The sequence below is a fragment of the Oncorhynchus mykiss genome, chromosome 21 (assembly GCF_013265735.2).
Source record: "Oncorhynchus mykiss isolate Arlee chromosome 21, USDA_OmykA_1.1, whole genome shotgun sequence".
Classification (NCBI taxonomy): Eukaryota; Metazoa; Chordata; class Actinopteri; order Salmoniformes; family Salmonidae; genus Oncorhynchus; species Oncorhynchus mykiss.
The window spans coordinates 48419597-48675186 of NC_048585.1; the positions used below are offsets into that span (position 1 = coordinate 48419597).

General features: G+C 42.0%; 1 protein-coding gene across 5 annotated transcripts; it reads right to left on the minus strand.

Annotated features, from left to right (window-relative positions):
• Positions 1 to 1038: 1038 nt before the first annotated feature.
• On the minus strand, positions 1039 to 233868 carry LOC110500612 (Kv channel-interacting protein 4). 5 transcript variants are annotated; one of them, XM_021578066.2, is made up of 8 exons: positions 233594 to 233868; positions 27556 to 27680; positions 13360 to 13429; positions 7601 to 7671; positions 3185 to 3292; positions 2839 to 2943; positions 2486 to 2548; positions 1039 to 2376 (listed from the first exon to the last, which is right to left on the minus strand). In XM_021578066.2, the coding sequence occupies exons 1-8, from the start codon at positions 233652 to 233654 to the stop codon at positions 2329 to 2331; spliced, it is 651 nt and encodes a 216-aa protein (XP_021433741.2). In that variant the 5' UTR covers positions 233655 to 233868; the 3' UTR covers positions 1039 to 2328. The 5 variants fall into 5 exon arrangements, with proteins under 5 accessions (XP_021433741.2, XP_021433740.2, XP_021433742.2 ...); XM_021578065.2 differs by lacking the exon at positions 233594 to 233868 and adding an exon at positions 156769 to 157387; XM_021578067.2 differs by lacking the exon at positions 233594 to 233868 and adding an exon at positions 98165 to 98344.
• Between the last annotated feature and the right edge of the window lie 21722 nt (positions 233869 to 255590).

Below are 255590 nucleotides of genomic sequence, written 5' to 3' on the forward strand. Positions count from 1 at the left end.
ATCAGATTGAGTGCAATAAAATCTGAACTCAGAGCACCCAATTACTACCCTCATGCACCTCATGCTATTATGATTGATTTAAATACATTAGGATGTAAGGTTGAGTAACAGATTGACAGAAGTCACTTTCTTTGCCAGAGACACGTTCAATAGGGAGAACACGTTTTGAGGTGGTGAAACCGTCAGGTACAACCTGGACTTGTCCAAGTAGCTGTGCCTTACTTAAATTGACCCATGTTTTAAGGAGATAATTAGCCCACTGAACAAAATCCATTGGTCAAATAAGATCAAGCTAGGTACACAAACAAGTTATTTCCCTAGACTATGCTTCTTCTTGTGAACTCCAGAACACATTCCCAGGGGTACATTTACATGGATAAATAAGTTATTGCCAATTAAGGAAACAGAATATGCAAAATACTGCAGATACCTCCTTGCTCATGTTCACATTGCTTTCCACAAACTTTTAATTTAGGGATGGACAATAAAGTAGAGTTTTGGAGCAGAAGCATCCTGTAAGTAGTGATATTGGGGAGGGAGGGGCCCCATCTGCTACCCAGCATGCTCTGTCCCTGAGCATGATTGGAGCCAATCGGGACTCTAATCAGAGACCGCAGGGGCCAATCAGTCCTCATATGCAGGGAAACTGGACACGTCACAAACAAGATGAAGGAAAACACAGGCCCTGTCCAGAAACAACCCCTACACTGAGTATATTTAAGCAATATGGCCATAGCTCCACCTTGCCCTCTGATAGGCTGAGTGGAATTATCACCATATTGTTTCCTGTCCAATCCTCCACTATCACTCCAGTGTTTAATTGCTATATTGTAATTATTTTGCCACTATGGCCTATTTATTGCCTTACCTCCCTATATAGACCTTTTCTATTGTATACTGACTGTATGTTTGTTAATTCCATGTGTATCTCTGTGTTGTTATTTGTGTCGCACTGCTTTGCTTTATCTTGGCCAGGTCGCAGTTGTAAATGAGAACTTGTTCTCAACCAGTCTACCTGGCTAAATAAAGGTGAAATAATGTTTTTTTTATTTTTACATTTTTTATTGTCTAGATAGTTGGGGATAGGGGTTGTTTCTGATCTACCTCTCAAAACCAAAGTATGACAGATTCCAATTTGCTTCTATAGCTTCACCCCAGTGACCCTCTGCAAAGGACAGTGATAAACTTGCATATTCAAAATATTCAATTCCCCCCAAGAGTGAGCTTCTGCTTAATACTGTCCACCTGACTATCCCTTTGTACATTGACTAGCATATCTACCATATCTATATAATTCAAAATCCAACATACCAGTGTAACCTGCAAAATTGTTATTTGAAACATGAATGAAAACAAGTCAACAGGACACATGGGGAATACAGACATGTACGGACAAATAAAATACAGTACATTTAAAAGCAGCATAATCTTGTGGCAAGATAATTGTTTCTCCTAATCACACACTCAATGTAAGTAACAGCTACCTGTGTGCTTCTAATGATACTTTTCACCGTTCAACGTGGAGTGCATCGTCTCATTTTAGTTGGCAAGTAAGCATGAACAAAGTTGAAAGTTCCACATAGATTCTTAGAGTATATACACTTTTTTTTTTAAATGGTACAATGTTAAGTCTATTTTACTTGGGTGCTGGGAGAGCAAAGGATGGACCGTGGTGGCTGAAAAACCTCAGTGGTTAGGAACATTCTGGAATTCTGAGCCTGATTTCAGCATACAGTTATGTCACTATTCATCATACAAACTTTCACCTTTCAGGCTCATTGTTGTCCATCTGTTTAAAGGCAGTGGCATAAGATAACAAATTTTGCTGGTTTCCACTAGATAACACAGGCACAAATGCAAAATTGGCAATATCGTAAAAATTAATGAAAACAAAAATTTGCATTTTGGTTTTAATTTAAGGTTTGGTATAAAATCAGGGTTAAGGTTTGGAATACAATTTTAAGAAGATACATCTTAGAAATAGGCGGGGTTCATTATTTTGTGTCTGTGTGAAACAGTGATGACCCAGTTTGCTGGATTCCTGTACTGCAGATACTGTAAATGGTGACTGCAGCACAGCTGTTAAGATATATGTGTCTTTGTACACAGGAGATTTGAAGAGTTCAATCTACTTAATCAAACCACAAAACTCAAATTGGAAAGGAAAGATTGTAAAGATCAATTCTTTTTTCTTTTTTTTTTTTACAGTTATTCCAGAATGTTTCATACCATTACATGTATGATTTGTGTGGTCCATTGCGCTGTATGCTGGTTGTTCGTTGGTGTCTGTTGATAGTCGAGTCCAGAGCTCTCCAGGTCAGCCACGAGTTAAATTACGTTTTCAAAGAGCTGCATCGACCTCATGATGTTCTCATCCTGGTGGACAAAGAGAGGAACTCAGACTTCACTGAAAATGTATACCAGAGGTACTAAATACTGTATTATGTGTGATGCAATTGCAGAGAAGGCGGTGGAAATAACTCACATTTTGGCAGCAGTCAATAAACTCGTCTATGGTTACAACACCATCCTTATTTTTATCCATCTTCTGTTGGTCAGGAACATCAGAGAGGTTCGTCAGGAACGTCAGAGAGGTTGGGAAGGCAATGCAAAATATGTATATTGTAATAGTACACATGGGTGAACTAATTGGAAAGATGGAAAATAGTTCATTTCATTCCACATAACAAATGTCACTGTACTTTAGGGTAACTTGTATTTAAATATGACAAGCATTGGACTATTGGTCCATACAATAAATGCTGATGATGATGGTGAATGCAATATGCACATTTTGGCAACAATGTATGGCACTTTAAAAAAAAAACACACACACACCTGAAAAAATATCTCCACATGTTGTCGAGGGGTATCGTCTTTGAGTAGGGGATATGTGCATTTCCCCATCATGTCATAGATGGCCTTCATGATGTCAAGCATTTCCTTTTAAACAGAGAGTAAAGATAAGGTTGACAAGTACACTGTATAAAAGACAAGGTGAAGAAAAGACGAGGATCCTTTTTTAAATATCATTAGACTGGTTGACCAAAATGTGAAGATATGTCATGCTTTGCTTCTACATAAAGTAAAGTATCAGTCGTTCAACCAATTACTAGGTCAGTATTTTATTCTTATTTATAGACATCAATAAGTAACTCAATTAACGTCGCGAGTTGCGATGTACCTCTTTAGTAATATGTCCGTCCTTATTAATATCATACAGATTGAACGCCCAGTTGAGCTTCTCCTGGACTGAGCCTCGGAGGAGGATAGAGAGGCCCATAACAAAGTCCTGCAGTAGAAACACAAACTATTGGAAATTGTACCAAAAACATATCAGAAATATCTATGAAGCCTTAATGGGTTGATATGATACTGGTAACAGACATTTCTACTCATGTACAAAGAATGAACTCTTTTTGGTTACCATATCTAAGTGATATGGAAATTGAATTGAACTTGGTTCGGTTATCATATCTAAGTGATATGGAAATTGAATTGAACTTGGTTCGGTTATCATATCTAAGTGATTGAAGTATCTAGTCTAAAATATATAACATTTAAGTCCTTTAGCAGACACTCTTATCCAGAGGTGTCCAATTGGTGTCAAGTGCCTTGCTCAAGGGCACATACCCCGCTGGGATTTGAACCAGCAACCTTTTGGATACTGACCCAATGCTCTTAACAGATAGGCTACTGCCACCCATAACACATTCATCAGTATGATTCTTTACAACAATATTCTTCCCAGAAAACAAAACAAATGAACACACATTATATCCTTGGGGTGCAGAAACATAGATAATAAATAATGCACATTATTTGATTTGTAGAGACGCTTTGGGATCCCTACAAAATAGGCTTGAGTGTGATACAGTACTCTTGGACAGAAGAACGCACCGTGTTTTTGTAACACCAGATAACTCGGGTGATGAGCAAAGACAACTTTTCTATCCTAATAAGCAAGATTATTCACTTCATTAATGTTAATTATATGTATGCTGGGGGGATTCCATTTGGACTCAATTCAAATTAAGTGAAGTTTCACGGTTAGCATGTGTCTTGTGGGTATGAAGCTTCTAACAACCTTGAAATGCTCACTTTTTTTGTATCAACTTCTGTCAAATGCTCCTAGGGCAACGGGGTAGGTAACTAGGAGAGGATTGAGACGACACACATACTCTCAGAGACTGATGTAAGAAATCTCCACAATTGTACATTCTATATTAAAATATGTATTGTAAAATAGATTATTTAACCTGGAATGTCCCATTGAGATACACTATATGAAGATAATAAATATATATATACTTAGACAGTGCCTTCAGAAAGTATTTACACCCCTTGACTTTTCCAAATGTTGTTGTGTTACAGCCTGAATTGAAGACGAATTACATTTACATGTTGTGTCACTGGCCTGGCTACACAATACTCCACAATGTGTTTTTGTTTGTTTTTATAAATTAATAAAACATTTAAAGAGCTGAAACGTCTCGAGTCAATAGGTATTCAACCCTTTTGTTATAGCAAGCCTACATAAGTTCAGGAGTATATATTTTTTTAAGTCACATAAGTTGCAAACATATTTTTTTTTAAAGACTACCTCATCTCTATACCCCACACACACACAATTATCTGCAAGGTCCCTCAGTGGAGCAGTGAATTTCAAACATTTTCAACCACAAAGATCAGGGAGGTTTTCCAATGCATTGCAAAGAAGAGTGGTACAGTGGTCTAAGACACTGCATCTCAGCATAAGGGGTGTCACTGCAGTACCTAGGTTCGAATCCAGGCTGCATCACATCTGGCCATGATTGGGAGTCCCATACGGCGGCGCAGAATTGGCCCGGGGAGGGCCGTCATTGTAAATATTAACTGACTTGCCTAGTTAAATTTAAAAAAGAAGGGCAGCTATTGGTAGATGGGTAAAAAAAAAAAAAGTAGACATTGAATATCCCTTTGAGGATGGTGTATCAACACACACAGTCACTACAAAGATAAAGGCATTCTCAGTTGTCGGAGAGGAAGGAAACCGCTCAGGGATTTCACCATGAGGCCAATGGTGACTTTAAAACAGTTATAAAGTTGAAAGTTGGCTGTGATAGGAGAAAACTGAGGATGGATCAATAACATTGTAGTTGCTTCACAATACTAACTTAAAGGACAAAGTGAAAAGAAGGAAGCCTGAACAGAATACAAATATTCCAAAACATGCATCCTGTTTGCAAAAAATGTGGCATAGCAATTCACTTTTTGACAATAATCTAAAAATCAAGGCCAAATCTACACTGGAGTTGTTTACCAAGAAGACAGTGAATGTTCCTGATTGGCAGAGTTACAGTTTTGACTTAAATCTGCTTGAAAATATATGGCAAGACCTGAAAATGGTTGTCTGGCAATGATCAACAAACAAATTGACAGAGCTTGAAGAATTTTGAAAATAATAAATGGGCAAATGATGCACAATCCAGGTGTGGAAAGCTCTTAAGTGGTTTACCCAGAAAGACTAACAGATGTAATCGCTGCCAAAGGTGATTGTAACATGTATTAACTCAGGGGGTTGAATACTTATTAGCTACTGTTTTATTTTTCATTTATTTTTTACAAATGTTAAAATTCTTCTTCAACTTTGACATTTGTATTTTGTGTACATTGTTGACCAAAAAAATAACAATTAAATACATTTTAATCCCACTTTGCAACACAAAATGTGGAAAAAGTCAAGGGGTGTGAATACTTTCTGAAGGCACTATATATCTTGTATCCTGTAAATTCTGGTCCTGAAGACTAGCAGGGTGTGCAGGCTATTGTTGTAGCTCAGCATTAGCCCACCCTACTCAAGTCATCAACAAAGCCTTTAAATTAAATGGGGGTCAAGACTAGATTGAAATTAAAAGCCTGTACACCCTGTGTGTCTCCAGTACCATGATTGACCGACACTGGTCAAGACTGAGTGTTCCAACAAGAGTAACACTATAGAACCAAATCTCTAAATGGAAATGTATCTAGGTCATTATACTTCAGAGAGTGATGTCAGGGATGTCATCAGGGGCGGATTGGTCGTCTGGCAAATCTGGCAGATGCCAGATGGGCTGAACCATTTCTTTGGACAGTGAAAAGAGAGCGGCACAGCCAGCGGCTGATGAGTCTGTTAATATATTTTTGTAGTAGCCTTTTCTTTTTTCTCTGTTGACATAATCTATCAGCTTTCTCTATTGGGCAGATGCAGTGAGAAATGGCCCACCTACCAAGATGGGCCGGTCTGGTTAAGTTCAAAGTCAAACGCGCCATCAGTTTGCCAGCCCGTTCCTACCGAAAGGTAACAAATGAAATGACCAGTAAAAAATGAAAAGGTTGTGTGGGGAGAGAGAGAAAAAAAATAAAAAAGATTTTGAGTCCGTTGCAGCAAAATCTGGGATACCAAATTGAAAGATAAGGCCCGTGTTTTGTAAAATAGCAGAACTAAAGAAGCAAAAGAGAGGAAGGATTGTGAGGGAGAGGCCGTTAGATGAGTTAATAAGGATGATGACAAACAAAGAACATGACTCAAGGCACACACACAGTTAAACTGCAGCCAAAGGAACGTAGGACAATGCAGTCGAGGTAGAAAACAGAGACACACACACACACTGATAGATGTATACTGAGTTCCTTGATGTTTTGGCTGCATGTGTTGCCTAATAATTATAGGCCTAATGAATCCTTAGGGTGGGGGGGGGGCATATATCAGACAGGCATTTGCATGTAGGCTAGTATGCAGCCTAGTTAGGCTAGAAAATAATTAGCTACTGTAAGCCTATTGAACGTATTACAATTAATTAATTTGCACAAGTTTCTCATATGCCATAAAAAATATTGCAACATCAGTCTTCGTGTGTGTGTGTGCATGCATGCAGGTTTATCTACGGTGTAGTCAGTTAGCGATCGGCTAGGCCTACTTATGATACTGCAACTGTCTTATGAGTAGATTGAAAGGTTTTCCCAAAAACATTTTGAATTAAATGTTAAGTACTAAGTACACCTACCTGGCAGAATGATATCATGATTATTATTTGTATGAATCGGGTGAGGATTTGGTTGGAAAACTCTTCCATCGTTGTAGCCTACGACGACATTGGTTCCCAGTAGATGGGTAAGCGGCAAAGTCAAAATTGGCTATATTGTCCAAAATAATGAAAAAACACATTTTCTTTTTGGTTTTAATTTCAGGTTAGGATTAAGCATAAGGTTAGCAGTGTGGTTAGGGTTAGGTTTAAAATCTGATTTTAAGAAGATACATTGTAGAAATAGGCAGGGTTTATAACTTTGCCACTTGCCCAGATAGTGACGACCAGAAACATCTCTAGACAAACACAGTCCTCTCTCGCTAGGTGCACAATTAAAATGACACTCAAGAATCACCCTAAAATATTGTTTTTGATGTGATCTTTGCATTAACATGGACTCAGAACATCCAATTGTTTTGTTAATCTAATGAAAAAAATATATATTTTGTGAGTTAAAAACTGTGGGGGGGGTCGGTGATGCTGGGGCCGCTGTGGTGCAGCTGGCATGGTGTCAGTCAAAGGAAGAGGATCCGAAGAAGGATACACAAGCTTACCTCAAAACTCACAGATCCATCTTTATCCGTGTCAAACGCGTTGAACAGAAAATGTGCATACATCGACGCGTCTGAAATGAGAGACACACAGCCTCAGTCAAACATAGTGGTGACCAGTCAGAGCCTCAATTTAGACCGACGATACAGGCCCACAGTGGTTCCAACTAGACATGTTCAAATGTTTTTGCTCCGCTGTTCAACATAAAATCCATCCCAAGTACAGAGAAAACAGAGTAGAAAGAGTTTGGATTCATTTTTCTTTCTTGCTTTCACAGTTGCAGGCCTTTAAGTGAGATGTGTTATCGCTCCCTTTCATTCTCACTGCAAGAATAACAAAGACTCGTCTTCACACGTTGCGGTCGGAACAGAGGTAATCCTCAAATATCTTCAGACAGCATAAACAGAAGCGCGTGTGTGTGCGTGTGTATGTGCGTGTGTGTGCGACTACTTGTCCGCTTGTTGTAAAGATGGAAGTGTCAGTCTTGAGTTTCTTTTGTTGAGCTGTATAATACAGATGTTAGTCCACCAAACACAAGGGACACTATCAGAAAGGGCTCCAGCAAGTGTCATAGAAACAAAGGGAGCACAAAAAAAAAACAAGCTATACAACGACATCACAATGTTACATTGCTTCTAAAACAGGAAATCCATCCTTTTACATTGGTCAATTAAGCAATAAGGCCAGAGGGGGTCTGGAGTATGGCCAATATACCACGGCTAAGGGCTGTTCTTAAGCACAACGCAACGTGGAGTGCCCGGACACATCCCTTAGCTGTGGTATATTGGCCGTATACCACAAACCCCTGAGGTGCCTTATTGCTATTATAAAACGGGGACCAGTGTAAGTAGAGCAGTAAAAATAAATGTTTCTATAATAAATGGTCTGATATACCACGGCTGTCAGCCAATCAGCATTCAGGGCTCGAACCACCCGGTTTATAATAAGAGACATACTGTAACATCTATGACATCAGTGGTCACCAACGAGTCGATCGCGATCCACTGGTCAATCTTCAAGGCATTCCTAGTCGATCACCAAAAATGTCTGTAGAAAAGCCAACCATAAAGGCTTGCACTCCTTTTTTTATTTGTTTGTGTTGCACTATTGCCGGTAGGTGCACTTGATTCAGAAGCCCTGCGCACCGGGTCCACAAAGTGTTCCCATTTTGAACCAACCACCAAAGAGATACTGTTGAGGAGAATTTATCTTTGTGTGAGTTTGGCTACCACACACTACTGTTATGTACATACAGGTTGTATAGAAAGCTATTTTGATTAGGTTTCTAACGTACTATAGGCTCTTGTACTATTTTATTGTAAAATAAATTAAGATATGTGTTTTACAGCGGTCGACAGATCTACCCATATCCTCAGAGTTCACACAGAGTTTGGTCTCTCTTGCTGTAATGAAGCGCAACCAGAGCCATATATTTATGTGGTTATGGAGACATCATATAAAAGTGATTTTTGCGGGACACATTCGCCAGTGTTGTTCGTCATTTGTCTTATTTGATACAGTGTCTTAGAGGGGGCTTTTTAAAAACATCATGTGTGAATTAGAATCTGGGGGAGAACTTCAGAGTAGAAAAATATTACCTCAGGGCAGCGTGAACTCTAAATGAACTGAATATCGATATGCCATAGAAAGTCCAGGCGCTTATTTCCAAGAACCCAAACCCCTCTTTTTCCAGGTAGACCAATTCCAATGACCCAATTCCACTGGATAATCAAAAGCAAAAGCTCATTTGGTCCGGCCAAAGGAAAACCTCATTATAAAATGGACTAAGCATTTCCCCCCCCTATTCCTAGTCAGTAAGGGATGGGTCATTCTTGAATTGCATTAGTAAATGCTGTCCCTTGACTTTGACACAATGAAAAAACACTTACAATGGAAAATGTATGTTGTCATTTATTTAACTGTTATTTAATAAGAAAACATATGCAAGTCCTATATACTGCAAAATATATATTTGTATGCATTGTAGAAACTACTGGGGGCTAGCTTATTGGCTTGTCCCACTGGTGACGTGTTTTGGGGATTTAGCGATATCTATCTATTATTATTGATAATTTGGTGTCTAAAATCCAGTGTTACTTGGTGTTACTCAACTTAAATCAAGGGAAATAACATTGTGAGCAAAATTATTAATCATATCTCTTTAGTAAATTATTTTTAAAGGTTTGATGACCTTAGATTTGAGAATTTGTGGCCTCCATTTCAGAAATTCCTCATTTACCAAAAATGTCTCATTGGTGTTACCATCATTGGTGTTACTACTCCTACTGGCGGTACAATGTTATCATAATGATAAACATAATTTAAAGTCATTAAGCTACCATATTAGTTGATTTAGAATGGGAAGAAGGACCCAAATACATTTTAAATAAATAAAACATCTAGAAAAATTAAGTGAATTTTCCACAATGTCTTGCCCAAACGCCACCGTAATTTAAGAACGACCCGGATAAAACAGCAAAAACGAAAGAAAAACATGAAACGTTCTTCCGATATAATGGCGCCGGAGAAGATGGCTGCCATTTTACGGTTTCCTCACCAAATGTGCAATTGTTGTTGTTTTTTTGCGTTATTTGCAACTTATTTTGTATATAATATTTCTGCCACCATCTCTTATAACCGAAAAGAGCTTCTAGCTATCAGGACAGCGATTATTCACTGGAAAAATATTTTTTCTTTCACGAATCGGATGCGAAGGATTTACTTCAGACACCAAACAAGGCCCAAATCCCTGTGATTCGCGTGAGAAAGAGACGGAGATATCGGGGACGTAGGTCGGGGTGCCTTGTAAGGATCTGACGGCAAGTGAGTAATCTGCCTCTACCATCAGTCCTATTAGCCAACGTACAATCATTGGATAATAAAATAGATGAGCCACGATCACGAATATTCTAACAACGAGACATTAATAACTAATATCTTATGTTTCACCGAGTCGTGGCTGAACGACAACATGAATAACGTACAGCTGGCGGGGTTTACGTTGCATCGGCAAGGTAGAACAGCCGCCTCCGGTAAGACAAGGTGTGGCGGTCTGTGTATATTTGTAAACAACAGCTAGTGCATGAAATCTAATAGTAAGGACGTCTTGAGGATTTTCTGGCCTGAGGTAGAGTATCTCATGATAAGCTGTAGACAACAATAATACCAAGAGAGATTTCATCTATATTTTCCATAGCTGTCTATTTACTACCACAAACCGAAGCTGGCACTAAGTCCACACTCACTGAGCTGTATAAGGCCATAAGCAAACAGGAAAACGCCCATCCAGAGGCAGCGCTCCTAGTGGCAGGGGACTTTAATGCAGGGAAACTTAAATCTGTTTAAACTAATTACTACCAGCAAATTAAATGTGCAACCAGAGGGAAAAAAACTCTAGAACATCTGTACTCCAAACACAGAGACACGTACAAAGCTCTCCCTCGCCCTCCATTTGGCAAATCTGACCGTATATCGTCCTGATTCCTGTACGTGACTGTACGTACATACCCCAACCAGAAGCCATGGATTACAGGCAATATCCGCACTGAGCTAAAGGGTAGCGCTGCCACTTTCATGGACCGAGACTCTAATCCAGATGCTTATAAGAAATCCCGCAATGCCCTCCGACCAACCATCAAACATGCAAAGCGTCAATACAGGACTAAGATTGAATCGTATTACACCGGCTCCGACGCTCGTCGGATGTGGCAGGGCCTGCAAACTATTACAGATTACAAAGGGAAGCATAGCCGTGAGCTGCCCAGTGACACCAGCCTACCAGACAAGCTAAATTACTTCTATGGTCGCTTCGAGGCAAACAACACTGAAGCAGGCATGAGAGCATCAACTGTTCCAGGCAACTGTGTGATCACGCTCTCCGTAGCCGATGTGAGTAAGACCTATCAGGGCCAGACGGATTACCAGGACGTGTACTCCGAGCATGTGCTGACCAACTGGCAAGTGTATTTTCAACCTGTCCCTGACTGAGTCTGTAATACCAACATGTTTCAAGCAGACAACCATAGTCCCTGTACACAAGAACACTAAGGTAACCTGCCTAAATGGTAACAGACCCATAGCACTCACGTCTGTAGCCATGAAGTGCTTTGAAAAGCTGGTCATGGCTCACATCAACACCATTATCCCAGAAACCCCAGACCCACTCCAATTTGCATACCGCCCCAACAGATCCACAGATGATGCAATCGCTATTGCACTCCACACTTCCCTTTCCCACCTGGACAAAAGGATCACTTATGTGAGGATGCTATTCATTGACTACAGCTCAGCGTTCAACACCATAGTGCCCTCAAAGCTCATCACTAATGTAAGGACCCTGGGACTAAACACTTCCCTCTGCAAATGGATCCTGGACTTCCTGACATGCCGCCCCCAGGTAGTAAGGGTAGGTAACAACATATCTGCCACGCTGATCCTCAACACGGGGGCCCCCCAGGGGTGCGTGCTCAGTCCCCTCCTGTACTCCCTGTTCACTCATGACTGCAGGGCCAGGCACGACTCCAACACCATCATTAAGTTTGCAGACCAGACAACTGTGGTAGGGCTGATCAGCAACAACGATGAGACAGCCTATAGGGATGAGGGCAGAGACCTGACCGTGTGGTGCCAGGACAACAACCTCTCCTTCAATGTGATCAAAACATGAGATGATTGTGGTCTACAGGAAAAGGAGGACCGAGCACACCCCCATTCTCATCGACAGGGCTGTAGTGGAGCAGATTGAGAGCTTCAAGTTCCTTGGTGTCCACATCACCATCAAAATATAATGGTTCAAACACACGCCTATTCCCCCTCAGGAGACTGAAAAGATTTGGCATGGGTCCTCAGATCCTCAAAAAGTTCTACAGCTGCACCAAGAGCATGGTTGCATCACTGCCTGGTGTGGCAACTGCTCGGCCTCCGACCGCAAGCCTCTACTGAGGGTAGTGCAAACGGCCTAGTACATCACTGGGGCCAAGCTTCCCGTGTCAGAGGAAGGCCATAAAAATGGTCAAAGACTCCAGCCACCCTAGTCATAGACTGTTCCCCTCTGCTACCGCACAGCAAGCGGTACCGGAGCACCAAGTCTAGGTCCAAAAAGCTTCAAATGGCTACCCAGACTAATTTACATTGTCCACCCCTCTTTCACGCTGCTGCTACTCTCTGTTTATTATCTTTGCATAGTCACTTTTACTCTACCTACATGTACATATTACCTCAATTACCTCGACTAACCAATGCCCCCGCTCATTTTTTACTAAGCATTTATTTTTCTTAACTGCATTGTTGGCTTGTAAGTAAGCATTTCACTAAGTTCTACACTTAGTGACAAATAAAATTAGATTTTATTTGATTTCCATTTTGTAATGCGATATTCTTCTATTCCTTCTCATTACCTTTTTTTCAAATATTTTTTGTCTGCCTCCTATGCCTAAAATGGAGACATTGCTTGAGATAATTAATCAAGTTGATTACAGAATGCAGTAAAAGAGTTCAAAAGTAACAAGAACCTCCAGCTGATCTAGAAGCTTCCCCAACCAGGGTCGTGTTCAATAGGTAAAAAACAGAAAGTGTTTTGAAACGGAAAACAACCAAACTTTGTGGAGAAGTTCAAGTAGTACATTCTCTGTTTCAACGCCTTTTTCTCCCATTTTGTGCATATTGAACACAACCCAGGGTTAACGATTTCAGCCCTAAAGCAGTATTGATGGTGGGAGCCATTTGTCAAGCAGAACAATTCTCACCAGATGTGTCAACATACCTCCCTGTGGGAAGAACTGGGAGTAGATGACTTTGAAGGTGTCTTCATTGACCACGCCGCTAGGGCACTCCTGCAAAGAAAAGGAAATATCATTCCATAATTCATTAGAAATCTTAATGTTTTGAAGTGTGTTTACATTTACATTGTTTACAAACACTGGAGTAAAACAAGCTTATATTTTGGGGCATTTCTAAGTTATATTCTTCAAGAATCAATGGGTATCTATCATTCATTTATATGTCCAAAAATGGATGTGGCAACTAAGGACTGTAGCTTTAAAGGTTTCTCAATTAAAACATGTTTTCAAAAGGCTAGTTGATTTGAACAGAGGGTCTTTTCTCCAGGCCAACAAGGTATTCCCAGTTTGCCTCTAGAAAACCTCTGACATGGCCAACCCTATGCTGCAAGATGTGATAAAAGCAATCCTTTCTACTGATGTGAAAAGGACCGCCGTAGCCTTTCATTGGCACGATACAGTTGATTCAGCGTTCCACTGTATATGGGGAGAAACTATACATAAAAGGCTCTGATTTCATTCAGTGCTTTGGAGTAAAAAAGTAATTGGCCCATTCAATGTTGTCCAAATCCAAGAATAAAGGAAAATGCAAGCCAAGCTCCGACCAATTTCTCATCCAAGGCCTTTTTAAAGCTACCAAGCTGTAGACGTCTGGCCCCATTCAGTAAACTTAAGAGACATTTATATGAGTACTCTTATGCAACTCTTCAAAAGCCAGTCTTTTCAGAAAAAGAAACATCCAGAGAAGAGTGTTGTTAGCGCATAAACCTCAGCATTGAGATGTGTTGGAGGCGGGTAAGCCTTGTTTTCATTATCGACTTATTACCAGCCAGCATTCACACGGCCCGGCTATTCAATTTTGGGAGTGCATTTTTCCCCACAGGGGAAAATATTTCACCCGTGCTGACAATCTCTCAACCCAAAGGTATGAGGGAATTGACTACCCACATTTTCAATACAAGAATCGACCCTCAGACAAGGCGATACAGGATTGCAGGATTTCATAAGAGAGACCATATCAAGGTGAGGTGAATGCACATAAACACATTGGTGACGTTCTCTTTAAACACAATTCATGCATTTGGACAGTGGTTTTCTTGATTTACAGTAAATGGGACCCGGGATGCCAGGATACTTTAGCTGGGGGGCTAAGGCTTGAAAGTGAAAAAGAAAATATATACATAAGTTATGTGAAAGTAAGAACATTATGCTGGGACTGTGCCTTATTGGGCTGTGTTTTCTAATCCTTCCCTATATGAAACTAGGAAAAGCTTCAACCAGATAAAACATACACCCTCGCACACAGTACTGAAAGAGGGCCAAAAGTCAAATGAAACCAAAAAACAATACGAGTTTATGAAATGTGTTTCCTGCAAATACACTGGCAATCAGTGGGAAGCGTTTTTCACACAATTGCATAGAACTACAGTATGGCTTGCATATCAGATGCATTTGGCAGGCCATTATCAACCTTTCATTTTTAGTAGTTGCTCTTGTCCAGAGCAATGTACCGGAGCAACTAGGGTTTAAGCGACTTGTTCAAGGGCACATCAACACATTTTTCACCTAGTCGACTGGCCTAACACTCTTAACCGCTAGGCTACCTGCTGCCCACGCCCTTGAGTGAGTGTGGGGAAAAGTGTACCGACCATTATACCCAAAAGGGAAACAGGAAAATACAGAGGGCTTTTAAAATGGTGTCCTTTGAGAGAAAAATTAGGCTTGGCTCCTTCCTCAAGTCAAAATACACTATCTGCCCTTGTCTGCTAAATGGAAATCTATAATGTTTGACATTGAAGCCCTTAAGAATTGTATTAGCCTATCATGTAGGCTTCTGGAGCTAGCGTTAAGGTAATGGAGCTAACTTTTCTTACAGAGTAGAATACTGAAAAACAATCCATGTTGGTTGTAGAAATCCACCAATTACACAGTCTAAAAAGATCAATCATTGACATGAATAATTTGTTGTTAAACAATGAACAGTAGCATACACTTCCATTTTTATCTTGCCTCTGTACAAGACAGAACGAGAATATAAATCTTGCAGTGCATGCACATACATACAACATCATTACTTGTGTGTCATTTAGTAAATTAGAAGGACATGAATGGATTCCCAGCTCAAGACACCATATTTACATTGACATTGTAGTCATTTAGCAGACGCTCTTAGACCACAGCAACTTACAGGAGATATTAGGGTTACGTGTCTTGCTCAAGGGCACATTGGCAGATTTTCCCTTAGTTGGCTTGGGGATTCAAACCAGCAACCTTTCTGTTACTGGCCCAACGCTCTTAACCACTAGGCTACCTGCCACTCATTAAGGTCTCACCAGCCCACTGTTGGGCTGCTGATAACAATGATAACCCTTAAGCTATGTGCTTTCGAAAACATTCACAGCTCACACTAACAAAGCTTTCGTCTCGGTAAAAGGTGCAAGATTAATGTCAGGCATGTGGGGGTGGTGCCTTATATAGCCTCTAGCAGGGTTACTAAAGTACTATTTGAGAAGGTCCAGTCATTTTCCTAGTTAGCAAAGGTCCGGATGAATATTGTTATTTATCGGCGTAGTAACAAACCACCACCTCACAACTCATGCAACCCCAAGCTGTCTACTGTATATAATACCATACATCTCCCAATGTTTGGAAAGAGATGACCATTGTGAAATAATAATGAGCAAAAAAGGGAAGGCCACTAAATAAATGAAACACGGGACTGAGCAATGTTGAAATAATCCATCAAGTTGAACAGTGTAAAGACCACATAAAGTAGTGGTTGTAGTAGCTTTCCAGGTTGGTATCGTATGGTTATGAATGAGTATTCATTTACTGAGGCAACACCTGTCATTGCTACGGTGGCCCTGCGGCGCAATACCCCAAAACAACAATGAAAAAAATAGGATAGAAACAAAATGAACTTAAATGATCGCGTTGCAAACTGAATGAACTTGACACGAACACAATTGACTTAGCTCAAACAAAATGCTAATTGGCCACAAAAGGTCACTTAATGATAGTCGACACAAATATTGACAACATTCATAGAACTTGTACATGTATGCAAAACTGTATCCAACCCCAATGAAGAGAGTGGAGGGTGATAATTGTGTGGGCCACAGCTGTTGTTTCGATGTTTGTGGGTCAGGACCAACTACATAAACACAGCTGGCAGGTGGCACACTTAGACTTTTCAAGGGCAGGGCTGCATGCCTTGTCAAGTAGCAAATCCCATTGATCAGCACGCAGTTTGTGTGTACGAGTGTCAATGTGTTTCCCCACTGAGCTAAAGCCTACCACGAGCATTCAAGTTTCAGGCAAGAATTTTCCTCAAATAACATCTAAAACGCCTCAGAACCTTGCACAACAGGCGCAAGATCAAGAGAGGTTTGAGTTGTAAAAGTTTGCACCAAAGTTACCAGTGAGTGCGCTCCAGGCATACTGTAACTTTACACCTCAGTGTCTACTCAATTGTCTCAGATGGTCTCTGATATGACCAAGTCTGCAGAAGAGAGATGGAGGAACAGTTTACCCTGGGTGGGTAGGGTAGTAAAGTACCCTGGGACCCACGTGTTTGGATCCCCAGATGGCTCATGGTTTCGGGGGAACGAGGGGAAAAGCAGGGGAGTTGCTAGTTCTTTGTTGTTTCATAAACCCCTTTTAATATCCTGTGAGTATCCGGTAGGTCAAGAAGACCCTCGATTTTCCGGGAAAGCAGGCAGGAACACAAAGTTTGAATTAAGTTTGTGTCCAGTTTTTCTTTTGGCTGTTTTGTGACCTGATTCTGTCAAAAGTTAAGTGTAAGGGAGCTAGGAACGGTGTTGTGGTGTTAACATCTTACCCCTCTGAGGATTGTCTTACTAGGCAATACTGGGTATACAGTACACCGCTTATACTGTCTATATAAGCTTGATCTAGTCCTGGCTTTAAAAGTCCTGTGTTGGGAATTGTAGGTTACACGTTGAGGGTGTCAAAGTAATAATTATCACATATACAGTGCCTTCAGAAAGTATTCATACCCCTTGACTTATTACACATTTCATTGTGATACAGCCTGAATTCAAAATGGATTAAATAGTATTTTTTTCTCACCCATCGCCACACAATACCCCATAATGACGAAGTAAAAACATGTTTTTAGATATTTTTTGTTAATTTATTGAAAATGAAATACAGAAATATCAAATTTACATAAGTATTCACACCCCTGAGTCAATACATGTTAGTATCACCTTTGACAGCGATTACAGCTGTGAGTCTATCTGGGTAAGTCTCTAAGAGCTTTGAACACCTGGATTGAACAATATTTTCACATTATTCTTTTAAAAATTCTTCAAACTGTGTCAAGTTAGTTGTTGATTATTGCCAGACAGCCATTTTCAAGTCTTGCCATAGATTAAAGCCAATTTAAGTCAAAACTGTAGTGTAACTCCAGTGTATATTTGACCTTTAGCTTTTTGTCCTGCTGAAAGGAATATGTATCTCCCAGTGTCTGTTGGAAAGCAGACTGAACCAGGTTTTCCTCTAGGATTTTGCCTGTGGTTAGCTCTACTACTTCTCTTTTTATCCTAAAATACTCCCTAGTCCCTGTCGATGACAAGCATACACATAACATGAGGCAGCCACCACCATGCTTGAAAATATGAAGAGTGGTACTTAGTGATGTCTTGTGTTGGATTTGCCCAAACATAACACTTCGTATTCAGGACATAAAATGTATTTCTTTGCCAAAAATTGGTTTACAGTTTTAATTCAGTGCCTTAATGAAAATACATTTGCACAGGCTTCCTTCTTTCACACTTAGGCTTCCTTCTTTTCACTCTGTCCTTTAGGTTAGTATTGTGGAGTAACTACAATGTTGTTGATCCATCCTCAGTTTTCTCCTATCACAGCCATTACACTCTGTAACTGTTTTAGTCACCATTGGCTTCATGGTGAAATCCCTGAGCGGTTTCCTTCCTCTCCAGCAACTGAGTTAGGAAAGACGCCTTTATCTTGTAGTGACTGGGTGTATTGATACACCATCAAAAGTGTAATTAATAACTTCACCATGCTCAAAGGGATATTCAATGTCAACTTTTTTTACCCATCTACCAATAGCTGCCCTTCTTTGCGTAGCACACGCTCCAGCAGGTATATCTCACTGGTCATCTCCAAAGCCAACACCTCCTTTGGCCGCCTTTCCTTCCAGTTCTCTGCTACCAATGACTGGAACTAATTGCAAAAATCGCTGAAGTTGGAGACTTATATCTCCCTCACTAACTTTAAGCATCCGCTATCTGAGCAGCTTACCGATCACTGCAGATGTACACAGCCCATCCATTCTAACGACCTCATCCCCATATTGTTACTTTTTTGCACACCAGTATTTCTACTTGCACATCATCATCTGCACATCTACACTCCAGTGTTAATTTGCTAAATTGTACTTACTTCGTCTCTATGGCCTATTTATTGCCTTACATCCTCACGTCATTTGCCCACACTGTATATAGACTTTTTCTATTTTGTTATTGACTCTACGTTTGTTTATTCCTAGTGTAACTCTGTGTTGTTGTTTGTGTCGCACTGTTTTGCTTCATCTTGGCCAGGTCGCAGTTGTTAATGAGAACTTGTTCTCAACTGGCCTACCTGGTTAAATAAAGGTGAAATTAAACAAATCAAATTTAACATTTTTGGAAAACCTCCATGATCTTTGTGGTTGACTGAGGGACTTTACAGATAATTGTATGTGTGGGGTACATAGATGAGGTAGTTATTCAAAAATCATGTTAAAACTATTCTTGCACACAGAGTGAGTCCAACTTATCATGTGACATTAAGCACATTTTTATCTCCTTAACTTATTTAGGCTTGCCACTCAAGACATTTCAGCTTTGTCTTTTTAAAGAATTAGTAAACATTTCTAGAAACATAATTCCACTTTGACCTTATGGGGTATTGTGTGTAGGCCAGTGACACAACATTTAATCCATTTAATTTCAGGCTGTAACAACCAAATATGGAAAAAGTCTAAATACTTTCTGAAGGCACTGTATTTTACAAATGCATAAGCATGGATATTGCAGTAATTCTAATATACTATACCTCAGATATTTGTTTGTCAGACAATCTCCATTTAAGCTATTACACTTAACAAATATTTAAACGCAACATGTAAAGTGTTGGTCCCATGTTTCATGAGCTGAAAATACCTGAACATTTCCATACACACAAAAAAGCTTATTTCTGTAAAATTGTGTGCACAAATTGGTTTACATCCCTGTTAGTGAGCATTTCTCCTTTGCCAAGATATCAAGATGTTGATTAAACAGCAAGATATCCTTTGCCAAGATATCAAGAAGCTGATTAAACAGCACGATCATTACACAGATGCATCTTGTGCTGGGGACAATAAAGGGACACTCTAAAATATGCATTTTTTTCACACGACACAATGCCACAGATGTCTCAAGTTTTGAGTGAGCGTGCAATTGGCATGCTGACTGCAGGAATGCCCACCACAGCTGTTGCCAGATAATTGAATGTTAATTTCTCTACCATAAGCCGCCTCCAACATCGTTTAAGAGAATTTGCCATTATGTCCAACCGGCCTCACAACTACGTGTATGGCGTTGTGTGGGCGAACGGTTTGCTGATGTCAACGTTGTGAACAGAGTGCCCCAATGGTGGCGGTGGGGTTATGGAATGGGCAGGTATAAGCTACGGACAACATACACAATTGCATTTAGCGATGGCAATTTGAATGCACAGAGATACCATGACGAGATCCTGAGGCTCATTGTCGTGCCATTCATCCGCCGCCATCACCTCATGTTTTAGCATGATCATGCACTGCCCCATGGCGCAAGGATCTCTACATAATTCCTGGAAGCTGAAAATGTCCCAGTTCTTCCATGGCCTACGTACTCTGTTGAATCAACTTCAAACCTAATCACTAAACCAATCAAGGTGTCTGCTGTACAGACACAAAGTTCGACGTAGACAATATTTATTTGGAGCCTTTGTTGTTTCGCAAAGCTAGTGCTAATTAAAACACTGTTTTGTGTCCCCCCCCCCCCCCCCCCACACACTGCTTTTTCACGCTGCATGAGGCCATATAGAGTACAGTAATTATGCTCAGAATGGTTATAGTACGTTGCGACATTAAACTGCTTCCCTTATTTCAGCCCTATTGTCTGCTAATCAAAATATGGTTGTGAGACGTGCAGAGTGGAAATGCAGTGTGTTCACACTACCCTTGAAACCCCAGAGACTGTTGGGAGGTTACAGATGTCAACACTAATTGGACGTAGTGATTAAATGGCAAAGTAATGAAGAATGGCTGCGTCCCAAACAAAGAAACATCCTACTGCTGCCCTTTATACAGTGCAGTGACTCGCCCTAGCACATGTGAGGAGACCAGATGAAAGAAATGATGTGTATAGAGATTCAATAATATTGCTTTAATTTATCAGGTCCTTCTAGAGTGATGAAGGCAAATCGACAAGGGCAGGGAGAATGTGGGAAGTTTTCAGTTTGGAATCAAGCCAATTGACTAAAATGTAAGCCACCACACAAACAATAACATCTTCACTTCAGATCACACAACGCGCAACAGATTGCTGCATGTTTTGCTCTTCACAGAGAACAGAGTTCACACTGCACCTAAAGTTGTTAAGAGCTCGATTTAGAGGAGAGCGTTTGATCAAGGCCAGCAAAGACAGGTAAAGTAGTCAAGCCGGCTGAAAGAGACAGCTAAAATGTTTTCTGTATCGATTCCATCAAAACGCAGGGGCTAGAGAACCCGCAAAAACGGCCACTTACATTCCGTGAGGTGAGGTCAAGTTCATCTCGGTCATGGTGACATACAGTGAGGGAAAAAAGTATTTCATCCCCTGCTGATTTTGTACGTTTGCCCACTGACAAAAAAATTATCAGATTTTAATGGTAGGTTTATTTGAACAGTGAGAGACAGAATAACAACAAAAAATCCAGAAAAACACATTTTAAAAATGTTATGAATTGATTTGCATTTTAATGAGGGAAATAAGTATTTGACCCCCTCTCAATCAGAAAGATTTCTGGCTCCCAGGTGTCTTTTATACAGGTAATGACCTGAGATTAGGAGCACACTCTTAAAGGGAGTGCTCCTAATCTCAGTTTGTTACCTGTATAAAAGACACCTGTCCACAGAAGCAATTAATCAATCAGATTCCAAACTCTCCACCATGGCCAAGACCAAAGAGCTCTCCAAGGATATCAGGGACAAGATTGTAGACCTACACAAGGCTGTAATGGTCTACAAGACCATCGCCAAGCAGCTTGGTGAGAAGGTGACAACAGTTGGTGCGATTATTTGCAAATGGAAGAAACACAGAAGTACTGTCAATCTCCCTCGGCCTGGGGCTCCATGCAAGATCTTACCCCGTGGTGTTTCAATGATCATGAGAACAGTGAGGAATCAGCCCAGAACTACACGGGAGGATCTTAAGGCAGCTGGGACCATAGTCACTAGGAAAACAATTGGTAACACACTACGCAGTGAAGGACTGAAATCCTGCAGCGCCCGCAAGGTCCCCCTTCACAAGAAAGCACATATACATGCCCGTCTGAAGTTTGCCAATGAAAATCTGAATGATTCAGAGGACAACTGGGTGAAAGTGTTGTGGTCAGATGAGACCAAAATGGAGCTCTTTGGCATCAACTCAACTCGGCGTGTTTGGAGGAGGAGGAATGCTGCCTATGACCCCAATAACCACCCCAATTGGAGGTGTTTTTCTGCTAAGGGGACAGGACAACTTCACCGCATCAAAGGGACGATGGACGGGGCCATGTACCGTCAAATCTTGGGTGAGAACCTCCTTCCCTCAGCCAGGGCATTGAAAATGGGTCGTGAATGGGTATTCCAGCATGACAATGACCCAAAACACACAGCCAAGGCAACAAAGGAGTGGCTCAAGAAGAAGCACATTAAGGTCCTGGAGTGGCCTAGCCAGTCTCCAGACCTTAATCCCATAGAAAATCTGTGGAGGGAGCTGAAGGTTTGAGTTGCCAAAAGTCAGCCTCGAAACCTTAATAACTTGGAGAAGATCTGCAAAGAGGAGTGGGACAAAATCCCTCCTGAGATGTGTGCAAACCTGGTGGCCAATTACAAGAAATGTCTGACCTCTGTGATTGCCAACAAGGGTTTTGCCACCAAGTACTAAGTCATGTTTTGCAGAGGGGTCAAATACTTATTTCCCTAATTAAAATGCAAATAAATGTATAACATTTTTGACATGTGTTTTTCTGGATTTTTTTGTTGTTATTCTGTCTCTCACTGTTCAAATAAACCTACCATTAAAATGATAGACTGATCATTTATTTGTCAGTGGGCAAACGTACAAAATCAGCAAGGGATCAAATACTTTTTTTCCTCACTGTAAATCTCACTGAGAGACCAGAGAGCTCATCTCAATTGTGAGGAGAATGAAACCTACTAAAGCCAAATAGAAAAATGTCCAATGAATATTGTCAGCATGTTGGTGTGCTGATATGATTGGTTTGTGTTTACGTCAATCAATATCAAAATAGAGTAAAATCTCACAAAATTGTTACTCTATGACAGTGCACTTCTCTACATATGGGTTTGAATGGGTCTGAGATGACTCAATGTATCTGTATTCATTTGATAAACTTGTAAAATGAACTCATCCATGAGAAGAAAATCATAACTCATTTGTGGAATGCAAACCCCAGCCGCACGTGAAATTACTTACAATGACTTATCTTGTCAAGGTCGGGTTGAAGGAAATGTATGTGGAAAATCAAGCTACTGACAGAAGTTTTAACAGCGGCATCTCCACTGATGTATTTTAAAGAGTCACATTCTGAGATGGCAATCTGCTGCCCCATGCCGATGCCCTGGCTCTGAATTCCTGAACAGTTTGGAAGAATTGGTCAGACGTGAGGAGATTGGGTTGCTATTGTCAGGAGTCTGGGATGAGGTCGGCAATGCGAGAAACAACCTTCATACTGCGTCTGACGATAAAGACGAGCAGTGTTGGACATATGACCACATCAGTCTGAATAAAGCCCTGTTCGGACATCTAAATACTTGGCCAAAGGTCTCGTTCCGGGCACTACTGATCGGAGAGAAAGCCAAACTCTGGCCGCTCGGAGGGGTTATAAATGTCTTACTCGTAAAGATTGATGTTCAAAAAGACTCCTACTACCCTCAGACGCTCACCTTGGAGCGATGATTCGCACCCAAGTCTGAGACGTCAAGGACACAGGGCCAAAATTGCTTAGAATAGAGACTGTTCCAGATTACATTTGTCAGGTCAGTTTTTTTTAAAGCTTTCCTGTGTTCTGCCCCTGACACTGGCTGAGCGTGATCCATAGATCAGGATTTTGACCTGAGCGGGTAATGAGTTAAAGAGCTATAGCCTCGACAATGGACAAAAGCTAGTCAAAAGCTGTGATTTTTCTAAGTTTGAGACACTGTCCTGATTGGGAATGTGCCCAACTACAATAACTGCCTAACTGTAGAGGAGTGATGGGTCTGGCTTCTACTGAGAGGCCACTATCATTGAACATGCAAGACCAAATGCCACCTTAAAACAGTCTTAGCGAAAGAGGAGAGAAAACAAAAAGCTCTAGAGGTAGGGGAAGGGGTCTTAAAAATGTTTTGATGAGAGATTCCATAGGGACAAGGCGTCAGGGGACAACATGGTGACAATTAAGAGCCGCCTCAGGCATTAGAGAACTTATCAGCCCTTGTTTCCAGTCTCCTGTGGTGAAGGGCTAATGGTAGACTTCCCCTATGCACATCACAGGGTCTCTGGGTAGTGTCCACAGGGACCAGGGCCACTCGGGATGCGGTGTCATAGGCCGTGGGCCTACCCATTTGTCACCAGACAATTTGGGTCAAGTTAATTCTGGGTCATCTCATTACGGTTCTTAACAGAGGTGACAAAGACCTTTTTATTGTACACTTGTCGCTCTAAAGAACCTTGTGTGACCCGATTGTTCGTTAGTCATTAGATAGTATATAGAATGCATTTGAGGTTTGACCTAATTGTTCCTTTAGTACTCATCCTTGAGTATTCTCGAGTGAGGTACACTAAGTAGCCAAAAGTATGTGGACACGTGCTCATCGAGCATCTCATTCCAAAATCATGGGCATTAATATGGAGTTGGTCACCCCTTTGTTGCTATAACAGCGTCCACTCTTCTGGGAAGGCTTTCCACTAGATGTTGGAACGTTGCTGCATGGACTTGCTTCCATGTAGCCACAAAAGCATTAGTGAGGTCGGGCACTGATGTTGGGAGATTAGGCCTGGCTCGCAATTGGACTTACAATTCATCCAAAAGGTGTTTGATGGGGGTCGAGGTCAGGGCTCAGTGCAGGCCAGTCAAATTCTTCCACACACCGATCTCAGCAAACCATTTCTGGATGGACCTCGCTTTGTGAATGGGGGAATTGTCATGCTAAAACAGGAAATGGCCTTCCCCAAACTAGAATGACATTGTAGCTGTAGCGTTAAGATTTCCATTCACTGGAACTAAGATGCCTAACCAGAACCATGAAAAACAGCCCCAGAACATTATTCCTCCTCCACCAAACTTTACAGTTGGCACTATGCATTCGGTTAGGTAGTGTTCTCCTGGCAACCGACAAACCCAGTTTTGTTCGTCGGACTGCCAGATGGTGAAGCGTGATTCATCACTCCAGAGAACGCGTTTCCACTGCTCCAATGTCCAATGGCGGCGAGCCAATACTCTGGATTACATAAAAACAGCTCTGCTAGGGCGAGTAAAATGGTCAGAGTGAACAGTTCTCTCATTTGTGTCTGGAAGTAGCTAGCAAGCTAGCCAACGTTAGCCAGTTAGCTTGGGTGCTTGACTGCTGTTGTTAGGTCAGAATGCTCGGATCAACCCTACTCCTCAGCCAGAGCATCCAGTGTGCTCTATGAACGCTCCGAGAGCAAAATGCTTTTAATTTACAAACTGACAACGTTCTGAGTTTAAGAACACCTAAAGCACACTCTGGCACTCCAGATGACATTTATGAACCAGCCCTCTTGAAATCTTTGGTTGTTAAGTACATGGCCTCGCATGTGAATCCTTCAAGAGATGGTGGGTCTAAAGCTTAAGAGGGTGTAAACAATGCTGAATGGGTGTACTGTAGACAAAGAAGAGCTCTCCAGAAAGTGTACCAAAACATTCCAAGGGCCATGTCTCAAAAATGAGGTCCCAAGTTTATCAACTTTCAAAGCATAATTACTTTCTCATTGTTCCTCAAATATAGTGTATAATATACCATATACCAAGTCTCTACTTTAATAAAATGTAAAAATTAGTTTTTACAATCATCTAAATTTGCAACATAAGACGGAATCGAGCCCGGTCGGCCACATACAGTTGAAGTCGGAAGTTTACATACACCTTTGCCAAATACACTTAAACTCACCTTTTCACAATTCCTGACATTTAATCCTAGTAACAATTCCCTGTCTTAGGTCAGTTAGGATCACCACTTTATTTTAAGAATGTGAAATGTCAGAATAATAGTAGAGAGAATGATTTATTTCAGTTTTATTTTTGTCATCACATTCCCAGTGGGTCAGAAGTTTACATACACTCAATGAGTATTTGGTAGCATTGCCTTTAAATTGTTTAACTTGGATCAAATGTTTCAGGTTGCCTTCCACAAGCTTCCCACAATAAATTGGGTTAATTTTGGCCCATTTCTGCTGACAGACCTAGTGTAACTGAGTCAGGTTTGAAGGCCTCCTTGCTCGCACACGCTTTTTCAGTTCTGCCCACACATTTCGATAGGATTGAGGTTAGGGCTTTGTGATGGCCACTCCAATACCTTGACTTTCCTGTCCTTAAGCCATTTTGCCACAACTTAGGAAGTATGCTTGGGTCCATAAGGAAGATGCATTTGCGACCAAGCTGTAACTTCCTGACTAATGTCTTGAGATGTTGCTTCAATATATCCACATGATTTTCCGTCTTCATGATGCCATCTATTTTGTGAAGTGCACCAGTCCCTCCTGCAGAAAAGCACCCCCCACAACATGATGCTGAAACCCCTGTGCATCACGTTTGGGATGGTGTTCTTCGGCTTGCAAGCCTCCCCCTTTTTCCTCCAAACATAACGATGGTCATTATGGCCAAACAGTTTCATTTTTGTTTCATCAGACCAGAGGACATTTCTCCAAAAAGTATGATCTTTCTCCCAATGCACAGTTGCAAACCGTAGTCTGGCTTTTTTATGGTGGTTTTGGCTTCTTCCTTGCTGAGCGGCCTTTCAGGTTATGTCGATACAGGACTCGTTTTACTGTGGATATAGATACTTTTGTACCTGTTTCCTCCAGCATCTTCACAAGGTCCTTTGCTGTTGTTCTGGGATTTATTAGCACTTTTCGCACCAAAGTACGTTCCTCTCTAGGAGACACGTCTCCTTCCTGAGGGGTATGACGGCTGCGTGGTCCCATGGTCTTTATACTTGCGTACTATTATTTGTACAGATGAACGTGGTACCTTCAGGCATTTGGAAATTGCTCCCAAGGATGAACCAGACTTGTGTATTCTTGGCTGATTTACTTTTTATTTTCCCATGATGTCAAGCAAAGAGGCACTAAGTTTGAAGGTAGGCCTTGAAATACATCCACAGGTACACCTCCAATTAACTCAAATTATGTCAATTAGCATATCAGAAGCTTCTAAAGCCATGACCTCATGTTCTGGAATTTTCCAAGCTGTTTAATGGCACAGTCAACTTAGTGTATGTAAACTTCTGACCCACTGGAATTGTGATACAGTGAATTATAAGTGAAATAATCTGTCTGTAAACAATTGTTGGAAAAATTCCTTGTGTCATGCACAAAGTTGCCAAAACTATGGTTTGTTAACAAGAAATTTGTGGAGTGGTTGAAAAACAAGTTTTAAAGACTCCAACCTAAGTGTATGTAAACTTCCCGACTTCAACCGTATGTACAATGTGGACCTAGAGGAAAGCACTTAAAATGATTAATTAAAACACTTGTTTCCAAAGTGGTCCTCAAATGGTAAGAACGGTCTAAGAATGGAAACACGAGTCTGACTACATGGATATTTGGAGGAGGACATTTATGGAGAGACAGAAAAGAGACAATGCATGTTCTCTTAATTGCATTTTGGATGTGTGGTTAAACTGGCCCACTTACGTTCTTGAAGCCTCGGTACAGGATCTGCAGCTCCTTGCGGTTGAAGCGGGTCAGGGCCTCCAGTTGCTCCAGGCCCTCGGGTCGATGGCGGACGGCTGAAAGCTCCAACTCATCCTCCACGCTGTCTGGAGAGGAGGAAGAAGGAGTGAGACATTCAGAAGCTGACGGCAACTGGCTACATTTCACCCATAAGAGAAAGGAGTGTGTGCTGTCCTTATAAGCTCAGCAAAAAAATAAACGTCCCTTTTTCAGTACCCTGTCCTTCAAAGATAATTAGTAAAAATCCAAACAACTTTACAGATCTTCATTGTTTTAGATTCCGTCTCTCACAGTTGAAGTGTACCTATGATAAAAATGACAGACCTCTACATGCTTTGTAAGTAGGAAAACCTGCAAAATCAGCAGTGTATCAAATACTTGTTCTCCCCACTGTATGTCTGTGGAACTTGTTCAGTTTATGTCTCAGTTGTTGAGTTTATTTCAGTCAGTCAAAGATCACACAACCCCGAATCACCCTCTAAGCACAGACATTAGAAGTGTGTAGTTTACACTACCCACCTTAATCAAATCAATTAGAAGAAACACTAGTTCTCTATCTATTAAACCATCGCTTTTTTATAGCAGCAGCAGGGTTAATGGGACTACGATTTAAACGTCAAACAGTTCTTCTAAATATGCTAACTCTGGATCCTTAAGTGCTGCGGTTATTACCCAGCCACAGAAACGCAGGACACGTGTCCAGCATTCCCCGAACTCCAGGGGTTCTCCAACCAATTTTGTTATATGATTTTTATTTTGAGGGGTTGTGGGCCCCCCAGATAGCATATGATAGCAAAATGTTTATAATTGCAGGGAATGTGCTGTAAAACTGTACGATTCTCACTCGATCTCATGGCAAAATGTGTAGAATAACAGGAAATTTGCTTTAAATCTGCTAAATATTCTCATAGCCTCATGACAAAACGTGTAGAATAGACATGTTTTCAACACAATTGCAGGAAGTTGGCCATTTACCTAAAACAAAATCTGTTTTCATAAAGGAGGTCGGTGCCCCGGGGCCCCAAATGCAGAAGTCCGTTTCTGTGGGGAAAGCATACCATGTAGTCCCCACTTAAATGCAGTGGCTTTAATATGACTGTTCTGAACCAACTATCCACCATAGTCAGCCAAAGGAGACTTTAGCCAAAATTAAATGTTGTACAATTACAGCACAGGAGCAAATACACACATTTGTATCACCCCTGTTGCTAATGAAATCCAATGAATATGCCATTCACGCAAAGGACACTAATGGTTTAATACAGACAATTGAATTTCAGCTCCACAGTATCAGTCTCAGGAGAGTAAGAATATAGCGTGCCGTCATTGTCAGTTTAGCCATATTCACTTGATGATCACTACAATTGGACATTATTTGACATTAGGCTTAAGGGTCAGGTTCAAGCACACTTCAAAAGCCAACCAATCAAGGAACCTATTTTCTTTTCACATCCTCCCCTTGCCCCTTCATTAGAAAACCTTACATGACAAAACAGAGCAAAACCCCCCAAAACGGTTGCCGGTGTCCCGATCTCTCCTATGAAATATCACGGCAGCGAGGTAATTAGTGTTAGAGACCTAAGAACACAGCCCCTCTGGCAAAGAGCCTCCTCAAGATGAGGGCTGCTGAACCCTGAGAAACACTTTAATGGGCCTGTAATGATGACACCCGCCGTCTCGGCCCTGTCACCGCTAGCGGTTGTCCTCGGAGCTAAGCGCTTGACTCATCTCGCTTGCACACACACACACACACACACACACACACACACCTGAGATATGACAGCATCTCACCAACCTTAATTAGCCTAAAAGACCACGTCTCCTCTCAGTCCTTGATTAACCTGCCGAAACGGAGCTGGGCCCCAACAGGGTGGGTGTGTGTCTACAAGCATGATGGGTAAGTGAAGACACACCATTTGTTTTCGGAGTCTGAGAGTTTCCTTACGATGCTGGTGAAACCCCTATGCTCACGCTTCAAAAGAATACGATATCTAGTGGTCCTATACATAAAGCTAATGTAAACATGCCTACCCTTCTCGTGATGTTGAATGAATTACTGCCGTCACTCACACTGTCAAGTCAATGTCCTGTCCACTGAGTGTGTTGGTGCTCCACAAAGTGAGGTAAGACACTGCGTGAGAGGTGATTCATCAAAAGAGTGTAACGGAGTCGGCCTCTCCATGTCACTGGTTAAATTATTAAAGAAAGTTCTATCCAAAAGCACTATTTGCAATGGCTTATATTTATTCATTTTTGTTTTGTTTTTCCTCAAACTTTTACTTTTGTACACACACAGGGACAGTCAAATCAACCAGACAACCCAGATGAATGATTCACCAGTTTCTACTGACTCATAGTTATGACATCATCATAGTCAGAGTTTCAATTACTATTTATCCAATGGACAATAAAGTCCCCCCCCCCCAGGTTTATTGCAAACAGGTGTGTTGTAGCATCAGACCTTACCCAGTGCATTGACATCTTCCATATTGACATTTGCATCTCTTTTGCCATGCACCTTCTCTTCACTCTTTGAAGCTTGAATATTATTCGAAAAGGGAGGGATTAGACTTTGATTTTAGGTCCCACATTTTTGTAGAAGGTAAAGTAGGGGTTATGTCTCTTCAAAAACGTTTCCTTGCAATTGGTGCCAGTGGCCAGCCACAGAAGACGAGGGCATCAGCGAGCAGACAGAGAAGCAGTGACTGGCCTGAGGTTTCTGTCAAAAACCACACTGACTGTACACCGATCCCAGGGATCCCACACATTAAAGGCAGTCAATTCAGGAAGTGATTTGAATTAAAACATGTAAAATAATAAAACATTTTTAAATAAATAACTTGTACTTTACAGTTTATTGAGAATGTATTGAAAGTATACACCTTTTTTTCAATTATTGAATTGGAATTTCAGTTTACTCCCTGAATAGACTGAATTGACCCCAGAGAGAAGGGAGGAAGGAAAACAGTTAGGGGGAAAGAGAGAAAGAGAGTGTGAAAGACTTGCTTTGGCTACTGGTAGACGACTTTTTGGCAGAGGAGCAAGGAAACAGCTTCATGAGCCGAGCTCTGACACCGCGCCTGTGGTCGTTCTGGGGGCAGACGTAACCTAGGAGATACAGCACGGTGAGTGTCACAGTTACCAGGGCAACTGGTGGCTGCAATGCATGCTGGGAGATAAAAGTGAATGGGGAAGGGAGATGTTGGAGTGCAAGCAGTGGAGATCAGTTACTGTCACAAAGAACTCTCAGGACAACAACACTGGAGTGCATTTACCTGCTATGTGAAAACATTCAGATTTAGCACTCATGTATTATTAAAGGGAAATTAAATCTCAGATCTGGGCACAAATTATCATCAAAGTGGACGCATCTCATGTCAGCCATTATGACCAAGCCGAGGCAGCTTGGTCTCACCATTAATTCAGTAAAATATTGTTGTTTGAAATTGGCTTTCAAATGTAAAAGACATTGCAATGCAAAAACGATTCACTTCAGTATGGCAGCCAATGCTGATACATTCAGTACCTACAACCGAGATGCAACTCTCAGCAGTTATCTTGGCCTGCTAGTGTAAGGCCTACTCCATGAACCCAGTCATTATGTTACATGACTTTTTAACATACTGTAATATTGTGGCACTGGGTCATCACCGTAAGAGGGGCTTTTAATATTATCTGGAGCATGTGACCTTAGGTCAGACACCAATCCAATACCTCATCTATCAAACTAATTTCACACAGTCAAGCATATTGCTTTACAAACTCCCAGGGGTCCATGTTGTGCCTGCCACTGTGAGCAATATTATACACGACTGCAACAGCATTGTGTGTCAACACAATATCTATCTCAAGAGGATAAAATGCTCAACCTTTATGATCGCTATAGCGTGTAATACATTTTGTAGAATTTTTATTCATTTAAATAACACGTTTAGGGGACATCTCCTGCAAGCGCTAAAGGTGTTTCTACCTTCTTACCAAAGTGAAAACATGAATTCTGCAGGCCTTTAAGGCTAGCGTGGGCGTAAATAAAAGCTCACGAATGCGGTGTTGTTCATCACTCACTCGTAATTACAAGACGGCTTTCATGTCTGGTATAAAGAATAAAGGCAGTGACAGAATGCGCTGCGTGTTTGTGAGGAAGGCACAGTGAGGAGTCCAGACACACTGACAGCCACTAGATGGGAACTCTAGAAAGTGGAGAAAGAGGCTTCCCTTTACTTGGGACTTGTTCAGTGGCTGGCTACATTTAGCAGATATTATATTTCTACGTGGAGCTGACTACAGTCTAACACAGCGGTATATGCGATGGAAGCCAACATGATGACATACAATGTAGAAAATATACATATAGATTCTCTGACAAATGACATGAATCTAGTTTCTTCGAGAGACAATATCCATCCAGGCCAATAACCAATGTGTGAGACACAATATCCTCCTCCTCTATCATGATGTCAGGGCAATCTTCTGGACCATCAGGTCAGATGTCTTGCTGTTGTCGTCCATTCTTGTTGCCACACTGACATACCCTGCTGCTGAGTGGCAAGGAGATCGGTATGTGTCCTCAGCAAAAATACAAAAAGCTTTGGAGAGCAGACATTTATGTGGAATCATTAAGGTAGTGCAGTGACACTAGCCTTTAGTAGCTCCAGTAAGAGCTGAAGGGAATAGCCCAAGTCAAGTAATTCATGTGACAACTCTGGCCAGAGTTGAAATTCAAAGACAATATTTGTCTGAAGTGAATGCCCAACTTATACAAAATCCATACTTGCATGTTTTGTTATTTTCGGGAGCTGCGCGGTACCCTGCTTAGGGCCCGGCTTGAGAAATGGCAGACAGCAAGCACTGTCATTCTAAGTGGAATTAATGTAGGCCCTGAGTGACACGGCCCTTAACCTCTTAGAGCTCTAGGGGCGCTATTTCATTTTTGGATAAAAAACGTTCCCGTTTTAAGCGCGATATTTTGTCACGAAAAGATGCTCGACTATGCATATTCTTGACAGTTTTGGAAAGAAAACACTCTGAAGTTTCAGAATCTGCAAAGATTTTGTCTGTAAGTGCCCCAGAACTCATTCTACAGGCGAAACCAAGATGATGCATCACCCAGGAATTAGCAGAATTTCTGAAGCTCTGTTTTCCATTCTCTCCTTATATGGCTGTGATTGCGCAAGGAATGAGCCTACACTTTCTGTCGTTCGCCCAAGGTCTTAGCAGCATTGTGACGTATTTGTAGGCATATCATTGGAAGATTGGCCATAAGAGACTACATTTTCCAGAGGTCCGCCCGGTGTCCTTTGTCTAAATTTGTGCGTAATCTTCAGGTGCGGGCATTTTCTCCTGGGATTCAGGAGAGAAAGCATTTTTCCAAGAACGATGTATCAATGAAGAGATATGTGAAAAACACCTTGAGGATTGATTCTAAACAACGTTTGCCATGTTTTCAGTCGATATTATGGAGTTAATTTGGAAAAAAGTTTGCGTTTTGAGGACTGAATTTATGGATTTTTTTTGGTAGCCAAATGTGATGTATAAAACGGAGCTATTTCTAATACACAAGGAATCTTTTTGGAAAAACTGAGCATCTGCTATCTAACTGAGAGTATCCTCATTGAAAACATCAGAAGTTCTTCAAAGGTAAATGATTTTATTTGAAGGCTTTTATGTTTTTGTTAATGTTGCGTGCTGGATGCTAACGCTAATGCTAACGCTAAATGCTAACACGAAATGCTAACTCTAGCTAGCTACTTTTACACAAATGATTGTTTTCCTATGGTTGAGAAGCATATTTTGAAAATCTGAGATGACAGTGTTGTTTACAAAAGGCTAAGCTTGAGAGATGGCATATTTATTTCATTTCATTTGCGATTTTCATAAATAGTTAACGTTGTGTTATGCTAATGAGCTTGCTGATAGATTTACACAATCCTGGATACAGGGGTTTTTTCATAGCTAAACGTGACGCAGAAAACGGAGCGATTTGTCCTAAACAAATAATCTTTCAGGAAAAACTGAACATTTGCTATCTGAGAGTCTCCTCATTGAAAACATCTGAAGTTCTTCAAAGGTAAATGATTTTTTTGAATGCTTTTCTGTTTTTTTGTGTAAATGTTGCCAGCTGAATGCTAATGCTAAATGCTACGTTAGCCATCAATACTGTTACACAAATGCTTGTTTTGCAATGGTTGAGAAGCATATTTTGAAAATCTGAGATGACAGTGTTGTTAACAAAAGGCTAAGCTTGAGAGCTAGCATATTTATTTCATTTCATTTGCGATTTTCATGAATAGTTAACGTTGCGTTATGGTAATGAGCTTGAGTCTGTATTCACGAACCCGGATCCGGGATGGGGAGATCAGAAAGGTTAATGCAGCCAGTGTTTCTGGATGAACACTTGCCCTTTGTTTCATAATGGACTAAATGGATGTGATATGTCCTAATGTAGGAGACAGCTTCGACTGAGCTAGCAGGCGTCACAGTGACTGCTTCCTTACCACAGCCCCTGCTCCAGTGAATTGTCGTGCCAAGTTTATAGTGCGACATATTCATCACAAGCAAAGGTCCAATGTTGTTGTCCTGACCAAAGCATTGTGGGAATACGGACAAACTGGGGACCCACCATTTTTGAAATCACGACACAGCATAAAATCACAACATGCACACTGCTGTCATGTCATACTTTTGCCTTCTGCAAAGAAGGGAACACAACTGTGGCACAGCTAGTTCCCAAAAAGGTTGCCCTATTCCTAAGGGACCACATGTGTTGCTGACATTTTCAGTACACATAGTACATTATTTTGCTGACACAAAGGTCCCTCATCTAGCTTATCTTGTAAAGTAGCAGCAGTTTATTCTTGCAGCTCATTTCTTACATGATAAGCAGACGTGTTCGAAATCTGTCTTGCCCACTAATGATTACTAAAACTACTTAATGTGTGCTAGTCATACTACACTGAACAAAAGTATAAATGCAACATGTAAAGTGTTGATCCGATGTTTCATGAGCTGAAATAAAAGATCCCAGCATTTTTCAATATGCACAAAAATATTATTTCTTTAAAATGTTTGGCACAAATTTGTGTACATCCTTGTTACTGAGCATTTCTCCTTTACATAATCCATCCAACTGACAAGTGTGGCATATCACGCAGCTGATTAAACAGCATGCTCATTCCAAAGGTTGTGCTGGGGACAATAAAAGGCCAATCTAAAATGTGTAATTTTGTCACACAACACAATGCCAACACAGATGTCTCAAGTTTTAGGGAGCATGCCATAGGCAGGAATGTCAACTTGAGGTGTTGCCAGAGAATTTAATTTTAATTCCTCTCTCATAAGCCACCTTCAACGCCGTTATAGAGCCTCACAACCACAGACCAAGTGTATGGAGTCACGTGGGTGAGCAGTTTACTGATGTCAGCAATATGAACAGTGTCCCATGGTGGCGGTGGGGTTATGGTATGACCATGCATTAGCTACGGACAACGAACACAATTTCAATTTATCGATGGTAATTTTTTTTTTTTTACCTTTATCGTTGAAATTGTTGCGTTTATATTTTTGTTCAGTATATTTAGAATGTACTGTTAGGTAAAAAAGTATGCAGTAAGCAACAAATATCAACATACTACTTATCCAAACTGAGAATGCGTAACTAATTCGCAATTTCACTTGTTCCGTGCCATTCGTGCATTTTTGATCTGATTATCAGCTGTTGTCAAACACATGCGGCTGTGAGAAGACCATTTTCTTCATCAATAGCGTACAGCGAATTCTACTAGTTCAAAAAACAAAATGAGTATGACATCCTGGCATTTCTAGCACACATTTTCTAAATTTCACATACTATAAAAGATACAAAAAGCCTACTATTTAGAAAGCAAGTATGGGTATTCGGACACAGCTCATGTGTTTTCCTTCAGATGAGTACTTCCAAAATGAGGTACAGTTGAACAAAATGACAAAGTACAGATCAGGGAACCGTACTGAACCTTTCCACAACGAACAGTATTCTGGGTGATTGTCCTATTCTCAGAAATTACAATATATCATGAAGAGGAAACCGATTTTCTTTCCAGCCTCTTCAATCTAAACATCCCCTATGTAAAGCTTTGACCTTCTCATGACTTCCAATCTAACCTCCTAGGTTAGGTTTCCCTCCACTTACCATATCCCTTGTTCAAATATCCCCCAATATTCCAATATTACTGGAGCATGGTCTGTAATGGAGCTAAACAGTGCTCTGTTCAGAAAGCTTTTCTCATGCATGTCGAGGTCTTACTCTGGGATGAGTTAGCATCAGATCCCAAATGTAAGGTTCGCTCTGTGGCGTCAGGGAGCCGGGATGAGAAAAGCAGGCCAGCACTCAGAGGACCTACAATTCATCATCCGGCAACACACCTGCTAGTGTTACAGACAATCACACTCCAGTGTCACACAAGTGCCTTGTCGGAGGTGTGTGGAGCTATAACCGTGCATGGACTGTGGTGTCACTGTAATTAACATAACCCTTGTTGACCTAAGGATATCCAGGCCTGGTCTGGTGATAATGCTGTCTGGTCGTTAACCAGAGGAAAGGAAACCCCCTCTCTCGGGTGACGAGAAACCCAGTTGAATAATAGAGGACTCATTAGCAGGTGACTATACTATACTGTGCTGTTCACTCCGATGCCATAAGCCACATTCTAAAACGTCAAATATGATTGCATTTATGAATGTATTTGTAATGGGAATTTTTACATTTGTGCTTTTCTTATTACTAATGTCTGTGTTCTATCTATGTACTGTTCTATAAACCAATTTCTGTGTTCATGCAAATGGCTGACTGAACGAATCCTCACTATCAATAGCTGCAATTTGGCAGTATGCCCAGAACCTTGTTTTGAGAATGAAAGATATCTCAGTTTCAAGGTGAGGTATTAGTCTGTCACATGTTATGTTCCAGTATTCGTCAGTCACACGTGTTAAACAAAACTGTAATGATTAATTCATTATGCTAAATCATGCAAATATAACTTGTCTGTGTATAGCCGTATATAAGACAACTGCTGGGACTGCCCAAGCAGAGCTCCTGATTGACATGTGTACTATGGTGCATTGAGTTGGTTGGAAGCTCCCCAGCACGCTGACAATAAACAAAGATTAATATTGAGATTGGCTTCGAGTGTCCCTGTGTAAGAATTTCCACATCATGTAAAATGTCATTAGGATACAAAATATATTTTGTGAGATAGACCAACTGGCCTTCTGGTGTAGACATGTACACTACATGACCAAAAGTATGTGGACACCTGCTCATCAAATATCTTGAATATGGAGTTGGTCCCCCCCATTACTGTTCTAACAGCCTCCACTCTTCTGGGAAGGCTTTCCACTAGACGTTGGAACATTGCTGCGGGGACTTGCTGCCATTCAGCCACTAGAGCATTAGTGAGGTCGGGCACTGATGTTGGGCGATTAGGCCTGTCTCGCAATCGGCATTCCAATTCATCCCAAAGGTGTTCGAAGGGGTTGAGGTCAGGGTTCTGTGCAGGCCAGTCAAGTTCTTCCACACATAAAAAAAAATCTGGATGGACCACAATTTATGCACGGGTCATTGCCATGCTGAAACAGGATAGGGCCTTCCCCAAACTGTTGCCACAAAGTTGGAACCACAGAATTTCATTGTATGCTGTAGCGTTAAGATTCCCTTCACTGGAACTAAGGGGCCTAGCCCGAAGCTGGCATCCGTCGGAAGTGTGATTCAATACTTCAGAGAACCCATTTCCACTGCTCCAGAATCCACGTGCGGCGAGCTTTACACCACTCCAGCCGACGCTTGGCATTGCGCATGGTGATCTTAGGCTTGTGTGAGGCTGCTCGGCCATTAAACCCATTTCATAAAGCTCCTGACAAACGGAGCTTCCAGGGGCAGTTTGGAACTCGGTAGTGAGTGTTGCAACTGAGCACTCGGCAGTCCCGTTCTGTGAGCTTGTGGCCTACCACTTCACGGCTGAGCCGTTGCTCCTAGATGCTTCCACTTCACAATAACAGCACTTATAGTTGACCGAGGTAGGTCTAGCAGGGCATAAATTTGACAAATTGACTTGTTGGAACAGTGGCATCCTATGATGATGGTGCCACGTTGAAAATCACTGAGCTCTTCAGTAAGGACATTCTCCTGCCAATGTTTTCTATGGAGATTGCATGGCTGTGTGCTCATTTTATACACCTGTCAGCAACGGGTGTGACTGAAAAAGCCAAGTTCACTATTTTGAAGGGCTGTCCACATACTTCTGTAAATTTACAGCAGTGTACATGAGGAGAACAGAAATGGACATACAGATGAACAATCTTAATTTGAGGCACTTTGCTCCAGCAGGAAAATAATCCTGCAGCAACAGGAATTTGAAAGTGGAAACTACAAACTTCAGAAGCCTTTTTAAACCTCAAATACACAACAAGTGTGAAATTTGCTGCATTGCAGTAAAGTTCTCCTGCAACAGGTTGATCAAATTAAGATCCTAACACGATTACAATGGCAGGTCAGTTCTTCATGGTTGCTTGTGCAATAAGAGTGAAACTAAAGTCTGGTCAGCACAAACTATGTAACGTGTCCTCTACACACCACAGCCCACTCCAGTTGACAAGCTGGACCCTGAGCCAAACTATACACTGATCTTATCTCCACCTGAACCATTTCCTTATATAGTCATTGGGGCCTGGCGAGACAACATAGGACCGAAGCAAGAGTCTCATGTAAATGGCTAGAAAAGAAACACACTCTGCCATTGTTCACTTCTAACATGCTGACCACACCACTCGCGTAGCGTGCGTTGCAAAATAAATTTAAACATACATGTTATTCAATTATTGCACCCACACTGCTCGTGCGCGCCAACCAGCGTCTGCGTTGCCAAGCGCTAAAATAGAAGTCAGTTCTATTTGTGACACTGAACGCGGTGCAAGTCCAGCCTCTCCTATCAACTCATTGGTTTAAAGAAGCAGATACCCACGTGCCATCTTCTCATTGGCTATACCCAAGTGAGTGATTGAAAGATGAAGTTTGGTCGTTCGTCGTCGTAACTATGAAAGTTAGATGCCAATTGCCATATAAAGTCCAAAGAAGAAAAAGCCTGGAAGGAGGAGAGATGACTAGAAACGATTCAGTTGACCATTTTGTGTGTGGATTGTCGGAGTAGAGGACCTTGTACATTTCAGATAAAATAACAACTCAACTTTTATAACCCAGGACAAATTAGCTAGCAACTGCAAGCTAGCTAGCTAAATTGCCATAAAATATGTAATGCTTTTCGACCTGTACCCGAATTAATATAATTGGTTCATAGTTTGTTTTGATATTTTAACCTGCGTGTCGTGACCGCATTTGGTGTGGGGCGACAAAATCAATTTGCACATGATGGCGCGGCCGGTTTGGGTACGGTGTAAGGAACCGAACAAAAGTGTAAATAGAAGAATAGTCACTCCACCTGTCACACTTGAGATCTTGACAAATGACAATGAGCGTGAAAGTGTTCTGCGGGTGTTGAACATGGATGGTAAACGTCACCACAGCGTCCGGGACAACGATATTGCCAGAGAGCGTTATTGGACAGGGCTGTCGCAAGGTGTTGATGTATGTCTCTGCTCACTACCATCAGCACTGGATAAAAGTCCACATGAAGGTATGGGCAAAAGCCCATAAACGTCCCCACACACTGGAGTCGGATGTCATTGGCTGCCCAAAACAGTCCCCTTGATGGAGGTATTACTTTGACTTGAGTGATACCTTATATATTTTCTCAACTGCCAGACTGCTGTGGACTCCCAGAGGAAATGTGACTAAGAGATTGCTGATTTTGCTCTGATAGTGCATTTTACATTTGCCCTTTAATTCTTCTGAAGCTGATATAATCAATGATCAGTGAACTGGAAAATTATCATAGAGGACAGTATATACAAACGACTCTACGTATTTATTTGGACAGTGAAGCTAAAATGTTTCATTTGGCTCTATATTCCACAACTTTGGATTTGATATCAAATGTTTTATATGAGACGACAGTACAAAATGTCACCTTTTATCTGAGAGTATATTCATACACATTGGTTTTACTGTTTAGAAAGGAAAGCACTTTATGCATCTAGTCCCCCCATTTGAAGCTGTCAAAAGTATTTGGACAAATTCACTTCATAGTGCATTACATTTCAATGTCAAACGAGTATTTGGTCCCATATTCCTAGCACACAATGACTATATTAAGCTTGTGACCCGACAAACTTGTTGTATTCATCTCTCAAGCCCGTGACACGTGATTCCAATGTAAACTGATGATCGAGGCTACTTCTTCGATTGAGATGTCAACACCCAGTGACTGACTGAGGTCAACTCGTTACCAAAAGTCACTGCAGTTGAAGTCAGACGTTTACATACACCATTCCACACATTTCTTGTTAACAAACTATAGTTTTGGCAAGTCGGTAAGGCCATCTACTTTGTGCATGACACAAGTCATTTTTCCAACAATTGTTTACAGACAGATTATTTCACTTATAATTCACTGTGTCGCAATTCCCGTGGGTCAGAAGTTTACATACACTAAGTTGACTGTGCCATTAAACAGCTTGGAAAATTCCAGAAAATGATGTCATGGCCTTAGAAACTTCTAAAAGGCTAATTGACATCATTTGAGTCAATTCGAGGTGTACCTGTGGATATATTTCAAGGCCTACCTTCAAACTCAGTGCCTCTTTGCTTGACATCATGGGAAAATCTAAATAAATCAGCCAAGACCGCAGAATAAAAATTGTAGACCTCCACAAGTCTGGATCATACTTGGGAACAATTTCCAAATGCCTGAAGGTACCACGTTCATCTATACAAACAACAGTATGCAAGTACAAACACCATGGGACCACGCAGTTGTCATACCGCTCAGGAAGGAGATGTGTTCTGTCTCCTAGAGTTGAAGGTGCTTTGGTGCGAAAAGTGCAAATCAATCCCAGAACAACAGCAAAGGACCTTGTTAAGATGCTGGAGGAAACAGGTACAAAAGTATCTATATCCACAGTAAAACAAGCCCTGAAAGGCCGATCAGCAAGGAAGAAGTCACTGCTCCAAAACCACCATAAAAAAGCCAGAGTACAGTTTGCAACTGCACATGGGGACAAATATCGTACTTTTTGGAGAAATGTCCTCTGGTCTGATGAAACAAAAATAGAACTGTTTGGCCAAAATGACCATTGTTAGGTTTGGAGGAAGGGGGAGACTAGCAGGCCGAAGAACACCATCCCAACCGTGAAGCACGGGGGTGGCAGCATCATGTTGTGGGGGTGCTTTGCTGCAGGATGGACTTGTACACTTCACAAAATAGATGCCATCATGAGGACGGAAAATTATGTGAATAGATTGAAGCAACATCTCAAGACATCAGTCAGGAAGTTAAAGCTTGGTCACAAATGGGTCTTCCAAATGGACAATGACCCCAAGCATACTTCCGAAGTTGTGGCAAAATGGCTTAAGGACAATAAAGTCAAGGTATTGGAGTGGCCATTACAAAGCCCTGACCTCAAAGCTATAGAAAATGTGTGGGCAGAACTGAAAAAGTGTGTGCGAGCACGGAGGCCTACCAACCTAACTCAGTTACACCAGCTCTGTCAGCAGGAATGGGCCAAAATTAACCCAACTTATTGTGGGAAGCTTGTGGAACGCTACCCGAAACGTCTGAACAAAGTTAAACAATTTAAAGGCAATGCTACCAAATACTAATTGATCGTATGTAATCTTCTGACCCACTGAGAATGTGATGAAAGAAATAAAAGCTGAAATAAATAATTCTCTCTACTATTATTCTGACATTTCACATTCTTAAAATAAAGTGGTGATCCTAACTGACTTAAAACAGGGAATTTTTACTGGGATTAAATGTCAGGAATTGTGAAAAACTGAGTTTAAATGTACTTGGCTAAGGTGTATGTAAACTTCCGACTTCAACTGTTGATATCTGGCATGTTCATATTAATTGTCATGGGAGATCAATAAAATAAATAAATAATATATACAGTATGTGTGTCTGACAGGGAGCGCAATCTAACACAATATCAGGAAATACTATGCATTTCAATTTGCAATCCAAGTTCCATTATTTGCTGTGTCTTGGAGGTGGGAGCATTTGTTTACTATAATACTTTCCGAGAGGCAGTCATCTGCTTTAAACAACAATCCCCATGTTTACTCCTAGTTGAAATGAGGATGAACTACCGACTATCCCTTGGCAGAAGGTATTGAGGTAAACTTACACAGCGAGAGAGGGAGTTGAATTCAAATGAGAGAGTCCTGCAGACTGGCCAATGGTGGATTTGATAGGTGTTGGAACAATCACGCGGAGGAGGCCGGCGTGAGATCAGTTCGACAATGCTCTCTTGCCGTGGCACTGTCATCACAGGCGCACTTTCTTCTCCCAGAACATGCCTGAGATTTTGGCGAGCCGGATCTGATCGCCCGCCGATAGACAGCCGTTACGGCGGCTTCGTAATGAGCCACTCGGAAGCACATCTGCTCATGTTTGGGGATGAGCCTCGCTAACTTTCCATATAGCTTTTTCAAGACTCAGAAGAGGCAAAAACATGTCAGGTAAGGCTTAATGACATCAACATGATGGTGATTGGGAGCGAAGCCAGATCTGGTGGAGAGGCTTGAAATAATTTCAACCCACATAGGCGCCGAGGCAAGCCGTGAAGTAATGTTCAACTGTTGCATCCATTAATATTGCAAATGCCTGCCTCTCAGTCAGATGGAGAAATGCTTCTGGTGAGTCCCAAGGGGATGGAGATGTCTCTCACAGACAGCCTGGTGAGGTTTTGTGTTTTCAATTGGAGACAATCCTCTGGTACTAGTCCAGAATACCACTTCCTGTCATCTCCACCTGCCAAACAATTCTGGGCGCAACAGTGGACACACTTACACTCAGCCTGGCCCTAGAACATTTTAGAGGCAAGAATATAAATAAGCCACCCCCCCCCCCTCCCCCTCCCCCCAAACACACAGGCAACATGTGCCATTATTGTTATCGGGGAACATCAGAGCACTGCTGTCACTGCTCAACGAAGCAGGTGAGTGCACAGCATAAACACGGACAGCATACCTTCAGAATGCCAAGCTGATTTATATGATGAGGCAAGAGTCTCTTTGCCGGGTAGCAGACAGCAAAGGTTCACACGCATACAATGAGGCCACTTTCCTTCTAGAATGGTGAAGAAGTACATGAGGCCACATACAGCTTAGTTGAGGCCTGGCAAACTGACGACTCAAAGGGAGGCATTTGCCTTTACAACATGAGGAAAAGAGGGAATCTATTTGGCATCTTCTCCACTGTCAATCTGAATATTAGCCTTTTTAAGTCTCGTTTTTTGGAGATGGCATGCAAATGCTCAGTGCCAGAAAAATACCACCTCCACTGACAACCACTGGATCTTCTGTGTGTGTGTTGGCATCCCTAGGTCTAGGCTGGAGGAAGGGAGATTTTCAAAAGGAGTAAACTGAGGTGCCCTTGGGACATATTCTGAAACCCAGACACGGTTTACGTGTCACAGATACAAATATTTGCAAATGATCCAACACAAATGGTAGCAGACAGTAGAATACAATACAACCACTGCCAAACAACGCGTCTCTCAAATTACTTTTCCTCATTTGTGTTGTGCCCGATGTACAAAGTCGATAGAAGATGGGTATTTCAACCACACTCTTGACCACCTAATGGGAAAGGCTCATTTTATCTCACACATACGCCATGGAAAATGGCCATAGAAACAAATAAAAGCAGCCATTCGTTCCTATTTGTGGTCTCAAACATAAATAGGCTTTAAGATTGGAGTCAGAGAGAATTATGTCATTGCTGTTATTTAATAAAAATGCAGCCTCTAGTTCGATGCTGCTGGCTGTGAGGATGGCAGTGGAATGACTTTGGATAGGAAGGAAGGTCATTGAATATACACTGAACAAAAATATAAACACAACATGCAACAATTTTAAGATTTTACAGTCAATTGAAATAAATAAATGAGGCTCTAATCTATGGACTTCACATGACTGGGAATACAGATATGAATCTTTTGGTCACAGACACCTTAAAAAAAAACAGTAAGTATCTGTTGTGACCACCACTTGCCTGATGCAGCACGACAAATCTCCTTTGCATAGAGTTGATCATGCTGTTGATTGTGGCCTGTGGAATGTTGTCCCACTCCTCTTCAATGGCTGTGAGACGTTGCTGGATATTGGCAGGAACTGGAACACGCTGCCAAACATGCTCAATGGGTGAAATGTCTGCAGGTCATGGAAGAACTGGGACATTTTCAGCTTCCAGGAATTGTGTACCAATCCTTGCGACATGTGGCTGTGCATTACCACGCTGAAACATGAGGTGATGGCGGCGGATGAATGGCACAACAATGGGCCTCAGGATCTCGTCAAGGTAGCTTTGCATTCAAATTCGCACTGATAAAATGCAATTGCGTTCATTGTCCATAGCTTATGCCTGACCATACCATTACCCCACCACCAGCAACGTTGACATCAGCAAACCGCTCGCCCACACGACGCCATACATGATGTCTGCCATCTGGCCAGTACAGTTGAAACCGGGTTTAATTCGTGCAGAGCGTGCCAGTGGCCATCGAAGGTGAGCATTTGCCCACTGAAGTCGGTTACGCCCATGAAATACGGGACCAACACTTTACAGGTTGTGTTTATATTTTAGTTAAATATATTTCCGTTAACCCCGGCAACTCATTTTCTCTACCACTGGGCCCAACTGTTCATGCAATTGCCTTGGTTATTAAAGCAATGTACAGGATTCTGACAACTTGTGATATTTCCTGTCAGAACTATCGGTCCTTTTGGTCTATAAATGATTTATTCAACTTTTATAGCGCTATTGATTACACAACAACAAAAACGAAGCAATTTAAAAACAACATCATTAATTAGAGAGACGGCTTGAGAAAGTTCATGGCATGATTGAGGTCCCCGGAAATGCACATCTTTGCCACAGTTTAAATTCATTGCTTTAGAGGTCAGCACGAGGCCCATTCCAGCTGAAGTAGCCTAAACTGTGGTGGAAGAGATAGAGGAGACCAGTGGGCGTTAGGCTAACAGTCAAACTGTGTTTCAACTATTTCCCATGTTGCCTGGGAAGATGTCCCAAAACAGTGTAAGTCACTAATGAAGCACAGATGGTGAATCGGAGCAAAACCGGGCTTTCTAATTAGCGTTCACTGATGTCAAATAGGGGACCATTACATACGAAAAGGCATAACTGGTCAACAAAATGCTGTGCTCACCAAGATCTTAGACATAACAGGATATTTGCTTAACAAATTTGGCTTAGTTCATGAACAATGTTTTGCAATGTTTTGTTTGTGCACTGAAGTTTCCAATACACAACTTTTCCAGACAAGATACAGATGTTGTGGGCCTCCCGGGTGGCGCAGTGGTTAAGGGCGCTGTACTACCAGAGACTCTTGGTTCGCGCCCAGGCTCTGTCGTAACCGGCCGCGACCGGGAGGTCCGTGGGGCGACGCACAATTGACCTAGCGTCGTCCGGGTTAGGGAGGGGTTGGCCAGTAGGGATATCCCTGTCTCATCGCGCACCAATGACTCATGTGGCAGCCCGGGCGCAGTGCACGCTAACCAAGGTTGCCAGGTGCACAGTGTTTCCTCCGACACATTGGTGCGGCTGGCTTCCGGGTTGGATGCGAGCTGTGTTAAGAAGCAGTGCGGCTTGGTTGGGTTGTGTATCGGAGGACGCATGACTTTCAACCTTCGTCTCTCCCGAGCCCGTACGGGAGTTGTAGTGATGAGACAAGATAGTAGCTACTAAACAATTGGATACCATGAAATTGGAGAGAAAACGGGGTAAAAATTAAAAATGAAAGATACAGACGTTGTTTAGAGGCTGCACCAGACGAAATTGTGTTCTTATCTTAGAACACTTGAAACACAGAGTTGTTTTTTTCTCCCTTCTTGAACTGAGATGGACATCACATAAATTGCTGTCCTTTGCTATTATGGCCAGTGACTGACTGCACTTCGGAGCGATGCTTTAGGATGGGGCATTTGGGGTAATGACAGACCATCAGAGGATTGAGGCGTTTTTTTTAGAAATGTGCAGTAATCTAGAGTGTTAATTGCAGTAGTCTGTCAGCAGGAAGTGTTTCCATCAGACATTGTATAAAAACACAATTTTCCCTGTAACTGTTCCACAGGGGATCAATTCAGAGACAAACAAATTGATAAATACAGTTGAAGTCAGAAGTTTACATACACCTTAGCCAAATACATTTCAACTCAGTTTTTCACAATTCCTGACATTTAATCCTAGTAAAAATAATTTCTTAAATCAGTTAGGATCACCTCTTTATTTTAAGAGTGTGAAATGTCAGAATAATAGTAGAGAGAATGATTTATTTCAGCTTTTATTTCTTTCATCACATTCTCAGTGGGTTAGAAGTTTACATACACTCAATAAGTATTTGGTAGCATTGCCTTTATATTGTTTAACTTGGGTCAAACATTTCAGGTTGCCTTCCACAAGCTTCCCACAATAAGTTGGGTTAATTTTGGCCCCTTCCTGCTGATAGAGCTGGTGTAACTGAGTCAGGTTGGTGGGCCTCCTTGCTCGCGCACGCTTTTTCAGATCTGCCCACACATTTTCTATGGGATTGAAGTCAGTGATGGCCACTTGGGGTAATTGTCCATTTGGAAGACCCATTTGCGACCAAGCTTTAACTTCCTGACTGATGTCTTGAGATGTTGCTTCAATATATCCACATGATTTTCCAGCCTCATGATGCCATCTATTTTGTGTAGTGCACTAGTCCCTCCTGCAGCAAAGCACCCCCACAACATGATGCTGCCACCCCCGTGCTTCATAGTTTGGATGGTGTTCTTCGGCTTGCAAGCCTCCCCCTTTTTCCTCTAAACATAACGATGGTCATTATGGCCAAACAGTTCTATTTTTGTTTCATCAGACCAGAGGACATTTCTCCTAAAAGTACGATCTTTGTCCCCTTGTGCAGTTGCAATATCAACAGTGAAGAGGCGACTCCGGGATACAAACTTCTAAGGCACTGCAGAATTCCATGAAAAAGGGTAAAGAGATTTCTCTGATAGCAATCTAGTTGTGAGCATTCCCATTTTTTGATACATTGGAACAAAGCTCCATGGTATTGTTGTACCTCAGCATCGCCTATCTCCAGATGACGCAAGCCACTTTGTCATTTATCCAATTCAATAAAACGGCAAATTCCTTTGTTACGGGTGGGCTATTGTATCAGGCTTAAGGCAAATTATAAACCTGTCTTTGTGTGGCTGATAGTTTTCACTGTTTCATACATCAAGTAATGAAAGTGGTACCCTAAGGCAGTGACATCACCTAGACCAGCGAGTCAGCACTTTCACAACTCTACCTAAAATGGGGTAAACTAACTCACAACAACATTTTGACTTTAATTTGCAAAGTATCGGTTAGACTTTCAAAGCCAGACAAAACGCTCAGGGAAAACGAAACAAAAATGAAACAAAGAAACTTGTTCAGACATACACTATATATCCAAAAGTCTGTGGACACCCCTTCAAATGAGTGGATTCAGCTATTTCAGCCCCACCCATTGCTGACAGGTGTATAAAATCGAGCACAAAGCAATGCAATCTCCATAGAAAAATATTGGCAGTAGAATGGCATTACTGAAGAGCTCAGTAGCTTTCAACGTGGCACCGTCGTAGGATGCCACCTTTCCAACAAGTCAGTTCGTAAAATTTCTGTCCTGCTCATGCTTCCCCGGTCAATTGTAAGTGCTGTTATTGTGAAGTGGAAACGTCTAGGAGCAACAATGGCTCAGTCTCAAAGTGGTAGGGCACACAAGCTTACAGAACAGGACTGACAAGTGCTGAAGCACGTAGCGCGTACAAATCGTCTGTTTACAGTTGCAATACTCACCACCAAGTTCCAAAATGCCTCTGGAAGCAACATTTGTCAGGAGAACCAAGAAATTGGTTTTCCGTGGCCGAGCAGCAGCACACAAGCCTAAGTACACCATGCGCCATGCCAAGCGTCGGTTCGAGTGGTGCAAAGCCTGAGAGCAGTGGAAACGCATTATCTGAAGTGATGAATCACGCTCCACCATCTGGCAGTCCAACGGATTAATTTGGGTTTGGCGGAGGCCAGGAGATCGCTACTGTACCTGCCCGAATGCATAGTGCCAACTGTAAAGTTTAGTGGAGGAGGAATAATGGTCTGGGGCTGTTATTCATGGTTCGGGCTAGGCCCCTTAGTTCCAGTGAAGGGAAATGTTAACGCTATAGCATACAATGATATTCCAGATTATTCTGTGCTTCTAACTTTGTGGCAACAGTTTGGGGAAGGCCCTTTCCTGATTCAGTATGACAAAGCCCCGTGCACAAAGCGCCCGACCTCACTAATGCTCATGGCTGTGTTCCAACATCTAGTGGAAAGCATTCCCAGAAGAGTGGAGGCTGTTATAACAGCATATTAATGCCCATGATTTTGGAATGAGATGTTTGACGAGCAGGTGTCCGCATACTATTAGACTATCTGTGATTAACTTTGACATAATGTTTTATTTATTTATTTATTTTTTTAACTCAGCAAGTCAGTTGAAGGCCTACCACACCAGCCAAACAGGGACAATTCTGCACCACCCTATGAGACTCCCAATCACGGCCGGATGTGTTTCAACCTGGATTCGAACCAGGGACTGTAGTGTAATCTCTTGCACTGAGATGCAGTGCCTTAGACCGCTGTGCCACTCGTGAGCCCATAATATATCAAAGCAGAAAAATTATGGAAAACACACTTTTTTAGGGGGATATTCTTTTTCATTTAGCAAGCTAATTAAACTCGTAAAAGTGCTGATTGAGCATATTCCCTGTATCGTCTTGATTGAATAATAAATAACGGATGGGTTCCTTCACACCTCAGGCACTCGGCTTCAAAGCTCCTCAAACAATGATTGAATAGGTTCAAGAGGAAAACAATATACCGCTTAACACATTTTTCTCAAGACGACCATTTTCATGTCATAAGTATTTTGCAGTCTGTGACATGGGCCACAAAAGCTTTTTTTATTTTCCACAAAGGTTTTTAATTCAGTAATGTCATGGTAACTCTAAGAAGCACACTCCAACACCTCAGCCATTGTGTGACATACACGGTCAGCCTGAATTCATTGGCATTATGGAGATATATTCCTGTTTTCTCCTACTGCTCTGAAACAAAGATCATTTAACATCCTACGACTTAAAAATCTGCCTTCATCTCATCACTGTTCGTCACTCGCCCCCTGTCAGAATTGATTATCTGGGAAACGTTTACCAGTACTGATCATCAGGGTTTCTGACCATTTCGGTAAGTTTCCATCCCACGCCCTTCTCAGTGATGAGAGCTAAAGACACTTGAGGGGACCATTGGTCAGATCGCCCCAGGAAAGGTTGTGTCTATCACTCTAGCAATGTTTACAGGCATTTCTAAAATAGTGGGTTAAAAAATAGGGTAATTGTTGCAGTCGATTTTCATCCTGTTCACGACATTGAATAAGGATCTTGTTATAAAGAGGGAGAGTCTATGACCTGTTTTTGTTTTGAAAAAAGCAATATCCTTCTCTTTACTCCTTTAAGGTATTACCTTGCACATAACAGATGTCATGAGTGTTTCCCCCTACAGAAAAGTAGGGACTTTATGGTGGTAGTGAAAAACAAAATTTCTCCTTTATTTAACGTGAAATATGCAGAAATCACTGCACCATTTACTGATTAAAAAAAAGTATAATTGGTTGTGTAATTTCTGTTTATGTGACAAAACAAACAGTCATTGTGTAGAGAAACATTGTACCAAATAAACCGCAGAGAAATATATTTTCCATAACCAAAATAAAAGTATTTTCAGCTGTTTGAAGCTGGTGTTCAAAACCGAATCTTAAGAATGAAAAGCATAGAAATAGCTCACATAGAACAGATCTACAGCTTTTTAGACTTGCTTTAAATGAGAATGACAGATCTATAACTCACATTTCTATGTGAATTTGGTCAGGTTGCCCAAAAAGTTACACATTGCAGCATTAAAGAAAGTGTCAAGACACAACCAATTTTGCTAGACAAGCCAGGTAGTCCCTTGACACTTTAATGGACATTTGCCAAGATGTAAAAAAATGTTTTTTTAATTGACTTGGTCTTGGGAGGAGGGAGAGGATTTGATGAGAGTATTTTTTTTGTTACAGTCTAATATTTTTTTGCCAGAGGAGTCAACATACTACAACTATGTGGCACAATAAAAAAAGTACTACTTATGGCCAGTGTAGTAGTCGAGTCACTAAACCATATCCGAGTCGAATCCCAAGTCCCCTGAGCTCGAGTCCGAGTTGGTCACGAGTCCCTTTGGCTATGCCATATACACCGTCATAGTACGAATGAAGCCTGGGTTGGAGTGGGAAGCTAAAAGCCTGAGTAGATCTAGCTTGTTTCGTAGTATACCCCTCAGGTCCAAGTGCTCAAGTCTGAGTCACAGTGACCGGGTCTGAGGTTTTAAGTTGAACGTGGTTCCAGTCTTTTCTTAATTTTTTTCTGTTCCATATGTGAGATTGTGCCACACTGCACCATATGCTGAAAACTTTGAAGAGCAAAACAAATGATTTGGGGTTCTTTAGACATATTTGGTATTTTGGTTACTGGTGTTTTGTAGCTCGCTCGTATTGCCGGCTTGACGGCTCGATGCTTGGCTGTTGCTAAATTCGCACCTCTATTGATTTGGCTCGGATTTGGTCAAAGAAATCTGCCCAGCAACAACTAGTGGCTGGCTGTCGGGAAGATTTTCATGTGAGCATTGAAGTAGCGCAAAGATTTTCCTCATTGCACAATGGTCATAATTGCCTGTAAAATGCAATAGCCTATGAAACAAATAAGTAATACACACAGGCTCACACATATTTAATTTTAATTTTAATATAATGTTCAATAGTTATGTCAAATCAGTAATGATGTTGAAGGGGCTGAATGGTCTCTAGACGGAATTGGCTATTGAATAAATTGTAACATTCTTTCAGCTACTTTATTTTGGTTGGTAATCACCCACTGATATTTGTGTAGGTTTTTATTGCAAAGTGAAAAGAAGTGAAAAGAAAAGGGAGACTTGTCAGAACCTGGTTATTGGATACAGGGGGGGGAATTGGGAGGGTAAAGCGAGAAGACAAATTCAAAGACAAACTACTTTTCTATACTCAAGGGGAGAAAGAGACAAATATCTACAGTGGCTTACGAAAGCATTTTTCCTATTTTGTTGCCTTACAACCTGGAATTAAAATAGATTTTGTTGGGGGTTTGTATCACTTGATTTACACAACATGCCTACCACTCTGAAGATGAAACATATTTTTAATTGTGAAACAAACAAGAAATAAGACAAAAGAACAGAAAACTTTGAGCGTGCATAGCTATTCACCCCCCCCACAAAGTCAATACTTTGTAGAGCTACATATGCAGCGATTCATCATTCCTTCAATTCTGACCTCTTCTGACCAGTTTCTCAGTCCCTGCCGATGAAAAACATTCCCACATTCCACACATGCTGCCACCACCATGCTTCACTGTGGGGATGGTCGTCTCGGGGTGATGAGAGGTATTGGGCAAGACATAGCATTTTCCTTGATGGCCAAAAAGTCTCATCTGACAAGAGTACCTTCTTCCATATGTTTGGGGAGTCTCCCACATGCATTTTTTTCTTTAAGCAATTACTTTTTTTCTGGCCACTCTTCCATAAAGTCCAGCTCTGTGGAGTGTACTGCTTCAAGTGGTCCTATGGACAGATGCTCCAATCTCCGCTGTCTCTTTGTTGCCTATCTGATTAATGCCCTCCTTGACTGGTCCGTGAGCTTTGGTGGGTGGCCCTCACTTGGCAGGTTTGTTGTGGTGCCATATTATATTTTTTATAATGGATTTAATGGTGCTCCGTGGGATGTTCAAAGTTTCTCTTTTTTTTTTATAACCCAACCCTGATCTGTACTTCTGCCCAACTTTGTCCCTGACCTGTTTGGGGGGCACCTTGGTTTTCATGGTTTTTATTTATTTTATTATACATTTATTTTACTAGGCAAGTCAGTTAAGAACAAATTCTTATTTTCAATGACGGCCTAGTGGGTTAACTGCCTTGTTCAGGGGCGAGAACAACAGATTAGTACCTTGTCAGCTTGGGGATTTGAACATGCTACATTTCGGTTAATAGCCCAACGCTCTAACCACTAGGCTACCCTGCCACCCCACTTGCTTGGTAGTGCCGCTTGCTTAGTGGTGCCGCTTGCTTAGTGGTGTTGTAGACTCTTGGGCCTTTCAAAACAGGTGTATATATACACTGAGATCATGTGACAGATCATGTGACACTTAAATAAAGTCCACCTGTGTGCAATCTAACTAATTATGTTACTTCTGAAGGCAATTGGTTGCATCAGATCTTATTTAGGGGCTTTGTAGGAAAGGGGGTGAATACATATGCACACACCACTTTTTCGTTTGAATTTTTTTGAACAAGTTATTTTTTTCATTTCACTTCACCAATTTGGAATATTTTGGACAATTTTATGTCCATTACGTGAAATCTAAATAAAAATCTATTTAAATTACAGGTTGTAATGCAAAAAGGAAAAACGTCAAGGGGATGAATACTTTTGCACTGATGTTTTACTATTCAACTCAAAACCTTTGTAAAGCTGCTTGTGTTTCTTATGTCGATATAGGACTTGTTTTACTGTGGATATAGATACTTTTGTACCTGTTTCCTCCAGCATCTTCACAAGGTCCTTTGCGGTTGTTCTGGGATTGATTTGCACTTTTCGCACCAAAGTACGTTAATCTCTAAGAACAGAATGCGTCTCCTTCCTGAGCAGTATGACGGCTGTGTGGTCCCATGGTGTTTATACTTGCGTGCTATTGTTTGTACAGTTGAATGTGGTACCTCCAGGAGTTTGGAAATTGCTCCCAAGGCTTGTGGAGACTACAATCTTTATTCTGAGGTCTTGGCTGATTTATTTAGATTTTCTCATGATGTCAAGCAAAGAGGCACTGAGTTTGAAGGTAGGCCTTGAAATACATCCACAGGTACACCTCCAATTGACTCAAATGATGTCAATTAGCCTATCAGAAGCTTCTCAAGCCATGACATCATTTTCTAGAATTTTCCAAGCTGTTTAAAAGGCACAGCCAACTTAGTGTATGTAAACTTCTGACCCACTGGAATTGTGATACAGCGAATTATAAGTGAAATAATGTGTCTGTAAACAATTGTTGAAAAATGATTTGTGTCATGCACAAAGTAGACGTCCTAACTGACTTGCCAAAACTATAGTTTGTTAACAAGAAATTTGTGGAGTGGTTGAAAAACTAGTTTTAATGACTCCAACCTAAGTGTATGTAAACGTCCGACTTCAACTGTAGTTTCAGAATTATCTTTAATAAATGTATTCTCAGTTGCAGGCTACTGTCATACACACCACAACATCAATCTGTCAAAAACAGGGAGTAAAAGTAGCTCTAACTGCAAGTCGTAAACTGTTAAATTGAAAACAAAGGGCAAGCAAACCAACTAGTGAACTCTGCTGAAAGCCCAAGGCCAGGCATCATCTCTGCCACAGACCTATTTCAGAACCCAGCCTCCAAAACCAACTGCAGAGAGAACATGCACAGTTTTACGTAAGAAACGAAAGGGTAGCAAATAAATACAAATGTCTAGAAGCCATGTTTATTTTTATTTTTTTTTCAGAACGCTGAATGACAATGATATGAATAAGACTGTCATTCAGTCTGCAGACTAAAGGTCCTTGTGATTGATGGGATTAGATGTTGGCTCGAGCTACACTGTCAAACTACTACTGGCAGAGTGTTAAAAAAAGCCATAAATGTGAATCCTAGCTAAATTAGGTTTATCCACTCTTCAGACATTGTAGACATTGGATGTTGGGAAATTCTACCCAACCAGAAACAGATGGTCTGAGATGTGTGTGTATATATATTATTATTTATTTATTTATTTTTATGAATCCTCAGTTATCCTGCTACTAGGTTAATTGAAAACCAATTTGCATGTGTTACTGTGTGGCTGAGATACATTGCCTGTAAATCTATTGTCCTTGAGGCAAAGCAAATGACAACCGAGATGCAACTTTGCATGAGAAACGCCTTCAAGAACACTATTAGAAGTCACTCTTTTAGCCAAATTAGAGACAAGAGAAAGGCCATGTGAGATGGTTATCTGCTAAAACACTCCATGTGTTCTACCCTAATTGCTGACACAGCGTTTTAAATTGACGGTGTTCTGCTCTCATGTAAAAAAAAGAAAGAAAGAAAGGTCTGTGTCACCAGGCCCGAGAAATATTTATCTTCCCCTGACACACTGGTACTGTCTGTACCTGGGAGGCCTTGATCAGCACTATGCACTAATAGGTGGGAGTGTGTGTGTGTGTGTGTGTGTGTGTGTGTGCGCGCAAAGGTCTGTGTCATCATGACCACAGCAGTCTGATTCTCAGAAGTCCTGGAGAACCAGCAGGAGGATAAGGGTTAAGTGTCAGCAGCTAATCAGTCAGATAGTAGGTAGAGGGGCTCTAGCTGACTGATTACAGCTCAGGCTTTCAATTAGCTATCCTATCCACACAAGAAGAAGAAAAAGTACACCTAATGGAATAGCGGGGACTGTGAAGCAGCACAAACATAGGCACAGACACCTGCATACAAACACACAATAACATATGCACTATAAACACACGTACACACATGGATTTTGTGCTGTAGATATGTGGTAGTAGAGTAAGGGCCTGAGGGCACACACTTAATGTGTTGTGAAATCTGTTGTGAATGTGTTGTAATGTTTAAAAAATGGTATAACTGCCTTAATTTAGCTGGACCACAGAAAGAGTAGCTGCTACCTTGGCTGCAGCTAATGGTGAGCCATAATACATACAAATGCAAGGGTGTAGTGGGTCTTAAAGTCAGTTTCAGACATTGCAGACAAACTGTTAAAAGCCCAGTGCAGTCAAAAAGGTGATTTACCTGTGTTTTACATATATTTCCAAACTATGAGGTTGGAATAATACTACGAAATTGTGAAAATGATCATGTCCTTTTGATGTAAGAGCTATTTGAAAAGGCTGGCTGAAATATCAGCCTGTTTTGGTGGGATGGATGGAGTTTAGGCCTGCCTGGTGACATCTCCAGGTGGAAAATTAGAGAGTTTCTCATCTCCACTCAACCACCCCAGACATTCCTAGCTAAATTCTTGCTTGAGAAATTGCTCATTGCTAAGAAGCTTTTTTTGTTTCATTTTGACCATTTAATTGAAAACAATCACAGGAAGGTACTTCACTGTTACCCAGGAAGGATTTGATGTTGAGATAAAAACAGCTGCCTTGGACCTTTATCCGCAGCATCTGGCAGCCCCATTGCCTCTGACCACAAAACATTGGCTTTCATTTCTGCTCCTTTCTGATGATTGCCAATGATCATCAAATCAAATCAACGTTTATTTGTCACGTGCGCCAAATACAACAGATGAAAGGTGAAATGCTTACTTACAGGCTCTAACCAATAGTGCAAAAAAGGTATTAGGTGAACAATAGGTAGGTAAAGAAATAAAAACAACAGTAAAAAGACAGGCTATACAAGTAGCGAGGCTATATATAGACACCGGTTAGTCAGGCTGATTGAGGTAGTATTTACATGTAGATATGGTTAAAGTGAATGTGCATTTATGATGAACAGAGAGTAGCAATAGCGTAAAAGAAGGGTTGGCGGGTGGGACACAATGCAGATAGCCCGGTTAGCCAATGTGCGGGAACAGTGGTTGGTCGGCCCAATTGAGGTAGTATGTACATGAGTGTATAGTTATAGTGACTATGCATATATGATAAACAGAGAGTAGCAGCAGCGTAACAAAGAGGGGTTGGGGGGGGGGCGTACGCACTACCCGTTGTAATGCCTTGCGGTCAAAGGCTGAGCAATTGCCGTACCAGGCAGTGATGCAACCAGGTAGGATGCTCTCGATGTTGCAGCTGAACCTTTTGAAGATCTCAGGACCCATGCCAAATCTTTTTAGCTTCCTGAGGGGGAATATGCTTTGTCGTGCCCTCTTCACGACTGTCTTGGTGTGTTTGGACCAATCTAGTTTGTTGTTGATGTGGACACCAAGGAACTTGAAGCTCTCAACCTGCTCCACTACAGCCCCGTCGATGAGAATGGGGGTGTGCTCGGTCCTCCTTTTCCTGTAGTGCACAATCATCTCCTTAGTCTTGGTTACTCTGAGGGATAGGTTGTTATTCTGGCACCACCCGGCCAGATCTCTGACCTCCTCCCTATAGGCTGTCTCGTCGTTGTCGGTGATCAGGCCTACCACTGTTGTCGTCTGCAAACTTAATGATTGTGTTGGAGTTGTGCCTGGCCATGCAGTCGTGGGTGAACAAGGAGTACAGGAGGGGACTGAGCACGCACCCCTGGGGAGCTCCAGTGTTGAGGATCAGCGTGGCAGATGTGTTGCTACCTACCCTCACCACCTGGGGGCGGCCCTTCAGGAAGTCCAGGATCCAGTTGCAGAGGGAGGTGTTTAGTCCCAGGTTCCTAAGTTTAGTGATGAGCTTTGAGGGTACTATGGTGTTGAACGCTGAGCTGTAGTCAATGAATAGCATTCTCAAGTGTTCCTTTTGTCCAGGTGGGAAAGGGCAGTGTGGAGTGCAATAGAGATTGCATTATCTGTGGATCTGTTTGGGCAGTATGCAAATTAGAGTGGGTCTAGGGTTTCTGGGATAATGGTGTTGATGTGAGCCATTACCAACCTTTCAAAGCACTTCATGGCCACGGACGTGAGTGCTATGGGTCTGTAGTCATTTAGGCAGGTTGCCTTTGTGTTCTTGGGCATAGGGACTATGGTGGTCTGCTTGAAACAAATTAGTACTACAGACTCAATCAGGAACATGTTGAAAATGTCAGTGAAGACACCTGCCAGTTGGTCAGCACATGCCCAGAGCACCCGTCCTGGTAATCCGTCTGGCCCCTCAGCCTTGTGTATGTTGACCTGTTTAAAGGTTTTACTCACGTCGGCTACGGAGAGAGTGATCACACAGTCGTCCGGAACAGCTGATGCTCTCATGCATGCCTCAGTATCGCTTGCCTCGAAGCGAGCATAGAAGTGATTTAGCTAGTCTGGTAGGCTCGTGTCACTGGGCAGCTCGTGACTGTGCTTCCCTTTGAAGTCTAATAGTTTGCAAGCCCTGCCACATAAGATGAGCGTCGGAGCCAGTGTAGTATGATTCAATCTTAGCCCTGTATTGACGCTTTGCCTGTTTGATAGTTCGTTGCAGGGCATAGCAGGATTTCTTGTAAGCTTTCGGGTTAGAGTCCCGCACCTTGAAAGGGGCAGCTCTACCCTGTAGCTCAGTGCGAATGTTGCCTGTAATCCATGGCTTCTGGTTGGGGTATGTATGTACAGTCACTGTGGGGACGACGTCCTCGATGCACTTATTGATAAAGCCAGTGACTGATGTGGTGTAACTCCTCAATGCCTTCGGAAGAATCCCGGAACATGTTCCCGTCTGTAATAGCAAAACAGTCCTGTAGTTTAGCATCTGCTTCATCTGACCAGTTTTTTATAGACCAAGTTACTGGTGCTTCCTGCTTTAATTTGTGCTTGTAAGCAGGAATCAGGAGGATAGAGTTGTGGTCGGATTTACCAAATGGAGGGCGAGGGAGAGCTTTGTACGCGTCCCTGTGTGTGGAGTACAGGTGATATAGATTTTTATCCCTCTGGTTGCACATTTAACATGTTGATGGAAATTTGGTAGAACTGATTTAAGTTCCCCTGCATTAAAGTCTCCGGCCACTAGGAGCGCCGCCTCTGGGTGAGTGGTTTCCTGTTTGCTTATTTCCTTATACAGCTGCCTGAGTGCGATCTTAGTGCCAGCATCTGTCTGTGGTGGTAAATAAACAGCCACGTAAAGTATAGCTGAAATCTCACTAGGCAAGTAGTGTGGCATGCAATTTATCACAATATAATCTACTTCAGGCGAGCAAAATCTAGAGACTTCCTTAGATTTTGTGCACCAGCTACTGTTTACAAATATGCACAGACCCCCCACCCCCTCGTCTTACTGGAGTGTTCTGTTCTATCTTGCCGGTGCAGCGTGTATCCCGCTAGCTGAATATCCATGTCGTCGTTCAGCCACGATTCCGTGAAACATAGGATATTACAGTTTTTGATGTCCCGTTGGTAGGATATTTGTGAGCGAACCTAGTCTAGTTTATTGTCCAATGACTGCACGTTGGCGAGTAGTATTGACGGTAATGGCAGCTTTCCCATTCGCCTTTTCCGGGTCCTGACCAGGCATCTGGCTCTTTGTCCTCTGTACCTGCGTCGCCTCCTCTTGCAAATAACGGGGATGATGGCACTGTCGGGTGTTTGGAGAATGTCTTGTGCTTCTTGAAGAAAAAATATTTGTCTTAATCCGAGGTGAGTGATCGCTGTCCTGATATCCAGAAGCTCTTTTTTGCCGTATGATACGGTTGCAGAAACATTATGTACAAAACAAGTTACAAATAACGCGAAAAAACCCACATAATAACACAATTGGTTGGGCGCCCGTAAAACCGCTGCCATTTCTTCCGGCGCCATTTTGTCGAGACACCTAGCAGGTGATCTACTGTGCCGAAGTTCCTTAAACTGTGTCTCATCCCTTAGGACAATATAGTTCAGCCAACCACAAACTAGAAAATGATAACTAGAAATAGAAAGCGTGCTTTCTAGTGTGGATCATGTGATGTTACCAGAACATTGAAATGAAATGGGACAAATAGTGTGTTTTGCAGAGATATTTCTCAGAAGTGATCCAAGCGTGCTAACCGAACACTCCCTGGGTTGTACTGTACACAAGGGCCAGTATAGTCAGCTGTGAATGGGAATATAATCTAGAAGGTTTTATCTGTGGATAGCAGATGGAGGCATACAGTAATAGTACTGGACTGTGGCATACCGGAGGGTCCTATGGGGTACTGTAATTGACAGCAATGAGAACCTCAGAGCACACCCCGAGCATAATGAGAACCAAGTACATGTTCAGTTAGTTTAATCAATTTCAGGCTATGGTTGCAAAAGAGGAAGGACGAGTGCATTTCTGTATCTTTTACTAAGAATAGAAAGAGATTGATTGTTCAATGAGATTGGGTAAGTGTTCTTTATATAACTGTACCTTGATCAAGAACTCAAAGATGAATATTCCAGTAATGTTTTTAAAAGAAAATGTACATTTTTCTAGTCGACCTTTGATTACCAAATTATTTTGATTAATTCCGACTTGCCTGGTTAAAAAGGTTAAAAAAATCAAATGATTATTATTATTATTATCAGACATCTGGAAGACTACCTGAACAGCCTATCCTTCCATTCTAGAAGAGGCTAGTTGGTCATGATAATTGTCATGATCATCTGATCTATGGGATAGTGACCACATCATCTGGTCTAAGCAGGTTTCTACCACACGCTGTGGAGGTTGATATCTTAATCCAACCTCCATGGCAATAGATCAATACAATGACCGCTGCTGGTATTGAAAATTAGGACAATTGTCTTTCAAAGTAAAGGACTAAAGATTTAACATACAGTATATCAGCCTAATTTAGTGTCCATTATTAGATACACTTGAACTTGCTTGTTGAACCGCATAGGAAAAACACAAGATCAAACCTTGAGAATAACAGTGTGATACCGAAAGCATGTTTGCATATGACCACAATTAATATTGATTAATCAATGGCATTTGAGACCTATATATGTACACACACATATATATATATATATATATATATATATATATATATATATATATATATATACATACATATATACATACATACATATATATATATATATATACATATATATGTGTGTGTGTGTGTGTGTGTGTGTGTGTGTGTGTGTGTGTGTGTGTGTGTGTGTGTGTGTGTATATATATAGGTCTCAAATATTACCACTAACTGTCTTTATTTCCCAAACAAAATTCAACACAATCACAAATCACTTTTTTGCCTTTTTAATCACTCTAAGCATATTTTAACACAGGCTTTACACCTAACAAACAACTTGCACTTTTTAAAAACACTTTTAACATAGGCCAGGCCCTGTTGTTACCTCATATCCCAGCAATAATGCCTTCAATTACACTCAACTTGCCTTTGGCTAAACTTACCCCATAGCCATTGGCTCAATTTACCCAAAGGCAAACATTTAGACTATATTAGCCCACACAGCTACAAGGATGCACTTTCATGCTAGGTTTAGGACCTCATATTGAGGTGTATAGAGACCTCTGAACTGATATATAAAACCATCTTAAAAGTATCTACTTCGGTTTAGATACAAGTATCATAAAACCTCTAACACAATACATTAATCTGGTTTCTTCCTTCAGACTCCATGAAATGATGACTCTTCCTAAAACTTTGGTCAAATTATACATTTTGAGCCAGCTGTGCCATCAGAGACTCTGGGTTCGCGCCCAGGCTCTGTCGTAACCGGCCGCGACCGTGAGGTCCGTGGGGCGACGCACAATTGGCCTAGCGTCATCCGGGTTAGGGAGGGCTTGGTCGGTAGGGATGTCCTTATCTCATCGCGCACCAGCGACTCCTGTGGCGGGCTGGGCGCAGTGCACGCTAACCAAGGTTGCCAGGTGCACGGTGTTTCCTCCGACACATTGGTGCGGCTGGCTTCCGGGTTGGATGCGCGCTGTGTTAAGAAGCAGTGCGGCTGGTTGGGTGGTGTATCGGAGGACGCATGACTTTCAACCTTCGTCTCTCCCGAGCCCGTACGGGAGTTGTAGCGATGAGACAAGATAGTAGCTACTAAAAACAATTGGATACCATGAAATTAGGGAGAAAAAGGGGTAAAAATTAAAATTAAAATACAATTTAAAAAATAATAATAATTATACATTTTGTGTATGGTTTCTTAGAAACAAGGGGTGGCTCAAATAACCATTTGGCTCAACTTTACCTCACTCTCCCCTACTCTAGGACTAGAGATGAGAAACGCTGGGTTAAGAAACCTAAAATGCTGAACGACTTAAAGTGGCACAAATCTAACTTGGCCTGTAGGCCAATATAAAGCACAATTGGCAATTATTTAATGTCTCTCAGTTGCCTAAGCCTCCAGCACCCATAGCTTCCCCGGCTACCTTTGATGCAGTGTCGCTTAATGCTCCCTTCATGTACACAGCTCATCTTTCTGAGTTCTGGATCCCTCAGTCATTTCCCGAAACTCCTCAATTAACACAGTAGTTGACCCCGTCTCTCTCTCTGTGCTGTATTGCCATTCCTTTTCTCAGTTTCACAAATTGCCCTCTAAGACACAACTCCAAATTCAAGCCTTATTTGCAAGAAAGGAGTGACAATGTTTCCAAAGCAATATACTATAAATACAGTACAAAACATGTTACATATAGGAACTTATCCAAGCAAATTACAACAGAGTATAATCAAGTTAGGAGAACCACCAATGGACAGATCACTCTTGGATATACTACAATTCAAACTCCCCCAAACTATTCCCAGCCCCTCGCTCGCTCTTCGCTCTCCATCTCTCAGTCTCGCTCTCCTTTCTATCTCTGTTTCTGTTCATCTCTTACCCTCTGAGAAGTTGATGAGTCCCAGCAGATGCAGCAGCTTGAGCGAGGCACACACCAGCACCACGATTCCCACCGCCTGCAGCCCCTCAGTCTCCCACAACGCGTTCAGCATGCCTCCACCATGCCCCAGCTCCGGCCCCCGACCCAGCCTCCTCGCGCTCGGGATCTGCGTCCCCTGTGCTCCAGTTCCCCCGCGCCCTCTCCACCTCCGTCGCACCTACCCACACGCCTGCTCACTCCCCAAATCCAGACAGGGTGGGATGGAAGCTGAACGGTGGATGAGAAGACGTCTGCCTTAGAGTCCCAGAAAGTCTGCTAGAGGCATACAGGAAATGTCCCACAGAGTTGCTAAGAAGTAAGAGAATGGTGTTATGGTGCCAAAAACATAACGTGGCTCCTGAAGTGTTTAAAGTGTGCCTTATTCTCTTTCACTCTCTTTGTCTATGTATCTCTCTCTGTCAAGGGAGATTAGTGTATGTGAGCGCTACGGATGAGGAGAGAATTAACTATGTTCCCTCTGACAGTAGCGCTCTCTGAGACGGGAAAGAGGCAGAGGAGGGAGGGAATAAAAGAGCAAGAGGGAGGGAGGTAGAGAGAGGAGCTGTGGATGTTAAAATGGCCAGCTTCAGTCCAAACGGCCAGCTTCAGTCAGCTGATTCTAGCCATCCTTTATGGTTAGTTCTGGTCGGGCAGCTTAGTCTCCTATTCAGAGGTCCCCCACTTTTGTTAGTGTCTTATTGGTCAAGGTCACGCCAAATACTTATAACCACATCTCCTTCAACCACATCAGTTGCCTTGATTCCCGGGACTTCAGTTTCAGTTAGTGTCTGACCCCAGCACGCTGTGTGGTCAGAAACGTGCTTTCCCCATGCTGATGAGCACTTCCACAGTTTTTCCTCCTGCAGAACTTTTCCTCCTGTGGACTGAATCCCTGTACATGTATGTCTGATGTTTAATTGTGCATCTAAACGACCACATAGTTTATGTCAGTTCTCACTGGACATGATTCTCAGTTATCTGAACCATGAGTGGTCAGATGTGTGTGTGTGAATGTGGACATATTCTTCAATTAAACTCCCCTTAACCTGGACATCCGCCTCATCCTTGTTCTGACCGGACATACTGTAGTGGTTGCTACGGGTCTTAAGCCAGCACCTAAGGTTTCTTATTACATTTATGGTCATTTGATTCTCTACCACCCTACCCCTATTTTTCAGTGGTACTAAAGGTTACAGTCTCACACACTGCGTACTCAAACTGAGTGTACAAAACATTAGGGACACCTGCTCTTTCCATGACATAGACTGACCAGGTGAAAGCTATGATCCCTTATCGATGCCACATATTAAATCCATTTCAATCAGTATAAATGAAGGGGAGGAGACAGGTTAAAGAAGGATTTTAAAGACTTGAGACAATAGAGATATGGATTGTGTATGTGTGCCTTTCAGAAGATGACTGGGCAAGACAAAATATGTAAGTGCCTTTGAACAAGGTATGGTAGTAGGTGCCAGGCACACTTGTTTAAGTGTGTCAAGAACTGCAACGCTGCTGGGTTTTTCACACTCAAAGGCACACAGTTTCCCGTGTGTATGAAGAATGGTCCATCGCCCAAAGGACATCCAGCCAACTTGACACAACTGTGGGATTCATTAGAGTCAACATGGGCCAGCATCCCTGTGGAACACTTTTAACACCTTGTAGAGTCCATGCCCCGCCAAATCGAGGCTGCTCTGAGGGCAAAGTGGAATGCATCTCAATATTAGGGCGGTGTTCCTAATTTTTTCTACACTGAGTGTAAATATTAAATTACCCCAAAAGGGATAATCAACAAATCAGGTCAATCCGCAATGGACACTAGGCTAGTGAGTCATATGAACACATAGTACAGTTTTCTGGCATTATTACATGAAGAAAAGTAGGCAACATTCTGGGGGTAGTGGTCTAAATTGGGTTGGAGCACAACTATTGGCTACTGGGACAGTTGTATATTTACATAAATACTAGGGCTGGAACGAAATCAGTACCGCAATACTCATTAGGTAAACAGCCCTAATGTTGGAAACAAACATCATTATGTTGTCATCCAGAGTCACATTAATTTATTTGCCAATCTATAGCACACAAACAGTTTGTGTTTACATTTTTGCCATGAAAAAATATTGTGATGCTGTTATTGTCCCGGGCCTAATAAATACATTGTTTCCCATGGGAGCATGAATTGATCACATCACATGGTAATAATGAGAAAGAGTCCATTTGAAAGGGCGATGGAAAGCTACAGGGACAACAACAACACAGATTAAAATAGTCAGTCAATTAGGAAAGTGGAAACTTCAATCTACATACTAATAGCAGCTTCCATTTCGGTGCTTAATTGTAACACAAAGCTAGAATCCTTAGTTGCTACATGCATTTTGGGACTTATAAATGAATGACATAACTTATAAATGCCTCGTGAGCTTGGTTCAACTGTCGTAACCCATCAGAACCCAACATATAAACTTGTTTCACTCCAATGTTTATAAACAATGTAAACATTAACAAACACTGTATAGCATCAACACATGGTTTAAACTATAATGTTGATCTCCTGGATGGTCAGTCCTTGCATCCATAGCTTTGTCTATGAATTTGAGATTCGTTACATTTCTCCTGGCCCATCCCACAGCTTTTTTACCAAAACAGAGACGGGGTATCACTTTGTTACCGCACGGCAAGCGGTACCGTAGAGACAAGTCTAGGTCCAAAGGGCTTCCAGCTTCTACCCCCCAAGCCATAAGACTCCTGAACAGCTAATCAAATGGCTAACCAGAATATTTGCATTGTCCCCCCCCCTTCTCCTCTTTTACGCTGCTGCTACTCTGTTTATTATCTATGCATAGTCACTTTAACTCTACCTACATGTACATATTACCTCAATTACCTCGACTAACAGATGCCCCCACACATTGACTCTGTACCAGTACCCCCTGTATATAGCCTCGCTACTGTTATATTTACTGCTGCTCTTGATGATTATTTTTGATGATTATTTTTTTATTTTTTTTACTTATCTATTTTTTTACTTAACACTTATTCTTCTTAAAACTGCACTGTTGGTTAAGGGCTTGTAAGTAAACATTTCACTGTAAGGTCTGTTGTATTCAGCGCACGTGACAAATAACATTTGATTTGAATTGAGGACTCTAGCGTTAATGGTTTAAGCCCCTGTCTAACTGAACTGTAGCTTGGAAGGAGACTTCATTTGAATCTGGAACCTGTGCCAAAAAGCATAAAATGCTAATTGATTGCCCTATCATAACAAATGGGACTGAGGGAAGGGGTGTGCACTAACTCGAGAAGCTAAAAGCCAGTGATCATACCACCACCTACCGGTCTGCTAAAAGAACTGTTCATAATACCACCGACTGGTTTATGAATTCTTCTGAGCTGTTCTCCATCCACCCACTGAGCCCTCCTTTCCTTTCATTTTGTGGATAACAGCTTGACTGATAACACCTTCGTTACATCTGGTACCGCAAGTCCCCCATAAAGAAACATTGATGCCCATTTTCATTTACATTTTGCTCAAGTTTACACAGCTCTTACACAGAATGTAAATTCAAGGACAAATGAAAACAATATGTTCATCTTCTCCTCGCATGAATAATTTAGCATAGTGCAATAAATTTTTTTTTTAAAATTCACCAACATACTGTATTTCATGAAAATGGCCTCTGGCCTTGTGATCGTTTATTGGTAAGCGTCTCATTCACAGTGCTATGTCACTAAATATCACTCTAAAAGGCCCCTGGGAGGAAGGGATCTCAAAGATCAGATGTGTGTTATTGCAGGAGAGATACTAAGGACATATGAAGGGTAATCTGTGTTACAGGTGTAAAATGCAGTATGTAGCTCGCTACCAAAGTTCAACATAGCTGGGTTCTCACTGGAGATGGGAATGTTGTGTTTTTTTTACTGACGGCAAAATTTCAAGCTAACATCAACGAGAACAAAAGAAAAGCAATATTGCACTGCAAATTGAATAGTAGATTACACGCCTACAGGATGATACGCATCCTCCTTTGAAATAATGTGATAGGGTAAGACCAACATTTGAGTTTTTCAAAACAACCACCATGATTGTTTTTGTAGTTGCGTAACATCCAACGTCTTAACCTCCAGGCCACTACAGGGCTCCACCAAAGCTGAAGGAGAAGACAACCAGGATAAAGTCACGAAATGAGATAATGTGTGTATTACGAGTCTGCAACATAAGCTGCATGTGCATAGCCATCTACAATTACCTAAAAATGTTGGTGTATGTAGACCTACGCATATATTCGCACACCCACGATATAGACTGATATAGCCTACACCAACATTACCAAACTCACACCCCTGATGTCAGCACATGAAGTCTGGCAGCACATCAGTAAAGGTAGAATCATATCATCCCACAGGACAATGGAGGAGTGAGTCATTCAGTCACCAGCACACATCTCTAGTCGCCCATGGTGTCAATTCACTGAACCGCTGGGGAGAGACAGATTTCTTCAAGATCTTCTCAGTGGAGGTTACAGCCCCAGAATGGAGATAGATGGATGGTGAATAAAACATGGGGCCAATGGACCAATCATAACCTCTCCAGTGCATACGGATGCTGTAACCGTAGTGATTAACAATTGAAGACATGAGGGCAGACAGACACCAATGGGAAGAGAGAGAGTGTTCTTCATACATCATAGTTACAGATGAACATAAAATAGATACTGTATGTATGTTTGATTGATTGTTTTTCCAAAGGAAGGCATGATCAACTGGCAGAACAGGCAATGTGTGTGAATCTGGTCAAACCTTTTTTTTGTGGGAATAGAATCAAACAGTGCAAGTCCCCATAGAGTTCCCATTTTCCGAAAACATCTGTCTGCCGACGTGTCCAGAGGTGCCAGTGTCAGAAAATGTCATTCGGCCGCAACGAGGAATCAGTCTCCATTCTGAGACTGATTCCTTATGATGGAGCACGATGTGCCACTGACAAACCCGAGGCTTTTGTTGCTCTGTCTTACATGGCAGGCCAGGCCGGCTGGGAGTTTGATTTTTGGAACAGATTAAATATTTTCTCTCTCATGGCTTTGTCTCGCTGCCCTCCAGCCTGCCTGGCCTGCCATATTCGCTGTTGGGGATGTTATCACCAGGAGTCTGGAGGCCGGGCCACGGAGGAAGAAGTCAAAGTCCACTACATCAACAGTGTGTGTCTGTCTGGAAGCTGGAGCTCCTTTTGCACAGGCAATAGCAACGACAGAATTCAATCATTAAGTAGCATCATGGAAAGGCAGCAATCGATGAATAAGCACCATACCCCAGTGGGATTGTCTTTGTCAATGGGCAAATGTCTTTGCAGCAGAACTTTAATGTTTAGAGTAACTGAGGTTTTAATGCCAAAACCCAAGACAAAGATGATTCCAGAATGATAAATCACACACACATGAACACCACTGGGGAGAAATTAATGACATTTTCTGTTGTTGAACATGTAACCCCATTCCTTGTTTATTAGTTTCCCACCATGCATACCTAGCTACTAGCCAGGTAGCCCAGAGTAGACATTGAGCTGCCGCGAATCTACAGGACCAAGAGGAGACAGGAGCCATCATCAATCAAAACGATGACGATCGGCGGACAGGCAAAAACTAGTTATTCTGCGTGTTCTCAGATTAGCGAAAACCTGAAGCGGTCTGCTCAGGCATGCAATACGGCTTTGGTGTTTAGGTTGTTTTCTGGGAGCACGTTAAAATGAGCCCATCATATTTACAGAGGCATCGCTTGTGAAGGAGATGGCAATTAGAAGCTATGAACCGAGGCTACCTGTAGTGGAGCTGCAATCACAATGAATGGTGGAGGGACTCTTACGATGCAGAGACATTTCTTCGTGGCCTCTTTGGATCTTGCAGACACACACGCAGACACACAAAGGAGAATGTCACATGCACACAAGTAAACATCTACAGATGCCGCATGCCTACATCAAAAGGGCACGAGATCCCTTAGGTCTGACAATAGGCTTATCGCTCACTCTAATGGGTTACATATGCCCCTTTAATTTTTATTGCCATCGAGCCCCAGGGCTTTTTGTGAGAATTGTTCATCTCAAACGAGTGACAGTGATTTATTTTCACAACACCCAAGTTGACAGGGTGCCCTGGGCTTGCTCAATCACATGTTAGTGCTCAACTCCCTTCATGCCATCTTAGCCATATTTTATCTATGTGTATCGATACAAAATTAACACGTAGCCTGCTATAGCTAAAATGATAGCATGCATCACATACTGGTATGATATTGATTGAGCCATTTACACAGTGAGTTGCTATTGGCTGTTAACCCTCATGGCTCTATTGACAGATACAGGTGGACAATGGGTCCAATCAGTTGTACACCCAGCTGGAAAGGCAGTGAATGGCCAGTCAATGGCATTGTCTGCAGGTGGACAGTCACACAAAAGCCAGGGTTTTGAAGTCAGGACAGCATGCTGCTGCAGATAACGTTGACCTCTGTTCCATCCGTCTTATCCTGGGTGTTAACATGTTCCAAAAGCCTTACTGTGGACATCCTGCATGGAAGACAGAGGGCAAGCTCTTCACGTGAAGGACTAGCTTTGTCCTTCTGATTTACAGTATAGACTAGGCTACCGTCCTTCAGAGGCAAGGTACCACAAAAAGTGTTGCTGAAGAATTAGATACGAGGTGGCTGAAAAACAGCGCGGAAAGTGGACATAGCGAGTGAACGCCCGCAACAGTCTGTCCAAACACGGGATTTGGTGGGCAAATCCTGGTTGCTGAGAGGAAATCCCTTCAGGCAATTATCGCTTGAAGGGATCATGAACATGGCGAAGAAATAGGAAAGGTATAATGCGTGTCATCTGTGTTCAATCTAAGTGTCCTTGGTTCAAGTCAGGGGTAGAGTCCGAAGCAAAAGGTTGTCAATGTTCATGGTTTGTCCTATTGACCAACTGTCAATGAGGTATGGTCTCTAAAAACGTCAAAGCATCGATTTTCTGCTGATGACAAGCACATACATAGCCTACCAAGAGCCTTTAGAAAAAGACAACGTACAGTGATGGAGGAGAGCGCCACAAAAGTCAAATTGATCAGTTCAAGCGCCACAAACATTTTAGACAAATATGTACGGCCTCCAAAGCTTTTCCTCCAATCACAATGGGTGAGTAACACTGCTTGATGACTGACTCAACACAGTACAACTCAAACTAAACAGGTCAATGGCGGCACGCACTCTGACCCGTTATCCCACCATCCTTCTAAGTCAAAAGCAGGCAGCATGGTTCTGAAAAGTGCTGAAAACAAATTGGCTCCCGATTTAAAATGAAGATAGAGAACAAGCTATGAAGGAAAATGCAGGTATAGCCAACTGGAGCAAAAATAATATTGTGATATTGTCAAAATACCCTGATATGTAACTATCGATCCCTCCCCATCACTAAAAGTAATGTATTATGGATCTGTTTGCTGAGAATGTCGAGGAAGAAAATACCCACTGGTTGTGTTGATGATGTTGATCTCTGTAAAACTCTTCAGAGTCTCCAGGGGTTTTTGTGGTTAAGATCTAAACGGCTAGCTGCTTTCAAGAAGGCATGCATAACGGTCGGGTATGAATGGTTGGGTAATGCTGTGCAGATGTCTAACATGGATATGATGCAGACGCCAAGAAGTGTCTACAAACGGTGGGTACTACGTCCAGCCCAGGGATCGGCAGGTCATTTGATTTCATCATTTCCAAAAACATTTAGGCCTACAGTAGGGCCAATATAAAGTGTCCTGATTTTAATTACCGGTCATATTGTAATCAATCCTATCAGATTATTGAATCTAATTGGGTTGAATCGAGAATTAATATCAGAAGTAAACATGAACCTTCATTCTTGTATAATTTCATATCAAATCAAAATCAAATCAAAGTTTCTTTGTCACGTGTGCCGAATACAACAGGCGTAAACCTTACAGTGAAATGCTTATTTACAGGCTCTAACCAATGGTGCCAAAAAAAGGTATGTGTGTGTGTGTGTGTGTGTGTGTAAGTAAATAATTAAAACAACAGTAGAAAGACATTTGAAAAAAGAGTAGCAAGGCTATATACAGACACCTGTTAGTCAGGCTTATTGAGGTAGTATGTACATGTAGGTATCGTTAAAGTGACTGTGCATATGATGAACAGAGTAGCAGAAGCGTAAAAAAAAGAGGGGTTGGCGGATGGTGGGACACAATGCAGATAGCCCGGTTAGCCAATGAGCGGGAGCACTGGTTGGTCGGGCCAATTTAGGTAGAATGTACATGAATGTATAGTTAAAGTGACTATGCATATAGGATAAACAGAGAGTACCAGCAGCGTAAAAGAGGGGTTGGGGGCACACAATGCAAATAGTCCGGGTAACCATTGGTTACCTGTTCAGGAGTGTGTATGTTGACCTGTTTAAAGGTCTTACTCACGTCGGCTACGGAGAGCGTGATCACACAGTCGTCCGCAACAGCTGATGCTCTCATGCATGTTTCAGTGTTACTTGCCTCGAAGCTGCATCGCCAGAGATGCAGCAATCCCCAAAGGGAATATCTATATTATTATTTTTTTTACCCCTTTTTCTCCCCAATTTCGTAATATACAAATTGGTAGTTACAGTCTTGTCCCATCGCTGCAACTCCCCTACTGACTTAGGAGAGGCGAAAGTCGAGAGCCATGCATCCTCCGAAACAAGCATCTTAACACGGAAGCCAGCTGCACCAATGTGTTGGAGGAAACACCGTCCAATTGGCGACCAAAGTCACCCGGCCTGCCACAAGAACTCAATAGAGCGCGATGGGACAAGGAAATCCTGGCCGGCCAAACCCTCCCCTGACGACGATGAGACAATGGGTCTCCCGGTCACGGCCGGCTGTGACACAGCCTGGGACTGTAGTGACGCCTTAAGTACTGCAATGCCTTAGATCGCTTGTAGTCCTTGGGAGGCCCTTATCTGTTTGGTTTTAATAATGTTCTACCACTATATATTTCCTCCTCGTATAATTCAGTTAATTGTGTGAAGAAATCCCTTGTGGTAAAGCGGTTGATGCCGGCAGAGTGTTATCAGGGGCCAACTGTGCCGATTTGCAAAATGGATCCGATATCTTTGGCAGCAGACAAGCGGGGGGGAAAAAAGATCACATTGAGTATCTCGTTGAGCGTCCAAGAGAAATACACAGTGACTACACAATGGCCGTCTGTAGATCGTTTTTTATTAAGGCGATAGCTACTATAGAAGTTAGACGTTAGATTACTGATTTCCGCTGTTATGAGAAAAGGACTGGTGCGCAGGGAAATAAATGTGAAAAACACTCAAACTCAAAAATCATTTTAAAGCACATTCATCAATAAACACTGTGCTAAAGCTAGGGTTCACCGCTGAAGAGGATGGACATTTTGCAGATAGTTCTTGTGATGGTAAAAGTGTTGAAATTACACATTCAACTCACATTTTGGGGGGGAAGGGGGGTTGAAAACTAATTACAACAGCCAGAGGTGAAGCACTTAGCTGCATACAACATGCTGTGCATGTCATCTGCTACATACCAGCATACACCAGACATTTCCAACATTGGGAGAGCCAATGGTTACAAAGTCAATGAATTACCCCCTCCTGATCATTAATCATCATGTAAACAACAGATCCGTACATTACTGTATATTGATATTGCTTATGACAAGATACACGGACATGGCTTGATAGTACCATCTCTGACATTTATGAATAGCTTTTTAAGTGGTGATGGCAAAATTATGAGCACAAGCAAGACGGCAAATGAAATATTATAACAACCCCTAGTTTGCCGGAATGTGAAGAAGACAGGATTAATGATTTTAAAGATGTGAGATACAGTAGGTGGCAATATATATATATATATTTTTCTAAGTCCGATATGGCCCATGACCTGTTCTAAAAGGGTTATTTTAAATGTGGAGCCAACGCCATTAAACAAAGCCATTAAGAGTCAGCTTCAAAAGCCAGTTTGACCTGTTGTAAAGGGATGACCTTGCAGAGACTTACTACTTCTGAAAGATACCTCAAGGAGAAATTCAAAAGCTCTACGCACGGTTTGAAATGCAGGAGCTCAAAGTGAAAGTTTAGATCAGTTCTTTTACATGGTCCTTTTTTAACTTGGTCCAATTTGGGATAGATGCAATTATCTTTATTATCAGCCGCGGGGCAATCAAATCGCGTAGTCTGGCCCATAGCCTAACGGTGCAGACACACACCAGGTGAGTACGTTGTCTATCAAATAGTCTCTGCTCTAACTTCTCTGATACAGAACGGTTTTCTTTGCGGAGGGACTTTGATATGATTTTGTTACCATTTGTTTACACTAACAGAGACTCCCATCTCATTATAAAGGTGTACAACATTAAACAAATGACAGAGTGCATATGAATAAGAACATCCCATTAACTTAATGTGGCTCCCACTTACACCGTGATAAATGATCCTGTATAACTAAATGTCTGTGGAAAGACTGCCTAGTCAGGCATAATTCAATGTAGTGCTCCCTTCAGTGGCAATACGCCTGCCACTCCACGTTTGATATTCCAAGACATTACAAAAATGATAATAAATTGTAGAGTTTGTATAAATTGTAGAGTTTGGTCTCTATTCAGCTATACCCAGTTAAATCATTCAGCATTTCAAACCGGTGAAGGGGAGAACTTTAATATGAATAAAATGGACAAACACGCTGAAACTAGGCTAAATCAGAAGCAAAATGTAATGCTTATATTTATTTCATTTTCGGAAACCAATGTCAGTTTTGAAAAACAACTGTTCCATGAGTTCAATACTCATTAAAACGCGGTAATTTGTTTTAAAGCTGATTCAAAAGCTTGAAAATGTTCTATCAAATGGTACATTGAAACACACATACAAGGTGAAAATGTCTCCCTCCTGAGGCAGACCTATGCCCATGTGCATTTGTGGTTTGCATCCAGTTTTGTGCATCAACCCACCTTTCTGCACAACAAGAATGTTTTCGCTTTTCATGGAGGTGTATTCAACGGCGCAAACCGTAGCAAAATCTATTCCAACGAAAATATTTCTGCAAAGGAAACGAGAGTTACTGTTGGATAAAAGTTTTGTTCAGTTTGCTTCCTAGTTAAAACACTCCAGGTTATCACGTTTGACTGGGCCTGGCAGTGTCGATGAGGTGGGTCTTTATATACACATGAGTTTTCCCTTGAGAAACAATACGATACACACACAAGCAATGGAATCTGGCAGTCCAGGCAAGCTAAATCTTACGGTTTAAGTATTTGATAGAAAACAAATACTATACCGATGTCTGCTTTCAAATGATGAAACCAGCTTGCCATCATGCTACCATGATGACAATATCGTAAAAGGATAGTAAAGGGCGGTGAGTGGTGTTGCCGTGGTGATTGGTGAATCACTGCCGAGTGAAAACTCTTTCAAATCATCACTGTCACACAATCAGTACAGCACACAATGTCACTTGTTGCTATGACGAAGCAAGTGGTCTGTAATTGGAATGCCATTGGAGGTTTTAGCCTAATTGTTAAGTATTAAGGGACAACTTAACATGACTGCACCCCTCACATTGTTTCTTTATATGTATTATTAGAATAAATGTAACAATCAAGTTGGTTGAGCTCAGGATAGATGGTTAGTTCCACAAACTAATAGTGAGCTGTAACATTTGTACTAGTAATGTTATTTTGATGCAAGACAGTCTCAATAATATCCCTGGTCCTTACTATATAATCAAAAACACACATAAAAGTATGTGGACACCCCTTCAAATGAGTGGATTTGGCTATTTCAGCCACATCTGCTGCTGACAGGTGTATAAAAAAAGAGCACACAGCCATGCAATCTACATAGACAAACATTGGCAGTAGAACGGCCTTACTGAAGAGCTCAGTGACTTTCAACGTGGCAACGTCATAGCATACCACCTTTCCAAAAAGTCAGTTTGTCAAATGTATGTCCTGCTAGAGCTACCCCGGTCAACTGTAAGTGCTGTTATTGGGAAGTGGAAACGTCTAGGAGCAACAATGGCTCAACAGCAAAGTGGTAGGCCACAAAAGATCACAGAAAGGGACCGCTGAGTGCTGAAGCGCATTGCGTGTAAAAATAGTCTGTCCTCAGTTGCAACACTCACTACAGAGTTCCAAACTACCTCTGGAAGCAACATTAGCACAATAACTGTTCGTCGGGAGCTTCATGAAATGGGTTTCTATGGCCGAGCAGCCTAAGATCACCATGCGCAATGCCAGGCATCGGCTGGAATGGTGTGAAGCTCGCTGCCATTGGACTCTAGAGCAGTGGAAAGGCATTCTCTGGAATGATGAATCACACTTCACCATCTGGCAGTCTGACGTACGAATCTGGGTTTGGCGGATGCCAGGAGAACGCTACCTGCCCAAATGCTTAGTTCCAACTGTAAAGTTCGGTGGAGGAGGAATAATGGTCTGGGGCTGTTTTTCATGGTTCAGGCTAGGCCCCTTAGTTCCAGTGAATGGAAATCTTAACACCACAGCATACAATTACATGCTATATGATTATGTGCTTCTAACTTTGTGGCAACAGTTTGGGGAATGGCCTTTCTTGATTAAGCATGACAATGCCCCAGTGCACAAAGGGAGGTCCATACAGAAATGGTTTGTTGAGATCAGTGTGGAAGAACTTGACTGGCCTGACCTAAACCCCATCGAAAAGCTTTGGGATAAATTGGGACGCTGACTGCGAGCCAGGCCTAACCGTCCAACATCAGTGGCCGACCTCACTAATGCTTGTGGCTGAATGGAAGCAAGTCCCTGCAGCAATGTTCCAACATTTAGTGGAAAGTTTTCCCAGAGGAGTGGAGGAGCAGCTAGCAGCTTTTGTCATGTAATGAACCATTCAAATAAATCTGGATCAAAACCGAGATAACCCACATGCTTCCACAGCTGTGCCACTGAGTTGTTTTGACCATTTGTAACCACTGGATACGATCAGGCATCATTAAACTTCCCGTCTGGGGGGGGTGATCTCTAGATTACCATATCAGATGGCTTGTCTCATCAGCTGTCACATCGCCGGGCTCTGGTGGCACGCTGCTGTCAGTCACTGTCTCCCCTTCTGAAGGGGAGCCGGGTAAACTCTTATGAGCCGTTTGCGTCTGGCTGTGTCGTGTGTCTATTTTTAAACCCAATGTGGCAGTGGGAGAGTAGCACAGTCGGAGGAACCACACCGTTGGGCTTGTTTTATTAAACAGACATATTCATAACTTGGTTACAAAAGGTTAGGGACTATCAGAAATCCTTCTGGAAAAGTCTAAATATTATAATCCTAATTGTATTGCATGTCCTATTTTTAAGCCTCTGACTGAATATAATGTAAGTTACTAAAGCACTGTTTACATTAGTATGCAGATGTTAAGACAATTGTTTCGGTGCAGGTCTGTATTCATAAATGAGTAGGAGCGCTGCCCAAGGCTCGAAAGACAGAGGCTGACAACATTGACTACAAATCAAGCATCTAAAGCTTCACTGAGGCATAATGTAAATAGTAAACGCGTCAAACTCGATATCCTGTCCCAGGTGTTTTGTTTACACGTCCTTGAAAGCTCGCTGGACGAACAAAAATCCAATGGACGATTGTTACACTTGCCTGGTTTCACACAGTTTGACCAGACGGACTGTTGGGATCAATGTCTCGTCCTCCCATTTTTAAACTGAGCTGTGGAACAATACAATTGCATCTACAGTGCGTTTCCTTGATCATCTCTCCATTGATTAGTCAGTGAAGGAAACCCCTTCGTCAAGGTCGATCTTTCATCTCTACTGCCTTTCCCATGCTGCTTGTGGACCACTGGGTTGAAGCTAGAGGTCTTCATGGGTCCAAAAAGTTAGACCCCAAACCGAACAGACCAGAGGACAATCAGACCCGAAACACGAAAGGATGCGAGGACAACTCTACGTAGACCCGACCCGTACCCTAACAGGTCGGGTCTCAGGTTTATCTGGTCCACCAGGACCCGTGAAGACCTCTAGTTGAAGCTGGTGCAAAGGCCTTGCTGTTGGATGTCAGCTCCAATATCACAGAGCTAAGGAGAATAAAAAGGCTACATGCTGAGGGAAATTTCTATGGACTATATCACATCCCAGACTATCTGAGCTTGCATGTCTTGACTGCTGATGTGCATAATTTAAGACTACATAGATAAATGGAACGATAATAGACAAAGTGTCTCACACTCAGATCCTTATATATGCCATTTAGCAGACGCTTTTATCAAAAGCAATTTACAGTTATGTGCTCAGTAAGGCCTCAGTATGTGCAATTAAAAGACACCTCAATCAAATCCAACTACAGTGGCTTGCGAAAGTATTCACCCCCCTTGGCATTTTTCCTATTTTGTTGCCTTACAACCAGGGAATTCAAATGTATTTTTTTGGTGGTTTGTATCATTTGATTTACACAAAATGCCTACCACTTTGAAGATGCTAAATATTTTTTCTTGTCAAACAAGGAAAAAAAAAAAAAAAAAACTAAAACTTGAGCATGCATAACTATTAACCCCCCCAAAGTCAAAACTTTGTAGAGCCACCTTTTGCAGCAATTATATAGCTGCAAGTCTCTTGAGGTATGTCTCTATAAGCTTGGCACATCTAGCAACTGGGATTTTTGCCCATTCTTCAAGGCAAAACTGCTCCAGCTCCTTCAAGTTGGATGGGTTCCGCTGGTGTACAGCAATCTTTAAGCCATACCACAGATTCTCAATTGGATTGAGTTCTTGGCTTTGACTAGGCCATTCCAAAACATTGAAATATTTCCCCTTAAACCACTCGAGTGTTGCTTTAACAGTATGCTTAGAGTCATTGTCCTGCTGGAAGGTGAACCTCCGTCCCAGTCTCAAATCTCTGGAAGACTGAAACAGGTTTCCCTCTAGGATTTTCCTGTATTTAGCGCCATCCATCACTTCTTCAATTCTGACCAGTTTCCCAGTCCCTGACAATGAAAAACATCCCCACAGCATGATGCTGCCACCACCATGCTTCACTGTGCGGATGGTGTTCTCGGGGTGATGAGAGGTGTTGGGTTTATGCCAGACATTGCATTTTCTTTGATGGCCAAAACGCTCAATTTTAGTCTCATCTGACCAGAGTACCTTCTTCCATATGTTTGGGGAGTCTCCAACATGCCTTTTGGCAAACACCAAACATGTTTTCTAATATATTTCTTTAAGCAATGGCTTTTTTCTGAACACTCTTCTGTAAAGCCCAGCTCTGTGGAGTGTACGGCTTAAAGTGGTCCTATGGACAGATACTCCAATCTCTGCTGTGGAGCTTTGCAGCTCCTTCAGGGTTATCTTTGGTCTCTGTTGCCTCTCTGATTAAAGCCCTCCTTGCCTAGTCTGTGAGTTTCGGTAGGAGGCCCTTTCTTGGCAGGTTTGTTGTGGTGCCATATTCTTTCCATTTTTAATAATGGATTTAATGGTGCTCCGTGGGATGTTCAAAGTTTCAGATATTTTTTTATAACCCGACCCTATTCTCTACTTCTCCACAACTTTGTCCCTGACCTGTTTGGAGAGCTTCTTGGTCTTCAAGGTGCTGCTTGCTTGGTGGTGCCCCTTGCTTAATGGTGTTGCAGACTCTGGGGCTTTTCAGAACAGGTGTATAAATACTGAGATCATGTGACACTTAAATAAAGTCCACCTGTGTGCAATCTAACTAATTACGTGACTTCTGAAGGCGATTGGTTGCACCAGATCTTATTTAGGGGCTTCATAGCAAAGGGGGTGAATACTTTTCTTTTTTTTTTTTTTTTTTTTTTCACTTCACCAAATTTGGACTATTTTGTGTATGTCCATTACATGAAATCCAAATAAAAATCAATTTTGAAATTACAGGTTGTAATGCAACAAAATAGGAAAAACGCCAACGGGGATGAATACTTTTGCACGGCACTGTAGCTAGATCCTTGCAACTCAAGGAAGCAATCTCCACAAAGTCATCAGTACACATGTGCAAGGTCAAAATTGCTTGAGTCAACCTAAAGGTTTTCCTAACACTAATATGCTTTTAAGGAATTATCGAGAAATATATATCCATCCTAAGTTGGAATGTTGCCAACCAGGCTTCTAATTGAGCAATGACCTGGCCTACTAGCTACATTTATAGATAGAGTATTGCAATTAGCTACAGCTACATTTACATACAAATTTGAATTCATTACAATGTTTAAGCCATGCTCATTCTTTAAAAGCATTTTAATTGTGCCTTTTGCTTGTAAAATAACACCCCATCCATCCATGTTTTCATTGTATTGTAAATCAGTAAAGTAGAGTTGGGAATTTGATGTTAAGTCATTGCCATCTGAGACAAATTCCCAAAAGAGAGCATTATGTATTCCATAATTACAATCAGGAAGGGTGAACAAAAGGCTATATCTTAGCTCAGGCATTTTGTCAGTCTCTATATTCATATCTCAAATGTGCTATACTGCTCTTTAAATGTAGATGTCGGGTCAACATGACCTTAACTTCAGCAATGTTAATTAGAAGCTCATAGCGCATCAGTAACTTTTGGCTAAAAACACTTCTCCAGGAGGAGACTTACCGCTAGCATGGATTCAGTTTATTGGAGAGTACTTATACCCTTCAATTTTAAGAAACAGGAATGGCCTTGCACAATTTGCTAGTGCTCTGCCCACTTAAGAAATAGTGTTGTTGACTGCTGCTTGACCAAATTCGTCAATCTAAAAGTGAATCACAGTTTACCTCCAGAGGAGGAGAAAGTGGCTTCAGCAAGACTTTCCCGTCCCATATCTAAGGAGGGCTGTGATAGTCGACACATTGGAATGGTTGTTTGGAGATGGGCGCCTGTTCAGGAAACACAAGGAGGCAACACGTCGCAGACATTTCAACCGAAAATTGTGTTTTTTTAGAACCAAAAGAAACTGGCATATGTTTTTGAACCAACATTTATTTTGGGTCTATATAGTTTGCTGCTCATTTTTTATACAATCAATAGCCTTTTTGCCTTGCTATTCAATAACGAGGCTCTGTGCTGCACGGCGAACAGCTTTGCAGTATGGACAGATTGTTAGAGCATGCAAATAAACACATGAGGTTGATGCCAGCAGGCCCCAGATCCTGAATACTAGATTCACACACACAAACCAAACAAACATGGCCGCCTTTTGAAATCTGCAATGGGCCCAGGTTCAAGCATTGTTCTCCATGAGGCAGCATAGAATCTGTGCTTAAACACGACATGGTAAACACAATTCTGAAAACCTTCACTATGTTTTCACCTTTTTAATATTAATTTCAACGTGACTAGAGACAAGCAAATGTTATAACAGCATATCAATGGCGTGATATTATCAATTTTGTGAAAATCCCATATTCTTGAGGAAAGTAGATTTCCAAGCACAATTATATTATGTTTGGACTGAAGCAGTCTGCCTCCATCCACAGATAGACGTTACTTTTCACATTAAATCAAATTCATTTCAAAACGGACAATTATTTAAATAATACATCTTCAAATATAAGGAACTGAAAAACAAAAGTACTCAAAAGCCCAAAATTAGGTAGGAATCAACACGGTAGAGATAAAACACAGCATACAGTGGACATAGAAGGCACAGTATGTGGGTATGTGCAGGTGTATATGTGTGATGAGAAAAGTGTGGTGAGTTAAGTGAGTGAAAATGGTTGCAAATGCTAAAGCCCATGTGTCTGCAAGCAGGAGTTGTGACAGAGTTTTCAATTTTGTGCAGATATGGGATATACATTTTAAAAACACAAATAGTATGTTTATTTATTGTCCAATCCTGATGGAACGGTCCCAAACCCTTTACCCTAGACACCCACCTGAGCGACCCACACTGTAAGGAGAAATCCATATCTGTTTTATAGACCTACTGCAAGCAGCCTATACACAGCCAAGACAGAAAGCTAAGTAGCACTGCCCCCTCAAGAGCCTGGCAGGGTTGGTCCAACAAAACCAAAGCCCCCGGATGTGTGAGCATAATATACAAGGAATTTCTCAAAGCTACTAATGAGAAAATTGACGACCTTGTACCTAGATGCTGGGAATTCCAGTGGACCCCCACGCAGGTAGTGGCAGTGCTAACCCATGGGGAAGGGGTCACACTCGGACAATAAGAGAGGGGGCAAATTATTGTGGCGCTGGCGGCAGAAAATTATCGAAAAGCCTGACTGTTCAGAGATGCTTGAGAAAATGGTCAGAACGGGGGACCAGCATGTGTGTGTTTCAGGGGAAAGGGGTGTATCTGAGCTCCATCAGCTAGGACATTGATTATTAAGCTCCATTTTGCGTGCCTTCTTAAACAGATACAACTGTATATGCATTCGCACATCAAGTCTACTCTTGAGTTGGGCTCGGGGATGGAACAACTGTTGAACACCTGAACTGGAGGTTGTTTGTGGGGGAAGGGTAGGGAGAGTGTGTGTATGTATCTCACATCTGTTGCTAAGGGGTAATGAAGTTAGGGGCCGTATAGGATGAATCACAAAAATTGTTTCCCAAAATAATAATTGCTTGCCCCCCGCCCCAAAAAATTGTAATGACATTCCTATTTATAGGTAACAATCATTTGTATGAAGTGCCTACATGCAGTTCATACATGTATGAAGTGCCTACGCATATTATTAGTTAATTATGGAAATAAATTCAGATATGCAAAATGTGATAATATATATTAAATAACCATAAACAATACAATCGAAGTGAGGGCGTTGGAAATGCTTTTGGCTGTTAATCTGCTTCTGTTCTGTAGATCAAATCAAATCGTATTTGTCACATTCGCTGAAAACAGAAGGTGTAGACCCGTAAAAGTGAAATGCTTATTTACAAGCCCTTAACCAACAATGCAGTTAAGAAAAAAACATCTTAAAGTATTGACAAAAATAAACAGAAGTAAAAAAATAAAAAAATAATTAAGGGGCAACAATAAAACAACAGTAGCGAGGCTATATGCAGGGGGTACTGGCACTGTGTTACTGTATGCTCTTTAAAAAGGATGGGTTCCAAACTCTCAAAGGCCCTAGGATCCAGGTGGATGGGGTGGTCTGCCGGTCACTAGGACCACAAACAAACTTGGGGTGGGGGAGGTTTTAGCGGGTGGAATAGTGGAGAACTCAGTAGCAGTAAAAATATCATGGTACCATAAGAACACTCAATCATTTTGGTACTTTTTAATGGTAAGTTTACAAACATATATTAGGATAATTAGAATTGAAACTTGTATCTGATTATGGTAAAAATTGTGAAATAAGTATAGCCAGTTATAATTGCAACGGCTTAGCACATACTATGAAAAAACAATCCGTATTTACCTGGCTAAAAGAGAAAGACTATAATATATATTGTTTACAGGAAACTCATTCAACAGATTTAGATTAAGTTGTGTGGAAAAAGGACTGGCGGGGGGGCGAAATATACTTCTACCATGGGAAAAGTAACTCAGAGGCGGTGGTACTAATCAACAATATTTTTTATCCGAATGTACAAATTGTCCAAACAGATCTGCAAGGTAGATGGATTATTTTAAATATGTTATTGGACCATAAACAGATTTGGCTCATTAATCTATACCAGTGTTTCCCAACCAGGGCTACTAGGACCCCTGGGGGTACTTGATCTATACACAGGGGGTACTTGAAAAGACTCCTGGGACAATAGGCTTACTGGTAAAAATGTACATTAAGGGGTACTTCAGGGATACTCCAGGCAGAGCAAAATATACTTGGTGGTACAGTAACCGGAAAAGGTTGGGAACCACTGATCTACAGGGTCCAAATAATGATGACCCATGCTTCTTTGAAAATGTATATAATAATTTATCATGCCTAAATGCAATACAAGATTCTATTATTATGGTGGGAGATTATAATAAGGTTTTAAATACCTCAATGGCTTGTAAAGGAAATCACATTACAAACTATCACCCTCGTGCACTTAAGGACATCACGAATATCATGAATATATTGGAAATAGTGGATATATGGAGGCTTAAATATCCTGACAAGCTAGTCGTCTTGAGTACTTTCTTATGTCATTCTCACTGGCACCAAAAGTTTAAAAAGTGTTGATAGGGGACAGAATGCGGTCGGACCAAATAATTGGCATATACATTAATTACTCTTACAGAATTTCCACCTGGGTGAGGATATTGGACATCTTATCAAAACCTATTGGATGACAACTTGTTTTTAACCAGGACAGAATCATTTGTAACTGACTTTTTCCTACATAGCATAGGTACAGAAGATCCCCATATTGTATGGGACACTTTTAAATGTGCCTTTAAAGGTCATGCAATTCAATACACTTCTTTATTAAATCAAAAGCAATTTAGTTCAAGACTTAAAGGAAATAGAGGGACTAACAATACAGTTAGATAGCAATAAAAACTGTACCATAGAAGCACAGAATAAGTTAGAGGAAAAACAAAAAGAACTGGAGGAACTTGTTCAAGAAAGAGCAATTGTAAAATATTATAAAAAATAAAGCAAACTGGATGGAGTATGAGGAAAAATGCATCATATTATATTTTTAATCTTCAACTTAAAAATGCTACCAAAAATAATTTACTGAAACTTACAAGTGACGGAGTCACAGATGATTCCCCAAATTATATTTTCAAATGAGGAAGCAAAGTACACTACAAAAGTAAGTGGAAGTACACTAAAGTACACTACAAAGGTAAGTGGACACCTGCACGTCGAACATCTTATTCCAAAATCATGGGCATTAATATGTAGTTGGTCCCCCATTTGCTGCTACTCTTCTGGGAAGGCTTTCTACTAGATGCTGGAACATTTCTGCGGGGATTTGCTCCCATTCAACCACAAGAGCATTTGTGAGGTTGGGCTCGCAACCTGGCTCGCAATCGGCATTCCAATTCATCCCAAAGGTGTTTGATGGGGTTGATGTTAGGGCTCTGTGCAGGCCAGTCAAGTTCTTCCGCACCGATCTCGACAAACCCTTTCTGTATGGACCTCGCTTTGTGAACGGGGGCATTGTTATGCTGAAACAGGAAAGGGCCTTCCCCACAGAATCATCTAGAATGTCACTGTATGTTGTAGCATTAAGATTTCCCTTCACTGGAACTAAGGGGCCTAGCCCGAACCATGAAAAACAGCCCAAGATCATTATTCCTCCTCCACCAAACTTTACAGTTGGCAATATGCATTCGGGCAGATAGCGTGATTCATCATTCCAGAGAACTTGTTTCCACTTCTCCATAGTCCAATGGCGGTGAGCTTTACACCACTCCAGCCGATGCTTGGCATTGCGCATGGTGATCTTAGGCTTGTGTCATCTGCTCGGCCATGGAAACCCATTTCATGAAGCCCCCGACAAACAGCTATTGTGATGAAGTTGCTTCCAGAGGCAGTTTGGAACACGGTAGTGAGGGTTGCAACCGATGACAGACAATTTTTATGCGTGTGCTTCAGCACCCATCAGTTCCGTTCTTGAGCTTGTGTGGCCAATCACGACACGGCTGAGCCGTTGTTGCTCCTAGTAGTTTCCACTTCACAATGACAGCACTTACAGTTAAAAGGGGTAGCTCTAGCAGGGCAGAAATTTGATGAACTGACTTGTTGAAAAGGTGACATCCTATGACAGTGTCACGTTGAAAGTGACTAAACTCTTCAATAAGGCCATTCTAATGCCAATGTTTTTCTATGAAGAATGCTTGGCTGTGTGCTCGATTTTATACATCTGTCAGCAATGGCTGAAATAGCCAAATCCACTAATTTGAAGGATTTGAAGACAATCTGCAGGGACTTAGCTGTGTGGAAACTTGCAAGAAGGAATAAAGAATGGTGGCAAGGTCAGCTATCTAAATCTACACAGACAAGCTCATCATCTTTTTTTCCCCCTCAATCTACATACAATACTCCATAATGACAAAGCGAAAAGAAAAAAAAAGAAATACCTTATTTACATAAGTATTCAGACCCTTTGCTATGAGACTCAAAATTAAGCTATATAAGGTCCCACAGTTGACAGTTCATGTCAGAGCAAAAACCAAGCCATGAGGTCGTAGGAATTGTCCATAGAGCACTGAGACAGGTGTCATGACGTTGCCCTGTTGGGTGAGGTTTATAACCCCCATAAATACCTTTCCCCCTTTTCTCTCCACTCTACAGAATGGACTTTTGGAAAGCCCTTTGTTAACATAGAGAGAGTATGGTAACATCAAAAGGTTGGGGAAAGGTACAATATTTCTGTAATCCAACCAGTTGAAAGTGTTCGTTGGTACTTAAAGAATATGATGTCAGATCAGTTGGTGTCTGGGATATTATATCTGATGGTAGGACGACATAATTTGTATCTTGGAAAGTCTACACATTCTAGTTATCAGATTCAAATTCAGTTTAAATATGAAACTATTTGCGAAAAGATTAAATGTAATTTTAGCCTCTAAATGAGGGAATTATTTCCATAAGTAAACTATGCTCACTCAGTGGCCATGCCCAAGTGAACAGACATGGATTGAGAACTATGAAACATACCCTTCTCTCCCCCTCTCCCCTCAAACTTGAGTTCCCGACGACGTGAGGACAGGTGTCCATACGTTTAAAAGGGCTAATTTCAACATGGAGGTGACGATCACCACACTGGAAGGATGAATTTCTACTAGACCAGCCCGAATTCAACGCGAGCTGATTATGGCAAAATGGTATGAACTTTGAACTCTTATTCACTAAAGAAAATGTGATACATCCTAGAAGTCGAGTTATCAGCCGCAGCTGTAAACGTACGTGGCCTAGGAAAGGGCAGACAATCCTACTGAGAATGACAGGGTACAATGTATCCACCCTACAACACTATGACCAGAAATATTCTTCAAAGGACAATGGTGATCTCTGCTGGGCAAACCAGTCTTCCATCTTTGACACATGTATTGAAGCACAGCTCAGTGTAAATATATATCTTGCATTTTCATTTTCTGAATGGGCAGTTAGTAGAATGCATAAGATTCTATATTTACGGTAGCATAGCTTCTCAAGGTCCGATAGAGATCCAATCCCCTTTGCCCGTCAGTCTTCCCGCTCTTTGATTCAAACCCAACCCCCTTTCTTTGTGAAAACAACCGTCATATCGGTTTTGTCCGCTAGGGACTTTTTCTTTTATGACATGATTAGCAATCGATGTATGATACACCCTGTGTATATGTAATTCTGTGTGACTATTTAGGTATTTAGTAAATAAATAATTAAGCCAATTTTTGTATTGCTGATTCAAACTTGTTAGACAGGGTTCGTGAAGACTAACCAAGAATTCTACGACGTTCAGATGAGACTGAATAAGGTGACAATTAATAATTGACTGCTATTAATATAGAGTTTATTCAGAAGACAGCAACTCTATAAACACTCTTCCATGGTGCCCCAGGTTATTAACGAGTTAATTGTCAGATGGTTTAATTCAAACACGTAATCAATGAAACGTTAGGTAATCGATTTGATAAAATATCATGTCATAATAATTTAATCAGTCAGAGACACGACACAGGATTGTGTCGCAACACAGATCTGGAGAAGGGTACCAAAACATTTCTGCAGCATTGAAGGTTCCCAAGAACACAGTTGCCTCCATCCATCTTAAATGGAAGAAGTTTGGAACCACCAAGACTCTTCTTAGAGCTGGCCGCCCGGCCAAACTGAGCAGGGAGGTGACCAAGAACCCAATGGTCAAGCAGAGCTCTAGAGTTCCTCTGTGGAAATAGGAAAACCTTCCAGAAGGACAACCATTTCTGCAGCACTCCACCAATCAGGCCTTTATGGTAGAGTGGCCAGACGGAAGCCACTCCTCAGTAAAAGGCACATGACAGCCCGCTTGGAGTTTTCCAAAAGGCACCTAAAGGACCCTGACCATGAGAAACAACATTCTCTAGCCTGATTAAATCAAGATTGAACCCTTTGACCGGAGTGCCAAGCATCACGTTTAGTGGAAACCTGGCACCCTACGGTGAGGGATGGTGGTGACAGAATCATGCTGTGGGGAAGTTTTTCAGCAGCTGGGACTGGGAGACTACTCAGGAGCAAGGGAAAGATGAACGGAGGAAAGTACAGAGAGATCCTTGATGAAAACCTGCTCCAGAGCGCTCAGGACCTCAGACTGGGGCGAAGGTTCACCTTCCAACAGAACAACGACCCTAAAACGCAGGAGTGGCTTCGGAACAAGTCTCTGAATGTCCTTGAAATGATGCAGACAATTACAATGACAGAAGCCACAATCTATTTGCAACATTAAAGCTGATCCATCCCCTAAAAAAATAAACTAAATAATAAATAATATTTTAAATCGCAATCAAGCTTTTCCTCAAGACAGCATCACTAACATGAGGGCGCTCAATGACAACATGTTCATGTCTGAAACAAAAGCAATTTAAGACAAATAACCATATTTCTACCCCTGAATGATACATGACTTATTATAAATGTTGAACCAATTGTTGAAGTACAGAATGCAAGAGATAAGATAGTACAGTCAAGACCAAAGGCATTTGCAACAGAGGACGAATGTATAACCTGTTGATTGTTTCTGAAGATACATGAAAGTTAGGAATGGGGGGGAATTGATAGAGTATTGCAATATTATTTTGTACAATATTCTATCGATTCTATGACTAAGTATCGGTAAAAAAAAACTTGGTTAACATTATAGAATCGCAATACATATTGAATGGGGGGAAAAAATCATATCGGCACCGAAGTATGGTAATGATATCATATTGTGAGGTACATGTACACAATTATAGTCTACATTCAACTTCAACCAAGATATCCATAAAGAGCCACAAACCAATAATTAAGTAAACTGTGTAATATGGAATACACTGCATTTGAAGTTAGATTCAAGCTCGGAGGACCTGCAACTTGTCGTTCCGAAAAGTCCTCTAAACTTCTTCATATGCTCTGACGAAACTCAAAGACAGCCTAGTTTATATCTTACCGTCGTAACCCGTCTCTAAAAGTCCAAACTGCTCCATAACCTTGACAAAGAGAATCACCACCACCAGAACGGCAATCATCTCCAGCCCCTCAAGGTTCATGGTGACCAAATCAGTCGGGTCATGGGCTGCCCAATCACAGAGCTCACTGCCCGTTTACAGGACATTTAACTTCACTTAGAGAGCCAGCATCTCAGGCTTGACGAGACACAGGCGAAAGAGAGAAGAGAGAAAGAAAGGGGAGGGAGAGGATCTGAGAGAGAGAGGGGGCGCGAAGAGAGAGGGGAACGAGTGATGGGAGGAACACAATCAACCAATAAAAATACAAAAGGTAAAGTAAAGAGGGAGAAGACAGTAAGAGTAAGAAAAGGGGCCGGTTTGACAGAGAGAAACGAGGAAATGGAGAGGCACAAAGACAGAGGGAGAGAGACTGCCACCAGTGTTGCCAGGTGCTGTGGAGATTACCAAGCCCATTGTTATCTTCCCCCCACAGTGGGACACACAAACGCTGCAGAAAGGACAACCAATCACATCCCAGCATAGGAGGGTCACATAAGATCACACTCCCAACCCCCCAAACCCCATATTACCTCCTTGATGATCCCCAGGGTATCCCATGAACCCATGGATCAGGGAAAGTCCCAAGGCTGCTCTCTGGAAGTACTTTACATCCCAATACAATACATTCCATATTGTCCCGGTAAGAACAGAAGGAAGCGTTCTGTATAACCTGTTGCTATGGTGACAGTAAACATGTATGGATCAAGAGATATTTGAGCAGCTGTGTACGGTTACTAAAGCAGGCTACATGAGAAGCAAATCAATAAAGACACATAAACCGCCAATTAAGTACGCAGTCAATCATTTTCTCTAAATATATTCTGCGATTACTACGCAGTATTCACTACGTTTTTAAAGGGTTCAAAAGAATTTGAAGAAACTCTGGGTCCTTCCTGATATCGTGTGTTACATGGATACTTAAATGGGTCTCTTTCCTCTGTCGTAATAACGACATTATGCAGTAGGCTTGATTGGAATGCTTATTCCTCTCAGGTTGTCCTTTGATTAGAGTGTATAAAGCTGATTAAATGAACATGTGTGCCTGCTCTCCCCTCCACCTTCAACATTAGCAAGGTCAATGCGCTAGCTCCACTTGATTTACGAATCCACTTCCATAAAGACGGGTCTGAATAGGTAGATAAAAATACATGGATGGTTCTCATGGTATAGTTTCATTATAAGCTCAGTTATTTTTTTTTGTACTGGTGTTTCCTGTTCTGAATTGAAAAATATTAATTCACTCGCTCTTAAAGCATGCACTATTTTGCCTGGTAGGCTTCGTTAGCATATACAGTGAGGTCCAAAAGTATTTGGACAGTGACAGAATTGGGCTGAAATGATACAATGACTATGAGGTTATCCATATCAGGTGAAACGCTTAGAAATTACAGCCCTTTTTGTACATAGTCCAGCCATTTCAGGGAACTAAAGTATCTGGACAATTTCACTTGTGTATGTGTATTGCAGGAGCTTAGTATTTGGTCCCATAATACTAGCACGCAATGACTACATCAAGCTTATGACTCCACAAACTGTTTTTGTTTTGGTTGCATTTCAGATTATTTTGTGCCCGACAGAAATGAATGGTATAGAATAGAATAGAATATAGAATAGAATATGTTTCTGAACAAAAACGTCCACATTAATGTGGACACTACCATGACGATGAGTGATTTAATTCTAATCATGCATGGCAATCCTACCTTACCTTGTGCAATGACAGTAGTACTGGCAGAGCAAAAAAAGACATCACTGAATGACTTACAGTAAGTACCTGGTTGCACTGCATGACTTTCTTTAATACATCTAACCATACACAATATTGTACATACCGACCCATCATGCACACACACAGACAGCTTACAAGGCTATAAGAATATGACCTCATAATGGGGTGCGAATAGCACCATAATTCCATTGATTGCGTTTTAGCAGTGTGAAACAGTGTGCGTATCTAAAACGACAGCCCATTTCTTTCCGTCTCCACAGGTTGTTGTATTGTTTTGGTTTCTGACAGCAATGAATATACAGGACTGTGGATTGGAGATTTTGCTGCCATCAAATGGACATTGAGAGAAACGGCAGGGCTCGACAGAGTTCTCAACTATGCTCCTCAAATTTCACTGTACGCTATTTATTCAAATGCATATTTCAAATCAAATGAAATTGTATTCGTCACATGCACCAAATAAACAGTGACATGCTTACTTACAAGCCCTAAACCAATAATGCAGTTAAGAAAAACACCTAAAAAAACAAGAAATAAAAGTAACAAATATTTAAAGAGCAGCAGTAAAATGACAATAGTGAGACTATACTGTAACAGGTTAGTGAAGGCTGCCAATCCTGCTATGTACTCCTGTCAATCTCACATATTTTAGTAAAGACTAAAATATGTGATGTCAAAAGGCAAAAGGGCACTTTACCAGATGGTACCCTTGCTGAATACATAAGTGGGCATGTTGCCCCATGATAGTTGACACATCATCATCAATCACTGACAAACATGACCTCCAAAAAATGCTTTCTTCCCTTTCATGGGCAGTACAGTGCAGAGCCATTGGACTATGCATTACAACCTATCCACCTATGGGCCTCCTGCAGCTTCAGGGCAATGTGGATTAGTTAGAGCCATAGGGATGGGAGCCTTTATCATTTCACACTGTTGAAATTAGCACAAATCTGTCAGGGCACACTTTGGGTTTATGGGGAGATGACCTTAATCACTGGTCCTTGGTCAGATATTGTTTACCCCCACTAACATTCAAGGTTAAGATTGGGGTTAGGGTAACTTGATCCTAGATGTGCAGTGAATTTCTATCTCAAGCAGTTTATTAGACCTCATTTGCCCATCATGGCCCTGTGGTTATGTGGGACTGGGTAGTGCGGACACAGACAAGGCAGCAGGACCGGTTGGACGCCCATCCTAGTAGCACCTGCTCCAGTCTATCAGTAATTAGCACAACCCCACCTGACGCCATCCTGGACCCTGGAGCCATAACCTTTGTCAGTTTCCATTATCACACCAAGTCATGCTGCTAAACATGGTCACAGAGCCCACCATCTCAGGTCAGCATGTTACAGCACAACCAGCTCTAAAGGCACAACTCCAAAACAGAGTTGCATCCAAAGAACACCATACCTGCTGTGAAGCATGGGGGTGGAAACATCATGCTTTGGGGCTGTTTTTCTGCAAAGGGACCAGGACGACTGATCCGTGTAAAGGAAAGAATGAATGGGGCCATGTATCATGAGATTTTGAGTGAAAACCTCCTTCCATCAGCAAGGGCATTGAAGATGAAACGTGACTGGATCTTTCAGCATGACAATGATCCCAAACACACTGCCCGGGCAACGAAGGAGTGGCTTCGTAAGAAACATTTCAAGGTCCTGGAGTGGCCTAGCCAGTCTCCAGATCTCAATCCCATAGAAATTCTTTGGAGGGAGTTGAAAGTCTGTGTTGCCCAGCAACAGCCCCTAAACATCACTGCTCTAGAGGAGATCTGCATGGAGGAATGGGCCAAAATACCAGCAACAGTGTGTGAAAACCTTGTGAAGACTTACAGAAAACATTCTGTCATTGCCAACAAAGGGTATATAACAAAGTATTGAGATAAACTTTTGTTATTGACCAAATACTTATTTTCCACCATAATTTGCAAATAAATTCATAAAAAATCCTACAATAGGATGTCCTGGATTTTTTTTCTCATTTTGTCTGTCATAGTTGAAGTGTACCTATGATGAAAATTACAGGCCTCTCTTTGGTGGCTGACTAAATACTTTTTTGCCCCACTGTATATAGGGGGTAACGGTACAGAGTCAATGTGTGGGGGCACCGGTTACTCGAGTTAATTGAGGTGATATGTACATGTAGGTAGAGTTATTAAAGTGACTATGCAGCAAAAACGAGGGGGGGGGGGGGGGTGCAAATAGTCTGGGTATACATTTGATTAGATGTTCAGGAGTCTTATGGCTTGGGGGTAGAATGACAATGGGGTAGAATGTCAATGACAATGGGGGCGTGCTCGGTCCTCCTTTTCCTGTAGTCCACAATCTTCTCCTTTGTCTTGATCACTTTGAGGGAGAGGTTGTTGTCCTTGCACCACACGGTCAGGTCTCTGACCTCCACCCTATAGGCTGTCTCGTCATTGTCGGGGATCAGGCTGTTGTGTCATCTGCAAATTTAATGATGGTGTTGGAGTCGTACCTGGCCGTGCAGTCATGAGTGAACAGGGACTACCTGAGGGGCCCCATGTTGAGGATCTGCGTGGCAGATGTGTTGATACCTACCCTTACCACCTGGGGGCGGCCTGTCAGGAAGTCTAGGATCTAGTTGCAGAGGGAGGTGTTTCGTCCCAGGGTCCTTAGCTTAGTGATGAGCTATGGTGTTGAACGCTGAGCTGTAGTCAATGAATAGCATTCTCACATAGGTGTTTCTTTTGTCCAGGTGGAAAAGGGCAGTGTGGAGTATAATAGAGATTGGATCATCTGTGGATCTGTTGGGGCGGTATGCATATTGGAGTGGATCTAGGGTTTCTGGGATAATAGTGTAGACGTGAGCCATGACCAGCCTTTCAAAGCACTTCATGCCTACAGACGTGAGTGCTACGGGTCAGTAGTCATTTGGGCAGGTTACCTTAGTGTTCTTGGGCACAGGGACTATGGTGTTCTGCTTGAAACATGTTGGTATTTCAGACTCAGACAGGGATAGGTTGGAAATGTCAGTGAATACACTTGCCAGTTGGTCTGGGCATGTTCGGAGTACAGTCGTGACCAAAAGTTTTGAGAATGACACAAAAATTAATTTTCACAAAGTCTGCTGCCTCAGTTTGTATGATGGCAATTTGCATATACTCCAGAATGTTATGAAGAGTGATCAGATGAATTGCAATTAATTGCAATTAATTTGCCATGCAAATGAACTGAATCCTCCAAAAACATTTCCACTGCATTTCAGCCCTACCACAAAAGGACCAGCTGACATCATGTCAGTGATTCTCTCATTAACACAGGTGTGAGTGTTGACAAGGACAATGCTGGAGGTCCTTCGGTCATGCTGATTGATTGACTGGAAACTTCAAAAGGAGGGTGGTGCTTGGAATCTTTGTTCTTCTTCTGTCAACCATGGTTACCTGCAAGGAAACACGTGCCGTCATCATTGCTTGCACAAAAATGGCTTCACAGGCAAGGATATTGCTGCCAGTAAGATTGCACCTAAATCAACCATTTATCAGATCATCAAGAACTTCAAAGAGAGCGGTTCAATTGTTGTGAAGAAGGCTTCAGGGTGCCCAAGAAAGTCCAGCAAGCGCCAGGACCATCTCCGAAAGTGGATTCAGCTGTGGGATCAGGGCACCCCCAGTACAGTGCTTGCTCAGGAATGGCAGCAGGCAGGTGTGAGTCCTTCTGCACGCACAGTGAGGCGAAGACTTTTGGAGGATGGCCTGGTGTCAAGAAGGGCAGCAAAGAAGTCACTTCTCTCCAGGAAAAACATCAGGGACAGACTGATATTCTGCAAAAGGTACAGGGTTTGGACTGCTGAGGACTGGGGTAAAGTCATGTTCTCTGATGAATCCCCTTTCCGATTGTTTGGGGCATCCGGAAAAAAGCTTGTCCGGAGAAGACAAGGTGTGCGCTACCATCAGTCCTGTGTCATGCCAACAGTAAAGCATCCTGAGACCATTCATGTGAGGGTTTGCTTCTCAGCCAAGAGAGTGGGCTCACTCACAATTTTGCCTAAGAACACAGCCATGAATAAAGAATGGTACCAACACATCCTCCGAGAGCAACTTCTCTCAACCATCCAGGAACAGTTTGGTGACGAACAATGCTTTTCCAGCATGATGGAGCACCTTGCCATAAGGCAAAAGTGATAACTAAGTGGCTCAGGGAACAAAACATCAATATTTTGGGTCCATGGCCAGGAAACTCTCCAGACATTAATCCCATTGAGAATTTGTGGTCAATCCTCAAGAGGTGGTGGACAAACAAAAACCCACAAATTCTGACAAACTCCAAGCATTGATTACGCAAGAATGGGATGCCATCAGTCAGGATGTGGCCCAGAAGTTATTTGACAGCATGCCAGGGCGGATTGCAGAGGTCTTGAAAAAGAAGGGTCAACACTGCAAATATTGAGTCTTTGCATCAACTTCATGTAATTGTCAATAAAATCCTTTGACACTTATGAAATGCTTGTACTCATAATTCAGTATTCCATAGTACCTGACGAAAATATCTAAAGACACAGAAGCAGCAAACTTTGTGAAAATGTATATTTGTTTTCATTCTCAAAACTTTTGACCACGACTGTACACGTCCTGGTTATCTGTCTGGCCCTGAGGCATTGTGAATGTTGACCTGTTTAAAGGTCTTACTCACATTGGCTGCGGAGAGCATGATCACACAGTCGTCCGGAACAGCTGATGCTCTCATACATGTTTCAGTGATACTTGCCTCGAAGTGAGCATACAGTAGAAGTCATTTCGCTCATCTTGTAGGCTTGTGTCACTGGGCAGCTCTCGGCTGTGCATCCCTTCGTAATCCGTAATAGTTTGCAAGCCCTGCCACATCCGATACGAGTCGGAGACGGTGTAGTATGATTCAATCTTAGTCCTGTATTGACTCTTTGCCTGTTTGATGGTTCGTCGGAGGGCATAGCGGGATTTCTTATAAGCAATGGATGAGTATTCATGAATAAGTTATACAGTGAAAAGATAAGACTCCACAATGAGATATATGCTCCGAAGTGTGTATACTGAAACCACATTGACCCTATAAGTCTTCAACAGGTCTCTGGAGCCGAAAACATTGCCTGAGAAATGAGCAATTTAGGGAGTTGAATAGGGACAAATTCACTTAAAACTAGGAAAAAAATACTAATGGTCATGCATAATGCAATTTTCACCATCATGATTTAGCTTAAGAAGATGTTGGTGAAGCAACAGTCAGAGTGCCCCTAAGAAAGGGTAAGCAAAATTGGACCAAAAAGGTAATGGGATATGGAATTCTCAGCATGTTTAAGTGCATCAGCATAATCATTACAGATTAAATGGAAGGCTCTTGCACTTTGCAACACTGAGTCTCACAGGTGTAAAGGTTCCCAAGAAAGCAAAAGTAATTGTTGGAAAACAGGAAGAGAACCAGGTCTGCACTGTACATTGGGGTCAGGATAAACAACTGTTGCCCCAAGGTTGTCAGAGTGCCCCATGATGTGTCTTGGCCTGTTCAGTGGGGATTAGGCTTGTCTGTGCATGGCTAAGCCTACTTCCTACTGCACCTGCTGGGCCCCCTAAGAGGGATGCTAGCCATTAATCCCAGTCTTAGGAAGCCTCCATAATATTGGCCCGTGTACCCCAAGGAGACAAGTGATTAATTCCAGGAAGTAAGCTATCCTGTCGAGGGCCACTCAACGTTAAGAATGAAAACAAGCTTGTAGCAACAAGTCAACCTCTGTGACCCTGCCATTTCAATTTAAATGCTAATTTAGCAGTGTCAACACGTTTCAAAAGTGACAGTTCTTAGGGATGAACTATGAGGGGTTATGATAGGTGTTTGGATCACTTATTCTGTTAGTACTTACATTTAACAAGTATGGATATTTGAGAGACTATGAAAATCTCTTTAATCATCTCATATTAATAGACACCATGGCTTTGAAATATCAATGGATCAATCTTCTGTCTGCAATCCTATGCATCTGGTTTTGCCAATTTCCCAATGTTGAGGTCTGATGTGAACACAATGTGTAGATACAGTACATATATTCAAAGCATATTCCTTCAAAGAGTTAACGGTGCACAAATGAATGAGATTGGTAAGTTTTTGAATCAACCAACATCTCTTGGGCCATTCTCTTATGGGGATCCTAATAAACTAAACTAAATCTCTTGAGGGACAAGGAACCTGACTAGCTCTATGTGGATCGATGTTGACTTGACCTCTCGATGTTGACTTGTGACACATGGCCTTTAAGAGAAGCAGTGCAATGTATGCATACTGATAACTCCATTATACCGTATGAGTGTGTAGCGTAATTATTAAAATATACAGGAGTATGGCTATGAATACTGCAGCAATATTAGCAGTGATATGCTTTTTTTCATTTTTCTTTCAGGAGGTATATCAGCTTTAATACTGCAGATATATTGTGGCTTCTGTCAATGTAATTATCTGTATCATTTCTAATCCCCCTACATTTCTAAATATTTTGGGGTAAATATATTTTTCTTTGTATTTTCCTTATTTTATTATTTTCCTCTAACCCTACATCCCTAACCTAATAGGATGAAACTAATTGACAACAGTACTTAGGCGTCTACTTCCAGTTCATACATACTATATACATTTTACAGACAAAAGTATATTTTACATTAGTTATCTTTTAAAAAATATTTCTTTTTCTCACCCTTCAGCTCCCCTCAACCCATCCCTTCTATCTCTGAACCGAGTTTTGATGTATATTTGTCAACTGTGCGGTGAGGTTTCAAAACAGTTCTGAACCTTTCTATTCTCAAAGTTTTTACAGATTGTAAATTAAAGACACCGTTTTTTGCTAAGATTATTATTATGGGCCTCCAATTTTTTAAATGGACTGGAGATTTATATTTACCACCTGGGTCCTGTTTCGGTAATAGTGAAGTCAGACCTTCGTGTTGAGTATCTGATACTCTACCATTTTTATAGTAGTTAAAGCATCCTAACAATGGTCCTCTGAGTACATCAAGAAAGGTTCATGTTTTTTTTTTTTTTTTATCAACTCACTTAATGAGGTCTCAGGACCAAAAGCTTAGGCATTATATCAAGGATCTCATGCAAGTCTTCAAGTATTAGGTCACGCATCACTCGTACGTGGTACGCCATGATCAATTTTGAGTTAGCTTTTCTTGAGAGAGATTTACCATTATTTTAAAATGAAACACACCAAATGAACAGTGCAGGGGTGCAAACATTCACTGCTTAATTATACAACCATTCACCTCAATTTGGCAGATTGGAAAAGTACAAAACAGACACGCATTTACCCACTGAGGACTTGAGTCACTTCATGTTTTGTAGTTTCAATCTGAGAGGCAATGCGTTGAGTGCACAGCACTCCTACGCCAACCCCACTAACAAACAACCCTGTAAAGATGACGTCCACGACAACAAGCCCACTACATCTAGCCTAGAACTACAATCATAATGAAACCCCCATAACTAACCCCAACATCTTTTCACCTTGGAATACTTCAGTAGCTCAAAACCCACTGACAAACAAACCCTGAACAAGACAGTCTAGAACAAAATGCTCAATAGATCTAGCCCTACCCATAGAATTGCATTCAGAACTCCATAAAAACTGATTCATAGAATCCTTGTGGACCCTACCATCATATTGACCCGCCATAACTAGCCTACAGTCGCATATTTTCATCTTGAGACACTTGAAAAGCTTCATACCCATTAAGAGTGGGTCTGTATGGAGTAGAGTGGAGTTGGAGTGTACGGTTGGCAAGGCGCTAACTAAAACAGCGTCTCTCTTCACATGTGGATGAGAACAGCTATGGTAATTAGTGTGAGGCATTAGAAGGGGTAGTGGAGTGGCACTGCGGGCCTAAGGGCCTGTGCGTTTACCACGCAGTGACTCGGCCCAATTCATCGTCGCTCCCATCCACCGTGATGGTCCCAGGAGCTGGAGCTCAGGCTGGGTTTGAACTCTCAACTTCAAATCTTATATATGGATAGACATGGACACACATGCAAAATAACAGACTAGAATAATACAATAGCTCATTACAATGCTGAGCACAGTGAGTAGTAATCCAATTTGGAGATTAGCATATCTTGATTTCAGCTTTAGACTTTATGGCGTTTCATAAAATGTTATGCCGGAGGGGAATTGTACCTGCCTGGTCAATGTGCTCCATTCTGGTTCTGGTGAAAAGTGCTTAAAATGCATATAGCTGTCCAAACTGTGATCTATTGCCTAACAGAGTTAACCAGCACCCCCATTCATTTAACCTTCAACCTGTATTACAATACTTCAATTTAATATGACTTAGGGTGGGAGTGATCCATTCAGTCTCTCTTACAGCACAAAGCAACTAAAAACAGCTGAGGGATGGGCCTGGAGAAATTGAACCACTCTCAAATTAAAAGACAGAGCTTTGGATGCAGGGATTGACCATGAGATCACAATTATAGTTTTAACTATGTTTGGAGCTGTACAGTGTTTGCTTACAATCACATTGTTAACAAACAATGGAGTTAAACGGTCTTATATTTTGGATTCTGATGTGAATGACAAAGTGAAAATATGTTAGAAATGTTTAATTGAAAATGAAATACAGAAATCTAATTTTAGAAGTATTCCCAATACATGTTAGAATCATCTTTCTAAGTAAGTTTCCAAGAGCTTTGCACAACTGGGTTGTACAATATTTGTACAATATTTTTATTTTCTCAAGCTCTGTCAGGTTGTTTGTTGATCTTTGCTAGACAGCCATTTAAGTCTTGCCATATATTTTCAAGCAGATTTAAGTCAAACTGTAACTAGGCCACTCAGGAACATTCAATGTAACCTTGGTAAGCAACTCACTGGTATATTTGGCCTTGTGTTTTAGGTTATTGTCTTACTGAAAGGTGAATTCATCTCCCAGTGTCTGTTGGAAAGCAGACAACCAGGTTTTCCTCTAGGGTTTTGCCTGTACATAGCTCTATTCCGTTTCTTTTTAGCCCCCCCCCCAAAAAAAAACTCCCTAGTCCTTGCTGATGACAAGCATACCCATAACATGATGCAGAAAACACCAAGCTTGAAAATATGGTGAGTGGTACTCAGTGATGTGTTGCGTTGGATTTACCCTAAACATAAAGCTTTGTATTCAGGACAAAGTTCATTTCTTTGCTACATCTTTTGCATATTACTTTACTGCCTTATTGCAAAATGGATGAATGTTTTTGGAATATTTGTATTATGTAAAGGCTTCCTTCTTTTCACTCATTGTATTGTGTAGTAACTACAATGTTGTGGATCCAGACTCAGTTTTCTTCTATCAAAGCCATTCAACTCTGTAACTGTTTTAAAGTCCTTCCTTTCCGGTAACTGAGTTAGGAAGGACGCCTGTATCTTCGTGACTGGGTGTATTGATACACCATCCAAATATATATTCAATGTTCGTTTATTTTTACCAATCTACCAATAGGTGCTCTTCTTTGCGAGTCATTGGAGAACCTCCCTGATCTTTGTGGTTGAATCTGTTTGAAATTCACTGCTCGACTAAGGGACCTTACAGATAATTGTATGTGTGGGGTACAGAGATGAGGCAGTCAGTAAAAAAATATGTTAAACACTATTATTTCACACAGAGTGAGTCCATGCAACTTATTATGTGACTTAAGCAAATGTTTACTCCTGAAATTACTTAGGCTTGCCATAACAACTGGGTTGAATACTTACTGACTCAAGACATTTCAGCTTTGAATTCTTAATTAATTAAACATAATTCCTCTTTGACATTATGGGTTATTGTGTGTGGCCAATGACAAAAAAAATCGAAATATAATCCATTTCAATTCAGGCTGTAACACAACAAAATTTGGAAAAAGTGAATACTGAAGGCATTGTACAGTAAATCATTCAACTGTGATATATTGCCTAATAGAGTTATATAAAACATAGGAAAATGACAGATGTCTACACTGTGCCTTTAAGAATCAAACAAAAACGTGTTCTAAAGAAAAGTCCACCGTCCTGTGTGTCCCCCCCCCCCCTCAGAAACAAACAAACCACACACACACACCGTGGCCTACCTGTCCTTTTGCGCCTCTGATCTTTCTGAAGCGAAAAGATGACCATCAAAGCACCCATGCTGCCCCCCTGTACCCGTCTTGATCAGTGATCCAGAAGTCCTGTGCTACTGCTAGTTTTGACGAAGCTACAGCTATCACAGGTTGCTGGCTTGTGAGTTGAGCAGAGTAGAGCTGGTGAGCTGCAACTACAACAGTCTCTGGTCCCTGCTTCCCCTTTTATCCACCCAGGCTTAGTGGGCTGGGCACTCAACAAGGGTGTGAAGTGGGGAGTCGAGCGCTCGTGCCTCCCTTTTTCAGTTTTTAATCCCCCCCCCCCCCCCCCCTCCTCATTTTCTCTCTGAAGTAGTTGCTTCGGAGGAGAGTGCTGCTGTGCTGCCTGGCTACTTTGTACCATTTGAGCACCTACGAGATTAATTGACCTCTCTGAGCAGGAGCCAGGCACTCGCTGTGGGGAATAGTAAGGCCACTATTTCAACAGATACCCTTTCACAGAGGGAAGGAATCGAGGGAGAAATAGGAGGGAGGGAACTCAAACATAAATATTGTTGCTTGCCATTAGTGAATAGGTCTCCTTTAACTATAGCCCCCATGCTGTGAAAGAGAGTGGAAAACCCATAGGCAGCCACCGCCACTGTAGATATTTAAATTACAAGCGAGGCAATCACTTGAGAATTACGTCCATCTGAACCATTTCAATCCTCAAAGGGGGAACCAATTTTTAAAAAGCAGATTCATGGGTGAGGAGACACCTATTTTTCCGATTCTGCCAGTGTATTCTGATTCTTTATGCAACATAGACATGTTTTTCAAAGGATGCGATGAGATCCGGGAAATTACAATGGAATAACATACCTTGCTGCGAATTACCTTCAATACAGTAATCCAGTATTCTTTTTTAAATCCCAATTATGTAAGCGGAATTTCATTTAATCAATCACAGTCATTGAGTCCTGTAATTGCAATCACAACATTCATAATACAAGGGAACATCAATGGGAAACATGTAATCAAAAACGCACAAAAGACTGAGAAATATGATTGATATGCAGAGAGCATAAAACATCTAGCATCAACAGGTTGTACAGGAAGAGAGACGTGTTTTAAAAGGCAAACCTTTCCAAAGACTCCCTCAAAATGTGATTTAAAGTTTTTAAAGGAGACCCTTTGCCTGCCAATTTGCGGTGGACACAAAAGCCTTTATGGATGGTCAGAGAAGACGAAGGACTGACATGGTCTCGCACCTTAAAAATATCCCTGGCACTCTCGACGACTGTTCCCTTTCACACAACAACATTTTAAAAAACTTCTCTCTGCCACACCCTCAGAACCCTTGGCAGTCTTTTCAAAGAACATTGGTGGTCCAATTCACCACACAACCGCCCACAGTCAAGTACCAATCTCCCCACCCCATTATTCAGCTTCCTTCCTCTTCGGTGTTAACATTGCTGTTCTGGGGCCTGCGACAAATAAGAGTCTGAGGTAGAAGCAAGTATGTGGGGCTGGGGATGATGAAAACAACTCCCAGCATGGCATGAGCAAGGACTAAGAGCAGTATGGAGACCCCTAACATAGAAATCTACCTGGCAGTGTGGCCATCCTTGAGGTCAGAGGTCCTTTGTGTCGTTCGCTGCCCTGGATCTACATTGCAATTGGGTTTCTCTCAAGGAGTCAGAGTCCGAGCTACAGGGGCTTGAAAACTAAATTACAGCCAGAACCACTCTGGCCAGCTCAGAGAAATAGATAGCTTTGTTGTGGTAGGGAATAGGGCTACTTCGTAAGGCTGCTGTCACTTTAAAATGTATTTTCTTTGCCTCCAGTGGTGCTTTTCAGACCGTTGGTCACAGTGGGAAAGAGATTGTAATTTGTTGGACAATATCTTCACTAAGCCCTTGGATTTAAAGGTTTATCTTAAATTAAATTCTGGAATGTTTGCATTGCAAATGGATTAGGCTTGGTTCAACATCTGATCAATATACAATATATGAAGTGACAAAAGATCAGCCCAAAAGAAACTAAGAAAATGCACTTCTAATAACTTATTGTAAACAGCTTCACAGACAGCTCGTAACTACTGAGGACTGTAGACAGTTCCTAACTGCCCGGAACCACAGACAGTTCCTAAATAGTGAAATGCATTGATATTAATAACTGCGAGGCTCGCAATAATCCCAAACTGCAGGAGAATGGAGAATAGTACATGCAGGATGAGAAGCAACCCATCAGTGGCAGAGAAGTATTGGGCCAACAAGACTTTCAATGGTACATCCCGTTTCAAAGCTCTTCACTGTGGCCTGTTGGCACAGATCTGGAATCAGATTATCTTCCCCAAAATCCTTAACCTAATCATCAGGGGGTAAAAACAAAACTGACCTTAGATTAGTGTGTCTAGGGGCAACCACATCCTATCTTGACTGCTGTCTGCAGCTACCTCTTTAGGTGCATTAGCTCTGGCGACACCTCAAGCACCCTGCCATCCACTGAGCCTGTGGACCTAAAAGTCTTGATGCTTGTTGAATGTAGCCTCTGACTAGCAATGTAAAAATGCAATATTGATTGCATCTGCTCCTGATCTACAGTAGCCCAGCGAGGATCATTCCAAGGGCAAAGTCATTATTTTGACACCGTAATGCCTTCTATTAATAAAAAAGATTAGATGCCTCACTAGATCAATCATCGTCATTTCATCTGCAGTAAGGCTTACTTCATCTGTGTGCAGAGATATCATGTCAGAATCATGCCCCTTGTTTTAACTGGTAAACCTCTAAAATGGCATGCTGTCACAAGCTGCTGTCCCTACCTAAATTGCCAGAGAATAATGATTCTTGACTATTAATCACACTGCGCTCATAAGTCAAATTAATTTGTTGTGTTGTTGTTTTTCTCTTCGGGATCGGTGTCCCATCCATGGGACGGTTGAGCTAACGTAGGCTAATGCGATTAGCATGAGGTTGTAAGTAACAAGAACATTTCCCAGGACATAGACATATCTGATATTGGCATAAAGCTTAAATTATTTTTAATCTAACTGCACTGTCCAATTTACAGTAGCTATTACAGTGAAATAATACCATGCTATTGTTTGAGGAGAGTGCACAGTTTTGAACATGAAAAGTTATCAATAAACCAATTAGACACATTTGGGCAGTCTTGATAAAACAAATTGAACAGAAATGCAATGGTTCATTGGATCAGTCTAAATCTTTGCACATACACTGCTGAGATCTAGTGGCCAAAATCTAAATTGCAGCTGGGCTGTAATAATACATTATGGCCTTTCCCTTGCATTTCAAAGATGATGGTACAAAAAACAATACAAAAGAACGGTTGTTTTTTTCTTTGTATTATCTTTTATCAGATCTAATGTGTTATATTCTCCTACATTCCTTTCATATTTCCACAAACTTCAAAGTGTTCCATTTCAGGTTCTAACTCAATTTGTTGGAAAATCACTCTCCTTGCATATTTTTCCTACACATTTTTTGATAGTTGTGTGATTTATCATGATTTTTAAAAGAAGCTAAATCGAACAGATTTTGATATCAAGGAAAGAGAACACATGCCTTCACAGAAACAACATGATTTTTTCCTTAGAGGTTGTTTGATTCGATTTGGTTCAACAGTATGTCAGAATAAAGCAAGGTGCTGTGTTGAAGTTGAGTTCATTGCACAGACGACCCAGTCAGTGGGTGCCACACGTATTTGATTTGCAGAGACACTTTCAGAAACACCCATTAAAATCTAGCTCCGCTCTGGCGGTTATCACGGTTTCCAATGTACAAGCAGGGAATGGAAAGCGGTCTCATTTCATCATGCTCAATGAGCTGACTGACTCAACGTGTGGCTCTTCTGTATCTCACCTTGTTTATTCTACTGTGTCAGACATTGTTTGCACCCCAAATGGCACCCTATTCCCTATAGAGTGCACTACTTTTGACCAGGACCCATAGGGCTCTGGTCAAAAGTAGTACACTTTGTAGGGATTGGGTGCCATTTGGGACATAGTGACAATGGAACAAAGCTGATTAATTGAACCTCGTTCATCTAACCCTTATCAGTAATGAGTAATATTTTTCATGTGAATTACTGAGAGTACTAAATTACCGGTCAAAAGTTTTAGAACACCTACTCATTCAAGGGTTTTTCTTTATTTTTATTATTTTCTACATTGTAGAATAATAGTAAATACATCAAAACTATAACACATATGGAATCACGTAGTAACCAAAAAAGTGTTAAACAAATCAAAATGTATTTTATATTTGAGATTCTTCAAATAGCCACCCTTTGCCTTGATGACAGCTTTGCACACTCTTGGCATTCTCTCAATCAGCTTCACCTGGAATGTTTTTCCAACAGTCTTGAAGGAGTTCCCACATATACTGAGAAATTGTTGGCTGCTTTTCCTTCACTCTGCGGTCCGACTCATCCCAAACCATCTCAATTGGGTTGAAGTCAGGGGATTATGGAGGCCAGGTCATCTGATGCAGCATTCCATTACTCTCATTCTTGGTAAAATAGCCCTTACACAGCCTGGAGGTGTGTTGGGTCATTGTCCTGTTGAAACACAAATGATAGTCCCAAGCGCAAACCAGATGCGATGGCGTATTGCTCCAGAATGCTGTGGTAGCCATGCTGGTTAAGTGTGCTTGGAATTCTAAATAAATCACAGACAGTGTCACCAGCAAAACCCCCCCACATCATAACACCTCCTCCTCAATGCTTTACGATAGGAAACAAGCGTAGATCATCCGTTCACAAAGACACAGCGGTTGAAACCAAAAATCTCCAATTGGGACTGCAGACCAAAGGACACATTTCCACCAGTCTAATGTCCATTCCTTGTGTTTCTCTTCTTATTGGTGTCCTTTAGTAGTGGTTGCTTTGCAGCAATTTGACCATGAAGACCTGATTCACACAGTCTCCTCTGAACAGTTGACGTTGAGATGTGTCTGTTACTTGAACTCTGTGAAGCATTTATTTGGGCTGCAATTACCCGAGGCTGGTAACTCTAATGAATGTATCCACTCCAGCAGAGGTAACTCTGGGTCTTCCATTCCTGTGACGGTCCTCATGAGAGCCAGTTTCATCATAGCGCTTGATGGTTTTTGCGACTGCACTTGAAGAAACTTTCAAAGCTCTTGAAATGTTCCATATTGACTGACATTCATGTCTTAAGGTAATGATGGACTGTCATTTCTCTATGCTTATTTGAGCTGTTCTTGCCATAATATGGACTTGGTCTTTTACCAAATAGGGCTATCTTCTGAATACCACCCCTTACCTTGTCACAACACAACTGATTGGCTCTAATGCATTAAGAAGGAAAGATCGTCAGCTCCAGAGTTCCTCTGTGGAGATGGGAGAACCTTCCAAAAGGACAACCATCTCTGCAGCACTCCACCAATTAGGCCTTTATGGTAGAGTGGCCAGACGGAAGCCACTCCTTCGTGAAAGGCACATGACAGCCCACTTGGAGCTTTCAAAAGGGCACCTAAAGGACTCTCAGACAATGAGAAACAAGATTCTCTGGTCTGATGAAACTCTTTGGCCTGAATGCCAAGCGTCACATCTGGAGGAAACGTGGCACCATCTCTACGGTGAAACATGGAGATGGCAGCATCATGCTGTGGGGATGTTTTTCATTGGCAGGGACTAGGAGACTAGTCAGGACTGAAGGAAAGATGAATGGAGAAAAGTACAGAGAGATCCTTGATGAAAACCTGCTCTAGATAGCTCATGACCTCAGACTGGGGGGGAAAGGTTCACCTTCCAACAGGACAACGACACTAAGCACACAGCCAAGACAATGTAAGAGTGGCTTCGGGACAAGTCTCTGAATGTCCTTGAGTGGCCTAACCAGGACTTGAGCCCAATCGAACATCTCTGGAGAGACCTGAAAACAGCTAAGCAGCGACACTCCCCATCCAACCTGACAGAGCTTGAGCAGATCTGCAGAGAAGAATGGGAGAAACTCACCAAATACAGGTGTGCCAAGCTTGTAGCGGCATACCCAAGAAGACTCGAGGCTGTAATCGCTGCTAAAGGTGCTTCAACAAAGTACTGTGTAAAGGGTCTGAATACTTATGTAAATGTGATACTTCAGTTTACACTTTGTCATTGTGTGTAGATGAGAATTGAAGAGGGCAGCCCATAAAAGACGAAGGATATCACGGCTCTGGAAAGATTATGTATGGAAGAATTATCTAAGATACCTCACAACGTGTTCTCCAATTTCAAAGGTACAGTGTCACTATCTTTGCAAGGGGACAGCACTAGAGTATTGAAAACAGGGCTGCCAATAATTTGTCTTATTTATTTTATAGCCTTTTTTGCTCACCTTTATCAAGGGTGCCAATCATTTTGGAACAGACTGTGTCCTGAGGCATACAGTACATGTGTACATGTAGCATATGCCTCAGGACATGTAATTAACACTTGCACGCTATGTTCCCAGTCATTTTTTCTGGGGTCGTGTCAGGGACCAGGACATTTTGACATGAATGTGTTTCACATTTTCAGTGCGTCAGCTTTACCCACAATAGGGTTCTACTCATGTTCATAGATACTATTCTCAAAACAAATTCAGACTGTAATATTACTGAATAATAATGTAGCAAACTACCAGGATTAACGTTGCATCCAATGTAAACTACAGTAATTCATGCGGAACACAGCCATTACATATATAATCCTCCCCAACTTCTATAGATGTCTAGAGAGGCTATGGGGACAAGAGTAACAGCCGCCAGTCGCAACTGTGGTGTAGTGCTGATGTTTGGACAACAGATGGAGCTATAGGCTTCAGAGACGTTTTCAGAAACGCCATTAAAATCTAGCTCCGCTCTGGCAGTTATCACAGTTTCCAATGTACAAACAGAGAATGGAAAGCGGTCTCATTTCATCATGCTCAATGAGCTGACTGACTCAACGTGTGTCTCTTCTGTATCTCACCTTGTTCATTCTACTGTATCAGACATGGTTTAGGTCCCAAATGGCACCCTATTCCCTATATAGTGCACTACTTTTGACCAGGACCCATAGGGCTCTTGTCAAAGGTAGTGCAATTTGTAGGGATTAGGGTGCCATTTGGGACAAAACTACTACGGAACAAAGCTGATTAATTGAACCTCATTCAACTAAACATTATCAGTAATGACTAATATTTTTGGTATTACACTACCGGTCAAAAGTTTTAGAACACCTACTCATTCAAGGGTTTTTCTTTATTTTGACAATTTTCTACATTGTAGAGTAATACTGAGACATAAAAACTATGACATAACAATTACGGAATCATGTAGTAACCAAAAAAGTGTTCAAGAAATCAAAATATATTTTATATTTGAGGATTCTTCAAATAGCCGCCCTTTGCCTTGACAGCTTTACACACTCTTGGCATTCTCTCAACAAGCTTCACCTGGAATGCTTTTCCTACAGTCTTGAAAGAGTTCCCACATATGCTGAGCACTTGTTGGCTGCTTTTTCTTCACTCTGCGGTCCGACTCATCCCAAACCATCTCAATTTGGTTGAAGTCGGGGGATTATGGAGGCCAGGTCATCTGATGCAGCACTCCATCACTCTCCTTCTTGGTAAAATAGTCCTTACACAGCCTGGAGGTGTGTTGGGTCATTGACTAAGCCCAAAACTGACATGGTGTATCGCTAAAGAATGTGTGTGCCTTGAATTCTACATAAATCACAGACAGAGTCACCAGCAAAGCACCCCCACATCAAAACACCTCCTCCTCCATGCATTACGATGGGAAATACACATGTGTAGATCATCCGTTCACAAAGACACAGGGTTGAAACCAAAAATCTCCAATTTGGTCTCCGGACCAAAGGACAAGAGAAATACCATACTGAAAGACTCTCAGCTAAATAACATATTGTCAATATGGCCAAAAGGTCCTAAGGTCACAGCCACGATGTATACCCTCTGCTTGTTCATGTCATTCTACAAGAGTCAAGATAACCTTTTCATTATATTACTTAATTAATCCTCTTCATGCCTTGAGGCACATAAGGCGGCCACAAGAGAGCGCCACTGCTTCAGGTCTGAAGCCTTCTTGCTGAGGGTTCCGCAGATCAGGCCACACTATCTCCTTTTCGATTTAACTTTTCCATGTCTCTTTTGGGCGTCCTGGCTTTCGCCTCCCATCTGGTGTCCAGCATAGGGCAATCACATGGTGTGCGATCCGGTGGTAATCTGCATACATGTCCCAGCCATAGTCATTATATTATTTGGCCAACACATCCACAGGATTCTTCAGTGCTTTGTTTTGAAATGTTTCCAGTTTGTGTTAATAAAAGCTGGGATGTTCCAACATTCTGACCTATATCGGAGAACGCTGATTTTGAGTGGTAGGCTGATATACCTTGGCTCTCGATACAGGTCTTAACATGGCAAAGGCCTGATTCCCTTTACTGAGCCTAGTGGTCACATCACTCATGGAATCGCCACCTTTGGTCACCTTGCTCCCAAAATGAACTCGTCCACCTCTTCCAGGGCAGTGTTGTTGACGTTGATTGGTGTGTTGATTTTGTCGTTCATTCTCATGCCTTTTGTCTTTTGAATGTTGATGTTGAGGCCTGCCATTTGTGTGATATCTGCCATCTTTTGAGTTTTTGCCTGCATGTTCTGATGAGGACTTGCAAGGAGACAGAGGTCATCTGCACAGTCCAGATCTTCAAGCACTGGGTCAAGTGTCCATCTGATCCCACATTTTCCATATGTTGTGGTTTCCTCCCTCAGCCAGTTGTTTGCAAGGATGAACAGTGAGAGAATATGCATCGTTGTCCTTCACTATATTACTCCACATGATAATCTTGCTGTGAGAACTGTGTTAGGGAATGTTCATCCATTCAATTTTAAATCAAGAGATCTGACTCATCATCTGAGTCATGAAATACAATTACTTAGTGTCGTGGAATGAGAACCGGAACATAAATGTCCATAAATGTACCCGTATAATCTACAAAACACATAATCAGCATTTAACACCCCCACCATTAAAGATAGCTTTGCTCTCCCTAAAATCTGAGGGAAATGTTCTTCAAATAAAATTCTCAAAAATAACCACAAAGCTTTTACTACACTTACCAACTGACTCACTTGTTTTTACTAGACTTAGATGAGGGCATGAAAGGATATAGACAATATAAATAGTGGAAAACTTAGTAAAAGGGCCATCAAAAGGACAACAGATCTGTCTCCCCCACAAACTATAGGCCTACAATCCTGACTGTATATTACCTTAAAAGTGTGTCTCAAGATTCCAATCCAAACACTTAGTATTCAGGTCGGCCAACTAATCCTTGTACATTTGTAATGGCGGTTTTGCATCTTGGCCATTTGGGGAATCAGTGATTGAGCGGATAGTAGGGCACTGTATCTTTTTTAATTATTTTTTCAAACTGCAAGCAGAGCAGTCCCACTTTCAGAGGAAGTGAAATTGAAGTGCCTCGGGAATACTATTTTAGTGTTTTCAGCAGTATGATGGGAAGGTTTAACAAAACTGGCGAGTGAAATCGAGGAATCCCAAAAAGTTGTTTTATTTTTTTTTTAAAGGCAGGAATTAGCCAGAGGGGAAGCAAAAGGAGAGCAGCAACCCAATAAATGTGATCGTTCCAAAAAGACTGAACAGACGTTTTCCTCTCGCTCCTCTTTGCCAAAATATATAAATTAAAAACCACACTATGGAGTCCCTAACACAAGCATAAGAGGTGCCTGCTTAAAGTAATGATGCCACCTAGCCCAACTCAGCAGTGTGTAAACACAACGCATCAACTGATCCAGGGACTACTTGGCTGTCTTACCCATGCATGGGAAGATCAGGCAGGACCGGTGTACGGGTGTAAGGAGAACTGATCTAGAATCAGTTGAGGATAAAACGAGCATCCCAGTAGGCTACAGTGCTTGCCTGAGCAGCAGTTGGTGAAAGCACGCAGGCCCCTAATATGCCATGGCACAGATGCCTGTTTCCAAACAGGTCTGCAACCTGCTGTTTCTAATTACAGCCCAATTAAGACAACGGCCTTCTGAGGACGCTGGAGGCACTGGGTGCGGGCATGCGTTAGGGTTGTTTGCGTTGTCATGGAACAGAGCAGACGGCTTAGATTAGTGGGTGCTCATCTGTGTGTGTGTCTGTGTGTGTGTGTGTGTGTGTGTGTGTGTGTGTATGTGTGTGTGTGTGTGAGAAAAAAAAAGGAAAGATTGAAGGTCTACTGTATGAAGTGTCTGTGTGTACGTACACTGAACAAAAATATAAACACACCATGTTAAGTGTTGGTCCCATGTTTCATGAGCTGAAATAAAATAAATGAAATGTTCCATACGCACACAAAGCTTATTTCTCTCAAATTTTGTGCACACATTTGTTTACATCCCTGTTAGTGAGCATTTTTCCTTTTCCAAGATAATCCATCCACCTGACAGGTGTGGCATAACACGAAAGTGATTAAACAGCATGATCATTACACAGGTGCACCTTTTGCTGGGGACAATAAAATGCACTCTAAAATGTGCAGTTTTGTCACACAGCACATTGCCGTGCTGACTGCAGGAATGTCCACCAGAGCTGTTACCAGAGAATTAAAGGTTAATTTCTCTACCATAAGCCACCTCCAATGTAATTTTTGAGAATTTGGCAGTACGTCCAACCGGCCTCACATCGCAGACCACGTGTATGGCGTCGTGTGGGCGAGCGGTTTTCTGATGTCAACAATGGGGCGGCAGGGTATCCTAGTGGTTAGATAGTTGGACTAGTAACCGAAAAGGTTGCAAGTTCAAATCCCCAAGCTGACAAGGTAGAAATCTGTCGTTCTGCAACGTGAACAGGCAGTTAACCCACTGTTCCTAGGCCGTCATTGAAAATAAGAATTTGTTTTTAACTGCCTTGCCTAGTTAAATAAAGGTACAATTTTAAAAAAAATTGAAAATGTGAACACAGTGCCCAATTGTGGCGGTGGGTTTATGGTATGGGCAGGCATAAGCTATGGACAACGAACACAATTGCATTTTATCGATGGCAATTTGAATGTACAGAGATACCATGACAAGAGCCTGAAGCCCATTGTTGTGCCATTCATCCGCCGCCATCACCTCATCTTTCAACATGATAATGCACGGCCCTATGTCGCAAGGAAATGTAAACAATTCCTGGAAGATGAAAGTGTCCTCGTTCTTCCATGGCCTGCATACTTGACTAGAAATGTTACCCATTGAGCATGTTTGGGATGCTCTGGATTGACGTGTATGACAGCGTGTTCCAGTTCCAGTCAATATATTCAACAACTTCTCACAGCCATTGAGGGGGAGTAGAACAACATTCCATAAGGACACAATCAGCAGCCTGATCAACTCTATGCGAAGGAGATGTGTTGTGTTGCTTGAGGCAAATGGTGGTCACACCAGATACGGACTGGTTTTCTGATCCACGCCTCTACCTTTTTTTTAAAGGTATGTGTGACCAACAGATGCATATCTGTATTCCCAGTCTTGTGGGCCTAATTAATTCATTTCAGTTGACTTATTTCCTTATATGAACTGTAACTCAGTAAAATCTTTGAAATTGTTGCGTTTATATTTTTGTTCAGTGTAGTTAGGTGTGTGAAGGACAAGTAACATGTTAGTGAAGGCTCCCAATCCTGCTATGTACTCCTGTCAATCTCACATATTTTAGTAAAGACTAAAATATGTGATGTCAAAAGGCAAAAGGGCACTTTACCAGATGGTACCCTTGCTGAATACATAAGTGGGCATGTTGCCCCATGAGAGTTGACACATCACATCATCATCAATCACTGACAAACATGACCTCCAAAAAATGCTTTCTTCCCTTTCATGGGCAGTACAGTGCAGAGCCATTGGACTATGCATTACAACCTATCCACCTATGGGCCTCCTGCAGCTTCAGGGCAATGTGGATTAGTTAGAGCCATAGGGATGGGAGCCTTTATCATTTCACACTGTTGAAATTAGCACAAATCTGTCAGGGCACACTTTGGGTTTATGGGGAGATGACCTAAATCACTGGTCCTAGGTCAGATATTGTTTACCCCCACTAACATTCAAGGTTAAGATTGGGGTTAGGGTAACTTGATCCTAGATGTGCAGTGAATTTCTATCTCAAGCAGTTTATTAGACCTCATTCGCCCATCATGGCCCTGTGGTTATGTGGGACTGGGTAGTGCGGACACAGACAAGGCAGCAGGACCGGTTGGACGCCCATCCTAGTAGCACCTGCTCCAGTCTATCTGTAATTAGCACAACCCCACCTGACGCCATCCTGGACCCTGGAGCCATAACCTTTGTCAGTTTCCATTATCACACCAAGTCATGCTGCTAAACACTGTCACAGAGCCCACCATCTCAGGTCAGCATGTTACAGTACAACCAGCTCTAAAAGGCACAACTCCAAAACATTTATATTCCAACGATAATATAGGAAATGAGTACGCTTGGCCCATTAATTCATACTTTGTCGTCAAACGGACACCTCAAATCATGCCAAGAACACTAATTGATGACACATGTGCAGGTGATAATTGTGCATTATAATGAATCATTTCTGCTGACATCTGGCTCGAGGTGTAAACATTGAGGTGTAAACAAAGAAGTGTAAACAAAGAGGTGTAAACATTGAGGTGTAAACAATGAGGTGTAAACAATGAGGTGTAAACAATGAGGTGTAAACATTGAGGTGTAAACAATGAGGTGTAAACAATGAGGTGTAAACATTGAGGTGTAAACAATGAGGTGTAAACATTGGGGTGTAAACATTGAGGTGTAAACATTGAGGTGTAAACTTTGAAAATGAGGGTAATAACACTCCAGCAGTAAATCAAATTATACGATCATGAACACAAACACAACTAAGTAAACTATCAAAACGGTAGCAGGGAAAACGTTCCGCATTTGTATTTTCTATAAAAGAGCGGTCCCAATCTCCAAGGCAATATGTTTTCACTCTCGCCCTCCTCTACTCTACTGTTCAATCCAATTTGTTTAAACAAATACAAAGGTTGAACCCAATTGGTTTTCATGGAGGAGGTCAGAGTTGAGCTGGTATATTTGAATGTCTTTTATATTTGACATTTTCACAATGCGATATCCTCTTTGGCTCTGGAGATGGCTATTTGCAAGAGAGTATCTTCGCATGTTTCAGATATGCATTAAGGTGTTCAGAGAGTTGAGATTACAGGAGAGTGATCCATCTCCACTTTATTTGAGGTGCTTCCTGCACACCATTACCTAAGCAGGGTGAAGATGAGATTAAGAGCTTCAGGATGAGGACTAATAGAAATTAAAATCTCGACAGCCGAGTTTACATGAATAATGGGCATTCATTATTTTATTTCTCAAAGTGGGCGAGAGCTCGCCCGAGTCAAAAGGATCGACGAGGTCATCGCTCATGTCAGGTTGTCATGGCGATGATTTATCTGGTGCACTTTTGAGCACATCATTACTTAACTTAAGTCCTCCAGTTTTTTTTTTAAATGTTCACCTTTATTTAACCAGGTAGGACAGTTGAGAACAAGTTCTCATTTACAACTGCGACCTGGCCAAGATAAAGTAAAGCAGTTTGACAAAAACGACAACACAGAGTTACACATGGGATAAACAAACGCACAGTCAATAATACATAGTGTGTGTAAATTAAGTAAGGAGGTAGGCCATAGTAGCGAAGTAATTACATTTTAACAATTAACACTGGAGTGATAGATGTGCAGATGAGGATGTGCAAGCATAAACACCAATGTGCAAAAGAGCAGAAAAAAACAAAAACAAATATGGGGATGAGGTAGGTAGTTGGTTGGATGGGCTATTTACAGATGGGCTGTGTACAGCTGCAGCGATCAGTAAGCTGCTCTGACAGCTGACAATTAAAGTTAGTGAGGGAGATATAGGTCTCCAACTTCAGTGATTTTGCAATTCGTTCCAGTCATTGGCAGCAGAGACCTGGAAGGAAAGGCGGCCAAAAGTGGTGATGGCTTTGGGGATGACCAGTGAAATATACCTGCTGGAGCGCGTGCTATGAGTGTTGCTATGGTGACCCGTGAGCTGAGATAAGGCAGAGCTTTACCTAGCAAAGACTCAGATGACCTGGAGCCAGTGGGTTTGGCGACGAATATGTAGCGAGGGCCAGCCAACGACAGCATACAGGTTGCAATGGTGGGTAGTATATGGGTCTTGGTGACAAAACGGATGGCACTGTGATAGACTGCATCCAATTTTCTGAGTAGAGTGCTGGAGGCTATTTTGTAAATTACATCGCGAAGTCAAGGATTGGTAGGATAGTCCGTTTTACAAGGGTATGTTTGGCAGCATGAGTGAAGGAGGCTTTGTTGCAAAATAGGAAGCCAATTCTAGATTTTACTTTGGAATGGAGATGCTTAATGTTAGTCTGGAAGGAAAGTTTACAGTCTAGCCAGACACCTAGGTATTTATAGTTGTCCACATGTTCTAAGTCAGAACCGTCCAGAGAAGTGATTCTGGGCGGGCGGGCAGGTATCGGTTGAAGAGCATACATTTAGTTTTACTAGCGTTTAAGCGCAGTTGGAGTCCACGGAAGGAGAGTTGTATGGCATTGAAGCTTGTTTGGAGGTTTGTCAACACAGTGTCCAAAGAAGGGCCAGATGTATACAGAATGGTGTCGTCTGCGTAGAGGTGGATCAAATAATCTCCCGCAGCAAGAGCGACATCATTGATATATATACAGAGAAAAGAGTCTGCCCGAGAATTGAACCCTGTGGCACGCCCATAGAGACTGCCAGAGGTCCGGACAACAGGCCCTCCAATTTGACACACTGAACTCTATCTGAGAAGTAGTTAGTGAACCAGGCGAGGCAGTCATTAGAGAAACCAAGGCTGTTGAGTCTGCCGATAAGAATACGGTGATTGACAGAGTCGAAAGCCTTGGCCAGGTTGATGAAGACGGCTGCACAGTACTTTTTTTATTGATGGTAGTTATGATATCGTTTAGGACCTTGAGCGTGCCTGAGGTGCACCCGTGACCAGCTCAGAAACCGGATTAACAGTTTGGGTCTAGAATGTCTCCCCCTTTGAAGAGGGGGATGACTGCTGCTGCTTTCCAATCTTTAGGAATCTCAGACGATATGAAAGAGAGGTTGAACAGACTATTAATATGGGTTGTGACAATGGCAGCGAATAATTTTAGGAAGAGAGGGTCCAGATTGTCTAGCCAAGCTGATTTGTAGGGATCCAGATTCTGCAGCTCTTTCAGGACATCAGTTGTCTGGATTTGGATGAAGGAGAGGCGGAGGATGGGCTTGGGCCATTTGCTGCGGGTGGTGCAGAGCTGTTGGCCGGGATTGGGGTACCAAGGTGGAAAGCGGGACCAGCCATAGAGAAATGCTTATTGAAATTCTCAATTATCGTGAATTTATCAGTGGTGACAGTGTTTCCTAGCCTCAGTGCAGTGGGCAGCTGAGAGGATGTGCTCTTATTCTCCGTAAACTTTACATTGTCCCAAAACCTTTTGGAGTTAGCGCTGCAGGATGCAAATTTCTATTTGAAAAAAACTATCCTTTGCTTTCCTAACTGACTCTGTATATTGGTTCCTGACTTTCCTGAAAAGTTGCAAATCGCAGGAACTATTTGAAGCTAGTGCAGTGAGCCACAGGATGTTTTTGTGCTGGTCAAGGGCAGTCAAGTCTGGAGTGAACCATGGGCTATATCTGTTATTAGTTCTACATTTTTGGAACGGGTGATGCTTATTTAAGGCACTTTTGAAGAACAACCAGGCATCCTCTACTGACGGGATGAGGTCAATATTCTTCCAGGATACCCGGGCCAGGCCGATTAGAATGGCCTGCTCTCAGAAGTGCTTTAGGGAGTGTTTGCCAGTGATAAGGGGTGGTCGTTTGACAGCAGACCCATAACGGACGCAGGCAATGAGGCAGTGATTGTGTTTCACTCTAGACTGATTTACAGTCTACTCCTTGGCTGATTATTTCTTACAGTATATGCATCTGATATTCTAAATGAACTGGGTTGAAATACAGGTGCTGATAGCGGCTTGCAGTGCTTTTAACCTGTCAGAGTGCAGGTTTTTAGGTGGTCGTCCTCAAAGGCCCCTGGGTGTGTGTAGTCTGTGTGCGCACGTGCGAACAACCAGTTTCAGAGGAATTCAACAACTCCATGTCATCATCTTATAGAGAAGTGAGAAATGCACCCAGACACCAATTGGTTGCTGGAATCGCACCATCCAACTCCCAACACGTATCCCACCCGCAGCAGTGTGCAGATCACACATCGGCATCCACACCCACATGAAGTGGCGCATGCCATACGCTATAGCCTAAAAGGCGCTATCCAATTCTTGAGTTGTATTAAGCATATCGCTGATGAACCATCAGAGAGCCAATGCCTGAAAACAGCAATACATTCTCCAACACCTGCTCAGTGCTCACACAATCATTCAAACAACCATGTTGAGTATACTTGAATGACAGAATATAAGCTTCATGGGTTTGTATGTACAGTACCAGTCAAAAGTTTGGACACACCTGCACATTCAAGGGTTTTTCTTTATTTGTGAAGACATCAAAATTATGAAATAACACATTTGGAATCATAGATTAAGCAAAAAAAATGTTAAACAAATCAAAATATATACGTTATATTTGAGCTTCTTCAAAGAAGCCATGACAGCTTTGTACACTCTTGGCATTGTGATTTGTTGAATACTTTTTTGGTTACTACATGATTCCATAAATTGTATTTCATAGTTTTGATGTCTTCACAATTATTCTACAATGTATAAAATAGTAAAAATAAAGAAAACTTTTGAATGAGTAGGTGTGTAAACCTTTGACTGGTACTATATGTAAACACAAACAGTATCATGAAAAAGGGATAAGCAGTCATCTTTTAGTCGTCTTCAGACTATGTTCTGTCAGTCACATTGCGAAGCCATTACCACCACAGTGACAGGTGAACCGTGAGCAAGCAGTGTCATCGATATGAACATTAGCGGTAACATCATGGTGCCTGTCAAGGTGTAGCCTGCTTCCCTATTCATAGTCAGCCACTACTTGAATGTGCAAGGAAAACCTTTTCCCTGAGAGATGGCTTACCTGCTGAAAACGATAGCCCCAAACAGACCTAATGAGTGTAACAGAGCTAGCAGTTAATGCTAACACTAACAGGAACGCTGTTTCCTCATGCCCTCCAATCTCCCACACAGCTCTTAGACCTGGAACAGAGAGCTAATGGTAACACAATGCTATCTCCTCATGTAACTGAGAGCTAACGTGTAATGCTAATACAATGCTATCTCATGTAGTGCTGTTGCAATGACCGTATTACCACCACACCAGCAGTCATGAGTCATGACCACAATAAAATTATATGGAACCGTTGAGTCACAGTAATCTCCTCTTAAGCACATAGGCTGTGGTGATTTTAGCATGTAAATTTGGTGGGGAAAACAATAAATACAAATGAGATGCATACAAGCAAAGCCACTACACAACACTAAACAATTTTATTAATTTGACCATAAAGGTGACAAACGGTGCCCACAAACTGTTGGGGCCTACATAAAGTTGTCCCAACAGGAGAGTCCCAATAGCAGTCCCAACACCTTACCACCGCTACACATGGCTATCAGCAGAGCCTTGTTTAGGAGTGAAAAAACATAGCTGATATGGCTGACTTGCTTAAAACAAATGTGGCTTCTACTGACAATTGAGACGTACAAACTATGGCATAAGGGGATGACGCGCAGATCAGAGGTAATCCGTAATTTCGGATTTCGATTAAGACATTAATGAGCGAGCTAGGACGGACATTGTCAATAAAACTCATTTTTCAGCACTTTTGAAATGTATAGTGACAGAATTCAGAACATGGGTTGTTCTTACAGTATTGACCTTGTACACCAAGTCAGAACCGTAGGATAAATAATGGGGGCATATAAACAGACAATGAAGCTCTTACAATATTCAATAACATTTCTCTAAAACAGGCTATAAGCTACACGTGCACCACCAAGTCAGAACGGCAGGCGAAATTATGAGGGGAAAAGTTAAATGATTAGGGTGAGGCACATGGGCTACTAACAGCTTACTACACAACATACACTTAGTATTACTTTCTTAGCTACAGTATGCATGTCTCCCTGGCATGTACATCATTTATGCGGCAGCAAACAAGATCGTTTTGGAATCACCTTGTTGTGCTGTGCTCATGTGAACAGGAAGGTTCAAGGCTAATTTTGACATCAAATTCTGACATTCTCTGGATGTATGGAGCTTCCAAGACAACTGGGAACTCCAGGTCAGAGTCTAAAAACAGTTTTCACTTTGTCATTATGGGGTATTGTGTGTAGATTGATGAGGATTTTTTTTATTTAATCACATTTAGAATAAGGCTGTAACTAACAAAATGTGGAAAAAGTCAAGGGGTCTGAATACTTTACGAAGGCACTGTAAAATAATGGCATGGGATTTAAGTATATCTTATCCGCTAAAAGGACAAGCTTACAGCCTATGGAATGGCGCATAGCCAGATAACATACAGTAGGCCAACTCATATTCTGTTTTTCTGAAATACATTTTCTCCATATCACAATGTTTCTATATTAGACTTTTAATATAGATGTTGAAAAGGCACACATCAGCGGTTTGTATGCGTAGAGGCCTGGAGATGCTAAACATGTGTATGTTAATTAACGGTCAATTACCGTGAGACCGGCAGGCTTTTGCATGACAATAACCATCTGACAAAATTCTATGACCAAAATTCTATGACTGACAGAGCCCGAATCTCATGTAACTGAGAGCGAATAGATGATAGACAGGGCACTTCAATACTAACACTGACTGCTAACTAACTTTCTTGCCATTAGTTAGACTCATTTGCGAGCAACACACTCATATTGCATAATTGGTGTATGCACCTCTCTTATTAGGGTTAATACAAGACGGCTCAAGACCATTTCCATTAGACATCACCTTCACCACCGCTTAACGAAAATTGCAATGCAAAAGCTAGGCTAAAACTAATTACTTTTGATGTCTGGCTTTCTTGTCCTCATTTCAGTAAGATGCCCATTCAGAGGGTGACAGGGAATGTTTTTGGCCAAGGTTTGTCAGCAGTTTGTGTGTCGTATTGTTATCTGCCGTCAGCCTAATTCAGTTACAAACACTTCCCGTAGACACTCAGGGACAACCGGATGATTAATGACACTGGTGGCTTTATGACGATGAAACAGCAGCCATGTTTTAGCCGATTGCCCATGTGAAAACTTCTATACAGTAAATGTCACACAAAAATGAAGGATGTGGGACTGGGCAGTAATCCAGGGTGCATCCTTGTCAACAAGTACAAGTACTGTAGTTGGTTGGCTCTGATTGGGTCTTCATGATGGTAAATGGGATAGTTCACTCCAACATACAAGTTTATCATACATTTACAGACCTCAGAAGTGGGCTATTGTTGAGATGAGTCAATGTTTCGCGCCATCTGTTGTGTAGGGCCTACCTACATCTAGGTATACACATCAATCCCAAATGAATGAGAAAGATGGGCATCACCTAGGAGTTTGTGTATCCGTGTTCAAGATCATAAACAATGCATGAGTTTAACTTGACAGGTAGAAAAGTATACAGTACCCGAATTCTGTATTGCATATATCACTATTGAGCTCAGCCAAAGCTTTGTTTCATTTTAGGACTGTGTCGAGACGATGCCTCTCAATTGAATTGAACACTCCCTCGGGAAGCGAAGTTAAACGTTTAGCATTGTCTATAGGTGTTGAAGGGCAAAGAAATCATCCATATTGATGCCATTAACTGTGGGTCTTAATGGCCTGTTACATGTTGTTATGTCATATGGCCATGGTCAATAGATTTTTTTCTGCAACAAACTACATGCCAGACATAAAATGGACAGGGGTCAATGATTAGGGGACATCGGTCAAGCCTGTATTGAACTTCATCTCCCATGTTGTGGATGGTATGAAAATCTATTGGAAATCAACCAATCCTCCGTTGTTCACGCAATGGAAAGGTCAAATGCTTTACTATCATCTAAACAAGTGTGTGGGCGACGGAGAGAAACAAAATGCAGTTTGAGGCCATGTGGCGGAAAATGATATGGCCGTGGGAGATAGGGGTGATGGCTAGTGGGTCCGGGCAGGTGTGATGTAGTTGACGTTTGCATGACGTCTTCGTTTGTATGTGCATGTTTTGTTTTGTTGCTAAAATATCAAATAGAATTGTATAAAAAAAATGTAAAAAGGTATGTCAAAATGTACCTCAGTACCAGTCATAATAACCATTATACCTAGTGGTCAAACAGGGAAATAGTTCCAATCGTTTTTCCACACCATTCATTATTCCCATAGTGGTTTTTAGAAAAACTTAAAATAAAGTTTTGTGTAGGCTTACCCTGGCGTGACATTTTGATAACCGTGTAAATCTCTCCAGGACAAGGTGACTGATCAATATACTCGCCATGATTTACTCCCCCTCCAACGAATGTATGGGTCAAGGATATCCCAGCCGATCAAACCCTCCCCTGACCAGGCGATGCGGGTCCAATTGGGCGGGGCCTCATGGGTCTCCCGGTCGCGGCCGGCTGCGACACAGCCCGGGATCGAACCCGGGTCTGTAACCTAACACGAAACACAGCCTTTATTTTAAGTGTTTCTAAAAATCCCCTATGGAAAAAATGAATGGTGGAAAAAATGATTGAAACCTGACCGCTAGGTTTTTATGGGTATTTTGACACCTCCACTGTAGGGCTCTTTGGGCTTGCGCTGGTTTTGCCCCTGCTATAAAGAAATAGGCCCACCACGAGTCAGTGCAAAACAGCCCCTTCACCAACTAAACACACACACGAGGTGGCTACAGAGTTCAGATTCCTCTGTGCTCCAGGGCCACTCTTAATGCATTCTGACTGCCGTGCAGTGCCATCCATCTCAGGGGAGAGCAAGGGTAGCTCATCACCCGCTCAGCCTGTCAAAGCCCTGCCATCATCACTGCTCTCCAGGAATACAGACACCCCCATGGAGGGCTGACCAGGGTTTAGGAACGCCCTGGAAATTATACATTTTCAACATTTGTTTGGATTGTAGACCGCTGAGTTTAGGGATATTTCAGACATCGAACAGACTCTCCAAAAGAGTCTGTTCAAATTGATCAGTGAAGTGTGATAATAAACATCACCCAGACTAAATAAATCACCAGAAGGATATCCTCATTGCCCTTCGTTATGAACTCATCATGTCACTCTCCTACCACCATGGAAGTGAAGTATAAGATCAAATACTGGAGCCACCAGGAGCCACCATCCAGTCTATTCCACTGAGGAGCAATGGAGAGTATCATAATGGGTGGCCATACGACTCGTACTGGGTCAATACCACAAATCTATGGAATTCATTTCCTGGCTTCATAGTTCAGGAGCTGAAATTGACTAGGCTCATTGGAGACACTGTTCGGATTGGATTAGAATGGAATGAAGGGGAAATGGCCCCAGATATGAGGGAAATATATGCTAAAAATGACCTACCTCCAAAGTGGAAGACTTGCTTAGGTTGAGAAAAATCAAACAGACGCTTTCAAATGCACACAAACATACACAAATACACACAAACACTTTTCTTTTGAATATCACATGTAGTTCACATGAAGTTCAATTATTGGGAGAGAAATCTATCCCATAATATAAATGGGTTGGGCTCCTCTGAGTCAGTTCTCTCTCAGTCCCTACAAAACATTACTGTGTTAATAACCTTGGCTCCCCTTAGAGGGACCCAGAAGGTACGGTCATATTCACATCCTGACGTACTGAATTAATAGATTCTAGGACATTATGTGCCTTCCAGACATAAAAAGAAACTCTCCTCATGCATGTTTACATTACATTGCCGCCGATTTATAAAACGCCACATAGCGGGGAAGTCTTGGGCTGCAATAATCATGTCAATACAGTACAGTAAAGTTGATATGGGTGTTTCTATGTACACAACCAAACCTAAACCTGTCTTGTAGATCTGAATAAGACATCAGCTACTGTAGCGGCTCTTCCAATGACCAATCCAATAGGAGCACGCTGAAAATGATGCAATAGTAAGTCATTAAAGTGAAAACCCCAGTGTACTTATTGAAATGTACAGATATAGATGTGCACTGTGTTAGGTCTGAGTGATATGGCCTGAAAATCATATCTTGACTTTTTCAAACTTATGGGTGATTCACAATATATATCTCAATTTTGTAAAATGTTTTTCTCTAAATAAGCTTTGTTGTACAATTAAAAGTAAAACACATAGCACTTCAAACAGTCAGCTATAATCTGATGAATTGCAATCTTGTGAAACATAAGCCTTCCACAACCATAAGAACCACGAATAATTGTATTATTTTATCAAAATATACTGAACAAAAATATAAACGCAACATGCACAATCTCAACTATTTTACTGTGTTACAGTTCATAAGAAAATCTGTTAATTGAAGTACATCTATGGATTTCACATGATTGGGTGGGGGCGCAGCCATGGGTGCACCTGGGAGGGCATACACACACTGAGGAGCCAGGCCCAGCCAATCAGAATGAGTTTTCCCCACAAAAGGGCTTTATTACAGACAGAAATACTCCTCAGTTTAATCATCTGTAGTTGTGAGACCATTTAGACGTACTGACAAATTCTCTAAAACGACATTGGTTTATGGTAGAGAAATTAACATTACATTCTCTGGCAACTGCTCTGGTGGACATTCCTGCAGTCAGCAATTGCACACTCCCTCAAAACGTGAGACATCTGTGGCATTGTGTTGTGTGACAAAACTGCACATTTTAGAGTGGCCTTTTATTGTCCCCAGCACAAGGTGCACCTGTGTAATAATCATGCTGTTTAATCAGCTTCTTGATATGCCACAAATGTCAGAAGGATGGATTATCTTGCCAAAGGAGAAATGCTCACAAACAGGGATGTAAACAAATTTGTGCCAAAAATTGGGAAGATTAGCTTTTTGTGCCTCTGGAAAATGTCTGGGATATCTTATTTCAGCTCATGAAACATGGAATCAACACATTACATGTTGCGCTTATATTTTTTGTTCAGTAAAGTTTAACCTGCTTTTTTGCAATAATCACTGACCTGACTTTCAAGTCTGTCTATGAAAACGCCCTTTTTGTTAAAAATTTGACCAGTATCATGCATAATGCAGATTCAGTAATAATGACTAACTTCTTGTAGCAGGCATTATAGAAAATAAACAATCTCTAAAGCACAAGCCAGCTGAACGTTACATTTCAAGTTTAGCCAACTTGGATCTATTTGCTAGCTAACAAGGCAGAATCAATGTTCAGGTATTGCAGCACATTGAGATGTCAACCCGTGTGATGGAACCACTTCGTAGACTCATACCGCTTTTCTTGATGTTGATATGAGGTGAGCGCACCCCCTCTGATGTACACGCAGACAAACACACGGGCTACAAAATGGGCTAATATACAAATACATTCACAAAAAACGGACATGCACAAAACACATTTTAGCTAACAAAAGGTGTTAACACAGACACACACACACACACACCAAAACACATGGCAACAAATCATATCAAATGTATTGGTCACATACACATGGTTAACAGATGTTATTGCGAGCGTAGAAGGTGCCAACACAGACACAAAACACATGGCTAAAGAAAGTGCTAACAGACACACACCATCCCCATCTCATCCTTCACTTCAATTGCCTATTATGTCACGCAGATGAAGTTGTCAGACTCTTAAAGCAGAGACCTGCTGCATCACCATTGCTTATTATGCCCATGCAGGGGTCATAAAACTCTTGCGTAAGGCAATCAAACAGGCCAACACGTGAGGTGCTTGTCTAGTGAGAGACCAAGGCCACAAACTTAAGCGTCTGAAGCCTTCTAAAGCCAGAGTGTGATGTTGTTCTAATGTGGACACCATACGGGTGACTTTCTGTCAAAAGAATACTAATAACGCCTAATATGGAGAGAATCCGTGCCAGCGTGACCCAAAAATATTTTTACAAGCACATACATTTTCCAGAGTGGGTGCTCCGTTACTTTTTAAGTTATACATTTTACGAGTACCGTCGACACAGTGAATGGGAAAAAAGATTCAAAAGGGAATTCTGCTGGTGGTTTGCTGAATATGCAATCCGAAAGGAGGGGCTGTGATTGGTTAATGACCTATAATGTCAAAGAAATGTGTCACACCTTCAAAAGCACCAGAGCACCCACTGGACATGTAATGTACTTGTAAAGTATATTGTTTAAAACAATATGTAAAACCTTTGCTATTAAGATTTAAGTTTAATAAATGAATATGAAACATTTCATTTCAGAATCTAGACATACTCCATATTTTAAAGCACACATTAAGGAATATAGAGTAATGAAACCAAGATGTCTGTATCATGGACAGTTAATGGATCATAGGGTCTTACAGGAGGCATGTATACTGTAGGTCTAAAAAGGGCCTAAAATGGCCACTTTCATCATGATTTAAAAAAAAATGTGTGTGACACAATGTAAAAAGCATGACAAACATTATTCCCCTCCATGAAGTGTGAGAATTGCCATAACAATCTGAGAAACTGCGCAGTGGTCTAAAACACTGCATCTCAGTGCAAGTTACTGCAGTACCTCGTTCGAATCCAGGCTGCATCACATCCGGCTGTGATTGGGAGTCCCATAGGGCGGGGTGCACAATTGGCCCAGTGTTGTCTGGAATTGCCCTATGGACACCGTAGCAGCAACTTTCCTTCAAAAGGAATAATGCTGTCCTTATATGGACACCGTAGCAGCAACTTTCCTTCAAAGGGAATAATGCTGTCCTTATATGGACACCGTAGCAATGACTTTCCATAGAAGGGAATAATGCTGTCCTAATACGGACAGTGACATTATCTTTATCAGACATTACCTTCTTCATATCGATTCTTTTCATTAGGCCTGTTTTGGCTCCACTGTCCTGGGAGTCTATTTCAGCCTCCTCCTCGCTGAGAATGGTCAGACCCCCTTCGCCAAGCGGATCGATCACTTTGTTAAGGGACAAGTAATTGTGGGGCTGCTTCAAGAGCAATTCATTCAGGCGTCACTCGGCCCAGGGGGCTACAGCACAGAGGGGAGAAGAGGAGGGGGAATGATGGTAGGGAATGAGATCTCCTCGTGACATGTTGAGTGCTTCATCCTGGTCTGTCTGTTTTGTGTGTAATGGGAAACGCAACACTGACGATCGATTAGGAGCCTGGCGCTCTGGCCGAGGGTTAGTGAGGACGGCAGCTTGAGGCCTTGGGGACGTAGTATTTCAGATCCACCAGTTTACCTCAGGAAGAACTTAGCATCAGAAAAACAAGCTAACAGTCAAGAGAGGCTTGTATCTATTTAATTTGCTGTCATGAGATGTTTTGGCCTAGCAAACAGCCTAACAAACAACAGCAACCTGTACTGCTCGAGCTGTGCAGAACCAATCAATTTCAACGTTGGAATGGTGTAGATTCTAAAATGTTCTACTTCCCGACAAGTAGGAGAGCTCCCTATAATATTTGAACATGTATGCGGGCACTTTCCTTGACTACAGTCCAAGTAGTAAGAGAGGAAGAGGCAAAGCGAGAGGGTCCACTCATAAAAATCTGTCCACGCGAGAATGCTGCGTTATTCAATGCGTTTCTATGGGCTTAATGAGCCTATTCTGCCGATAAGCAGACTGCCTGCCTTCCTGCCTTTGGGACAACAACTCCCATTGTTAGGGAGGAGAAATTACCATCTTGTCATTATATACAGTACCTTTGACGCAGTCAATCTCGTGGCCATCCAAATCACATCAAAATGAAGGTGCCAGTAGCCTCTCCTCTCACAGGTAACCTTGCGGTTAGAGCTTTGGGCCAGTTTGAATACCCAAGCCGACAAGGGGAAAAAAATATGTTGATGTGCCCTTGAGCAAGGCACCTGTACTACCTAACCTTAGTAGTACAGCGCCCCTGGTGCAACCTATGGCTGAACTTGTAAAACAACATTTCACTGCACCTTTCCGGTGTGTGACAGATGGCTAGACTACATAAACCAGCACAACGAGACATTCTGTGCCGATAGCAGCACTGGTTATGTCACATATTACACTGAACAAATATATAAAACGCAACGATTTCAAAAGGTTTTACTGAGTTACAGTTACTATAAGGAAATCTGTCAATTTAAATAAATTCATTAGGTCCAAATCTCTGGATTTCAAATGACTGGGAATACAGATATGCATCTGTTGGTCACAGATACCTTTTTTTATTTTTAAAGGTAGGGCCGTGGATTAGAAAACCAATAATTATCTGGTGTGACCACCATTTGCCTCATGCAGCGTGACACATCTCCTTCACATAGAGTTGATCAGGCTGTTGTTTGTGGCCAGTGGAATGTTGTCCCACTCCTCTTCAATGTCTGTGCGAAGTTGCTGAATATTGGCGGGAACTGGAACACGCTGTTATACATGTCGATCCAGAGCATCCCAAACATGCTCAATGGGTGGCATGTCTGGTAAGTAAGCAGGCAATCAAAGAACTGGGACATTTTCAGCTTCCAGGAATGGTGTACAGATCCTTGCAACCTGGGGCAGTGTATTATCATGCTGAAACATCAGTTGATGGTGGCGGATGAATGGCACGTTAATGGGCTTCAGGATCTTATCACGGTATCTTTGCATTTAAATTGCCATCGATAACATGCAATTGTGTTCGGTGTCCATTGACTTATGCCTGCCCATACCATAACCCCACCATGGGGCACTCTGTTCACAACGTTAACATCAGCAAACCGCTCACCCACATGACGCCATACATGCTGTCTGCCATCTGACCGGTACAGTTGATTCAACTGTGAAGAGCACACTTCTTCAGGGTGCCAGTGGCCATCAAAGGTGAGCATTTGTCAGTTATGATGCCAAACTGCAGTCAGATCAAGACCCTGGTGAGCATGACAAGCACGTAGATGAGCTTCCCTGAGACGGTTTCTGACAGTTTGTGCAGAAATTCTTACGTTGTGCAAACCCAGTGTTTCATCAGCTGTCCAGGTGGCTGGTCTCAGACTATTCCGTAGGTGAAGAAGCCAGGTGTGGAGGTCCTGGGCTGGCGTGGAGGTCCTGGGCTGGCGTGGTTACACGTGGTGTGCAGTTGTGAGGCCAGTTGGACGTACTGCCAAATTCTCTAAAACGACGTTGTAGGTGGCTCATGGTTGAGAAATTAACAATCTATTCTCTGGCAAAAGCTCTGGTGGACATTCTTGCAGTCAGCATGCCAATTGTACACTCTCTCAAAACTTTAGACATCTGTGGCATTATGTTGTGTGACAAAACTGAACATTTTAGAGCGGCCTTTTATTGTCCCCGGCACAAGGTGCACCTGTGTAATGACCATGCCTTTTCATCAGCTTCTTGATATGCCACACCTGTCAAGTGGATGGATTGTCTTGCCAAAGGAGAAATGCTCACAAACAGGGATGTAAACAAATTTGTGCCACAAAATTGGGAAGAACAGCTTTTTGTGCTTCTGGAAAATGTCTGGGATATTTTATTTCAGCTCATGAAACATGGGATCAACACATTACATGTTGCGCTTATATAACCACTAGGTAGCCTATCGTTAGACTTGTAACCGAAAAGTTGCAAGATCGAATCCCAGAGCTGACAAGGTAAAAATCTGTCGTTCTGCCCCTGACAAGGCAGTTCACCCACTGTTCCTTGGCCGTCATTGGAAATAAGAATTTGTTCTTAACTGACTTGCCTAGTTAATTAAAGGTAAAAAATATATAAATATATATTTTGTTCACTATAAATTAACCTGATATTTTGAAATAATCACTGACCTGACATTCAAATCTGTCTGTGAAAATGCCCCTTTTGTTAAAAGGTGTCAAACCAGTATCATACATAATGCATATTCACTAATAATGACTAACTTCTTGTTATAGAAAAGAAACCATCTCTAAAGCACAAGCCCATATGCTGGTGAGTAGCCAGCTGAACGTTACATTTCGAGTTTAGCCAACTTGGATCTATTTGCTCGCTAACAAGGCAGAACAGTAAAATTGTTATGAACACACCCTTCTGTCCGTCTCCAACTGTTCGAACAGCATGTTGGCCTGTCTACTTTGTTCAGATGTTGAAATCAAGTGGCCTACCTTACTTCTCAGAATGAGAACGAGTTGCCAGCTCCTTATACAATTGTGTTTTACGCGTATTAAAAAACAGACTAGACAGCTAGTATAACAGTCTTTGGCTAAAATGCTGCTAGCTGTAAGTAACACAATGCCATGTGCCTTATCCTTGCAAAGGAGAAATGGGATGCAAACAATTTTGTGCACAAAATTTGAGAGAAATAAGCTTTTTGTGCATATGGACATTTTCGGGGATCTTTTGTTCAGTCTATTTATAGCCATCTCACGCACACAAAATGAACACTTTGTTAATGTATTCTCTGGTGTTTGTTCGCTACCTGCGGACTGAAAAGGTATCCTCGTCCCATAAGAGCACATCAAGAGATAAATCCAATGCCGCATTGTCAGATTACCGTCATTTCGAATGTGGGCATTGTCCCCCTTTATGGCATATTCAGTGCGGTGCTGTGGGCTCTAGTTTCAGCCACCAATTATCATTGCCAGCGCCATTTTTCATGTCTAATGGTTTCCTCTATTAAAGAGGAACCTGGAGGTACTGTAATTTAGCCGGCTGTCATTAAGACGAGACCAACAACGGATGCTTTCAGAGTTATTTGCTCTTTGTGCTCTGTGTCTCAGTGATGAAAGGATTCAGACTTTTCCCTGAAATGTTAGACATAGGATGAATAGACGCTCTCATGCAGATTAGAAGGACACACTCTCAGATTGCAAGCAGCATCTGGGCCTATCTGTCAGAGATGATTGGGAGGAATTAGGATGGTCATTTATCGAATGTGTTGGCTACATTACGCCATTGATTATGAAATACTGCTTGAACACAGTGTCTCAAAACAAACCGTTGATCATTTCAAGCATTACTGCAGCTTATTAATAAAATGTACATTTCACTGATCCTGGTATGTTAAATCAGTACTTTCACAAAGCTTCCCTTTTGGACTATCCATTGCGTCGTAGCTTGTCACACAGTAAAGTCACAAAAGGTAGGCCCTTCACAAAAGGGATCACCTCGTCACCCAACCAATTCACTTCATGCCATGTCCACTAAAAACATACAATCAAAAAGTAGAGAAGGTTCTAAGCTCTCACTATGTCAGTTGGCTCCAGGTCCAACTTTAGGAGGTGACACCTTTACGACTGAAATAAAATGACAGTAGTCCCCCTGGTTTAGATGGATAAGAAATTAAATGACAGTATTTCCCCTGGTTTAGATGGAAAAGAAATAAAATGACAGTAGTCCCCGTGGTTTAGATGGATAAGAAATAAAATGACAGCAGTCCCCCTGGTTTAGATAGACATGCTCTCAGATGTAGTACAGTGCCTTCAGAAAGTATTCAGACCCCTTGACTTTTTCAAATATTTTATTCTAAAATGGATTTAAAAAATAGTGGGGCAAAAAAGTATTTAGTTAGCCACCAATTGTGCAAGTTCTCCCACTTAAAAAGATGAGGTAGGCCTGTAATTTTCATCATAGGTACACTTCAACTATGACAGACAAAATGAGAAAAAAAATCCAGAAAATCACATTGTAGGATTTTTAATGGATTTATTTGCAAATTATGGTGGAAAATAAGTATTTGGTCACCTACAAACAAGCAAGATTTCTGGCTCTCACAGACCTGTAACTTCTTATTTAAGAGGCTCCTCTGTCCTCCACTCGTTACCTGTGTTAATGGCACCTGTTTGAACGTGTTATCAGTATAGAAGACACCTGTCCACAACCTCAAACAGTCACACTCCAAACTCCACTATGGCCAAGCCCAAAGATCTGTCAAAGGACACCAGAAACAAAATTGTAGACCTGCTGCAGGCTGGGAAGACTGAATCTGCAATAGGTAAGCAGCTTGGTTTGAAGAAATCAACTGTGGGAGCAATTATTAGGAAATGGAAGACATACAAGACTTGATCACAAGAATGGTGAGCAAAAATCCCAGAACCACACGGGGGGACCTAGTGAATGACCTGCAGAGAGCTGGGACCAAAGTAACAAAGCCTACCGTCAGTAACACAATACGCCGCCAGGGACTCAAATCCTGCAGTGCCAGAAGTGTCCCCCTGCTTAAGCCAGTACATGTCCAGGCCCGTCTGAAGTTTGCTAGAGAGCAATTGGATGATCCAGAAGAAGATTGGGAGAATGTCATATGGTCAGATGAAACCAAAATATAACTTTTTGGTAAAAACTCAACTTGTCATGGTTTTGGAGGACAAAGAATGCTGAGTTGCATCCATACCTACTGTGAAGCATGGGGGTGGAAACATCATGCTTTGGGGCTGTTTTTCTGCAAAGGGACCATGACGACTTATCTGTGTAAAGGAAAGAATGAATGGGGCCATATATCGTGAGATTTTGAGTGAAAACCTCCTTCCATCAGCAAGGGCATTGAAGATGAAATGTGGCTGGGTCTTTCAGCATGACAATGATCCCAAACACACCGCCCAGGCAACGAAGGAGTGGCTTCGTAAGAAGCATTTCAAGGTCCTGGAGTGGCCTAGCCAGTCTCCAGATCTCAATCCCATAGAAAATCTTTGGAGGGAGTTGAAAGTCCGTGTTGCCCAGCAACAGCCCCAAAACATCACTGCTCTAAAGGAGATCTGCATGGAGGAATGGGCCAAAAATACCAGCAACAGTGTGTGGAAAACCTTGTGAAGACTTACAGAAAACGTTTGACCTCTGTTATATTCCCTTTGTTGGCAATGACAAAGTATTGAGATCAACTTTTGTTATTGACCAAATACTTATTTTCCACCATAATTTGCAAATAAATTCATTGTAGGATTTTTAATGTGATTTTCTGGATTTTTTTTCTCATTTTGTCTGTCATAGTTAAAGTGTACCTATGATGAAAATTACAGGTCTCTCTCATCTTTTTAAGTGGGAGAACTTGCACAATTGGTGGCTGACTAAATACTTTTTTGCCCCACTGTATAAATCCTCAGCAATCTACACACAATATTCCATAATGAGAAGCGAAAACAAGCTTTTAGAAATTGGACACCTTCCAAATATTGAGTTGTGCTCAGAACAGCCTCAATTCGTCAGACTCTACAAGGTGTCAAAAGCGTTCCACAGGGATGCTGGCCCATGTTGACTCCAATGCTTCACACAGTTGGCTGGATGTCCTTTGGGTGGTGAATCATTCTTGATACATACGGGAAACTGTTGATCGTAAAAAAAACTCAGCAGTGTTGCAGTTCTTGACACACTCAAACCAAATGCGGCTAGCACCTACTACCATGCCCAGTTCAAAGGCACTTAAATATTTTGTCTTGCCGATTCACCCACTGAACGGCACTCATACACAATCCATGTCTCAATTGTCTCAACGCTTGAAAATCATTCTTTAACCTGTCTCCTCCCCTTCATCTACACCGATTAAATTGTATTTAACAGGGGACATGCATAAGGGATCATAGCTTTCACCCAGATTCACCTGACATGGAAATAGCAGGTGTTCTTAATGTTTTGCACACTCAATGTACAGTACCAGTCAAAAGTTTGGACACACCTACTTATTCGAAGGGTTTTCTTTATTTTACTATTTTCTACATCGTAGAATAATAGTGAAGACATCACAACTATGAAATAACACATAATAACACAAAAAAGTGTTAAATCAAAATATATATTTTTTAAAGCAGCCAACCTTTGCCTTGATGACAGCTTTGCACACACTCGGCATTCTCTCAACCAGCTTAACCTGGAATGCTTTTCCAACAGTCTTGAAGGAGTTTCCACATATGCTGAGAACTTGTTGGCTGCTTTTCCTTCACCCTGCGGTCCAACTCATCCCAAAACATCTCCATTGGGTTGAGGTCAGGGGATTGTGGAGGCCGGGTCATCTGATGCAGCACTCCATCACACTCCTTCTTGGTCAAATAGCCCTTACACAGCCTGTAGGTGTGTTGGGTCATTGTCTTGTTGAAAAACAAATGATAGTCCCACTAAGCTCAAACCAGATGGGATGGTGTATTGCTGCAGAATGCTATGGTAGCCATGCTGGTTAAGTGTGCCTTGAATTCAAAATAAATCACAGACTGTGTCACCAGCAAAGCACCCCCACACCATCACACCTTCTCCTCCATGCTTCACAGTGGGAACCACAAATGCAGATATTATCCATTCACCTACTCCGCCTCTCACAAAGACACAGAGGTTGGAACCAAAAATCACCAATTTGGAATAATCAGAACAAAAGACAGATTTCCACTGGTCTAATGTCCATTGCTCGTGTTTCTTGGCCCAACAAAGTCTCTTCTTCTTATTCGTGTCCTTTAGTAGTGGTTTCTTTGCAGCAATTCGACCATGAAGGCCTGATTCACGCAGTCTCTTCTGAACAGTGAATGTTAAGATGTGTCTGTTACTTGAACTCTGTGAAGCATTTATTTGGGCTGCAATCTGAGGCTGGTAACTCTAATGAACTTATCCTCTTCAGCAGAGGTAACTCTGGGTCTTCCTTTCCTGTGGCGGTCCTCATGAGAGACAGTTTCATCATAGCGTTTGATGGTTTTTGCGACTGCACTTGAAGAAACTTTCAAAGATCTTAACATTTTAAGGATTGACTGACATTCATGTCTTAAAGTAATGATGGAATGTTGTTTTTCTTTGCTGATTTGAGCTGTTCTTGCCATAATATGGACTTGGTCTTTTACCAAATAGGGCTATCTTCTGTATACCACCCCTACTTTGTCACAACACAACTGATTGGCTCAAACATATTAAGGAAAGAAATTTCACAAAATTAACTTTTAACAAGGCACACCTGTTAATTAAAATGCATTTCAGGTGACTACCTCATGAAACTGGTTGAGAGAATGACAACTGTGCAAAGCTTTCATCAAGACAAAGGGTGGCTACTTTTATATAACATATATTTTGATTTATTTAACACTTTTTTGGTTACTACATGATTCCTTATGTGCTATTTCATTATTTTGATGTCTTCACTATTATTCTACAATGTAGAAAATAGTAAAAATAAACAAAAATCTTTGAATGAGTAGGTGTGTCCAAACTTTTGACTGGTACTGTATATGATTGTATTCAAAAGCATGCAAGGTTTGAAATTATTATGTTTTAGTCAAATATTATATGTTTGGGCTTCTTGCGGTCAATTTGCAGTCTGCAAATGATTTGTAATTATGTTCCAGGCCCCTGACCATCCTCTGAATCTAGTTGATGATCCCTGGCCTATGTATTATATCAGGAAATGAAAACATGGACTTATCTGTTGCTGAAGTCAGAAGCAGTCTGCAAATCATTACCAAAGGAAAGGTATGAAGGTATGCAGTATCTTATCGACAGCCTCTGACCCACCATAGCCCTAGCGCCGGGACAGCAAACTGTTCTCATTTTAAACCATTTCATGTGTCTGAAGGTAGAACGTTGCATACCTGGCAGGCCCAGAAAGCAAATCAATTGCACCAACAAAGTTGATACTGTCAGATTAACACTTAAAACCATGACTAGAGAGAGAATCAATGAATACACAGAGCTGCTGTTTGAGTAGGTTCATGTTTACGTTTTTATTCAGCACTGTCTGTCACTTTGTTAAACACTTTTTTGAGCCATAAAATAAATGCACATTCTCCCTACTTCCATTCACACTACTCCAAAGTGTTTCCATAAGCTTGTGTTGTTATTAGCAGCTAGTGTCTTTCTTAATATCAAGGAATATTTCATTCTCTGGTCATAGGAGTAACAACATTAATTGGTACATAAGAGCACTGCAGTGCGACTTGAGTTTTGCCATCAGCTGGAAGACTCCCCTTTTCTCAGTGGAGGGAGGGAGAGCGGAGGGGCGGTGAGTCGGGGGAGAGGCAGCCTCACCACTGCTTCCTCCCCCTTCCCTCAGACTGACCATCAGATGCAGGCCATCAGTTCAGTAAAATAAAAAGCCAATTATTATGCTCACTCAGCTGTGCCTCACGTAATACAACACATGATTTGTGTGACAAATTTGATATACCTCAAATGTTGAAATTTCATTTCAAAATGTTCTAAAATAACATTGGCAGTGCAATCAAGCATAGCCCATATGTAGCCAACATGCAGTAATAATGTATTGGGCCTATAGCCTACTGCACAAACCTCATTGCTACAGAACTGTTTTCAATAGTTTAACGTTGAATAGGCCTATATTTTTTCAATTCAAGTTTTAAAAAAAAATATCTGAGCGGTAGATCTCTGTTTTCACTTTTGACTCAAAGTGATTGACTCAAAAGGTTGGTGACCACTGCTCTAGACTGAAACTTCACACGGCTCCTCCTGTGGAATTGACTATCGCCTAATGATCAACACATAAAAATACCTTGGGGTTGTTAGCGCTGTCCTTCAGAGCATTCCGGGGTACATTGCATTGATTGCAGTCAGAGAGCTCATTTGGATGCACACACTCATTGTCCTGCGGCTCAGTTGGACGCACTTATATCCCAAGTAAACTGGAGGAGGATTTAAATGTATATTCATATAAAAATTAAAAAGTGGACGACCAAAAGGCGAAGAGAGTCAATGCCACTGTTTTGGTGAAAGGGCTTTGTACATAAACATTCCATCCCCTCATTAAGTCAGATGGCTAGAACCGAGTTATCATAGCCTTTAGTCCATTAAAACTCATCCACACACACATGACATGTAGATAATGGCAATGATTCAAATAAATACTACCCAGCTCAATGGATGCTGCATTATCTATGATGTCTAACCTTGAGTAACATGTTCTTCCTGTCTATATATGGTATTGTACATACACTCAGTTTATTAGGCACACGCATCTAAACTCAGCAAAAAAAGAAATGGCCCTTTTTCAGGACCCTGTCTTTCAAAGATAATTTGTAAAAATCCAAATAACTTTACAGATCGTCATTGTTAAGGGTTTAAACACCGTTTCCCATGCTTGTTCAATGAACCATAAACAATTCATCTACATGCACCTGTGGAATGGTCATTACGACACTAACAGCTTACAGACAGTAGGCAATTAAGGTCACAGTTATGAAAACTTAGGACACTAAAGAGGCCTTTCTACTACCTCTGAAAAACACCAAAAGAAAGATGCCCAGAGTCGCTGCTCATCTGCATGAAAGTACCTTAGGCATGCTGCAAGGAGGCATGAGGACTGCAGATGTGGCCAGGGCAATAAATTGCAGTGTCCGTACTGTGAGACGCCTAAGACAGCGCTACAGGGAGACAGGACGGACCGCTGATCGTCTTCGCAGTGGCAGACCATGTGTAACAACACCTGAACCGGATCGGCACATCCGAACATCACACCTGTGGGACAGTACAGGATGGCAACAACAACTGCCCGAGTTACACCAGGAACGCACAATCCCTCCATCAGTGCTCAGACTGTCCACAATAGGCTGAGAGAGGCTGGACAGAGGGCTTGTAGTCCTGTTGTAAGGCAGGTCCTCACCAGACATCACCGGCAACAATGTCACCTATGGGCACAAACCCACCATCGCGGGTCCAGACAGGACTGGCAAAAGGTGCTTTTCACTGACGAGTCGCGGTTTTGTCTCACCAGGGGTGATGGCCGGATTCGCGTTTATCGTCGAAGGAATGAGCATGACGCCACCAGCCATACTGCTCGTTCTGTGCATGATTTCCTGCAGGACAGGAATGTCAGTGTTTTGCCATGGCCAGCGAAGAGCCAGGATCTCAATCTCATTGAGCCCGTCTGGGACCTGTTGGATTGGAGGGTGAGGGCTAGGGCCATTCCCCCCAGAAATGTCTGGGAACGTACAGGTGCCTTGGTGGAAGAATGGGGTAACATCTCACAGCAAGAACTAGCAAATATGGTGCAGTCCATGAGGAGGAGATGCACTGCAGTACTTAATGCAGCTGGTGGCCACACCAGATACCGACTTACTTTTGATTTTGACCCCCACTTTGTTCAGGGACACATTATTCAATTTCTCCATTTCTCAGTCACATGTCTGTGGAACTTCAGTTTATGTCTCAGTTGTTGAATCTTGTTACAAATATTTACACATGTTAAGTTTGCTGAAAATAAACGCAGTTGACAGTGAGAGGACGTTTCTGTTTTTGCTGAGTTTAGCACTGGGTTTTACCCACCTTTGCCTCCAGAACAGCCCAAATTTTTTGGGACATGGATACGTTGCTCAATTGGTGGGGACCTAACGTGTGCCAGAAAAACATTCCCAACACCATTACACCACCAGGCTGTACCGTTGACATCAAGGACAAAACAACTTATTGCCATGCTGACAAGTGACAACATGCATGTGTGTAATATCTGTAGGGATGAAAGGAGCTGTTTGTATTTTGCTGTGACTGGTAATATCCTGGTTCAATCCTGATTTATTGCATTTGTTAATGGAATAGGCATATCGCATTTCCGCCCACTCGGGTTCCTCCACCATAAAGCACAGCTTCTGTCTCCAAAGAAACCATAACCCAGGTTACTGGGTGTCCAATTAAATAGTGTAAGGTCATTATGCATGTTTACTTTCCTGCATGCAATCTTGGCAGTCTAGTCATCTCACACACTTGTACTGTAGGTGCACAGATATATTTGTATGTGTTTGTACATGCTGTACATAACAAAGAGCTTGTTGCAGTTTCAACTCTCCGAACGAGCAGCATGGCGTCCGATGCTTAACGCGCTGCCATTAAAGGGGAATTAAAAACACATTTGAACAAAGCTCATGTCGAGGGACTTCAAACTAAGTAGAAGCTAAATGCTTTTATCAGCACTGGTGCACTTCTCATTACCCTCCCATTCACAGTATGGGGCGTTCTTCTGTAGTACGCTAATTATTGCAACAGCACAGCTCTCTCAGTCCTTAAGGTTACATGTCATGTGTGATGCACCCAGATGCCAGTTTATTAGGTTCACTACCCCGTTCACTAAAAAGTTTAGCTCCTACAGGCAGTGAGTCACGTGGCTGTGGTTTGCTATATAAAGCTGGCAGACAGGCATTGAGGCATTCAGTTACTGGTATGATCGTCGGTGCCAGGCGCGCCAGCTCCAGTATCTCAGAAACGCCTGTCTTCTGGGCATTTCACACACAACAGTGTCTAGGGTTTACCGAGAATGGTGCGACAAACAAAATACATCCAGTCAGTGGCAGTCCTGTGGACGAAAACAGCTTGTTGATGAGAAAGGTCGAATCAGAATGGCAGGAATTGTGCAAGCTAACAGGCGGGCCACAAACAGTAAATAAATGGTGCAGTACAACAGCGGTTTGCAGAACGGCATCTCGGAACGCACAACTCCCAACTCGTCGGTCCTTGGCGCGGATGGGCTATTTCAGTAGACGACCACACAAGGTTCTACTCCTATCAGATAAAAGCAAATACAAGCGTCTCCAGTGGACACACGATCACCAACATTGTACAATTGAGGAGTGGAAAAACATTGTCTGGTCAGACGAATTCCGGTTTCTGTTGCGTCATGCTGATGGCAGAGTCAGGACTCGGCGTAAGCAGCATGGGACCATGGCCCCATCCTGCCTGGTGTCAATGGTGTTAAAGGGGAACTAAAAATACATTTGAACAGAGCTAACTGGCTTTAGCTCAATGACTGGAAGTCTATGTCTATCTGCAAGCATCCCTTTAAGACTCCCCTATCCTTTTGCTAAAAGACACTGAAAGTTATGATGGGAGAGGGAGGAGAGTTAAAGAAATCCTATTTGGAGGGCTCTAAATCCTGTGCTGCATCAGTCATGGAGATCTATGGCTGTAATTCTCACTATTAAGCAGTCAAGCAGAGATACCGATCACCCAGCTTCGCCAAACGCCGCTGGTCGCCACAGTGATTTATTCCTGCCGATCCCCGGAGATAGATTCCGGTGTGTCAACACTAGGGGTGATAATGATGTGTTCCCCCCCCCATCCCCCATCAATGTATCGCTTGTGACTTGTAAGATCTAGTCTGAGGGCAGAGAGCCTAGTTCAAACCGGGTCCGGCTTGCTTTCGTATGTTGTATCATGTTGCAAGGTGTGTTTCTAAGATCAGGGTAAAAAGGCATCAGCATAATATGTCACACACACACACACACAGTCACCTATCAACCTATTCGCTCCCTGGGTTAGTGCTGTCCCACTGATAAGAAAAGAGAGGACCTCTTTGATGGCTATTGTTACCCCAAAAGGTAACAGACCCTCCTGTCACGTGCCTAAGAGCCTGAGCATTAGTCAACACTACTGCACCATCCTGAATTACAGCCTCTATCCACATTTCATTCATTAGGTCACTGGATGGAGGACAAAAAACATGGACGTTGACAGGGAACACTATTAGATGTTCCATGTCACTGCACAACTGTAGGGCTGTTATCAAGATGAGTAGGTGTTCTGTGTTGCGCTCTGGTGTAAAAACCCTGCATTTCCTCAGGTCATAGTTTAACCACAGATTAATAAAGTGAAAAAAGAGTGGACAGGAGGAATAACAGGACAGAGAGACCTCAAGGTAGATAAGTGGTGGTGATCTATCCTTATTACACACAAGTCTAATCTATCAAGTCACAAACTAAAAGAATGGTCAACTGGTTTCTTAGTAAACAGTGAACAGTAAAATACCAATGAATTTACACCAGATGGCCAAGCTCGACGATTACAGAGGTGACAAAACCAACCCTAAACCAACCAAACATTTTTTGTTTACTGTGTTGCTTTGCATTTCATTTGAATTTGCAGCGGTGGGTTCATACCCACCGCACAGAGCATGATGGCAAAAGTAAATCTATGGCACGACACATTCAACAATTCAGCTTCTGACGTAACCACCTCATGCATGACTCCAGGGGATCTGGGAGGGATCCTATTTGCATCTACCTTGTTGACACACAACCATGTAAATGATTGACCAGGGCCTCGGTGGTTGTCTGCCTCCTAAATGATGGAGAAGGTGCTCTATATTCCGTATGGCGATCCATGACAGAATCCACGAGGGAGAGTGAAAGGTTGGCTGGATTTACAGCGGTAAGAGAAGGGGTTTCTGGATAGGGTTATTCTCGTGTCAGAGCGGTCACTCAGCCCCCTGGGCTTAGGTTGCGGTGTCCTTCGCATCCTGCAAGTTAAGCCAAAATCCTGGCTCGACTGCTCCTTGCACGCATGCACATACGCAAGCAAGCATGCACGCACACAAGCAAACCTGCACATAGCCTACGAGTGCAGGCATAGCATGCAAAAACACAAGCACACACCCCCAGAAAGACACAGAGCAGGAGTCAGATCACACACAGACTCTTCTCCCAAATGAGTTAAATAACATCTAAAACTAGGTTAATTTGAACAGCCTGACTTCTGAAGCAGCTGCGCCACTTGGACAGAATATGTCTGCTCAGATACAAAAGGAGAACATTCTGTAAAAAATATCAGATTCCTGTAATATTCCTGTTTGTTTATCTAAAGCCTTTTGAAATGGGACTTAATCCTGGACCAATTAATTATATTGTCTCCCTACCGGGCTTCTTCAATTGAAAACATTAAATAAAATGTTTAACATACATTTAATCACAATCCCAACCTATTTCAATCCCAACCTATTTCAATCCCAACCTATTAGCTAAAGGCCATAATCAAAACCGCATGTTGCAGACGTTATGATTGAGATACTCTCACGTCAATGCTGAGATATACATTTCTCGTCAAATTCTGATGAAAACGGTTGTCTAACCCGTCACAATAGCAAAACATAGAAAGCCTAAAAGGTGATCGCAACAAGCAGACTGAACATCCGCTGCCAAGCTCGCAGGTGGTTCCTCTATAAACGTGTTCATCATCAAACTTGCTAAGGCTGTTGGTTTTTGTCATGATAATCCTGTTGAATTGAAAAGTCTCAAGGGAGAGGCGAGTAAGATTGGAGGGGGAGTTCTGCACCTGAAGGCAATACAAAGATGTGCACAGCAGGTCTGGCAGTGTGTGTATTCTGCTAGATGTTAGAGCGAGCTGACCTATAACTAGATACTGTATCAACAAAAGCCTTCAGCCAAGCCAAGGACTGTAAAAACTAAAATTCTTCTTCTACTCTTCATAAATCTACATTAGTGTTGTTCTTTAAATGCCAGCTCTTTGTGCTGTATTTATAGCAGGAAGGCCAGGGCGGTGGAGTGAGGAGGTGAGTGAGTTGTGTGTGTGTGTGTGTGTGGACATGTTTAACTATTCTTGTGGGGACTTCTGGTGACCCCCCCCCCCCCCCAAAAAAAAAAAAAAAAAAAAAATTGCAACTGTGGACATTTTGTTGGTCCCCACAAGGTCAAATGGTATTTCTAGGGGGTTTAGGGTTAAGGTTAGAATTAGTGTTAGGGTTAGAATTAGATTAAGGGTTAGGAGCTAGGGTTAGGGTAAGGATTAAGGTTAGGTTTTTGGGTTAAGGTTAGGGTAAGAGTATGGGTTAGGGTTACGAAAAATAGGATTTTGAATGGGACTGAATTGTGTGTCCCCACAAGACTGTGTGTGTGTGTGTGTGTGTGTGTGTGTGTGTGTGTGTGTGTGTGTGTGTGTGTGTGTGTGTGTGTGTGTGTGTGTGTGTGTGTGTGTGTGTGTGTGTACTGATAGGTAACAGAGGGTGTAATTACAAAACAACAGTGTTGAAACAATCCCTCCTGATTTATGCTTGCACTCATGTTTCCCCTACTACAGGGCACCCTATTAAAAGGATCACTGAAACAAAACACCTACAACTGTCGTATCTCAACAGTGGTTGTTGTGCATACAAATCCGACAGCGAGCAGTAATGCATGATTTTAAACAACACACCATCATCACTGTTGCCTACCACCTGCCTACGGATGCAAATTAGACCAAGATTTATTTTTTAATTTTAGTAACTTAGCAGACGCTGTTATCCCGACCGACTTGTAGTTAGTACATTCATCAGTCAAAGTAAGTACATTTTTCCTCAATGTAGCTATCAGCACAGTCAGTGCTAGTGTTATGCAAAAATGGTTTGCCGAAAATAGCTACAGGGTACAGGTACAGCTACAGGGTTCCAGTGTGAAGAGACCTGGGTCAAATACTTGTGCTGTGCTTGATTTAGTTGGTCTGGTATAACAATTGAACAAAATAAATGGTCCCAAAAGTGGCAAACTCAAGGTAAATCATTTACAGAGATGTTGATTGGTGGTTTTGTCCCTGTCAAATAAATGGAATAAAGGGTAGATGAATTTAGCCCTAGTTAAAACAGTGCTCCATTGCCGCACAAAACTAAAAAATACATCACTTTCTCTTTTGGAAAAGCTGAGATAGTCCCGTCTGAAGCCAAATCAAATCAAATCTTATTTGTCACATGCGCCCTTAAACAACCATACAGTTTCAAAAAAGAAGAAGTGTTAAGTAAAAAATACAAAATAAAAGTAACAAATAATTCAAAAGCAGCAGTAAAATAAAAGTAGCGAGGCTAAATACAGGGGTTACCGGTACAGAGTCAATGTGCAGAGACACCGGTTATTCGAGGTAATTGAGGTAATATGTACATGTAGGTAGAGTTAAAGTGACTATGCATAGAACATAACAGAGAGTAGCACCAGCGTAAAAGAGGGGGGCAATGCAAATAGTCTCGGTAGCCATTTGATTAGCTGTTCACAAGTCTTATGGCTTGGGGGTAGAAGCTGTTAAGAAGCCTCTTGGACCTAGACTTGGCGCTCCGGTACCGCTTGCCATGCGGTAGTAGAGAGAACAGTCTATGACTGGGGTGGCTGGAGTCTTTAGACAATTTTTAGGGCCTTCCTCTGACACCGCCTGGTATAGAGGTCCTTGTATGGCAGGAAGCTTGGCCCCAGTGATGTACTGGGCCGTACGCACTACCCTCTGTAGGCCGAGCAGTTGCCACACCAGGTAGTGATGCAACCATTCAGGATGCTTTCGATGGTGCAGCTGTAGAACATTTTGAGGATCTGAGGACCCATGCCAAATCTTTTCAGTCTCCTGCGGGGGAATAGGATTTGTCGTGCCCTCTTCACGACCGTCTTGGTGTGTTTTGACCATGATAGTTTATTGGTGATGTTGACACCAAGGAACTTCTTTGTCTTGATCACGTTGAGGGAGAGGTTGTTATCCTGGCACCACATGGACAGGTCTCTGACCTCCTCCCTATAGGCTGTCCATCGGGTGCACTTCAGTTGGTCACGCAGTGCGCCTCCTCAGACTTTTGATGAAAGTTCGGCAGCCTCTGCCACGCCTTCATGCAGCGTACCAGAGCAGTTCTTTCACTGTCGGAAGAAATGGTAATGCATATTAATATACACTGAACAAAAATATAAAACGCAACATGTAAAGTGTTGGTTCCATATTTCATGAGCTGAAATAAAAAAATCCATGAAATGTTCCATACGCACAAAAAGTGTATTTCTCTCAAATGTTGGGCACAAATGTGTTGATATCCCTGTTATTGAACATTTCTCCTTTGCCAACATAATCCATCCACCTGACAGGTGTGGCATTTCAAGAAGCTGACTAAACAGCATGAGCATTACACAGATGCACCTTTTACAGAGGAAAATAAAAGGCCACTTTAAATATGCAGTTTTGTCACACAACATAATGCCATAGATGTCTTAAGTTCTGAGGGAGAGTGCAATTAGCATGCTGACTGCAGGAATGTCCACCAGAGCTGTTGCCAGAGAATTGAATGTGAATTGTTCTACCATAAGCTGCATCCAACATTGTTTTAGAGAATTCGTACGTCCAACAGGCTTCACAACCGCAAGCCACGTGTAACCATGTCAGCCCAGGACCTCCACATACAGGCTTCATGTCTTAAAGTAATGATGTACTGTGGTTTCTCTTTGCTTATTTGAGCTGTTCTTGCGATAATATGTACTCAGTATTTTACCAAACAGGGCTATCTTCTGTATACCACCCCTACCTTGTCACAACACAACTGATTGTCTCAAACGAATTTAGATGAAAATAAAATCCACAAATTAACTTTTAACAAGGCACACCTGTTAATTGAAATGCATTCCAGGTGACTACCTCATGAAGCTGGTTGAGAGAATGCCAAGAATGTGCAAAGCTGTCATCAAGGCAAACGGTGGCTACTTTGAAGAATCTCAAATGTCAAATCTATTTTGATTTGTTTAACACTTTTTTTGGATACTACATGATTCCATATGCGTTATTTCATAGTTTTGATGTCTTCACTAATATGTCTTCACTTCTACAATGTAGAGAATAGTCAAAGTAAAGATAAACCATTGAATGAGTAGGTGTGTCCAAACCTTTGACAGGTAATATATACACACACACACACACACACACACACACACACACACACACACACACACACATACATACATACATACATACATACATATATACACACATACATACATATATATATATATATATATATATACACATACACACATACATACATACATACATATACATATACACACACACACACTGCTCAAAAAAATAAAGGGAACACTTAAACAACACAATGTAACCCCAAGTCAATCACACTTCTGTGAAATCAAACTGTCCACTTAGGAAGCAACACTGATTGACAATACATTTCACATGCTGTTGTGCAAATGGAATAGACAACAGGTGGAAATTATAGGCAATTAGCAAGACACCCCCAATAAAGGAGTGGTTCCAGACCACTTCTCAGTTCCTATGCTTCCTGGCTGATGTTTTGGTCACTTTTGAATGCAATAAATAAGCAATAAAACCTGCCTTCTTGAGACTATTGGCATTCTAGGCAGAGTTGCAAAGAAAAAGCCATATCTCAGTCTGGCAAATAAAAATAAAAGATTATGGGCAAAAGAACATAGACACTAGACAGAGGAACTGCCTAGAAGGCCAGCATCCCGGAGTCGCCTCTTCACTGTTGATGTTGAGACTGGTGTGATCAGTCTACAGTCTACACTGTATTTCTCATCAATTTGATGTTATTTTAAATTGACCAAAAAATGTTTGTTTTTTTCAAGAACAAGGACATTTCTAAGTGACCCCGGAGTTTTGAACAGTAGTGTATTTTATGGCTTTTGAACATGCTCACTCCATTACAGAATTCCATTTGGGCCAATCTAAAAAGACTTGAAAGCATATCCAAGAAATAGCTACATTAGATCATTGAAAAAGGATGTTGCTTTTTGCATTTTTCAAGCACAGGCCAAACAAATGCAACATTAAAAATAAATCACAGAAATATTGCGGGACTTTACATAAGAAGTGCCTCAATGAAGCATGTTGCGTTCATCTCATAGATACTTTGCATTCCCAGCATTGCACTGCAATTTCTTAAGACTTTCACAGTACTGATACCCTATTCCTACCCAATCCAGCCTATACAACTCATAAAAATTCATACATCCCATTATCTTGCAGACCCTTAATGGTATACTAAGTTCTTCCAGTTTCCAGGGAACTGTTCTGTTCGCTCTCCCATCAGGGTGTATTGATTCCCCTTTGTTGCAGGAAGAGCTGAGGCAAGACTTCAGCGCTAGTAATTGGGAGTTAACCATGCGTGGAGAGGACATTCTCTCACAAGCCGCCTGGGCAAGAGGGTTCATTTCTTGAACACTGACAAGACCAACAGAGGGAAAAGGACAGAGGTTGAAAGTAAGAGAACAAGAAAGAGTGGGAAGAAAAAAGTACATGATTGAGAGGAGACGTCAGAAGACCAGACAAAGAGGATTGAGAAGTGGGGAAGAGAAGTGGAGAGAATAAGCAACAGGGGAGCAAGAAAGAGGGTTGAGGGGGATAGAGAACCAGAGAGTGAGTGAATAAGCAACTGAGAGGGGGGTACCGGAGGAAGGTGGGTAGAGAATTTTTAAAATCTAAATTGAATCTACGTTATGACTAATGATGACTTGAGGGAGCACGAAGACACTAAGAGGGAAGGCGCGGGGGTAATGGCACGAGTCGCTGAGGTGATAAAACACCAGGAATAAAGAACACAAATCAAGACTAAACAAATGAAGATCACCGTGTTGACGTAAAAGAGCAAAGCCTTCGCTGGCTATTCGATATCCTTCTGCTCCTTTAAGGACGACCCTGTCGCCTCTTAACATCATTATCGAATAATGAAGGTCTATTTAGCTGCTGGTTTTCAATTTGGCTCCACTGCTGCAGCAGCAACGCAAACCAGGCACTTGTGATCTGTGGTTCCCCATCCAATACACAGAGCGCTGTGCTCGACCGTGCCCTCCAACGATGCTGCTAAAAATACTCTGGCCATTCTTTCCAATGAAAGGGACTCATTAAGTGCAAATTGGAAAACTGAGTACATTTGCTCTATGGGTTAGATTGGAATGGACTCCAGGCTAGGATCACTGGGAGTCGGAGGCCAATGCAAATAGAAGAAAAACATGACTTCTAGGTATCCACAGGGACCAGCGTGGACTCTCTGATTGTATTGCAGTCCCCGCGGCTACCAAAAAACAACCTCAGCAAATGGAAACGTCACCCTGCCCTTTGCCTTTAACGAAAACATGTAAACATCGATCCTCCTGTTTCTGACCAACTCATGAATCTTCAAACCAATAGTCAACCGTAAGGTGTCTATCGTTCATAAGTTCTTACTTGATCAAACAGGTTTCGTATGACTGTAACTCATCTAGATGCTGCAGCCATACAACACAGACCATACTAATGTGTATAAAAATACAGTGCACGTATTCAATGAATGTAATATGCAAACATTATTAACAAAGGAGTAACTAGAAACTGTGGTAACCGGGGGGGTGAGGGAGGCGTACACACAATAATAACTGTAGTCCCTGGATACAGGGAGCTGTAATCACTTCTGCCAACCCTGAGGGTGACATTAATATGATAAGCTCATTATTATCTAATTACTTATTGCACGCCTAATTAATAACATGCTACTCAACCAACTCTCATTCTACGATGACTGCTAGCATGCTGAACCATGTGTATGTGAGCTTTGGGTTTGCATTGGGACGCACACGTGAGCTTTTTTTTTGGGGGGGGGGGGGGGGGGGGTGGTTGGACACAGCCGCACACCAAAAACAGATTGTAATCAAAGTACGAATAACAGGTGGTTGCATTAACTTCTGATTTATAACATAGTGGAGGATTGCTGAAATGAAGAAGCATAACGTTTTTCACAGCCGTAATGAGTTTTGGGGTTTGAAACAAATGGTGGAAGGCAACCGAGTAGTCCAATGTTAGACGTGACATTTCGTGTGCCTCTCTTTTACATAAGAGTGAGGTGGATTGTTTTACTCGCCTCTCCCTCTGGTCATGGCCGTAGCAGACAACCCATCAGCGCCAGACTACCGTGAGTATGTAACTCGGGGGCCTAGGACACCTCCGGTAGCAAGGAGCCAGTGAATCAGAGCTGAATCAGACCTGCCAGAAAACCGATATGGATCCAGAAATCAATATCGGACCTCTTAATGTTTTGTGCCAATGGCAGTGAACTGTGGGAAAGGGGTCACGCTGACATTTTAATACTCATTTACATGCTGCCATGCCGAGACATACCATCTTAAATCTAAAAAAAAAAACAATTTCCACTATACATATACAGTTGAAGTCGGAAGTTTACATACACCTTAGCCCAATACACTCAAACTCAGTTTTTCACAATTCCTGACATTTAATCCTAGTAAAAATTCCCTGTTTTAGGCCAGTTAGGATCATCACTTTATTTTAAGAATGTGAAAAGTCAGAATAATAGTAGAGAGAATGATTTATTTCAGCTTTTATTTCTTTCATCACATCCCCAGTGGGTCAGAAGTTTACATACACTCAATTAGTATTTGGTAGAATTGCCTTTAAATTGTTTAACTTGGGTCAGATGTTTCAGGTTGCCTTCCAAAAGCTCCCCACAATAAGTTGGATGAATTTTGGCTCATTCCTCCTGACTGAGCTGGTGTAACTGAGGCAGGTTTGTAGGCCTCCTTGCTCGCACACGCTTTTTCAGTTGTGCCCACAAATCTCTATGGGATTGAGGTCAGGGCCTTGTGATGGCCACTCCAATAACTCAACTTTGTTGTCCTTAAGCCATTTTGTGACAACTTGGGAAGTATGCTTGGGGTCATTGTCCATTTGGAAGACCCATCTGCGACCAAGCTTTAACTTCCTGACTGATGTCTTGAGATGTTGCTTCAATATATCCACATAGTTTTCCTGCCTCATGATCTATTTTGTGAAGTGCACCAGTCCCTCCTGCAGCAAAGCACCCCCACAACATGATGCTGCCACCTCCGTGCTTCACGTTTGGGATGATGTTCTTCGGCTTGCAAGCCTCCCCCTTTTTCCTTCAAACATAGCGATGGTCATTTTGGCCAAACAGTTATATTTTTGTTTCATCAGACCAGAGGACATTTCTCCAAAAAGTACTATCTTTGTCCCCATGTAGTCTGGCTTTTTTGTGGCGGTTTTGGAGCAGTGGCTTCTTCCTTGCTGAGCAGCCTTTCTCAGGTTATGTCGATATAGGACTCGTTTTATTGTGGATATAGATACTTTTGTTCCTGTTGCCTCCAGCATCTTCACAAGGCCCTTTGCTGCTGTTCTGGGATTGATTTTCACTTTTCGCACCACAGTACGTTCATCTCTAGCAGACAGAATGTGTCTCCTTCCTGAGTGGTATGACGGCTGTGTGGTCCCATGGTGTATATACTTGCGTGCTATTGTTTGAACGTGGTACCTTCAGGCATTTGGAAATTGCTCCCAAGGATGAACCAGACTTGTGGAGGTCTGCAATTTATTTTCTGAGGTCTTGGGTGAATTCTTTTGATTTTCCCATGATGTCAAGCAAAAAGGCACTGAGTTTGAAGGTAGGTCTTGAAATACATCCACAGGTACACCTCCAATTGACTCAAATTATGTCAATTAGCCTATCAGAAGCTTCTAAAGCCATGACATTTTATGGAATTTTCCAAGCTGTTTAATGGCACAGTCAACTTAGTGTGTGTAAACTTCTGACCCACTGGAATTGTGATATAGACATTTCCACTTCACAATAGCAGCAGCTCTAGCAGGGCAGAAATTTTACAAACTAAATTGTTGGAAAGGTGGCATCTTATGACGGTGCCACATTGAAAGTCACTGAGCTCTTTAGTAAGGCCATTCTACTGCTAATGTTTGTCTATAGAGAATGCATGGCTGTGTGTTTGATTTTATGCACCTGTCAGCAACGTGTGTGGCTGAAATAGCAAAATCCACTAATTTGAAGGGGTGTCCACATACCTTTGTATATATAGTGTAGCTCTCACCTCTGATAGTGGTAATTGTCCTACTTTACTTTCTCGACTGCAGACAGTCTGCAGCTAGGGGGTGTCTGAACATTTTCAGTCAGACTGAAATCTAGTTATGATGCGACCTGGACAGTGAAGCTGCTTTGGGATATTTTTGCCTCGGAATGTCTGAAGAACCCTGTCGGCTCTATGGACTGCAATTTCAAGAACATTGGGCAAGAAAGTTTAACGAGATACTAACATGCTGCAAGCAACAAAATATCCAATTGAGACTTCATGGGCCGGTTTCCCTAAAATAGTAAGAATAGGCTTAATCTGAGTCCGGGAAAATTGTTTTGATATAATATATGTATGACATCACATGAAAACCATTACTATAGATCTTGATTCTCTGCACAGCCAGTAATGTGTAGCCACAATACACACACTGAACAGTGCCTTCAGAAAGTAGTCATTCCCCTTGACTTTTTCCACATTTTGTTACGTTACAGCCTTATTTTAAAATGGATTATATAAAAATCCTCAGCAATCTACACACAATACCCCATAAAGACAAAGTAAAAACAGGTTTAGACATTTTTGCAAATGTATTAAAAATAAAAAACAGAAATACCTTATTTACATAAGTGTTCAGACCCTCTGCTATTTAAAAAAAAATATATATTTTACCTTTATTTAACCAGGCAAGTCAGTTAAGAACAAATTCTTATTTTCAATGACGGCCTGGGAACAGCGGGTTAACTGCCTGTTCAGGGGCAGAACGACAGATTGTACCTTGTCAGCTCGGGGGTTTGAACTCGCAACCTTCCGGTTACTAGTCCAACGCTCTAACCACTAGGCTACCCTGCCGCTATGAGACGCATCAGGTGCATCATGTTTCCATTGATCATTCTTGCGATGTTTCTACAACTTGATTGAAGTCCACCTGTGGTAATTTCAATTGATTGGACATGATTTGGAAATGCACACACCTGTCTATATAAGGTCCCACAGTTGACAGTGCATGTCAGAGCAAAAACCAAGCCATGATGTCGAAGGAGTTGTCCGTAGAGCTCCGAGACAGGATTGTGTTGAGCCACAGATCTCAGTAAGAGTACCAAAACAATGTGGCAGCATCGAAACTCCCCAAGAACACAGTGGCCTTCCCTATTCTGAAGTTTGGAATCACCAAGACTCTTCCTAGAGCTGTCTACCCGGTCAAACTGAGCAATCGGGGGAGAAGGACCTTGGTCAGGGAGGTGACCAACAACCCGATGTTCACTCTGACAGAGTTCCAGCGTTCCTCTGGAGATGGGAGGTTTTTTGAGAAGGACAACGATCTCTGCAGCACTCCACCAGTCAGGCCTTTATGGTTGTGTGGTCAAACGGAAGCCTCTCCTCAGTAAAAGGCACATGAAAGCCTGCTTGGAGTTTGACAAAAGGCACTTAAAGGACTCTCCGACCATGAGAAACAAGATTCTCTGGTCTGATGAAACCGAGATTGAATTCTCCTGAATGCCAAGTCACACCTGAAGGAAACCTGGCACCATCCTTACAGTGAAGCATGGTTGTGGCAGCATCATGCTGTGGGGATGTTTTTCAGTGGCAGGTATTGGGAGACTAGTCAGGATCGAGAGAAAGATGAACGAAGCAAAGTACAGAGAGATCCTTGATGAAAACCTGCTCTAGAGAGCTCAGGACCTCAGGCTGGGGGCGAGTCTCTGAATGTCCTTGAGTGGCCCAGCCAGAGCCCGGACTAGAACTCGATCGAACATCTCTGGAAAGACCTGAAAATAGCTGTGCAGTGACACTCCACCTCCAACCTGACATAGCTTGAGAGGATCTGCAGAGAAGAATGGGAGAAACTCCCCAAATGCAGGTGTGCCAAGCTTATAGCCTCATACCCAATAAGACTTGAGGCTGTAATCGCTGCCAAAGGTGCTTCAACAAAGCACTGAGTAAAGGGTCTGAATACTTAGGTAAATGTAATACTCTTTATTTTGTATTTTTTTGAACCTGTTTTTGCTTTGTCATTATGGGGTATTGTGTGTAGATTCATGAGGGGGAAAAACAATTTAATCCATTTTAGAATAAGGCTGCAACCTAACAAAATGTGGAAAAAGTCAAGGGTTCTGAATACTTTTGGGAATGCACTGTAGTGGGGGATGACAATACAATCATATTGTTACGCAACAGCTATTTTACACTGTACAAGCAACAGTTCCAGAACAAAATGGCCTTGTGTTAGGGTGCAGACCAGGAGTCTATGAAAGGCATAACATCACAGAGCGTATCCCTTGAGAAGTGGCAACAGCTCACCCCAGATTCTGCCACCACACACTCAAAATAAATATACATACTAGGAAATGCACCGTCCAGGGAATGCACACAGAGGTGCACCTTTGCTCACATGTAAACACACACTGATGCACACTCAAACAGAAAGATACACACAATCCCCCGCCAAACAGGCTGTACTTTGTAGCAGACATGAGCAGAAGAATCAGTATCAGCAATGTCCTAAGCTTTGGGCTGGATCCAACACTTGCAAATATCTCTCCCTTACAAGCAACTTCCCATGAACATGTCTTATGCTGAATCGACAACATTTAGCTCCGAAAGTATATTAGAACATCACTGAGTGTCTTCATGGAGGCAACATGTCAACATTTCTCTCACTTTACAATACGGAAGAGTAAGGAGAAGAAATGTTAGCCTCGACAGAATTCAAATTGATTTGGTTAAATAAAATTACTTGAAATCAATGAAGGATCACAACCTCTTTCAACAGAATCCAGGGACCTGTACACCTCTTTAGAGAGACTAAAGTTAGTCTAAGGAAACTTTCCCCAGGTAACGGATCCAATAACAAACAACAAAACAGGAGGGAAAAAGGCGTGAATGTTCTGGAATCAGCGCCAGGTATTTGAGCCTGTCCGGCTGAAAATGGATGATGCATTACCGGAGCTGCCGCAGGTGACAGCTGAATGCTCAGGGGCCCATCCGACCGGAGAGGGGGAGAGAAACGGAGGAAATATCTACCTCTGATCTGGAGCAAACGGAAGATTTACAGCACGCTGTCTGTAGCGAAGGGAGGGGCATTGGCTGCATAGAAGAGAAAATGTACAGGAGAGACTTGGAACACTTGTGCAGAGAGTGTTGCCTCAAGGTCTGGGGGGGGGGGGGGGGGATATTGACAAGATAAAGGATTGGCTCTGAAATGAGGCCCGCTAAGGAGTAACTGCGTGAATCGTGCAGCTTTGGAAAACCTAACTGGACTTGATTGATACTTTGGTGAATAGTCTCTTTTTCTCTTCCTCTCTCCATCATAAACAATGCATTCTAGAAGGCAGATGTGTAAGTGTTTCCCTCCGTGCTCACAACAGATAAATCGTTGCAGTGTCGTTTTATGGCCAGAGAACCTGTACAATTCAGATTTGTTTTCCCTCTGTTCTCTGAGGCTGAGCACTGCTGAAAAATTCAAGGACCCTGCTCTGCCAAGGTGCTAACATAGAACGTGTACCATGAATTTAAATTCAACCGCAGTCCTACTGTAGCTATTCTAGTCGCCATAACCTTAAGGGTCGGAAAGGTTTTGCCCACATTGAAACATGTAATGTTAATCTATCATTGTTCATCATCCACATGAATAAACCAGACCTCAACACTCATAGTTGCCAGTAAAATAAGACAATATACACGCATATAAGCCATTATATACAGTATGGTGCCATACTGCACTGCAGGCCTATGTATAGAGATATCATCTCGGTGACTAACAGAGAGCATGCATGGACTGTTCCTTGAAAGTAAAGTGATCAACAAAGCAATGGCGTTGAGACAATTCTAGAACAATTAACAACTCGATTAAAATCCTATGCGGTAATATGTTTCATCGATCCTTCTACTACCTGATCCTCCCAGTGATGCGGTCATTGGTCTGGTCAAAACACTTATAGATGTTAATTACGTCAAGTCGTAAATCATTTGCCGCAGCAGATTTTCATTCAGCAACGGGTTGACTGAGGTAGATAATGCTTTTCTGGCTCCAATGGTTGAATGATAGTGTACTACTTCATATGTTTGATGGCACTTCCTTGTGTCGTCTCATCGTCGTCTTGATTCACTGTTGGCTGCTGTACCCCTCAGCAGATGTGTTCAGGCTAAATACAATGTCTCTACTTTCCATGACCACCAGCAGCACCATTGGTGGTATACTATACAGTAAGTCACTCTAGAAGAAAAGGGATCTTATAAAAGGGTCAGTGTACATTTTACATTATCCCATTACCAAAAGGCTAATATAAAATATCAACATCTCTGAGATTGAGTAGATTATGCTAAATAACTGATTAAAGATGTGGGACAAGATGTGGGCCTGGTTTGGTTACAAATCAACTGTAATATCTTATGTTTCACCGAGTCGTGACTGAACGACGATACGATAATATACAGTTGGCTGGGTTTTCTGTGCATCGGCAGGACAGAACAGCTCCGTCTGTAAAACAAGGGGTGTCTATTCGTCAATAACAATTGGTGCGCAATATTAAGGAAGTCTTGAGATATTGCTCGCCTGAGGTAGAGTACCTTATGCTCATCCAAAAGCGGCGCTCCTAGTGGCCAGAGACTTTAATGCAGGCAAACTTAAATCAGTTTTCCCTCATTAACAGCATGTCACATGTGCAACCAGAGGGAAAAAAAACTCTAGATCACCTTTATTCCACACACAGAGATGCATACAAAGCTCTCCCTCGCCCTCCATTTGGCAAATCTGACCACAATTCAAGCCTCTTGATTCCTGCTTACAAGCAAAAACTAAAGCAGGAAGTACCAGTGACTCGCTCAATACGGAAGTGGTCAGATGACGCGGATGCTACGCTACGGGAACTGTTTTGCTTGCACAGACTGGAATATGTTCAGGGATTCATCCAATGGCATTGAGGAGAATACCACCTCAGTCATCAATAAGCGCATTGACGACGTCGTCCCCACAGTGACCGTATGTACATATCCAAACCAGAAGCCATGGATTACAGGCAACATCCGCACCGAGCTAAAAGACCAGATCTGCCACTTTCAAGGAGCGAGACACTAATTTGGAAGCTTATAAAACATCCTGCTATGCCCTCAGACGAACCATCAAACAAGCAAAGCTTAAATACAGGACTAAGACTGAATCCTACTAAACCGGCTCTGACGCTCGTCGGATGTGGCAGGACTTGCAAACTATTACAGACTACAAAGGGAAACCCAGCCGCAAGCTGCCCTGTGACGCAAGCCTACCAGACGAGCAAAATGCCTTTTATGCTCACTTCGAGACAAGCAACACTGAAGCATATGAGAGCACCAGCTGATTCGGACGACTGTGAAATCACGCTCTCCATAGCCAATGTAAGCAAGACCTATAAACAGGTCAACATTCACAAGGCCGCGGGGCCAGACAGATTACCAGGATGAGTACTCAGGTCATGCGCGGACCAACAGGCAATTGTTTTGACATTTTCAACCTCTCCCTGACCGAGTCTAATACCTACATGTTTCAAACAGACCACCATAATCCCTGTGCACAAGAAAGCAAAGGCAACCTGCCTAAATGACTACCGCCCCAAAGCACTCACGTCGGTAGCCATGAAGTGCTTTGAAAGGCTGGTAATGGCTCACATAAACACCATCATCCCGGAAACCCTAGACCTACTCCAATTTGCATATCGCCCCAAGAGATCCACAGATGACGCAATCTCAATTCCACTCCACACTGCCCTTTCCCACCTGGACAAAAGGAACACCTATGTGAGAATGCTGTTCATTGACTACAGCTCAGCGTTCAACAACATAGTGCCCACAATGCTCATCACTAAGCTAAGGACCCTGGGACTAAACACATTCATCTGCAACTGGATCCTGGACTTCCTGAAGGGCCACACCCAGGTGGTAAGGGTAGGCAACAACACATCTGTCACACTGATCCTCAACACGGGGGCCAATCAGGGGTGCGTGCTCAGTCCCCTCCTTTACTCCCTGTTCATCCACGACTGCGTGGCCAAGCACGACTCCAACACCATCATTGCTGACAACACAAAAGTGGTAGCCCTGATCGCCGACAACGATGAGACAGCCTATAGGGAGGAGGTCAGAGACCTGACAGTGTGGTGCCAGGAGAACAACCTCTCTTCAACATGAGCAAGACGAAGAAGCTGATCGTGGACTACAGGAAAAGGCGGGCTGAACACGCCCCCATTCACATCGACGGGACAGTAGTGGAGCAGGTTGAGAGTTCCAAGCTCCTTGGTGTCCACATCACCAACAAACTATCATGGTCCAAACAGGGCACAGACTCCAGTCAGACTCCAGTCATAGACCATTCACCCTGCTACCGCAAGGCAAGTGGTACCGGAGCAAGTCTAGGTCCCCCTGTATATCGCCTCCTTATTGTTATTTTAATATGTTCCTTTTAATTAATTTTTTACTTTAGTTTATTTAGTCAATATTTTCTTAACTCTATTTCTTGAACTGCATTGTTACTTAATTAAGGGCTTGTAAGTAAGCCTGTTGTATTCGGCGCCTGTGACAAATACAATTTGATTTGAACAGGTCTACACCAAATGTGCAAATAACTACCAGATAGCCATTTCCATCATTTGTATTTTATTATTGTAGATAAAGCACCACACCAATCCATAGGGCTTCTTACAAATCAATACTAGTATTGATCAAATGTATCATACTGGCACTTGACATACTCCATTTAATTACGTGAACACTTTGCCTTGTCAGAATCCCCTTTTTAATGCAACCAATGGGGATTGGAGGTTCAGAGAAAGAGGCAATGCACACTTAAAACATCTGTACTGGATTTAAGATGTTAATAACATTTTGGTTCGCTGGAGTCAGCGAGCTTACAGGAATTGGGCTTCCTCCAACGGGAATTAAAGCTGCTCGATTTATCCATAGCTATTCATAATTAACAAGTTAGGCGGTATCTGTCAATAGAGGGAGTAATGCCAGAAAAGACTAACTACACCATAAGCAGATTCTAAAAGGAAAGCTCAAAGGCCTGTTTTACTGGTATATCCACACACCTGAAACAAGTTGACCTTTATCAGGCTTCAAAACACAAATGACTGCAAAAAATATTTTTAATTTAGGCCTATATTATCCACCAATTTGTCAAATGAAAGGCCAGAACAATGCTACTATGAGCAAATAACATCTATGCTTCAATGAATACCTGTTGGTATGGAAACAAATATGCGCTTGGAGGAGAGGAGATGATCCTCTCTCTACGCTCCATACCTCCCATGGTGACTGACCACATCATTGAGTGGTGTAATTGAGTGGAAAATACCATCCTACACCCTGGCCGTCGGTGGAGCACACTTTTGACATCTCGCTGCGAGGCTGCCCATTGGTGGAGAACACCTATCATGACATCTCCCCAAGATCAGCAAGAACGTGCCGGAGCACTTGTTGTTGTTGACCAAGTTGACCATGGCCACAACCAGATGTTTGTAGCTAACCAAATCCAGTCATGTACTGAACCGCTAAACTCCCCAATGCTGACATGTCCTCTACATGTATAAATGTATTATTTATATATATATATATATATATATATATTTATTCCTGAGCATTTGCAATGAGTATGGAGCAGCTATTCATTTAAGTACATGCCATTCTAATTAGCACTTCAGAAGGTGCACATTTGCCTCTGGTGGTCATTAGCATTTTAATTTAGCACCTCTTCAATGCTTAGGGCGTCCTCATACACGCGGTATACCCGAAACTTCGGGACTTTCTCGATACAAATAAAAAACAACTCGGTACAATTGTTTTTGTAATGATCGGTACTTTTGTCTCACGTGATTGAGAGGATCACGTCTGTATATCAGACCATCCCTTTTATAGCGTGAAGAGCAGTGCCTGCTCCACCTTCTCATTCCTTGCTAGAGCTGTCTGGGCTGCATTGTTAGCTCCCAACTTGAATAATCTTGAAATATTAAGACTGACATTGTTTTGCGAACAGTAATGAACAATGCAGGCTAGCACACTTTTACAATGTAAGATGATACCGGTAGCTTCCAGCTTTAATAGTAGGCTAACTATTAATTCACTTCTTTGTCTCCCTCGCTTCCCGTCTGATCTCCACTAGATTCCATAGCTACAAAGTCTGATTCCACAGCCACATTCAGCCCTGCTAATGATGTCATTACTTTCTTAAATATACAGCACACACTTTTATAAAATATGAGATCGCTTCTTCAACACAATTGCTGTTGATCAGTACAATAAAATAATGTTCTAGTAGCAGTTGCCAATAAAATAAGTCCTAAATGGAAGGGTTTGTTTGTCATCAGTAGCCCCATTAAATCAGGTAAAACAAGCTCAATAACTCAATGCATGCACACACTCCTATTGAATCATATGCATTCACCTCTACTATGAATAGACCCAGTTTATCAATAGAGATTTACCATTCAAATAAATTATAACCATGATGTTCTTTTGTAGTTAGATTGGTCAAAGTGATTGTATGATTGAATAATCGATTCATTAATGCATACATGGATGTCGTAACAACAAAAAAGTTCAACTGTAATGATGTTGAACTCAAAAGATGCCCAACAATTGAACAGAGCAGTAGCTGAGTATCTGTCTGGATCAAGTGCCATTCTGTGACTTTGGCTAATACACCTTTCTTTTTGTTGCGGTATCGTTTTTTGAATCGAGTTTCGTGACGGCATCGTGATACTAAACCTGGTATCGTAGTCAAACTTCTGGTATCGTGACAAACACTATCGTCCACGTCGCGACTGGCGAGACAATGAACCTCTGTGAGGCAGCCAAATTAATGTTCTAAAAAAAAAAAACAGGGATATTATGTGTCCTAGCCCAGAGAGACCATAGAGAGTTGACAATGTACTCCGGTCGTTACAAAAGCCAGTGTCTTCCTAATACATGAAAATCAACTGACTGACTGAATGATAGGTATAAACAAACACACCCTTTCATGAATAATGTATACAAGCACATTCTATGAATACTGTATGCTTACAGTATCTATAGATCATGTTATATCCACATGCTACTACAGGTAACCTTTATTCCGTGTGTAACTCGTCACATCTTAATGCGCTGTAATCCAATATAATCCAATGTCATCTCTTTAAATCTCATTGGTTCACCATCAGTCCAATCACCAAAGCTCAGACCTGAGAGTTCAGGTAGTACTGAAGTTACAATCAGTCTGTTAATATAGTCACAGTTTTGCAAATCACACCTAAATCATGCGAACAAGGAAGTTACTTTGGGAATTATTTCCCTGATGCAGTAGGGCTGTATAATTTACCTGTCGAGGTTCGCTGAGGAGCCAGCAAACACATTGACCAAGGTCACTTTGCAACTTGATTAATATATTCACGAGAATTAAACTTCAGTCACTTTTAATGACCAAGAATACGCTTCACCCATGAATAAACTCTGTGGCTCATACACTGGAACAAACAGGGTGACAAATTCAAGAAAGTAGCATAACATATAGGCTACTGCATAGAAAGTAAAACGCTATAAGTGTTCAATAAATCAATTACAGCCAGGTATGACAGAAGGTTGTGTTGTCACAGATGCACAGATTGATCTGTAACAAAACAATCAAAATGCAACATAATTGGGCTTCTTTGACGAAGCTGTGTAAACGGTCCTCAATGACTAACATCCCATTTGTGCGGTGCAGCTCAGGCATGCTGGAAGGGTTGTACACTACTAGTGATGAGTGGCATATTTTCAGGCACCTGTCCAAGGTGACGAGATAAAGACTCTTTCAGTCCCTTCCAACCGCCTCCTCACCCTCTTTCTGTCTTCAGCTCTGTTGCTCTCTTTTCTGCTCTCTTTCTCTCTGATACACACACGTGCAAACACCCAATGATCTGGAACATGTAATAAGCAAACACCAACTGTGGTATTTTTTCACTGTAACTTGACCCAGAGTCATACTTGTATACATAAGCTAGACACCACAAGGAATGGCAAGAAATTAAAATGCCTGATAGCTCTGAAAGTGGCAGTTTTATGAGTCTGTGGAAGCTTTGGCTCTGCTTTGCACCTTGAAGCAAGTGACCATACATGAGCACATTTAGAAGCAGCTTCCAAGAATACAGCAACCAACGTCACGTCCAAAATTACCACAACTGTTCGGCTACATCCCTCCTCAGCAGGACTAAGAAAGCAATGGAAAGTTAGTGTCCACACAACACACAGTAGAAGAGAAGTGATTGCACAAAGCCCCTCAGAAACTTTACCTGCATGGAGCGTGCCCGTGACGAGTCTGTACAGGTACTGGGCAAATTTAAACATTTCCCTCTTGCACCTCTTCCTGCAGCTGCTCATGATTGCTTCGGGGGTCAGGGGTGAGCGGCACGAGGGGAATGGAGACTCCTTTTCAGGGTGTAATCCTCTTGGTCCTCCCTCTAGGCTTTTGAGTGAAACAGTGACTTTCCTCTCCTCTTGTCATCCAGTCCACTCCACTCCTCTGTCCGGCTACGTTCCCCGGCTTGTGGTCTGGTGTGTGCGTGTGTGAGAGAGAGAGAGAGAGAGGCGGCCGCGGTAGGCTCATGTGTGTGTGGAGAGCACTGGGGGGCTCTTCTTAATGTGACAAATCTCTCAGGGCTCCTCTGGTGCCTCCGGGGGCTGGCAGCGCAGCGAGCGCTCTGTCAGGGTCAGTTTACCTCTTGGTCCCCACAGGGCTACTCTGTATTTATTGCCCTCTCTCTTTTTCTCTGCAGTGTCTCTTTCCTCTTTGTCCTCCTCACTGAAGCTTCTCGTTTACAACTGAGGTTATTCTCTCTCCACCCCTCTCTCTAGCTATGTCTGTACAGTAGCTCTCCACCTCTTACTTTGTCTGTGTAGTATCTCTCCACCTCTCTCTGCCTCTCTTGCTCCAGTACTACGCTGGATGCTCACTCTTCTCAGCACCATCTGTGGATGTTTTGCCCTCGCCAAGGGGGGAGGGGCCTGTTTGGCCCTAGGGAGGAGGAGAGAGAAGGGGAGGTGGGGAAAGTAGTAGTGGGAAAGTGTCTACCTCAATGAATCAGCAATGACAGAACAGCAGATTACGGGCCTGTCATATCACGCCGCAATGCACTATAACCAGAGATGGCGGTGTTATTTGAATGGAATATGATTCCCAGGAGAGACAGAGAGAGGGGAGAAACAAAGAGCTCGCGAGAGAGGGATAAGGGGGGGATATGTAGGGATAGATTGAGGTACATAGGGCAGAGAGAAAAAGACCGGATGAGTGGGTGGGTGGGGGGGAGAGAGAGACACGAGCGAAAGAGAGAGCGCGAGAAAGAGCGAGAGAGTGCGATAAAGGGAGGGTGAGAGAGGGAGTGAAGGGAGAAGATATACAATACCAATCAAACGTTTTGACACACCTACTCATTCCAGGGTTTGTCTTTATTTGAACTATTTTCTAAATTGTAGAATAATAGTGAAGACATCAAAACTATGAAATACCACATATGGAATCATGTAGTAACCAAAAAAGTGTTAAACAAATCTAAATATATTTTACATTCTTCAAAGTATCCACCCTTTTCCTTGATGACAGCTTTGCACACTCTTGGTATTCTCTCAACCAGTTTCACCTGGAATGCTTTTCCAACAGTTTTGAAGGAGTTCCCACATATGCTGAGAACTTGTTGGCTGTTTTTACTTCATTCTGCGGTCCAACTCATCCCAAACCATCTCGATTGGGATGAGATCAGGTGATTGTGGAGACCAGGTCATCTGATGCAGCACTCCATCACTCTCCTTCTTGGTCAAATAGCCTTTACACAAGCTGGAGGTGTGTTTGGTCATTGTCCTGTTGAAAAACAAATGATAGTCCCACTAAGCGCAAACCAGATGGGATGGCGTATCGTTGCAGAATGCTATGGTAGCCATGCTGGTTAAGTATGCTTTAAAATAAATTACTGACAGTGTCACAAGCAAAGCATCCCCACACCATCGCACCTCCTCCTCCATGCTTCACGGCGGGATCCACACATACGGAAATCATCCGTTCACCTACTCTGCGTCTCACAAAGACACGGCAGTTGGAACCAAAAATCTCTGATTTCCACCGGCTTAATGTCCATTGCTCGTGTGTCTTGGCCCAAGCAAGTGTCTTCTTATTGGTATCCTTTAGTAGTTGTGTCTTTGCAGTAATTCGACTATGAATGCCTGATTCACACAGTCTCCTCTGAACAGTTGATGTTGAAATGTGTCTGTTACTTGAACTCTGAAGCATTTTTTTGGACTGGTAACTCTAATGAACTTATGCTCTATAGCAGAGGTAACTCTGCGTCTTTCTTTCCTGTGGCGGTCCTCACTAGAGACAGTTTCATCATAGCTCTTGATTGAAAAATTCAACGTTTTTGAAATCTTACAGGATTGACTGACCTTCATGTCTTAAAGCAATGATCGACTGTTGTTTCTCTTTGCTATATTGAGCTGTTCTTGTCATAATATGGACTTGGTCTTTTACCAAATAGGGATATCTTCTGTATACCACCCCTACCTTGTCACAACACAACTGATTGGCTCAAATGCATTAAGAAGGAAAGAAATTCCACAAATTAACTTTAACAAGGCACACCTGTTAATTGAAATCATTCCATGTGACTACCTCATGAAGCTGGTTGAGAGAATTTCAACAGTGTGCAAAGCTGTCATCAAGGCAAAGGGTGGCTACTTTGAAGAATCTCCAATATAAAAAATATTTTGATTTGTTTAACACTTTTTTGGTTACTACATGATTCCATGTGTTATTTCCTTAGTTTTAATGTCTTCACTATTATTCTATAATGTAGAACATAGTCAAAATTAAGAAAAACCCTTGAATGAGTAGGTGTGTCCTAACTGTTTACTGGTAGTGTAGGTACAGAAGCCAAGGTGAGAGAGTGAGAAAATGAGACGGAAAGAGAGACGAGGAATATTGAGTGAGGATCAGAGAGTGATATGAGGAGAGGTTGGGAGAATCTGGTTAACAGGGGCAGCCAGGAAAGGGGCTTCCTGCATGTTGCTGGAACCTAATTTAAAGGTAATAACAGCCAGGGAGCCAAGGTTATCTCATCTGGCTTGATAATGACTGATGGGCGGCGCCCATCATATTTTAGTCGCTCAAAACAGCGTCGGCACTAGTGTTCTAATGACATCACGACCAACTTACCAGGACGAGCACATCAACGTCGCCCGCTAATTAGCCTTCGCCTCAATTACGCACATCGATCAATGGCAATGTTTTCCCCAGTCAAAAGAGACAGTCATTAACTCAGACCACGATCAACTCCTAAATCAATTCTCACATGACCTGCTATCAATTGAAAAAACTGTCCCTTTTCAGTGATATTATTTCAAGGCTGTCAAATGGGTAGTTTGGGTGCTGTGAGGCCTAGGATTCACTATGTGTCAGACTAACATTGGGGAGGCTTGAGCATTCAGGTATGAAATGAGGTGGCTGAAATCTACTGTGAAATGAGGGTAGAGTTCCAAAGGTCATTCCGTGCACACAGAACAGGCAGGCCTATTTTGGGAATGTCGCTCCGAGTGGAGAGCTCTTTTCCGCAAGTGCCGTTGTCGCCTCTGAGGACTCCGACCTCTGCTCTCGCCGGCGCGTGACTATGAAGTACATTATTTTAGGACAGAGATGAGGAGCACAGGGACTGTTTCCACGTAGAAAAGTGTTTTTGAACAAATTAGAGACATCCTTTCTGTCAAATCCTCAAAAGCTGTGGATTAAATTCACACCGTCGGTCAAAGCTCCCAACAAATGTACCCAGTAAGAACAACATTAATGCAAAATGAAAGTATCACATGATGTCATAATGAAGGACAACTTTAGCATGTCTAATAAACATTTAATCACCACTGACCAAATGCAGTGTTAGAAAGAAATAAGGCTATATATCAACTTACCATGTCAGCTCATTGTTTACTTTCAGTTTTCTTGTAAAAAGAAAGACAAACTACATTGGAGTCCAGATCTGGACTAGAACACCAACATCAACTTAAAACTCTTAACCTAAAACTGAAAAATAAAAACAACACCCTTCCTATGTGCCTGCTGCTTCACCCTCTCAAGAGTCCACGATGAATGAGCCAGCCAATACCTGAAGGTGTGCAGCCCTAATCAAGAGCATTCAAAAGGAGGCATTTCAATCAGCGAGGTTCGAAAAGTTACATGGAGAGAGAGAGAATTTCTCTCTCAGAGTGCACCATTTTCTCCAAGGGAGAATTTGGGTTGAGAATCTGTGCAGCTCGGTCACCTCTCACCCAGTGCCTGGTTTCCAATTCCAGCTGTGTTTCCGATAAACAAAAAGGGCCTTTTAAACGTTTACAGCAAATTCCCATGCAGTTGTGATTCACTGAAGTTCTACTGGAGTATTTTAAGGACAGGCCATTTTTGTCAATGCACTGCTTTCTGGGATGCTTCAAGAGACATGAGGACAATTGAGTTCTCTGGTCTATCTCTGACAATACAGACTGAGATAGTCAGTGGTTCCCTTCACACAAACCTGAGCCAATCTGAACCACTGGCAAAATAATACCAACTAGTGTACACAATTTTGTTTGCGTGTAGCATTATAGTAACAGCAATCTCTCATCTTTGACCAGACATGCAAGTAACTTTTTATAGATCGTTAAATTAGGATCTTCTGTTCCTCGAAATACACACATAATGTATACGATCCATGACCATCACATTCCAAGCCCATATACGTACAGTCAGGACACCCTCAAGACCAGTCATGTTTGCCTGAATGGAAATTGCCAAGACGACAACCGTGCTGATAGCTCACATCGTTACAAGAGCAGTGTGGAGCCTGCCGTCTTGGAAGCCCTGCTGACGTCTTGGAAGCCCTGCTGACGTCTTGGAAGCCCTGCTGACGTCTTGGAAGCCCTGCTGACGTCTTGGAAGCCCTGCTGACGTCTTGGAAGCCCTGCTGACGTCTTGGAAGCCCTGCTGACGTCATGGAAGCCCTGCTGACGTCATGGGATGTTAACAGTCAGGATAGAGTATGTAATAGGCAGCTTCTGTTTTGGTACTGGTATTCCAAAAAGGATAATACATGTAAGAACACAACCAAAAAATAAAAAATATCAACAAAAAAAACATCACATTTTGGTAATTTTGAGATTCTGTGACGAGACATGGAGCAAAGATGAATGATATTGTATGAAATAGGCTAATACTGTAGTGTCTCTTGCCAAGTTCTGCCAGATACCGAACCTCTTACTGTCAGTCTAACAGCAGCAAACAGTGAGCAGACATTGCCTTATTTCACACACACACACACACACACACACACACACACACACACTTCAAGGGTATTGGGAAGGCCAAGAGAATACTAAACATCACTGCCTGCTGAAGGGAAGGAGGAGGAGGACGAGGATAGAGGTGAAGAGAAAAGAGAGAGTGAAGGAGAGAGAACTACAAACAATGCAAAGAGAAAAATAACTTTCCAATGCATTACCTCCGGTCAAAAAATACGAACATTCAAAAAGGTTCCGTGTGGCCTATGGACGCTATATGTGTAGCACTGCCTCTGGATTACATATCTTAGCATATCATAGCTTACTACTGCAGCATGGGTTCGAGTACTGCCCACTGCTATTTCAGCAAAAAAAATACTATTTTCCACCGTCTCTCTTCTATCCAGTAAAGGATAAAATGACATAAAATATACCTTAAAATAAATATAAATATACGGTACCAGTCAAAAGTCCGGGCACACCTTTCTTTATTTTGACTATTTTCTACATTATAGAACAATAGTGAAGACATCAAAACTATGAAATAACACATATGGAATCATGTAGTAACCAAAAAAAGTGTTAAACAAATCCAAAAATATTTTATGAGTTTCTTCAAAGTAGCCACCCTTTGCCTTCATGACAGCTTTGCACACTCTAGGCATTCTCTCAACCAGCTTCATGAGGTAATCACCTGGAATGTATTTCAATGAACAGTTGTGCCTTGTAAAAGTTAATCTGTGGAATTTCTTTCCTTAATGTGTTTGAGCCAATCAGTTGTGTTGTGACAAGATATGGAGTGGTATACAGAAGATAGCCCTATTTGGTAAAAGACGAAGTCCATATCATCGCAAGAACAGCTCAAATAAGCAAAGACAAATAACAGTCCATTATTACTTTAAGACATGAAGGTCAGTCAATCCGGAAAATGTCAAGAACTTTGAAAGTTTCTTCAAGTGCAGTCGCAAAAACCACCAAACGCTATGATGAAACTGTCTCTAGTGAGGACCGCCACAGGAAAGGAAAACCCAGAGTTACCTCCGCTGCAGAGGATAAGTTAATTAGAGTTACCAACCTCAGAAATTGCAGCCAAAAATAAATGCTTCAGAGTTAAAGTAACAGACACATCTTAACATCAACTGTTCAGAGGAGACTGCTTGAATCAGGCTTTCATGGTCGAATTGCTGCAAAGAAACCACTACTAAAGGACACCAATAAGAAGAAGAGACTTTGTTGGGCCAAGAAACATGAGCAATGGACATTAGACCAGTGGAAATCTGTTTTTTGATCTGGAGTCCAAATTTGAGATTTATTTTGTTCCAATCACTGTGTCTTTGTGAGACGCTGTATAGGTGAACGAATGATCTGTGAATGTGTATTTCCAACAGTGAAGCATGGAGGAGGTGGTGTGAAGGTGTGGGGGTGCTGTGATTTATTTAGAATTTAAGGCATACTTAACTAGCATGGCTACCACAACATTCTGCAACGATATGCCATCCCATCTGGTTTGGGCTTAGTGGGACTATCATTTGTATTCAATAGGACAATGACCCAACACACTTCCAGGCTGTGTAAGGGCTATATGACCAAGGAGAGTGATGGAGTGCTGCATCAGATGACATGGCCTCCACAATCAGCCCACCTCAACAGACCTGGCCTCCACAAGCAGCCCTCCTCAAACCAATTGAGATAGTTTGGGATGAGTTGGACTGCAGAGAGAAGGAAAAGCAGCCAACAAGTGCTCAGCATATGTGAAACTCCTTCAAGACTGTTGGAAAAGCATTCCAGGTGAAGCTTTTTGACAGAATGCCAAGAATGTGCAAAGCTGTCATCAAGGCAAAGGGTGGCTACTTTGAAGAAACTCATAAAATATTTTTTGATTTGTTTAACACTTTTTTTGGTTACTACATGATTCCATATGTGTTATTTCATAGTTTTGAGGTCTTCACTATTATTCTACAATGTAGAAAATAGTACAAAAATAAAGAAAAACCCTTCAATGACATTGCCCATGTGTGATATTCGGAGTAATCCCAATATTATGTCTAAATGACACACCTGGATTCTGAATTTGTGAGGATGGACATTTCATACGTAATGCATAGTATGTCACGTACATGTATCTCTGGATATCGAATGAGTCCATATCCGGAATAGCATGTACGTGACATCCTATACATTGCATGTGTTTTCTCAGCACATTCAAGATAGGAAACTATATTGAGTCCAGATATACATCTCTTGGCTGAGGTTCAAATCGGGATCTTAAACTGCTTCTTGATATGCTGAAAATAAGGACGATTTCAGATGCATTTCAGATTTTTCAGCACATGCTGAATAATTGGACATATGAAGTCCATATTTTTGTTTCGTGCAGATATCATTTTTGGATTCCCTTCGGATATCATACATAGTATGGCCGGATATTTACTCATTAGATAGGCCATGTTGACATCATATTTTCTCTACATGTTGACAAATACTGGAAGTAGGCCAACATAAACTCAGCCAAAAAAGAAACGTCCTCTCACTGTCAACTGCATTTATTTTCACCAAACTTAACATGTGTAAATATTTGTATGAACATAACAAGATTCAACAACTGAGACATAAACTGAACAAGTTCCACAGACATGTGACTAACAGAAATTGAATAATTTGTCCCTGAACAAAGGGGGAGGTCAAAATCAGAAGTCAATGCAGCTGGTGGCCACACCAGATACTAAGTACCGCAGTGCATCTCCTCCTCATGGACTGCACCAGATTTGCCAGTTCTTACTGTGCGATGTTACCCTACTCTTCCACCAACCTACTCTTCCCAGACATTTCTGGGGGGAATGGCCCTACCACTCACCCTCTGATCCAACAGATCCCAGACGTGCTCAATGGGATTGAGATCCGAGCTCTTCACTGGCCATGGCAGAACACTGACATTCCTGTCTTGCAGGAAATCACTCACAGTACGAGCAGTATGGCTGGTGGCATTGTCATGCTGGAGGGTCATGTCAGTATGAGCCTGCAGGAAGGGTACCTCATGAGTGAGGAGGATGTCTTCCCTGTAACGCGCAACGTTGAGATTGCCTGCAATGACAACAAGCTCAGTCCGATGATGCTGTGACACGCCGCCCCATACCATGACGGACCCTCCACCTCCAAATTGATCCCGCTCCAGAGTACAGGCCTCGGTGTAACGCTCATTCCTTCGACGATAAACGTGAATCCGACCATCACACCTGGTGAGACAAAACCGTGACTCGTCAGTGAAGATCACTTTTTGCCAGTCCTGTCTGGTCCAGCGACGGTGGGTTTGTGCCCATAGGCAATGTTGTTGCCTGTGATGTTGTTAAATTATCTTTGAAAGACAGGGTCCTGAAAAGGGGACATTTCTTTTTTGGCTGAGTTTAGTATATTTTCTCAGCACATATAATGTATATGCTCCTGGCTGAGGTCCATATCAGGATCTTGATATGCTAAATAAGGACCATTTCTGAATATTTATTTGAGTTTGAGGACATGCTCAATAATTTGACAAACATAAAATCCATATCATTATATCAGACACTATAAACTGCTATTTTTCAATTTGGTTGCGACAAATGAGTGTGTAAACGGTGTGGACGAACTGACAAATGGAGAAACAAAAAAGTGAGAAGCTGTTAAACTTCTTATGGCTTAGATCCCGCTAACGGGATCGATATGACAACAGCCAGTGAAAGTGCAGGGCACCAAATTCAAAACAACAGAAATCTCATAATTACAATTCCTCAAACAAGTATTTTACACCATTTTAAAGATAAACTTGTTGTTAATCCCACCACAGTGTCCGATTTCAAAAAGGCTTTACAGCGAAAGCACACCAAACGATTATGTTAGGTCACCGCCTAGTCACAGAAAAACACAGCCATTTTTCCAGCCAAAGAGAGGAGTCACAAAATGCAGAAATAGAGATAAGATTCATCACTAACCTTTGATGATCTTAATCAGATGACACTCATAGGACTTCATGCTACACAATACATGTATGTTTTGTTCGATAAAGTTCATATTTATATACAAAAATCTGGGTTTACATTGGCGCGTTATGTTCAGTAGTTCCAAAACATCTGGTGATTTTGCAGAGAGCCACATCAATTTACAGAAATACTCATCATAAATGTTGATGAAAATACAAGTGTTATGCATGGAACTTTAGATAAACTTCTCCTTAAGAAAATGTGCTAATTTGGCCAGTAGACAGTAGGGCTAGCTAGGCTTGATAGGGGGGTGCGCGAACTATCCTAACCCCATCAAACCTCAAGGTGACGGCTAACGTTGTTAAACGTTTAGGCATATTTGGGATTACTGATATAAGATAGCTAATGTTAGCTAGCTAGCTAACTAACTAACTATAAACTTGGCTGTATACTGAACAAAAATATAAAATGCAACATGTAAAGTGTTGGTCCCATGTTTCATGAGCTGAAATAAAATATCCCAGAAATGTTCCATTTGCACAAAAAGGTTATTTCTCTCAAATATTTTGCACAAATTTGTTTACATCCCTGTTTGTGAGCATTTCTCCTTTGCCAAGATAATCCATCCACCCGACAGGTGTGGCATATCAAGATGCTTAATAAACAGCTTGATCATTACACAGGTTCACCTTGTGCTGGGGACAATAAAAGGCCACTAAAATGTTCAGTTTTGTCACACAACACAATGCCACAGATGTCAAGTTTTGAGGGAGTGTGCAATTGGCATGCTGACTGCAGGAATGTCAACCAGAGCTGTTGCCAGAGAACTGAATGTGAATTTCTCCTCCATAAGCCGCTTCCAACGTCATTTTAGAGAAATTGGCAGTACGTGCAACCAGCCTCAAACCACAGACCACGTGTAACCACGCCAGCCCAGGACCTCCACATCCGGCATCAGATTTCCTTACATGAACTGTAACTCAGTAAAATCTTTGAAATTATTGCATGTTGCGTTTATATTTTTGTTCAGTGTAGAAAGTCACCTCGGAGTACAATACGTTACATTATCACATCTTAAGCTCTAACCTTGTTGTAATTCACTCCTGACACCAAAAGGAGCTAATAGGTCATATAAACATGTTTTTTTGACACAAGACACATGCATTCTGGTTAAAATACATGCCTTGACATATCAAATGTATTTATAAAGCCCTTTTTACATCAGCAGATGTCACAAAGTGCTATACAGAAACCCAGCCTAAAACCCCAAACAGCAAGCAATGCAGATGTAGAAGCACGGTGGCTAAGAAAAACTCCCTAGAAAGGCAGGAACCTAGGAAGAAACCTAGAGAGGAACCAGGCTCTGAGTGGTGGCCAGTCCCCATCTGGCCGTGCTGGGTGGATATTAGAAGAGTACATGGCCATATCATAAAGATAATGTAAGATAAATGTTACACTAAGATACATCTATTTTCAAAAGTATCCCATCTCTTTACTGTCAATGTTAAAATCACAAGGCCATGAAACCCAATGTGACAAACAAGCCATTCCAACCAATAGCGGCACCCATAAGAGCCGATTGTATCAAAAGTGTAACATTACACACTAAGCAGATCAATCACCTTCATGTGATGGATCGTTCAATATGTCGTGGATTTAACCCCCAACACTCAACAACCCCTGGGGTGTGCTTTTCCCAAGCTTTATGGGGAAGGGCAAAGCACGTCCTCTAAAAAAAGGAAACATTTTCTGAGATGAGACGATAAAGGAAGAGCCTGTCAAACTGTCTTGGGAAGGAAAGCTTTTGGGTACCGATAGCTCTGAAGGCAAAGCGATGCCTTTTTCGAGACAACGGGTGTTATCAGTGACATTTGGAGTTTAATGCACTGAGCTGTTTCAGAAATGAGCCAGGTTAGTATCCTCCGAGCTCGCTAAACTGCTATGACAGTTTGCGAATGTTAGCTCACCTGCTCCCGTGGGCCATTGAGGAGAAGCCATATGGTGTTCATCCTTGTGTTCATTTGAATCTGGGATGGTTATGTATGCACGCAAAGACTTTGGACATTTTGTCGACCTAAAACTAGACAATACTGAACCATATGGATAATCATATGAATTAAGTGTCAGAGCAGTACTTGATACTCCAGGTATGATTTTCTATGCAGTTTTGCATGCAGGGAAGGGCATTGAATTTGGGCTATTTCTAATGCTCATCTGCAGTCAGTGGTCTTTTTGCATTCACTTCCATGTCTCAGTCTCCTACTATAGCTCATTTGCAAATGGTTATTCCATCACAGAATATTGATATAATCCCCAAGAAACTGGTTGATGTGGTACTTGAGCTTTACAAAGAAACTTGCAGAGTCAAATTCATTCCTCCTTGTGGGATTTGTATTTATTTATATGTGCCATTATGCTTCAGATGTCCTATCGCAGTATCAGAAGCAGCCATTCTGTAAGACGAATGACACGCAGATAAGGGTAGACACGGCTTTCTTTGTCCATTTACGAAGCCTACTGCTGAGGAGAGGCTGTAATGGACAACTTATCTTTGGGCAACTTTAGACAACTTTTCCAGAGCTATCTCGAATAGAGAGCAAAGAGGGCGATTGTTGGCATGGCTCCAGGTTCCACTAGAGAGATAATGCTTTGTTATCCTGCCTCTCCTTTTCATTTGGTCGTTTTGGGTTGTTAAAAGCGGTCTCGGCTTTTCTTTGTTGGGTTGCGCGTCTTTATGTCTGTTAATGTCCAGTGCAGTCTTTTACGGGGGTTTTCACCTCTGGCAGGGTATCAGAGTCTGATTACGGGCAAGGTCGCCAGATCAGGCTAATCAAATATAATGCACAGCCATATGTGGGTCTGGCGGTCATGAATTGTTGTAAGCCAGTGATTGTCCAGCAGATAACTTGCGGTCTCACGGTAATTGACTGTTAATTAACATAAACACATTTAGCATCTCCTGGCTTCCACTCATAGCCTACAAGCCACTGATGCAGACCTCTGTAGCATCTACATTTTAAAAAGTCTAATAAATCCATGTAATATAGCCTTCACTGTCGCAATAAATCGATTATTTATTGTAGACAGGTCTAAAGAAACATGATAGAAAGAAAATGTAGTGTATTTCAGAAGAACAGAATAACATACTCTAAGTTGTCCTTGTGTTAGGCCATGACCTGGCTATGACATATGGCTGTGGGTTACACTAGTTAATTTAGCAGATAAGATTTGCTTAGAATTCTGTGGCATTATTTTATAGTATGTAGAACACAATTGAACAGAGCTGAATAAAATAGAAAGGATATTTTCTCCAAACGTTTTGTGGGAGTGCACACATGCAGCTATTCTGTGTTGTCGTGATGTTATATTAGTTAATGTGACGACTGTTGTTCATCGAATGATTAAAGTTTCTAATTGCGTGATTAACTGAATCAAGCCATTATTAACTCATTAACCTGGGGCACCATGGGAAAACTAGTTTTTATTGAGTTTCTATTTCCCAAATTAACTCAAAGAATATCAGAATATCGATTTTACAACAGCCGCTAATTAACCAGTTACCTCTACCATCTCGTTCTGAACGTCATATAGTCCGTGAATCTGCATGGACCCGGGTCTCACCAATGAGTTCGTACCACACCAATCTTAGTTGAATATTTATTTACTAAAAAGCTAAAATGATGATAAAAGATAGACAAAAACACATTATAGGCTATTGATTAGAACTTAGTATAACGGGCCAACACACTATGGCACGTGTTCAAAGAGAGAGAGAAAAAAGAAAGTACACGAGAGAAATATACATTTGGGTGAATTTGTCAGCTATGCTTAATCTAACCCTAGCCTTGCCCCAAACTGCCGCTCTTATGGGTCAGAATATAATGATGAAATTACGTGGGGAAGTTCAGTGTGGATCCTCCGCATGGACCGTTCAGGCTGCTCGATGATGCACTTCTCCGGCGAACCTTTCTGGTCGTCCACACGATGTCAGTGTCCTTTTGGCTTAGGAGTCTGTTCCCTCACCCTTGCTATGGAAGGGGTCTTCCGGGGACAGACAGCTCTGTAGCTCAGAGCTCACAGCATAGGAATGAAACCATTTAGATACCACGATTCGCTGGGATTGGATGCTAAGGGGGTCCGGCTTGAATTCACCCGCTTAGACACAGCTACTCATCTGTAGCTTGGGTAGAAAAGGATTTCTTTGTCTTCAAACTTGTGTTGCGTTCTGGGTTCATTTACTTTTTAGACCTTGGCTGCAGCTTGGGTCACGTAGTCTTCACTGGAAATTCTTTATTCACAGGTTTTATACCCTTTGGTCAGAAGTGGGCGTAACTGCCTTTAGGGCAATTCTCTGGGCGTACCGAGTTAAGAGGGCAAGGTCTAGATTTGACTCAAATCCAATTTTAGACAACTAACTTCACATTTAATGTTCCCCAAAACATTCTCTTTGATTTTGATATTTTCCATACAATGTACAATGTGGTTCCTTTCCCAGGCGTCATCAGTCTCTTATTTAGAATTTGACAAGCACTTGATAATGCCTCGAATTTCCCGTCTGCATCCCCTTTGTGTGGCCGTAATGCCCCTTAATAAAATCCATGCCTATTGCAGCCAGTGGCCGTTGTGCCCTTGGGTTGAATATTAAAATTGCCTTCTCCCGGCTGTGTGCCGAAGCACCTCTCACTCACATGGCTCTCAGGTCTTTCTCACGGGCTACAAGTGAAGACAGACACATCAGGGATGCAACTGCGTGCTTCCTTATCCAATTCCGAGGCGCATATTGAAGATATTGGAAGAACTGTCCACATTTACTTTGTCAGCCAACAAGATGAGTAGGCCTAACAAACAGCAAAAGCACTAGCCTATGTCAATCTACTATCCCCCATAGTACACAAGTTGAGCTATTCTATTCTGTGCTAGAAATAAATATTACAAACATAGTCTGAGACAGTTTTGGGATGAGATGGATTCCAAATTAATACCACTAGCGTCTAAAAACCAATGAGCCTGACACAACATATGTGAACATTTAGCTTAAAATGTTGATAAACTATTAGGCTATTTGTTCACATAAGCACAGCAATGCGCACATGACAGTAGGCTATAAGCACAAATGTTCCATTAGCAGGAAAACACCATTCTCAAAAGTGACCACAAATGTGATTTTGCATGTAATGCTTTTATTATAAAAAGGTGCATTTTTAAGGTGAAAATTATCTTCCCAAACTTCAAACTCACGCGCTGCATATGTATGCCAGTTAGGGTCTACACTCGTTGTAAAGCGGATTAAGTTATTTGGTTACATTAGTAGTGATACAAACCTTATCAAAACTTATAGGCCTATGGGCTAGGCTACATTAGGTGTGCGACTATGATTTGAAAAAGTCGCAAGAAGAAGCACGTGCTGTTTGCCTTAAGCTGGGCATAATTCACAAGTGATAATATATCATTCGCAGCTAATATAGTCACCAATAAAACTATTCTTAATTTAATCTTGTCTTTACATATACTAAATAATATATGCATGAAATCTATTTTCATTTAGAATGGACCATTAACATGCACCTGTTTCAAAAACAGGCTGTGGAAAACAATACATGTCATCTATGCACTTAAATAGCGAACCGAGGACCCTTTTCCCATGGTTCATTTTCATGTCAGCCAGGTAGGCTATGCTCCTGTTATAAAGTGAAGCAATGTGCTTAATATTAGGAAAGCGTTTATTTTCAGCAAACTTAACATGTGTAAATATTTGTATGAACATAACAAGATTCAACAACTGAGACATAAACTGAACAAGTTCCACAGACATGTGACTAACAGAAATTGAATAATGTGTCCCTGAACAAAGTGGAGTTCAAAATCAAAAGTAACAGTCATTATCTGGTGTGGCCACCAGCTGCATTACATACGGCAGGGGATCTCCTCCTCATGGACTGCACCAGATTTGCCAGTTCTTGCTGTGAGAGGTTATCCCACTCTTCCACCAAGGCACCTGCAAGCACTTTTTGCCCGTCCTGTCTGGTCCAGCAATGGTGGGTTTGTGCCCATAGGCGATGTTGTTGCCGGTGGTGTCTGGTGAGGACCTGCCTTACAACAGGCCTACAAGCCCTCTCAACCTATTGTGGACAGTCTGAGCACTGATGGAGGGATTGTGCGTTCCTGGTGTAACTCGGGCAGTTGTTGTTACCATCCTGTACCTGTCACGCAGGTGTGCTTTTCGGATGTACCGATCCTGTGCAGGTGTTGTTACACGTGGTCTGCCACTGCAAGGACGATTGGCTGTCCGTCCTGCCACCCTGTAGCGCTGTCTTAGGCGTCTCATAGTACGGACATTGCAATTTATTGCCCTGGCCACATCTGCAGTCCTCATGCTTCCTTGCAGCATGCCTAAGGCACGTTCACGCAGATGAGCAGGGACCCTGGGCATCTTTCTTTTGGTGTTTTTCAGAGTCAGTTGAAAGGCCTCTTTAGTGTCCTACGTTTTCATAACTGTGACCTTAATTGCCTACCATCTGTAAGCTGTTAGGGTCTTAACGACCATTCCACAGGTGCATGTTCATTAGCTGATGGGATCCTCCTCTTTTTAATAGAGGCCATCACTCGGTTTTGTCACGCAATTGCATAGCCTATAGAAATGTTGCACAACATGAGCTCATGGGCTCTCATGAAGTGTTTGATTAGATTTCGCATTTGCATTGATGTCAGAGTGATTAGAGGGACAATAGATTGCTGAGTACCAGGCAGTTAGAAAGTTTGGCAGGCTACTAATGACCAGCAGCAGCATCAGAGCTTGGAGAAGCCTAATTACCGTGACTAAAAAGTCACATGGAATTTGACTGCCGTCATGACTCATGACCACCGCCGTGGCCGTAATATGGTCACCGTAACAGCCCTAGGTCTGGGAAATCTGTTGGTCTGGGATTTAATGTGAAGTGTGTGGCGCCTGAAGCCTGACAATGCAAATGTGAGGGTCCTTGTGTTTTCAATGTGTAGATTTACAGGTGGGGTTCTTGTACTTGCAAGGTAATTAACTATACTTTCAGCAGTGCCACAACATAGTATGATTATTGGTTGTGGTCCAAAGCAGTATTTAGATTTGCTTAGAGGTGACTATAATGACTCAAGCCACACAAAATAAAAAACGTCAAGAGCCACTGAATCAAGGTCTAAAAGCATTACCATATCAACCTTGGTGGAGAACAATGATGACTCCCTACCATTTGTAGTCATCATCTGTAACACGAGAGACTCTTGTCTGTACCACTGCTTTCTTAAGCAGGGAGGAGTGCCAGAAAATCAGATAGCATCTAGAGCACATTTGAGACTGAGTTACAGCTACCTAAGAACATCCCAAAGGCCAAAACCCGCTTTGGTCGCTGTCCACCAAGGAGTCAGCCTGACAAATTACAGGACATTGAGGGACAGACAGAAGAGAAGCTACAGATAGTCTGTCGCAGACAGTCAAAATGTGGATATGGGACATTTAAAAAAAAATGTGTGTAGGAGACATTCCTGAAAACTGCAAAGTGAAGAACAAAAAACATGGTAGGTCTCAGAGAAAGAGAGTCGGAATAAAGACGACACTGGTGACAACGCTATCTCCTAGTCTGCTGGGGCCAACTGACAAATTAGTTAGGGAACAGACAGGGATGGTCCAGGAGTGGGAGACACATTGAGGAAGAGGGGAGAGAAGTGGAGAGTAATGAAGACCTCAGGGCTGGGGGGAAATGATGACGATCTATCTATCGCTCTCTTTGATGGAGTGAGAGTTCTTTGCTCATTTTGCCTTCCCTTACCATCCCTCGGGCCAAAAAAGTCTTTAAATATGATGCCCCTCTACAGACATATACCATCCATCTCATCATTGACAGGGAAGAAACTCTGCCTTAGCAGTAGAGTAGGACCCTGGTAATGGTTAATAACCATTACATAAGGGGCTAGTTGCATATTGAACAAGGAAACAGTAAGTAAACATGTCGTCCCCCATGAATGATGCAGTTCCCCCCTTGGGCCAATCAGTGTCATTTTTTAAATGCCCGATCTCTATGGCAAGAAGCATCCTTCACCCAAGTTTCGTCAAAAATCGGTGGTGTCAGATATCACGTGGGTTAGATAGCTCATATTCCTGAGCATGAGTACCAAATGTTGTTAAAATACGAATATCCTTGACGGATTTAATGACAATGTTTAATGATTCATGTTTTTTTTTGTTTAATAGCGTCCATGTTGGTTTAGGTACTAATCTGGAAAATATTGCGTTGAGAGACCTTTGTCCAGAAGAGTAGCGTTTAAGTGTTTTCACAAAATTCTAACTGGTGGAAAATCCATAATGGTGGACTTTATGGGTCCCTCAGGAAAATGTGTTCCTTGTGAGGAGATGTACAGTATGTGCCAAATTTCATGACTTGGGGTCAAACCGAGTGAGCGGCGTGACCTTTCAAAGTTAGCATTTTCAATCTCTTGTTATAGCGCCACCATCTGCACCATGTATCAGCAGGTAGCCTAGCGGTTAAAAGTGTTGGGCCAGTAACCAAAAAGGTTGCTGGTTTGAGTCTCTGAGCCAACGAGGTGAAAGATCTGTCGATGTGCTCTTGAGCAATGCACTTAAACCCTAATTGCTCTTGTAAGTTGCTCTGAATAAGAGCGTCTGCTAAATGAATGAAATGTAAGGTCAAATGTAATTCACCCAAGTTTCGTCATAAATCGGCCCAGTGCTGTCTGACATATTGCATGTGAAGAAAGAAAGGAAAGAGAAATAAACTCCCCGATTTCATTGTGAGGGACCATTATAATCTGTAATAGCATGGTGTAGGCCTACATCTTTCACCTGAAATCATCATTGCTTTCTCTGTTAAACTGTCAAATACTTTTAGGGAGTAAGCCTGAAAGGTCTGAACCATCCAACTGTCCTAAATCTGGGTCTAGACTAGAGAGACGCTCCTGTGGCTATTTCACATAGGTCACTTTTGGTTTCCTCACAAATAGCGCCACAGTGGATGGGGTGTAATTATTGTCCGGTGCACTTTCTCTGCCCACAGAGGAGATATATGGTGGATAAAAAAGAAGTAGGGGATAATACTGAAGAGCTATTTACTGTACGACTGTTTTTGCATTATGGTGGATTACAGGATGCTGAGCTACGCCACTAATGACTGAACAGCTACCACACCCATGGTGTTCAGGTGGAGACTGAGGTGAGGCAAATTTCCCTGTCAAAGCCAAATACAGGTGGCTCGTTTAGCTAATATTAAGCCTTCCCATTAGAAACACAATATCAATGCGCATTAAATATGCAGTGTAAATATCAAAATTAGACATGTTAGATGCCAACGCTCATCTATAGGAAATATTCAGTTTTCCCATATCCTGTGATAAATCTTACATTTGCATGCGAGTCATTTCACAGACACTATTATCCACAGCAATTTTCAATAAATGCAGTCAACTATGGGAGGGGTGAAACAACCACATGGGGCTTTCCAGTGATGTGGCACTAAGGGTTCCAATCCAGTGTGTTTGAGCAATCAATTAGCAACAGAAAGGTGGGGTAATCCTTTCCATACCCTCAAAGGCCAATGTCATCTCGTGAGATGTGCTTAATTGGGAGGTCCTTAACGAGTTCAATTAGTACAAATCAAGAGATGAGAGAGAGTGTTAACATGAAGTGATTGCAATCTATCAAGAGACCCATTTATGGTATTCATAGAACACTTTGTCCTCTATGTTAAGTACCTTTGGACATGCCATTTTAATTAAATATCTTAAATTGTGCCATTAATAAATTCAGAGTTGTAAAATAAGAAAATGTAAGTCAATAAGACTTCAGGATGGACTGTGAGCATATAGAGAAATACATTTGCGGGATAATTTTGTTCGTCAGAAATTAGCTATATACGCAGGGCTTCAAACTATTCTAAACTGAACAAAAATATAAATGCAACATGTAAAGTGTTGGTCCCATGTTTCATGAGCTGAAATGAAAGACCCCAGAAATGTTCCATACACAGAAAAAGCGTATTTCTCTCAAATGTTGCACCCAAATACATCCCTGATAGTGAGCATTTCTCCTTTGCCAAGATTATCCATCCACCTGATAGGTGTGGCATATCAAGAAGCTGATTAAACAGCATGATCATTACATAGGTGAACCTTGTGCTGGGGACAATAAAAGGCCACTCTAAAAATGTACAGTTTTGTCACACAACACAATGCCACAGATGTCTCAAGTTTTGGAATGTCCACCAGAGCTGTTGACATAATTGAATGTTCATTTCTCTACCATAAGCCGCCTTCAATGCCATTTTAGAGAATTTGGCAGTACAACCGCAGACCATGTGCTACCACGCCAGCCCAGGACCTCCACATCTGGCTTCTTGTCTGAGACCAGCCAACCGGACAGCTGATTAAACTGAGGAGTATTTCTGTCTGTAATAAAGCCCTTTTGTGGGGAAAAACTCATTCTGATTGGCTGGCTCTGACTACCAAGTTGGTGGGCTTAAGCCCTCCTAGGCCGACCCATGGCTGTGCCTCTGCCCAGTCATGTGAAATCTATAGATTAGGGCCTAATGAATTTCTTAATTGACTGATTTCTTTATATGAACTGTAACTCACGGGCAATAAAGATAAAAACATCAGGTGTTATTTTAGATTCTGAACTCAATTTCGAGTCACACATTAGGAATGTGACAAAAATATCCTTTTTGTTTTTAAAATTTCACCCCGTTTTCTCCCCAATTTCGTGGTATCCAATAGTTTTTTAGTAGCTACTATCTTCTCTCATCGCTACAACTCCCGTACGGGCTCGGGAGAGATGAAGGTTGAAAGTCATGCGTCCTCTGATACACAACCCAACCAAGCCGCACTGCTTCTTAACACAGCGCGCATCCAACCCGGAAGCCAGCCGCACCAATGTGTCGGAGGAAACACTGTGCACCTGGCAACCTTGGGTAGCGTGCACTGTGCCCGACCCGCCACAGGAGTCGCTGGTGCGCGATAAGACAAGGATATCCCTACCGGCCAACCCCTCCCTAATCCAGACGACGCTAGGCCAATTGTGCGTCGCCCCACGGACCTCCCGGTCGCCGCCGGTTACAACAGAGCCTGGGAGCGAACCCAGGGTCTCTGGTGTCACAGCTGGCGCTGCAGTACAGCGCCCTTAACCACTGCGCCACCCGGGAGACCAAAAATAGCCTTTTATCACCTGATGAACATTGCCACGGTGCAGCCATTTCTCGCTCTGGCTAATACAGAGAGAAACATCTATGCTTTTATTACAAGCAGGCTCCTATTCCCCCTGAGGAAACTATAAAGATTTGGCATGGCTCCTGAGATCCTCAAAAGGTTCTACAGCTGCAACATCGAGAGCACTGGTTGCATCACTGCCTGGTACGACAATTGCTCGGCCTCCGACCGCAAGGCACTACAGAGGGTAGTGCGTACGGCCCAGTACATCACTGGGGCCAAGCTGCCTGCCATCCAGGACCTCTACACTAGGCGGTGTCAGAGGAAGGCCCTAAAAATTGTCAAAGACCCCAGCCACCCCAGTCATAGACTGTTCTCTCTACTACCGCATGGCAAGCGGTACCGGACTCCCAAGTCTAGGACAAAAAGGCTTCTCAACAGTTTTTACCCCCAAGCCATAATACTCCTTAACAGGTAATCAAAATGGCTACCCGGACTATTTGCATTGTGTTGCATGTCTGAAATGACCTGTATAAATAAAGCTTGATTTGAACTCAGGAAAATCTCAGAAATTGTTGCATGTTGCTTTTATTTTTTTGTTCAGTATAAATTCAAATCTCTGCATTTGCTGACAGTCACAATTCAATTACTCGGCCAGTTACCATTGTTGACTTGGTGTAGAGCCATCAGGATTTTGTGTCTTATCATATGCATTGCTAAGCAGCTCCAGTCAAGCTGTTACGCAGTTTTAGCAAAATGAACCTGTCAGGGACAATGTGGATGCAAGCACGCCTGACAAGTGAGGGAATCATACGTAATTACAATAAGCCACTACTCGCCACAACCTGCAGCCATCTTCCAGAGCCCATGACGTTATCTGCTTCAATTGTTTCATTTGATGCACTTTGCATTAAGTGCCCATTTCTGTGATGACAATTTGTCACGAGGGAAACAAAGAAAGTAAAATAGCATTTGAAATTAAATGGCTTCTGGCTGACAAACACTCATTTATTTACATATCACACAAACTTCAGCAGATCGTGTCAAATCAGTTTTTATTACCTCAGTTACACTGTAGTTAGCCAACTATGAGTCCTGATCCATGTACAAAAGTTATTAACTGAATGACTGTGAGATGAGTGAGAAAAACAAAATGTCTGTTACCGCCATGGGATCGGACAAATTACAACCGACTCGCAGTACAGCATAATGATCATTAGCAATGCAATTACTGTGAATGTGAACCCATTGTATTTTAAATTCATCAGTGAAAGTGGATTGCCCGTAAGTACTAAAGTGTGTAAGAGAGCATAATTCGGGATATTAAGTAGCAAACTAATGTACTCTGTTTACAACTGTACTATTCCCTTATCCAGGGGTTCCTGGAAACATCTCTGAACTTCACGTACACGGCCATATTGATCATGGCTGTCTGGCATTGTGTTTGGCCAATAGGTTTCTGGTACTATTCATGATGTTCTGGATATTATCAATGGAGACCACTTTTCATAACAAGGCTCAAGTGTTTTTCTGATGCGTTTAAAATTGGATTCACGTTTTATCCTATGCTCTATGCCCCCAAACTAGCCGCCATCATTCGCGTGTGGCCTACTCGTTTCTAAACTAAGGTGCTAACGTTTTGCTGGTTCAAGAGGTCGAAGTAAACACCGTGAGCACTTAGGAAGAATCTAAACTGTTAGTGTTCAAAAGGAGTTATCTGTCATAACAAAGCGTATATTGTACCACGCTAAAAAGGTCTGCGGGCCAGCTGAAGTGTTTTATTTTTTCCATGACCTCATTTGTTTATTTGATCTCTGATGGATGCCTGGTGAAGTTCTGACCTACACTCACTGGCCAGTGTATTAGGTATGCCCATCTAGTACCGGGTCCGACCACTTTTTGCCTCCAGAACAGCCCGACTTCTTCGGGCCATGGATTTTACAAGGTGTTAGAAACATTCCACATGCTGGCATCACGCAGTTTCTGCAGATCGGACGGTGGTGCATTCATGCTGCGAACAGCCCGTTTAATCTCATCCCATAGATGCTCTTTTGGGTTTGATCAGCCACAATCAGCACGGTTACATGAACATAATAGTACGAACAGATGCGCAAATCAAACGCACCGCTGTAACTCCGGTTAAGGCATTTACATGTCCTAATAATTCAAATGACTGCCCAGAAAACCAAGTGTTGTAATCAGTGTATGCTTATATGCTTACTTCGATTAAGAACTTTCTCTGCTCATCTTAAATCGGTGTAAGGTGTTTACATTACTAATGCCATACTCTGCCTTCTGCCACTGTCACGTTCTGACCTTTATTTCCTTTGTTTTGTCGTTATTTAGTATGGTCAGGGCGTGAGTTGGGGTGGGCAGTCTATGTTTTTCTATGATTTTGAGATTTCTATGTTTCGGCCTAGTATGGTTCTCAATCATCAATGAGGTCGCTCTTGCTGCTGGTGAGTCTCTGATCCACCTCTACGCAGACGACACCATTCTGTATACTTCCGGCCCTTCTTTGGACACTGTTAACAACCCTCCAGGCAAGCTTCAATGCCATACAACTCTCCTTCCGTGGCCTCCAATTGCTCTTAAATACAAGTAAAACTAAATGCATGCTCTTCAACCGATCGCTACCTGCACTTACCCGCCTGTCCAACATCACTACTCTGGACGGCTCTGACTTAGAATACGTGGACAACTACAAATACTTAGGTGTCTGGTTAGACTGTAAACTCTCCTTCCAGACCCATATCAAACATCTCCAATCCAAAGTTAAATCTAGAATTGGCTTCCTATTTCGCAACAAAGCATCCTTCACTCATGCTGCCAAACATACCCTTGTAAAACTGACCATCCTACCAATCCTCGACTTTGGCGATGTAATTTACAAAATAGCCTCCAATACCCTACTCAACAAATTGGATGCAGTCTATCACAGTGCAATCCGTTTTGTCACCAAAGCCCCATATACTACCCACCATTGCGACCTGTATGCTCTCGTTGGCTGGCCCTCGCTTCATACTCGTCGCCAAACCCACTGGCTCCATGTCATCTACAAGACCCTGCTAGGTAAAGTCCCCCCTTATCTCAGCTCGCTGGTCACCATAGCATCTCCCACCTGTAGCACACGCTCCAGCAGGTATATCTCTCTAGTCACCCCCAAAACCAATTCTTTCTTTGGCCGCCTCTCTTTCCAGTTCTCTGCTGCCAATGACTGGAACGAACTACAAAAATCTCTGAAACTGGAAACACTTATCTCCCTCACTAGCTTTAAGCACCGACTGTCAGAGCAGCTCACAGATTACTGCACCTGTACATAGCCCACCTATAATTTAGCCCTATCAACTACCTCTTTCCCAACTGTATTTAATTTATTTATTTTGCTCCTTTGCACCCCATTATTTTTATTTCTACTTTGCACATTCTTCCATTGCAAAACTACCATTCCAGTGTTTTACTTGCTATATTGTATTTACCTTGCCACCAAGGCCTTTTTTGCCTTTACCTCCCTTCTCACCTCATTTGCTCACATTGTATATAGACTTGTTTATACTTTATTATTGACTGTATGTTTGTTTTACTCCATGTGTAACTCTGTGTTGTTGTATCTGTCGAACTGCTTTGCTTTATCTTGGCCAGGTCGCAATTGTAAATGAGAACGTGTTCTCAACTTGCCTACCTGGTTAAATAAAGGTAAAATAAATAAAATAAATAAATAAAAATCAGAGGCAGGTGTCATTAGTTGTCTCTGATTGAGAATCATATTTAGGTAGCCTGGGTTTCACTGTGTGTTTGTGGGTGTTTGTTTCCGTGTCTGTGTTTGTTCACCACACGGTACTGTTTTCAGTTTCGGTTATTCACATTACGTTTCTGTATTTTAGTGTTCAGTTTGTCTTTAAAATAAACATCATGAACACTTACCACGCCGCATCTTGGTCCGATCCATGCCACACCTCTTCAGATGAAGAGGAGGAAAACCTTTACAGCCACGATCAGTTTAATATCAAATTATTATGTCGGACCACAGTAAGACAAGCTGTCGCCATTGGCGTCGGCTAACGGGATCCTAATATAATCAAAAGATTGTGAGTTAAAAACTATTATTATATTGTTGATTGATTGACTATGGCCTTCCAAATCGCCAACACTGCTATTTGTTGGGTTCATTTTAAATGAATGTTGTGAATTTTCAGCCATTCAGAGTATTCAGACCCCTTTTCAAGCTATTCCAGTACTTGAATTTAAGAGTTCTAAAGTACTTTAAACACCTAGTACAAACCCTGTTAATATATACCAGACAAACAAGTTCCCTACCTTCTCCACCTTCCAATTGCATCCACCATTTTTACAGTAATACTGCAATGAGTAGGTTGTAATTTTGGATTGAGCAAACATTCCTATATATTTCCAATAGCTGCATGTGTGACATAACTCCACCATTCCCACTAATAATATCATTAATAAATAATACTATTTATTTATTTTTAAATCTGGACTGAAAGGATTTCATTGCCTCAAGTTTGTCTAAGTTGGCCTTCACACAGGTCTTTCTGTCCGTTTCCAAAATTTACATTATTATTAATTAGGTTGAAAGATCCTTAAACATTATTCAGTAGAAATGGAGACTGAAAACACACGCTTAAAATATTTTTGCTTCCTCTCAAAATATTCATTTGGTGAATAATGGATGACGGCGTCATTTGTAACGAGTCTCTGCAAATGACTTACGGTAGCATTTCTGTAACGAGTTTCTGTAAAAATAATTTCATTTAAGTTCATTTCATAATTTCACAGCAAACCTGCAACGTTGTTGATCATTTAGCCTACAGCGTAATAGTATTTGTCAAGAAAACTACACTGAGTGTACAAAACATTAAGAACACCTGCTCTTTCAATGAGAGCTATGATCCCGTATTGATGTCACATGTTAAAGCCACTTCAAATCAGGAAGTTAGAGAGAAGTAAAAATATTTTTAATCCTTGGTACAATTGAGACATAGTTTGTGTATGTCTGTCATTCAGAGGGTGAATGGGTAGGCAAGACAAAAGTTCTGTCTTTGAACGGGGTATGGTAGTAGGTGACAGGCACGCCGGTTTGTGCCACGAACTGCAATGCTGCTGGGTTTTTCCATGCTCAACAATTTCCCGTGTGTAACAAGAATGGTCAACCACCCAAAGGACATCCAGCCAACTTGACACAATTGTGGGAAGCATTGGAGTCAAAATGGGCCAGCATCCCTGTGGAACGCTTTCGCACCTTGTAGAGTCCACGCCCCGACGAATTGAGGTTGTTCTGAGGGCATGTTCTTAATGTTTCGTACCCTCAGTGTGTATATAACCATTGTAAAAGTCGGCTTAATGAAAAATGGCGAGAGGAAAGCACGCATAGATTCCCCTTCACCAAAGGACCGTACACATCCAATTCATCAGTGAGTGTCCCATTTACCTTAGATGCACATTGGCTGCAAGTTCCAAAAATTAGGCTACCGCTCTGAATAGCTGCCCAATCATTAACTTCTAACATAATAACACATTTATGTTTGGGCTATCTTCCAGTACACAATATTAGGCATGGGTAACCACCGAGCCCATGTCGTGCCCCACTAATGGCCTGCATTAATGCAAATAGCATTCAGTCTGAAATCATTTTATTGCACATCTAGATATAAAAAAAAAGAAAATGTCACACGTGGACGATTATAGTGTCACATATCCACAGTCTACCACAGTCTACGACTGTATGGATGTCAAAAGAGAGAACGCAAGGGGGGGTCTACGAAAGCGCTTAAAGACCAAAAAGGTGAGGGCGAGATAGAAAACTAAGTATATAGTGTTGTGTATGCCTAATTGGGAAATGCTGTCTCAGCATGGCAGGGACACTCAAAACCAAGTCGTAATCTTGAAGTCCCTTTTTCTGTTTGTTGTCATTCCGAAGAGTGTTTGTTTTCATTTGGAGAGTCTGTACTGTGGTTCTGAGTACTGTGGTTCTGAAGGTTTCATTTCCTGTCTTTACCTCCTGTATTCATTTGTTAAACTCCACTGACAGTTTGAGGGCTTCGGATTCTGACAATACCCAGGGGATCAGATCTAGCAATTGTTTATTCATCTTCGACAACACAGTACTGTCAACCTTGGAAAATGTTGTTGGGTAATCTCCTTCTCCATTCATTATGTTAGAATGTTTGCACGGCCGCGGTTTGTCGGTTTCGCTGGATGACAATACTGTTCTAACTCGCTTTGTTGACTTATCAATAAAATGCTACAGTTCCGATATGTCCTCCGGTTTGTTTGTGTTGATCAATTAATGGATAAATGACCATTTTTAAACAATAAATTATCTGACAAGTTGGGAGCTCAACACGCCAGCACCTACCGCGTAATCTCCTAAAAAAAGTAACTTCTTTGCAAAGATAATTTAGCTAGGACTGTCTGGTAGTGGTCTGAGTCACAGTGCCATTTTGAAAGAATGTCAGACTGGGCCAATGCACCAAGGGACTAATAAGCATCCAGCTTTCGCTTGTGCAACCCTCCAAGGGGCCTTCGTTATGACAAAGGTAATGGGGTTGGGTTTTTCTTGGAGGCTATGACAACATGGACGGGGGAGAAAGGGCCATTTGGCAAGAACTGCATGGGGATTTGAGTTGACATGTTCTTAACTGACTTGCCTAGTTAAATTAAATAAATAAATTCAAATGAGTTGAGTTTCAGTGCTAAAATGAAATCTGCTGGAAAGAAGAGCATGTTTGAAAATCCAATTGTGCTACAGATCAGGGCTCTCCAACCCTGTTCCTGGAGAGCTTCCATCCTATAGGTTAACTTCCTATTCTCCAATCTTCTCTCCAGATTTCCTACCTTAAATCTCCCACTTCTCCCCCTTCGCTCTCTCCCTCCCTCCCTCTTGTCCTTCTCTCTTGCTCTAACTCCACATTCCTCTCACAGATGTCCCTCTCTGCTGGAGTCATCTGCATTGCTGGCCCTGAGAGGACTTCTAACCTGGCCTCCTGTTGTATGCTTTGGCAGAGCCGCTTCCCCTTCATCACTCCCACTATACCTGGGTCTTGTTCAGGAGTGTGCAACATACTGAACGTTGCAGATAGCAATATCAATATAGAACTGACATGATTACTCAAAATTTCAGAGGCAGGTCTACACAATTACAGACAATACATCTCAGCTTACAGCACTGAAAGTGGGCCATGCACCGGCTCGTAGACCTTCACTCCCATTAATATTACATTTCCATTCAGATGGGGTGAGATGGCAGCCACATCTCTTCCATTAGCCCAAGTGATAATGACAATGCCTCTTATAATCGGCAGGTAGAGCTTTGGGCCAGTAACCGAAAAGTTGCTAGATTGAATCCCTGAGCTGACAAGATAAAAATCTGACGTTCTGCCTCTGAACAAGGCAGTTAACCCACTGTTCCTAGGCCGTCATTGTAAATAAGAATTTGTTCTTAACTGACTTGCCAAGTTAAATCAAATAGTAATGCTTAAATATTAAGCAGCCAGCCATTAAGGTGTGCTGCAATCAGAGCGCCGCGTGTAGGACTTCTGTAATTCAGCTGGGACGTTACAAAGACATGATCTGGGTACAGAACAAACTGTCAATGGGAAAGGTGTGATCATCTATTTAGAGATGCTTTGATTTTGCTCAAAATTGGCTTTTGAGGCAATGGTGCAGAAGTGACATTTTTTAGGTTATACAGTAGGTGGTTGAATTCAACAGGCTGTAATTGAGTTGAACTGTGCTGCTATGAAAAGATAGGCTACTTTATCTCATCTCTGTATTGATGAAAAGCTCAATTTGCCGCTAGCGCCACATACTTCCCAACTCCCATATGAAAAATGTAACAAGGTTTAAAAATGAATCACATGTATTGAACCATATCACTTCCTTAGCTTTGGGTGTTACAGATGAGATGGCAACTGGTAAGAGCGTCTGGCCTCTTGGGCATTTAAAACAAAAACAAAAAAATCAGCAGTAGTACTGTGGCAGTCATGAAAATGTTGTCAGCCGGTTATTGTTATGCAAAAGGTTTTCTGGTCTCCCGGTAATTGACCGTTAATTAACATAAACACATTTAGCATCTCCAGGACTCCACACACACCAGTCGCTGAGGCGCTTAGGAACAGCTGCATTTTTTTTCAAAATTATAATAAATCAATTTAATATACACCATCACAATAAATCCAATACTTATTTTAGTCAGGTCTAAAGAAACATTATACAATTATTGTATTTTTTTTTTCAAAAGAACAGAATATGAGTTGACCTAGGCCTTTGTTATCTGGCTATTCTCCATGCTGTAGGCTTGATCATTTAGCTGACAAGATATTCTTATAAGTCCTGCTGCATTATTTCATACGATCTGATTTTATAGTAAGAAGAATAGAACTGAACTTAGCTGAATCAAAAATAATGGATATATTTCCCATTACAGAGCGAGTGTGCACATTGAAGTGGCTATGTTGAGCGGAAAAGTGATCATTTGAAACAGGTCCTTCGCACTAGATTTAGAGTTCTTTGGCAACTTTAGTTGTGAATGATACAAACCTTAGAATGTCTTAGAAATCAGAACATACATTATATGGGCTGCATGGTGTGACTATTGATTTGATAAAAATATCAACACAAATCTTGCGCTGTTCATCAAGTGATCATATTTTCACCCATCAGACTATTTTCAATCTAACCTAGTCTTTAATAATATGTCAAATCTATTTAGATGTTGGATTACCCATTATCAAACGGGCAGGAAAAGGGGCAGGGGGAAAACATACATGGCATCTGTATGCACTCAAATAGTGAAAGGAATCTGCATGCTGCATGAGCAGCAGAGAAATAAATATAAGAAAATGTATTTCACTCCAACGCATCAATCACTGTTTGAGAAGCAGACTCTCACTATCCGACAGGTGATATTCCAACCAACCTCTGTTCCATGGGCTCTAAAACCCTGTTCCTGCAGCTACAGTGCTTCATTTGGGAAACCAATTGGAATCTGTTCGGGAACATCAATAGTAACATGTTTTCACAATGAAACATATTTCACTAAACGGTTGACAGCCTGTCTGCTCGCTCAAGAAAGGAATAAAGGAGAGAGATGATGGGTGAGAGATGATGGGATGGAAACACATGTTGATGAGATATTCTCTATAGCTGAAGGTAATGTGTCACCCAATTATTTATGAAAATAAAAAAAATCTCTATTGCTAGGCTATTCAAAATCACATTCAAATTCACCATTGTAGGCTAACTGTAAGCATCCCTGCACGAACAATGAACCAACAGCATCGCCTAGGGCTACACATTCTCTCCCAGACTCATGGACAGACATTTTGGAGCATAACATAAGGCAATCAGTCCATCAATTATGCATAATAGTAGAGTCCAAACTCAAAGGTGTTTAATTTTGGAGTATAGGATCGACCAATTATGTACCAAAGGCATCTTAAAATCAGTTTTATGTTTTTCTGCCATGCACATTTTTCCGGCTCAGGCTCACAAGCCAACAGTAAATTCGGAAAGTATTAATATTTTGTATCCGCATTTTGTTACATTACAGCCTTATTATAAAATTAAGGACGACGCAAAAACAAGTTTTTAGAAATGTTTGCAAATTTACTAAAAATAAAAAACTTCATCACATTTACATACACTACTGTTCAAAAGTTTGGGGTCACTTAGAAATGTCCTTGTTTTTGAAAGGCCAGCATCGCAGTTGTCTCTTCACTGTTGACATTGAGACTGGTGTTTTGTGGGTACTATTTAATGAAGCTGCCAGTTGAGGAATTGCGAGGCATCTGTTTCTCAAACTAGACACTAATGTACTTGTCCTCTTGCGCAGTTGTGCACCGGAGCCTCCCACTCTTTCTATTCTGGTTAGCGCCAGTTTGCGCTGTTCTGTGAAGGGAGTAGTACACAGCGTTGTAAGAGATCTTCAGTTTCTTGGCAATTTCTCGCATGGAATAGCCTTCATTTCTCAGAACAAGAATAGACTGATGAGTTTCAGAAGAAAGTTCTTTGTTTCTGGCCATTTTGAGCCTGTAATCAAACCCACAAATGCTGATGCTCCAGATACTCAACTAGTCTAAAGGCGGCCAGTTTTATTGCTTCTTTAGTCAGGACAACAGTTTTCAGCTGTGCTAACATAATTGCAAAAGGGATTTCTAATGATCAAATAGCCTTTTAAAATTATAAACTTGGATTAGCTAACACAATGTGCCATTGTAACACAGGAGTGATGATTGCTGATAATGGGCCTCTGTACACCTATGTAGATATTCCATAAAAAAATCCAATCTGCCGTTTCCAGCTACAACAGTCATTTACAACATTAACAATGTCTACACTGTATTTCTGATCAATTTGATGTTATTTTAATGGACAAAACATTTGTTTTTCTTTCAAAAACTAGGACATTTCTAAGTGACCCCAAACTTTTGAACGGTAGTGTAAGTATTCAAACCTTTTACTCAGTACTTTGTTGAAGAACCTTTGGCAGCAATTACACCCTCAAGTCTTCGAGGATATGATGCTATAAGCTTGGCACACCTGTATTTGGGAAGTTCCTCCCTTTCTTCTCTGTAGATCATCTTAAGCTCTGAATGGTTGGATGGGGAATGTCACTGCACAGCTATTTTCAGGTCTCTCCTGAGACGTTCGATCTGGTTCAAGTTCGGACTGTGGCTGGGCCACTCAAGGACATTCAGAGACTTCTCCCGAAGCCACTCATGTGTTGTCTTGGCTGTGTGCTTAGGGTCACTGTCCTGTTGGAAGATGAACCTTCACCCCAGTCTGAGGTCCTGAGGCCTCTGGAGCAGGTTTTCATCAAGGATCTCTGTACTTGACTCCGTTCATCTTTCCCTCAATCCTCACTAGTCTCCCAGTCCCTGCCGCTGAGAAAGATCCCCACAATCCTGTCTCGGAGCTCTACGACCTATTCCTTTGACTTCATGGCTTTGTTTTTGCTCAAACATGTATTATCAACTGCGGGACCTTATATAGACAAGAGAATGTGCCTTTCCAAATCATGCCCAATCAATTGAATTTACCAGAGGTGGACTCCAATCATGTTGTAGAAACATATCAAGGATGATCCATGGAAACAGGATACACCTGAGCTCAATTTCAAGCCTCATAGCAAAAGGTCTGAATACTTATGTAAATAAGGTATTTCTGTTTTTTTTATTTTTAACACATTTCATAATATTTAAAAAATAAAAAATAAAAAACTTTTCTCCTTAGGGTATAGGGTACAATAGGGTATTGTGTGTCGATTTCTGAGGAAAAACATTATTTTAATCCATTTTAGAATAAGCCTGTAAGGTAATAAAATGTTGAAAATGTCAAGGGGTCAAGGGCATCCACATACGGTTTGAAACAGCATCCACATACGGTTTGAAACAGCATCCACATACGGTTTGAAACAGCATCCACATACGGCTTGAAACAGCATCCACATACGGTTTGAAACAGCATCCACATACGGTTTGAAACAGCATCCACATACGGTTTGAAACAGCATCCACATACGGTTTGAAACAGCATCCACATACGGTTTGAAACAGCATCCACATACGGTTTGAAACAGCATCCACATACGGTTTGAAACAGCATCCACATACGGTTTGAAACAGCATCCACATACGGTTTGAAACAGCATCCACATACGGTTTGAAACAGCATCCACATACGGTTTGAAACAGCATCCACATACGGTTTGAAACAGCATCCACATACAGTTTGAAACAGCATCCACATACAGTTTGAAACAGCATCCACATACAGTTTGAAACAGCATCCACATACAGTTTGAAACAGCATCCACATACAGTTTGAAACAGCATCCACATACAGTTTGAAACAACATCCACATACGGTTTGAAACAGCATCCACATACAGTTTGAAACAGCATCCACATACGGTTTGAAACAGCATCCACATACGGTTTGAAACAGCATCCACATACAGTTTGAAACAGCATGCACATACAGTTTGAAACAGCATCCACATACGGTTTGAAACAGCATCCACATACAGTTTGAAACAGCATCCACATACGGTTTGAAACAGCATCCACATACAGTTTGAAACAGCATCCACATACAGTTTGAAACAGCATCCACATACGGTTTGAAACAGCATCCACATACGGTTTGAAACAGCATCCACATACGGTTTGAAACAGCATCCACATACAGTTTGAAACAGCATCCACATACGGTTTGAAACAGCATCCACATACAGTTTGAAACAGCATCCACATACGGTTTTAAACAACATCCACATACGGTTTGAAACAGCATCCACATACGGTTTGAAACAGCATCCACATACGGTTTGAAACAGCATCCACATACAGTTTGAAACAGCATCCACATACGGTTTTAAACAACATCCACATACGGTTTTAAACAACATCCACATACGGTTTTAAACAACATTCACAACGACCATATTTTATACTGTTTCAACCTGCTGTTAAACCTCTTTCTTCAAATTGATCATCACAGTGAGGTGAGTTTTAAAAGTATGATAGGCCTACTGTATTGAGGTGTTTGATGTGATTTTCCATTGCATTTTAATTGACGTCAGAGTGGTTAGATGGACAATAGAGCCCTGAGTACCAGGCCATTAGGACCTGATGGAAGTTAGCAAGTTGGGTACTACCAAAGCATGTCCTGAGTGCATAAAAGGAGATTACCGTGACTAACAGCCATGTTGAAATTTACTGCGGTAACAACTCATGACTGCCGGTGTGGCGGTAATACGGTCACCGCAACATACCTAATCAGCAGTGGACTAAAACTTCTGAGGCCCGTCATGTCATGCTCTACACACACCTTTAAAATCTCATTAAATATTAATTACTGTGGTCATTGACTTTGATGGACTCCTATTTAAATTCATGAGATTCACTTGTCAAACACAGTCCTGTCTAGCAGCTGCACTGAACTGACTGCACGATGTGAGCTCCAACACGCATCACCTCAAAACTAACTTTCCTTATGAACCTCTGCCTCGTCCCTGGCGTTTGTTTTTTTATATAAATTAAATGGGGGAAATTACCTTGTGATTAAGGAACCAGTCTCTCCAGCGACCCGTCTAATGTCTGCATGTAGTGTTTTGGTGTACTCAAACAATGATTATTAACCAAAAGCAAATGCCTCAAGAGAATAATAGGGTTTGCAATAGGCTCTTTGTCACGCTAGACAATCCTTGCAATGTTTAATGAGGGAGAATGACTCGGCAAGCTAATGTTCAAATGTCAAATCTATTTGCAGAGAGAGAGAGAGGGTGTATTCATTCCCCTCCCTGCTCAATCACTAGAGTTCTAAAGTGAGAAATTAAGCAATGAAATCTTGAAAATAGCAACAGCGCATCTGGGACCACATTAGCAATGGAAAGTCAACATGTTTAATTCAGGACCACTCCTTCCATTAGAGATTTGTCATGCAGTCAAATGCCCATTAAGCGGCGGTTTCCCAGATTGCAGCCTATTAACACAACGGTTCAACCTCTTGTTGTGGCTTACTGATAAACTAGCTTGCGCGGTATCCATATTGCCATACCTTCCTAGCAACCTTGTGCCATTCTGGGATAGTCGGTAATACCGTCACTGAACACAAGGGGTGTTATGTTCAAACCCCACTGAGCCGCTGTCATCCGAAGTCATCTGAATACAAGTAACTCAAAAATGCTACTCACAGTTTGCTGCACACACAAAAATATTAGAGAGCAAGGCTCTTGATTTTGCAATTGGATAACTACCAAGTTAGTAAACCAAATGCAGCGCATTTAGCACAGTTTAGACTGTAAACATAATAGTTATATCTGCCTGGCAAACATTTAGTTGTAAATTCCATACTGTAACTAGATCATCTGGCGTGTGCTGCACAAAAGTGAGTGAGTGACTCACAAGGCTCGGGTCTCTCGTCATTGTGTGCTTATAACCAAACACCATGTGACTGGGGACTACCGGTAAGCTTCATAATAAAAAAAGTATTTGAAAGGTGAAATTAAGAATGAGATCTGATTTATCTCCTGACGTATTGCACAAGTTGACTGCAGATATTCCATTAAAAAGTTGCTACAAATATTCAAATGTATGAAAAATACGTATAATAAATAGTTTCAACGGTATTGACGGTATGGTAAAACCATACCCGGGTATACGATATACCGCCCAAACCTCGACTCTACCTGCAGTTACAGGTATACCCCAGAACGTTATCCATTAAAAACAATTTTAAAAAAACATTCTGCTCTTAAGTTTGCTTTCTTTTTACCACAAAAATCATGAAACCCAACTAAGTGGTTGCTCCTTTAAAAGTTGCGTCATACTGCAGCATACCTTGCGGGCTGCTGCAGCATTCTGTGGCACGTTATCTAATTGTCAGGCATTTTTTCTGTTAATGCAAGTTAGTGCTAGTTTGACCACCAGAGGGCATCTTTGAGAAGCATTTGATAGTTTTCCAAATTGGCCTCACCAGATCATTTAAAACCTTTTTTGTAATAACATAGTATATAGGATTGATTTTAAGAAAGTTGGCTTAATTAATTTGATTAATATCATGGTGTTTTTATTCAAAGAAAAATGAAACCCTCAGGGTTTCCGTTAAGATGGAATGGAAAATATGGCGCTGTAGAACGTGACGGTCAGGAGTAGGCTACGGCATAAGAGAATTGGGAGATTCTAAATCGTTTGCCTTCATTAGACAGCTTTGTTCCAATATTTCTGTAAATCAGTTATATTTATTCCCATAGTAATTCATTATGGATCCATAACTAAATCAACATCTGCATTTTGAAAGAGTATTTTTATAATTATTTTCTTAACGAAAGCATAAAGATGCTGATGAAGAAATACAGTACTGTACAGTACATGCTTTTACATTTGGATAATAAAGCATTTTAAGCATTTTGAAAATATAAGCCACCTGCATTTGTTGATTAGGCTACTATGCAGTCTGACAAGTAAACATAGAATACAATTCATAATGTAGTAAACATGGGAAAGTGCCTAATTCCTTACATAAGGGAGAGCAGGCCATGTCTGTACTACAAAATGCAGGCACGCAGGAGACCGGGGTTAAATTCCTTGATGCGGAGGAAGGAGTAGGCTGTCCTTGTAAATAAGAAATTGTTCTTAACTGATTCCATATGTGTTATTTCATAGTTGTGACGTGTTCACTATTATTCTACAATATTTAAAATAGTACAAATACAGCGCTCAAAAAAATTAAGGGAACACTAAAATAACACATCCTAGATCTGAATGAATGAAATATTCTTATTAAATACTTTTTTCTTTACATAGTTGAATGTGCTGACAACAAAATCACACAAAAATGATCAATGGAAATCAAATGTATCAACCCATGGAGGTCTGGATTTGGAGTCACAATCAAAATTAAAGTGGAAAACCACACTACAGGCTGATCCAACTTTGATGTAATGTCCTTAAATCAAGTCAAAATGAGGCTCAGTAGTGTGTGTGGCCTCCACGTGCCTGTATGACCTCCCTATAATGCCTGGGCATGCTCCTGATGAGGTGGCGGGTGGTCTCCTGAGGGATCTCCTCCCAGACCTGGACTAAAGCATCCGCCAACTCCTGGACAGTCTGTGGTGCATGGAGTGAGACATGATGTCCCAGATGTGCTCAATTGGATTCAGGTCTGGGGAACGGGCTGGCCAGTCCATAGCATCAATGCCTTCCTCTTGCAGGAACTGCTGACACACTGCAGCCACATGAGGTCTAGCATTCGGAGGAACCCAGGGCCAACCACACCAGCATATGGTCTCACAAGGGGTCTGAGGATCTCATCTCGGTACCTAATGGCAGTCAGGCTACCTCTGGCGAGCACATGGAGGGCTGGGCGGCCCCCCAAAGAAATGCCACCCCACACCATGACTGACCCACCGCCAAACCGGTCATGCTGGAGGATGTTGCAGGCAGCAGAATGTTCTCCACGGCGTCTCCAGACTGTCACATCTGTCACATGTGCTCAGTGTGAACCTGCTTTCATCTGTGAAGAGCACAGGGCGCCAGTGGTGAATTTGCCAATCTTGGTGTTCTCTGGCAAATGCCAAACGTCCTGCACGGTGTTGGGCTGTAAGCACAACCCACACCTGTGGACGTCGGGCCCTCATACCACCCTCATGGAGTCCGTTTCTGACCGTTTGAGCAGACACATGCACATTTGTGGCCTACTGGAGGTAATTTTGCAGGGCTCTGGCAGTGCTCCTCCTTCTCCTCCTTGCACAAAGGTGGAGGTAGCGGTCCTGCTGCTGGGTTGTTGCCCTCCTATGGCCTCCTCCACGTCTCCTGATGTACTGGCCTGTCTCAGGGTAGCGCCTCCACGCTCTGGACACTACGCTGACAGACACAGCAAACCTTCTTGCCACATCTCGCATTGATGTGCCATACTGGATGAGCTGCACTACCTGAGCCACTTGTGTGGGTTGTAGACTCCGTCTCATGCTACCACTAGAGTGAAAGCATCGCCAGCATTCAAAAGTGACCAAAACATCAGCCAGGAAGCATAGGAACTGAGAAGTGGTCTGTGGTCCCCACCTGCAGAACCACTCATTTATTGGGGGTGTCTTGCTAAATGCCTATAATTTCCACCTGTTGTCTATTTCATTTGCACAACAGCATGTGAAATGTATTGTCAGTGTTGCTTCCTAAGTGGACAGTTTGATTTCACAGAAGTGTGATTGACTTGGGGTTACATTGTATTGTTGAAGTGTTCCCTTTATTTTTTTGAGCAGTGTATAACATGCAAAAGTATGTGGACATCAAATTAGTATATTCTGCTAATTGACACATTTGTTGCTCACAGGTGTATAACATCAAGCACACAGGCATGCAATCTCCATAGACAAACATTGGCAGTGGAATGGCCTTACTGAAGAGCTCAGTGACTTTCAACGTGACAACGTCATAGGATGCAACATTTCCAACAAGTCAGTTTTGCCGAGTAGCCGGACACAAGCCTAAGATCACTATGAGCATTGACAAGTGTTCGCCAGAGTGGTGTAAAGCTCGCCGCCATTGGAGTGGAGAAGTGGAAACATGTTCTCTAGAGTAATGAATCCCGCTTCACCATCTTGCAGTCCGACAGACGAATCTGGGTTTGGCGGATGCCTGGAGCACACTGCCTGGCCCCAATGCATAGTGCCAACTATAAAGTTTGGTGGAGGAGAAATAATGGTCTGGGTCTGTTTTTCGTGGTTTGGTCTAGACCCTTTAGTTCCAGTGAAGGGAAATCTTAACACTACAGCATACTATTCTAGACTATTCTGTTCTTCCAACTTTGTGGCAACAGTTTGTGGCAACAGTTTCAGCATGACAATGCCCCCATGCACAAAGCAAGGCCCATACAGAAATGGCTTGTTGAGATCGGTGTGGAAGAACTTGATTGGCCTGCACAGGGCCCTGACTTCAACCCCATTGAACACCTTTGCGATGAATTGGAACGCCGGCTGCGAGCCATGACTAAATCGGCCAACATCAGTGCCCAACCTCACTAATGCCGTTGTGGCTGAATGGAAAAAGGTCCCAACAGCAATGTTCTAACATCTAGTGGAAACATTCCCAGAAGAGCGGAGGCTGTTACAGCAGCAAAGCGGGGGCCAACTCTGTCACATTTACACCCTGCGAGCCTCCCACTACAATCAACGCACTGAAATAACTGGATTGCTGACAATTGAAACAAATCTGTATCCCATGTCATAGTGACAGCTTTGTTCTCCTGGATCCTGGCCACCATCGACTAGTCGGTGACAGGTTGACAGATCCTCCTGTCTGGGCATTCACGCTCGGATCAACACATGTCCTACCTTTGACCACATGGCATGGTGGGAAAGCGATATACTGTCAGCTACATGAGATTCCAATCAGTGTACTGACGAAGACATAAGATTCCAAATGGCATTATGCTGTGTTCCAAATGAACGCATGTAACCATGTAAACAGTTTAAGAATACTGTAGACTAGCCAATACATTTACACAGCTTTAGGGTAACTACTATGAGTGGGTTCCCTGGTTTAAATGCAGTGTATACAAAGGACTTATAAATATAACAAAAAAAAATACAGGCCAATCATTAGAAACAACTTAGTATGTGCAATAATGTGCAACTCCAATGTCATCTTTACTTTGCTCTGCCGCGGCAACGCAACTCAAATGCTGTTTTTTCACCGAAGCTGAGGCAACCTATATTGGCTCTGTGACAGGGACAGTTGTGTGAAAGCGGAGAGACACAGATGCATATGAAGTCACTTCTGGCCTCAGGCGCTGAGTCTTACGAGGTTACACTGTACCTAGCATCAATCACACGGGCTATTTTTAGCACGGCCAGGCCACCTCTGGAATACAAACACTGAGCTGAAGTAGGTTAGGCCCACAGCCTACAGTGAGCGATACATATGTAGGGTGGCCATCTTGGAAATACAGTAACAGCGGATTGATGACAAAGAGCAGAGGATATTTGGTAATGGCAGAGATGCATTTAAAGACCTATGAAGAAAAATGTCACATTCTTGGTGGGAACCACTTTGAAAGAAGGTTTTAATTTGAAAGTGTAATTAAACTTTTAGAGAGAAAGGAAGCAAAATGGCTGATATAATACTGCTTATCATGGGCTAATTCTCAGTGAATTGCCAAGTTTTGGTGGGCCATGGAACAATCTGGCATTAATGAGGTCTCAAGTATGAAAACGACAGATTTGCTAATAGTACACAGCAGTGGAGGCTGCTGAGGGGCTCCTAATAATGGCTGGAATGGAGTAAAATAAATGGTATCAAACCATGTGTTTGATATATATGATACCATTCCACTAATTCCGCTCTATCCATGACCACAAGACCGTCCTCCCCAATTAAGGTGCCACCAACCTCCAATTGTACACGGTCCACTGAAACTACCAAATACACTGCTGCAGAGAACGAATGGAAAACAACCGCAGCTTTAATGATGTAGATATAATGAACCCCAACCAAGAGAAAGGACAGACGAGCACATGGCAGGACATACCTACGACTCAGAGTCACGTGCTCACAGACGTCTCGGTTGACGTATCCTAGGACAGCGGCGAGGCCTATTGTCTGTCGTCGGGATACTTTGACCTGTTTTGCAGACTGCTCCATTAGTTCAGAATGGGCGACTCCGGCTAAGTCCCCGTTAGCCGCGTTTAGCCGCTAATCCTGTTTATCGTCATGCAGCGCAGGGTTCTGTTGTGACGGGCTCCAGACAAGTGGGGAAAAGGACTGCCAGTCTCATTGTGCACGAATGGAAACTAATACTGAAGTGTTTGTCTCCATTTTGGAAGTTTTGGGCTTTCGGAACAACAACGATTATTCATGCCACTGATTAATAGAACGCTAATTGAATCAACTCCAATAGGGGCCTTTTGGGTTCCGCCATTATAAACTTTACAATTATGTTAATAATGGTACAGCAGAAAGGAACTGTGATAATTGGTCAAATAACCAGTAGCTTCTTTCTAAGTGATAGAGTAAGCAAATGAGGATGGCCTTTTCTTAAAGACCTAAGTCTATATTAGTTGAGGGCAAAAAGCAGTGGGTTCAGTAACGGATAAACGCTGACGTTCTGTACATTACCTTTGGAATAATGGACGATGCCGCGGAACGAGGTGGTAATGTAACGGTAATTCCCAGGTAATGTAAAGAACGGAGGCATTTATCCCGCGTATACCACAGTTGCCAAAGAAAACAATACTAAAGAAAACATTTAAATGCAACATGTACAGTGTTGGTCCCATGTTTCATGAGTTGAAATAAAAAGATCTCAGAAATGTTCGATTTGCACAAAAAATCGTATTTCTTTCAAATTTTGACAACAAATTTGTTTACATCCCTGTTAGTGAGCATTTCTCCTTTGCCAAGATAATCCGTCCACCCGACACGTTTGGCATATCAAGAAGCTGATTAAACAGCATGGTCATTACACAGGTGCACCTTGTCCTGGGGACAATAAAAGGGAACTTTAAAATATGCCGTTTTGTCACACAACACAATGCCACAGATGTTTCAAGTTTTGAGGGAGCGTGCAACTGACATGCTGACTGCAGGAATGTCCACCAGAGCTGTTGCCAAATAATTTAATATTCATTTCTCTAACATAAGCCGCCTCCAACGTCATTTTAGACAATTTGGCAGTACATCCAACCGGCCACACAACCACAGACCACGTGTAACCACGCCAGGCCAGGACCTCCACATCCAGCTTCGTCGCCTGTGGGATCGTCTGAGACTAGCCACCCGGACAGCTGATGACACTGAGGAGTATTTCTGTCTGTAATAAAGGATTTTTGTGGGGGAAAACAAATTCTGATTGGCTGGGCCTGGCTCCCCAGTGGGTGGGCCTATGCCCGCCCAGGCCCACCCATGGATGCCCGCTGCCCAGTCATGTGAAATCCATAGATTAGAACCTAATTTATTTATTTCAATTGACTGATTTCCTTATATGAACTGTAACTCAGTAAATCGTTTAAATTGTTGCATGTGGCGTTTATACTGTATTCTTGTTCAGCATAGAATGCCCTTCTAGTCAATCAGAAACGACTATTCAACAATGCTGTGGTACACAACATGACCAAAAGTATATGTGGACACCTGCTTGTCGAACATCTAATTCCAAAAACATGGCATTAATATGGAGTTGGTCCCCTCTTTGCTGCTATAACAGCCTCCAGTCTTCTGGCAAGGCTTTCCACTAGAAGCTGGAACATTGCCACGGGGACATGATTCCATTCAGTCACAAGAGCATTAGTGAGAACGGGCACTGATGTTGGGCGATTAGGCCTGGCTCGCAGTCAGCGTTCCAATTCATCCCAAAGGTGTTCGATGGGGTTGAGGTCAGGGCTCTGTGCAGGCCAGTCAAGCTCTTCCACACCAATCTCAAAAAAACCTTTCTGGATGGACCTCATTTTGTTCATGGTGGCATTGTTATGCTGTAACAGGAAAGGGCTTTTCCCAAACTGTTGCCACAAAGTTGGATGCACCGAATCGTATAGAATGTCATTGTATGATGTAACATTAAGATTTCCCTTCACTGGAACTAAGGGGCCGAGCCCGAACCATGAAAAACAGCCCCAGACCATTATTCCTCCTCCACCAAACTTTACAGTTGGTACTATGCATTGGGGCAGGTAGCTATCTCCTGGCATCTGCCAAACCCAGATTAGTCCGTCGGACTGTAAGATGGTGAAGCGTGATTCATTACTCCAGAGAACGCGTTTCCACTGCTCCAGAGTCCAATAGCAGCAAGCTTTACACCACTTCAGCCGACGCTTGGCATTGCGCATGGTGATCTTAGGCTTGTGTGTGGTTGCACAGCCATGGAAACCCATTTCATGAACCTCCCGATGAAGTTATTGTGCTGACGTTGCTTACAGAGGCAGTTTGGAACTTGGTAGTGAGTGCTGCAACCGAGGACAGACGATTTTTACGCTCTTCAGCATTCGCCGGTCCCGTTCTGTGAGCTTGTGTGGCCTACTACTTTGCGGCTGAGCTGTCGTTGCTCCTAGACGTTTCCACTTCACAATGGCAGCACTTACATTTGACCGGGGCAGCTCTAGCCGGGAAGAAATTTGATGAACTGACTTGTTGGAAAGGTGGCATCCTATGACAGTGCCACATTGAAAGTCACTAAACTCTTCAGTAAGGCCATTCTACTGCAACTGTTTGTCTATGGAGATTGCATGGCTGTGTGCTCAATTGTATACACCTGTCAGCAACGGATGTGGCTGAAATAGCAGAATCCGGTAATTTGAAGGGGTGTCTACATACTTTTGTAAATATAGTGTATAGTGACTAATATTTATTGCAAGCCCCGAGCCGACTAGGTGCCCTTGAGCAAGGCACTTAACCCTCATTGACCTTGTAAGGCACTCGGGATAAGAGTGTTTAAATTACTCATTTAATTCCACTGAGGCCTCCAACTCTGGAAAAGTGGGATGGAAGAACCAAGTAAGCATGACACAGTATCTGCTGAACGACAGTTACTGATCCATAAGGGAAATACATCAGAAACTCTACTGTCCTGTCTTTACTTGGTCTGTGCATTACTATCAACAACAAAAAAATATTCACTCTACATTTTCAAGCTAATGAGCAGTAATTTTGACCGCAACATTCTAACAGTGTAATTAATACATTTCATATATGCCAATGCAAAACTATTCCTTTGGTTTTGTTTATGAAGGTGTTAAGTAACATAATTAAACAAATATATATTTCAAATAGCACAATAGCATTTATTAGTATGTTACTGTAGGCTATATGTAAAAAGGAAAAAAGACTAAAAAGACCAGCATTCAAGTGTTCAATAAATGGAATTTGTGGAGTGCCTTTGTTTCAACTATGAAACAGAAAGCATATGGTTTGGAACACGGTAACTGTTTATAACAACAAAATAAAATGAATATCCCAAACACCACGACGCATGGTCAAATGATGAAAACATGACAGCAGTCATTTATTGTCAGCTCGTGCTCATGGAGTGTGTCTTCACACAATGGCATCAGTTGGAGCATGTCAATGTCATACAAACAAAGCTTGTGAGTGCGTTGCTGATGTTTTTTGCTTGTTATGTAGGGCCTGCTCTCTCAGTGATGACATTTTGCTGATAATCTGCCAGTCACTTCCGCACCGTTCTGGCTTTATTGCGCTTATAAGCCTCAGAGGTGTAGGTTATTCAGGCTGCGGCTCAGAATAATACTCATCATGATACATTTTCTCCCCACCATGAGTCATTTTCAATTCAGTTTTTGTAGCAACCCTAACGCAGCATGTGAATCCACCCATCTTGGTCTTTTTTGCCATTGTAAAGTCCAGAGTAGAAAGATAAGACTGCTTAGATTAGGTGGACCGATATAAGGTATATACCATTTTGAGATTATAATTAGAATAGATCAATACAATGGCCCGCCCTGTTCTTCATTCACAATTGGTGATTGAATAACTATGCATTGTTCGCGTCCCCTCACTCATTCTTCTTTACTTATCGTTTTAAATATTATATAACAGGCCTGTCGGGAGAAGGAGCAGAGCAGGCCCTACTGTCGGGAGAAGGAGCAGAGCAGGCCCTACTGTCGGGAGAAGGAGCAGAGCAGGCCCCACTGTCGGGAGAAGGAGCAGAGCAGGCCTCACTGTCGGGAGAAGGAGCAGAGCAGGCCCTACTGTCAGGAGAAGGAGGGACAGCGGGGGGAAACCATTCAGAACATGACAAACTAAATTGGGTTAGAGCTCCTGTTCTGCTGGTAATATTTAGAGTCTAACAACATCAATGTTATACTTATTTAGGAAAAGTCAAGGAGGAGGATGGAGGGGGGCATGAGTTTAAAAGTATTGAGTATTAAAACAATTCAATTCAGTCCAAATGACTGCTTTAGCGGTTCTAGTGTTATTTTAAAAAACAGTGGGGCGACAGGCATTAATGAAGAGACCAATTTCTAACAGCGTCACTCAGCACTGCGTCAAAACTGCTAGGTCTGGATCTCCTGCTGCGACAGCACTTTTCCTCCAGCAATTACATCTGCAATCAACTCAACAACAAGTGTGCAAGAGGGAAGGTCAGGCAATGTGCTCACCCCAAAAAATTGCAGAAACATTTGTCAATTGAAAAAATGCTTTCTTTTTCATGGTCCTGCTACAAGAAACCTTTTCAGGAGTGCTTGCCTAGCTACCTGGGGGAATTGGAAGATGTGACCCTGACATGTAATCTCATGGTGAGAGATTCTGCATCTGACGGCTGGGATAGGCAGACCGGCGGAGAGCACTGGTGCCCCCTGTGAGGGGAAAGGCATGCAGTAGAACCTGAAGAGCAGAAGTTGAATAGGAGCAGCACTGATTAGCCTGTACAGAAAATTAAAAAGAGGGAAACCTAGAGCTATTGTGTTGTTTTCTGTACTCATGTGATAACCAGAACATGGAATTCCTACTTATACAGCCCATCTAGGATTTATTTTCCACTTAAATAAGCTGGCATTGTTTTGCTGCATGGTATTTTCAAGAAAAATGTATCTTCGAGCCAACGGAGTATAAAGAGTGAGTGTCAATATCTGACTGTATTCCAATCCATATTAATGACAACTTTTGTGGAGAAGACGCATCATTGAGGCTGAATTTCTGTTTAGCAATTTGCAAGTGCTAAAGCTCACTCGAGTGCCATCTCATCAGATAAATACAATTTTGCTACATTTCACGACTGGCCGCTAATGACAAAGTGATATGCTATATTAATTGCTGCATCATCATTTACTAATCATGTGCGGCCCAACTTCATCAGAAAACAGACAGTTTATCGCATCAAGTGTGTCTGGGAACAAAACAAATCATAAGACAATGAGAATCCTTGCCAACTCTAGCGAATATCATCTGCTCTTAGCCTGAAGTGACTTTAGCAAGCTACTTGCATAGATGAGGATTGTACTGAAGTATAGAGAATTGGGAGTATTGCAACATGTAGCATGTCACCAGTCACCATTAGGGTTTGGTAATTTATCAAAAGTAACCAGAATATTTGGTCATTTGGGTCATGAATAGCTCCTGGATATCTATTGTAACTTTGGTAATTAATAATGTACTTTTTTTTTTTTTTAAATATCTTTGTCCATGAGTTTCTAATGGATAGACCATATGGTTCAATAAAAAAATGCCTAACTAATGAACAAAATATTTAAATCAACAATCGCATTCAAATGACTATTTACTTTTTTCACAACTGCCTCCAGTTTGGTGCCAAAACATTGCCAACAAAGATATATAGACATGGTAAAATAAATAAAATTGCGTACCAAAATATAAAAGGGCATTTCATGCTGAAACCCTCATATTAATTCTATCAGTCAGGCCCCAGCAAAAATCTGATTTTCTGTCCAGCCCTAATATTTACCCTCATAATGGAATGTTTTACCATCTGGTTTTCAGGACAAACAGTGAAGCCATCAACACTATGAAATAACACATATGGAATCATGTAGTAACCAAAAAAATTGTTAAACAAATAGCTTCTTCAAATAGCCACCCTTTGTCTTGATGACAGCTTTGCACACTCTTGGCCTTCTCTCAACCAGCTTCATGAGGTAGTCACCTGAAATGAATTTCAATTAACAGGTGTGCCTTGTAAAAGTTAATTTGTGGAATTTCTTTCCTTCTTAATGTGTTTGAGCCAATCAGTTGTGTTGTGACAAGGTAAGGGGTGGTATACAGAAGATAGCCCTATTTGATAAAAGACCAATTCCATATTATGGCAAGAACGGCTCAAATAAGCAAAGAGAAACGACAATCCATCATTCTACATTATTCTACAATGTACAAAATAGCAATAATATAGAAAATCCCTTGAATGAGTAGGTGTTCTAAAACTTTTGACCGATAGTGTAAAGTTACATTCATTGGTTTTATTGACAAATGTCAACAACAAAAAGGTCAGCCAAAGCAAAAACCTGATAAAAATGTATTGATATGAATGCTGTAAGTACAGATATTGTTTACTCACTGGGAAATGAATATCCAACTAGTCATTGACAACTGTGTGGAGCTTGGAGTTTGTGACAGCAACTAAGTGATCTTATCACAGTATCACAGACTCAATGTCCAGGGATTTCCAATGATCATCTTCCCTTTAACGACTTGTGTAGCTTGTGAGCATCACAATGTGTTACATGTGCGTGTTACATGTGCGTGTTCATGGGAGTCTCAGCTTATCAGATGTTTTTGTAAAAAAAAAAGAGCCGGGCCCCTTCGGGATCCGCCCTTGTCTCACAAACACGCCTCTGACTCAGCCCGGTTAATCACACAGACTAATGGTTGGCTTCTGCGGACAGAAAATAAATATACGAATCCAGAACGGTACAACACAGAACTCTGTATCTCTAACACTTTGGGTTAAACACCAATGGTATTCAGTAAGTTGGTTTATATTTAGAATAATGTTGTACAGCTTTGTCATTCTACAATGTTTTAAATGATTTTATATATTTTAGGTGTGATAAGGCCACACAGAGCACCAGAGATAACTACAATGAACAAAAATAAACGCAACAATTTGAAAGATTTTGCTGAGAAACACACTTCTCCAGCGTGCATCGAGGATGAGCATTTGTCCTCTGAAGTCGGTTACGGTGCTGAACTGTAGTCAGGTCAAGACCCTGGTGAGGACGACGAGCACGCAGATGAGCTTCCCTGAGACGGTTTCTGACAGTTTGTGCAGAAATTACTCGGTTGTGAAAAACCACCGTTTCATCAGCTGTCCGGGTGGTTGGTTTCAGATGATCCCGCAGGTGAAGAAGCCAGGTGCGAAGGTCCTGGGCTGGTGTGGTTACACATGGTCTGTGGTAGTGCGGACGGTTAGACATACTGCCAAATTCTTTCAAATTATCTGGCAACAGCTCCAGTGGACATTCCTGCAGTCAGCATGCCAACTGCACACTCCCTCAAAACTTGAGACATCTGTGGCATTGTATTGTGTGACAAAACTAAAACTGTACATTTTAGAGTGGTCTTTTATTGTCCCCAGCACAAGGTACACCTGTGTAATGACCATGCTGTTTAATCAGCTTCTTGATATGCCAAACCTGTTAGGTGGATGGCAAAGGAGAATTTTTGGGCACAACATTTTTGACAACTGCTTTTTGGGGGGGGGGGGGGGGGGGGGGGGGGGGTATTTTAATTCAGATCATGAAACATGGGACCAACACTTTACAAGCTGAGTTTATATTTTTGTTCAGTGTGTGATAATCTGAAGTACCCAAAAAGGTATAGTATTCCCAAAACAACTTGAGTTACCAAAGCTCTTGTAGTTTACTTATAAACGTCAAATGTGTCCAGTAATATACTCTCCCTTTGCAACCCTAGTCATCGTTAATCATTAGTGATGCTATTGACAAACCATTGGCTAGTCGTCTAATCTTATGCAAATGTATATAACATTTAAATTAAAAAGGCCTAAACTGCTATATATCAAACTGATGTTCCAAGTTCCAACTGAAGGATATTCAAGATCTAGCTAATAATCTTAAAAAGAACACATACAATTGCCAAATCTGACCTGAGTATCAGAACCCTCCTTGCTTTCACAGGCATTGCATAGCCCATGGCCAAGTGCAAGCGAGCAATAAGCCCGTGAAAGTAAATAAACGAAGCGGCCATAAAAGCAGCCGCCATTAGGGCCATAATGCTGTTAATGACATGCTATTTTACCTGCACAACCTGTGGATACACTCTGTGCCCAATTTCATAATGGACATAATGTATATTATAGGTCTACAATATGACGCTTTGAGAAGTTGCCTGAGGATAATCAAATCTAACAGTACTTGTAAAAGAAAAAAAAACTACGGGACAATTGACTTATCGCCTAAAAGCCATAGGCATAATCGATTTCAACAGCCTAAACCTGCCTTACTATATAAATTGAGTCTTGAAATGTCCTATTATAGAGATGACCTACAGGCTACAGAAGTGTACAGTATTACAATATTATGTAACAAAGAACAGTACAACTGATATCAAGTCTTGCACTAAGTAGGCTACTGCTTGTATGTGTGAGTTGCTGCCATCTTCTGGTGGCAAGCGTGAGGCTCTATTGATTTCTCAGAGATGTACAATACATTAATCATATTTTCTGGCAAGATTGCCCAAAAACTATTTGGCCTATTCCAATGATTATATATATATTTTTTTCCCCAACAGATTAAATACATGAGCAGCTTGTACACTGAGCAATATACAGCACAGATAACCAAATGAATGCTAAATTCTAAGAGCAATTAAAACACCTAAATAAATTGCTTTTTTTCCACTTAGAACAGAATGTGTCCACATTATTGGTGTTAATTCGACTACAAATGGAATTGCATACAGGGCAAAACCACGACAGTACATTTCCCTCAGTCTTGCAAAGAAGAGATACATATAATGGTGTATTCTTGCCCCCTCTATCGTCCAAATGTAATATCCACATAAAGTTGGTTGAAATGATGCATCCAGTTTGGAGTCCTGTATTGTGGAGAACATCACTGACGCACACAAAGGATTCTGACACTCGCTGTCACACAGCTGTCGAAATTATACTTTAAATAAACTAAGTGCCATTTACAAATATCAAAACTAAGTATGTCGACAAACTGAGGCTTGCCATTCAATTAAGTCCAAAAATACAAAACCTCAAAACATTTGACAAATCAAAAGTGAGGGGCCCTCTCAGAATAGACAAGTCCTTGACTAGCCCTATAGCTCTGGGTATGCATATTTATGTATGCCTGACTTTTAGCAAGCTTGCTCATTTGCCATTGACCTCCTCTTGGTCCTGAGGGACCTATTATCAACTGGGAGGGCTGTAAATGTGATTATCTAAGTACTGGAGAAGCAGCCTGTTGTGAGACTTGGGTAATACGTTTTGTGCCAAAATTGAGGAGTACATACACTCAGTCTTATTCAAAGAGGTGGGGGGGGGGGGGGGGTCTCAGCTGGGTGCCGTAGCTCATTCATTACAAGGTGGGGGTCTTTAACAACTATACTCTGACAGAAACACATAGGATAATATTTACACATGCCACCCACAAGGTGTTACAATGGGAGCCCAATGATTGTACATAACTCAAACTCCATCTGAAGGGGCGGCAGGGTAGCCTAGTGGTTAGAGCATTGGACTAGTAACCGAAAGGTTGCAAGTTCAAATCCCCGAGCTGACAAGGTACAAAATCTGTCGTTCTGCCCTTGAACAGGCAGTTAACCCACTGTTAACCCACTAGGCCGTCATTGAAAGTAAGAATTTGTTCTTAACTGACTTGCCTTGTAAAAAAAAAAAAAATAATATTTAAAACACAAATGAGGAAGACAGTGATATATGGCATACCTATAGTGATCTGCAAGTGACAGTGGCTTCTGTATGCTTTAGTCTTGACTGGAGTATCATTTGAATGCTAAATGTCATTCATGTCATCCCTTAAGACAGATTCATTTTATAGTGTCACAGATTCATAAAGCATTCACAAGCAATTGTCATCTTCACTTAAAGAGCGATGTAGCACGGGTCACTTACTAAAAGGTTATGCTTTAAGAGGTGACTTGGCAGCTGCTGTTGTAATGCTCCAATGTGTCCTCGGCTGGAGAGATTGGCAGGTTTCCTCAACAGCAGGGAAGACCGAACCAGAATTCTAAATTAGGACTGCTCTTGGAACAACATTTTCCTCCAGGCCACAGTAGTCCAAGTCTCAGTGCCATTTAAATGCAAAACTGAAACGGAAAATGAGTTTACATTATACAAATGTACCTCTAGGCAACAAAACAGAGGCTCTGAACCCATACCATGCACATCTACGAAAAGGGACATTTCTTCTGAATAACCTCAACTGAAAGACAAAGCCTTTAGGACAAATTTATCTCCGTTAACTAGCCAAGAATATTTTACTGTATTTTTATATTCCCAATGGCTCAATACTACACTGGTCATTCTCATCCTCTTTTGAGGATATTTCATAGGAAGACTTCCAGGGCTAAATATAGCCATGCCAACTTAAAATTATCCTAGTGAAGATAATTTCCAAACCAATTTCTATACCTGACAAGGATGTACTGAAAGTATATTGACAGAATATAATAAATACCAAAAGCTTATTTTGGGATATATTTCGAAAAGGAAAAAGCTCTCTCCAAGGACACAGGCTGGACAGCTTGATCCATCCCAAAACTGGGAAATGCTGGCAGATGTGGGCCAGTGCCTCACAGTTCCATCAGTGACAGCTGTGAGTCTGTGACCATCTTAACCGAACTGGTACTATGGTCCAACTCTCTGTACGCTGTCTACTTTGACAGAGATAACAATGCCTTGGGAGGATGCTATGGACGAGCCATTTGAGAGGAAGAGGCTGAGCTTGCAGACGATGCAAAGCAGCGAGGCTTTGCCTAGTGGAGGTTGGGTGTCGCAGGTTTGTGGCAAGAGCTATCTGAGCAGGTATAGAGGGGGGTTTCTGGGATGCCAGAATTCACTGTTGAGCATTCTGGAGATCTGTAGGCTCATAAACAAAACATTAAGGATGGAAGGTGCCCACTTGAAAATCCCAATGGATTTGACGTTACAATGCAAATATTTTTACTAACGCCGCCAGCTTCAGCATATGATGAGCGCTAATCATTTTTCACTGATTGGACCATACATTTCACCTTTCCTACAAGGTGGGGACAGGGCCGATCGATATCAAATCGAATCAAAACCAATTCTATTGGTCACATAGCAGATGTTAATGCAAGTGTAGCGAAATGCTTGTGCTTCTAGCTGGAGTTGAGTCAGTGTGTTGGCAGCAGCCACTCAATGTTAGTGGTGGCTGTTTAACAGTCTAATGGCCTTGAGATATAAGCTGTTTTTCAGTCTCTCGGTCCCTGCTTTGATGCACCTGTACTGACCTCGCCTTCTGGATGATAGCGGGGTGAAGAGGCAGTGGCTCAGGTGGTTGTTGTCCTTGATGATCTTTATGGCCTTCCTGTGACATCGGGTGGTGTGGGTGTCCTGGAGGGCAGGTAGTTTGTCCCCGGTGATGCTTTGTGCAGACCTCACTACCCTCTGGAGAGCCTTACGGTTGTGGGCGGAGCAGTTGCCGTACCAGGCGGTGATACAGCCCGACAGGATGCTCTCGATTGTGCATCTGTAGAAGTTTGTAAGTGCTTTTGGTGACAAGCCAAATTTCTTCAGCCTCCTGAGGTTGAAGAGGAGCTGCTGGGCCTTCTTCACGACGCCGTCTGTGTGGGTGGACCAATTCAGTTTGTCCGTGATGTGTACGCAGAGGAACTTAAAACTTACTACCCTCTCCACTACTGTCCCGTCGGTGTGGATAGGGGGGTGCTCCCTCTGCTGTTTCCTGAAGTCCACAATCATCTCCTTTGTTTTGTTGACGTTGAGTGTGAGGTTATTTTCCTGACACCACACTCCGAGGGCCCTCACCTCCTCCCTGTAGGCCGTCTCGTCGTTGTTGGTAATCAAGCCTACCACTGTAGTGTCATCCTCAAATTTGTTGATTGAGTTAGAGGAGTGCCACGCAGTCGTGGGTGAACAGGGAGTACAGGAGAGGGCTCAGAACGCACCCTTGTGGGTCCCCAGTGTTGAGGATCAGCGGGGTGGAGATGTTGTTACCTACCCTCACCACCTGGGGGCGACCCGTCCCCAGGTGCTTAGTCTTATCATCTGGAGCTGTTTTTTTGCCCCACATACTTCAGCTGCGCGATTGACAAAATATTGAATTACGATTTTCAGTTTGTCAGATATTGCAAGTGCGATTTTCAAACGCTTGGTTGAAAACTTGGTAATTCCATCCAACATGGTTAAAACAACTGTCAAGGTAGAGAACATCCCTTCTAAAATGAGATCATATGAAGTAATACATACTGTGATAACTGAATACTAAACCAAATACTCTTTTCCAACATTGTTATACTTATAACAGATAGGATTATTAAACATGACATTTGAACATGATCAAAGTGTGCCATAAGCACAGCACTTATTAATGAATGACATTATGAGTTCCTATTTCACCATTGTGAGCTTCCTATTCCATCCTTAAATAACCTAAGTGAATTATTTATTCAGGCAGCCATATACTGTAGATGGGATAGGAAGCTTATGAATGTGTAATGTAATGTATAAGTAGGCTCAATCATCATTATAATTGAAATGATTTGTCAGTGTCTTAAAAACATGAAACACAGCCTACTGATAGCAAGATGCAGCCTGTGCCCAAAGCATTGGAGTCTGGTTCAGTCCTTCAATGCGATGGCCTTATGCACACTTGCTGCTCTTTGTTCAGGCCCCAGGTGGCTAAAGCTTCTCGCAACCCCAGAGCGATGTTTTCTCCTGTGTGATCTCTGAGGAAGTAGCCGACGATGTTTGCAAGCACCGTCCTTTGCAGTTCAAACTCCTCATCAATAGTGTCAAAATAATGTAGGTATTTGTTGTTCTACTACTAAAGGTCTATTGTAGTCATGCAATAATCAACATGTTTAAGATCGGTTTCAACTTGTCCCTTAACTTTGTTATACAATGTTGGGACGGCGATTTGGAAGAAATATGTGCGAGATGAATCTTGGATCTCCTGTCCAGCTTGTTTATCATCTTCTTGAAGATGTCTTTGCAGACTGTAAATAGGAATCATGTGATAGAAACAGTGCCTTCAGAAAGTATTCACACCCAATGACTTTATCCACAACACTGGCAGAATTTAAAATGTCACTAGCCTACAAACAATCTCAAAGTGGAATTATGTTTTAAGACATTTTTTTAAATTAATAAAACTTTTAAAGTTTTAATGTCTTGAGTCAAATATTCAACCTCTTTGTAATGGCAAGCCTAAATAAATTCAAGAGTAAGAATTTCCTTAACAAGTCACATAACTGGCATGGACTCATTGTGTGCAATAAGTGTTTAACACTATTGTAACCCACACATACAGATAATTGTAAAGGTCCCTCAGTCAAGCAGTGCATTTCAAACACAGTTTCAACTACAAAGACCAGGGAGGTTTTCCAATGCCTGCAAAGAAGAGCACCTACTGGTAGATTTCTTCGTTTTTTTTAAGTAGACATTGAATTTACTTTTGAGCATGATGAAGTAATTAATTACACTTTGGAGGGTGTATCAATACACCCAGTCACTACAAAGATACAGTGCATCTGGAAAGTATTCAGACCCCTTCCCTTTTTCCACTGTTATCCTAAAATGGATGACGTTTTTTTTTTAATCCTCATTCTACACACAATACCCCATAAAGACAGTTGTTTTGACATTTTTGCAAATGTATTAAAAACAGAAATGCTTTATTTACATTAGCTATTCAGACCCTTTACTTAGTACTTTGTTGAAGCACCTTTGGCAGCGAGTACAGCCTCGAGTCTTCTTGGGTATGTAGATTGATGAGTAAAAAATAAAACAAGGCTGCAATGTAACAAAACATGGAAAAAGTCAAGGGGTCTGAATACTTAATGAATGCACGGTATAGGGGTCCTTCCTAACTCAGTTGCCGGAGAGGAGGGAAACCCCTCAGGAATTTCATCATGACTCCAGTGGTGATTTTAAAACAGATACGGAGTTTAATGGCTGTGATAGGAGAAAACTGAGGATGGATCAACAACATTGTAGTTACTCCACAATACTAACATAATTTACAGAGTGAAAAGGAAGCCTGCACAGCAAAAACATATTCCAAAACATGCTCCCTGTTTACAACAGGTCAATAAAGAAAAGCAAAAAAAGTGGAAAAGCAATTGGCTTTTTGTCCTCAATACAAAGTGTTATGTTGGGGCAAACATGTTTTCATGGAAATGCTTGCAATCATTAAGGACTGGGGCATTTTTCAGGATAATAAATGGAGCTAAGCACAGACAAACCCTAGAGGAAAACCTGGTTCAGTCTGCTTTCCACCAGACACTGGGAGATGAATTCACCTTTCAGCAGGACAATAACCTAAAACACAAGTCCAAATATACAGTTGAAGTCGGAAGTTTACATACACTTAGGTTGGCATCATTAAAACACATTTTTCAACCACTCCACAAATTTCTTGTTAACAAACTACAGTTTTGGAAAGTTGGTAAGGACATCTACTTTGTGCATGACACAAATAATTTTTCCAACAATTGTTTACAGACAGATTATTTCACTGTATCACAATTCCAGTGGGTCAGAAGTTTACATACACTAAGTTGACTGTGCCTTTAAACGGCTTGGAAAATTCCAGAAAATGATGTCATGGCTTTAGAAGCTTCTGATAGACTAATTAACATCATTTGAGTCAATTGGAGGTGTACCTGTGGATGTATTTCAAGGCCTACCTTCAAACTGCCTTTTTGCTTGACATCATGAAAAAGTCAAAAGAAATCAGCCAAAACCACAGAAAAATTGATAGACCTCCACAAGTCTGGTTCATCCTTGGGAGCAATTTCGAAACGCCTGAAGGTACCACATTCACCTGTACAAACAATAGTACGCAAGTATAAACACAATGGGACCACGCAGGCGTCAAACCGCTCAGGAAGGAGATGCGTTCTGTCTCCTAGAGATGAACGTACTTTGGTACAAAAAGTGCAAATCAATCCCAGCACAACAGCAAAGAACCTCGTGAAGATGCTGGAGGAAATACAGGTACAAAAGTATCTATATCCACAGTAAAACGAGTCCTATATCGACAAAACCTGAAAGGCCACTCCGCAAGGAAGAAGCCACTGCTCCAAAACCGCCATAAAAAAGCCAGACTACGGTTTGCAACTGCACATGGGGACAAAGATCATACCTTTTGGAGAAATTAACTCTGGTCTGATGAAACAAAAATAGAACTGTTTGGCCATAATGACCATCGTTATGTTTGGAGGAAAAAGGGGGAGGCTTGCAAGCTGAAGAACACCATCCCAACTGTGAAGCACGGGTGTGGGAGCATCATGTTGCGGGGGTTCTTTGCTGCAGGAGGGACTGGTGCACTTCACAAAATAGATGGCATCATGAGGTAGGAAAATAATGTGGATATATTGAAGCAACACCTCAAGACATCAGTTACATCATGTTAAGCTTGGTCGCAAATGGGTCTTCCAAATGGACAATGACCCCAAGCATACTTCCCAAGTTGTGGCAAAATGGCTTAAGTACAACAAAGTCAAGGTATTGGAGTGGCCATCACAAAGCCCCCGACCTCAATCCTACAGAAAATTTGTGGCAGAACTGAAAAAGCATGTGCGAGCAAGAAGGCCTACAAACCTGACTCAGTTACACCAGTTCTGTCAGGAGGATTGGGTCAAAATTCACCCAACTTATTATGGGAAGTTTGTGGAAGGCTACCCAAAACATTTAACCCAAGTTAAACAATTTAACGGCAATGCCGTCAATTCGCAATCTACCAAATGCGAATTGAGTGCATGTAAACTTCTGACCCACTGGGAATGTGATGAAAGAAATAAAAACTGAAATAAATCACTTTACTATTAATCTGACATTTCACATTCTTAAAATTAAGTGGTGATCCTAACTGACCTAAAACAGGGATTTTTTACTAGGATTAAATGTCAGGACTTGTGAAAAACGGAGTTTAAATGTATTTGGCTAAGGTGTATGTAAACTTCCGACTTCAGCTGTACACTGGAGTTACTTACAAAGACAGTGAATGTTCCTGAGTGGCCGAGTTACAGTGATGAATTAAATCTACTTGAAAATCTATGGCGAGACCTGAAAATGGTTGTCTAGCAATGGTCAACAACCAATTTGACAGAGTTTGAAGGATTTTGAAAATAATCATGGGCAAATGTTGCATAATCCAGGTGTGGAAATCTCTTAAAGATTTACCTAGAAAGACAGCTTTAATCACTGCCAAATGTGCTTCTACAAAGTATTGACTCAGGGGTATGAATACTTACAGTATGTAAATGAGATATCTGGATTTCATTTTCAATAAAATTGCAAACATTTCTAAAAACATGTTTTTACTTTGTCATTATAGGGTACTGTGTGTAGATGGGTGAGGAAAAATATGTGTTCACTCCATTTTGAATTCAGGCTATAACAACAAAATGTGGAATAAGTCAAGTGGCATGAATATCTTCCAAAGGCATTGTACAGTAGGTGATAGCCTCGGTGATTTCTATGTGACTGCGGGATGTTTTTTCATTAGCTCTTATCAGCACTCGGGTTCCCGACACACTGAGGCGAAGAAGCCCTATCTCTCCTCAGCAGCCTTTTTCATTGTGCACTCTTAGCGGGGACACTTGAGATTGGTCAGCATGTGCATGTCATGCAGAGAGAGAGAGCCCGCTTGTGATTGGTCAGCATCCTCTGTGCATGTAGAGAGTGAATGAACGTAGTCAAGCGCATGTCATTAGAGGAGGCACGGTAGTCCAGTTTTTGCTGTATTAACATAGTATCAAAAGGAAAAAAATCGCAGCCTCTTGCTATATTAACATAGTATCAAAAGGAGAAAATCGCAGCCTCTTGCTATATGGGTATTGCACATGTCGATATCGCAATTTCAATCAGAATTTGATTCATCTTGCAACCCTGCCACATGCAGCAAGACACTCAATGATTCATTCCGGTCCAGGATCAAGCATGTTTCAGGGACTTAAAAATAAACAGTAGACAATGATTTCTGCCAAAAAAAAATCATCAGCGTTCAGTCTTACATGAGTTCCTCTGGTGTTATGATTACTTTTTTTATTTATTTTTTATCCATGGAATTTGAATGAAGGTCTACATCAACAGCTGACCTTTTCCAGTCTAGGACATGATGCATTCACCTTGCAAGCTCTCACGCACATAACTTGTAAAATGTGGGAAAAGGCCGTCCGTGAGTATCCATTTGACAAAATCATCAAACCCCAACACCATGTCATTAGACTGCTAAATTCCCTGGGGTAATAGTGACGTTACCACCAGAACAAAGAACATCTGAGAAAAGGTAAGCTATATGTTGACAAGAAAAAGCTGGTACATATAAAAAAAAATATATGTGGACACTCCTTTAAATTAGTGGATTCAGCTATTTTAGCCATTCCCGACAGGTGTATAAAATCAGGTTACTCAACCGAGTAACCGGGTGGTAGCAGGCTAGTGATGGCCTTAACTTCTATTACCGTCGCCAACCATGTAAAAAATAGCCTACATAAAGCCAACAAATAAAAACATTGCAGCCTGCAGGTTGAAAATATAAAATAAATCACATTGGATATGCATGGCCTGTCTGCAAGGAACTTGAAACATTTGATCAACTATTCATTCGGTCCAGCCCCAAGCTTGCACCAACAAACCTGCAACACCATATAAAATATTCTGGACCCTCAGAGTTCCCCGGCCAGTGAGCTCCAGACAGACACAGCTGTATTTGCGCAAGAGATAATCAGGCAAGCCTATTTTATGACAATTCCACCAGATCACAGCATGACATTTGTTTTCCCTTTCACGCCGAGTGGTTATCAAAAGGGAGAGAGCTGGAAAGATTTCTCAAAATGGGCTACTTTGAAGAACTATTGTCATTCTCAATGGACGTAAAAACAGACTTTGTTTACAGCAAGTTTGAAGTGATGAAAAAAATGACTGAGAAGCTCCAGTTAATTTGTGGTGGTAAGTTAAGACAATTAGAAATACCATCAGATCCCCAAATGGGCACATTTATAAGTCTACGTTTGCACGCAGGGAAGATAGCCTAGGCCTACTTCTACGTGTAGTCAGGTGCGCGTCCTTACTCAAGATTGACAGGAGCATGCCAAACAAAATACAATGAATGAATTGATAACTCGTACATGGAATGAAATAAACAAAAACTTGTTTCTCACAAGTGTAGCATAGGTTGTGCACTCTGCAACCAACGTGTCCACTCTGACATGCAGAACTGTAAGACTGTTATAATAATACTATATTGAATGCATTAACAGAAATTAGGTTAACCAAACAAACATTGTAGGTTAGAAATGATGGGAATTAACGGTAAAATGTACTACCTGTGATACTGGTGTGCCATCCCCAAGGCCCCCATAATGGATTAATCCTCTGAGACAGGGGGCAATCAAGACATATACCATACATTTTATTTACATTTTTTGCAACTGCTCAACTAAAAAAAATGCTTGGCCGACCAACAGCCTATCGACCAAACAATCGATCAGTAACTAACTGGGGACCGCCCTAGATGGAACACACATTTCAAAACAATACGCTCATCTCCACCCCAGCTCTGAATTTCCATAAAGCCAATGTGAGGGTAATGCTACAGTAGAACCCATGAAGGAGGCCATTGCTGAGAGCTAACAGCATCGTCATGAAGGATTTAGAACATTCCTTGGCTCAAGTCCTCGAAACTCCATGACAGGTTTAATAATCACTTTCTGTGAACACATCCTAGGTTTGTGATGATTTGTGTTAAAGCTGCAATACGTATCTTTTTTGGGGGGCGACCCGACTAAATTCACGTAGAAAAGTGACAGATCTATAACTCGTTCTCATTGAAAGCAAGTCTAAGAAGTGGTAGATCTGTTCTATGTGTGCTATTTCTATTGCTTCCCATTCTGAAGTTAAATGTTTGCGTCTTTTACTTTAGGTTTTGTACACCAGCTTCAAACAGCTGAAAACAATATTCTGGGTTATAGAAAATATATGTCACAGTGGTTTAGATGGTACAATGATTCATTGCTTGTTTTGTCACAAACTGAAATTAGGCAAACTATTCAAATTTTAGCAACCAGGAAATGGCGAATTCTGGATATTGCAGCGAATAGTGAGCTAATACATGCCATTACATTAGCCACAACCAGTTATAGATGCTTACATGCAGATTTTTAAAGCATCATGGGTGATGGGACTATGAATGCATTCATAAAGCACTATGGTTCATAGAAAGTTTTACCAAAGTTGTTTTCTCCCAGATGAGGGGAACAGTCGTATATTTAGAATTCCCTGGCCCTCCCTACTACTTTCCAAGATAATCTATCATTTTATTTCTCATCTTTAAAAAAAATGTCCAGTTTATGTCCATGCAAGTATGCACAACGGAACTGATGTTGTGTACGTTTTATCAACAAGTGCTTGGCCTAGATAATAGTTTGCTCTACAAGTTTGTTACCATGCGTGTACATGCTTGCTTGTCATCATGCCCAGCTGCACAATGTCATTGTGGTCAGAAGCCCTGTGGCTCCCATGACAACAGGTCAGTGGGTAGCCCCAGCAGGGCCAGACAGAAGCAGCATTGAGCTGAGTGTATCTAGGCCGAGCCCACTTCACGTCACCCACATATTCACCAGTACTGTAACCTTGTCGTCCATCAAAACAGCAGCGGTTTAAAAATAGCAGAACACGGGACATAGCAAATCATCTCCTCAAAGAAATCACCTGCAGCATTCAATCTAGGGAGGTTCTGAGCCAACCAGGCATTGAGTTTAGTACACCAACTCCGATAGCGCTGCCTTTTTACAGCAATTTGTGCCATTTAACAGAACACATCAACAAAGAGGAGCGCCGTGGATTATTGTGCGCTTGTGTTCAGATACTACTGTACCACTCACAAGCCCGGGAAATTGATACCATGACCTCGTTGACCATATCAAGTCATATGATATACCATTGGGAAAATCTTAAGACGATTTTCAGGTTAAAAACAAAGGCTATGAAACAACATTAAACCGAGTGAATTCATTACACAGTAAAAAAAATAACAAAATAAAAAAGGCAGTCAACTGCGTTAACACTGAACATTGTTTTATTCATACAGCATCAGAAGAAATAAGGAAGTAGATATGAACCTGCTTTGCCATGTGAATCGCTTATAAAACATTTCAGCATGCAAGTTAATTTCAAACAATAGTTACCTTCCACGTGGCCATCAAAGCTACCTGTACTGTATAAAAAGGTGTGCCTCCTTCTGCAGATGAACAGAACCCTCTCTAACAGGAGACGAATGCCATGGCGAAGTTGACAGCGCTGTCTCCTACTCGTGAGCACTGTCTTTGCGCTCAGCGACACAAAGCCCTTACTAGAGGCCCAACTTCATCCTCTTAAACCCCTACAGGAGACGGCAAATCCACGGATCCTTACCCTTACAGGAGACTGACGTGAAACACGTTCCTCCTACACTCTAAAAAGAAAAGGTTCCTGGAGTATCCTTTAGGGGTCCTTCAAATTGAAACTGTGGGGGACCCCTTTTAATGGTTCCTCAAAAAAACTTTTGGGTAAAAAATGTTTCACTACCCCCCCACCCTCCCCTATTATTATTATTATTATTATTATTAATAATAATAAGCATAACAATAACACCATATTTTAGTTGTCATTGTTTATCATGATTTTAGTGGCAAAGCAGATTTCAAAAATCTAAATAGGAGGTAAACTCCCAGCCGATCCCAAGTATAATGGGTATGTCCTCTGGTGTGTTGATGTTCTCCATATCCACAGCCCAGAATGATTTTACAGTGCATGGTCATTGAACAGGATTCCTGTTTTGATAATGGTTTTCATACACATTTCTTCTCCATAACGTAGAGGCCTATGGGATATTCATTGAAGAGGTAAGGGAGGAGGATGGTCAATGTGCTCTGCATAGCATAATACCAATTCACATACCTTTGTATGCCTCCTCGTCTGTATACCTGCAAACACCGGCACAAAAGTGAGCAGTTCAGTCATCTGTACCCAACACTGCTAGCTTTCAACATATTCTTATAGCCTACATATTCTTACCACTGATTGATATCCATTGAATTGTGTCCATTTTGGGTTTTTAGAAAGATTTGCCATACATGAAAAGATAGATGGTATCATCATAAAACAGTATCAATTTAGATCATACAAAGGACAAACCTTACCTTCAATTGAGGAGATCTTAACATTTTTCAGTTAAGGGCCTGTTTCAGTTGGGCAGTTAGGTTCCTGCAAGAACCCCCACCAATTAAGGAGGTTCCTTGATTAACCCCACCTCCTTTGTCGTTCTTGGAAGAACCTTTTTCAGTGCCAAGAACCCTAAAGTTTTCCGAAGACCTTTGAGACTCTTAGATGAACCCTTGTTGAACCCCACATTCTTAGAGTGCATATAGAGGACATGGGTGCCAAGGGAAACTACGTTGGAACAGAACCCACCTCTCGAGGTCTGCAGACATACGCACGACTTCGCGAGAACCTGGATCGGGAAGTTGCTACCCAGGAGTGCCTTTGGCTGTGGAGCGACGGGTCCAGGTTTTACGACCGCGACAACATACAGCCTGATAACTACCAGGGAAATGAGAACTGTACGCATGTGAACTGGGGAGAAGAGAAACGCTGGAATTATTGTATCTGCAGTGTGAAGTTACCTGCTGTATGTGCCATGAAACTATGAGCTCTCCGACATCTTAATTGAGAAGTCCATTTTATTTGGTTGTCTATTTATGACACATTAAATTGGTTACTAGGTAACATTACTAGAAAAAAAACACTGTTTCTTTCACTGCATTTTGTTTCGTAACATCCATCTTGTATATACTGGAAATAGGGGCAGTTTGATATCAATAATGTGTCATCAAATGAAAAATAAAGGATCACTTCCATATTCAAACAGGCTTTGCATGTTAGTGTAAGCCAGGATCCACCACCTCACCCTACAAACTAATCTACAATAAGCATGTAAAGAATAAAATAACCTGAAAGGGCTGTTGTATTCTAATAGTGTAATACAATTACCATTTATTTTCATACTACAGTATTAATTATGCACTAATGGTAATTGTTTCCCAAATGAGAGTTCAGCACTTTTTAATGGGAATTGTCAATACTCCAGGGAAGAGCCAACTCAGCATAACTGTAATGAATAGTGAGAGCGGTGTAGTCCATTGTTGCATGGTTTCCCCTCTCTCCCCAGAGCAGCCTTTTCACCTGTTAAATGGAGCATGGCACTACAGCCTGAGTAGAAAGCCACTTGACTGAACATGAGTCACGACACACAGGAACCTTTTCCCACTCTGAGTCAATGTGTCGGAATGTCTGCATAAATTATTCAGCCGAGCGGTGCCTGCTATCTGCAGATAACAAGTGGCTCTTTTGCTGGTCAGCGTGTTCCAAAGACACTGTATAAACTTGGTGATTAGGCCTCTGTCCGTGAAGAGCTGTGTATCATTGTGGCAATAGAGCACAAGACAAATTAGACAAAGTACTGTACATTGTACAGGTCACAACTACTTTCTCAGGGGCTCCCTTTTCTCAGCTCACTAGCCTGAGGCTAGTTGGGGTCAGAATTTACACAGACAGCGACAAAAGTACACCCGCTGGAAAGTTAATTTTTTGTACAAATTTGGACACATGGATATTTGAGCTAAATTCCCACCACATTAATTTAGAAAGGTAACCAGATTTAACTAAAAAAAAATCTACTTTGAAAATGTTACGCAATTAAAAAAAATGAAAAAGTATTTTCCTTATGAGGAAAAAGTTAGTACACCCCAACCTTTACCATCACATAAAATGGCTAAAATTAGAATCAGGTGCACCAAAACAGGTGCAAATGATTAGAAATCATATGGGTGTGTGGAACATCATGCCAAGATCAAAAGACCCACCCAAGGCCCTCAGAAGAAAGACTATTGATGCCCATGAGTTGGAGGGGATACAAATCAATTTCCAAGCAAATCAAAGTACATCATCCCACTGTCTGACGGCTCATCTACAAAAGTCCCACCAAATTCAGTCCAAGAGCTGACCGAAAGATGCTCATAGAAGTCTAAGAACCCCAGGGTAACATCAAGTGACCTTACAGGCCTCTCTTGCCACAATCAATGTCAAAGTGCATGAGTCAACTGTCAGAAAGAGACTGCACAAACATGGCCTACATGGGAGGTCAGGAAGGAAGAAGACTCTGCTCTCAAAAATAATAATAAGACAAGACTGACGTTTGCCAGACAACAGCTGGGTAAAGACCAAAACTACTGGAACAATGTGCTCTGGACAGTCAAAGGTGGAGTTGTTTGGCCGCAATGCCAGATGCCATGTTTGGCGAAAACGAACCATTGCCGTTATTTCAGCCAAAGGGGGCAACACCATCTATTGAAGCTAGAGATGTACTTCTTTTTTACGCACCATGGAATTGCATTTCTGTTGATTTTTGATGATTCAATGATTGCAAAGTATAATCTTCCAGTGTTGTCATTCGTGTTGAAGTGAAGATTAATTTTTATATTTGGACAGATGGAAATGTAAAGGCAACTTTCCAGGGAGTGTACTTACTTTTTCACACGACTGTACATCAGGAATGAATGAATGCAGCACGTGACAGCTCTATGTTGTTTGGCCCCACGACAGGATAGCTGTTGTAAATCTCACAGTCTTTAAATAAATGGAGCCGTAACCATTTGTTTTATGACAGATTTTGCAAACAGCATTGTGGATCCTTGCTAAAAATCCATATGCATTATGTCTAAATCATAAAGTATAAGGGTTCTGCTTCCACATTCACTAAACCGATTGAAATCACAATGCTGTGAAACTATATAAAGATGGATGTAATGTGGCTTTAAGTCTAAATCCCCTATGGCCACGTAGCCTTTAGTCTAAGAATAGGGGCAATTTAAATTGGTTGCATTGGTTGCATACTGATGAGGGCATGACACAGTGCATTTGGAAAGTATTCAGACCCCTTCCCTTTTTCCACATTTTGTTACGTTACAGACTTATTTTAAAATTGCTGCAAATATTTTTTTCACCCTCATCACACACAGTACCCCATAATGACAAAGCGAAAAAATATTTTTTTTAAACCTTTTTGCACATTCATTAAATACCTTATTTAAATAAGTATTCAGACCCTTTGCTATGAGACTCGAAATTGTGCTCAGGTGCATTCTATTTCCATTGATCAGCCTTGAGATGTTTCTATAACTTGATTGGAGTCCACCTGTGGGATATTCAATTGATTGAACATGATTTGGAAAGACACACCTCTATATAAGGGCCCACAGTTGACAGTGCATGTCAGAGCAAAAACCAAACCATGATATCGAAGGACTTGTACATAGCACTGCGAGACAGGATTGTGTCGAGTAACTGATCTGAGGAAGGGTACCAAAAAATGTCCCCAAGAACACAGTTGCCTCCATGATTCTTAAATGGAAGAAGTTTGGAACCACCAACACTCTTCGATCTGGCCACTCGGCCAAACTGAGCAATCAGGGAAGAAGAGGCTTGGTAAGGGAGGTGACCAAGAACCTGATGGTCACCCTGACAGAGCTCCAGAGCACCTCTGTGGAGATGGGAGAACCTTCCAGAGGAACAACCATCTCTGCAGCACTCCACCATTCAGACAGAAGCCACTCCTCAGTAAAAGGCACATGACAGCCTGCTTGGAGATTCCCAAAAGGCACCTAAAGGACTCTCAGACCATGAGGAACAAGATTCTATGGTCTGATGAAACCAAGATTGAACTCTTTGGCCTAAATGGCAAAACGTCACATCTGGAGGAAAGCTGGCACCATCCCTACGGTGAAAGGTGTGGAAATGTTTTTCAGTGGCAGAGACTGGAAGACTAGTCAGCATCGAGGGAAAGATGAACGGAGCAAAGTACAGAGATAACCTGCTCCAGAGTGCTCAGACTGGTTCGAAGGTTCACCTTCCAACAGGACAACAACCTTAAGCACACAGCAAAGACAACGCAGGAGTGGCTTCAGGACAAGTCTCAATGTCCATGAGTGGCCCAACCAGAGCCCGGACTTGAACCTGATCAAACATCTCTAGAGAGAACTGAAAAAAGAAAACTGTGCAGCAATGCTCTCCATCCAACCTGACAGAGCTTGAGAGGATCTGCAGAGAAGAATGGGAGAAACTCCCCAAATACAGGTGTACCAAGCTTGTAGCATCAAAGCTGCTTCAACAAAGTACTGAGTAAAGAGTCTGAAAACATGTGTAAATGTGATAGTTTTTTTTATTTTTGATACATTTGCAACAAACAAAAAAACGTTTTGCTTTGTCATTATGGGGTATTGTGTGTGATTGACAAGGGACAAAAAACTATTTAATACATTTTAGAATAAGGCTTTAACGTAACAATGTGGAAAAAGTCAAGGGGTCTGAATACTTTCCAAATGCACTGTAAGAGACTAAGTTGTGTCTCTTACCTAACCGTGACTCGTTTCGGGAAACTAGGTGTACGTCGCACATCCCTACTTCACAGGAGAGCCATTTGAACATGAACTTTAAAAAAAAAAAAATCCAAATGCATTTTTTTTTGCCAGAAATGTCTTCTGGACCATGTGAACTTTCATGTGCCTTAATAACAAGCTTGTCTGCCATCTGTAAATACGAATACAATTGTTAAAATTACAAGCCTAGTTGGTTTAGCCACAAAAAAAAACAGCAACCTTCCAGCTAGCCATGATTGGCTGAGATAAAGAGTGGCACACTTCTAGCACACTAAAGAGGGGCACACAATGTAGCACACTTCTGTCTATAATAAGAGCTGGTCAGTATGTGAAGGTAATCCTTTCTAACCTTTTGAAAAGGTATCACGTAGTAAAATTGCATAAGTGTGAATCTCCACTTTCTAGAAGACCGAGTTGTGAAATCAGTGGAATTAGAGTATGATAGCTAAGGAGATGGAGAACATTCTGCAGTTTGATTGCAAATAACACACAAAAGACTGTTGTATAAAACACCCGTCTCTGGATTACATCTTCAAACTATGGGCAACCATGGCACCCGTGACAGAAGGGGGAAGCGTCCATCCATGTATAGATAGTCTAGCTAGCTACATTTTCAGATATTACCCGTTTCTAACTTAGTCAGAAAGTCAACTGTTAGCTAGCTGGCTACATTTTCAGATATTACCCGTTTCTAATTTATTCAGAAAGTCAACTGTTAGCTAGCTGGCTATCTCGGTAGGTAATGATGATCTGCGGAGTAATAGTATTCTAACCGCAGAGACATTTGTATTGCTAGTTATAGCCCAAGTTAGCTAGCTAACATTGAACCTGATTGTTGAGCCAGCTTGGTTTAAAGATTACAGGGTGGAGGTTGGTACACCACAGCAAGCAGCTGAAAAAGGGGCATTGGAAGCACAGACACTGCACACAGAGAAGATTGCCATGATGAAACAACTACTGGAACACGGTTGTTGCTTGTCTTCCTGTTCACCGTGTAGCATGACCCGGAGCACACCATCTATGGTATCATCAATGACATCCTGCTCTCAAAAATAGATTAAACATTGTTTACTACCCAAAAGAAAGCAGTCACGCCTTTTCTGTGAACCGTTTGATCGTTCGTAAATTCGTCATTATCAAGCGCTCTAGATGCTCGAACCAGAGCATTCACATTTCAGAGTAGAGTGTCCAGAGTGAATTTACGAACTCACCCTATGCTCAGACAGCAACAACATCGAGTCACCCTCAGTCCATTCTTGTCAAACTTGAAAACGCTTACCTGTACCTGTTTGTCCTCTGTACAACTGCGGTCCTTCCGCTGGGTGCTGAAATTCATACTTTTAATAACAACGAATACAACTTTTTCCCTGCATTTGGGTCCGTGCCATCAGGGTTCCACAGGACGTCCCTATTCCATTGAAGTTGAACTGTAAAATGGTTAAGGGTTATGGTTGGCTTATGGTTAAGGTTAGGGTAAGGGTTAAGGTTAGGTTTTAGGATAGGGACGTTCCAAGGATCCCGGATAGCACAGACCCAATTGAATCTCAGCTTAAGTAGTACGTAGTACGAGCAACACAAGGAAAACGTTTGGTGGTTGTATTCCAGTCCTGGAGGGCTGAATCCCTACTGTTTTTTGTTTCTACCTGGTAGTTAATTGCATGATGCTAAATTAATCTCTTAGAAGAGGGAGAGGATGAAAACCAGAAGAGTTTCTGCCCTCCAGGACCAACATTTAACTGGTACGACAACATTGGTTGCTAAATACAAAATCTGACACGACAACAACCACAGACAGACAAGAAATGCAGACATTATTTTCAATCAAATGTGTAGCTTATGCTGAGTAATGAAATAAGAAATGATATAAGACAATGATAGAGTTGGCAGACTACTTTAATAGGGAGCTTTTTTGGACTATAAATCATGACCACTAATTGACATGCCAAACCTTCCTCTACTTCAACAGTCTGGTAAACCAGTTTCACTGCCATCTGCAGTGCACCCAAAAACAATGAAAACAATTATTGGTCAAATGAGAAATATCAAATCTATTGACCACTTGCACAGCCATGTTGGGACAGAATCCATTTGCACAAAAAATGTGAAATCTTAACAAGTTCGACCAAAACCTACGATTGATTTTAGTGGATTTTAGGGTAGTGAAACTCTTCCAGGGTTAAACTGATTCCTATTGTGCATGGTAGTGTGAAGGTGTTCCTTTCCCCTTAACCAATGACAATGACTATTCAAATGGTTAGTTCACAATATCAAATACAGTATGTTCCAAACGGAAATATGCTTCCAGAAAACGGGTTAGCGGAACGCTAGTGACAAACAAGGAGTGTTTCAATGTAGAAAATCAATGTACACCGAACAAAAATATAAACCCAACATGTACAGTGTTGGCCCCATGTTTCATGAGCTGAAATAAAAGATTCCAGAAATGTTCCATACGCACAAAAAAGCTCATTTCTTTCTACATGTTGTGCACAAAAGGTATCTGTGAGCAGATGCATATCTGTACTCCCAATCATGTGAAATAAATAGATTCATGAATTTATTTCAATTGGCTGATTTCCTTAAACTGTAACTCAGTAAAATCATTGAAATTGTTGCATGTTGCGTTTATATTTTTGTTCAGTGTATATAAACGGTACATTGTCATCTCTCCTCACCTTTGATGACGATGTCTCTCTATCCATCTGTCCAATCACAGCACTCAGAAAAGAAAAAATCAAATTGGACAGGCATTCCACTGCACATAGATGATTTTACTTAATTGCCTGTTATGCTCCACCTCCTACATCATATATCAAACTTGAACCGTGACCTCATAAAATGTTCTTCTTCCATAGCTTTCAGACAGGACATAAATGAAGAGCGCAGGGACGCTGAGTGATTCACATTAGAACATTATCGCTGACTTGGGGAGGCTGATGGTTATAGATGTAGCGTGACATATTGGTACTTATCAGGATATGGGCAGACAGACCTCTATAGTTCAACTCTGTACATATAAGGCTACATTCTCTGATACTAAGAGAATGGGTGGCAGGTAGCCTAGTGATTAAGTGCAATGGGTCAGCAACCGAAAGGTTGCTGGTTCGAACCCAGGAGATGACTTGGTGAAACATCTGTTGATGTGCCCTTGAGCAAGGCACTTAACCCTAATTGCTCCAGTAAGTTGCTCTGGATAAGAATAGAAATGCACTACATGAATAGAAATGCACTACAGTGAAGGAGACTGGCACTTTGTCCCTCGGTGGCACCGCCTGTTTGGCATGCCCATCCAAGGAAGTCAAACAGAGTGAAATTTGTGGCGTAAACAAGCCTAGGAGTTGATTATCTAAACATGAAAGGCAGTCCATTCTCCTTTTGGCCTCCAACAATCATAAACTCACTCCTTCTGTTCACTCTTCCCTGCGCTGTTTATTTCTGCCACAACCGCATATAAACTCCACCAGTTCCCCTCTCTCACTCCCTCCCCATCTGCCTCCCTCAATCTCACTCCCTCCTTATCTGCCTCCCTCAATCTCACTCCCTCCTTATCTGCCTCCCTCAATCTCACTCCCTCCTTATCTGCCTCCCTCAATCTCACTCCCTCCTTATCTGCCTCCCTCAATCTCACTCCCTCCTTATCTGCCTCCCTCAATCTCACTCCCTCCTTATCTGCCTCCCTCAATATCTGCCTCCCTCAATATCTGCCTCCCTCAATATCTGCCTCCCTCAATCTCCCCCCCTCCTTACCTGCCTCCCTCAATCTCCCCCCCTCCTTACCTGCCTCCCTCAATCTCCCCCCTCCTTACCTGCCTCCCTCAATCTCCCCCCCCCTTACCTGCCTCCCTCAATCTCCCCCCTCCTTACCTGCCTCCCTCAATCTCCCCCCTCCTTACCTGCCTCCCTCAATCTCCCCCCCTCCTTACCTGCCTCCCTCAATCTCCCCCCTCCTTACCTGCCTCCCTCAATCTCCCCCCCTCCTTACCTGCCTCCCTCAATCTCCCCCCTCCTTACCTGCCTCCCTCAATCTCCCCCCTCCTTACCTGCCTCCCTCAATCTCCCCCCCTCCTTACCTGCCTCCCTCAATCTCCCCCCTCCTTACCTGCCTCCCTCAATCTCCCCCCCTCTTACCTGCCTCCCTCAATCTCCCCCCCTCTTACCTGCCTCCCTCAATCTCCCCCCCTCTTTATCCGCCTCCCTCAATCTCCCCCCCTCTTTATCCGCCTCCCTCAATCTCCCCCCCTCTTTATCCGCCTCCCTCAATCTCCCCCCCTCTTTATCCGCCTCCCTCAATCTCCCCCCCTCTTTATCCGCCTCCCTCAATCTCCCCCTCTTTATCCGCCTCTCTCAATCTCCCCCTCTTTATCCGCCTCTCTCAATCTCCCCCTCTTTATCCGCCTCTCTCAATCTCCCCCTCTTTATCCGCCTCTCTCAATCTCCCCCTCTTTATCCGCCTCTCTCAATCTCCCCCTCTTTATCCGCCTCTCTCAATCTCCCCCTCTTTATCCGCCTCTCTCAATCTCCCCCTCTTTATCCGCCTCTCTCAATCTCCCCCTCTTTATCCGCCTCTCTCAATCTCCCCCTCTTTATCCGCCTCTTTCAATCTCCCCCTCTTTATCCGCCTCTCAATCTCCCCCTCTTTATCCGCCTCCCTCAATATCCGCCCCCCTCAATATCCGCCCCCCTCAATATCCGCCTCCCTCAATATCCGCCTCCCTCAATATCCGCCTCCCTCAATATCCGCCTCCCTCAATATCCGCCTCCCTCAATATCCGCCTCCCTCAATATCCGCCTCCCTCAATATCCGCCTCCCTCAATATCCGCCTCCCTCAATATCCGCCTCCCTCAATATCCCCCTCCCTCAATATCCCCCTCTCTCAATCTCCCCCTCTTTATCCGCCTCTCTCAATCTCCCCCTCTTTATCCGCCTCCCTCAATCTCCCCCTCCCTCTCTCAATCTCCCCCTCCCTCTCTCAATCTCCCCCTCCCTCTCTCAATCTCCCCCTCCCTCTCTCAATCTCCCCCTCCCTCTCTCAATCTCCCCCTCCCTCTCTCAATCTCCCCCTCCCTCTCTCAATCTCCCCCTCCCTCTCTCAATCTCCCCCTCCCTCTCTCAATCTCCCCCTCCCTCTCTCAATCTCCCCCTCCCTCTCTTTCTCACTGTCTTGCTCTCTGGCCTGAGTCAGACGGCAGGCGGTCATCCTAGCAGATGCTTCCCGACATGACAACCCAACGGGATAAACAAAAGCTGGCTCCTAAGCAAACAGAACCTGGTGGAGAGCGCCTAGGAGACAGTGTTTTTTTTTTGTGGGGGGGGGGGGGGGGGGTGACATTTTTCTAAATCTGATCATGAAATCAGCCTAGTAAATAACTAGCTAGTCTTTTTAACCTCTCTAGGGTAGGTGAGACGCTAACGTCCCACCAGGCCAACATCCGGTGAAACTGCAGAGAGCTAACATTCTAACATTCTAAATACACCATTTGTTATAGTAAATATTCTTGTAAATACATGTATCTTACATCATTTAAAAGATGAACGTCTTATTAATCCAGCCGCTGTGTCAGATTTCAAAAAGCCGTTACTACGAAAGCAAACATGCTATTTTCTGAGGACGGCGCCACGCACACACAAGTATTACTAGCATTTTCCAACCAAGCATTAGGTCATGAAAGTCAAAAATAACAAAATAAATCACTTACCATTGAATATCTTCCTCTGGTGGCAATGTCAAGTGTCCTAACTACACAGTGAATGTTTGTTTTGTTTGATAAAATCCATTTTTATAGCCTAACACGAAACATTTGTAAACCGCTTGCGTCATGATTTCCGTCTCATTCAACTTTGGACGATGCGTTCGTGGTAATTAAACACACTAAACAAACGTTTATCCAGTCATCGTTGGTTTCATTGCAATCCTCTGGTTGTTACTAACACAATCATACTTGATGGTTCTTTTCCCAGGATGTATTAACCGAAACAACCCGATTTGAAGACACCAATCAATGACATCATTGCGTACCAATGGTAGGACCGGTCTATCGTTGATTGACTGTATTTTGGCCCAATGACCACTGATCATCTTGAAATCTAGCTTGGAAGATAGCCAATGAGCTAAGGTAAATGGCAATACGTAATGGTTATACGTTTGAAGACCAGACTTTGTCATTAACTCTGGCATAAAAGAGGTTCTTTCGCCATTGCAAATCCTACTTGAGGGAGCCACTGGTGTTATGCATAGCAGTACATATTCAATAGCATTTTCAACAAGTTTATACAGTGCCTTGCGAAAGTATTCGGCCCCCTTGAACTTTGCGACCTTTTGCCACATTTCAGGCTTCAAACATAAAGATATAAAACTGTATTTTTTTGTGAAGAATCAACAACAAGTGGGACACAATCATGAAGTGGAACGACATTTATTGGATATTTCAAACTTTTTTAACAAATCAAAAACTGAAAAATTGGGCGTGCAAAATTATTCAGCCCAATTACTTTCAGTGCAGCAAACTCTCTCCAGAAGTTCAGTGAGGATCTCTGAATGATCCAATGTTGACCTAAATGACTAATGATGATAAATACAATCCACCTGTGTGTAATCAAGTCTTCGTATAAATGCACCTGCACTGTGATAGTCTCAGAGGTCCGTTAAAAGCGCAGAGAGCATCATGAAGAACAAGGAACACACCAGGCAGGTCCGAGATACTGTTGTGAAGAAGTTTAAAGCCGGATTTGGATACAAAAATATTTCCCAAGCTTTAAACAGCCCAAGGAGCACTGTGCAAGCGATAATATTGAAATGGAAGGAGTATCAGACCACTGCAAATCTACCAAGACCTGGCCGTCCCTCTAAACTTTCAGCTCATACAAGGAGAAGACTGATCAAAGATGCAGCCAAGAGGCCCATGATCACTCTGGATGAACTGCAGAGATCTACAGCTGAGGTGGGAGACTCTGTTCATAGGACAACAATCCGTCGTATATTGCACAAATGTGGCCTTTATGGAAGAGTGGCAAGAAGAAAGCCATTTCTTAAAGATATCCATAAAAAGTGTTGTTTAAAGTTTGCCACAAGCCACCTGGGAGACACACCAAACATGTGGAAGAAGGTGCTCTGGTCAGATGAAACCAAAATTGAACTTTTTGGCAACAATGCAAAACGTTATGTTTGGCGTAAAAGCAACACAACTGAACACATCATCCCCACTGTCAAACATGGTGGTGGCAGCATCATCATGGTTTGGCCTGCTTTTCTTCAGCAGGGACAGGGAAGATGGTTAAAATTGATGGGAAGATGGATGGAGCCAAATACAGGACCATTCTGGAAGAAAACCTGATGGAGTCTGCAAAAGACCTGAGACTGGGACAGAGATTTGTCTTCCAACAAGACAATGATCCAAAACATAAAGCAAAATCTACAATGGAATGTTTCAAAAATAAACATATCCAGGTGTTAGAATGGCCAAGTCAAAGTCCAGATCTGAATCCAATCGAGAATCTGTGGGAAGAACTGAAAATTGCTGTTCACAAATGCTCTCCATCCAACCTCACTGAGCTCGAGCTGTTTTGCAAGGAGGAATGGGAAAAAATGTCAGTCTCTCAATGTGCAAAACTGATAGAGACATACCCCAAGCGACTTACAGCTGTAATCGCAGCAAAAGGTGGCGCTACAAAGTATTAACTTAAGGGAGCTGAATAATTTTGCACGCCCAATTTTTCAGTTTTTGATTTGTTAAAAAAGTTTGAAATATCCAATAAATGTCGTTCCACTTCATGATTGTGTCCCACTTGTTGTTGATTCTTCACAAAAAAATACAGTTTTATATCTTTATGTTTGAAGCCTGAAATGTGGCAAAAGTTCGCAAAGTTCAAGGGGGCCGAATACTTTCGCAAGGCACTGTATATTTAAAATATGGCGAATAAATCAGGAAAAGCTAAAACAAAGTCTAGGTATACAGATTTAACCCAAATTATAGAGGAAATAGATAGATACAGCGAGACCGAGTTGCTTCAGGAAGAATCTTTCAGCGAAGCTAGTTTTGACTCCCAGGCGGAAGACATGTTTCTGCATGTCGAGGATGCTATGCTGGATTGGAAAATTCTAATGCTAATGTCATTGTTTGAAATTAATAATATCAAATATTATTCATTTGAGATAATTTTTTTGATTTTCTTATTTTATTTGCAATATATTAGTTATTGGATTTTCAACTGCTGGGGAAGGGCCACAAACTGTTTGTGGACAACTTCTACACAAGCCCTACACTGTTTACAGAGCTGAGGAAGCGGGATGTGTGGGCTTGTGGCACCATTCGGACCAACAGAGTGGGCTTTCCAAAGACAAAGGTGAACGACATGCCTAAGCGGGCTAAGCGGGGTACCATGCGATGGATCCGTGAAGATGGCCTGCTCTTTGTGAAGTGGATGGATACCAGAGAGGTGGTCATGTGCTCCAGTATTGACATCATTTGAGTCAATTGGAAGTGTACCTGTGGATGTATTTCAACACCTACCTTCAAACTCAGTGCCCACTCAGTGCCCAATTTCTCCCAAGACCTCAGAAAAAAATTGTAGACCTCCACAAGTCTGGTTCATCCTTGGGAGAAATTTCCAAATGCCTGAAGGTACCACATTTATCTGTACAAACAATATAAACAAGTATAAACACCATGGGACCACGCAGCCACTCATACCGCTCAGGAAGGAGACGCATTCTTTTCTCCTAGAGATGAAGGTGCTTGTGTGTGAAAAGTGCAAATCAATCCCAGAACAACAGCAAAGGTCCTTGTGAAGATGCTGGAGGAAAAACAGGTACAAAAGTATCTATATCGACAATAAAACGAGTCCTATATCGACAAAACCTGAAAGACCACTCAGCAAGGAAGAAGCCACTGCTCCAAAAACGCCATAAAAACTCCAGACTACGGTTTGCAACTGCCCATGGGGACAAAGATCATACTTTTTGGAGAAATGTCCTCTGGTCTGATGAAACAAAAATAGAACTGTTTGGCCATAATGACCATCATTATGTTTGGAGGAAAAAGGGGGAGGCTTGCAAGCCGAAGAACACCATCCCAACCGTGAGGCACGGGGGTGGCATCATAATGGTGTGGGGGGTGCTTTGCTGCAGGAGGGACTGGTGCACTTCACAAAATAGATGGCTTCATGAGGGAGGAAAAATTATGTGAATATATTGAAGCAACATTTCAAGACATCAGTCAGGAAGTTAAAGCTTGGTCGCAAATGGGACTTCGAAATGGACAATGACCCCAAGCATAATTCCAAAGTTGTGGCAAAATGGCTTAAGGACAACAAAGTCAAGGTATTGGAGTGGCCATCACAAACCCCAGACCTCAATCCCATAGAAAATTTGTGGGCAGAACTGAAAAGGTTTGTGCGAGCAAGGAGGCCTACAAACCCGACTCAGTTACACCAGCTCTGTCAGGGGGAATGGACCAAAACTCACCCAACTTATTGTGGGATGCTTGTGGAAGGCTACCCAAAAAGCTTGACCGAAGTTAAATCGATATAAAGGCAATGCTACAAAATACTAATTGAGTGTATGCAAACCTCTGACCCACTGGGAATGTGATGAAAGAAATAAATGCTGAAATAAATCACTCTTATATTATTCTGACATTTCACAATCTTAAAATAAAGTGGTGATCCTAACTGGCCTAACACAGGGCATTTTTACTAGGACTAAATGTCAGGAATTGTGAAAAATTGAGTTTAAATGTATTTGGCTAAGGTGTATGTAAACTTCCGACTTCAACTGTAGCTGGCAAATTATAGCATCACAAGAGAAAACAATACAGAGAACTAGCAGCCGAACGCCTCCAGAATGTATCTTCCTCCACTGTACAAGTTCAGTGGTGATCTGCTAGGGGAATGAATGAGGCAGGGATGCCAGTCATCATTGCCCCAACAGTACCCCAAGCTGGGTGGCTGGTTGTAGCTTTTTACACAAGGGACAATTCCATTCCAAGAAAAGTAAAGGGGTAGTCCCAGTAATTTCAACCAAGTACAAGTGCTGCCACTTGAGTGACGTGAAAAGCTTGATCTGCGTTTGCTAACAATGATCAACAACTGAAAGGGTGAGTGTGTTACTGGCCAGCCATCAGTTAGCTGATGCAATGCAATGACATGGCTAACCATAGTCAGCAATACGATTACATGCAGAGTACCCCTGCCTATTTACACATCACACGGATTGGTGGCAATAACATTATACTGCATCATGGGTGGACAATCCTACTAGAGAGCCAATGAGGCTGCAGGTTTTTGTTGCAGCCCTGCTCTAACACCTAATTCAGCTAATGAATGTCCTGATTAGAACCTGCATGTACCTAGTAGCACTATAGGATTACAGAATATAATTCTCACAAGAAGGTGTTCTGTACAAACACTGACTGGACAGATGCTCATTGTACCACAAAGTTAGTCAACATGTTTTAAATGTGCAACCAATTCCATTGTACAACTCCAAAATCTAAAACTGGCCACAAAATGGCCAAATTCTATAGGAAAGACAGTCTGAACATGAGTATGCTTTAACACCACATGAAAAAAAAAAACCTTTACAAGAAATTACTAAGCAGCTAAAGGCACTGAATATGCAAATTAAAACAATTAGGCTAATCTTGCCAGAGCATTTCTCGCAATACCGCAACATCAAATGAGTGCATTGTTAATTTGCCTTGTCAGTAGAGAGTTGAGGAAGTACAGAATTACCCAGTCAGAATAAATCACAGTTTCATATCTCACCTCAGAGTACATGTATGGGGAAAGGGAGCTAGAGAAAACAATCGCATAAGGAACACTTTCTACCTCCACAGACCACTTTAGAGAAAGTTGTGATCAGCACAATTTGTCCACTCACAGTTGGATTCCTTGAAATCCTTTGGTTCAAACGCCAGGTCTGCAGGCATAATTAGGACCCAATTAAAGATGCAAACAGCCAAAACAAACATTGAAATGTGTGGAGGATCTGTTAACTACTGTTCCATTGCGTTATGAGAGAAGCAATGAGCTGCCAGAGTGATTATCAGTTTGGAAGGCAACCAAGTTCTGATTAGAAAAGAAGCCTGGGTAGGAACGTAGGTGGTCACTTGCTCACTTCGAGAACAAACTGTATTTGTGTTGTCCATGACCTCTACCTCTCCTTGATGTCTCTCCACGACACTAAAGGACACATGCAGTAGTTGCAGGGACGCATCTTAGTGATTTTTACGTGATGCGCTAGGTAACACTACAGTATAAAAATGTGGTGTTACATTGTATTTAAGTAATTTATTTGTAGAGATAGTAATGGAGTTGAGCAGGTAAGAGCAACAATGTTGATGGAGGGAATGTCAATTCAACTGTGTACGTTTTTATATAATGAAAAACATATTCCTCGACATAAAACGGTCTACAAAGTTGTAGTCCTGACTACGGTAAATCATTTTTATTATGGTGGCAGCAGAATATGCATTTATAGTAATCTGACATAGTAGTCATTAAAGATAACTGCACGAATGCTGTGCCAAATTCAGTGTTTCAAATGTTAATGTTTCACATTCAAATCGTATTATGTACCATATAATTCATATCATAAGCCATTAAAATGTTCACAAACCAGACTAGAGATGCCAGTAAATAGCTAAAAGTATAGGCTACATGACAACAAAAAGGATAGACCAACATTTTCCGACTAATTAGGCTACAATAAATTAAAACAAATATAGAACGCAATGAACGAAACCTCATGCAAGTGTTTCTATTCAAAAACAGCTGTTCAAATAGACAAGACAGGTAGTGCTAAGTAGCTGTAGTATGTACTCCAAATACGGTACATTTCGTTCCTATAATATCCGAGAAGGCAAAAGTAGAAACATGACTCATTCAACATTTTATAATTTAGCAAACGTCTCCATGCAAAGCACTTCGAGGTAAACCCGACGCCTCTGACACGCCAACTCCACCGGCATGCTTCGCCTAGTATCAGCATCAACATATCAACCCAAAGGCTGTATAATAAAACATGCAAATACTGTCCTACCAGTTGAACGTCCAGCAGCATCCACTCGGGCAGATATGCTTTCCACTCTCTTTGAATCCATGGTTATAAAAGTCGTTAGTTTAGTTTGAGCGACAGTGAGTAAATGACTTGGAGCACTGGAAAGTTGACGCTGCTTTGCCCACGAGCTTGTGCAGATTCTGCAGAAATCTTGCGCATGGCATTCTCAATGGGGGGCGAGCATACGACACATCAAAACTTCAGTCAGCTGCAATAAGCAAATTTCTAAATTGGAATCGGAACCGGTTGTTTGACATTACCTCTTATTATAACGACTGTTTAAGTTCTGTTTGTATATGGTGTTATCAAATTGAGGGAATTTAATATTTTAAAGATTAGACCTCTCATGAATCTACATATATAGGTATTAGCCCGTTTCTGTAGAAAAAAAAATAGCCAAACAAGATCAAACAAAGTGACGTTTTTTCTCAATGTACATTCTAAATCTCCTATAGTCTATATTGGATATGAAAAGGTGACTCACAATAAATACTTTTTTCCTTCTGTTGACACAATGCAGGAGTATAATGTTACAAAGTTAATCATTTGCCATGCTGGGGGCCAATAACAAACAAACAAACAAATACAAAACACACACTTGGTCTGCAGTTCTTGGTTCCAAGAACTGTGCCACTGGGAATATACATTTTCTCTGTTTTTGACACATTGTCAGTCAGTGGTGGAAAAAGTACCCAATTGTCATACTTGAGTAAAAGTAAAGATGGCTTAATAGAAAATGACTAAAAGTGAAAGTCACCCAGTCAAATTACACTTAAGTATATTTAAAACCAAATACTTTTACTCAAGTATCAAAAGTCAATGTAATTGCTAAAATATACTTAAGTATCAAAAGTCTAAATAGTTTGAAATTCCTTATATTACTAGCCTATTACTACTTCATGTCGTCTGAGATTCCCAAAGATTGGAAAGCAGCTGCGGTCACTCTTCACTTTTTTTTTTGTTTGTGAATTTTACCCCTTTTTCTCCCCAATTTCATGGTATCCAATTGTTTTAGTAGCTTGTCTCATAGCTACAACTCCGAAGGTTGAAAGTCATGCGTCCCAACCAATCCAATCCACACAGCGCGCATCCAACCCGGAAGCCAGCCACACCAATGTGTCGGAGGAAACACCGTGCACCTGCACCTGGCAACCTTGGTTAGCGCGCACTGCGCCCAGCCCGCCACAGGAGTCACTGGTGCACGATGAGACAAGGACATCCCTACCTACCGGCCAAGCCCTCCCTAACCCGGACGACGCTAGGCCAATTGTGCGTCGCCCCACGGTTACGACAGAGCCTGGGCGCGAACCCAGAGTCTCAGATGGCACAGCTGGCGCTGCAGTACAGCGCCCTTAACCACTGCGCCACCCAGGAGGCCAGGGGGGACACACTCTTGACACAAACTGCTACAGACCTATATCTATCCTACCCTGCCTTTCTAAGGTCTTCGAAAGCCAAGTCAACAAACAGATTACCGACCATTTCGAATCCCACCGCACCTTCTCCGCTATGCAATTTGGTTTCAGAGCTGGTCATGGGTGCACCTCAGCCACGCTCAAGGTCCTAAACGATATCTTAACTGCCATCGATAAGAAACAATACTGTGCAGTTGTATTCATTGACCTGGCCAAGGCTTTCGACTCTGTCAATCACCACATCCTTATTGGCAGACGCAATAGCCTTGGTTTCTCAAATGATTGCCTCGCCTGGTTCACCAACTACTTCTCTGATAGAGTTCAGTGTGTCAAACCAGAGGGCCTGTTGTTCAGGCCTCTGGCAGTCTCTATGGGGGCACCACAAGGTTCAATTATTGGGCCCACTCTCTTCTCTGTATACATCAATTATGTCGCTCTTGCTGCTGGTGAGTCTCTGATCCACCTCTACGCAGACGACACCATTCTGTATACTTCTGGCCCTTCTTTGGACACTGTGTTAACAACCCTCCAGATGAGCTCCAATGCCATACAACTCTCCTTTCATGGCCTCCAACTGCTCTTAAATACAAGTAAAAGTAAATGCATGCTTTTCAACCGATCGCTGCCTGCACCTGCCCGCCCGTCCAGCATCACTACTCTGGACAGTTCTGACTTAGAATATGTGGACAACTACAAATACCTAGGTCTCTGGTTAGACTGTAAACTCTCCTTCCAGACTCACATCAAACATATCCAATCCAAATTTAAATCTAGAATTGGCTTCTTATTTCGCAACAAAGCATCCTTCACTCATGCTGCCAAACATACCCTCGAAAACTGACCATCCTACCGATCCTTGACTTTGGCGATGTCATTTACAAAATAGCCTCCAATACCCTACTCAATAAATTGGATGCAGTCTATCACAGTGCCATCCGTTTTGTCACCAAAGCCCCATATACTACCCACCACTGCGACCTGTACCTCCATGTGTAACTCTGTGTTGTTGTATGTGTCGAACTGCTTTGCTTTATCTTGGCCAGGTCGCAATTGTAAATAAGAACTTCTTCTCAACTTGCCTACCTGGTTAAATGAAGGTGAAATAAATACAAATAAAATTAAGCAAACCAGACAGCACCATTTTCTGTTTTTTTAAATTTTATTTACAGCTAGCCAGGAGCACACTCCAACACCCGGACCAAATTTACAAACAAAGCATGTGTTTAGTGAGTCTGCCAGTTCACAAGCAGTAGGTATGACCAGGGATGTTCTCTTGATAAGTGTGTGAATTAGACAATTTTGCTGTCCTGCTGAGCATTCAAAATGGAACAAGTACTTTTGGGTGTCAGGGACAATATATGGAGAAAAATAATATATGATTTTCTTTAGGAATGCAGTGAAGTAAAAGTTGTGAAAAATATAAATAGTAAAGTACAGATACTCCAAAAAAACTACTTATCAAATCAAACCCAATTTTATTGGTCACATACACATGTTTAGCAGATGTTAATGCGAGTGTAGCGAAATGCTTGTGCTTCTAGTTCCGACAATGCAGTAGTAACCAACGAGTAATCTAACCTAACAATTCCACAACTACTACCTTATACACACAAGTGTAAAGGGATAAAGAATATGTACATAAAGATATATGAATGAGTGATGGTATAGAACGGCATAGGCAAGATGCAGTAGATGGTATCGAGTACAGTATATACATGAGATGAGTAATGTAGGGCATATAAACATAAAGTGGCATAGTTTAAAGTGGCTAGTGATACATGTATTACATAAAGATGGCAAGATGCAGTAGATGATATAGAGTACAGTATATACATATACATATGATATGAGTAATGTTTAAAGTGGCTAGTGATACATTTTTTCCATCAATTTCCCATCAATTTCCATTATTAAAGTGTCTGGAGTTGAGTCAGTATGTTGGCAGCTGTTTTTCAGCCTCTCGGTCCCTGCTTTGATGCACCTGTACTGACCTCGCCTTCTGGATGATAGCGTGGTGAACAGGCAGTGGCTCGGGTGGTTGTTGTCCTTGATGATCTTTATGGCCTTCCTGTGACATCGGCTGGTGTAGGTGTCCTGGAGGGCAGGTAGTTTGCCCCCGGTGATGCGTTGTGCAGACCTTACTACCCTCTGGAGAGCCTTACGGTTGTGGACGGAGCAGTTGCCGTACAAGGTGCCATTAATACAGGTAACGAGTGGAGGACAGAGGAGCCTCTTAAAGAAGAAGTTACAGGTCTGTGAGAGCCAGAAATCTTGCTTGTTTGTAGGTGACCAAATACTTACTTTCCACCATTATTTGCAAATAAATTCATAAAAAATCCTACAATGTGATTTTCTGGATTTTTGTTCTCTCATTTTGTCTGTCATAATTGAAGTGTACCTATGATGAAAATTACAGGCCTCTCTCATCTTTTAATGTGGGAGAACTTTCACAATTGGTGAATGACTAAATACTTTTTTTGCCCCACTGTAGGTAATCCTCTTGTCCAAATGGGTTATGGCAGTGTGCAGTGTGGTTGCGATCGCGTTGTCTGTGGACCTATTGGGGCGGTAAGCAAATTGGAGTGGGTCTAGGGTGTCAGGTAGGGTGGAGGTGATATGGTCCTTGGCTAGTCTCTCAAGGCACTTAATGATGACGGAAGTGAGTTCTACGGGGTAGTCGTTTAGCTCAGTTACCTTAGCTTTCTTAGGAACAGGAACAATGGTGGCCCTCTTGAAGCATGTTGGAACAGCATAAGTTGTAATTTAAAGGGTTTTTACTTAAGTACTATACACCACTAATGTCTGTTTACTAAAGTATAATGGACAGCTTGGGGTAATCATTGGTTTGAAACGGGAGGCAATTTACTCAGTTGATAGCAGAACTTGTTGACACTTTGCCAGAAGTGTACCGACCCACCATTATGCTTGTTTTAACTGCACTAGGGTCTGAGCACAGTCATGGTTACATTAAGACACTGTGGAGCAGGTGCCCATTGCAGGGATGGGATATGCCCCTGTACTCCAAATTAGAGTTCTTCTCGGATCCCGAAATTGAGATCCGAACCGAATTGGAGCCATGAAATTCCCATCCGAAATCGACAGGACCCATCCATTTTTTTTCTTCAATACCCGATCCACTTTTCTTTTCTTTTCAATACCCAATCCACTTTTCTTTTCTTTTCAATACCCGATCCACTTTTCTTTTCTTTTCAATACCCGATCCACTTTTCTTTTCAATACCCGATCCACTTTTCTTTTCTTTTCAATACCCGATCCACTTTTCTTTTCAATACCCGATCCACTTTTCTTTTCAATACCCAATCCACTTTTCTTTTCTTTTCAATACCCGATCCACTTTTCTTTTCTTTTCAATACCCGATCCACTTTTCTTTTCTTTTCCCGATACCCGATCCACTTTTCTTTTCTTTTCAATACCCGATCCACTTTTCTTTTCTTTTCAATACCCGATCCACTTTTCTTTTCTTTTCAATACCCGATCCACTTTTCTTTTCTTTTCAATACCCGATCCACTTTTCTTTTCTTTTCAATACCCGATCCACTTTTCTTTTCAATACCCGATCCACTTTTCTTTTCAATACCCAATCCACTTTGTATCCAAGGTGGATTGGACCCAAAATATGTCAGAGATGAGAGAGAATTGAATCCAAATTGGGTCTGGTCTGTTTCGGACCCAAATGGATCCCAAAGATAAAAAAAAAAAAATTGGAATTATTGCCACAAAAGCTAGTAAACTGTTTTGACTTGTCTGACAGTGAGCGTTTCACATTCATTTTCAGATTTATCTCATAACTGATTTGTCAACACTACAGCTTAGTATTTTCAGAAATGACATCCCTAATTTAAAATGTTGTGACAAGAAGAAAGGATGGGGTGTGTGGCAGAGGCATGTCTCTCTCCAGAATGTACTCTTGGTCTCCCACTAATTCGTGCCCATTCATTATTTCACTGTGTAAATTGTTTACCCTTTTAATTAATTCATGTTTATTTTTTGATATATTTTACTTGAGCATGCATAGAAGTAACCTACCTGGCCTGTGTAAAAATGTAGGGCCTAAAAGTTACCATTTGGTGATGTCTGATCGTATTTCTCATTAACTCACCACCACTTGGGCTGTGCAGTATTTTTTCGTCCCCTCACACAGAAAGTCAACCGAGTGTTTGACATCCATTGCGAATAGTTCCTCACTGTATTTGAAAAATCTTTCCAACACTTTCCTTCTTGATAGGCCTAACCCACTGGCCACATACTGTTTGAGTTAACATTGTTTAACATAGAACAAATTTAAATTCGAACAATATGTTATGAACTTGCATGATATGTTACGAATTCCAATTTGTTGTGGCTAACGCCAACTAGGTGGCTAATGCTAACGTTAGCCAAGCTAGGAGTTAGGCTTTAAGGTTAGGGTTAGCTAATATGCTAAGTAGTTGCAAAATATCTAGAAAGTAGTAAGCAGTTGCAAAATTAGCTAAAATTGTCCATGATGAGATTTGAACATGCAACCTTTGGGTTGCTTGACGTTCGCATTATAAACCCACCCATCCACCGCGACCAACTACCCTGCCTTAAGTAACCTTCTGTCTTCACACAGTTCCAGGGTCCATGGCCACCGAGTGTGATCTGACCCGGGTTCTGAGAGTCAACTACAGAATTTTGTGCTTCTACACATGCATTGCTTGCTGTTTGGGGTTTTAGGCTGGGTTTCTGTACAGCACTTTGAGATATCAGCTGATGTAAGGGCTTTATAAATACATTTGACTTGATTCTTATGTAACCATACCAAACTTAACGTATCATACTAATTTGAGTGTCTCAGATTTATGTTTACTATGTTACGTCTATGAAAGCAGGCTGTTTAATCAGAATATTTTCTTCTTCAAAATATCATTTCGGATCTGGTCGGCATTTTCACACAGTTCCGAGGTCCATGGCCACCGAGCGTGATCCGACCCGGGTTCTGAGAGTCAACTACAGAATTTTGGTTCTGCCCCAGTTGGATACCGGGTCAGATCTCGGGTAATCTGGTTTGGGTATGTTCATGAAGACATCTATTCCACATTTTTACCTTAATCCACACTGCTCCATCAAAAATATTGTAATACAGCTAGTTTTGCAGGAAAACTGACCATTTCGTCCTTATGCAAGCTAGCAGTAGCCACATTGAACAACAAAGGAGCTGATTGGCTGACGCTGCCATTCCAAAATGGCTGCGGTTGCCACTGCTAGCTAGCATAAGGACGAAAAGGGCAGCTGACACTATGTACAGTAGAAGGGACGATTACAATCCATTTATATCCCGATCACACATTACATTAAGATTATATTTTCATATCCACAGCACAACATGTGAGCTAATATTGACTTATATGGAGGAAAGCATTAGAGCAAATGTCATTAGTTACAGTTACTCATTTCTGACATAATAATGAATAATGGTCTCTTGATGATTCATTAATACAATTTCACAATCTAGTATGCAAGTATGAAACATTAAAGAGCCATGATGCTTATTGCAGACATGCCCCCCATCCACCCGTCATGGGTATTATCAGATGCAAACGCAAAAGGAAGTGCAAATCAACGTATTCTTATACAATCTCCAATCATACTGTGATTCACATGAATACATGTTATGCAAGGGAGGGTAAGGGGAGGGCCATATTTAAAATGCAAAATTCATCAGAGGAGATTCACTCATGAAATATTACAACTAATTAGCCCTGGCTAAATTCACACTGTACTACCTGAAAGGGATAGTCACTTTCAATCAGTTTTTTTTTACAAAGTACCACAGTTAGGCTAGTTACAACTTTTAGAAGATTGTAGAAAGTAATGTAATGGATAGCGCTTACATGACTCCCTATGCTGCTTGAGAGAGAATAATGTCTGTTCTACACAGCACAGTTCTATCTGAACATTCTACTGTATAGCATTGCGTAAAGGTTGCAAAATTCCAGTAGCTTCCCCAAAATTCCCCGGTTTTCCAGAAATCTTGATTGGAAAATTCCTGGAATCAGGACATCTGGGAATCCTCCAAGCTACGAATTTTGGCAAACATACTGTATTGGAATTTTGTAACCCTAGTTGCATACAAGCCTCACGTAGCAGGGTATACCATAGAAGATGTGTGTCCTACTTACACGATACAAAACATATAACCACAAAGTGTTGGTCCCATGTTTTATGAGCCAAAATAAAAGATCCCAGAAAAAGTTCCATATGCACAAAAACCTTTTCTCAAAAATGTTGTGCACAAATTTGTTTACATTCCTGTTAGTGAGCATTTCTCCTGTGCCAAGATAATCCATCCACCTGACAGGTGTGGCATATCAAGAAACTGATTAAAATGCATGATCATTATACAGGTGCTCCTTGTGCTGGGGACAATAAAATACCACTCAAACGTTTTGTTTTGTCACACTACACAAGGACACAGCGTGCATTTGACATGCTGACTGCAGGAAATTCCACCAGAGCTGTTGCCAGAGAATTGAATGTCACTACCATAAGCCACCTCCAACATTGTTTTAGAGAATTTGGCAGTACATCCAAACAGCCTCACAACCACAGATCACTACGCCAGGCCAGGACCTCCACATCCGGCTTCTTCACCTGTGGGATCATCTGAGACCAGCCACCTGGACAGCTGATGAAACTGTGGGTTTGTACAGCCAAAGAATTTCTGCATAAACTGTCAGATACCGTAGCAGGGAAGCACATCTGTGTGCTCATCATCCTCACCAGGGTCTTGACCTGACTGCAGTTCGGCATCATAACCGACTTCAGTGGGCAAATGCTCACCTCCGATGGCCACTGGAATGCTGGAGAAGTGTGCTCTTCATGGATGAATTCCGGTTTCAACTGTACCGGGCAAATGGCAGACAGCGTCGTGTGGGTGAGCAGTATGCTGATGTCAACGTTATGAACAGTGTATCCCATGGAGGCGGTGGGGTTATGGTATTGGCAGGCATAAGCTACAGACAACAAACACAATTGCATTTTATAGATGGCAATTTGAATGCACAGATATATCGTGACAAGATCCTGAGGCAAATTGTCTTGTCATTCATCCACTGCCATCACCTCATGTTTCAGCATGATAATTCATGGCCCCATGTCGCAAGGATCTGTACACAATTCCTGGAAGCTGAAAATGTCCCAGTTCTTCAATGGCCTGCGTACTCACCAATTGAGCATGTTTGGGGTGCTCTGGATCAACGTGTACAACAGTGGTTCCAGTTCGCTCCAATATCCAGCAACTTCGCACAGCCACTGATTATTAGTGGGACAACATTCCACAGGCCACAACCAACAGTCTGATCAACTCTATGTGAAAGAGATGTGTCACGCTGCATGAGGCAAATGCTGGTCACACCAGATACGGACTGGTTTTCTGATCTACACCCCTACCTTTTTCTTTAAGATATCTGTGACCAACAGATGCATATCTGTATTCCCAGTCATGTAAAATCCATAGATTAGGTCCTAATTTATTTATTTCAATTGACTGATTTCCTTATATGAACTATAAAATCTTTGAAATTGTTGTATGTTGCGTTTATATTTTTGTTCAGTGTAGATATGTCTTGTAAATACCACTGCCAGCACATTCACTTCTGTTGATGTGAATAGCCTATGAATGTGTGCACATGCTCTAGAGTCACATTGCAGTGCATCAAATACGCTAGCTAGTTTACCCCAAAAGCTAGTGGTTCAGTCTGTCACAGTAGCTTCCCATTCACATGCAACTTTGAGTGATTCTATACAGTAAATATTAACCTCCTGACCAGTACTTAAGTTTTAAAAAATACTTTAAAGTACTACTTAAGTAGTTTTTTGGGGTATCTGTACATTACTATTTATATTTTTACTTCACTACATTCCTAAAGAAAATAAATGTACTTTTTACACCATACATTTTCCCTGACACCCAAAAGTACAATTCACACACTTATCAAGAGAACATCCCTGGTCATCCCTACTGCCTTTGATCTGGCAGAGTCACTAAAACCAAATACTTCATTTGTAAATTATGTCTGAGTGTTGGGGTGTGCCTCTTGCCATCCGCCAATCAAAATATTTTTTTAATTATGCTGTCTGGTTTTCTTAATATAAGGAATTTAAAATGGTTTATACTTGTACTTTTGATACTAAAGTACATTTGAGCAATTCCGTTTACTTCTGATACTTAAGTATATTTAAAACCAAATACTTTGACTTTTACTCAAGTAGCATTTTACCGGGTGACTTTCCCTTTTACTTGAGTCATTTTCTATTAAGGTATCGTTACTTTTATTCAAGCATGAAATTTGAGCACTTTTCCCACCACTGCTCCTGACTCCACTCTGCAGTTGACGTGTTGAACTCAGTGACAAGTGAGTCTGGCTTAGGGGTGATGAGACTAACGCTGAGGCTATTAATGGGATGGGTTTATGTAACTCCAGTCTAAAGTCGTACTATTATGTGGGCTATATAGTACACAACAATCAGATGCTCTGAGGCATCCAGGGTAGTCATAGCCTTAAATGCATGCCTTCCAATTGAAATGTATGCCAGAAGCATGAACGTGCCAGTTAACATTGAAGATTTAAATGGAGTCGAAAGATTTCAGATTACTTGGAACATATCAATAATGCAATATTGCAACGCTGTTACATATAATGCCTGTTTGCCTGAGGTTGATGCCGTGCAGGTGCTTGTACGCATGTGCACACACACGTGCACACACACATGCACTGAAACTTATCCAGTTGTTCTTGCTGTTTAGATTTTTGTTGTCCTTGACGTATTGTTTTTACATCGTTGTTTTTCTCTTTTGCTCTTCTTGGTTATTGGTGCATTGGGGGACGATGGCTTGGGGGGGTTTGGGGCTGGGGAATCGAGGGAGAGGTGGGGTGGTCTCGGTTAGTTGTGGAGCAGCTCTCGGGAGGAAACTGTGTGTATGTGTGTGGGGGGGGGGGGGGGGATCTTGGAGGGTTGGTGGCCTGGCGGTTGGGAGCTTGGGCCCATGGCCGACAGGTCGCTGGTTCGGGTCCCCGTTTTGACTTGATGGGGGATCTGTCAACGTGTCCTTGGGCAGGGCGTTAATCCTGGTTGCTTCTGTGGGTCGCTCTGGAGTCTTTTAGATGACAATGTAATGTAAATGTTGAGGGGCTTCACTGCAGGTAGATTGTATATTTTATCATTCTAAAAATGATTAAAAAAAATAATACAATATTGTGACTTTCTTGTAAACCTGTAACATATTGCAAGGTGTTTCAACTGACCAACAAATTGAGCACACTGGGAGTCCTCCAGGAGTAGAATAAAAAATAACTGTCAGAGATAACCTGTGGGGATAAATACCTCCCGTCTCCTTCCTCCTCTCCAACTCAATCTTACCTTATCTCTCCATTAACCTCTCCCTTCACTCTCCCTCTTATTTTCTCTTCTTCAGTCTCCATCTGCCCCTCTCTGTCAGTCTCACCCTCACTCTGTCCGTCCCGCAGTTTCTCCCTCAATCTCACCTTCCCTCTGTCCCTCCCCCTCCATCTCTCCCTCTTCTCCTATCTCCGACACTTAGCCAAATCTGAACCTCTGCCCATTGCATAATGGGCCCCACACCTAGCCATCTTCATAGTCAAGAATCCCTTAGATAAGCCTGAAAAGAAATAAACAATGGGATCCCACTGTGTCTATATGGACCAGTGGAGGCTGCTGAGGAGAGAACGGCTCATAATAATGTCTGGAAAAGAGAAAATGGATTGGCATCAAACACCTGGAAACAATTCCACTTATTCCACTCCAGTTATTACCATGAGCGTGTTCTCCCCAATTATGGTGCCACCAACCTCCTGTGATACAGACATCCTTGGTGACTATACCTATAGACCTAAAAGACCAACAACAGTTGGATTCAGGACAAGCAAGGCAAACGATTACTTACTTGGAGTTCAGCATAGACCAATGATGAATATCATCCATTTCATTCAATTCAAAGGCAAATTCTTCCAGGTCGCATCAGTTGAGGCCCCCGCTCTCAGTCAACTTCCCCAGATGTGACTGCAAACAAAGCAATCAGATAAAATGCACATGATTACCCATCATATTCTGTCAGAAAAGCTAAATAGGAAGTTCGTCATTATGAAACCAGTTAGTGAGAGTATGCTGTTCAATAGTCTGGCTCTGTCTAAGTCCTAGGCCCAAGGCACACAGACAGCTTACCTTCTCCATCATCTGACCTCAGATCTGGCAGCGTTGGCCCTCTAGGCCGGCCGTCTCCATTATTGTTTGGTCATTCAGTTGTATTTAGTTGAGGTGATACCAATAATATGTTATGAATTTGATGTATAATGACTAAATGATGTATACATTTAAAGTAATGATAGGACTATATCTAACAGAATTCTACCCTGTCTCTGTATAACGATGAAGAATGTTTGTCCATAAGAAAAGAGGGACTGTTAGCAGACAACTTTGTGGCCACTGTGAAACTGATAACAGGGAAGGAAGTCTCCCCACCCAGGGAGGGGAGAAACCTTGGGCTTGCAGTAGATTGTGTAACATGTTGCAGGATATGATAAGCAATGTATGCATAGGAGAAGACTTGTAAAACTATATTGTCATTGTCTTAGAGGAGGAGGGACATTTATGATGAAATGAGAGGTATTTAAACCAATGTACATGTAATGATTGGCAGAGCTCTCGTGAATAAACATTGCTGACTATTGTAGACTGGCCTCTGTCTGTTTCATTTCAACAAGAATCTTACAAATTCTTGGTAACAGACCGAGCGAGTAGTTCAATTGAAGTTCAGTTTATGAACATTGAGAACATGATTCTCTTAACAGAATACAAAATAAAGAAAAGCTGTATCAAGGGGACCGGACTGCATGCTCTCCCTCACAGTCCAGATGACCTGGATGTGCAGAAGCACATCAAAAACAGAACTCCCTACAAATACACCACATCAACGCGAGTGGCTTTTCATAGCAGGTAAGGAGAGAATAAAAAAAACTTAACCCCTTCTCCTAACCTTAACCTAATTGTCCTAACCTCCTACGTTAATTCTCCTAACCCGCTGTGTAAGTTCTCCTAACCTGCTACAAAACAAAGTTGCAGCTGTATCTAAAGTAGTCCATCTAGTTAGAACCGTAGCTTCTGCTATCTGACGGTATGGAGTGGGATTATGTGGTAGTGCTGTCTAAAGTAAATGGACTCTAAGTTGCCATTTCCTAACAGTTTGCAAAGAAATTAACACAAAAAAAGGCATCAATGTGATATAAAATCATGAGAAGCACACAGGCCATCACAATTCAATGCCCATACATTAAAGATGACCGTTTAATAAAGCTATTTGTCTTCATATTTGTGGAGGGTGGAGAGAAAACTATTGAGTACTACATGAGTGAGAATACACTTGGTAATAATAGACACCATAAAATGAGACCATTGTAGAGACACACTATAGTGAAACCAAAAGAGACTGTTTTTCACCTAGTGGACCAAGAGAGGTGACATTCTACACAGTTGACAATGGAGTGACTCCATTCACTGGGGCCATCCTCTGTAAAGTTGAGGTCAAAGTTAACGGATAGGTCTGCCATGGAGTACTGTACTGTACAGATATGCAAATCATCTAAAAGCTAAGGGGAGGCTGTTGAAATGTAACTCTCTAATTCATAGACAGAGCTATGGATGCAGGGATTGATATGATATCAATTGTATAGTTTTAACCATGATTTGAGGCTATACAGTGTTTATTTACATTTACATTGTTTGCAAACATTGGCGTAAAACAAATCTTATATGTTGGGTTCTGATGGGGTATGACAGTTGAACTAAGCTCACGAGGCGTTTATAAGTTATGATCTTCAAGACTCAATGAGTACATATAATACATTTATGTCCAAAAAATGGATTCAGCAACTAAAGTGTAACCATTTCAAATGACAAGTAGCTAATCTCTACAATTGTGTTTAACCGTGTGGCCATTTGTGGTCATTGAGCGATGGAGATAGTTACAGTATGTTGCTATTTGTAGGCCTGTGTTATTCTCTCTGAAAATGGCATGTTCTGACAATCTAAAAATAAAAATGTTCTGACCATCTAAAATATCTGTCCAAGGGCGCTAGAGGGTAGTGCTTATGGCCCAGTACATCACTGGGGCCAAGCTTCCAACCATCCAGCACTTCTATACCAGGCGCTGTCAGAGGAAGGCCCTAAAAACTGCCAAAGACTCAAGACACCCAGTCATAGACAGTTCTCTCTGCTACCGCACGGTAAGCTGTAATGGAGCACCAAGTCTAGGACCAAAAGGCTCCTTAACAGCTTCTATCCCCAAGCCATAATAGTGCTGAACAGCTTAATAAAATGGCTACCCAGACTATTTGACCCCCTTTTTTACACTGCTGCTACTCGCGGTTTATTATCTATGCTTAGTCGTGGGCCTCCCGAGTGGCGCAGTGGTCTAAGGCACTGCATCGCAGTGCCACTAGAGATTCTGGGTTTGAGTCCAGGCTCTGTCGCAGCCAGCTGTGACCGGGAGACCAGCAGGGAGGCGCACAATTGGCCCAACGTCGTCTGGGTTAAGGGAGGGTTTGGCCGGCAAGGATGTCCTTGTCCCATCGTGCACTAGCGACTGCTGTGGTGGGCCGGGCACAGTGCATGCTGACACGGTCGCCAGGTGCACAGTGTTTCCTCCGACATATTGGTGAGGCTGGCTTCCGGGTTAAGTGGGCATTGTATCAAGAAGCAGTGCGGTTGGGTTGTGTTTCGGAGGACGCATGGCTCTCGGCCTTCGCCTCTCCCGAGTCCGTACGGGAGCTATCTAATGTACATACAGTGGGGCAAAAAAGTATTTAGTCAGCCACCAATTGTGCAAGTTCTCCCACTTAAAAAGATGAGAGAGGCCTGTAATTTTTATTATAGGTACACTTCAACTATGACAGACAAAATGAGGAAAAAAAATTCTGAATATCACATTGTAGGATTTTTAATTAATTTATTTGGAAATTATGGTGGAAAATAAGTATTTGGTCACCTACAAACAAGCAAGATTTCTGGCTCTCACAGACCTGTAACTTCTTCTTTAAGAGGCTCCTCTGTCCTCCACTCGTTACCTGTATTAATGGCACCTGCTGAACTTGTTATCTGTATAAAATACACCTGTCCACAACCTCAAACAGTCACACTCCAAACTCCACTATGGCCAAGACCAAAGAGCTGTCAAAGGACACCAGAAACAAAATTGTAGACCTGCACCAGGCTGGGAAGACTGGATCTGCAATAGGTAAGCAGCTTGGTTTGAAGAAATCAACTGTGGGAGCAATTATTAGGAAATGGAAGACATACAAGACCCCTGATAATCTCCCTCGATCTGGGGCTCCACGCAAGATCTCACCCCGTGGGGTCAAAATGATCACAAGAACGGTGAGCAAAAATCCCAGAACCACACGGAGGGACCTAGTGAATGACCTTCAGAGAGCTGGGACCAAAGTAACAAAGCCTACCATCAATATGGACTCACCGCCAGGGACTCAAATTCTGCAGTGCCAGACGTGTCCCCCTGCTTAAGCCAGTACATGTCCAGGCCCGTCTGAAGTTTTTTAGAGAGCATTTGGATGATCAAGAAGAAGATTGGGAGAATGTCATAAGGTCAGATGAAACCAAAATATAACTTTTTGGTAAAAACTCAACTCATCGTGTTTGGATGCAACTCAGCATTCTTTGTCCTCCAAAGAACACCATACCTACTGTGAAGCATGGCGGTGAAAACATCATGCTTTGGGGCTCCCATCAGCAAGGGCATTGAAGATGAAACGTGGCTGGGTCTTTCAGCATGACAATGATCACAAACACACCGCCCTGGCAAGGAAGGAGTGGCTTCGTAAGAAGCATTTCAAGGTCCTGGAGTGGCCTTAGCCAGTCTCCAGATCTCAACCCCATAGAAAATCTTTGGAGGGAGTTGAAAGTCGGTGTTGCCCAGCAACAGCCCCAAACCATCACTGCTCTAGAGGAGATCTGCATGGAGGAATGGGCCAAAATACCAGAAACAGTGTGTGAAAACCTTGTGAAGACTTACAGAAAACGTTTGACCACTGTCATTGCCAACAAAGGGTATATTACAAAGTATTGAGATAAATAAGTATTTGGTCAATAACAAAGGTTTTCCACCATAATTTGCAAATTAATTCATTAAAAATCATACAATGTGATTTTCTGGATTTTTTTCCCTCATTTTGTCTGTCATAGTTGAAGTGTACCTATGATGAAAATTACAGGCCTCTCATCTTTTTAAGTGGGAGAACTTGCACAATTGGTGGCTGACTAAATACTTTTTTGCCCCACTGTATGACTTCAATTACCTCGACTAACCCGTACCTTTCCACCTTGACTCGGTAACGGTAATTACTGTTTTTGTTTAAACTTTAAATTCAATTGATTGGACATGATTTGGAAAGGCACACGCCTGTCTATGTAAGGTCCCACAGTTGACAGAAAATAAACAAGCCATGATTTCGAAGGAATCTGGGGAAGGGTACTAAAAAAATGTCTGCAGCATTGAAGGTCCCCAAGAACACAGTGGCCTCAATCATTCTTAAATGGAAGAAGTATGGAATCATAAAGACTCTTCCTAGAGCTGGCCTTCCTGCTAAACTGAGCAATCGGGGGAGAAGGCCCTTTATCAGGGTGGTGACCAAGAACCCGATGGTCACTCTGATAGAGCGCCCAAGTTCCTTTGTAGAGATGGGAGATTTTTCCAGAAGTGCACTCTACCAATCAGGCCTTTATGGAAGAGTGGCCAGACGGAAGCCAGCCCTCAGTAAAAGGCACATGACAGCCCGCTTGCAGTTCACCAAAATGCACCTAAAGGATTCTCAGACCATGAGAAACAAGATTCTCTGGCCTGATGAAACCAAGACTGAACTCTGGCCTGAATTTTTTTAAACATTTTTAATTTCACGTTTATTTAACCAGGTAAGCTAGTTGAGAACAAGTTCTCATTTGCAACTGCGACCTGGCCAAGATAAAGAATAGCAGTTCGACACATACAACAACACATAGTTGCACATGAAATGAACAAAACATAGTCAATAATACAGTAGAAAAAAAAGAAAACAAAGTCTATATACAGTGAGTGCAAATAAGGTCAAATAAGGGAGTTAAGGTAATAAATAGGCCATGGTGGCGAAGTAATTACAATATGGCAATTAAACACTGGAATGGTAGATGTGCAAAAGATGGATGTGCAAGTAGAGAAATACTGTGGTGCAAAAGGAGCAAAATAAATAAATACAGTATGGGAATGAGGTAGATAGATGGGCTGTATACAGATGGGCTATGAACAGATCTGTGAGCTGCTCTGACAGCTGGTTCTTAATGCTAGTGAGGGAGATGGGAATCTCCAGCTTCAGAGATTTTTGCAGTTCATTCCAGTCAGTGGCAGCAGAGAACTGGAAGGAAAGGCGACCAAATGAGGAATTGGCTTTGGGGGTGACCAGTGAGATACCTGCTGGAGCGTGTGCTACGAGTGGGTGCTGCTATGGTGACCAGCAAGCTGAGATAGGGCGGGGCTTTACCTAGAAGAGACTTGTAGATAACCTGTAGCCAGTGGGTTTGGCGACGAGTATGAAGCGAGGGCCAGCCAACGAGAGCATACAGGTCGCAGTGGTGGGTAGTATATGGGGCTTTGGTGACAAAACACATGGCACTGTGATAGACTACATCCAGTTTGCTGAGTAGAGTGTTGGAGGCTATTTTATAGATGACATCGCCGAAGTCATGGATCGGTAGGATGATCAGTTTTACGAGGGTGTTTGGCAGCATGAGTGAAGGAAGCTTTGTTGCGAAATAGGAAGCCGATTCTAGATTACATTTTTGATTGGAGATGCTTAATGTCAGTCTGGAAGGAGAGTTTACAGTCTAGCCAGACACCTCGGTATTTGAAGTTATCCACGTATTCTAAGTCAGAGCTGTCCAGAGTAGTGATGCTGGATGGGCGGGCAGGTGCGGGCAATGATCGGTTGAATAGCATGCATTTAGTTTTATTTGCGTTTAAGAGCAGTTGGAGGCCACGAAAGGAGAGTTGTATGGCATTGAAGCTCGTCTGGAGGTTAGTTAACACAGTGTCCAAAGAAGGGCCAAAAGTATACAGAATGGTGTCGTCTGCGTAGAGGTGGATTAGAGAATCACCAGCAGCAAGAGCGACATCATTGATGTATACAGAGAAGAGAGTCGGCCCGAGAATTGAACCTTGTGGCACCCCCATAGAGACTGCCAGAGGTTTGAACAGCAGGCCCTCCAATTTGACACACTGGGCTCTATGAAAGAAGTAGTTGGTGAACCAGGCGAGGCAATCATTTGAGAAACCAAGGCTGTTGAGTCTGCCAATAAGAATGTGGTGATTGACAGAGTCGAAAGCCTTGGCCAGGTCGATGAATACAGCTGCACAGTAACGTCTCTTATCGATGGCGGTTATGATATCGTTAAGGACCTTGAGCGTTGCTGAGGTGCACCCATGAACAGCTTGGAAACCAGATTGCATAGCGGAGAAGGTACGATGTGATTCAAAATGGTCAGTAATCTGTTTGTTAACTTGGCTTTCGAAGACCTTAGAGATGCAGGGTAGGATTGATATAGGTCTGTAGCAGTTTGGGTCTAGAGTGTCTCCCCCTTTGAAGAGGGGGAAGACCGCGGCAGCATTCCAATCTTTGGGAATCTCAGACGATACAAAAGAGAGGTTGAACAGGCTAGTAATAGGGGTTGCAACCATTTCGGCAGATAATTTAAGAAAGAGAGGGTCCAGATTGTCTAGCCCGGCTGATTTGTAGGGGTCCAGATTTTGCAGCTCTTTCAGAACATCAGCTATCTGGATATGGGTGAAGGAGAAATGGTGGGGGCTTTGTGCGGGTTGCTGTGGAGGGTGCCGGACAGTAGTTGACCAGGGTAGGGGTAGCCAGGTGGAAATCATGGCCAGCCGTAGAGAAATGCTTATTGAAATTCTCAATTATAGTGGATTTGTCGGTTGTAACAGTGTTTCCTAGCTTCAGAGTAGTGGGTAGCTGGGATGAGGTGCTCTTATTCTCCATAGACTTTACAGTGTCCCAGAACTTTTTTGAGTTTGTACTGCAGGATGCAAATTTCTGTTTAAAAAAGCTAGCCTTAGCTTTCCTAACAGCCTGTGTATATTGGTTCCTAACTTCCCTGAAAAGTTGCATATCACGGGGGCTATTCGATGCTAATGCAGAACGCCACAGGATGTTTTTGTGCTGGTTAAGGGCAGTCAGGTCTGGAGTAAACCAAGGGCTATATCTATTCCTGGTTCTACATTTTTTTAAATGGGGCATGCCTATTTAAGATGGTGAGGAGGGCACTTTTAAAGAATAACCAGGCATCCTCTACTGTCGGGATGAGGTCAATGTCGTTCCAGGATACCCCGGCCAGGTCGATTAGAAAGGCCTGCTCGCAGAAGTGTTTTAGGGAGCGTTTGACAGTGATGAGGGGTGGTCGTTTGCTCGCAGACCCATTACGGATGCAGGCAATGAGGCAGTGATCACTGAGATCTTGGTTGAAAACAGCAGAGGTGTATTTGGAGGGTGAGTTAGTTAGGTTGATATCTATGAGGGTGCCCGTGTTTACGGATTTGGAGTTATATCTGGTAGGTTCATTGATAAGTTGTGTGAGATTGAGGGCATCAAGCTTAGATTGTAGGATGGCCGGGGTGTTAAGAATGTCCCAGTTTAGGTCACCTAGCAGCACGAGCTCAGAAGATAGATGGGGGCAATCAAATCACATATGGTGTCGAGAGCACAGCTGGGGGCAGAGGGTGGTCTATAGCAAGCGGCAACGGTGAGAGACTTGTTTCTGGAAAGGTTCATTTTTAGAAGTAGAAGGTCAAATTGTTTGGGTACAGACCTGGATAGTAAGACAGAACTCTGCAGGTTATCTTTGCAGCAAATTGCAACACCGCCCCCTTTGGCAGTTCTATCTTGTCGGAAAATGTTATAGTTAGGAATGGAAATTTCAAGGTTTTTGGTGGTCTTCCTAAGCCAGGATTCAGACACGGCTAGGACATCCGGATTGGTGGAGTGTGCTAGGGCAGTGAATAAAACAAACTTGGGGAGGAGGCTTCTAATGTTAACATGCATTAAACCAAGGCTTTTACGGATGCAGAAGTCAACAAATGAGAAAGCCTGGGGGATGGGAGTGGAGGTAGACACTGCAGGGCCTGGATTAACCTCTACATCACCAGAGGAACAGAGGAGGAGTAGGATAAGGGTACAGCTAAATGCTAACAGAACTGGACGCCTAGTACGTTCAGAACAGAGAATAAAAGGAGCAGATTTCTGGACACGGTAGAATATATTCAAGCAATAATGTACAGACAAAGGTACAGTAGGATGTGAATACAGTGGGGGTAAACCTGTGCATATAGTGATAATGAAAGAGATATTGTCTCTAGAAATAGCATTTAAACCAGGTGATGTCACTGCGTGTGTGGAGGGTGGAACTAAATTGTTAGCAGAGGCGTGTTGAGCAGTGCTAGAGGCTCTACAGTGAAATAAAACAATAGTTACAAACCAGAACAGCAATCGACACGGCATGGTGACGTTAGGGAAAGGCATGCGTAGCCGGGTGATCATACAAGTCCAGTGCGTGGCTTCAGGCAGATAGCGGCACGGGGCTAGCAGGCTAAAAGAATGCCAAGAGTTACGTCTGGAGGAAACCTGGCCCCATCCCTACTGTGAAGCATGGTGTTGGCAGAATCATGCTGTGGGGATGTTTTTCAGCGGCAGGGACTGGGAGACTAGTCAGGAAAGATAAACAGTGCAAAGTAGAGAGAGATCCTTGATGAAAACCTACTCCAGAAGTTGCTCTGGAACAAGTCTCTAAATGTCCAGGAGTGGCCGAGCCAGAGCCTGGACTTGAACATCTCTGGAGAAACCTGAAAATAGCTTTGCAGCAACGCTCCCCGTCCAACCTGACAGAGCTTGAGAGGATCTGCAGAGAAGAATGGAAGAAGATCCCCAAATGCAGGTGTGCCAAGCTTGTAGGAAGAAGACTTGAGGCTGTAATTACTGCCAAAGGTGCTTCAACAAAGTACTGAGTAAAAGGTCTGAATATTTATGTAAACATTATATTTCAGTTTTTTTTTAAATTGTATACATTTGCAAACATGTCTAAAAACATGTTTTTGCTTTGTCATTATGGGGTGGGTAGATTGATGAGGAAAAAAACAACATTTAATCCATTTTAGAAAAAGGCTGTAATGTAACAAAATGTGGAATAAGTCAAGGGGTCTGAATACTTTCCGAATGCACTGTATATACTGTACATCCATTAGAAAGCACCCGATTTAGAATGTATGATTCATATTTTACCTTATAAACAATGGCTTGACACTGGCATAATCATTAGAAACGCTGGTTGCTGATTTATATTTTAATCTATATTTCAGGCCTCTGAAGTTGTAGATAATTAGGACGTTCCAGGTAATATATTAATGTTCCTCTAAACAGTTCCGAGACAACTAATTGCGACTAGCACAGATGGCCTGACTTCGTATTAGGTATCCATTTTTATTCCCCTGGCAAGTTTCCACAACAAAGCCAGATGCTTCTTCCAGGCATTGTAGGCAAACAATCGGAAAAAATGTAAGAGATGCATCACTCGTCTGGTAACGCTCTTAGGATACTCAATGGGGGGAAAAATGGATATCATTTTATACATCTCAATATGGCAGTCAACATTTGAAGTTTCTCAACTACTTAAAAAAATGTTTTTAATTAACTGTCGAGTCCTGGAAGAAATGGATACCCTTTGAGTTCTGAACACACATTTGGGAAAGCACCCGACTTAATATCTGATATTTAATATATCAATTTTCTGCCCAAGGTGTCCGCATGATTTCAAGGCAGACTGAATCGGCCTGTTGGTTGACTTGATCCAGAGAGTAAACAGAAGTGTCAACCTCAAGTGAACTTTCTAACAGACGGGATCGACTCCTTGAAACCTCTGTCATTATTTGAGGTTCACTCTCCTGACTGGAGGGAATCACTGAAGCCAACACGAATCAAGACATAATTGCTCAATCCATTATTCAAAGGTCTTATTATGGTTTTGTCATTTCCAAGATGGCTGGGTAATATATCGCTGCCCGCCTGAAATATGCTGTATAATACATCATTAGCAGAAAGGCAGAGTGATAACTTTACTTTCTTTGCTGTGTCCTTTGTGACTGGGACAGTTAGAGAGTCAATACTTTTTTAATGAATCACTTTCAACGTTACATGACCTTCACACAACAGCTCAGAAACGGACAGGTTGATAAGTAACGGCCACAGTATGTCAAAACAAATGTCAACATCTAAGGCAGATCCCTCTGGATGGATTGCCCTTTGGCCCCCAGGAGAATTGCTAATCAATGGGTTAGGACCGTCGCTGATATCAATTGATGACGATAGGATTCACCTAACAGACTAAAAGGATGGCAATCCGTCTCTGTCCAACACGTTGCGTTGCAAAGGTACTGCTCACTTGTCGAGTCATGCTCCTGTCCCCC

Coding starts and splice junctions, on each gene's coding strand:
- LOC110500612 (XM_021578064.2), bottom strand. CDS start 61,402: ATGCTGAACGCGTTGTGGGAGACTGAGGGGCTGCAGGCGGTGGGAATC. Junction 7,672..13,359: donor CCAGTTCTTCCCACAGGGAG/GTATGTTGACAC, acceptor CTCTCATTTCAG/ACGCGTCGATGTATGCACAT. Junction 2,549..2,838: donor ATGTGGAGATATTTTTTCAG/GTGTGTGTGTGT, acceptor CCTGACCAACAG/AAGATGGATAAAAATAAGGA.